The sequence below is a fragment of the Chlorocebus sabaeus genome, chromosome 13 (assembly GCF_047675955.1).
Source record: "Chlorocebus sabaeus isolate Y175 chromosome 13, mChlSab1.0.hap1, whole genome shotgun sequence".
In the NCBI taxonomy this organism is placed as follows: domain Eukaryota; kingdom Metazoa; phylum Chordata; class Mammalia; order Primates; family Cercopithecidae; genus Chlorocebus; species Chlorocebus sabaeus.
In genome coordinates, this window is record NC_132916.1 from 36,283,292 (window position 1) to 36,571,649 (window position 288,358).

A 288,358-nucleotide genomic window follows, 5' to 3' on the forward strand; every position below is an offset into this window, starting at 1 on the left:
GCTTCCCTTTGCCTTCTGCTATGACTGTAAGTTTCCTGAGGTCTCCTAGCCATGCTTCCTGTTAAGCCTGTGGAACTGAGTCATTTAAACCTCTTTTCTTCCTAAATTACCCAGTCTCAGGCAGTTCTTTATAGCAGTGTGAAAATGGACAAATACAGTATACAAGCTACTATAAATATCCTTCAAGTAGTGGATGAAAGCGTAATGAAGAAATAAATGGAAGGTATAAAAATGACCCAGATAGAACTTTTAGAGATGAAAAGTACAATATCTAAAGTAATAATATACACTGAATATGATTAAGAGATTAGATACTGGAGAAGAAAATATTAATGAACTAGAAGACATAGCTATATAAGTTATCCAACGTCAAGTACAAAGAAAAAAACAATTAAGAAAAGAGCATACGTTTTGCGTTTCATTATCAAGCAGTCTAATATATATGTAAGTGGCTTCTCAGAAGAAGGGAGGGTAATAGAAAAATATTTGAAGAAATATTTTTCCCCAAATTTGATGAAAACTATAAACTCGCAGATCCAAGTACCTTAACCAACCCTAAGGAGAAGAAACGTGAAAACAAAACAATGACATGTCCTAATTAAATTGAAGAGAAAAATCTTAAAACTTGATAGTAAATGACACATGCATTCAGAGAAACAAAAATAAGAATGAGAGTACACTTTTCATCAGAAAATATGAAGGCAAAAAGGCAGTGGAGCAATATCTTTAAAGTATCTTTCAAAAATGAAGGTGAAGTAAAGACTTTTCAGTCAAACAAATGCTGAGAGAATTCATTACTAACAGATCTTCACTATAAAAAATGTTCAAGGAAGTTTTTCAGGCAGAAATAAAATGGTACTAGATGGAAATTTGGATCTTTAGAAAGAAAGAACACAAGACATGGAAAATATGGGGATAAATATATAGGCTTTAAAAATTTTTAAACACTAAAGGTAACTGTTTAAGGCAAACTATGGCAATGATAGTCCATGTAAAAGTATAATGTATAATACTAGCAAAAAAATAAAGGAGGAGGAAAATAGAAGTTTACTTTTGTAATTCTTAGACTATTTGTGAAATGACACAATGGTATTTGACAATAGACTGTGATGAAGTAAATTAAACTTGAGTTATCTCTAAAACCTAACAAACAGAATTAGAGCTAATACAGTAACACTAACTATTGTATAGTGGAGAGTAAATGGAATAAATATTACTCATTTAATTCTAAAGAAAACAGAAAAAGAGGAAAGAAGGAACAAAGATAATATATTTAAATCATATCATATTGATATTTGCATTAATTACAGAAGGTCTAAATTTCAGTCAAAAGACAGAGATTGTCAGATTGGCTAGAAAAGAAGATGCAACTATAAGCTGTCTACATGAACCCACCTTAAATACTAAGACTCAGATAAATTAAAAGTATAAAAGGATAGAAATAGATATGCTATGTAGACATTAATCTGAAGAAAGCTGGAGTAGCTATGTTAATAATAGACAAGAAGATTTCAGAGCAAAGAATTTACAGAGGTAAAGAGAGACAATTCGTAATCATAAAGGAGTCAAGACATCAAGAGTACCTAACACTCTTTAATGTTTATGCCAGACCTTCAAAGTACATGAAGCAAAAATGGATGCAATTGAAAGGAGAAATAACTCCACATTTGTTGTTCAGGATTTCAGCTGGTAGAACAAGTAAACAGAATCAGTAGGGATATAGAGGACATGACAATCGATATAGAACACTTTACCTAGGAACAGCAGAATGCAGTATATTCTTTGCAAGTGCACATGGAAAATTTACCAAGTAGAATATATTGTAGGCCACAAAACAAGTTTCAATAAATTGAAAAGTATTCAGAGTATGGAAGGGTATGCAAAGTATGTCTTACAGTAGAATTAAATTATAAATTAATAGCAGAAAGATACCCAGAGAATCTCACAATATTGGAATACTAAGTGATACACTTCTGAATAACCCATGAATAAAAGAAGAAATGAATGAATAAATTAGAAAGTACTTTGAACTAAATGAAAATGAAAATACAGCATATCAAAATGCATGGGTAGCGCTTAGAGAGAATTAAGGCAATAAATTCTTGCATTAGAAAAGAAGAAATATCTCAAGGCAATGATCTAAGCTTCTACCTTAAGAAAACAGAAAAAATGAGCAAACTAAATCCAAAATAAGCAGAAAGAAAGAAGTAATAAAGATAAGAGAAGAAACAATGATATAAGAGCAGATAAATAATAGAGAAAATCAATAGAACCAAAAGCTGGTTGTTAAAAAAGATCAATAAAATTGATAAGCCTCTGGGTGGAATTATCAGGATAAAAAAGAAGACACAAATTATCAAATCAGGAATGATAGTAGGGGCATCACTACGGATTTAAAGGCATTAAAAGGATAAATAGAGTTTTTCAGCAGTATGAATTATTTAGTCTTCCAAGGCCTTTACCCTGAATAAATTGCCTTCCCACATTTCTTACATTTCCAGGTGTAAGCTTTCTGTAAGGGAATATTACAAATAGGTCCTAGGGTAACTTGGTGACACCATGCTTTCATAACCTTCCACCTGGCTGACATCAGCTCATTAATCAACAGTCTTTAGACATGATCATTTGACAACATGTTCTGTTGAGGCTGCTGATTTAGCTCTCTGTTTGTAAACTGTGGTCTGGCTGGGCTGGTGAGGGACTCAAGCCTGAGCAGCCACCATCACTACACTTGAGGAGTTCCTTGAGAGATTCAACTGTTTCTTCTCGCTGCTAAGGTCATGCTACATTCCACTTACATTTCTGCCTTTCCGTCCCATGCTTTGGCAGATCATCAGGCTTTCACCCCCAATCTCATCTACCTTCTGCCCACCTCATCCTACCCTCTAGTAGTCTTCTCTGGGAATGGTGTCCTTGGGTGCTGTGACATTTAGAAACTGAGTGGTCCTATTCATGGTAGCCAAACTTCTTACCTACTCTTCAGGACTTGAAAGGTTATCAGAGACCTGAGAGAGTGCTTTTTGTCTCTCTGAGGACTGTACCATTTTTCCCTCAGGCTTCTCCCCACACCCTCAGGCAAACGAGAGATTTCTGGGGCTCAGTGAAACTCAGAGAAGTCACTGTCCGTTTTTTCCTTTTCTCAGACTTCCAGGAAATTTACAAGTCAAGTGATTGCCTTAGGAGGTTAGGTGAGGGGATAACTTTATGGAAACTAGGCTTCCTTTAAATTCACTGGTTATGAGCATATACTTACCTGCCAGACACTGGTCTCAGCTCTTACAACATATTAGTGAATAACACAGATGAAAATTCGTGGCACTCACATTTTGGACAGGGGCTTGTTCAGTTGGCTTTCTGTACTGTATATAGACTCTGTGTGTGCATGTGCTGCAGGTTTGTGTGTGTGGTGTTGGGGGCATCATGGCGTTGCACTGCCAGTTGTGCTGAAATGGTTTCTCTCACCCAGTCTTAAAGAAGAAGGGATTGGCCTCTAGAAACCTGCTGCCCTTCTAGATGAGTCAAAGCAAGTGCCCTCTTGATTTTCTCAGTGAGACCCTGCCAGCTCACTGCTTTATGGTACCTCTCTGGCTCTGGTCAGCTGGAAGGCAGATAGTCTTTGGAGGCAGGGAAGCAAGGTGACAATCATGCTGCCCCTGGAGGCAGGCAGTCTTGTTTCGACTACTGGCTTCTTGGTCCAGCTGAATGACAGTGGGCAAGTTATCTGAGCTGCAAATATTACCTCAAAGGATTAGTGGAATGAACAAATAAAATAATAAACTTTAGCTTATCATAGTGCCTGGCACTTAGTAAGTCCTCTATGAGCAGACGTTAGCTATGTTCATCAGTATCTTCAACATTATCATTATTTGTATATTTCAGACAGAAGGGTAGCAGGGGATGTAGGTAGGTATTGACATATGTACCAATATGTAATATATGTAATCATTTCAAGGTAACATTGTTTTATTTCCGTTGGTAATTCCTCAAAATATTTTATATGCTCTCCCCTCAAAAGTTACTCCCTTTATGTATTGTTAATTCTGTGGATATCAGGGCCTATTTTCTCTTTTTCTGTCTTCTGAGTTGAGTTTTTCAGATATAATTCTTTTATTTCATTTCTACATATTAATATTCTACCAGCTATTCAAGCCCAGTTTTTCTAGGCTTTATTAATGTAGCTACTTGGAAAACAGATTATAACATTTTAGAAATAAGACTAGTTGTGTTGCCGGTAATGTGGGGAGCACACTGTTTTTGAGACAGGATCTCACTCTGTTGCCCAGGCTGGAGTGCAGTGGTGCAGTCAGCAGTCATAGCTCACTGCAGCTTTGAACTCCTGAGCTTAAGCACTCCTCGGATCTCAGCCTCCCAAGTAGCTGGGACTACAGGTGTGTGCCCATGTACAAATTTTTTTGTAGAGATGGGATCTCATTATGTTGCCCAGGCTAGAAGCAAACTTTTAATAAAAGGACTTGTGTACTCTGAAATTGAATCTTACGATTTTGTCCTCCTGTTTTTGTTGTGATATCCTCAATGATTCCTATAGAACACACAATAATAGTAATAATAACCTACAGAAGCCCCCCCTCATGTACAATTTTATTTTTCTTTTAAAGAGATAAGGAAGGGAAAAAAGTAGTTTCCTTTTTTCTTATTTAGAAAAAATTAAATTATACTACATTTTTCTAGTATTCTGTTAGAAATTTACTTTATTAAACCTTGATAACTGCAGCTATAAACCTAAAATATTCTTCTTATACCGATAGACCAAACAAAAGGGCTAAAAACAAATCTATTATCTAATTTTAGATTATATGTAAGTTAGTGAGTCTCTTCAAAATAAAGAAAGGTAGTTTTAGGACAAAGAGATTTTTATATAGATTGAAAGTTATCTTCCCTGGAAGAAAGGTGAATCTGAGAATCTAGCCGCACTTCAAAAATGTGTGCAAATGTTTATTCAGAATCCCTTCTATTTTATTAGAAAACAGAAACAGTAATTTCACCAGTAGGAATTGCGTGTGCTCTCAATACAAGTAAGTTTGCCACTCCTTCAATTATTGTCCATTGCAGACATTTTGGACTCAAGGTAAGAATCCAAATGAGAAATAAGAAATATCCAGTCCCTGATGATTCATTTAAGTCCTGTTCGACTAGATGAAAGCTTCCACCAGAAGGAAGAGTTGCTGTTCCTCCTGGCTGGCTTTGTGTTTCTTTCAGTGCTCTAAAGAACTTTGTATTTGGGCAGCTGTGTTCTGTTGTGTCAGGCTGCTGGACAGGAGTTGATGCTCACGGCGCCGCTGACCAGGGCTGCTTTACTGAAGCTCACTGGGTGTCCGTCAATCACAAAGTGGCGTATGCAGCCTGTGAAGGGTTTGCTGGGGGCCAAGCGTGGTGTCAGTAGAGATTCTGAAAAGAACAAGAAATAAAAACAAAGATTGCAATTAAGGTATTCTAAGCCAAAATATTACTTCCTGGTAAAAGTATACATATTTGCTCATATCATCGACATGATTTACATTTCAAAAATGGAATATAGTTATAATTGACTCATTTCTCAGGAACGTTGTTTGTGAAGTTCTGTGAACATGTGGTAATTTTAATATTTTGCCATGTTTTCCATGATCAGATTTCTGTGTATTGTAGCTGTCTTTCAAGGCTGAAATTTACCACTTATATGTAAAGCCTCAGCAGTGAATTTTCATGATCTACCTATTTTTTTTAAAGTTAATTTCACCTGGGCCTTACTTATAATGTGTGCTTTGCTAAAAAGGAGGAAAGAAATTTTAGCTTCTATACTATTTTTGGACTGGTTAATATTTCTGTTTAATTCATTACCCTTCACCCTTAAGCCTCTATATTTTTGCCTGTTCATAAAATATAATGAGAAAATAATGAATTCACATAAACTCAAAGTTAATTTTTCTGAGCTCAGGGTTTAAGAACTATAAATAGGATAATGATAACTCGCTTAGTCTTTGTGTGGGCACAGGTGCCCTGTGGTATGCCAAGGGAACTTTCTTCTCTTATCTTAATTAGAAATCTAGAAAAAGCCTTATACTTATTAATTGTACAGACACAATTAAATGTGTTAGGATGATAGAAGCAATATAATTTAAAACAATTTAGAGAGCTTAGAAATATCATAAAATTAAAATCCATTTACCCAAAGCTTATTATTATTTACCAACAGCTATGTGAGCAATAGCAGATAAAGGATAGAAAACACTTAGAAATCAGTAATTCAGGAAAGAACACAGAACAGCAAATGAAACATCAGCAAGTAGCTGTAATAAGTTTTCTGAGCAATGTAGGGTAAGAATATGCAGAAACCGTGTACTGAAAACAAATCATGGAAATAGCATTTCATATTTAGAGTGATAATCATAAAAAGTTTAGATTTGGAAGGGTCCTGAGAGATCAATTCCCTTTATTGTCTCTAGATTAGTGTGACTATTCTTCAAGCCTGTTCAGTGTACTTCATCATCTGGGTAAGAAATGAGTGAACAGGAAAGCTTATGAGGGGTAAGTAATACCTCAAAGTAAGCAAAGTAATACTTCTGCTTACTTTGGATACCAGACTTAGAACGTGGGTTTTGATTCTGCCCAGGCTTACCATCCTTTGGCTTATGAGGGAAACCATCTGGAGGTAATAATTCATGTAGCAGTTAGTGGTCTGAATAATTTGCCACACAATTAATTGTAGGTAGTGACAGTACAGTGCCCTAGGACCCTAAGTAATTGATTAATGAAATTAATGCATAATTTTAAGAGAAAATGTTTCCTGGGTTGAAGGCTTGACTATATACAAATAATGCAGGATTTTCAGTAGAGGAATGAATGGTTAGACCCGTGGGTGGGCTACATTAACAAAACATTATTATTATTATTATTATTATTATTTTGAGACAGAGTCTCACTCTGTTGCCCAGGCTGGAGTGCAGTGGTGCGATCTCTGCTCACTACAATCTCCACCTCCTGGGTTCAAGCAATTCTCCTGCCTCAGCCTCCTGAGTAGCTGAAAGGATTACAGGTGCTCACCACCACACTCAGCTATTTTTTATATCTTTAGTAGAGATGGGGTTTCACTATGTTGGCCAGGCTGGTCTCTAACTCCTGAGCTCAAGTGATCCACCCGCCTTGGCCTCCCAAAGTGCTGGGATTACAGGTGCGAGCCAATACGTCTGGCAGAAAAAAGGATTTAATTTTTAATTTTGATTTTAAAACTGTCACATACTAAAGCTGACTTTTTTGGCCTATAGTTCTATGAATTTTATGCATTAGCTTTTTATGGATAGAAATAATGAGTCACCAGAGTTCTGAGTGGTATTCTTGGAGAATTCAGTGCATTTAGGGGTTTTATTTAGCCTAATTTCTGTAGTTATCCTCTTAATGCCTGGTTTCTGATATGATTTTAGTGGAATTAATCTTGAACAGCTCAAAATGATATAATTAATTACATTTCATCTAAAATTATAATTGCTTTTGTTCTAGGCTTGCTGGCCTAATTCTTAGATGGAATTAAAAGCTGCAATGGTGCAGCGGGCTAGTGGTTGCGCCATTCTGGCCTGCTAGCTCCTGTGCTGGCTCATTAGCTAAAGTTTGCTATTCATTCTATGTCTCAGGCAGGCTGAATTTGGCTTTAGGTACATCTTGCCTGTCCAGTCTGTGGGGCTTAGCAACTCTTGTAGTGAGGGATGATAGCAGTGTGTGAGGCTGGGATCAGACTGTGAAAGCAAACAAACAAACAAAAATCAAAGATAAATATCTGTTTGAAAGATGTAGTAAAGTACACTGGGTACATAGTGAAGGACAAATACTCCAGCTTCCACAAGGGAGGGTCATGCTTGTTTTGTCCACCTCCCAAAGCCTAGCACATTGCTTAATAGACAATCTATGCTATGTGTTGGATATAGTCATGTTCCCTGCCATCAAGGAATGTACTACTTAGTTTCAACAATATTCTGTACTAAGTGCTACAACAGTGGTATGCGTACACATCCTAGAGGGAAAGGGGCATGTATGTAAGTAAATGTCTGAGCTGAGTCCTAAAGGTCAATAGGAGTTAGACTGGGGAGGAATTGGAGAAGTTGTTTCTTAACAAAGGTACTAGGGAAGTAAAGGAAGAACATTTCCCAGAAATTGAGGCCCAGTTCCCTTATGCAAAGGCCTGGAGCAAAGAGACCATCACTAAACATTTAGGAACTGCAAGTCCCGGAAAGTGTGGGGAGATCCCAAAGGTAGGGACGAAGAGGAGACAGATAATCAAGAAGCTTGTGTGCTATGGTGAATTTAATCCTGGAGGCCCTTGGGAACCTGTGAAACATTTTAAACTGTGTTGTGATTTCTGGAGGGAAGCAATGTGCAGAAATACGCACTGATGTGAGACTTTTTAATGCTGCACCTGCATGAAGTGCAGTGCTGGCCTTTGCCAGAATCCTTTCAAAGCTGAAGTCAGGAACAGGGAGAGGACTGGGGAATGGAGAGGGGAGTGGAATGGGGAGACAAAGGAGAAGAAGAGTTGCTTTGCGAGGGTCTCAAATATTTCTTTTCATACCGGGTTACCATTATTGTCAATACTGGTATTTGAAAAGTTCAGACAAAGAAGAGTGCTTAGTTGTTACTATTTTTGGAGTACCCAAGGTCAGATGCTTAATTTTATCTGTGCTTTCTTGCCCTCTTCTTTAAAGCATTGTCTGTCTTTATGGGTCAGTCTAAAAATAATCTATTAGAAGATTATTAAAATCCCCACCAAGCCAAGCACAGAAAGACAAATATCATGTGTCCTCACTCACATATATGAGCTTCAGAAGTAAATCTCATGGAGAGAGGTAGAGAGTAGTTGGTAGTTACTAGAGGCTGGGAAGGGAAGGGGGAAGAAGGAGATGAAAAGAACTTGGATAATGGGTAGAAAAACATGGTAAGATAGAAGGAATAATTTCTAGTATTTCATAGTACAATAGGGAAATTATAGTTAAGATAATTTATTGTATATTTCAAAATAGCTAGAAGAGAAGGGTTGTAATGTTACCAACACAAAGAAAAGATAAATGTTTTAGATGACAGATATTATAATTATCTTGATTTGATCATTACACATTGTATACAGGTATCAAAATATCACATGTATCCCCAAAATATGTACAACTATGATAGGTCAATTAAAAACTCCCCACCAAGTTCCCACTGCAAAAGCTGGGTTATTTCCCTTTTAAATCCCACTCCCCAGCCATAGCATTCAGGTTTTCCAAGTTAGTGAAATGTGTAAAAACAAATGTATTCAATATGAGGACCTGGTCCTTGCTTCAGAGGTTTAAAACAATTGGGGTGTTTATGTGTTGTCCATAAGTGTCTTGTCACAATCCTGGATTATACACCATTCTTGGCAGATGACAGCAGCAGTGACTGATGATGTTTACAGAATTGCAGCTGGGAACCTCTCTGAGGGAATGTCACTACCAATGGACAACAACTTATGGTCTGCAGCTGTTTTTGCAGTTCAGACTAATCATGGACAGAGAGAATTGTGCTTTTTTTCCTACTGAGGAAGGGGAGCAATTAACAGCAAGCTTAATCTCCCAAACTTCTCAGATCCTACTGTAGTGTTAGTCAATGAGTTTTCTTTGTGTTAGAGATGAAATAAGAGTATGTGTTTCACTGTGTGTATGTGTGTGGAGGGCACTTAAAAGGGAAAGAAAAGAAAAAAATAAGCAAACATGGCAAGGGAGAGTAATAGCTACTGGGTGGAATGCTGGGGTCTAGTTCTTACATGTCACTTTATTGTGCTTTTTCCACTTAAACGACACTGTATATAAAATCCTTTGAGTAACTAGGTGCATCATGAAAACACATGGCTCAATTTTACAATAACAATTATGAGAACTCAGTTTTTTGGATTGGAAACTTTTCCTTTTTAAGCAACACTTACCTGGAACACCTCCAACAAACACAGGCTCCCTGTGATCAACTGGTTTTGGATTCAGGGGTCCAACCACGTGGTTCACTTCAGAGTCCACATCCAACTGAACCACATTAGAATCTCTAATAACTGAAATGCAGGGCAAAGACCGTAAGTGGGCAAAGATCATAAGTGGCACTGGAGTGATGAATTTTTACATGAGAAAGACTATTTATCACAGTAATTGCTTTTATTTATTCCAGAATAAAGCCCACACTTTCTTCTATATTATTAAAATCATCAATGATGTCTAACAATGTCTAACCAAGAGATTACTGCAACATTTTCCTTAGAAAGGGAGAGTATTTAGAATATTCTTGTGCTACTTTGTTTTTGCTCTGTAAGTTATGCATTATTTAAGCAACTCTTCAACACAATTTTGCAGCACTCATATTTTGAAATCACATGTGGATTCAGTATACACATAATGGTATAATAACATGATTTTCTTTTCTTAGATACTTTTAGACTGTCGTGTGTTACCTATCATATAAGTGATAGTCTAAGTTCTGCCAGGTCATAATCTTACAGTTGGGTGTGCAGGCTCCCCAGGGCAGTCAACTTTTCTCACCTGTAATTCTGTGCCATCTGCCATCACAGAGACTCTGCTTGGGTGTTACTGAGGTGGAAAAATCTCTGATGCCATTATTGACTTTCACTATGACCTGCAAAATATAGGGCACATTCTATGATTTAGTTTCTCCTCATTGTGATAAAACGGAATTTCTTAAATAATTTACCATAGTGGGGCAATACTTCAACAAATATTCAGACATGATTAACTTTGCAATTTGAACACAAGGGGTCACTATTTGGCAGGCTATAGAAATAGGTTCAGCTGAGGGTGCTCTTTGGGGAGAGAACAAAGTAACTTCATAGGGGAGAAAATAGGGAGAGAGGGACACTAAGAAATAGAATAAATCCCTTCAGTTTCTAAAGATTGAGTGTGTTATACGAAGCAGGTTAAAGTATTGGTGAAGAACATGGACTTTGAAGCTAGACAGCCAGTCTCCTATTTAACTTACTCTCTGCCCCAGTTTTCTCGTTTGTAAATTAAAAGCAATACTGTTACCTACATCATGGAGATAATTGGGAGGATTAAATGAGTTCATCCAGGTAAAGCCTTTAGAATAGTACCCAACACATAGTAAGCACCAAGTAGGGATACGTTTTATTGTGATGGCTCAATGTAATTTAATAGAATGTACTAGAACCCAAATAAAAATCTGTTATATTAAGTTAGCAGCATCAATGAAAATATACTTTTTTCTTAATGTTTATTTGAATACTTCTATGAATATTCTTTAGTAATATCTTAGGATGAAAGTGGCATTTAATTATAACATAATTTCTTTATTTCTATCATTTGAGAATAATATATATAGTATATATACATATCTAGTATACGTATATATGATACCTGATATACATATATTATAGATATTTAGAAAGATGTTTTAGTGTTTGTTGATTTTGATAGTTATGTTTGCTGATTCCATTTGGTGAAAAAAAGTGCTTCTCATTCTTTTGTTAAAACTCTTTATGTTGTTATTGGTGATTATTTTTTATATTATTTTGCCATATTTTCATAACTGTTTTGATCAAATCAACTTTCAACATAGGAAGCTGAATCCAAATATTGCCCACATTTACATTTCATGTTACAACTTTCCTATTTTTCTTTTTCAGTTAGGGAAGATTGATGAAATAATTCTGTGAAATAAATTTGCTTCAGATCTAGAATCCAAGGTCAGATGAGACAAATCATTAAACATTTTTCAGACACTACCTGTCCATTTTTCATGTGAACATTTAGGTACTCCCCATTGACACTGTGGCCGTGGACCAGGGTTCCGAAACTGCTTCTGGGACGGACTTCAAATGCAATTTCAAACTTCAATCCAATATTGAAAGATTCATCTGTGGAGATAAACACTATAAACTCCCAAGAACAGCAAGATCATATTTGTAACTATGGTGTGATTTTGTAATTATATATCTTTTTTATCTGTTTTTGAAATTTTGATGCATTTTTTAACAGATAAGTAGAAAGTAGCTTTTCCATGTGAAACTCACTGGGGAAAGCTCTGTGAGGAACCAAGATAACTAACGCATCCATCCTGTTATGGGGTGTGAGACTGGCAACAGCACACAAAATATGTGTTATGGGAGCTCAGGGGAGGAGAAATTAATTCCAAGTAGCAGCAGCACTGTTGAGTATTTCACAAGTGAGGAGGACGGGGCAGTCTGGGCAGAGGAAGTAGACCGAACACAGGTACAGAGGCTGGAATGCTTGGAGAGCTCTGTGAAGGCCATTGTGGCTGGACTGTCCCTGCCAGGGGAGAAGGAGGCATGGTGAGTGGGAGCCATACTGGGAAGGGCTCTATTGCTGAAGTATGGAAGTTAGGCTTTATTTTGCAGTCACTGAGCAAGAGAGCTGTCTTGATTGGACCTGTATTTTAAAATAATTCTTAAACAAAAACCTAACTGGTGCCAGTGCAGTGCAGCATTTCAGAGAAGAAAGAGCAGAGAGAGTATTTAGGAGCTGTTACTGAGGTGATCCAATGAAATTCTTATTAAGAATAGTTGTGTTTACTCCAAGAGACTCGTTGCAAACCAGGGCATCTAAATACTGTTCATTTAACGTATCTTATAAATCATTTAAAATTTTTTCTTGCTATTAGTTAATGCTCATGGAGTAGTATACAAATTGTGCAGTTTGCTCCGCGTTCCCAGCTGTCCAAACCTTTAAGAGTTCTTATCACTGAAATTCCATGAAAGGCTGAGAATTGTAAGTGTAGGTGTTTTAGTGTAGGGGTAACGGTGGGTGAGGCAGGAAAGTAAAATCATGAGCTAGACAAGAGAGGAAATACTACCTCTGGGTGTTGTGCTGGATATGGTGGTGGTTTAGAAAGTATACTTGGCTGCAGTGTAATTTCTTTATTCGGGGCATGTGCAAAGTACCTAAGTGCCTTGAGAGCAGGGAACATGCAGCTTTATACCCTTTCCTGTCCTCATTCCGGGCACTTATTTTTGTGTCTTCCTCACACCCAGTGATTGCTCCACAGAATATTCTTGGAATGAATTAGATGGTGATTGTGTGTAGTCTGCTAGGATTTTATTTATTTTTAGAACTGTTATGTCCCATCATCTGGCATAGGGACTGCCTTACGGGAGGCATACAATAAAAACTGAATGAGTGAGAGAGTAATGGTCAAGGAGAATAATAAAAATCCAGAAATAAAAATTTCTGAAGGATAGTGTTGTCTGCTGGTCTTGGGGAGAAACTGGGACTTCCTTTAGTAGGACAATGGTTCATGCCAAGAAGGAGCAGAGCAAGACCTCGAGGAGCAAGGTGTCCAAAAACTGACATCGATGAGGCCACGGAGCAGCATAGACATTCTAAAGGAGCCCAGGTGGTCTTCATCCAGAAGTTTGGCAGCTATGGAGAAGCCTGGTCAGGGAGCGTATACAGGGATGGGGACTGTATGTATGATTTGGAGTGCAGGAGGGAGAAAGGTGGTTCTTGTGGGAAGAGGTTATCTTCTAAGGGCTGAGTTTGGCATTCTTAAGTTTTAACTCTGGGTCTGATATTCCCTGTTAGCCATCTCCAGGAAGAAGCATTTCATGACTCATATTTTTAACATGACTAATGTTACCTAGAACCACGTATCCTCCTTCTGTTGAAAAGTAAGTTCCTGTTTCCATGGGGCCTTCAAAGCAAGGGGTCACACTGAATGTCTGAGAAGCAGAGGTGATGGAGGCCCCATTGAGCTGGAGATTGCTGAGACAGCCACTAAAACTGTAGATGGAGTTAATCTGAGGGAAGAAGACATTTCTTAAAATCCATTTTCTCAAGACAGATGCACCAAGCGGGAGCAAAATGAGGGGGTTTGAGTCCTGAGGGAAACCAAGTAATTCCTTGTTGTATTTATTTCAGATATCTGAATGATCAGTACTTTCCTGGATAGTTGCTTTTTAACTGGTTGTTTGAAGCTGGAATTTTGTATTTGATAATGTCAACCTGTAATAATTGAGCTATGGACATTTTTATATTACACTTTGACACAAGAAGTTGCAGCTGTGGTTTTCAAATTGCATATTTACAAGTATCCTAGTTTTCCCTCAAGAATGACAGCTGTGCCAAGATCACCTAAAGCTGATGAGGGCTAGCAAAGTTCTTTACTTAAATCTACCATAGTCAAATAAACAGCAGAAAGCTTTCATTTCTGGTTTCGTGAGCTGTTTTTGTGGTTGAGAATTTATCATATCACAGGACATGAAACTTGGGCCACTTTAGATAACTGATTTCGTACTGCATTTGGACATTTTACAAAAGAGATTGCCATGGAATTAGGGCTGCTTATCTAAAATCTAATTATAATGTGAACCATCTTTTTTGCTTCACTTACATACATTAATGGGTCTTAGAAATTATTTTTAACATTGCTAAAATCCAACCTATATTTATGTGAAGAAAAATTTCGTCCTTTGATGCATTCTTTTTATTGCTAAATTTTTTTATAAGTGCAACATTTTAAATTTTTGAATTACACAAATGATATTTTTCTACTATATTCTCACTTCTCCCCAGGGTAATCACATTTCCTTATACATTTACAAATTGTGTGTGTGTGTGTGTGTGTGTGTGTAAGAAACAAAAATGGGATTGTAGTTTGCATAATGATCTGAAACTTTTTTTCACTCAATAATGTATAATGCAACGATTTGCTTTCTTTTTTGTTATGCCTTTACATTAAAAGTGTGGGTATTTTCTGAACAAATAAGATCCCCTTGAGACATAAATTTTCATGATAATTTATACCTCTGAAACTTTTTCATTTCACATCTACCTTAGAATCGAAAGATTACTTCTGACTTTGTAATGCCACAGGGCAGACAGGCAGCCCATACGACAGTACTTTCATGTCCCATGTCCAGAAAAGTACAGTTTTTACTGATGCTAGTTTCCAGTTTCCTAATCTGTGAAACGAGGGCCTCAATTAGGTGATGTTCTGGCTCTAACAGTCAGTGGCTCTACCTGGTCATGCCTGGCTTACCTGAACATTTTTCACAGCCTTTCCAGGAGCTACACCTCCCAAATAAATGGGACCCTTGATTTTCCAGGTAGCTTCAGTAGGAGGAAGACTTTCTTCTAGGACTCGAAGACCATCAATTACCAGTCGGCCACTGCTCCTTTCTCGAATAAATATCACCTGGATGAAGAGAAGGAAAATAGCACATCTCAGGTACATTCCAAGATTGGAGAAAAGGCTGTGTTTCCTTTTCTTCCAACTTTGCTATTGCAGTGCTGTGGGAAATCTTCAGAAAGTTTATTTTTAAAATGGCCCATCTCTGAAGGTCAGGAGTTTATCTCTTCTGTTTAGTAGGCTTCTGGCAATGCAGTTTTTGGAATGGCAGAAACTGTATCCCTCATTTGATTCTGTTTTGTTATACGGCATATGCCTTTATTGTGAGTTGTCTCCAGGCCTCTTTGCTTTATATACATAGGTGTATTTTTTTCCTGCTTATCTTCCATTTACCACTTCATGTATTAGAGGAAGTGATCCATATATTTTCTGACCTCTAGATAGAATGATTTAAAGCTTAATTTATGAATATAGCTTATGTTTTTCCATGTTCTCTATGAAGCTTTTCCCAGTTAACCAGGCCACATATGGCCAGAACAGGCCATATGTTCTCTGCCACTTAGATTTCTTGTGATTAATTATAATTCATGTTACATTGCTTACTCTTGACATCACATACCCACCAATTTCTTTCAATATTTATCTGCTCCCACTGTGGTATCCTGTCTTCCTCACTGATTTACTATTCACTTTGTATCTTCCACAGCTTAGCCAATAAAAGACACTCGGTAATAATTTTTGAAAAGTAAAAACCTATTGGCAGTAGAAAATAAGTGAGAAATCATTAAAAACCAAATTTCAGTTTATGTTGACCACTGATCCTTTGGTTAAAATAATTACACTCAGCCTGTGTCTCTTTTTAAATAGTATGCTTCAAGACTTTTATAAGGAATGCAATTTTTTGAAATTGAATTCTGAGCGTGCAGCAGCAGACTTTTAGAATGGATATTTCTAGAGAGAGTAATGGAGGCCCATGAGTGTCCATTTGACAATGGTAGCTATTTGCTGATAATGCTGTTCTCCGCCTTCAACTTACATCATGCCACAGGCCATCATTGTATTTCTCCTGGCTTCTAATCTTCAGTTTCTTGTGACCAACATTAAACATGTAAACCAAGCGGCCGTGGGCCAAAAATAGAGTCATAAAGTCATTCTCTTCTTGATCTGAGACATAGAAGATCATGCCATGGGAGGAACGAGTTCTCAGACGAATGGAAAACTGAGATCTGGTAAATGAAAAGAAAGGGATTACCATACGTAAAATGAGACTGAGGATAATCTCTAACTTCTTTAAAATAATACAGTGTAAACAAGAATAAATAAGTAGCCATTCTATCTAATCCCAAGCAACATTATTCCATACTTAGTATTATTAATGAATATTACATTAGCATGGCTAGTTCAAAAATGTAAATTCTTCTCTACTTCCTTGTACAACAAGGATGTATTCCACATTTGAGGAAATGTTGTTTCAGTTAAGGATCTTACTGTATCTTGCTTTGAAAATATGGCTGCAGGCTGGGTGCCATGGCTTAGGCCTATAATCCCAGTAATTTGGGAGGTCAAGGCAGGAGGATCACTTGAGCCTGGGAGTTCAAGACCAGCTTGGGCAACATAGTGGAACCCCATCTCTACAAAATTTTTTAAAAAATTATCCAGGGACGGTGGTGCACACCTGTAGTCACAGCTATTTGGGAGGCTGAGGTGGGAGGATCACTTAAGCCTTGAAGGTTGAGGGTGCAGTGAGCCATGATCATGCCACTGCCCTCCAGCCTGGGTGGGAGAACAAGACCTTGTCTCAAAAAAAAAAAAAAAAAAAGGCTGCAATTTAGTAAAAATATGTATGTTAAAGAAGCTTATCCATGTGGACAAAATACTAGTGAGTAATACAAATAATATCACTTGTGTGCTATCTAAAATACAGACTAAAATTTTTTCCCAGTAAAAATTAATTAGTGGATACCACGTGTAAAAAGCAGCCACCTGAGTGTGTAGAAATTAAACAAAACCTTCTAGAAATTTAACCACAGGCTATGGATAAGATACATTTACTAGGTTAACTTCTAGTTTGATTAACTCTAAATCCTGCCTGAAAAATAGAAAATACTGATTCTGCCTATTAGGCAGGTAGCAAATTATAAGACATTAGAGATTTCTTATTGAATACTTTGCCTCTATGAATGTTTGACAGAGCTATGTAAGACCTATATAAAAATATTTGGGTGCTAAAACTATAAAAATAATTCTTCAGTAATATCAGATAATCTGGAGATTTGTGAAATACTGGAAAGAGGTGATGGGGTTGGAGATAGCTGGAGGGTCATAGACAAACAAGCTTATTTGTATTTTCAGTGCTTTATTAACCTTCTAGTAGTTCGAATACACTCCCATTTACAACCTGAAAGCAATTTGTATGGGAGAGGGAGGGTGATATCAAGGTTAGATGATGAGTCATTTGAAACTTGCTCCATCTTCCCCTCCTTGATTGTCTTTTCTTTTTGGTCAAATACAGTAAACTCCTGGAAGAATATTGTTTTATGAACCTTACAAATGGAAAATCACAGAGAATATAATTCTTTGGATAGTATAAATCATGTACTATTTAGTACTTATTTCGATGATAACATAATAGGATTAAGGTGGCGCACAGAAAGGAAAGATAGGTAAAAACGATGACATGTGGCAAACAAAAGATGGAGGCCAGCCATGTCATTAAGAGTCTAGGAGTATAGTGTGTTACTTTACTTTGCACCAAAATCTCCTTTTAAGTGTTCAAACTCTTGGCGGCTGTTGGCTGTTCCTCCATATTGATAGGCGTGCTCTATTGCTCTAGGGCTGTTGGAAAGGTGGCAATGAGAGTTTCTTGGAGTATTCCGCTCTGGGAATTTCAGGGCAACAGGATCCCATGAAGGTGCATCTTTACTTTTCCCTCCCTATAAAAGTAAACCAAATTAAGGGATAAAAGTGACATACTAGCACCAAAAAGTACTTTGTGATGTCCTCATCATTAATAAGGATAAAAAATTTGTATATTATTTGTGCATTTTCCATTCATGGAACATTAGGCCCTCTCTCTTCCCTACCTCTACCGCTATGAGCAAATGACAGCAGTAGCTGCAGCAGTAACATCAACAACATAGCATATTAATGAACCCCAAATTCTTCCACATGGTAGTAAAGCAAAGTTAAACTGAAGCTACAGAGACAACTGCTCTATCATTTAAATTAAGTGCACATCTTAACCAATAGTGAAAAGAGGCAAAGTTGGCAATTAAAATGACCCTGAATCAATCAACAAAATCCTTACATAAGAAACAATATTAATATTACTTTAATACACAGATTATTACTTACGCATGGTGTGTAAAAAGTTAACATAGCAACATCTTCAAAATACTTAAGGAGATTTTTGGTGATAGGATATGTAGTAGAATTTTATGTGACAGGATATAGAACAATTTTTAAATACCTTGTGCTCTTAAAATTGCATGGCCGATGGTAAAATTTAGAGTTGTGCAAGTATAGGCTAATATTTAATGATTATTTAGTTTTAATTTCTGAAGCAAAATAAAAGTAAATGCAAATAAATTCAAGTATTTAGTCACTTATTCAAGCAAATGTTTAGTGACTATCCAATGGGTAGAAGTAAAGGGAAAGGAAATCCATGATTATTCATTCCTCCCATGGGTGGCATGTAGTGGGGAATAGAAAGTCAATGAGAAATGATTCCTGTTTTTTAAGGAACTGAAAATTAATTTGGAGAAACAGTTATAACAGCAAATTGGAAAACAGGGATGGTGCCAGATAGGACCTTAGATGATTGCTGGAGGTTTTGTTTTTTAGGTGATGAAGAGTCACACAGGTTTTGAAAGCAGGGAGGGAGTGGCCTGCTCTGACCCACCTAGGAAGACAGCTTGCAACAAGGAAGGCCTGATAGAAGAGGAAATGTGTGGCAGCAGGGAGGACAGAGACACAGCAAGAAACAAGATGAGAGATAGGATTAGATACAAAAATTCAGGATTACTGAATGAGCACACGCAGGCAACAGACAAGATGAGAGAGAGGATTAGATCAGAAAAGTTCTGGTTCAGGATTACTGAATGAGCACACACCTTTATTCCCAGCCCCCCTATTCCCATTGAAATGTCAGAACAATGTACATAAAAATAAATCCACAGCAGTCCTGGAAATCTAAGAGGGTTTCTACTGGCAGAACCAAGCCGTGTGGAATTTCTGGAAGATATAAAGTAGATTGGAACAGATGGACAATAAAACCCTTAATCTCATAAGGGCAAAAGACAAGACCTACAGAAAAAAAAAAATAGTGTTTTAGCTAAATCTCAGAATTACATTCAAAATCTAGATGTGATTTTGGGCAGAGGGCAGGTTAATTAATTAAAGGACAGACCAGCTGTGCCAGTGTCTCTTGCTCTCAGGGCAGCAGCTCGTGCAGTTGGATTTTGGCAGTGGAGACTCTCACAGTGGTGGTTAGGTTGGAGAGAGGTGGGAGCTCATAGACTCTCATTTCCTAAAGGAAAGCCCACCTGGTTCCACCATTCCCTCTTCCCTTCTTTATGCAGTTGTCAGGACTTATAACCTGATTTTTACTGCAACAGAAATAAGGTTTCTCTCTTGGATGGAGGAAATATACCCAGCTACCAGTACTTTTTGGTCCAGGCTCTCGCCTACAAATAATGGTCATAGCTTCAAGCCGTAAGTGGGCAGAACGGGCTGGAGTAGGGCTGCCAGGAGATTCTTTAACTCTAATGCCTTAGGAAAATTTTCCCAAATCCATGCTGTATTTCAATCCCAGTGGAGTAACATACTTTATGATAGGAGATATGATCACCTTTGTCTCAGTGAAAGGCCCAGCTGGAAATACTTTGCACAGGGCCTGTAGTGAGGGTAAGAGAACAGAGTGAGAGTGAGGGTAGGGGACTTTCCCCAACTCTGGCTGCTTCCTGTTCTCTCCATTTGGATGGAAAGGATCTCACGCTTTCTTAGTCAGTGTATCCACTTAGCTCTAGGTGCTCAGTGAAGCACAGGGTTATTTGAAACAGAACAATCTCAATTTACCAGCCTTGCCTGACTCTGCTTCAATGTGGGAATACATGAGTATGTAGGTGCGTCTCTCATCTGCTGCAAAAATCAATAAACTCTGGCGTCTTTATATATGGCAACCAAATATGCTAATTCTTCTGCAGATACACATTCACACTCTTAATAATGATAAAATAGCCAAGTTATAACTTAATTACTTTATACCATACAACACAGAGACTCAGTTTGTTATCCTAAGATGGGTGTGTGTATGGTGACTCTCAATGAACTCCACTAGACTTTGGCTTTACCAGTGTAATTTTTTGTTTTCTCTGTGGGCCTATTAGTTGCAATCCCACTGATAGTACCAGTTCAATTTAGCAAGATTCTTTTGTGTCAGATAACAACCAAGCTAGTTGAGCTACTGAAGAAAAAGACGGCAATGTGTTATACGGATATAGGGGTATCTTTTTTTTTTTTTTGAGACAGTTTTGCTCTTGTTGCCCAGGCTGGAGTGCAGCGGCATAATGTCGGCTCACTGCAAACTCTGCCTCCCAGGTTCAAGCGATTCTCCTGCCTCAGCCTCCCGAGTAGCTGGGATTACAGGCATGCACCACCTTGCCTGGCTAATTTTTGTATTTTTAGTAGAGACGAGGTTTCACCATGTTGGCCAGGCTGGTCTCGGTCTCCTGACCGCTTGATCCACCTGCCTCAGCCTCCCAAAGTGCTGGGATTACAGGTGTGAGCCACCGCGCCTGAACGGGGTGTCTTAAACAATCTAGGATAGTATTGTGGTGTCCCAGCAGGGGCTAGAATCAATTGGAAAGCTAGAAAAAATCAAGGCACTCCCTTTCTGGAGGTTTCTGGTTTCTCAGAGCATCTCTTTTCATTTTTCTTTCTCGACAGGATAGCTTTCTGCCTTTCACTCTATGAAGCAGCTTTTTTTCCTCTGTGTATAATTAACATAATGCCCTTAGGTTTACATGTTTTCTATTCAATGGCCAGCTCAGGCAGATCTCTCTAGATTCTAAATTTCCAAGAAAGAGAATCTGATAGCCCAGCTTTGTTTGTGCGTGTGATCTACCCTGGTCCAGTGATCTATATCCAGGGAAGTGAGGTCTTGCATCTAAAACACAGGGCCTGCCCACTGGGTAGGAAATCAGTTCTTAGAGAAGAGAGTGGTTTGCCAGATACCCTAGTACAATGTCTGTTACAATACTTGAAATGTTCATTATTAAACACCAAATGAGAAACTTTTCCCAATTAAATTTGAAACATAAACATTGTTAAAAAAATTTAAGACTGGAACATAGATGATAAGACAGGTATTCACAAATACCATAGGGAAATAGAAATCAATGTTACCTTTTTGGAAAGCAATTTGCCTTGATTCAGTAATTCTCCCTCTAGGAATCTATCTTAAAGATTTGTTCAGCAATACACTCAAAGATTTATCTACAAAGATCTTTAGTTTCCAGAAAACTGGAAGCAACTAAAAGTCTATTAATGGTTAAATGAATATAATAAGTGAATAGAATGGGATATTAGGAAGTGATTGTGAAAATAAATTATTACAATCCCAATTGCTTTGGTGCAGCCTTAATGAAAATTTAGGTCAGAGACCACATATTTTTCTTGGTAGTTATTTATGAAGCTGTTGAAACAAGGGTCAATAGAAGAAAAGATTAGCAAATGTTGACATTCTAGTTATCATAAAATATAATTGAAATCTATGGTGATTCTGTATCTTGTTATTACAAAGTCAAGATTCTGTCTAACACTATTTACCATAAAGGTTAGCAAGTTTCCTATAATATAGAAAAACTTCTGTTAATAGGGCTGTTGATTATAACCTTGAGACTGAATGTTTGTTGGGAAGTCACATTTGATAGACAACTTAATTTAGAAAACTGTGTTTATTTAAAGGGGTAACTATGTTTGCTTGAGAAGGTTGATGTCCCTCATCAACCTGTAATGTTAATCTGCTGCCTATGACCCTCTGACCAGTGTTCAAGTGCCAGATAAAAAAAGTTTCAGGATAAATCTTTTAGCATCAATGTATGAAGGTAACAGCAAGACTCTATTAGAATTTTATAGTATACTCTGAAAACTCCTTCATAGTATCTTCCAGCAAAATCCTTCATGAGAATCAATGAAATTATCTGTCTTCCATGTCCAACTCAGGAAGGTATCCTAAGAAAGTACTAAGTTTCAATTATTCACACACACAATTATTTTGTTAACATTGATAAAGCAGTCATGTATGAACAAAGAAGAAGTTTCAAGAGGATTGAAAAAGTAGTCCACATGTGCTCATATATATGGAAAATGTCAAGATATAATGGTCAGTGAAAAACCATCAGAATGGAGAAGCTGGTGGAGACACTTCCCTCTTGCTGATGGTCCAGAAGCCAGCCTTGGACGGCAATCAGTTCTTCCCCTGAAACAATGCTCAACCTCACTAGCATTCAGAGAAATGAAAACTAAAACCTCAATTTGTCCATCAGATTGGCAAAATTATAGAAATTTGATTATATTCATTGTTAACAATAGTGTGGGACAATATGTTCTTTCAAATGCTGTTTGTGGGACTGTAAATTGGTATTGCCTCAATATTGAAAATGCGTATTCCCTTGAGCCAAGCAATTTTACTTTTAGGAACTAATCTTCCAGAATACTCTAAGGTGCTATAGAGATATAACCACTAATATTCACTGAATCTTTACTATATGCCTTGCGCTATACTAAGTGCATATCATTTCATGCATTAACTCATTTAGTTTTTGTTACAACCTTATGATGCAGATAGCTGTGTATTTATTGAACACCTGTTATATGCATTGTTCTGAGTGCTTATTATACATCAGGGAACAAGATGAATGAGCTTGCATTTTAGTAGAGGAGACAGATAATAAATAATAAACATAATAAAGAAAGCATACTAATAAAATATAAGTACTACGAAAAAAGAATAGAAAGAGGCAAAAGAGCAGCATTGCTGGTGGAAGGTAGGAGACAGGCTGCAGTATTCAATAGGGTGTCAATGTAGGTCATTGAACAGATGAGAGTTGAACAATTGTAGACGGAAGAGAAGTTGTCTGTGCAGATACTTGGGAGAAGCGCGATCCAAGCAGAAGGGAAGCCTGAATAAAGAACCTAAGGTGGGAGTACACATGGCCCATTCTAGGAATAGTTGGGAGGCCAGTATGGGGAGAAGACTGAGAGAGGTGGGCAAGTAGGAGGAGATGAACTCAGGGTAAGGGGCATGGATCACATAGGGCCTCTTATGAATTATAGTGCCTTGGGCTTTTATTCTGAGTGTAGTCGGGGGGCCATTTGAACACAGTAGTGACATGATATGATTTATATTTATAAAGATCTGACTGTAGGGTTGAGAATAGGCTGCCAGGGAACAAGGTGGAAGCAAGGAGACCTGCTGGGAGGTGTCGCAGTTATTCAGATGAGAGTTGGTGGTGGCATGGGCCAGGATGGGAACACTGACACCTGAGCACACTCTTAAAATTGGATCATGAAAGAGGTGGGGAGGGTTAAACTGAAAGAATTAGGAGGGATTAAGGGTCCCACTTGTAATGAAGGCAAATAATGTACAGAGTTGCAGTAAATGCATGAGAAAGAATAGTAGGATGGAAATTTAGAACTCAAGATTTTGATAATGGAGTAGCTTTAGCTGATGTCACAGACCAACTGTGCATGTGAGTGGTTGAAGTGAAGGCCCAGGAAGGAGGGGAAAAACCAGGGTAAGATCAGAAACTTGAATATTCCATGATTGTGACAAAAGCCTGAAATTGTTACACAAAAGCAAATGATACTAGAGAATTAAAGTACCAAATAATATGTATTATTTATACAAACTGTTAAGTACAGGGACATTTTAACCATTGTAAGGGAAACCATTGTAAGTTGGAAGCATGAATAAATAGCTGATTAAGACTGTTCATTGGAACAAGAACTGATGCAACAAACACGGATGAGCCTGGAGGACATTACATTAAGTAAAATAAGGCAGGCCCAGAAAGACAAATACTGCATGTTATCGTAAGTGGGAGCTAAAAATGTTGAGTTCACAGGAGACTAGAACTGTGGTTATCAGAGGCTGGGAAGGGCAGCGGCGGGAGGAGGATAGGCTGAGGTTGGTTAATGTATACCAAATTACAGCTAGATAGGAGGAAAATGTTCTGTGTCTCTATAGTATAGTAGAGTGGCTATAGTTAACAATAGTTTATTGTGTATTTTCAAATAGAAGAGATGATTTTGAATGTTCCCAACACAAAGAAATAATAAACGTTTGAGATAATAGACATGCTAATGTTTGATTTGATTATTGCACATTATATGCATGTATTGAAAGACAACTCTGTACCCCATACATTTGTGTAATTATTACATGTCAATAAAAAATAAAAAATTCCTCTATAACAAACAAAAAATTAATACAACAAAGCTGGTAAACTAGAATATGTGAAACTGCAAGAATCCCATCTTTCCTATGTATATAGTTGCAAAGGATCAAGTATATTCTCTAAAATAGCAGTGTCTAGAACTGTGTGCATGGAAAATGATGACAATTAGGAAGTCGGAACAGCATTATCTTTTACCTTTTTATTCTGACTTGCTTTAGGCTTGGATAAATTTTTTCCTTTTTTATGGAAGAGAAACAATGGTGAAAACTCAATGGGACACTCATAAAGAGAAGTGTGGACCTTTTCAGTATACCGTTGGAAATCTTCAACCTCCACATCTCTATCCACCCTGTGTTTGTAACAGAGGAAAAAATCAATATTAAAAATATTGTTTAGAATTACATGATGAAAATTATGGAAGTCAAAGAGCTTTGGCAATTAAAGTGTGTGTGTGTGTGTGTGTGTGTGTGTGTGTGATGGGTCCTTACCCATCACTCGTAACCAGGACCCTTTAAATTACATTCAACCAGTTAATAACTATGTGCCTGGCATCACACATTTATAATAATGAACATCTTTTCCCTCAACACACTCTGGATGATTGGAACTGCCTCTGTTTCTTAATCTATATTAAACTCCTCCCTTGCTTATTCTTGTACTTAAGGAACCCCTATTGTCTTTGTTAAGGACCTAGATTAATAGCTTTCTTTAAAGTCATGCGTTAAATTAAGACTTTTGTAAACCTCTGGGTATGTTACTCTGTCATTAATGATAAGTACAAAAATAATTGCATCTAATATTTTTAGCTTGCTGTATGCCAGACACTGTACAAGTTGTTTTATGTGCATTATCTTCTCATTTACCCCTCATGACAAACCTACCAAGCACGCACTATTATTATCTGCATTTTGTAGGTGAAGACATGAAGGCTTACTTAGTCAAGGTCATTTGGAAATTAAAGGGCAAAGAACCTATACAGAAATGCAAGTATGACAGTTTCTCAAGCACATACAAGCTTTTAATTACTATCCCCTAATGCCTCAGATACATTTCATAGTTCTCATTTTTAATATTTTTGCTGTTGTGTTGATTTTATTTATCAATCATGCAGATTCATTAATAATAAAAATATTATACCTGGTAAAGTAGGCATTACTTATGCAGCCAGTGAAATTAGCATACTGAGCACTGATTGGTGAGCCACCGAAGTAAAACTTCTTTTCACCTGCTTGTGTCTGTTCTATTTTCCCTTTGGTAGGATTCTTACTCCCAACTCTGCTTTTATCTACTATCAGTTCATATCTGAAAAAGAAAAAGGCTTCTTTACAAACCACAGAGCTAGCATTTTACCTTGACCCACTCTAGTTTGGATAAGCAGGTTTTCTCATGAAATGGAACATCTGGTTAATGAAAAGACAGTGAGTTGCCAAACTCTTCATGAGGCCGAGGATAAAATGGCTGGATATTTCTATATGCAAAAAAGATCCTCCAAACCAAGATTGGAATTTAAACCCATAAGGCAAGAAATTCAGATGCCTAGTCATCAGCATTATTTGTGTGTGTGTGTGTGTGTATGTGTATGTGTGTATAAAACAGAGCATACCTCATGATGATAACTTAATCACATTTGTGGAAGACCATTTCTATGGCAAAGCACATTAGATTATTTTGATCCTTACTGGAAGTGGGATCCAGAAAAAGCCTACTCATGTTTTCTGTGTCCACAAAAGTGGACATAGACTAGTAGCAGAGGTTCATTTCTTATTCCAGAAAACTTTCTTATTACGAAAAATAAATTCAGTATTATCTATTTTAAAGATGAAGTTGGAGCTTTTAAAATGTGGCCATAAATGTTGCATTCTCAGTTGTGTGACTCAAGGTCTAAACAAGACCAACATTTGCTGAGCTCCTTCTATGTGCAAAATACTGCACTCTGTTCAGTATGTAATATTAGTAGGCATTTCCATCAAGAAGATTATAACCTATTGTTTTACGGGAAAAAGGACCCTTATATTTATTTTAAGAAATTTCATAGTGATTTATTTTACATGTCTTGGAAACTAATAGCAATATTTTTTTGAGGAAGGTAAATTGTTCCTTCTAGCATTTTTGTTTTAACATTAGAAAAGGTGTAGGAGAACCTATTATTTATAGTGGTTTTTGACATAATCATGTCCCACAAATAGACATGGTGGAAAGAATATGAAGTGAGGAGCTGTACCTTGTGGGTGAGACAGAGGTAATGACGAAGTGGGACAGCCCATCATTGTACTGCTTATCTACTGACTGAACTTTGATTCCCTTTACATCCATGACGACAGTACCATTATCCAGTGAGATGGAGAACACGTCTGACTGAAATGCAAGCACAAGCATATAAGTAGGGAGTCTAGGGATCCAAAAGACGGAAATGTTTTCAACATTTACTGAATGGTATTGCTTTTTTTTTTTTTTTTTTTGAGGCAGAGTCTTGCTGTCTCACCCAGGCTAGAGTGCAGTGGCATGATCTCAGCTCACTGCAAACTCCGCCTCCCGGGTTCAAGCAATTTTCCTGCCTCAGCCTCCCGAGTAGCTGAGATTACAGGCACCAACCAGCGCGGCCAGCTAAGTTTTGTATTTTTTAGTAGAGACGGGGTTTCACCATCTTGGCCAGGCTGGTCTTGAACTCCTGACCTCATGATCCACCCGCCTCGGCCTCCCAAAGTGCTGGGATTACAGGCATGAGCCACCGTGCCCGGCCTTGAATGGTATTGCTTAAAGGCAATATAGTGTGTAGGAAATTTGCTTGTAAAATAATTTCTATAAATAACAACCAAGAACACCCTATTGCTTGTACTGGTATTGGTTATAAAATTAGACACATTTCAGTAGAAAAATGTATCTCCTATATTTCCAACTGAAAATTTTTGGTGACTTTGTTATGCTGAGAGTTGTCAGCTCAGTCTCAGTTACTTTCCTACTTTCAATCTCACTTTTAATCCCTTCAAAAAGATGATAATTTGGGTCTCCTTGGGGATGTAGCTAGATGACTAGGCAAGGGTTAATTTGCTAGTTTGGCTTTTTAAAATCTTTCACTTTTTCATCTATAGAGGCAGAAGAGACATTTTAAAAAGCAAGTTAGCTCTTATCTGAATTAGCTTATTGCTTATCTTAAAATATTTGGCAAATATTCATCTTGCTTCTCTTTCCTTATATGGGCACCAACTTCTTAAGTCTGCCCTCAAAATAGACTACTTTTTGTGGGCAAAAAGTGTTATTTAACTAACCAGGGTAGTCTGAGGCAGGTTTGGGGTCAGAAGTTCTACAAAATGCTTTGGGTAAATTCTTACAGATTCTACTGATTCCAATTAAATTGGATATAAATGTGTCAGATGCAGGTAATATATATGAAAAGTGAAAGTTGCTTTCAGAAGTTCTATGATGACCTGGCACATCAGTGTATATATTGATGATGACCTTTTCAGAGACCCACTAGTTGGATGTTATGGTCACCAATCCTCTACAGACCTTATTTTATTCTTGAAATAGCATATCTTTATAAGCTGAGCTGCAATGTTCTGTAGCAAATCTAAAAGAAGCATGTATGTTCTTTTTACCCTTTTATAAATTAAATCACAGATATGTTTGTTCATAGCATACAAACAGGGACTCTTAATTTTTGTGCTAGAAACACCTTTGGCATTTTGGTAACACATAGGGACTCCTTCACAAAATAATGTTTTTAAATGTATAAAACAAAACATATAATAATACAAAGGAAACCAATTATATTGAAATACAGTTTTCAAAATATTAAAATAAATAATCTGTGATATTATAACTTTTTATTAAGGCATTAAATAATAAGATTCCATAGCAGACCTAATAACATTAGAAATGAGCAAAAATGACATTCTGAGATTTCTGTGACAATTGTAATGTGAAACAAACAAATCTGTGATTTCTATCAATGACAAAGTCGCAGGTACTGGTAATACTACTGTAGTGTGTTGTCTAGATTCATAATCAAAGGAAATGATCAATTTCAGTGAGAGAAAATAAAGATGTAATCTTTTCCCATTAAGTCCACAGACCCCCTGAATTCTATCCATGATCCCTTGGGGGTGGGTCTATGAATTCCAGGTTAGGAACTCCTGATATACAATACATATAATATTTTTAAAAGTGTTTGAAATGAGGCATTCTGTGTGTCTACATGTGAGTCAGAATCTGAATAGAAAATCACTTCTAACATGCATTAAAAATTATTTTTAATAGGCAAAACAATTATCACAAAGAAGTTTCCTCAGAGAAAAACAAATACTTACTCCTGAAGCATAATAGAATAGTAACCCATTTGGTTGTAATGTTCGGAAATTAAAACCTCCTTCAAAGCCATCAAAGAAAGATATTTTCTGAATTGAAGCAATGAAGCTCTGTCCATTGAAATATGCTCTGCGAGATATCTGTGTGCCAAAACAAGTGGAGATAGTGTTTTTGAGAATTATCAAATGCTTAAAACTATCAGCGTTTCACATACGGAGGGCCTTGCCTGTTAGTTTCTACATAGTTTATTTTCCCACTTCTGGTTTATGTTGGAATTCAGGCATACACCAGGAGCTCCTCTGAGAGATAGGGTTTCATCTTCTCCACTGACTCCAACCAGAGTGAACAATGATGCTAGCACACACCCCTTTAGGTGTTAGATGCCCCACCCATAGAAAACTGAAGCAAATGAACAAGTCACAGAGGAATCCCATGCACAAGAGCCCTTCAAGCTTAATGGTTCTTCTTTCTGGTGGTGGCAGAAAGGAACCCAAGGTGTACCCAGGATCAGAGAGAAGCTGAAAAGAGCTTTTCCAGCTTTTGGGAGTGTTAAGTATGGTGTCTGTTAAAAAGCTTTTGACTGAGTGGTTCTTACAAGAGAGTCTTCTGGGCATCCATAACCAACTCCCAGGGTTTCTGTCTGCTCCAGTAAATTGAAATCTTTCTTTTGGAACTGGAAGCCCTTCATGCATCCTCTGAAGTTGATATCTAGGGGAAGGTGTGCTCTGAGGGTCCTGGAAAAGAAAGTCAGCCTCACTGATACAGCCATGATGATGATGTTATCCTGCATATGTAGGATTTTGGAATGCTATGGAATTTGAATTTATTTATAGTCATTTGTAACAGCTTTATAATCATATTCTCATGCTTTCTTTGATAGGCACACGGCAATGTCTAATCTTTACCTATAGAAGAGTTTTGTTTTGAGTCAAGCCAATTTGTTCTTTATAGTTTTCAAAATGCTTTAACTTACATTATCTCATTTCATCTTTATAACAATTCAGTGAAATAGATGGAGATGCTATTATTTCCCTTTAGCAGATGATTTTTAGATTGAATCATAGGGAACTGACATATTATACATAAAAATAATCAATTCTTAGTAATTGCACAGGGTTTAACCTATAAAATGAAACTAAGAATAAATTATTCACTTATGTCACAAGTGATGTTAGGATTTGAACACAGATCTTCAGACTTTTATTAATCCACATCGTTAATGAATCCATTTTGGCATTATTTCCAACACATCTGTAATCAACAAAGTTTAGGGGAGAGTCTTAATGTTTCATTATACATAATACACAACCCTTTGGATAACATTAAAAACTTGGGTAGCTCAGATGCTATTGGAGAGCTCAAAATGGGTTTAAGGCTAAAGCAAAAGTAATTAAGAGCTGTTTATGACAAACCCACAGCCAATATCATACTGAATGGGCAAAAACTGGAAGCATTCCCCTTAAAAACTGGCACAAGACAGGGATGCCCTCTCTCACCAGTCCTATTCAACATACTGTTGGAAGTTCTGGCCAGGGCAATCAGGCAAGAGAAAGAAATAAAGGGTATTCAACTAGGAAAGAAGAAGTCAAATTGTCCCTGTTTGCAGATGACATGACTGTCTATTTAGAAAACCCCATCGTCTCAGCCCAAAATCTCCTCAAGCTGATAAGCAACTTCAGCAAAGTCTCAGGATACAAAATCAATGTGCAAAAATCACAAGCATCCTTATACACCAGTAACAGACAAACAGAGAGCCAAATCATGAATGAACTCCCATTCACAATTGCTTCAAAGAGAATAAAATACCTAGAAATCCAACTTACAAGGGATGTGAAGGACCTCTTCAAGGAGAACTATAAACCACTGCTCAATGAAATAAAAGAGGACACAAAGAAATGGCAGAACATTCCATGCTCATGGATAGGAAGAATCAATATCGTGAAAATGGCCATGCTGCCCAAGGTAATTTATAGATTCAATGCCATCCCCATTAAGCTACCAATTACTTTCTTCACAGAATTGGAAAAAACTACTTTAAAGTTCATATGGAACCAAAAAAGAGCCTGCCTTGCCAAGACAATCCTAAGTCAAAAGAACAAAGCTGGAGGCATCAGTTTACCTGACTTCAAACTATACTACAAGGCTACAGTAACCAAAACAGCATGGTACTGGCACCAAAACAGAGATATAGACCAATGGAACAGAACAGAGCCCTCAGAAATAATACCACACATCTTTAACCATCTGATCTTTGACAAACCTGACAAAAACAAGAAATGAGGAAAAGATTCCCTATATAATAAATGGTGCTGGGAAAACTGGCTAGCCATATGTAGAAAGCTGAAACTGGATCCCTTCCTTACTCCTTATACAAAAATTAATTCAAGATGGATTAGAGACTTAAATGTTAGACCTAAAACCATAAAAACTCTAGAAGAAAACTTAGGTAATATCATTCAGGACATAGGCATGGGCAAGAACTTCATGTCTAAAACACCAAAAGCAATGGCAATAAAAGCCAAAATTGATGAATGGGATCTAATTAAACTAAAGAGCTTCTGCACAGCAAAAGAAACTACCACCAGAGTGAACAGGCAACCTACAGAATGGGAGGAAAGTTTTGCAATCTACTCATTTGACAAAGGGCTAATATCCAGAACCTACAAAGAACTCAAACAAATTTACAAGAAAAAAACAAACAACTCCCATCAAAAAGTGGGCAAAGGATATGAACAGACACTTCTCAAAAGAAGACATTTATGCAGCCAACAGACACATGAAAAAATGCTCATCATCACTCACCATCAGAGAAATGCAAATCAAAACCACAATGAGATACCATCTCACACCAGTTACAATGACGATCATTAAAAAGTCAGGAAACAACAGGTGCTGGAGAGGATGTGGAGAAATAGGAACACTTTTACACTGTTGGTGGGACTGTAAACTAGTTCAACCATTGTGGAAGATAGTGTGGCGATTCCTCAAGGATCTAAAACTAGAAATACCATTTGACCCAGCCATCCCATTACTGGGTATATACCCAAAGGATTATAAGTCATGCTGCTATAAAGACACATATACACGTATGTTTATTGCGGCACTATTCACAATAGCAAAGATTTGGAACCAACCCAAATGTCCATCAATAACAGACTAGATTAAGAAAATGTGGCACATATACACCATGGAATACTATGCAGCCATATAAAAGGATGAGTTCGTGTCCTTTGTAGGGATATGGATGCAGCTGGAAACCATCATTCTCAGTAAACTATCACAAGAACCAAAAACCAAACACTGCATGTTCTCACTCATAGGTGGGAACTGAACAATGAGATCACTTGGATACAGGAAGGGGAACATCACACACTGGGGCCTGTTGTGGGGTAGGAGGAAGGGGGAGGGATAGCATTAGGAGATATACCTAATGTAAATGACGAGTTAATGGGTGCAGCACACCAACATGGCACATGTATACATATGTAGCAAACCTGCACATTACGCACATGTACCCTAGAACTTAAAGTATATAAAAAAAGAGCAAATGGAAAAATGCTGTTCTGTCTTCACACAATACACATGTTCCACCCTTCCTATTGCTGATGAGAAATATTGCATTAGATCATGTTCTAAGAGTAATACAATAATTGAAGAAATCTGTGATTACATCTATGTGATGCTAATTTCAGGAGGTCCTGAGGACTGACTGCAGAGGGCTTGCAGATACATGAATGTGTGTTCCTGTACCTGTTCCTGTGTGTAAAAGTAGCAAGTAAGAGTGCGGACACTGTTACTAGACCTCTCCTGGATGTTGCCAGCCCAGTACATTGCTAGGAACAAAGAGCTACTTAACAAAAAGCCTTACCTGGATTGTAAGATTTCTGGGGGAGCTCCTCCAATGTATATATCTGTAAAAGGTATTTTCATCTTTTCATTATCCATGCTCTTGACATGCCTTCTGTCAACTACCAAGATCATTTTCTTATCGTTGTGGTAAATGATTGAGATCTGGGAGAGATAATGTATAGTAAGCCTTGATTAACTGTTTAATATTCAGTTCTTTGATGACTTCTATATATTTTAATTCTCCTGGCTATACTAGCTATTCTTCCATGCCTTTGTGCTTGTTTGTTCACAAAATGGGGAATAGATAGATTTTCTTTTCTCACAGACTTGAAAACTCTTGCTTCTACAAGTAGCAGTTCACATTTCCTGGGAAAGGAGGTCTGTATGAAGAGGGAGCCAGCCCAAGAAAAATTTTGTGATTAGACCTATTGTTTCCTCTTGCTCCTTCTGAGAGGATTCAGGAAAGAGCTATAAACAGTTGCCACTGTTCTCTTCTTTTTTAAAAACAACTTTATTCAAGTCTAGTTGATGGACAAAGAACTATATATATTTTATGTATGCAATTTGATGAGTTTGGACATATACAAACACTCATATCATCCCACAATCAAGGTAAGAGACATGTCACACATTTCCCAGCATTTCCTTGTGTCCCTTTTGGTGTGTGCATGTGTGTGAGCGTGTGTGTTAAGCACACTTAACATGAGATCAATCCTCAATAAATTTTAAATTAGTTATAACTATAGGCTCTATGCTGTACAGCAGATTTCAAGAACTTACTCACCTAGCACAACTGAAACTTTATACCCATTGAACAGCAATGTCTTATTTCCCCCATCCCTAACCCCTGGCGACCTCTATTGTATTCCCAAGCCTTCTGGAATCTAGATTGCATGTTACCAGGTGTAATTTTTTGGTGACACAGTGAGCAGTTCTAATGAATCTGCAAAAATGCTAGTCAGAGAAATAGTTAAAATATTCTTTTATTGTAAACCATTCTCATGAGGCTATGGACTTTGAACTGAAAAGGGAAATACAGTCTCCTACCCCTTGCATTTTGGTTCCACTTAAAAGATATTATGCCTTGTATACACTTTATCAAATTGTATATTTAAAATAGTTAATGAAAATGGATGAAGTATATTTTCAGTAGTCTGCACATCTGTTTCAAAACTAAAGGGGATTCTTTGTGAGTTCTCTTTATAAGGAAAACTGTGCTATTATTTTCTACATGCTGCATAAGTGGTTTAAAAGGAAATTCTGTATTTATATTCTTGTTACATTTAGTGGGGCTCAAAGGACAAGCAAAAAAAAATGGCTGCACATCTACACTGTGGCTCATTCCACATGTGCACAGAAGCACTCTAGAGGAATACCAATTGAGATATTTAAGATTAATAGAAGCCTTCTGGTTAATGAAGCAATTTAAAAGGAATCTTTCAGTGACTTTTTAATCGGAACATCGATAGGACAAATACATCCATTGTTTTAAAGCAAATGTCTTCCTGGGGTTGAGAAGATGAGGGTCCTTCAGTTGCTCCTTGGATACGAAAGCTCTCAGTATATTTACTATCCTGCCTGTCTCATTTGTCCACCTGATTAGATCAACAGATCTAAGCATAAAAAACAAAACCAAAACCAACCAAACTACAATGATTTGTACCTCATGGTATTTTGCATCATTAATTTGAGCTTTCTTTAACGTATCTTCAAGATGCACAGGGCCACTGCTGAATCCAAAATCATAGAACACGTGTAGGTAACCATTGCGCATTTCCAGTCTGAAAAACATACTCTGGGGAGAGAAAGAAGTTGTAAGATAGGAACATCTGTTATTATGCGAGTAGAGTCAGTTTTAGCTGAATTTGAGAAATATGACTATATTCTTTGTTATTGGAGCTATTTGAAGACTAAGAAAGTCTTACGAAATTCTTATGAAGTAAAAGTGACAACGGCTGGAAGTGGTGGCTCACACCTATAATCCCAGCTCTTTGGGAGACTGAGGCGGGTGGATCACTTGAGGCTAGGAGTTTGAGACCAGCCTGGCCAACATGGCAAAACCTCATCTCTACTAAAAATACAAAAACTAGCCAGGCATGGTGGCAGGCACGTGTAATCCCAGCTACTCGGGAGGCTGAGGCAGGAGAATCGCTTGAACCCAGGAGGTGGAAGTTATAGTGAGCCGAGATCACACCACTGCACTCCAGCCTGGGCTACAGAACGAGACTCTGTCTCAAAAAAAAAGTGACAACTACTTCCATATCAGCAGCTACTTCTCTTCTTAATATATAAAAGTTAATTTTATACACAGTGTAAAGATTCTTCTTTTGTTTTCATTCTACTTTCTGAATTAATGGATGAAGTTTTAAGTCTACATTATTGCCCTTTAGCAAAATCTTGAAAACAGAGTATAGTATACCAGTTTATTCAACTGCCTTGTCTTTAGGAAACTTTAAAAAGTTATAGCAGGCCAACAGATGTGACTGCATTTATTTTAGGTGAAAATTAGTAATATTAAAAAATAATTTCAAGGTATACTGAAAATAATTCTTCCATATTATCAGCAAATATGGATTTTAAAAAAGAAGGCCATTGCTGTATTGTTTTGAAACACTGGATTTATGTAAATAAATATAGAATTATTATGCACTTGGAACACATGATGTTTGAGAATCAAAGACATTTTGTAACACTCAGGTGACTTACTGATGAGGTTTGCTTGTTTCAGAAGATAGTTCATAGATACAAGAAGTCAATGGATTTGAAAAATAAAGCATTGTGGCAAGGTCCCTATTCTGTAGGAAGTGATCTCCTGAGTGGAGTTTCTGCATTCCTGGGACTGTGGAAAACAACTTATTGGAGTTTAGGAAGAAAATATTTCAACTTTATACTAATTTAAAAACATTAAAATAGAGAAGAAAATATTTCAACGTCCATTTATACTCACTAAAAAATCTAAAATAGAGAAAGAAACTAATTTTTAATATTTAATATATGAATTATTGACTGTGGGCCTTCATTTTATCCTTTTGTCAGACTTTCACAAAATTCACATAATGTGTGTGGCTTCCCAAGAGGGATTCCACACTTGAAGGGTTGAAGGTAGCTCCTCATCCATTTCTTTGCTTCTCGCCTATTGCAATTTATTGCAGTTTATGTGTGGCTAGTTACATGGATTTAAGGGTGATATAACTGAAATAATAGAATATTTAGATTCGTATTGAGATGGAGAGTGATGTGAAAACATTTTGAGACACACAGATATTTGCTGGCTATTTCCTACAAATTTCTGAAAATGCTGTCAAGTTTATAAAGGGTTACACATTTTTCTTTGTAACATGAATTATTCTAAATTTGTTGAACTTTATTTGTGATGAGAAATATCTGACAGTAGTATGAAACCTACTAGTTAGTTCAAAAAAGAAACATACTGTCACATCAATGTAAGGGTATTATCATAATAATGGATGAGAAAGTAACTTTTTCTCTTTTTTTTAAGGACAGTTATACTGTGGAGAGATGGCTTTTTAAAAAGATGTTTGGGAATTTTTCTATTGTTAAGTGATTTTGTTGATGGGAACAATGCAAATGCAATCCCACAAAAACTCTCCTATCAGCACTATTAAAACATTTGAGGGAAGAAATTTCTAAACTTTAGAAAAATCTTTCAAATAAAGATTTTCAATAGCTTAGAACCCTTTTATTAAAGTTTAAAAAATGATATCTGGTTAGCTTATAAGAATTAATATTAGAAAAAAGGAAACATACCAGTCAAATCTCAAAGACAGCCTTTGCCACCTGGTGAATGTGACTAAAAACTATTTGAGTTAGTAGGCACAGCTAATGATATGCTTCTTTCATTTTTTATTTTTGTGAGGTATCTTGTCTAGTTACAACAACCAATAAAATTAATGTTGAAATAAACTGGACTTAGGACCAGACTTCTGAATCACTGTATCACAAAGAGTTTAAGGATTTTCGAAAATATTTAGCATATTTAATTACATTCTCTCACGAAAACTATTTTGTTTGAGCTGTACAGTAAAGTACTATTAAAAATAATTTCTAGTGAGAGAAAAACATTTCTGTATCATTAATAAATAAAAGTCAATTTACTCTTCATTTTAAATATATATAATCTTTTATTTTATCTTTGTATAATTTGTCCTTTATTGCAAGCTTTGAATGTTTCATACTATATTTATATCTGTTTATAGTACACATATATCATTTATAAATACAGATATATGTGTGTGTGTACATACATATATACTTATATACACACATACATATATACAAAGCATGCAAGCTTTGCTTTTAAATTGATTAGAGCATATGATTTGGAAAAGTTAGAAGCCCAGTGCAGAATTTCTGCAGACACGCTGCTGTCCTAGATCTTGGTGCTAATTTCCTCAAAGTTCTCTTAGTTTATTTATATCCAAAAATGTACTGCAGGGAAATGCATCTCAGGGTTGCTTTTATTTATTGCTGTCATTACTTTCCTGAAGAAGAAAATCCAATTTGACTTTCTAAACTAGAATTTCAGTTTGATGGCATGACACACTGGACCTGGGAAGGTTCCTGGAAATATGAGTAGCAGAAAGTAAAGGAAATAAAGGAAAAGTAGTAGGACTTGTATTTTTACTCACTCCATTGACCATCAGGAGAATAAGGCTGTTGTCAGCTGGTGTTCGAACTTCTATGTCAAAGCGAGTCACCTGACCAAATTTCCCTCTCTTTGTGATGTCTCTCACCACCGCATAACCGGAGCCATCGAAGAAGTAACTAGCAGCCCGACTCTGAGTGAAGGCCAGTTTATCTCTGAAATGGAAACACAAGGGTCATTTGAACACTACAGTTTCTGTTATGCTTTTCAAGTGAAGCCCTTTTAACTCATTCTTCTAACATCTTCTGTGGACCTTACAACATTTAAATGAAGTCCTGTTGTCTGCACGGAACAGATAAAGAGGTATTTGTAGGTATGTTAAATGGATTGTTTTCTTCTCTATCCTGTGTGCTAAGACAACTGAAGTCTCCAGGGACACCCTAGTGCCTGGAATCCTAAATCAAGGCTGCAAACAAGTTGTTTGACACTTGATACTTGGGCATGCTCATCTATGAGAGAGAATAGGTGACGAGTTTTTTGCAGGTATGACTTACGCAGTTTCAAACCTGGCTTCCCCAAAGAAAAGTTTGAGAACCTGAATATTGACTCATACTTGTTCTATCTGCTGCTCTTGCATAAATATCCAAGTCTGTAGTACTCTCAACTGTCTCTTACCGGGCACAGGGCACTGATGTGGAGGGGTCCATATTATAGATGTGCTTAAAGTTGTATAAGCTGATCACATCATTATTCAAAGTGGCCAGTTCCAGGCAGCCAACGAAGCCAGGCAGGTTTAAGCTGTTAGGGAGCTGTTCAATAGAAAAAGCAAAACCAACTGTCTCATGGTCATGTTTTACTCAGACATTACAGAAAAGACAATGCAACTAATAGTAGGTTAAGGAGACCTACCCCTTCATAGAAATGTCTTTCTAGATCCGAGTGTGTTTATGCCAAATCATTTAGATATGCAGTAACTTGTCAGTTGTGCAAATCTTAGCAGAGAAAGTGGGATTTACTGAGCATAGATTATGTGCTGGTCATAGGCTGGACAGTGAATTCATGACAGAAATCAGTCCTTATGCCAGCTTTGTGAGGTAGGTATTCTTGTTCTCATATAATGAGAGGGAAAATAATCCTCAGAGAAAATCCAATCATGTGCCCATAACTAGTAATAATAGTCCTGAAATTGGAACCCCAGATCAACTTCTCATCTTCTTTGACTTATCCTTTATCCCCTCTTCATCAGATTTCATACTCTTTCCTAGGTTCCACCCCATCTCTCATCCCAGATACCTTATTTCATACCTGTATTAGGTGAGATAACTGAATTTTTGAAACCACTACTGCAAAGCTGAAGATTAGATCTAAACTGTGCTGACACCACAAGCTACGGACATTCCTGTGGCAGGTGGGGGTACTATTAATTACATATGCATATATCAGAATGAATGAATGGATCTTTAGGAGTCAGCTATAACTTGAAAGCATTGACATTATGAAAATATGAGTAGCATAGACCAGATTTACACATCAGGTTTATAGACTCTGGTTCAGAATTCTACTTCCCCCAGAAGTAAGCTCTTAAAGTGATATCAGCAACCCCCAAGTCATTATAGGTTTATGGATTTATAAAAACAATTACTGTAGATTTGTAATAGGTCAAAATATAGCTGTATAGCTGACCTTGAAGTTGGAAGGCACTCCACCAACATAAAACACCGTGTCCTCAGGGTCCAGGTCCAGCAGGGAGTCATCTCCTGAAAATTCCCCCTTTTTAATGAACTTTTCCTCTGCTGTGCTACTCAGACTCGGGACTGTTAAAAACACCTTTCCATGTTTTCCCACCCTATTGAGATAAATAATTTTCATGTGTTATTATATAATTTATAGAAATTACTTTCTAAATGTCAAAATGTTAATGTTTCCTCATCACAAAATGGGTAATTTAATTTCGTGATGCTAATAAGCATTTATAAAACATCACAATCAATGGGAAAGAGAAGAAAGACATTTCATTTTGAAATCATTTCATGGATTGGCCAGGTAAAATCTAATAATCAGATCGTGATTTAGAAATGACTTTTTTTTTCTTTTCTACTAAGGTGTTTGGGAAAGAATACAAGAATAATGGAAGAAAAGGGAGCAAGAATAAAGGGAGGAAAATGCTATTTATAACGTCCACAGGAAGACTGCGTGTGTGTGTGTGTGTGCACGTGTGTGTGTTCAACAGGTTTCTTGTGAATTGTGCATATATGCCCTGTGTCACAGATTCACTGTACCTTTCAATCTTGACAATGCTGAAGTAAGCAGGCCAGGAACTGACGGGCTTGGAGTCCAGGGGAATCTCCACATCTTTGGTTCCCAAATTATAGATGTATACCAGGTTATCATTTTTGATTGCAAGACCCATATACTCTTTTTTGGCCTGAAATATCAAGAAGTAAGAAGTCATTTAAATAAAATTCATAGGAATGAACATCATCTTTTTTAAAGGACAATCAGAAATCCAAATACTTGGGTATATACAAGTGATTTCTGGCCTAAATTATTACCCAAAGCTCCTGTGAGACCAGGCAGTGGCTCTTCCTCTCCAGCCTCCCTGTGGCCACATCAGAGTCTGCTGGCCCCATCCTTGCTCAGGCTCATGGAAATTTGTTGGCTACCAGGAATGGGCTAATTTTTTGAGGCTACCCAGGGATATAATATAGCCTGACAGTACTGTTCACTGTGCATCTCCAAACAGGATTCAGCATCAAACAGAATAGGCTTCTGTCTTTCTGAAAGACTTTGAGGTATTCCATTCACTCATCAAAGTTAGCAGTGCGATGGTAATAGGAAACAATCCCCACAATTTCCCACACAGAGAAGAATTACTTGGTCTTGAGTCATTCTTTTAATCTTGTCATTAACATGAGATCTTCTGAGTTACCAGAATGGGCATTGTTTTGGTTCATTTGCCTAGTAGCTTTATTTTAGGCAAGAGAAAAAGCAGCTTTCCCTGTAAATATTATTCCCTCCTTTCAAACTCATGTGCTTACATTTTTGCTTCCAAGGTACAGGATAAACTGATCTGCGGTCTCGGTCAGTTCTGGCTGCTTCACAGGGGGTTTCATGTACAGGCTCAGAGATGTAAAAGCCTTTAAGTCATCCATACTGGTTCTTGAGTGCACTTCCACAGCTGACTGGCCATCAAACATCATGGAGACTTGGATCTGGAGTTACACAATGGTTTCATTAAAAGTGCTTTGCAGAAATGGGCAGAATGCTTTCCCGTGGTTCTCAGTGGTCTTCCCTCATTCGTGACGGGGGCCTCTAAGCTCTCTTCACCTCCATACCTTTAGTTATTCACTCACATCCTCCCCTAGTTGGAGAGAAGACTCAGGGCAGATTGTGATATAGTCATTTAAAGTGGGGTGAAAGAAAGCAGAAAAACTGGTGACTAAGTAGATCCAAGAATGAGGATAAATATGAATTCCACAACGAACGGCGTACTCGGTTTGGGTGAACTAAACAACTTACTCAAGTTGTCTGGTCAGTATACAGTTCACAAGGCTCACACAATTTGTATAAAACTAACTGGGAGAAGTCGAACTAATTTCAGTTACTAATACAGCTGGGACTTTCTCCCTAGGGTCCTCATAAAAGGGGCATGGGGTGAGACTGTGAGCAACATCCTTGCCCTTGTCTGCACAGTTGGGAGGGGTCTGGACTAGCTTTATAGTCTCAGACCAGATGGGTTCTGCCTCTTCCTAGCTGTGTAACCTTGAGCAAGTCACTTAACCTTCAGTTTCCTCATCTGTGAAACGAGGATAATAAATTTGTCGTGAGCATGAAATACGATGATAACTCTAAAGTGCTTTCCAGTGCCTGGTCCTACCATTATAATAACTGTAATAATGAGTTCATAAGGTGCCTCTTATAATGGCTCACAGAAAGGCATCACAACAAAGCACAATTTAGTAAGTGCATTTCTCAGAGGCCCAATATGATATGCTGAACTGGTCTGATTCAGGGGTAATTTGTAGAGTATTTACAAGTGGATGGATTGTGTATACTTATGCCATTTAGCTGAATCTTTCCAAATGATTAGACATCTTTACATTAATTTACTAATGTTGATTTGGCTAATGTGAGTGGTCAGTGAGCTCAAGGCTCTATATTCCCAAATGACTGGAGTGTAGCTGTCCTATGTTACCAGTTGAGTAAAAACTAATACACCTTTTTTTTTTTTGAGACACAGTCTCACTGTCACCCAGGCCGGAATGCCGTAGCACAATGTCAGCTCACTGCAACCTCTGCCTCCCAGGTTCAAACAATGCTTGTGCCTCAGCCTCCCCAGTAACTGGGACTACAGGTGTGCACCACCATGCCCAGCCAATTTGTGTATTTTTGGTAGAGACAGGGTTTTGCCATGTTGGCCAGGCTGGTCTCAAACTCCTGGACTCAAGAGATCTGCACACCTTGGCCTCCCAAAGTGCTGAGATTACAGGCATGAGCCACCGAGCCTGGCCAAGACCAATACATCTTAACAAACAAGACATGTGGGGGATTAAAGTCTTACATTAATAAGTGAGAGTCTGAGAATAGTGCATGTCTACATGAAAAGCATCTCACTTGGCGGCACTGAGTGAGCTCCCAGCTCCCAAAGGTAGGGCTAAGTCTGTCTTCAGCAAATGGTCTTAGGTGATTAAGGTCCCAAAGTCATACTCTTTATAGCAATAACATTACAAGGAAGCACTCATCAAAACCTAGCTTTTAGAATACCATTTCTTGATGTACCTTTAGATAAGCCTTTTTTGAAAATGTTCACTGGGGCATCTAAATAAGGTAATTTGTGACAGGGGACCATTTATCACCACTTAAAAGTCAGGTCTATTTATCAAGAATAATCTTCTACAGTACAAGATAGTTGATTTCTAACGCTTCTTTCTGTCAGTAATTAGGACCAGTAGTCTGCTCAGGCTGATTCTTAATTGAGAAAATAAAACCATATACTTTGTTCATAAAAAGGGAGTCTGGTTTATGAATCAATTAAAAAAATTCAAGAGGTCCAAGAACAAGCTCCACTTTGCCACATTGAAAAGTAATTGCTGTGTCAGGAGATGTTCCTACAAATGCCGGCTCTAGTTGTCTTGTGCTAGGTTGCTTCTGTGTCTCAAAACAGATCTTTGTTGAGTTTATTCCTCTTAGCCAGTATGTGATTTCTCGGTCAACCCTGCGGGCGGTCAGTAAAAGCTTCCGCATAATTTGTGTTGTATCAGAGAATTTCTTGAAGGGGTGGGACAGATGGGATAGATTATTCCATTGTGGTGATTGCACTAAAGTAGCTGTTAAAATAACAAAATATAAGAACGAATTGAGGCTTTTATTGAGGCTTTACTTGATTTCTTTTGCTCTATTAGCTTTATTGGCTAGTTTAACTGTGGTTTTTAAACCTGACTACACATTAGAATAACCTGGGAGCTTTGAAGAACATCCAGGTACTGAGCCCTTCCTCTACAGAGTCTGATCTATTGCTTTCAGGTTGGGACCAGTAATTGGTTTCGTTTTCAATGTTCCTCACATGTTTCTAATTAGCAAATGGGGCTGAGAACTACTGAGTTGGAGAATACAGTGGAAAGGTCCAGGCTCTGGAAGCTGCCCAAGCAGTTGGAGCTCAGCTTCGTGTTATTATTATCACTGAGTGACTGATGAGTCTTTTCATCAGTTACCTTGCTGGCAACACTTCTGGTCTGAGCAATGAGCTCTCGGATCCTCTGGATGCTGGCAGAAACGTTGCTTGCAGGCCGCTTCTGCTCAACCGTACGAAGCTGATCCAGGAGCTGAGGGACAACCTCTGTCAGATTTCTTACTGCAGTTAATAAAAATTAATCACTTGAGTAAATATCTCAATATTAAGCATATTTCAAGAATCAGATGTAGACAACAAACACGGATTACATATGGTAGAACAATAAGAAATTATTTTAATCCTGCAAAATTAATCGTAAAGCCTGTAAGGTACATGGATGTGCTTTGGTCAAGGAATAGGTCGAGGTAGACATCTGGGCCAGAGTGACTCAGCGAGTTTAGGGCACAGGTGCACACTCCATTTGTTATATAACCTATTTGTAAGCGCATACTTGGCTCAGAGCCACTGTTGTTTGAAAAGGTATAGCTGCCCTGCTGATGCCATGCACAGGGCACATGCACTTGCACCCAGAGAAAGAGGGTGCCAAGGTGGCCTGTCTTGCAGATGGACAGAGGGAGAGCCAGGGCTCAACATGGCTTGCGGGTGTGCTGGTGCCCAAAGAGAGAGTAACGCTACTGACCCCTGTAAGGGAGAGGCAGTTGCCTTGAAGGCAGGCAGTGGGGAGCCAGGAACCGACTTGTGCCCAGAGAGAGTTAAGCTGTTGACCCTGAAGGCAAGGGAGAGCCGGCTGTGCAGCTGTGTGTGGGAGCAGCCCGAGCAAGCAGCTGAGACACAGCAGACAGTGTGAGAGAGCTTCTGATGAGAGAGCTGCTGAATAAAACTACATTTCACCTGTGTACATCCCCCAAGTGTTCTTTCAGCAATCTGCCACCCACCCACTCCCCTCAGACCTCAGCATGGGCTCGAACCTGACCCTGAGCATGACATTTGGCATAGTTGCGGACCTAACAAAGCCCAAAGCACAATTTGTTCCTATTTTTGTGACATTTATAATACTTATTGATCTAAAAATTGTATGTAGAGCAAGCTTTTTCTAAAGGGCAGCGTCCATGGTATACATACAAATGTTCCTTTAATCATAAAGCACAGGTTCTGCTTGCATTTCCTTCTTTTTTTTTTTTTTTTCTTTGAGACATAGTCTCGCTCTGTCACCCAGGCTGGAGTGCAGTGGCCGGATCTCGGCTCACTGCAAGCTCTGCCTCCCGGGTTTAGGCCATCCTCCTGCCTCAGCCTCCTGAGTAGCTGGGACTACAGGTGCCCGCCACCTCGCCTGGCTAGATTTTGTATTTTTTTTGTAGAGATGGGGTTTCACCGTGTTAGCCAGGATGGTCTCTATCTCCTGACCTCGTGATCCACCCGTCTCGGCCTCCCAAAGTGCTGGGATTACAGGCTGGAGCCACCGTGCCTGGCCCTGCTTGCATTTCTAATATAACTGATATAACAGGTAAAGAGGAATACTGGGAAAAAAGGTAGGAAGATTGTTTTCCAGAATGTCCATGCACACATCATGCTGCTGCTACTGTCCCAGAAGAGAGTACTAAATGGAGGACACAGGTAGCACCCAGAAAAGTGGCAATTGTGCCAAGGTAGGGGTAGGCAGCCATGGTCTGTGGGTGCAGACAAGGGTGATGCTACAAGCGGATCATAGTGACCTTTTATTTCTTTTTACTCTTGGACATCTTGCTGGAGAACAAAACAACCTCTGGGTGTTGGGGGTTGAGGGAAACAGCAAAAGAGGAAGTGGCTGGAGCGGGAGACAACACTCCCCTTGACTCAGTCTAGTGCAGCTGTGCCCCATAAGGCTGACGCTGACTACTTCTTAGGTCCTTCTTTTTGAATGCATAACTTAAACATAGAAAAGAGCGTGAGTCAGCTGGGCGTGGTGGCTCACTGCTGTAATCCCAGAACTTTGGGAAGTCAAGGCTGGTGGATCACTTGAGGTCTGGAGGTTGAGACCAGCCTGGCCAACATGGCAAAACCCCGTCTCTACTAAAAATATAAAAATTAGCCAGGTGTGGTGGTGTGCACCTGTAATCCCAGCTACTCGGGAGGCTGAGGCAGGAGAATCGCTTGAACCCAAGAGGCAGAGGTTGTAGTGAGCCGAGATCGCACCACTGTACTCCAGCCTGGGCGACAGAGCAAGACTCTGTCTCAATTTAAAAAAAAAAAAAAGCACCAGTCATAAGGATACAGCTTGATGAGAGAAACTCAAAACAAAGAGAATAGCATAACTTTTTCCAGAGTTTCATTGACTGAACAGTGGTTCTTAAAGTGTGGTTCCCAGACAAGCAGCATCAGCATCACCGGGAACTTGTCAGAAATGCAAATTCTTGGCCCTGTCCCAAGTCCACTGAATCAGCAGTTCCAGGAGTGGGATCCAGCAGCCTGTGTTTAACAAGCCCTCCAGGTGATTCTAATGCACACTAGTATTTTAGAACCATTGGCTCAGAGACAAATACTTTTGAGGTATTCTCTTACTTAAGGGCAGGGCCATGGTCATTAAGCATTAGTAGCTGGGCAAGAGCAAGCCTCTTCCTAGAGAAAAACTGAACTCAGATTCAGGAGACTATGTCAGTGCAGACCAAGGAAACACCCCTTCTCTGTGCTTAGGACACACGATGTTTCTCCAGCACAAGGAATAGAATTAAGTAAAATAATAGCAACTATTAGTTTATTATATTGATTAATACAGAGGTAAATATTGTTTGGATCACTGACAACAGCATTTATTTTATAGTATACTAGTCTTTAAAAACTAGACATAATATACCTAATGAATTATGTTAGATGTTGATTATGGAAATGTATATAAGACAGAGTCCCCCTGCTCCCTACAATCAATTATCTCAGAAAAAAGGGGCCACCTTATATTAGAGTATTTATAAAGTTTCTTACATTATGGTATCCTCTTTCATTTACTTCGTTTTGAACCACAAAGTGCTATTTGAGAAAAGCACAGTAAACAATTTCAATTTTTTGAAAGTTCTGGGCCGGGCGCGGTGGCTCAAGCCTGTAATCCCAGCACTTTGGGAGGCCGAGACGGGCGGATCACGAGGTCAGGAGATCGAGACCATCCTGGCTAACACGGTGAAACCCCGTCTCTACTAAAAAATACAAAAAACTAGCCGGGCGAGGTGGCGGGCGCCTGTAGTCCCAGCTACTCGGGAGGCTGAGGCAGGAGAATGGCGTGAACCCGGGAGGCGGAGCTTGCAGTGAGCTGAGATCCCGCCACTGCACTCCAGCCTGGGCGGCAGAGCAAGACTCCGTCTCAAAAAAAAAAAAAAAAAAAAAAAAAAAAAGAAAGTTCTGGATGCTTACTGGAATCACTTGATAAAACTGGTAAAAAAAAATGGAAGAAAGAATGTAACATAGATTTGGTACATATTCCCGAGGCAATATCATTATAAATGTAATAGTTGAATTTCATGTAGGCAAATCTTTTAAAGACAAAATTTTAAAAGCACTTCCATAAGTGGTTACATGGAAGAAACGAACATATACTTAAAAGATCATTATAAAAGAGCTATTTTACTGTTATGGGAATCGGTATTTGTAAATTGGAATAAAATTTGCAGTGGCAGGTCATATATGGATTTATGACCTCTCTTAATTCAGATACAAATGAAGGTAATATTGTATGCACAACCATATTGGAGAACAAAAAGTTCTAGTCATGATATTGTCATGATATTGACATTGTTATTTAAGAGGTTATGAAGGGATTGGATAAAAATGTGAGAATGGAAAAAGGGACATTTCACAAGTACTGCATGGTTCTAATATCTACAAAATAAATTAGGTGACCATGAAAATATTTCATTTTCATTTCTATAGAACTGTATATTCAAGTTGGCCAACATGCTGTTCTTAATAGAAAGCTGGAGTTATGTTTGGCCATGGTCAGTACTTGTTGGTAATAACCTGTTTTACTCAGATAAAGAAAAAGCGATGTTGCCTAGTAAAAGCAATGCGATTTGGTAATTTTTTTCCTAAAAGCTAAACAGTATTGTGTTAGGATTATTTACCCAACATTTGATTAACCTTGTTTCCTAAAGGATAAGTCTTACATTGATACAATTGCTACCATTATTTCACATAGAAAAAATTATTACTCTTTACCAATTTATCTAGGCTTTATGCAAAATATATGTATGTTTCTCATATGTATTCAGACAGGTATAGATAGATAGATAGATGAACAGAGCGAAACCTTTTCTTTTTCTAATTTCTATAATTTTCAAATCCAAAACCCAAATGAAGAAAACTGTTTTTTGACAAAAGATGTATAGAGTTTAATGGCCAATTCCTTAATTAGATTCAAATTGTGAAATTTCTAAGTGATACCTGCATCCCTAGCAGAGTCCACTGCAGTGTTGTAAGCAGAAGAGTCAAAATGTTGAAGGTTCTGTGACCAGTTGGTTAGATTGTTGGCCATGGGGGCGGTGGCCTGCTGCACCTCCATCGTTGTCCTGTTGGCTTCCTCGGTGATCAGCCTGGACTGCCCCAGGCGCTGCTGGGCATCCCCTTTACACAGAGCATAGGGTCATTCACTTTGCAGAGAAGCCGGACATTTGCTGGGGAACACTAACACCCCTTTAACCCTTCAATGAAATGATCTCACATTTTGGGCTCTTAAGCAAAAGTAAGATTTTTAGATAACCATGTGGCCTACTGAAAACATTTCCAAATTAAGAGATAAATTTAAAAAGAACATTAATTGTATTTCCTGTAACCTGGTGAGAAAGCCATAGAAAATGTATATGAGTTAATATGAGATTTTAACTCATAAGAAGTTCGTGTCTGAAATTAATTGCAAATATCACTTTCTTTTCTGAAAAAGTAGGCTTGTGGAGCACTTTTGCCATAAAAATGATGCTATAGAAATTAATTAATAAAGAAAGGTGTTTTTGAGCAGGAAAAAAAGCAAATTTCAAAGAGTTTTATTAGTGAATTCTCATTTTGTTAAAAATTACATCTGTAAAATAACCATAATGTAAATTTACAACAAAATATTTTGTCTAGGGGATGGGATTATAGGTGATTTTCTTCTTTTGTTCTTATCAGAATTTTCTAATATTTCTATAAAAATAACTTATTATTTTTATAATATTATAGTTCACTTAGGTGATTTTATAACTTCAAATTTTATACATTTGAAGTTATGCCCTAATTTGGTTATTGGATTGGTTATATGCCCTAATTTGGTTATTGGATTTCTTTGGCCCCAACTGTAACATAATTATAACTGTAAAACAATTATAAATTTGAAGTTATACCATCACCTAAGTGAATTCTGATTATTTTTGTTATAAAAATAATACTTAATTTAATAATAGATAAATAATAAATAATTTATTAAAGTGAGGATATATTTCATTTAGCCCCACATATTCTGGATTCTGATAAATGCTGGTTTGAATCCTGAATCTGCTTCTTACTGGCTGTGCTTGTTGCAAGTTCCCTAACCTTGATGAACCTCAAGGTTCATATCGGCCTGAAGGCAATAGTGGTACTTATCCCCGTGACATAAAGTATTAATATGTTTGGCTGTGTTCCCACCCAAATCTCATCCATAATCCCTATGTGTCATGGGAGGGATGGGTGGGAGATAATTGAATCATGGGGGCAGTTTCCCCATATTATTCTTGTGATAGCGAGTTCTCATGAGATCTGTGGTTTTATAAGTGTCTGACATTTCCCCTTTGCTCAGCAATCATTCTCTCTCCTGCCGCCCTGTAAAGAGGTGCTTTCTGCCATGATCGGGCCTCCCCACCCATGCAAAACTGTTAGTCAATTAAAACTCTTTTCTTGTAAATTACCCAGTGTTGGGTATTTCTTCATAGCAGCGTGAGAACGGACTAATACAGGTATGTTGAACACTTAGGACAGTGCCCAGCTCACACTAAGCATCAATAAACAGTCACTCTGATGATGGTGATGATGAGGCTTCTCCGTGAAGGACCACTCACCTGGCCAGAGCTTTGGTGCACTGCAGCACTGTAGCTAGGATTTGCTCATTCTAGTAAAACACCCGTATGCTACACTAGTGTTTTAACTTTCACTGTGCCAAGGAAGGCACATCTGCTTCCAATCACATCTATCTAAGATACCACTGCAGTCCCAGATTAAGCAAAACATGTGCTTTTGTTTCTCTGTTTGGGCTTGCTGGTCTCCCTGGTCTCTATTTGGTCTCTGTTTGGGCCTATTGCTTATATGATAAGAATGACTTGATATATAACAGAGGGAAGCTGTTTACAGCTGGGGCCAAAGAAATCCAATAACCAAATTAGGGCATATTGTTATGAGGAAGGATGTTCATAAGAAAGCCATTACCGAACACTATAAACAGCATGATCCCATTAAAAGACACAAACATGCACACGCGCGCACGCGCACACACACACACACACACACACACACACAGAGGAAATGCTGGAAAAAAAAGGCTCTCAAATCTAAAGATCACCTCTAGGTGGTGTGATTACAGCATTTATATTTATTTTCTTCTTTCTATTTTCTAGAACTCTTTTTGGTAATGAACATATTATTCTGTCATCAGAAAATAACATTTATGTATAAAAACATTGACAAATAAAGAATTACCTAATCCTTCCTTGAAGGTTTACCTTACACTCCAGTGAACCAACAGATGAGACTTCAATTCTTTCTGATGCTTACCTCTCTCTGCTGCTTGTAGTTGCTTAACAGCATCACTGAGTCTGGTTTTAAGGGCACTTTTCCTTGCTAGGGCTCCACCCACACGCCTGCTAGTGTCAGCCACTGCCTCATCACTGCCTGTGGAGAAGCAGCAGAAGTACTAGTGGAGCCAAGATGCCTCGAAAAGGTTTCCATTTCAACAAGGAAACTTCTCATTTGTACGATGCAGTCATCTGCAGTATTTGCAGCATTCTGAATACTCTGAACATAGATCAACAATTCTGGAAAGTAGCATTTAAAATTTGAGGTGCAGAATTGCAGAACACTTGTAATACTGCTTGTGAGTGACTTAGGATGCCATAATGGTTAATTTCTTTGATTGAGACATATAGCCCAGCCGTGACTTATAACACCAAGCAGCACAATTGATAAAGAGCTGAAAAGAAAAAAATCTCTCTGTCTATATGTATACGATGATGACGGGTTATAAAAATAATCCTTGTTTTCTTATTTGTTTCAATAAAATTTTAATTGCTATATAGCACACATCTAGAAAAAGGCATCCTTTAAAAATGCACAGCTTGACAGATGTTCACAAAATGAACACAAAACATAACCAGCATCCAAGTCAAGAAAATAAAAACTTATTACCACCTTTTAAGCTCCCTAGAGCCCCTGCGATGACCCGAAGATAATTACTATTTTGAATTCTATCTCCACCTGTTTGTGTCTGTTTTTAAACATTATTCAAAAGAGAGAATACAGTATTGCAATCTTTCATATCTGTCTTAATTTCCATATAGCGCTACAATAAATCTTGATAATGCAGTTTGTCTTCCAGCTTTGTTTTTATTCTTCAAGATGATCTTGGCTATTCTTGGCTTTCCCCTCTCATTTCCATATAAATTCTAGAATATTCAGTTCAGGTACTTTAATCAATACTGAATTGAATCTGTAGATGAATTTGGGAGAATTGTCATTTTTACAAATTTCAGTCTTCTACTCAATGACTATGGTATTTATTTATCATTTTTATATAAATTCTTGTTTAGATCTTCATTTATTTAGATCTTTATGTGTAGCAACCTTAGCCTCTTTTATCAGATTTATTCCTACGTATTTGATGCTATTATAAACACTGTTATTTTAAAAAGTTAATTTCCCTTTGTTGTATATAAAATTAAACCGGACTTTTACACATTGAATTGGTAATGTAGCATGTCCTTGTATGGTTTCTAATATTAGTGGAAAAGCATTCAATATTTCCATTTTAATATATTTGCTGAATATTACTTTATTTTTCAGATTATGGAAGCTTCCTTCTATTCTTAGGTTACTGAGAGTCTTTTTTAAAAGTAAAAAATGGGTATCAAGTTTGTTAAATAATTTTTCTGCATGTAGTGAGATGACCATATGAATTTATCCTATATCCTATAAATGTGACAAATTACAATTGATGTTTTAAATGTTAAATTATTCTTGAAATCCTAAAATAAACTCAAATTGGACATCAAATTAAACTCAAATTGGTTTATTGTTATCTTCCCCCCCGCAAATATGTGTATAAGGGGTGGTGGTGTCATGAAGTACAGTTAACAAAATACAAGCACTTCTTGTATTTTTTCTGGGTAATGTGGAGAATTTGCATTGCACCCTGCCTCCTTCCTCTTTCTAATTTCAATTTCCAAACATTATAATACAAGCAATGTTTTAGCTCTTATTTTTGGGTCTCATGACTGCAAAAACAAAAAGAAAAATCCTGCCTGATATACTGAGAAAGAATATATTTAACTCTATATTTGGAGCTCTTGATAAAAAGATGAGGAAGAAAATCTATTTTGGGCTTGATGTTTATAAGAAGAAATGTTTCATAAGAAATGTGTTCTATTTGGAATTTACTGACTTGCATAAATATTTTTCATTTTGCAAATGAGTTAAGTAGAAGATTCATTTAAATAGCAGCTTCCTGAGATTATATTGATTATCAAATATTTGGTATATATAATGAAAGAGAAAGTTGGGAAGTAAAGATTACTGATCATTGAAGGGAATTTGGAATGAAGAAAAGGTAATCTAAAATTATAACACAATTTAGTAGATGACTATGGTTTAATTTGGAAACCTGAATGTACATCACAAATGTGCGTATTATCAAGGGAAGACAGCCCTGTAAAGTTCGAAGCCACACAGTACTAAGTCCCTATTGTTGTTCCTTTTGCAAATAAATACATGAAGGGATTTGGCCAAACAAGATCATGAAATAGGTGAACAGGTCTGTAAAATATTCAAACAGGCTAATGCAGAGAGATTTATCAGACAGAAAATATGGAACTTTGAATGGATGTGGGTAGGGGTCAATTAATGGTTAAATTTAAAATAGAAAAGTTGCTTTTATGAAATTCAATAACTCAATAATGACAAGACTGAGAGAATATATTACAAGTTATCAAAAAGAATAAAATATTTAAGTCGCTGTGTCATGAAGACTGACACATTCTGGTCTTCACAACACAAGAAACAAAAGCAATACATAGATATAGCAACATTTATTTAGAAATATTTTACTGTTAATATTCTAATTCTTCACTACTGATATTCTAATTATTTTCCGTAGAGTATGTTCAGGATAGACTTATATAATAAATTAATTAGACATATAATAATTAGACTAGAGAAACAATGGCACATTTTATTGCCTTTGTTTGCCCAGAAAAATAAAATAACAGTTGTTTTATGGGAAATAAATAGTTAAGTATCTGTGCATGAAAAGCAACATGCATTTATCTTCTCTATGTAATGGCTCTTTGCAAAAGAGAAAGAAAATGCATGGTTAAATGAGATTAATTACTTTAACAAAATTGGGTGAGATTTATAGTTTCAAACCTGGCCTTTGTTTTTAGGTGGTAGTTAGAAGTTCGCTAGATGATGAATTTCTAACCTCATTAGTCAATGTTCAAAAGTCCTTAGGAATTAGTTCATCATCTCTGAGACGAATAATGTTTAGTGAATTTCTTAGTCCATTCAATTGTTTTTAAGAGTAACTCACAAGATTCAAAATTGTCTAATGCGATTTTGCTTTTATTTTTCCTTCCTTCCCTCACCGTTGGATGTGAGCACTTTAGCAGATGCAAACATTGGCCTTTGGAAATCCTTCTTACCACATGGTTGTTAGGTCTGTTCTAAATGCAGTAACCTATGTAGAATACAAACTACAAAAAAAAAAAAAAAAAAAAAAAAAAAAATGCAAATAACCAGATGGCTTTGTGGTACCCTGTCATCCTAATTGACTCACAGTGATGACCCATTCCTTCATGGGAAACATTTTAAAAGGCCTTTGGAATTGTTCAAGAAAGAGGAAATTTTGTGCAATATAGTTTTAGTGTTAAGTGTATTTTATGACATTTCCCCCTAAAAATGGATATTTATGGTAAGTTTCTATTAATCAGCCTGTTTGATTAGCAGGCAAAGCCATAGTATGTGAGATAGCTATATGTTTCTATGTAGTTTACTAAGTGGCATTTTTTTTTTTTTTTTTTTTTTTTTTTTGAGACGGAGTCTCGCTCTGTGCCCCAGGCTGGAGTGCAGCGGCGCAATTTTGGCTCACTGCAAGCTCCGCCTCCCAGGTTCACGCCATTCTCCTGCCTCAGCCTCCTGAGTAGCTGGGACTACAGGCGCCCGCCACCGCGCCCGGCTAATTTTTTGTATTTTTAGTAGAGACGGGGTTTCACCGTGTTAGCCAGGATGGTCTCGATCTCCTGACCTTGTGATCCGCCCGCGTCGGCCTCCCAAAGTGCTGGGATTACAGGCGTGAGCCACCGCGCCCGGCCTTTTTTTTTTAAATCACAATTTAAAGTATCAAATCTTTGCTCTTTCGTAACTTGACTCCGAGCAGGAACTATTGATATGTTATTTAGTTTTTATCATTCTTTAATCCTAGATTTGGAAATCTCTGTATACATGTATGAAAGGAGGGAAGCAGCTATATATTAGAAGGGAGATAGGAAAGTGAAGATATTTACTAGACTCTGCCTTTGCTTGCAGTTCTCTGGCTTGACTGAGGAGGTTCTCACTTTCGTCTTTATGGTAAATGATTTGAGTATCAATCCCACTCACCGCCTACAAAGGAATTGGGAGGAGAGAGTAAAAATGACAGCAGAAGAAATGAACTATTCATAGTTGTAGGATTTAAATGACACAGTTTATCTGCTAAACGCCAAGCAAAATTCATTCAGCTTCATTTTCACAGCTCAAAATTAAGGTCAACTCTGTGACCATGAGAAAGTAATGTGTTTGGCATTTTCAAGGTAATGTTTTTTTTGGGAAAGATTCAGTGAACCTAGAACAAAGCCCTGGCCAAGACCCCACCAAAGTGCTTGCCACATAGAAGCCATGCAGTAAATAATTTTGAGTTGAAAAAAATCTAAATGAATGCGTAAAGTATCTTCTCTATCGGCAAGAACAATTTTAAATACATTTTTTTTTTTTTTCAGGGACTTTGGCTAAAAAAACAAGCTGTCAAAGGAACTAGCATTTGCTGACTGGATTACAGCACATCTTGAAGAACTTGCAGACTGAAACCTTCACGGCATTCATGAAATGGTCTTTCCTTAGTTCCCCTGACCTTTCTACTCTTTCTGCCATTTGGATTTCACACTGGAAGTTCAAGAGACGACATCAGAAAACAGAAAAGCCAGTGGGAAGGGCAAGGTATAAAGAACTTCAAGGGAGTACTCACATCATAAATTCGGTCAGTGGTGTTCAAAGCAAATTCTGCTGTTTCATTGGCTTCACTAACATAATTAACGATATTTTCATAGACATTTGACGCATCCAAAGCCTTCTGTACCAGCCCGTTCATATCTGAACTGTGTAACTTCCTGTTAGTAAACAAACATTATTATTTCTCCTTCTTACCTTCTTGGGGCCATATTTAATGTTTGCTTTTTAAATACTTCTAGGATCACAAATGCTTCCTTCCTGTTATTCAAAGTCACCTAGCGTGGCAAGGTTTTCTTGAGGGTCACACCTCCTCTGCATTCCTCTGTCTTTGCTGAACCCCATTTTGGTTCTATGACGGCTGCCTGTCTGGCAGTAGCAGCAGGAAAAGGGAATGATGATTTAAAAACAGCCTCTGCACCTCTTCTAGCAGGAGTTTGTTTATGTGATGGAGGTCAGGCAGAGGAATGAAGCCATGATGCCGACTACCTAGTGCTTATCAAGTCGGCATTGTTATTTCCTTTCCCCAGAGGAAGCCGAGGCTCTAGGAGAGTATGCAGAGCTTGGCCAGGGCACATATTGTCAAGGTTTGTCTCACTCCTGAGGCCTGGTTGCATCCTGGGCCTCAGGAGTGAGACAGCCCCAGCCCTTCCTCAGCACACAGCCCCGCCTAAGCCCACCCTCACCCCTGCCCTTTCACACCATAGTCTCTGCCTTTGCCCTTCTCTGGCCTGTGTAAGGTTCATCCAATATTTACTGAGTACTCATCACACAGGGTGCTTGCACATTTGCACACAGAGGCTAATAATGTGAGATATAACAGGAAAAAAATATGGAAATGCATGGCATCTGGTAATCATCAGGGTTTATTATTATACCTACACTGTTTCCTGAATTGGGATTTTAAAACTCTACGTGTACCCACGTAATTTATTTTATTGACAAATACTTCTACTGCCTCTGTAATATAAACTCTAATCTCCGCTTTCACAGTTCATCTAAATCCTTTGTCTTAATTTTACTCAGTCTTAAATCCGCCAATTCCTTATTTTTTTTTCTCAGTCCCAAACATTGATGATTAGTATCATCACCTCATTTGTCGGTAACCTCCAGAAGGTCCTCTGTGACCCCAGTATGTGACATTGCAGATCCCACACTGGCTCCTGTCTTCAAACGGCCTGACCTGTTGAGCTCGGTAATTGTTCCTCAATCTCCCACATCCAGTTCCAGTCCCTGTGTGCTCCCTCAGAGCGACTTTCTCTATATTTCTTTGGCTACTTTCCTCTCTGTTAACCAAGTCTATCATCATTCTACCTCCTCTACAGAAAGGCTGATTCATTCATTAGGCACAGCGGTTTCATTTTAATTTTTTAAATCAGAAGAGAAAAATGAGGATAACAATAATAATGGTATTAATCTTTATACCAATGCAGACATGAAATAAAGGTTTTAATGTTTTTCTGGAGAAAGGAACCCACCAAGGCAAAAGTGCCTAGGGCCTATAGAAGTCATGGGGCTCTGCTCCACAGAGGCGAGTCTAATCTAAATACTCAATACCTGTTCCTCCCCACAACCCCTTCTGAGAAAATGGCTCAGAGAGCAAAATCTGGGGAAGGCAGACAAGAAAACATTTTTTAAAAAAAAGGGACAAAAGAAACAAAATGTTACAAATATTTATTAATATTTTCAAATGTTGCTGGCAAGAGTGGTAAGATATACCAAAGAGCATGAAACAAAGCCTTTATTACTTTGCTTTTATTACTAGGCACAGAACAAGTACTACCTCAATATTCAAATTAAACATGTGCTATTGAAATGGAAGCTTCTTAATGAATTCTGTTTATCTTTGTTCGAGCACAGCACGTAAATCACTGTGTACACCAGACAGATGTGGAAGGATATTTATATTTTGAATGAAGATGTCTCTAAGTTGAAATACTTTCATGAATATATAGTCAGAAATATTCTAAATACAAAAGGACTTGAGGGTGATTGATATTTTGGATCACGTTTCATGTAAAGCATGTAGTAACTGTCTTAGAATCATGCTGGAACGCTGTTTGTTGCAGAGTGGCATTATACATAGAAGTTGTATTTTGGAATCCCAATGAATGGGATGTAGCTACAAAATGACAAAAGAATACTGAAGAGAGCCATAAGATGGATCTCAAAAACAACATTCTGCTAATATAGTATATTATCAAAATAGTGTTTTTTCTAAGCTCTATTTTATTGCCTTCGTCAAAAGCTTATTTTCTAGGGCCATGATACCGAGCGGGATATAGCACTGTCTCACCCACTGACACACCAAGATTTTATATTACCTCTCTCTTTCTTTTTTTCTCTCTTCATAGGAGATTTGGAAGAGTGTTTGAACATTTTGGCAATCAAGAATAAGAAGGTGATTTATAGTTTGAACAGAAGTTAATCTTGCTTCTTATTTTATTCATGACCTTTACTGGTCCTTTTTTTCTAGTCTTTCTCTATAATGATCTCATTATTTACCTATTATTTCAGGGTCATGAATTCAATTCTGATCTTTCAGTACTTTTCAGTTAACATTAATTGAGTGTCCAAGTGGTGTGTGACTCTCTTCTAGGTGCTGGGAGGAAAATTGCCAATTGATTTTCTCTTAACAGGTGTTTAAATCAAATAGTTCCTGCTGGGCGCTGTGGAGTATTTATCAGAAGTCAGTTATATTGCCAATTCCCGACCAGCTTTACTTAAGACACTTGGGTGTGGAAAGATAATGCTGTCTATGAAATAAATAGGTGATGTTAGAATTAGACCTTCTAAAGGGATCTGATTTATTTGATAGTGTTTTATACAGCATTTATGGGCCTAACCAAAATGTCTTTGGTCATCCTACCAGTAATTGTGGAACAGACACCCTCCTCCTCCCGGAACACAGGCCTTTAATATGACAGATTTTTTAAAACAAAAAAGACCAGCTCCCCCAAACAATTGCAATGAACAATGATGGACTCGCAGATGGACCAACCAACCAACCAACCAACCAACCAACCAACATATCAACACAGAAGCATATCCAACCTTAACCAACCTGGTAAAACTGTATTCCAGTAGCTCTGGCATATGGAATTGAATAGTAATATTTTATTCACCCCATGATAGATATTTACATTTCTGAAACCAGGATATTACCTGCTCAGTTCATTAGCTTCTTGTTGAAGTTCCTGTGCATGGTCAATAGCTTCTTGGACTAAATCATGGCTGAGGTTACTTAGGTTAGATAGTTTTACTTGTAGTTCATTTTTGGCTCCATCTATTTCTGCATAAATCCCTGATGCATTCTAAAGAAAAAAATTTTAATAAATAAATTGAATTTAGAAGAACTTAAAACATTTTTCCTAGGCACCAAAAGATAATCTCTATTCTTTCTTATTATGAAAGTCAGTAAATTTCAGTGCAGGAACACATAAGTCTAAAATACTCTAAGTAGATATCTATTTATCCTGCATCGCCAGCTCTTTCTTCTGTATTGATTGCTTCCCTAGCATTCACAACCCAGAAATCTCTGCCATTTGAGACCTAAAAATGAAACTAAACTAAAACCTTCAAGTATCCACACATGTCCCTAATGTTACTACAATACTTTTCTCCTCTCTTCATAGCAAAGTGTTTCAAAAAATGGAAGTTGTTTATATATGTTGATGCTATTTTCTCTCACTTTATATTCCCCATTTTGACCTATTCCTGTCTGATTTCTACTCCATTACTCCACCAAAAGAGAAGTTAACTTAATGACATCTAAGTTACTGAATCTAATGGACATCATTCAGTTCTCATTTGACCTTTCAGCTACCTTTCAGGTGGTTGACTACTTCCTGAAACTCACCTTGTCACCCAGGCTCTCTTGGTTTTTTTTTTGTTTGTTTGTTTGTTTTTTTTTTTTTTTGAGACGGAGTCTCGCTGTGTCTCCCAGGCTGGAGTGCAGTGGCCGGATCTCAGCTCACTGTAAGCTCCGCCTCCCGGGTTTACGCCATTCTCCTGCCTCAGCCTCCCGTCTCTTGGTTTTTAATCCAACCACAGACCTACGATTTTGCTTAAAGATCGTGAAACTGTGTAGACAGATATTCCTGCAAACCCATGACTTTCAGCCTTGGCTGGCCCCTCAGTGCTGCAAAGAGATTTGTTCTCCTAGTCACCCAAAGAGTGATTCTAAACATTGTCATTCTTCCTAAGCCACCACTTCCTTCACCCACCCCCATCTGATTCTAAACAGATCACTTTATTTTCTTCTTTCTTTGGAGGCCATAAACTGTTAGTGGGGGACACTTCTTCCACACTTCTGATGTCTCCTCTATGTGCAGGGAGCCCAGTGAGTGAAACTCCAGACCTCTCTGCCCTTTTCCTCACTCTACTCCTGTGAGAGGGGAGTGGTTGATTTGATGGGTAAATTTGGGAAGAATAACTCTATAGGCTCTGCTCAACTCCACCCTTCTTTGTCCTGGGAGCAAGCTGCCAGCAGAAAGCCTGAGTTTTCCTGTGTTCCTCCATGTGAAAGCTATTTTGAGCAGAACCCCCATCTAAACCTCACAGTGTTGCCTGTCTGGGTAGGCACAGCTGCCTAATACTGGGACTGAATGTCAGCTACCCCACTTGGCTAAGAGACCTAAAGCCATGCCTGCTGCTTAGTAGCTTCAGAAATAAGGCAACATCCTTGGTCTCTGTATTTACTATTTTATTTATGTTTCAACCTGTTTAGAACTTGGGTTCTGGAAAGGGGCTCTATTTATTGGTAACTCCCTCAGAGACTCCAAAACCAATGAACAGGTATTTCCCCAACTTTTTGCAACTGGCCCCCAGCCCTTCCCCACAAACATATAGATGTATTTATAGCTACACCTACACATAAATTTCTCTCCAATTTTAAGAGGAAAAGTGTTCATTTTCTGTATAAACCATGCTGTCCCATTGTCTTGGTAACCCCATTATCATTCTTACTTCCTAGCTACTAGACTCTTCTCAGCTATAAACATGCTCAAGTATCTCCCATCAAAAAACAAACAAACACACAAACAAACAAAAAACCTTATTCTTTCACTTTAGGCTCCCTTCTAGCTTTTTCTCTTGCTTTGACACAGTGCACTTTACAGAAATGGTTCTTGCCAAGAGCACCAACACCTGGCCCCAAATTGTCAGATCCACTTGACATTTTCCCATCCTTATTTACTGGATCTATCTGTGGTTCGCTACAGTATTGGTCACTGTTTTCGCTTAAAACTCTTTTCCTAGCTTCTGTGACTGTGCTATCTCCTGGGTCTCCTCTTTCCCTGACCAGGAAAGAGACCGTGAAAGTTGGCGTTTGAATCCCAGCCCTTTCCTCTCCCCTGAGTGATCTCACTTCCTTCCCTGAGTGCAGTCTTTGAGTATTCTAATCCATTCTCTACCATCTTGCAGGAAAGGTACTCTTCCTATTAAGAAAATCTGACCTGTCCCTTGTCAGAATCAGCCAGTTGCTTTGCAGGAATGAGTCCAATTTCTAAGCATGACATCATCAAATGACCACTCTTCTCTCACCACTTTCATCAATTCTCACGACCCCCAACCCACTATATCCCATGGTCTAATCTTGACCAACTGATTGTTATTTTAATGCTCCATAATTTTTTCTGGTCTCTTACCTTTGCACATATTTTCCCTTTCTGGAATAATTTTCTTTTATTTTCTGTCTAATCTACCTGGAAAGCTCTACTCCTTTCAAATTCAGCTCAAATATCACTTCCTTTTTGAGGCCATTCCTAACCTCCTCAGGATGAGTTAAGTGTTGCCATGTGTTTTTATTATTCATTCATGTGTCACATGATTGTAATAATTTTAAGTGATTATTTAACTCATCATATCATACAATCCTAGGAGGCAGGAACTGAGTTTAACTTATTTTTGTAATCCCAGAATGTAGCACAAATGTTTCATAGTACAAAAGGTTTACTTTTGTGGAGGCAGTATTAAACCTCTAGCCATTTTGATTGGTCATCTGGGGAACAATACTTCGAAAAAAAAGTTTTTTAATTGTATAAGTGGAAAATAGACAACGGACCTACCACTTTTACTCATTCATTCAATCAACAAATATTCCCCGTGTGCCCATTATGGACCAGGCACTCTTTTAGGAGGTAGAATACTTTTGAACGCAGTCTCCACTTTCAAGGAATTTACAGTTTAGTGAGAGAGATACAGATAATAAACAAGTGATCAAATAAGCAAAAAAGCTAATTTCAGGGAGTAAAAGACATTTTGAATAACATATGATGGGTGGGGTGGGATGAGGAGTGAGTGGGGTAAGGGGTTCATTTGGATGGAAGGGTCATAAGGACACTAGCCATTTGAAGATCTGAGGACAGCAGGTGCAGAGATCCCGAGGCAGGAAATAAGTATGGTATGTTTGAAAAATAGGAGTTTGTTGGGCTGGAGTGCAGTGAGTGAGAAGACAGTTGGGTAAGTGGTCAGAGAAGTGGGTCTGAGCTGGGTCATGTAGGGTCTCATGTGCCAGGACAAAATGAGCTTGTTTCTTACTTTAAGTGCCACTGGGGAGTGTATATAGTAGAAATAATGTTGGTTATGTTTTTAAGGGATTGTTCTGCTGCTGCATAGAGAGGTTGTCTTGAAGGACAAGAGTGGAGACAACTGGATCAGCTAGGAGGCTCTGGTGGCAATTTAAACTGCAGATGAAGTAACTTGGACCAAAGAGCAGCAGTAGAGACAAGGAAAGTGGTCAGAAACCAAGATTCAAGGCCTGGTGTGGTGGCTCACGCCTGTAATCCCAGCACTCTGGGAGGCCAAGGCAGGTGGATCATCTGAGGTCAGGAGTTCGAGACCAGCCTGGCCAACATAGTGAAAACCCATCTCTATTAAAAATACAAAAAATTAGCTGGGCATGGTGGTGGACACGTGTAATCCCAGCTACTTGAGAAGCTGAGGCAAGAAAATTGCTTGAACTTAGGAGGCAGAGGTTGCAGTGAGCCAAGATCACTCCATTGCACTCTAGACTGGGCAACAAGGATAAAGCCACATCACAAAAAAAAAAAAAAAAAAAAGGAAAAGAAAAGAAAAAGAAAGAAAGAAATCAAGATTCATTTTAGAGATAAGGAGAAAGGAGGAAGCAGTAGTGACTTTGATCTGAGCAATTGGGTTGTGCCATTTATTGAGATGGGGAAGACTGGGGAAGGAGTGGGTTTTATTTAAGACATGTCAAGTTTGACATGTCTATTATTAATATATGGTAGACGAGATTGTGACTTTATTACAATCATACTGAGTTCTGACTTGAAAATGTCAAGTAAGCACTTGGATATGGGAGTTTGGAACTCCATGGGGTGTCATAGCTGGAGGTATAATTGTGTAATCATCGGTGTGTAATTGTTCTTTAAAGCCAAGGGGGCCAATGAAATCAGCAAGGGAGAGAGTATAGGTAGAAAAGAAGGCCTAGGACCAAGCACAGAGCCATTCATTATCCAGAGCAGAGATCAACATGGCCCAGTGTCAAGTGCAGCTCAAATCTTTTTTTTCTTTTCTTTTTCTTTTTATTTTTTTGAGACAGGGTTTCACCTTGTCACCCAGGCTGGAGTGCAGAAGCACCATCATGGTTCACTGCAGCCTCCACTTCTTGGGCTCAGGTGATCCTCCCATCTCAGTCTCCTGAGCAGCTGGGACTGCAGGCATGCATCACTATGCCTAGCTAATTAAAATTTTTTTTTGTTTTGTAGAGATGGGGGTCTCACTATGTTGCCCAGGCTGGTCTTGAATTCCTGGGTTCAAGCACTGTCCCCAACCTTGGCCTCCCAGAGTGCTGGGATTAGAGGCGTGAGCCACTGCACCCAACCGAAGCCTGTTTTTATATAGCCCTGAGCTGAGAATATATCTTACATATTTAAGCAGTTGTAAAAAAAAATAAAAACAAACAAAACCCAGAAAAAAATGAGACAGTGGTTGCACGTGGCCTGCAGAGCCTAAAATATTGACCACTTAGAGGGTGTGCAGAAGCAAAGTAAGCAAAGGGGGCTGGGAAGAAACCGCCAGCCAGGGGAGAAGCTGTGAGCGGGTACCACAGCAGCCAGGACAAGGGCACCACCTGGTGTTTAGAGGAGGGAGGACTGAGAAAGCCTGGGAGAGACAGGCGACCCTGGTTTTGGCTACAGGTGGGTCACTGGTGATCTGGACAGGAATAGTCGCAGTGAAGGGGATGGAACCCACTTCAGAAATGGCCGAGTATAGGGGACAGTGGGAGTCTGGGAGGTAGAAACAGCAATGGTAAGTCACTGTTGAAACATTTTACTGTGAAGCTGAGCAGAGTGGTAGGACAGAAGTTAGAGGGGATGCAAGCTTTATAAAATATATATATATATTTTTTTACAGGGCTTTTTTCTTTTGGATATTTAAAAGATAGGAGACAGTACAGCATGTTTGTATGCTGATGGTAGTGATTCAGTAAAGAATGAGAAACTGGGTGATCCAGAAGAAAGAGGGTATAACTTGAGTGAAACCCTGCAACCTGTTTTCAAGGTGAGATAGGATGGGGTTTGGGACACAGGGAGGGGCCGGGCAGGAGAATGAATGCTTACAACAGAGGGAAGGCAGAGGTGTGGGTGCAAATGCAGGCAGGCCAGCGGATTTGGGGAGGAAAGATCAAGGGAGTTCTTTTCTGTTTGTCTCTGATTTTTCAGAAAGCAGGAAGCCAAGTCACCAGGCAGAACTGATAGCATGCGAAGTGGGTTCCCACCAGTTGCATACAGCTGCTCTGGTATGGCCATGGTGCTGGGGATGAGTCAGTAATCTCAGGTAGGCACAACAGACGAACAGGCAGATACGGTAGTTAAGGGTATTTTGAAAGAATGATTATGTTGGTAATTTGAGTTGCTTAAGGAGGGAAGAAAGCACGTGAGAGGGGTAGGGTAAGAAAGGCAGGGAGGTCTCCATGTGGCCAGAGAATTACTGGAGTGGGCATTCTAAAGTAAGTGAGATAGGAGATGTGCTCTGGGAGGGAGATGCTTGAAACTAGGGTTTGGGAGGAGGTACTGTTACTGAGGACAAGACCTGGGTATGGCCACAGGTGGGATAACAGAGGTGGACTGGAGGATAAGCTTGCTGGAGAGGACAAGTTCAAGGAGCTGGAGGTCAGAGAGTTGGTGACTTCATCCATATGGATTTTGCTGTCACCAAGGAGACTGATGGGAGTCAGGTTGGAGAGAAAGACAGAGAGTTCGGTGTTGAAATAGTCAAAGGATGAGATGACAATCAAATGGCCTGAAAGTGATATCTTTCAAAAGGTAATAAAAATGAGCTGAGAGTTATTTCATGATAGTTCAGTTCACTGCATTTTATTGGAAATTTTCTACTTTTACAAAATGTGATTTTTATTGATTTTGAAAACCAGATTTATTAAACACAACTTTATGAGTAAAGAGCGAGTAGGATGGATCAAGAGCAGCACTTTCAGTAGAACTCTCTGCAAGAAGTTCCACTATATTCAGTGGCGCAATGCCTGTTTCTGCACATGCTTGTGCCACTGAATATAGTAGCTGCTAGCTCTGTGGCTAATGTGACTGAAGAACTAAAATTTTAATTTTATTTAATTTTAAGCAATTTAAATTTAAGTAGTCATATGTGGCTAGTGACTGTTGTACAGTGCAAGAAACTAAAACATTCAGTCATCTGATCTTTATAATGCCTGCTCACTTGATAGATCTGAATTTATTATTATTCTGTGACCCTGAGCTGCTGTTGCAAGCTGCTGGAAATACAAACCTGAACAAGTCACGTGCGTCCTTACCTTTATTATATCATCAAGTTCTGAAAGAGTTAGGCGAGGTGTTGTCAGAGAGTCCACAGATGTGCTCAGAGACATGTTCACCACTTCCATTTGTTCCCTCACTCTTTCCTGTTGTTTCTGCAGGAACGAAGAGTAAGGGAGAGTGAAATGAATACATCTTTAGGGAAAGCATCGGGGAGAGCATTAAATACCAACTTACTCTCTTTGGACTCAGACAAATCTGGGTTCCTATCCCAGCTGCACCCTTGCTGTATGCCTTTGGGACACGCTACCTGTTTGATGCTGTTTTCTCATTTATAATATGGAGACAACAACAGTAAGAATCTTGGGAGATTAGATGCATGGAGGATTATTATAACACTGTCATTTCAGAGAGAGCTAGCGCATTAGAGAGGGCATTTGACTCTTTTTCCCAGAATATAAAGGACTATGGAGACAGGATTGAACACAGGCTCTACATTTGCAGTGATTGGAATATGAATTAGTTCTAAAAGCATCTATCATGTGCCAGCTCTGGGCCTGACACAAACAGCACATTTGGACAGGAACAGAGAATATACAAAAATAATCTTAATGTCCTTTTAAAAATCAAAAGTGGCCCTACTATTAAAGCATCAAATTGTAATCTTGCTTCATACCACTCAGAGCTCTTTATTGTACATGCTCAGATGTTTTGAGAAGGGAAAGTCAATATTAATACACATCTTGATGAGTACTTTAATTTCTACCTTCACTTTTAGGTTCTAGAGGCAGGGACACTGTGATTCTGAAGAAATATTATGGAGCTTCCAGTGAGTTTAGCGTTTGAAAGAAACATAGAAAGAAACTTTAGGAGGGAAAAGTAAAAGACTCATTTTACAAGTTGAGTGAAAAATGAGTTGAAGTTACCTTAGAAACAGTGACTTAAGTTAGAGTTGAAATACATTATGGTGAAATCTAGGATATCATAGAAATAATTATAGAAGCCTAGATAGAGAAGGAAATACTTTAAAACTTTTTAAGTTCATCTTGATGTCCTTTCTTACTCCCTGCAACCTTTCCTGACTTTGTGAAAAGGAAGAAAGGAACCCATCTTCTCCAAATATGTTGCTATGGGGTAGATGTAGATCTAGAGACAGAAAAGAATCACATTTGAACATCCTCTTAATGCAAGAACATTTTAAAAGAATCAATTTCCCCTGAATATCCATCAAGCCTAATACAGTGTGACTATCTGAGATCAATTATTCTTATCTTTACAAAGACTGGGAGTTATACAGCTGTGGACAAAAGCAATACTGTAAAATGTGTGTATTAAAGTATGTAAAAGAAGGGAGTTGAAAAAAGGTTGGTATTATTTACTTCTTACAGAACTGTTTTCCTTTTACAGTGTTCTTTACCCCTTCTGTAAGTTCTCTCTGAGTGACTGCGGGAGAACACTACTAACATCCTGAAGTCAGAGACAAACTTCAAAACTGTGTGCTAATAGCACTGTATATAAGCTTATTTGCAGTAGATGAAAAACAATATGCTTCAAGTTAATGAATTTCTCCCATTGACCATATATAGCATTAGACAGAAATGAATAAAATTAGCTTTGACACAAATAAAGGTATTTCCACAGAAAAGTGGTCAGCTTGAACAAAGTAAAATATTGAAAACCGATAACTACGAAAATGACATAATTGTCACTATTCAGCATGCTTCATTGGACATATCACATATGCAAAACATAGAAAAAGTTCCATGGTCAAAAAAAAAAAAAATCACCTAAAAACAAAAAACAAAAAGAAAAAACAGTCCCGGGAAGCTAAAGCTTCAGTATATAAGAATCCCCAAACAGTGTTTTTGAAGGAGTAGTTTACTTACTTTTAAAATATACTATCTTGGCCGGGCGCGGTGGCTCAAGCCTGTAATCCCAGCACTTTGGGAGACCGAGACGGGCGGATCACGAAGTCAGGAGATCGAGACCATCCTGGCTAACCCGGTGAAACCCCGTCTCTACTAAAACTACACAAAAAACTAGCTGGGCGAGGTGGCGGGCGCCTGTAGTCCCAGCTACTCGGGAGGCTGAGGCAGGAGAATGGCGTAAACCCGGGAGGCGGAGCTTGCAGTGAGCTGAGATCCCGCCACTGCACTCCAGCCTGGGCAACAGAGCAAGACTCCGTCTCAAAAAATAAATAAATAAAATAAAAAAATAAAAAAATAAAAAATAATAAATAAATAAAATATACTATCTCATGTTCATATGATAACATTTTAATCATTCTGTTACCCTTTGGGGTTAGAAGTAAGATGACAAAATAATGTAATTGCTAGTTGTATGGCTACTATTGGCACACATCAAAATGATTAAGCTCTGTGGGTACTTTTTTGGTTTTGTATGAGAACTGAAATTTGGGGCTTATTCTTTTCTAGCCCATGCTATAGGTGTAATAGTGAAATGTAAAATTAAAATACTAAATTTGGGCCAGGTGTGGTGGCGCACGCCTGTAATCCCAGCTACTCGGGAGGCTGAGGCAACAGAATTGCTTGAACCTAGGAGGCAGAGGTTGTGGTGAGCTAAGATTGTGCCACTGTACTCCAGCCTGGGTGACAGAGTAAGACTGTGTCTCAAAACAACAACAACAAACCCACTGAAGTTTGTTTTCTAAAACACAGAGTCAAATTCCAGTAAGGTCAGATCCATTCAAATCTCTTTGTCGTAGGAAAGACTACAAAGAAAACATTGGATTTTAAATTTTGTTGGAAAGAATTAAAAGTTCATGATATTTAAATATGCAAAAGTATGCAAAAGAATAGTAAAAGTAGGGTTTAGTAATTTAGAAGTCCAAGTTAATATGAAATAAATAAGAGTATTTGTAATCATGAAGAACCAGTGTACATAAATCAAATCTGTATTACTTGAGAGTGCTACAAGCATTTGTCCATCCATCTGTTCATCAACAAATGTAGCAAATGCAAGTTACCGTGTTTGGTGCTAGGAAGATATAATTTGTGCAAGGCAGGAGTGCCGCCCTTGGATGCTCACAGTCTAGAGGTGTTAGACTAGATGCATACCATCTCACACACACACACACACACACACACACACACACACACACACACACAGAGTTATGCATTGAGCAATTAAGAGTGACTCCTAGACAGGAACATAAAAGAATATATGCTGAATGTGATGAAGCCTGGTGATCACTCCAGTGGTACAACCAATGACTGCACCAGTAGAGAGGAAGGAAGAACTCCTTCTGGCAGCTAGTGTTCTTTTTTTTTTTTAGGTGAGTTTCACTCTGTCAATCAGGTGTACCGTCACACTGCTGATGCTGAAATGCATTGATGGTGAGTGTCCACTGTACCTCGTGGTCCCGCTGCCTGGCTGCTGTGGCCCTGTTCATGTCTTCGGCATCCCTGACGTGGTTAAGGGCCTGGTCAAGTGCTTCCTGGAGATCTGACAACTTAGCATTGTAGTCGTCCAGCTGCTCCAGGACGACAGGAAACAGAGTGCGGGTCTCATTGTGCAGCCGCTGCCAGCTCTCAGCCTGGCTCAGCACTGGGAAGAAGTGGAGACAGAGGCTCAGTGTGGCTTTCTCCTGTTTGCTCCCATTCCTCCCAGCATTTTGCAAAGTTGGAAAATTTTCAGGCCATGCCTTCTTTAGCAATGGAGATTGAAGCTATTGTTCATAAAGATAGCTCCTCCGCCTTTTAGATTTGAAGTAAAAAAAATCCTAGTTTTTAGGGTTTGGGAGCCCCTGGATAACAGTCAGTTGAAAGAAGGGTTTGATTAGTTTTCCCACAGAGGTTGTGCTTTTTGTGAAAACCATGTCATTATACTATGCTTATTATTATCCAGAACATTAATAATTTTACTCGGTAAAGGGGACTTGGCTATAGTAAGGTTTTTACTATTAAAAATAACCAAACTCGTCAGTAATAAGGCAAAATGATGTGCATAACCACTCATTTTCTGTAGTTTTTCTAGGCAACCGTTTTTAGTTAGCTCTACTAGGTCAAATCCAAACCATGATTTTGGTGGAAAAAAGATTAAATGGCAATGAGATGATGTTCTTAAACTTCGCATGTGTCTTTATTCTCTGCTCAAAGACACATGCATTGAATATGTGCCTTAATTTCTGTTTTCTTCAGGGAATATTAGTTTGTCTTGTTGAGATTTTCTCCCATCACTCTAAGCAGAACACAAAAGTTCCTGGCTGAGTATAGAAAGTGTTGGAAAATGCATTCTAGGTGGAAGGAGACCGAGTGGGAGATGTCATTGGTCCCACTTCTCCAGGGCGGCCATGTTAAATTCCACAGTAGGCGATGAGCTTGGAAACATCTGGCCGTGACTGACATCAGAGCTCTAGCCTTTCTGAGTCTGACTCAGAACTGGGGCCTGAGATCTTCTTTGGTTCTTATTATTTCTAAGACTTTACACATTTGCCACCATAATTAACCTATATGTCAATAATGTCTCTCTACAGTATCCACAATAATGGTTAGCAGAAGCTGATAGTGACAGTTGTAGGAAAACGACCTACTGCCCTTTAATCGTTTTTGTGTCATTAGTCCCTCTGTAATCGAATGAAGCCTTCAGACTGCTTCTCACAGTGTGTTCTAAAATGCGTAAAATAAAATATATAGAACTTAAAAGGAGACTAATATATTTAAAAACCAAACTGGTAATATAATAATGTATATGCTTCTTTACTAATCCCTTAACTAACAAGATCTAAAGGTGGATCTAATAGCTACCATAATTTTGAGTTATTGGTGAATTTAAACAGTGTTATGAGACAGCAGCAGCTAAAATATAATATGCAAATCTGTGATTTCTCTCACTGAGTGTGTAGGTTAAACCAATTGTTTACAGCTCTTCCAATCAAGAGTGGAGTCTATCTCTCTACTTCTTGAGTCTGGGCTGGTCTTGATCAGTAAAATGGATGTGACATTGCTGAGCTCCAAGCCTTGGTTTAAGAGACCATGTGCTTTTCATTCTTGCTCTCTTAAAGGTGCTGTTATGTGAATAACCTGGACTAACCTTGTTGAGTGAAGACCTCACATGGAGGGAGAGGCCCAGCCTTCAGAGCCAGCCCCAGACATCTGAGTGAGCTCAGCCAATATATGTCACATGGAGCAGAGATGAGCTGTCCAGGTTGAGTCCAGCCTGAATTGCCAACCCATGAAAGCAGGAGCAATAAATGGTTATTGTTTTAAATGAATACGTTTGTGGTGGCTTTAGTTTAGTTTAGTTTTGTTTTGTTTTGAGACAGAGTCTCATTGTCATCAGGCTGGAGTGCAGGGTTGTGATCTCGGCTCACTGCAACCTCCACCTCCCAGGTTCAAGCAATTCTCCTGCCTCAGCCTCCTGAGTAGCTGGGACTACAGATGCATGCCACCACATCCAGCTATTTTTTGTATTTTTAGTAGAGGTGGGGTTTCACCTCATTGGCCAGGCTGGTCTCAAACTCCTGACCTTGTGATCCACCTGCCTTGGCTTCCCAAAGTGCTGGGATTACAGGGGTGAGCCACAGCGCTCGGCCTGGGATGGCTTGTTATAATAGTAATTGATAACTGATACAGTGATCAAGTCATAGATTCAATAATATTACTGTGGTTTGGTGCCTATACTCATCGCTAAAGGAAATGTTAAATTTCCACTGGAGGCTAAAAGATACTAAAGTCATTCATGGTCTTCACAGCATGAATGTTTCTGGGCTTGTAGCATTCCTGCCTTCTCAATAAAATTTCTTTTACTGTAGTTCTGGGAATTGGTTTCCTTTAGCCTTCCTTCTACTGTTTTATACGTTTTCATCAAATGCTATAGATTCCTTATGGCATCTCAGCTGTTTTCAGGGGCTCAAAGTTGGGCCTGAATCTAAAAATCTTGGTTATAAAGTCAAGTTGTCCTGAATGATTCCCTGTGGCCTCATGTAGATTCTAAATAGTTCTGAACACAGGAAATTGGTTGCTTTGACTATATGTTGCCCTAGGTTTACCGTCTGCTCTTGGACCCACAAAGAGGGCAAACATGTGCTGGGTCAGCTACGAGAGGAATACACCTACGTTCGTGAGCCTCATCTGCCTCCTCATCCACAAGCTCCCGTTGGGTGAAAAATGGTTGACGGCGTCTAATCTCCTCAAGCATCTTCTGGGCCAACACCAGCTTCTCAGAGATTTCCTTGGGGCTAAGTTCATGCTCTTCCCCATAATAGAGCATCTTGTTGTTGATCTCTGAAAGGAAGAACATGGTGAAACAAGGCAGCAGGGAGAGATGATCGGGCACTAGAAATGCAAGGGAGCGAGGGCTGTGGGCAAAGGACAGGGCAGATCCTGAAATGGAAAGAGAGACTCGTTCAAAGGCAGCGTGCTAGTGTTCATGCTGTGAATTGCAGCGAGCATGGAAGCTCATCACCTAATCCACGAAGGAGAAAGACACAAGGAAACCATTCTTCTCTGCTTCCTATGTGGAGTCTTCAGAATGGGAACTGGCTAATGCAAAACCTGCTTGGCTTTCATCCTCATCTGGTTTCCACAGTGATTCGAGAATGCTAATATTCAGCATGAAATACTGTAACTTGATATTCAAGGCATCCAAATCTACAGTCTTTGATCAGCCTTTTATATAACATATTTAACTTAGAGAAAATGCTCAGCGATCACTCCTGTCATGGGTGAGATTATTAATATGAAGGAGTTATTAATTGTATTTTAGACAAAGATTTGATCAAAGCTTTAAGCCAAAATGAGAGCATATTGCTAGCTGTCCAAATGAGTCTTTCAAATTATTTCACAGGCTAAATATAAAATGGGGGTTTGTTATAATATGATGTGAGCTTTGGCTCATTCATAATTATTTTTTGGCAGTTGCTGTTTGCCTTCTAGAGTGTGACCACTCTGGGTCATTTTCACCCTACTTCCATATGTCGGGTGGAGAATTTTAGAACTGGAGGGACCACTGAGGCTCAAAGGGATTAGGTGACCTGTCTAAATATTAGCAGACTGAAATACTTCTTTGAATCCCTCATTCCTACTACATATGATGAGAAGAAAGGTATGTAATTGTCACCTTGTTCTACTGCAGCTCCAGGAGGAAGCATTTTATCTTCCTGGCATAAATGAAATTGCGTGTCTGTGGTTTACTATGATCTATGTGGTTGGCCAGACCTGATGGGTAAACAAACATTGGTGTCACATAAATCATACCAGGATAAAGGGTTGTATTTTATGTAGATAATAGTTTGAAGGTCACCAGCGGTTATTTTAGAGATGGCTGGGAATAAGGAATGACATATAATTGGTGTACAGCATTCCAGAATTACATAAAGGGATGAAACATCCACTCTTCAAGTAAAGTCTAAAATATTAACCTGTGAAACAAACTAAATGAAAATATTTTTTCCTCAGCTCTAGCACTTGCGATGCTGAATTCTTTGGCATTTTGATGCAAGTCTTATATTTACAATTTTGACTTGTTTTAGTTTAGCTACTTGCAGTATAGATTAGAAAAGGGAAATACAGGCAACAGTATTTTTGCTTTTGGTCTTTGGAGACTATTCATACATTATATTAAAAATTTAAAAACTGATAGAAGTTATTGTTTCCCATTTACATTTCCCTTGTATTTTTTTCATCTTTTCCCATGCTTAAAGGATCAAATAAGAGGGTTCAGATCCTTTGCAAATGAAACACTTTTGAATCAAAACATGGGTTACAATAGCAAAGGTGAATTATTTTCTCTGAATAGCTTACTAGGGTCCTGGCATTTGCTGCCTAAAGAGGCATTTATTTCTTAGTTGGATAAGGTCATGTTATCTTCCAGGTTCAATCTTACTTTTTGAACAAATCAATAGTAACTCTAAAATGCTATAGAAAAAGAATATTTTGTCAGGAAATGCAAAAATATGAGCTATGAGAGAGGATGTGAGTGAGGAGTGTTTGGATTGCATGTCATTTGCTTTTATTGTTTATTATAGGCATCAAAGGAAACACGACAAATGATTAATCTTTTCTATATCCCTTTGCATGGAATATGCCCCAGTATAAAGACATGAATCTTCCACTGTGGGTCGCTTTACTGCCACTGTGCCCTGGGATGCACTTGGTATTGTCATCCAGCCCTTAATATATAGTGTAATAAAAACTATGGAAATGCAGATACTGGATCTTAGCAAACTCTCACCCAAGGAATTCTTCTTTATCCTATAACAGATGAAATCTGCTGTTTTTCGCTGGTAAATTGCAGTCCAGCTATTAGTGCACTATTAAAATAGTCTTCAAGATTATCCTGCGTTTATTGGAAGTGAGAGCACAAATTAAGCAAACCTCCAAGAGGGAAGGTACAATCATTCACAATGCTTTAGGACAAAGGAATCTCCCACAGTCCCCCGCCTTCCTTCTCTTCTGGGTTGGGAGCCCAAGCATGTTGCCCGATTGGCCTTTGGGAAAGCCCATCATAGAAACAGCTTGTGATGATTTGGGTCAACTGACAGTTTACTGGCATTCTAAAGGCAATGTTGTTTTCTGCAAATAACTGGGAACAATCTGTGACTCCTACTCAACTCTTGCATTTTAGAGACACCATAGCATGCAGTCTCCTCTGTCAGAAGGGTATTCTGAGGAATGCCTAAAAAGGGAACGATTTTATACATTGATCCTTGAACATCAAAACATAGTAAGTAGGGATGAGTGCTCAGAAATCCCAGATAAACAAACTTGAAATAAAGACCTTATACAAGTTTAAACCCATAATACTGTACCAACAAGTTCCTGGCACACAGCAAACACTGAACAGTAGCCATTGTGTCTACTGTTGTTAATAACATGAGTGTTTTCTTGGTATTAAACTGAACCAGAAGAGAATATATTTACCTTGGATTTTATCCCTCATATCATGGGCTTGCTCTACAAGCTGACTTGCGTGTTTAATGGTGTCCATGCTTTCCTTCTGAATAAGTTGCCCTTTTCTGGAGGCTTGATTTTCCTACAAATAATCCATATAAAGCTAGATTAAATGTATGAGAAAAGAATGTTGCATAAGCACAGATAGGGAATGGTGGGCATAATGTATTTCATAAACATAAATCTTCCTGGCATGTGAAAGTTCCATAACATATAACATCATCCCAAAAATAATGCATGAAAGCTAATGTGATGGCCAGTTCTAAAATTTTTTTGACTTTTCCATAAGCTATTGGGGTACAGGTGGTATTTGGTTACCTGAGTAAGTTCTTTAGTGGTAATTTGTGAGACTTTGGTGCACCCATCACCTGAGCAGTATCGACTGCACCATATTTGTAGTCTTGTATCCCTCCCCCTCTACTCTTTCCCCAAGTCCCCAAAGGTCATTGCATCATTCTTATGCCTCTGCATCCTCATAGCTTAGCTCCCACACATCAGTTGGAACATACAGTGTTTGGTTTTCCATTCCTAAGTTACTTCACTTGATGACCAGTTTTAGAATGACAGAATGCTATAAAATCTGGTGCTATTCCTATACCATCAGTCACAGTTCAATCCCAACCAACTGCCTTTCATATGTAATTTATTCTTCAAATTTTTACTGTATCTCAAGGTGCTGGACTAGAAAATTGCCTATGTCTGCTGATCATTTTGACATTGTGCTGACTGAAGAGTTTAAAGTTTCAAAGAGAAAACTGTTGAAAAAATAGGCAGACTTTGAAATGCACCATGCTTCCAGTGGCTCCTGGGTGGTCCAACCACTGCTGAAATTCAATTACCACAGAGATTTCAAGGATTATTCTCCCTGGGTTAAAATGCTGTTTTCAGTGCTTCATTCCAAATTCCCACCAACATTGAGGGCACTTGTATACAAATAACTGCACAAGCAGATTTGGCTCAGCGTGAATGGAGCTCTTCTCCGAGAAGCTGATTCCATTCTCTCAACTCGGGAGACTCTGTTTCAGAGATCTCACACAGTATTTGTCAAAAATAATGCCCAACTCAAATGTGGCCTCTGAAGAAAGGGTTTGTGTGGGCATCTTTGTGTATGTGTGTGTTTTTGTGTGCGTGGTTAAGGACAGAATGTGATCTAAGAGCACAGACATGATTCAAGACCAGGACACCACCCTGTATGCACAGCATGGGCGACATGTACTTCCTTTTGGGATTTGAAAGACTGATCTGTGGGTTATATTTAAGAGGAAGAAGAGTTCTTTAGTCTGGCATTTGGTAAAATGCCCACTTGCCTTGTCTGGTGCTGTTTTTGGCTCAGCTCTTTAAAAACTGCTGCAATACATGAAGGAGCTGTGGGGTGATCTGCCACACAGAGTGCTGGTAGAACCATTATACAGTTTCCTGAGGATAGGGCAGTGGTTGTTTTGAACTTCTCTCCTTTCATCCAGTGTTCTACCCAAAGGATTACGCCATGATTTTACCAGGAACGTTTTTACACTCTCCAGGAATAATCCAAGCAAGTGGCCCTCTCAGGTGGTCAAGGAAAAGGATGCAGAAATGGTATTACAACAAACACATGCCCAGAGGCTTTTTATCAGGCAGATTGGTAATCTCCTCCCTACAGAGCCCGCTGTGCAGTGGCAATGTGGTCAACAGTCCCTTCATAAACTGGGCTCTCTGAATGAACACCGCCTTCTGAATCATTATCCTTCCTGCAGTTCCAGTCTTCTTCTTGGCTTGCTCCAGTGCTTTCCAGATAAAACAGTATTTGTGGTCATTGTAAAACTAAATATGCCAAAACTACAATAAATCTTAATGTTACTCCTCCCTGCTTTTAAAAAATATGGACACAAACATTTAAAATTTTAGAATTGTTAATAAGTGGATCTTTGATCCAGTTTAAGTTATATTTGCAGAGCGTAACACCCCTAGTTTTTACTTTGACTTGATACTTCAGAGTAAATCTCTGTTGTTATTACTGTGTCATTAAACTTACTATTTTTTGATACGGAAACTTCAGTTGAAGTGATGAGAGACAGCTGAAAAATGTCATGCCTATAAGAAGACCTCTTCTTTTTGACAAATGCCAGAGGGCGCTGAGATGTAGGTAGACAGAGATATATAGATATTGATATACTGTATGTATGACTGGACCAGTGGCAAAGAGGAACATCTATTCCTTTACATTATAAGATTACTGAATCGAACCTATAGTGATGGCTTATTTGAATGTTTATTTTTTCTGTAACTTTGCCTGTGGAAGGAAAATAATGATATAGGCACATGGTAAAACGGGTGTGCCTCGGTTTAAGAAAAGCTGAAATTAAAAAATTACCTTGCAACTGTAAACCAGTTGGTGGTTTACATTACAAATGTATTAGTCATTTGCTCATCTCAACAGAAAATTCTTCTTGTACATGTTTGACATAAAAGTGGCAAGGGTGTCTTGGTAATATGGTACATAAAAGGTAGATTATGTGAGGATGATAACCAGTATCTAGGGTGATCATATATTTTATGGTTCAACCTGGGGCATTTTGCACATGAAAGGGAGAACTTTTAGTAATTACTCTGGGACACAAGTATAAACAGCAACAGTCCTGGACAAACCAATATTGGTGTGCTAGGAATACTGGTGTGCTACTTCAGAATTTGTACAGTAATATCTACTTCTGCCTACCTCCTAAACATTAATGACCTCTAAATTCCTTTCCAGCCCTGATTACCCTCTGAGTTGCAGATTCACATCTCTATCTGCCCTCTGTGCATTCACAGATATTTCACTTTTAAAATGTCCAGAGTAATCCATTCGTGTTTGTAGTCTTAGTCATCCATGTCTCAGAATGGAGCTTCTCTCTTTGCTATTTCTCACCTCCAATTGGTCACCAAGTCTGTTTCATTCCACCTGCCACTCTAGCCTCTCTTCCTCTTTTCCATGACCACAGTCTCAGTTCATCCTTGTTCTCTGCAAATCCTTTTCAAACGAAGGCAAGACAGCAACTCACTACTCTCTGGTCTAGACCACTGTGGCGGTCTCCTAAGCAGTGCCCCTGTTGTCAGTCTTCGCTGGCTAGTCTGTCATCCACACTGCAGAGGGACATTTCTAAAGTGCAAATCTAATCAGCTCATCATTCTGGGTAAATACCTGAATGACTTCCAGAGTCCACAGACTGAAGTTCCCACGTTCATGAGCATGTTTGGGAAAGTTCTTCACAACTGGGCCTCTGACAGCTTCTTCAGCATTATCTCCTGCTCTCTGCCTTACAATGAATCTTCCACAAGGCCATAGTTCCAATCCCAAGAACACAGCACGTTGCTTCACATCTGTCTGTTCTCACAGTACTTATCCCTTGCTTGGGAGCATTTGATAAATTCCTACTCATTCTCAATACACACGCCAATACTCACCTTCTCTGAGAAGCCTTTCCTAGTGTACCCCTGCCAAAATAGTTCACTATTTCTTCCTTAGAGTTACCCTTCAGCCTGTACCATGTGTCTCTTATTAAATGCTGTATGATAATTATGTTTTTACATATCTGTTTCCCTGCTAGACTGAAGCATCTTGAAAGCAGGGCCTTATTATATTTCAGGATACCTAGCACTTAGCATAATAACTGTTATATACAGGCTGGGCACAGTGGCTTACGCCTGTAATCCCAGCACTTTGGGAGGACTAGGTGGGCGGATCATGAGATCAGGAATTCAAGACCAACCTGACCAACATGGTGAAACCCCATCTCTACTGAAAATACAAAAAGTAGCCAGACGTGGTGGCACATGCCTGTAATCCCAGCTGCTCAGGAGGCTGAGGCAGGAGAATTGCTTGAACCCAAGAGGCAGAGGTTGCAGTGAGCTGAGATTGCACCACTGCACTACAGCCTGGGTGACAGAGCAAGACTCCATCTGAAAATAAATAAACAAATAAATAGATAAATAAATAAATAAACAACTATTATATACAGACATCCAATAATGCTTCTAGAATAGAAATGTAAACAGTTGCCCCTCAGCATCCACGGGGGATTGGTTCCAGGACCCAGCTCCCATAGATACCAAAATTCACGGTTGTTCAAGTTTCTTATGTAGACTGGTGTAGTATTTGCAATACTATAACCTATGCACATCCTCCCATATATATTGCATCTAAATTACCTGTAATACCTAATGCAATGCCTACACATCACTTCATTCATATGGATTCAAAGTAATACTCAGCATATGGTAAATCTGAATTTTGTGGAACTTTTTCCAAATATTTTTGAGCCATGATTGAATCCATGAATACAGAGGGCCGACTGTACTTAATTTTGTCCTGCCTTTCTGTCAGGACAAGAGATGAGGTTCAGATACTTTTGATGCTTGGAGACAGCCTACTTTCCTTTTAGTCCTGTGGGTCTCTGCATGAGTTGTCATTCAGGGAGCTTCTGCTGTGGTTCAAGGAGTAGAAGTGGAGACGGCGTAGCACCTTACGAGCTGCCCTTGGAGACTGTGCTTTGTGACTCTGGGCTCTGCAGTGGACCTGCAAGATCCAGATGCTGAGGGGTAGCACTGAGACTGGGAGAGGGCCGCATCTCACCTCTGCTTGTAGCCCAGTGACACTCTGACCTTGAGCACAGTGCCTCTGGGAACATGGAAAAGTAGAATCTTGTCATCATCTTTGGAATTTTCATTGCAGACAAGATCAGCAGCAGCAAAAGTGAGCATCTTTTGAGCACTGGCTGTTTATGAACACAGATGGATGGGCATCCTTTAGGGGAATCCCAGACGTAAGTGGTGGGAAAGGGCTATAGGACTTCCCAGTAGGAGGCTGGAGGATTTAGAAACGGAAGTTCAGACAAAACCGGTAGCTAGGTGGATGTAACTTGTGAGATTTGGGTCACATGAAATCTACGTGGCAGATAATTTACAAAAAGTGGTATTACTTGTCAAGTTCAAGGGGCAATATTACTGATTTTTATCACTATGGGTATAGACAATGAAATCCTTTACTCAATTTAAAGCCAAACATTAGTTACTTTCTTGATAGAAGGCTTTCTAAGACACAGCTTTCCTTAAGTCTAAAAATCAATCATGGACTTTTCCAGACCAAGGGCTTGAAGAATGCTTAAAAAGTCATTAAGACCAGCCCTGGGCATTTGTTTTGAAATGTTTCAGCAGGTTTTTGCACCATCGGGACTGTAGTTACAACATTATATAAAAATCGATGGAAACAGCCAAGTGAAAGTTCCTGGTATAGTAGCTTTATCATCAACCTCCTGTGTTGGTGGTCTGTTCTTTTTGTCAGGGAGCGTTTTCTACTGTGATGTTACTTTCAAGCGTACATTATTTCCTCTCCACGACAGCCTGCATTTAACTTACATTAGAAATTGTACAACAAAAGGATCAGGAACTCTGCCTGGCCTGTGGGAGGAGCTAATCTTAGTGAAAACATTTCCTCAAATGTTTTCTTGAAAATTCTTTCCTCAAGAAAGAATTAAGGCCAGGCGTGGTAGTTCACAACTGTAATCCTAGCACTTTGGGAGGCTGAGGTGGGCTGATCACCTGAGGTCAAGAGTTTGAGACCAGCCTGGCTAACATAGTGAAACCCTGTCTTTACTAAAAATACAAAAATTAGCCAGGCGTGGTGGTGTATGCTTGTAATCCCAGCTACCCAGGAGGTTGAGGCAGGAGAATCACTAGAACCCGGGAGGCGGAGGCTGTAGTGAGCCGAGATCATGCCACTGCACTCCAGCCTGGGCAACAAAGTGAGACTCCATCTCAAAAAAAAAAAAAGAAAGAAAAAAGAATTAAGATACTTTTAGCAAGTTTCAACCATATCTGATACCAACATGAAGTAACAATGAGTTTCCACAAAGATTTGTTTCTTGGTATTTCCTTTGCTGTTTAAGAGATTTCACTGCTCTTCAAGCACTAGTGGTTGGATTAATATGTGCCATTGCTGGGGAACTAGGGACACAGTGTTCACGTGCATTTCAAAATAGATGAATCTTCCAAGGGTACAATTAGAGTAACTTACATTTTTAAAAGCATAATCTCTTAAAGGGTTAGGGGTACAAGGTCAAAAGAGAATGCTATTGTTATTTTATTTTTTAAAAATTTTTGTTGAACGTGAGAACTGTTTATAATGTCAAGTACCAGTTTCTGAAAGCAGCAATTCGGAAGTACTCTGGCCAGCACTGGTTAGGGGTACAAGGTCAAAAGAGAATGCTATTGTTATTTTATTTTTTAAAAATTTTTGTTGAACGTGAGAACTGTTTATAATGTCAAGTACCAGTTTCTGAAAGCAGCAATTCGGAAGTACTCTGGCCAGCACTGGTGGAAAGTCATTAGAAAAAAAAAAAAAAAAAACAACAACTGTGTGAAACATTCTAATATGCTAAATATGGTGCCTCGTGACTCCGTTTGTAGTTTTAAAATTAGTATAGCACGTGGATGGGTATTTTTCCATTAGGCTCTTATGGAGTGCATTGAATAGCCTTTCACACTGACTCTGCTCATGTTTTAATGTTTTTCCTGTTAATTTGTGACAGTTTTTACAAGTTGTATTTTTCTCAATATTTTTCTCTGTCTAGTTGTCTTTTTCGTTTATTTAGTTGTTTTATTGGATATTTAAAATTTTATCTTGTCAAATCTGTATCTTTTTATTGAAATTCTTTGTAATATATTTAAGTGTTCTGTTATGCCCTTTCAAGATTTAATAAGTATTTTGTTCTATTTTCTTGTGAATTGAGATTTATAGTCAACTCTTTATACAGGTTAATTTATTTTAGTCTAGGATGTAAAGTGATGATTGAAAGTGGTTTTTTTCCTGCCAAAGAGCGAAATTGCTTTCTCAGGACAATTCCTTTCCTTTCCATTTATCATTTAATGTATACTTTAACAATATTTAAATTTTGCATTCCATATAATGAATTTTAATTCTGGATGCTCTATAGCTCTTAGTCATACGATGCCTTGGCAAACAGCTGAATGACCATCCTAGCTAAACAAATCAACCGTATCAACCCTCCGCAAATACATAGAAAATTATCCACAAACATAGCTTTTCAAGAAAACCAATCAAAACGAGAAGAGACAGTAGAGACTGAGTATGTTAACTTTCTCCACAGGTCTGGTCTTGATTTATTTTAAGGCACATGGGTCACTGCATTTTTTCTGGACCGTGTTAAGCCTCAGTCATTTGTGACCAGCCAGCCTCACATCAGCTAAATCCTTTCTTTGAAGGCTGTCCCAGAAACTGAATACATACGTACATACCTTTTCAACTAATTCCTCTACGTCAGACAGAAGGCTTTTCATCGTGTTCTCAGCATTGTTGATTTGTATCTTTCTTAGGGCGTATTGGTTTTCTCTTTCTGACAATTTTGTCTACAGAAAAATGTGTTTTGAAAATAATTAGTCAATGTGCACACCAGGTTTTTAAAAATGTACATAAAACTCTTTCAGTGTAAGAGGACTCAGAGTAGAGTGTGAGGCTCTTTTCTCAAAATAGTGGGGTCCACAGGCTGCTGCAGCCTGGTGTGAAGGGTGGGGTCTGCAGAAGGGACTGAGGCCCTTAGGGACTAAAATTCTGCAAGCTCCCCTCACTAGACCAGGGATGCTGGTCAGGGACTGGGTTGACCATGGGGAAAGGGCTCCTTTTCCTGATTTGTACAAAGGTACAATATAGGCTGGTGGTGACCCTGGGTGTCTGAGCTTTAGAATTTTAATTTTGTTGGGTCTGGAAGAACTGACCAACCCACCAGGATTGATGTAAATGGAGTACAGAAATTAGCTTTTTTCATTTTAATGCAAGTCTCTTTATTTCAGACCCCTTGCTTTCTCCTTTTTCATTTTTGAGGAGGTGGGTCTAAATGTGACTTTACCAAGATTACTTGGGAGTGAGCCCTTCAATCTTGACACTGACTTCCTGTCTGCTGTAATGATTCCTGTCTTGAGGTTGTGCCTTTGAGGAAAGAGAATCTGAATGGTTTCAGGAGGCCTGGATCTGGGTGACTCTCCTGGGAGGTAGTGTCTTTATGTGTTCCAAAAGGTAGTTTTGGACAAGAACAATTTCAAAGTTTAGAATAAAATTCACAATAAGATTCTATCCAGGCTACAATATAATTTTTGTTTTTGTTTACACTTTACATATTTGGCCAACTGCTATGGATATCATTTGCACCTCCAAAAAGCAGTACTTAGTATGCCAGGTACTGTTCTAACTTCTCTACATATATCAATTCATTGAATTCTCTCAACAGCCCATGAGATAGATGCAATAATTATTCTCAATTCCGTATGAGGAAAATGAGGGATTAAAGAGGTTAAATAACTTATCTACGGTCACACAGCTAGTGGGTGTCAGAGCTGGGATTTGAACACAAGTAATCTAGTTTCAAAGTCCGTGCTCTTAATCATTTTCCTAAATTGACTAACGAAGTAGAACAATGTGCTGGTGTTAATTCTATTTTCCCTCAGATAATGATCATTGTTTTAAAAATATCATTTGGTTGTGATAGAAGCCCATGATTTAGTGGGAAAGAAAACTTTTAAATCCTAGCTATAGAAGGAACTTTATATAGTCATCCCTTGGTAGTTGTGGAAGATTGGTCCCAGGACCCCATGGGGATGCTCCAGTTCCTGATACAAAATTACCTGGTGTTTGCAGATAGTGTATGCACATCCTCCACAATACTTTAAATCATCTCTAGATTACTTATAATGCTACTTACAATACTAACACAATGTCAATGCTATTGTAAATAGTTGTTATACTGTATTTTTCATTTCTTTATTGTTGCATTTTTTATTGTTTTTTAAGTATATTTTCCATCTGAGATTGGTTGAATCTGAGGATGTGGAACCTGTGGATATGGAGGGCCAACTGTATTACTGTATTTTTAAAAAATCTGTTGGCTGCTTTTAACTTGTTTACTAGGCATTAACCGGTAGATCTATGAGGAGAAACAAGGTATGTGTGTATGTCTGTGCATTTGAGTGTGTGAGTATGAGAAAATGAAAGAGAATGTGTGTAAATGAGAAGGAGAGGTGGGTGGGTGATGGGGTGAGGAGAGAGAGAGAAAAAGAAGGATGCTTCTACACAAACTCAAAACCTTGCAAATTAAGGCTAAGGAAATGGTAGCCTTGTGGTACCATTTGTGGTAATGACTTGAACAAGTAATGTGTGACTGCACCAAGGAAATAAGTATTTCTCTTTCCTCAGTAGTTTTGTGCATAGATACTAGTCTTTTTTAGTCATTTCATTTCCCATATAACCTCTTTTGTAGACAGCAGCTCTTGTTTGGCCCAAGCTTATAGTTACAATCAACTTTTCATAATTTCCTATGAAATTACTTATGTTTTGTATGTTAGACCTGCAGGTCTAACAACCTGTAATACAGGTATGAGACTCAGGTACAAAAAGGGGTAGAAGGAATTGCTAGCTGCCTGCTTGTGAAGCCAGGATGAAAACAGAGTGGAAAGTAGAACATTCCTGCTTACTTTGAGGAGGTAGATGGTGGCATTGATTTCATTCACGTGCCTATGAGCGGCGGCCCCTGAGGATACGCTCAGCACCCCGGATTTGCCTTCCTCAATGGAGAGTGCTGCTAACCGCAGGTCATCAGTCAGGTCCCAGACGCACTTATCACAGCCTGGAGGTGAAACATTTCTTCAGAATCACGAGTCAAAGCATGCTGAAAGCAGGCTGTTTTAGCAGAACATAATTCTCTATCTCCTTGGTTAATACCATTTTTATTTTTGTCTCTCTTGTCAGGCTTTAGTATCTTGCTTGGCATTAGCTAGTGAAGATAGCTATTGGCTAGACGCCCCTCCTCTCCTATTAGCTTTTTTCAGTCAGTATTCAAGGGCTAGCACTAACCTTCTCCCCACCCAGAGAGGGCACAGCTCCTCCCCACAGCCCCACTTCCTGGCAGGATGAACACTTCAGCACCGGGAGGTCTGAGGTTATCGCTGTGAGAGTTGCTTCCTGACATCTGATGAGGGCACCAAAGTTCAGGCTGAACGTGGGCACGTGGGGAGGCAGGTCTCAGTTCCTCATCACTTCTCACTTTTCACATTTGAGTTCCTCTGACCACTGTCATCACCTCTAGAACCCAGGGCCCTCCTGTGACACACTCACAAGGATGGCACACTGCGTTTCAGAACTGCCTTGATCACCTTTTGCAACTTGCCTATTCCCGATCTCTTTCCCTCAGATGGTGCTCTCTTCTACAGATGTGACATAGGGAGACTGGCATGTTAATGGCTGTTAATATGTTAATTTGTTATTTGAAGTTTAACATGGTCTTACTTATAAGCTCTCTCAAGGAACTGAGTCCCAGTCAGCACTTCAGGCTTGGTGGGGGAGATGCTTAGGCATCTTGATGTTCTTAAATTGACCTTGCCTAGGGGGCCACCAATTCAGTGGGTAAACTTGGCATTGCTTGTGCCTCACATCCTATGCCATCTTCTAAGATGTGATCCAATGGTAAGGTTTATCTCTTCTGCTCAGAGGGACTGAGAGACCAAGATACTTTTGTTGGGGGAGGGGGTGCCTACTATTAAATAATTTTAAACCAAAAGTTTTGTTCCTAGTATAACTCCTCATGATTTAATTAACACGAGCGCCAGAGAAATCCAGGAAAGATAAAAGGCAACTCCATTTTGTAAAGCCTGAATATTTACTTCTGCTCCCACTTCAGATTTGGTGTAACTTGGGAGAAGCCACTTAAATCTCTTGGTATCTCAGTTTCCCCAGGTGTTGTAAAGTATTGTCTGTACATCATATTATCTGAGGACCTGAAAAGACAGTATAGAAAAAGGAGCTGAAAAGAGCTCTGTCACTGGGAGTTGTGTTTCTGACTTTGCCTTTAGCCATCGGGCAAGATGCTGAATGTAAAGACTGGATAAGGTAGAGCTATGCAAATGTAAACCACCCATTTGCCCAAGGGAATCAAGTGGACCACCAAGTACTTGGTGCAGGATCCATTTGTTGAGATGCAGAAAGGGTTAAGTCCAGGGGCTGGGACTCGGCAGTTTCTAGAGAGTGCTATTGCATAGTGCTTCTTAATCCCACACCTGCAGCACATTAGAGAAAGTGGGGTTAGTCAATCATGTACTGTTTTTTTTACTTATGGTTGAGCAGTCCGTGCCTGTAGGGGGTTCCAAACCTTCTTCCAAGCATTCTCCGGTTACACTGTCACATGGGCCTCCCCCGCAGTTGCACACTGTGGGAAACAAAAACAAGAGACGAGAGATTCACTTCTTAATGCTTAAAATATGGCAATATTTTCCTGGTTTCTAGAAACACTAGCTATCAGTGTATAATTTGTCAATGGGGATTAATTACATTCTTCCTTAAGACTGTGTAGAATCTATGATACAGAGATTATGCCCTTCATCCGATTAAGCTCCAGCCCAATGAGATTTTCAAAGGTGACCCTGGGCAAAACTGAATCTAAGTTTTCTAGGATTTATCTCCCAATTCTTTGGGATTCTGACATGACAGTGCAATCGCTTTAGTCCAAAAATGTCCTGGTAAGTTTCACAAGATACTAAATGACCATGAGCTCATCATTCAACTGGAAATTGAAAGCCATCCCTTCCTTGCAGACTGATACTCCTGTTTAATTTAACTCGGGGGTTGATCATTGCCAGGTGTGAGGGAGGAGCAGCTCAGCAAGGAGTGAGTGAGGAGGCCCAGGAGCAATTCTTGGCTCCCACTTCTCTTGACCCTTGGCAAGACGGACTCCAAACTTCCAAATGACAGCTATGAGTGCAATAAGAATAATGTGCTGGAAGGAATCAGGAATATTTTTACATGAATTTAGAAGACCTGGGAGCCCATTATTCATCTACTGATGATTTTCTATAATGCCTTTTGGAAAAAGCAAAACCAAAAACCCAATCTCATCAGACTGTTCAATTTCCACTGAGTTTCTGTGTGGGAACTAATTTGTAATATTTAAAGAGGAATTCTCTTACTATCTATGCTAGCAATTAACTGGAACAGAATTGTGCATTTCCCCCCACTTCTTAACTGTCTTTACTGAATAATCATAGAAACCAGGTTCATAGGGAGATCTATTTATTACATTTCATCTGTTTAATGTTCCACAAAATGCAGATTTATTAAACCATTCAGCAAGATCATGCTTTACTGCTTCTAAAATTAGCTTCTCTTCCAAGAGTGACCTGAATCTTTGTAGTTTAAACACAAATTTAGTAAATGTTTTGAGAATCAGGATGTCAACTTTTCAGGCTTTGATTTTGCCAACATTATTTCTGACGTCCGCTTTCTCTCTCTTTAGCCTAACTAGACACAGTGCTCCTTCCTTTCTGCTGTCATTCTCAGTGTTATGCCTCTGTGCACATTGCTTTTTTGTAGACATGTTTCCTTTTATTGTGACTTCTGCAGAACATAAATGTTGCATTTTTTGATTTAAAACTCCTTACTCCTTGAATCTTTTCCAGTGGAAATCTGTTTCAGTGAGAGGATTTCTTATAGAGCCATGCAACAGGAGTACAATATCTCCTGCTCTCCCTCCCTCCCCTCAAAGTCACATAAGAGTAAGACATTCTCAATCTCAGCCTTCCTGTACTCTTAGAGGAAAGCAATCTCACTTCACTTTGAAGAGCTTCATTGTATGTGGCAAATGGATTGGAGACATCATGAATAAGATTTGTGCATTTCAGTGTAACTGAAGTCTAACTGAAAGTTTTCCATGCTATCTTTGAAATATTTACTCTTATAATTTGAGGAAATTGAGTGGGGTGGTGATTAAAAATGGTACCCTTGACTTGCTAATCTGTTTCATGGAAATCTTGATTTTACCAAACATAACTGAAAGAAAGAGATATAGCCCTCTGAATAAGAAAACTGATTTGAACCATGCAAGATTTCTTTCTTTCTTTCTTTCTTTCTTTTCTTTCTTTCTTTCTTTCTTTCTTTCTTTCTTTCTTTCTTTCTTTCTTTCTTTCTTTCTTTCTTTTTTTCTTTCTTTCTTTCTTTCTTTCTTTCTTTTTCTTTCTTTCTCTCTCTTTCTCTTTCTTTCTTTCTTTCTTTCTTTCTTTCTTTCTTTCTTTCTTTCTTTCTCTCTCTCTCTCTCTCTCTTTCTCTCTTTCTTTCGACAAGAGTCTCTCTGTCACACAGGCTGGAGTGCAGTGGCACAATCTTGGCTCATGGCAACTTCTGCCTCTACCTCCTGGGTTCAAGGGATGCAGGGTGGGGGCAATAGGCACCCACCACCATGCCTAGCTAATTTTTGTATTTTTAGTAGAGATAAGGTTTTGCCACATTGGCCAGGCTGGTCTTGAACTCCTGGCCTCAAGCAATCCGCCTGCCTCAGCATCCCAAAGTGCTGGGATTACAGGAGTGAGCCACCATGCCTGGCCTGAACCATGCAAGATTTCATTCAGTCTCCTGGTTAATGGCAGGTAATCCATAGAAGTCTGATTTATTTCTTTGATTAAAACTGGAAGGATATAAGATGCTAAGACAAAAGTTCATTTGTGTTAGTGTCTCCTAGTTTATTCCACCCATGAGCAAAGTTACATTAGTAGCCTTGATAAAAATTTCTATTCCTGGTGGGTTTGGGATGCGTATTACTGAGAATGTATATTGCCCTGGGAAAGTGACAAGGGGGCACTCACAATACTTCCCCAAGAGAAATTCTTCATCTAAATTCAGTATTGGCAGAGGGTCATGTTGGCCAGATAGCTGGCTTAGTATTTATGATACTGCACCTGCACAGTTCTTGGCTATTCTGGCGTCCCCATAGTAGCCAGGAGCGCAGCGTTCACACTTGAATCCGGTGGTGTTGCGTAAGCAGTTCCTACACTGGCCAGTGACTTCATCACAATCTTCAAAGATCAGGTTGGGATCTGAATTTCCACTGCAGTCACATTTCTTACAGGTGCTTCCAATGAGTAAGGGGTTTCCATAGTAACCAGGAGCACACCTGAAGAGGAATATCACATATTTAAACATTTAGCATCATAGTTTTTCTTGCTTTTAATCTTCTTTCCTACGAAGAAGAAAGATGTAGTGGGTATGTGTTGATCACCCTCCCAGAATCCATTTGTACTCTCTCATCTTCTTCATAGGACCAAACTTTGTTTTTAAGGAACCACCCCTCCCCATTATTATAGATCATTTGGTTCACTTCATCTGTAGGCCATTCAGTTCAGCTAGACTTCCAGCTATAGGATTGAACTAGTATATCCAGCCAGGGAACTGTTATACACATATGATATATGATGGGTGGGACCAGATATGCCAAAGGTACTGCAGTGAGATGTATCTGTAGCATACAGCTGGGAAATGTCCTAGCCACAACATGAATAGCACCTCTGCTGAGAAACATTGATCTGTCTAGTCACAATGAATTGTTTAAGTAACTAAGCTTGAGCCAGTCAGTGTCTGGTATTCTCCTGGCTGAAAGGGAGTGACTCAGGAGTGTAGCTTGGGCTCTCGTTTGAGGATCATGGGGCGGCATTCTCTCCATCTTCAGCTCCTGGAAGCAACTTGTGACTGAGCAAAGCCAGCCTGGAGTCAAAGCAGATGGCAGAGCTGAGAGTACCACAAATCAATGGAGTTGGAGCCCAGACTGCCATGGATGTTTTAGATATGTGCACCTGCAGAGGCCAGGTGCCTACCTGCATTTATTGTGTGGGCAGAGCCAGTGCCTATGGTCATGCTGGCTGGGTCTTTGATGAGACTGCCCAGCTGAGTTGGAGAATGGAGACCAAAATCCATCCAGCCTTTGCTTGGCTTGCCAAGCTATGCATTCTAGGTGAGGTTGTCTTTGCCCAGAGAAAGAACTGCCTTTCCCTACTTTCCCCAAAGGTGCCCTGCAGGGCAGCAGAGGCCCTGCTGTGAATGGTGGGCCTGTAGGCCCCATCTAAGGGAACAGCTGTTACTAGGCTCCAGTTGATTGTTGCCAGCCTAGAGCCTTGAGAGGATGAAGGACTTATGTTGCCATATTTTATTTTTGGAGAAAAAAGTGGAAATTTGGATGTTTATGTGAAATTGCAATTTTTAAAAGTTGATTCAAACTTTGTAAGAGTACTGTACAGGTCAAACTACATGCTTGTTGACTGATTATGCACTCTCTTTTGCTGTGGACTCTAAACTAGTGTGGAAGATGGGCCAACTGGGGCTGCAGACACTTTGGGAGTAGCCGCAAAGAACACGTGGTCACATCATAATGGGATTGAAGGTCAGGTAGAGAAGTTAGTTCTAATGCATGAGAGAGAAAAAGAGAGAGAGTCAGCAAAGGGTTTTGAGCGTGATGGAAGTGGTAGTGAAGGAAGCTGGTGCTGGCTTCAGCATGCAGGATGGACTACAGGCGGGAGCAGAGGGAGGGAGTGGGGTGCGGAGGTCCTGGGCTAGGGTGTTGGCCTTGGGAGTGGAAAGGAAGGGAGAGCTTTCCAAGGAAATCAACAAGCCCTGGCCAGTAATAATAAACACTACATTTTTTTTTAAAGGATTCCCTTTAAAGTAAGGGAATTATGATTCAGTACATTTGAAAAACAGATAAAAAAAAAAATCACATCTGTAATCCCAGGACCCTAAAACAGTCACTGTCAACATTTTGTGTATGTTCCTTCAGCCTCTGTTCCCATGTCTCAGTTTCTTGGTGTAGTTGTAGTGATAGTATATGGTCAGTCTTTAAACTCTTTACCTGCCTTGAACCTCATAGCTTCATCTATGTGAGTTTATTTAGTTACCACAGACACCCTGGGAGGGAGGCCACACAGGCCTGGCATTCTGGGAGGCTACTTCAGTTTTCCAGGGTCACATAGTTGGAAAGTCACAGTGCAAGGTCCAAACCTTCTGACCCTGGAGTTCTTTCTTTTGTTCCACCCTGGACCACACTGCTGCTGCTGTAAATGAATAAGTGGATTCATCCAACACAAGGACAATTCATGTCCATTGTATGTAAGGCATAGAGGGAGACAGGATGAAGAAAAACACATAGCCCATGCTCTGAAAGAATAGCAAATGAATCAAACATAATGATACAGAATACGAACTTAGAACTCACGTCTATGAAAAAGACGGGGATGAGTGTAAGTTCTACACAACCCACAAAGAGACACCCCAAGAGGAAATAGTCAATGAGTGCTGTTATGCACACTTTCTCATGTTTTTGCACCTCAGATTTATAGACCTGCAGGTCCCTAAGCCAGCATAAATTATTCCTCTATGGAATGTGTGGCTGGATTGAATTTCTGGCGTTTGCTGCGATTCACCAAACAGAGAATATTAGGCTTTTGGGCTGACTGAAATGAGACTCAGATCTACCAGCTCAATGTGTAGCTGGGAATCTTAAGGTCTGGGAGTGAAGGGGCTTGCCCAAGCTCATAGAAGTCAGATGCCGGTAACTTTCTTTCCATTTAATTCCACTGCATGTGCTTTCCATAGGAGGTCCCCTGGTCTTTTACAAGAGAAAACTCAAATTTTCTATTCTGTAAGGTGGAATCTCAATCACAGTGGAAACCTACTTTGAGTTACTCTGAGTCTCAAGAACATCTTCTGGTGGTAGGTTCAGAGTTTGACTATAACTCTGAAGTTGTAGTCAAAACTCTGGACCCTATGGATTTAACAAAATGAGCATACAAAAGTTTACTTATGATAGTCCCTGACAAACCCCTACTTTTATAGATAAGAAAGCTAGAAGGCAGAGAAGCTAAATGACTTGTTCATTGCTGCATAGCTCAAACCTCTGTGGGACTCCAGGCTTAATGTTCTTTCCACTCCAGCAGTCTAGCATTAAAGAATGAACTAATTAATAAATTAATGATTATAAAAGTGCCCAAGCATGCCCTCAAAGAACTAACAACAAAGACACAAAAGCACCAGTATTTGAGTTTAGAGTCAGCGTTGGAGCCCTGGTGCCCAGTGCCCAGTAGCCTGGTCCTATTTTTTCTTCCATAATCTCATTTCTAGTCTATTAATGACTTGATCCATCCAGGGAAAATAGAACTGATAAATTTATAGCTCAAATGAAAGGATTGTGGCATATGAAACTTTGCCATTTTGGTTAGTGATTATATTATTTGGGCAAAATGGACAACCAAAAGATACTTTGTTTAGAAAAAAACAGTATTTTGATCAAAAACTTTGTTTCAGGAATGTTTGAAGCTCCCCCACTCCGCCGCCCTTTCTCTTTCTCTTCTGCTCCTCCTCCCTGGGCTCTAAAACTGGCACTGAAAGTCTTTATCAAGAGTGCTCAAACTCCTGGGCTAGGTGGCTCAGAAACCTTTCTGGGAGGAATGTCACTCTGTAGCTGTCATTGGGATTAAACAAAATGACATGAAAAAAAAACCAAAAGCACTTGTTGCAAAGTAGGTGCCATGTAAATGCTCTCCACTTCTTTATGAAAGACTGAGAAATAAGGTTAGGAGAACGTATGTAACCTATTCAGGGTCACAGGACAAGAATTCAGGAGTTGGGCAAGCTAGAGAGTACGGAATCATAAGAACTCTATGCAAATAACAGGGCTTAAGTGTGAAAAACTTGATGTCTTCAGAGAGGATTAGACTAAATCCCTACATCACAGTAAACCTCAATAAATGTTAGCTTTCTCTTGTTCTTCTTCCTTATTCTTCTTTTCCATCATCAAGGCCATCACTGAAATCATTATGATTATCATCTTCATCTCTGATGATACTGTGTACTGCCTTTCCTGTTAGGAGTTTAAGTCACTTTGGATTTGCTTTAATTTGCCCATTCTTTTCTTCTGATCCTTAAGCAACAAGATTCACATATCAATTATCATGTAGTCTTAGCATGTTTCTCACTCCACCACCAAGTTTGACGCATGAAAGTATACTATTAAAGCTGCCATGCGAGGCAGTGTGAATACGGAGGCATTCAGATCATATGACTGAAAATGGTATTGAACGTTGAGGGTCCTGGGTTTTAGTTTTGGATTTATTGCTAACCCAATTGTGTGATGTTAGATTAAGCCATTTCTGGCTCAGAGTCTCAGGTTCCTCATCTTACTTTTTAAATGAACTAAGTATACACACACACACACACACACTATACACACTACTATATATTATATATTTGGGGGCAGGTGAAGCTGGTGAGTCCTGAACAAGGATTTTTTTCTCTTTTTTTTTTTTTAGTTGACATGTAATGATACATATTTATGGGATACAGAGTGATATTCCCATACATGTATACAATGTATAATGATCAAATCAAGGTAATTAATATCTCATCACCTAGAACACTTATTATTTCTGTGTATCGTGAACATTCAGAATCCTCTTTTCTAGTTTTTGGAAAACAGAAACTAAATGATTAACTATATTCACCCCAGAATGCTGTAGAAAGCTACAACTTATTTCTAGCTGTAAGTTTGTGTCTGTTAACCAGAATTTCCCTAGCCTTCCCCCCATCACTTATCACCTGCCACCTTTCTCAGCCTCTAATAATCAGAATTATTCTCTCTACTTCTATGAGCTATTTTTTTTTAGCTCCCTCATATGTGGGAGAACATGTGGGATAAAAAATGTGGGCTGCTTCACAATTCTGTACGTCATCCTTGCACAGAGGCCATGCTAATCTTCTCTGGGTTATTCCAATTTTAGTATATATGCTGCCCAAGGGAGCACCTCGTCTTCAAAATGTTCTTAGTTGTTCCTACTGGGATGAGAATGAGAATTGCAAAACTCTACAAGGCTTGTGCATTTTACGATTATTTGTACCAGAAGACAACTGCCATGTGCAATCTCTATTCAGCCAGACTCAGTCAACTCTGGGTCACCCTTTCCATTTTCCTGAAATGGGGTGGGAGGTTGGGGGTAAAACAGGGCAAGGAATGACTGACTCTTGTCACTACATAGTACCTTTTTTAAAGGAACATGAAAAGTGCTGTTGTTATTTCTTATTGAGAAAAAATCATTTTTACTTAAATAAAAACAACTGAGGCCTTCAACATGCCAGATACTGTGCTGGGGGAGGAACAGACAGAGGAGGGATATGATACTGCATCTGTCAAGCAGCTCCTGGTTTCACAGACAGATAAAGAAGCCATTGTGTGATTTTGAGCAAGTGACTTAAATTATGTCGCATTTCTTCCTCTGTAAATAAGGATGAAAATGGTATCCCAGAGGATTTTTGGGGCTTTTGAGACTTAAATCATTGTCTGTAAAGTTTTTACAACAGTGCCTGACACATCACCCAGTAAGTACCTAATAAATGTTATTATTTTTATCATCATGATCATGGTTTAAATACAACACAATGTGGAAAGCTTGCCAGCTGATCTGGTGGATTTGGGGAGTAGCATGTCCAACATGGGGAGTTTAAAGTGTGAGGTGGGAGAAGGTCTTTAAGGAGGAAAAACAGGTAGGGCCCAGAGCAGGCCAACACTCATGGACCTAATTGTTAAGACAAGGCAGGTGGGTGTGCTTGAGCTGTTTTTTACCCAGTAGTGTAAGAGGCAGAGTAAGTAAAACAAGCTTCATGTTTTAGACCAATGTTTTGGAAATTTGCACATAACATGGATTCTTTTAAAAGGAAAAGCATTTTCATATAATACCCCTTCCAGTGTTAGCTTGAATTATCTTTAAATATTTCAAACAGGACGCTAGGTAGAAACTCCTTGTGTCTATGGTTTTTACATGTCTTGAAAACCAAAATAAATTTTCAAATACAACATAAATAAAACTATGAAACTAATCAATTTCAGATTCATATTAATTCAATACAACCAAATGTCCACTTGCAAAATGATGTGGTAGAGACTGCCTGCGTTCAGCATGCAAATCCAGCCATGTGCCATGTGACGACTTATGCGTCTCACCAATTTTCATTTTGGAATTTTTAGTTTTACAGTTTGCCTTGATGTCATGCCACTTGACTTCCAATTGTCTGTAATGTGTCATTGACGCACTGTCACCTCTATTATTTTCTCAGCACTGAGGGAGATCTTCCCTTATTATAACATGACACAGCATAAAGTCCAGAATGTGTTTCAATGAATGTTTTCCTTAAAGTTATTATTAAAATTAAACATAAAATTGGGAAAATATTCACCGAGAACTCACGAACCTTCATTTCCGAGGACAACCAACATTCTTAAGTCACGGTTTGAGAAATACTTCCCCAGTATGAGAGTGTGGTATTGAAGGTGAAGGTAGAGCAGTAGTTCACAAAGCAGTAAGAGTCCTGGTGCATGAGAATCCAATGGGAAGTCAAAATACAGGTCCTGGGCCTGAGCCCTGGATATTCTTTTTCAGTGGGTGGTGAAGGGCAGTTGGGGAGGGCTCAGGGATCCAAAGTTTTCCCGGAGACAGACTCAATGATCTCTAAAGTGCAAAAAGAACTAGTATGTTCTTGGTTTGGACTAATTATTACCTGTGTTTAACATAGATATCCATACAAATCAGCTGCATATTTAGAAAAGCTCTTTTGGAGAGGTTCAAGTTCACAAATACATGGAAAACACAGATTAGGCAAAGGTTAACTCAGCAACTTAAGAGCTTGGCTGTTCAAGTAGAAATCCTCCTCTTATTCCCAGGGTCAAACACAAATAAAAAGCAGCAAAGGCCACCACCATTTGGAAGATGAAGCCCTTCTGGCTCAGTTTCCTCATCTGCAAGATGACAAAATATAACCTTTTCTAAGGTGGCTGTGAAGATGACAGATGAAGAATGTAATGCAACAAGGACATAAGTGACCATTAATTAGTGGCACTATTCAGCTCAGAACCATAATTTCTAGCTAAGGAAACTGGGACTCAGGGAAATGAGCCAACGTGTCCCAGGAACACATTCGACAGTGGCAGAAGTTGGACAATGACCACTATGACTCATACTGTCACCTGCTAATTCTTACTGAGCATTTATTCAGTGCCAGGTCCCATATTAAAAACTTTACAGTATTATCTCATAACAGTTTTATGAGATGGGTAACTTTATTTTCTCCATTCTGTACAACTGGAAATTGGCACTTGGAGAGGTCAAAGAACTTGCCCGGGTAGGTCACAAAGTGGTGGAGCTGAGACTCACACTAGCCAGGCTGATGCACAAATCTCTTCTTTTCAATACTCTACTTTCACTTCCCAGACTATTGCTCTTGTCTGGAGCCTACCACTCCAGCCACAGATCTGACCCAGTCTTACTGGGTAATGGCAGAGCTCATGAGCCTCCTATGTGGGCTGAGGCATTTATCATCTGTAATTCCTTGTCAGAGGTGGGCATGCTGTCCTGATGAGGGTTTGGGATGACAGAACCCTTCTCTGCACCCCTGTGTGATTTTATAGGACTGTGCCCTTAGGGTCCAGGCGATTTCACTTCTGGGAGCTTTGCATTTGGTCAGCAGGGCTCTATCTCAGGCCATTAACTCTCCCCATGGGGGCCATCGAACACCCATTAGCAATACTGCTTAGTCATTATCAAACTAAACTGAATTTAACCTCAGATACTGAGGAGAAAAAGCTCCATCCTGGCTGATTAACAACCACCGCAGACCTCCTGTGAGCCAGAAAATAAGTAGATCAGGTGCCTCCTATTCCTGTGTCCCCAAGTAAGGAAATATAGGATAAGTGTGTCACAAATATTAATCAACCCAATGTAATTGATCATCTCTGTCAGTCCCTCCTAAGAGATGAAATTTATGTGGGCCCTAAGCTCACTTTCCCTCTTATGGCAATAAATAAATAAATTTTAAAAAGTCCACAATCCTTTAGTGAAATAATTATCCACAGTTTGCACATTTAATAATCATAATAATAATGCCTTCCAAGTGCAAAGATTTTTATCTGTATCACAGATACTGTGGCTTTTTTTTTTTTTTTGAGTTTCAGACCCACTTTTTGAGAGATAGAGGGTGTTTTCTTTGGAAGTGAGATTGCTTATAATTTAAAGTTTACATTTTGAGCCCCAGGTTGAGTTTGTGAGCCCGTCTGTGCTGTTGAGGGCCTGCAAATGAGTGACTGGGTGCTTGACTAGTTCTGCTTGGCTCTTCCTTCCCTGTCTCTAGGGCACTACACATCATTTAGCTGCCTAAACACAATGGTGAGGCCAATGCTAATGGCATTTCTGTTAAAAACAAGAAAACCTGTCTGAGAGACTCTTTTAGCAAAAGTAATTTTATCTTACAACACTGTGAGCAGCTGGCAGGTGGAGGGAATGGGAAATAAATATCTTACCAGGAGTCATTCAGTGGAAAGCCTCTCGTGCTCTGTGGAGAAGGCCTTTCTTACATGAGCAAAGCCCAGAGCAGTTTAGAAAACAGTATCATGTGCTTTTCAAAAGAAGACATTTATGCGGCCAACAAACATATGAAAAAAACCTCATCATCACTGGTCATTAGAGAAATGCAAATCAAAACCACAATGAGATACCATCTCAGGCCAGTTAGAATGGCGATCATTAAAAAGTCAGGTAACAACAGGTGCTGGAGAGGATGTGGAGAAATAGGAATGCTTTTACACTGTTGGTGGAAGTGGAAATTAATTCAACCTTTGTGGAAGACAGTGTGGCCATTCCTCAATGATCTAGAACCAGAATTACCATTTGACCCAGCAATCCCATTACTGGGCATATACCCAAAGGATTATAAATCATTCTGCTATAAAGACACATGCACACACATGTGTACTGCAGCACTATTCACAATAGCAAAGACGTGGAACCAACCCAAATGCCCACCAATGATAGACTGGATAAAGAACATATGGCACATATACACCATGGAATATTATGCAGCCATAAAAAGGATGAGTTTGTGTCCTGCAGGGTCATGGATGAAGCTGGAAACCATCATTCTCAACAAACTAACACAGGAACAGAAAACCAAACACCACATGTTCTTCAGAGGGGAACATCACACACCAGGGCCTGTCGGGGGTTAGGGGGCAAGGGGAGGGATAGCATTAGGAGAAATACCTAATGTGGATGACAGGTTGATGGGTGCAGCAAAATGCCATAGAACATGTATACCTATGTAACAAACCTGCACGTTCTGCACATGTATCCCAGAACTTAAAATATAATCAAAAAAAAAAAAAGAAAAGAAAAAAATGTCATATGTAAATACCAGCCAGGGATCCAGAAAGCCCAAACTCCTGTGGAATTTGTTTACTTTTTAGTATGGTATAAAGCTGGTATAAAGAATGGGCAAAATAATAGCTTTGTGGGTTTTTTTTTCTAATTTATTGCTCTATTGACAAAAGGTAATTCACATTTTATTTACTGAGGAAACCTCACTCTTTTTTGAGGAACACTAATTTTAGTAGTATTCCTCAATGATGGAGAGAGAAAAGAGTACTACCAAAATCATCTAGAGAGTCTTTTCAAAACACACATCCTCAATTTCCTTTTCCCCTGTGTGCTTATGCTGAGATGTGGCCCTGGCCCGAAGCTCTAGGAAGCATATTGTTATTTGCTGTACCTGGGGGATGGGATTTGGGAGAAGCTTCCCTAAGGGGTTTTGAAATGCATCGCTCAACCACACTTAAGCATCTCCTTCAGGACCAACCGAATGGGAGTATGGCAGAGCTATTGAGTGTGAGAAACAGAAAGCTTCCTTTGACCTACACAGAAAATAGAGAATTTTATTGGCTTACCTTTCACAGTTAGGTCCAGCATAATTTTCTTTACAAATGCACCGAACAGCTCCATTTTTCCTATAGCAGGATTCTGCAAAACTAAAATTGGAAGCAAATATTAGAAGTCAATTCCATACAACACCGAAGAGACTGTCTTAACTTTTTATCAGATTACCTCTATGATGGTCCCATTTAAGTTCTAATGGGTGTAATCATTTTCTTTATTTAAACTTGTACGCATTTACCTTGCAGGAAAGGTTAGGCCAGCAGGCCCCAAAAGAAAATGCCACTCGTTGGTGGGGCCGTTTCCCAGGTCCTATATGTATATTTCAAGCACAAGTCCAAAACATGTATTCCAAAGCTGGAAATAATCAAATTCTACCTGCAATTTTGGATTTATAGGAGAATCCCCTTTTATTTCCATCACTGTCTGTGTAGTCATTTAAAAGTTTCCCCTTTTTTTCTGCACTAGAACTTGTCCAGTTTTAAAGGGAAGGAACCAGTTCTAAACTATATAATCTCCACAGAATTTTAATTTTTTTCATGTGTACTTTAAACATTGGAAATAAGGGTGCTGAGACTGGCTGAGTTGATGAAAGTCCCAGTCAAGTACTGCAGCAAAACATAGGACCCACCATAAAAGGATTTTATCCCATGGAACGCTCTCTCTTCCTTCTTCTTCCTTTTTTTTTTTAAAGATAATAAAAATTAGGACACAGGACAAAAAAGTAATAAAAATATTGGTTTAGTGGAATAAATAAGTCTCCTCATTATTAAGGCAAGGGAAATGGGGTTATAGTCTCCACGTGTTTGGAAAATTCTTCATAGACACATGAATTGTGTGGGGCATAGGGGTGTGTGTGTGTGTGTGTGTGTAAAATTTTAAGGACTTTTAAATTAGCTTTGGCTTTGGTACTGTACAACCAATAAAGTGTGACCCGCTGCTCTCTTGTTCCTTTATGTATCAGCATTTCTTACCCTAATGGTGTTTGGAGGAAAGCAAATAGATGTGTTTATTTATTTGAAGACACTTCTAAAATCAGTCAGAAAACAATATGTGCTTCTCAGTGAAAGGCAACACCCACAATTTATTTTCTCTAACAGTTTGATAAAAACATTCCAACAAAATTACATTTCTTTCCCCTTTTACCCTTTATTTTGCTTGTTCTGATTTCTTAGCCTAGTTAAAGAACCACGGTCAGTTAAGAGTCCAGAATAGGAACCCCTGCTTCCATCTTTCTTTGAAGGTGTTCCACCCAGCAGCCCGCCCACGCTTGAAGGAGGCAACATCTGCTAGGGGCATCTGGAGTCATCCGCCTGTAGCTGATGTCCTGCTGTTTCAAACAGATGACATTTTCCTTAATTGGAGCAATTTCCATAGCTACTGGTAGAGATGGAGGACGTCTGGCCAACCCCCAGATAAATACATGGACATTATGCAAATCGTCCCTGGGAACAACGGCATGACCACTGGTCTCTGTGGTGAAGGCAGACTCAGCGGCAGGGCCAGCCCTCAAGGGTTCGTTTTTGTTTCTCATCAGCATTGACTGTTTATGTTTTGTCTGGTTTTGGCTAGGGGAGGGAAAACACTGCGTCTCTCTCAGCCACTGTAACCACTGTGGTGCCCATTTCCAGTGGAAGGGTGTCTTTTGCTCTTAGAAAATCTGTAGGAACTTAGAGAAAAATAGACTTGGCCCTTTGTTTGTTTGCTTAACCCCCTCAAGCATTATTTCCTTGCTTTCTTGTAACTGGAAATCCAAGTCCTGCGTCTGTGGGCTCAGCTTCATGAATGTTTCAAAGTATAATTCAGAGTCTAAACTGGACACTTTTCTGAAAAGTCCTGGAACTTCCATTTCTATAGAAAGTAGCAACATGAATTCCTTAAAAAGCTGAAAGAGGCAATGGGCATTTGATTTTTCATAAGATATTTAATTAGTATTTGAGATTAGCTAACTAAGTTAATAATAAGGCCAGATTAAAGGTTAGAACTTTTTAGAACCCAAGAAAATTTGTTCTGTTCCATGATCACAGACTAACCCCTCCTCTCCTTTTTTGCAGCCAGATTCCCCAGCAAGCGATTCAAGAAGTAGAGCTGTTGTCACTACAGAGAAAATCTGTAAATTCCCTTGGTCTTTCACACCCTTACCAATTCCTCCCTACACCAACATAATATTTATGTATAGGTGATACACTTTTGATTTCATTTTCATTTTCAGCAGGTTTTTCAGCCTTGAATCTGTACTATTAGAGACTTGAGTTTTCATATCTGTGAATATGTACCCAACTTTAGAGCACATTCTCTAGGTCCCTTCAGTGCTTCTTTGAACCCTGGATCCACTTACACAGAGAAAAATCATGGGCAGACATGGTGCCTTGACGCCTTTGGAAACTGTTTCCTCTTTCAGGAAAGGAGACTCATTTCACAGTTGGCAACTTTTGACTTCATTTCTTAAAGAGTTAACAGCATTCAGAAATGCTTCTTGCTCAACAAACATATTGGATAATATGATTCAAAAGGTAAACGGTCATTTGCTCTAGGAGTTTCAAAACACTGCTGTATTTTGACCTATCTCAATAAAGGTGAGATTTTTTGACTGTTTTATTCACTGTGGTGTCACCAGCGACTAGTGCATGACTGGCACATAAAAAGTACTGAATACCAGTTTTCATACCAGTGTATAATAAGTGCTCAATAAATATATGATTGCATGTAGACAAGGCTTCTCAGTCCATAGGGAATGATGTTCTAAAGGTCTCATATCCTAAGACCAGGTAATTTAGATAAGAAAGTCTTGTCATGCAAATAGGGTGAAAAGTGCAAAAGTGGAACAACATAATTAGAAAGAACCATCTGAGATTGCCTGCCTAATTCATCTGCTACTGTCTGAAAAAACTGCAGCTCGACGCTTATAAACCTTTTCTGAGCAGATGAGGCTACACAACATCTTTATGAGAGAATGAATGAAACCAGCTATGAGGAAGTTGGAGGTAATATATTTAACAAAATACACCATGGCAAGAGAACTGTGATAAATATCTCACCAGATGTGATTAAGACTAATGCTTGGGACCGAATATTAATGAACAATGAAAAACTATACCAAGACGGAGTGAAGGGAGCTCATAAATCAGGACATACTTGAGTGAAAATAACAGAAGAGTTAATGTTTGCATTTTCTGCCCTCACTGTGAGTACCATCCATTTTGCACATGTTATTAATACTATCAGACATGAAAAATTACAGAGCAAGGTCTGAGGCAGTTTAATAGTTTCTAAAGAAGTATGGGGCTGAAAAACGTCTGACTACTCTGACTGTTAGACTTGTCGTAGTATTTGAATACACCACAAACTATTAGGTAAAATGTTAGTTGATACTGGTGTTCAGTTAAGGAAAAACTTCGGGGGAATCTGATTGCCATCTCTCTTTTTCTTTTCTGTTTATCAGTAAGTGTGTGAGTATGAGTGAGTGTGTGTGTGTGTGTAGTAAGCATTCAGATTTTTAAAAGTCATTTTATGTGTATCATTTAATCTTTAAAACAGCTATCAATTACATAAATATTACATTCAAACACTTAGAACAGTGCCAGGCATTGAGTAAGAAAAATCTAAGTATTAGAAAAAGTACAGCAGTTTGTGTTCAAGAAAGGCAACATCTACCTCATACCTTTCCATGTTCAGGGCACCAACCCAAATGCTCCCCACATATTATCCTAGTCCAGTCCTCACAGCTCTATGATGCAGATCCGTACTTTCTAGTTTGACTTACTGTACTAAGAGAAAATCTGAGATATGAGGCTGGTAAACGAAACAAGGAATGGAGCCAAGATCTGAACCCAGGCTTCTTGACTTCAAATCCCATGGAAAGGGAGATCTAGGGAGAAAGTAACTTGCTTGAGATCACACAGGTATTATGTGTCAAAATATGAATATGAACCTAGATTGGCTACTCTTTCCACTTGTGGCATAATAAAAAAAAAAACAACACAGTATTTAGCCTTTGTCTCCGGTTCCTGGCACAGAACTCCTGTAATTCTTGGAATTTCCTGAGGGAAAAGACTGTCTTTTGTTATTCATAACAGCCACCTTTTAACCATATCTGGGTTTATGCTAATGAGTTGACTCACAGTGGATCCCTAGATATCTTCAGAATGGGAGCCCATGACCAGAGGAACCACCAAGGGACCAAACATAAACATGTAATTAGACGTTGGGAATTTCAACCCTCCCCACCCCCAACCTCTAGGGAGGAGAGAGGCTGGAGATTGAGTTCAGTTACCAATGGCCAATGATTTGACCAATCATACCTATGACATGAACCTTTGATTAAAAACTCCTGAGCAACAAGGCTTGGGGGGCTTCTGGATGGTGACACATGGAGGTGCTGAGAGCGTAGTGCTCCAGCAGAGAGCATGGAGTCTCTGCACGCTCTCCTTCTTCGCTCCCACCTCTGCATATCCTGCTCTATGCATCACTTCCATGTAGCTCTTTTGGAGTTGTACCCTTTATAATAAACTGACAGTCATAAGCATAGCACTTTTCTAAACTCTGTGAGTCATCTTAATGAACCTGGGGAGAGGTTGAGGGATCCTTCCCAAATTTGCGGTCTTCTGGGAAGAAGTGTGAACTAGCCTGGGGACCCCATTTTTGGCTGGCATTTGTAGTGGGGGCAGTCTTGTGGAACTGATTTCTTAACCTATGGGATCTGTGCTGACTGTGGAAACTTAGTGTCAGAACCGAATTGGTTGTAGGACACCCAGTTGGTGTCAGAGAATTGGTTATTTGGAAAACTATGTATCACTATACCTGTTAAATTCCATACTCTGTCATTTTAAAGAGAATAAAATGGCCAGTGATGACTTAATTACTGGATTTATGGAAACATTCTATTATTTCCATTAAAATGTATGTCTCTTTCCTTTAACTTCTCACTCAGGTCAAAACATAGCCAGAAAGTGTTCCTGTAAATCTTCTGTGAGCTGATTGGCCTAAAGCATGCATTCTGTTGATCTGTGTTCTAATTCTGAGTGAAAAGCCATATGTAGGGAAATGTTTCCTTTATGAAAATCATAAGAGGCAATAGTACTGAAAATATGATATTATGATGAGTCTGTTGGTACTACCAGTTGTGATTGCTCTAGGTCAAGGGATAGTCAAGAAAAGATGAGACTATCCTTGCTTATAAAACTTAGGAGACTTTATTGACCTTATGAGACACCCCAATATTTTGGGAACAGAGCCATCATCTATATTGTAAGTGCTTAAGTTTTCCAGGTGGTGTATTTACATGAGAAACATTTTCTCTATCTTTTCCAGTCTCATCTCAATATGAGGTTTTGCCTGTGGAGAAGCCTCAGAACTCTGGACAAGGCAAAACAAAACAAAATAAAAAAATACAGACTGATCATTAGAAGAGACCATCCTCCTTTAGGACTTACTTGGCCAAGTGGGGCAGAGGACAGGGGCACGGCTGGCAGAATCGGGGTGCTCCCCTGATGGAATCTCCGATATAACCATCCAGACACTTTTCACAGTGCTCTCCTGTTGTGTTCCGCTGGCAGTGCTATGAGACAAAAGACAAGAAGATTGACGAGGATGCAAAAGAAATTTTAGAGACAGTAAACCTAAGCATCATGCAATACTTTTTCAAGCAAAAGGGACGTCAGGTCAGATAGCACAGACAGTGTGTGGCAGTACTAATTAGTACAAGGAGTCACCCAGGCCCCAGTCAATGCCAGAAAGTGTGGGTAAGTGGTGAATGAATTTTTTCTGGTCTTTTGTGTGTGCGCTAGCAGCCTGGAGACTCTAGAGTTTGTGTGCAGAGGAGATTATTCATCAGTTACTCATTTCAATTCAGAGTGATAATCAGAATGATCAAACCCTGGATGTTCCAGAAATATCAGCTTATTGACTTCGAATGAATATGAAATGAGAAACCAACCAACCAACCAACCAACCAACCAACCAATCAACCAACCAAACAACCAATCAACCAACCAACCAACCAACCAACCAAACAAACAAACAAAAAACATCCTTCTGGTACTTAACCCATGACAACGGGAACAATAAGGATTTATGGTCTTGGAAGGATAAAATGTGTCAGATTGTAGTATAAATGGAGTAGAAGGTAGATAAAGAGCATTCTGCTCATGGGTTGGTATCTTGGATAGTGACATACAAGAAACAGTAAGGAGGTTTTTTTTCTTTGCACGATTTTTCCACTTGTAGTAAGGATTACAGGAGTAAAAGCACAAAGCAGGCTGACCCTTCTCTCTGGAATGCCATTCATCATTCAAGAGCACACTAGGCTGCAAAATCTCTTGAAAGTAAATCCTAATTCTCCTAATTCAGAATCCTTCCTTCTTTTCCACCACCCACATTGTAGTGCTATTATCTATTTTCAGCCTCATCACCCCTCCCCAACTCTGTGTCTTTTAGCACTGTATTGCCATTAACTCGAATGAAGTAGGCACTCAGTAACTGTCAAACTGATGGATTAATTTCTACAAGGGGCAGTGAGCTAACATACAAACAGCTTTCTTCTATGGAATTGTACTAGATGGTTCAAGGCAAAGCCATTAGCTCTACATTTTCATCTTTACCTTCATCAGAGTGTGTAAAGGTTGAACTGGGGTTGCAGTGGAAAATTATACTGTTAGAATTAGAATGCCATTGAAGAAACACCCTCCTATTTGAGCAGTAGCCTTAGTCACACAGATGCATACGAGCTTCAACAGAACAACTTTTTAAAAACAGTGGAGGAACCTTGGGAAAGCAAGATGGAATAGCAGTAGGCTGAACTCTGAGTTCCTTATTTTGGCCTTTATGCTTTATTTGAGGTTCAGAATAAAAGAATAGGAAGGCTCTGCTCTAAACATTTTACATGGATTAACTGACTTAATTCTCACAACAATCCTGAAGTAGGTTCCTATTTCCCCCACCACCCCACCCTCCGCCATTTTACGTCTGAAGAGATGGAGGCCCAGAGAGATTAAGTAAATTGCCCAAGGTCACATGTAGGTGTCAAAAGCGAGATTTGAATTCAGGAAATCTGGCTCCAGAAGTGAAATTGTTAGTTTCCATATTATACTGCTTCTCCAGTATTGCTGAAGAAAAGACTTAACAAACAGTTGTAAAATGAATGCATTAGAAAGCATCGGTGTTACTAACACTTTGAGCTTCAAGTGAAATGTAATATCAATACATTAGTCAAAGGGGAAGAATCTTAATAAGGGCAACTAGCTATCCCGGTTGAATGTTCTTCACGCATTTGATCAGCCATCAGGTATGAGCAACTTTTAGACCCTGATTAAAATTATGTCTGCAGAATAGAATTTAGGGGCTAGTTCAGACTGCTTAAGAGATCAATGAGAAACACTGAAAAATAAAGTGTGATATGCAGACAACAGGATGGTAACATATTTCCCTCACAGTTCATAATACTGTGTCTTGTGCTAAGTCAGCCTTCAGAAATATTTATTGGGGAAAAATGAAGGAAAAGGGAAAAAGGTGAATTAACGAATTTGTGTCTGGAGCAAATAAAGGAAATTAACAAGCACCCAAAGCTAATACAAAATTGTGGCAATCTCTCATCCCAGGAAAAACCAATGAGCCTTACCCAACTACCATGAATCTAAGCCATAAACGATCTGGCAGGACTGCTTATAGGCTGGGGTTAAATTTGTCTGAGTTCTTGTTGGACAGATGAAGCCCCACTGTACAGAAGAAAACAGGCCCATTGTAAGATGTTAGGCCATTCTTTGTGCCCAAAGTGACTATTATGCTGCAAAAATGAGCTAATTCCCAATTCTGTCCCCTTATGGCTTGAGAGATGCTTTAGATTCCTTGTCAGGGCTTTAATTCTGCCGTGGCAGCCATGGGAAGCAATGGCCCTCAAGAGCAAAGCCACCAAATTTCTCTTGCCCTCTAAATGCTCAGAATGCAAGTATGAACTTTCCTTATCTGCCTTCTTTCAAAAGGTTTATTATGAAATTCCCTAAAAGGCTTCAATGCACATTCTGGGAGATTGGCAGAGTGCTGGAGGCAGGGAGAAAAGGACCCTAGCTCTTCCACTTTCTAGCTGGTCAACTTTGAACAAGTCTCCTGATCTTCTTGGTTTTCTGTTCCCTTATCTGCACAGTGACGATTTAGACTAGATGACCTTTCAAGTTTCTTCCAGTTCTGATAATTTTTTACTTTGAGATTGCAAAATGTCTTCTGTTTTACCTTCAGTGCTCTGGCATTTAAAAAACAGAAAACAAAAATGACAACAATAAAAAAGTATGTTGTTGTGAGGTGATATGGTTTGGCTCTGGGTCCCCACTCAAATCTCATGTTGAACTGTAATCCCCAATGTTGGAGGTGGGGCCTGGTGTGAGGTGATTGGATCATCGGGGTGATTTTTAATGGTTTAGCACGATTCCCCTAGTGCTGCCTTGTGATAGAGTTCTCATGAGATCTGGTTGTTTGAAAGTGTGTAGCACCTCCCCCTTTGTGCACTCTCTCTCTCTTTCCCCTGCCCCCGTCGCAAGCCATGTGAAGATGTGCCTGCTTCCCCTTTGTCTTCCATTATGGATTGTAAGTTTCCTGAGACCTCCTCAGAAGCAGAAGCCTGTACAGCCCACAGAAAAGTGAGCCAATTAATCCTCTCTTCTTTATAAATTACCCAGTCTCAGGTATGTCTTTTTTTTTTTTTTTTTAATCCAAAGAGTAAAGCGAAAGCAAGTTTATTAGCAAAGTATAGAAATAAAGAATGGCTACTCCATAGGCACAGCAGTTAGGTATGACTTTATAGCAGTGTGAGAATGGATTAATACAGGAGGAAAAGTTTATTTTTTAATAAACTGACTCCACTTAAAAATGAAATTAGCACTCTGAACTTTTAACCAGTGGTTAAGAAAGTTATATCTAGATAATCGATTGCAGATAAGTGTTTGGAATGCCATTTGGACACCAGTCGTGTCTCCCCAACATGAGAAATTATGTCTCTCATCTACTTGGTCACAGGACCAGAATAATGTAAGAAGAAGGTTCAAAAGAATCCGGTTTGCCTTCTTCTGTTTGTCAGCATGCTTTATGCAAGACTAGATCCATGCATCTCAAAGTATGCCCAGGGAGGTCAAAACTGTTTCTAAATAATACTAAGATTTTTCTTATATTTTGCATTCTCATTTTCTCATATGTGTAAGGTGAAATTGTGTAGAGGTTACACAACACAAGATATCACACAGGCTGATGCAGAAGCAGATGGCAGAATCCATCTTCTTCTATTAAGCCAGACATTAAACATATTTTCAACTTGTAAAATATGTTTATGTTTGATAAAAAACATATTGTCTTAACATGCAATTGGTATATTATTGCTATTTTAAAATGAATGTATAAGGATTACAAATTTTTTCAGTTTAAATTTCAAATGTAGTAAATATTGGTAGATATAGTCCACATAAAAAAAAGCTCTCTGGTATCTTTAATATCCTTAACAGTGTAAAGGTTTATGATATTATAAGGTTTGCGAACTGCTCTCTGTGTTGATCAATACTTAACCAACTTCAATGTGCACGTGAATCCCCTGGAGATCTGGTGAAAATGCAGATTGTGAGTCAGGATGTTTGCATCCTGAGGCTCTGCATTTCTAACAAGTTCCCAAATATCATCAATGCAGCTGGTCTGGATTACACTCTGATAAGCAAAGGTCTAAATAAAAATACCTAATATTGGCAGCACTGTTTGCTAGTTACATACAGGGTTGGGCCTGAGCCTGAGTTTCTAGCATAAGACAGTATATCTTACTGCCATAAAGAAGTGACCCAAGTATCTCATAAATTACAAAATTAAAGATTTTTGCAGTTAGGGTAGCTTGTTATTTTAGTAATCTATTCATTCATTTAACAAACCTTAATTAAGCGGATATAATAGACAATGGGCTGTATCTGTTACTAAAATGAAGAAGACCTGGTTCCTGCCTTTGAGTAACTCACAGACTTGTGAAGGAAACAGAGAGGTCAACAAAGAATAATACAGTGTGTGAAGGGCTATGTCTGAGGTATGCAGAAAGTACATACCTGCTATGGGACAAAGATGAGGGAGAGACAGCTTTTAGCTCTTCCTGAGAAAGTTGGAGAAGGCTTAATGGAGGGGGTGACATTTGAACTAAGCCTTGAAGTTATCCTTCAAGAAATCTCAGGTAGAAAACAGGGAAACAAGTTCAGGCACAAGAGAGTGAAAGAACAAAGTATGTTTAGGTGGCAGTGTGCTATGTGTGACTGGAGGAGAAACTCCAGGAGGATTTTGGAAAGAGGGATGCCTTGATTGGGTTATGTTTTTGAAAGATGTCTCCATTGCTGTGTGGGAGAGAGAGTAGAGGAAGGAGAGTCTGGAGCAGGAGACAGACAATGAGTGGTTGGGAAGCCGTATCGGTGGTCAGGGAAGTTGTGGCTGTGAATCAAGGCAGTGGGAAGGGATAGATGACAGCAGGCTCTCTCCTAGTTTGAATTGGTAGGATATGATGTGAAATTGATAGCTGGGGAGAAAAAAAGGAGATCGGTGGAACACTCGGAGTGTCTGAGCATGGGGGACCAGCAGAGTAATGCTGTTACCAACTCAGGTGGGACTATATGGGGAGGACCAAGTTCAGGTTGGGAGAGAAATGATGAACAATGTATAGATAACCCATTACCTGCATTCAGTTTCTGTCTCATATATATATTTTAAATGGAGTCTTGCTCTGTTGCCCAGGCTACAATGCAGTGGTACGATCTTGGTTCACTGCAACCTCCACCTCCTGGGTTCAAGCAATTCTTGTGCTCAGCCTCCAAAGTAGCTGGGATTGCAGGAGCCCACCACCATGCCCAGTTAATTTTTGTATTTTTAGTAGAGACAGGGTTTCGACATGTTGGCCAGGATGGTCTCGAACTCCTGACCTCAGGTGATCCTCCTGCCTCAGCCTCCCAAAGTGCTGGGATTATAGGCTTGAGCCACCATGCCTGGCCAGTTTCTGTCATATTCTTATGTTGATGGGCACAGAGCAACAGGGGACTCCATTGAGCTGTCCAACCTTAGAATTCCTTGGACATGAAACTTTCTGACTTTGTTTCAGAACTTCAGTTATCATGGAACCAAACTGATGATGCTTTCCAAAATTTCAGGTTTTTCCAGGTTTGCAACAGATGGAAAAATTGTCAAAGTTTTTATGAAAGGATTATGCACTTGATCTAGATACCAATTTTATAGTTGCAAGAAAAACAGGAACAAGAAGCCTCTACAATCAGTTTATTCCTGTTCTTGGACACCTAATGAATATGCTGGTTTATTGATCACACATCCTTAGTCTTAACAGGGACTTATATGGTTGATTTCTGCCTTACACAGTAATAAAATAGAGTTCAAAAATCATGAAAATGCTAGTGTCTGCAGAAACTAAGATGTAATATCTTTGCTTTCCTGAATAGGGTTTTAATTAAGCTCTGAGACTAATAAGAAACAATTAGCCTTCAATATACTGGATTACTTCCCTTCTCATTGTGCTTAGGGTAGGTTGGAAGTTCATTTGGATGAATTAAATTAACAGACAAATTAATTCTTAATCAAAAGGAAAATGAGGAGCCCTGTGCCTGTGGTGAACTTCAGGTCAGGTTTGTCCCATTCTAGTTCTGGCTGTTGGGCTCCTGGCTTTTTCCTAATGACAAAGGACATTCTTTGACCCTCCTAATGACATCCTAATGACATTCTTTCTTTAGATGGTAACTAACCTTAGTTAGAGTTCCTTCTGGGTTCTATGTACTTAAGCCTCTAGGGCTGGGATGAAATATGGATTACCTGTGACCAGGCATTTCTGCCACCAGCCACCTATCTGCTTCCACTTGTTTCTTCCCCTCAATTCTTATCTTGTGCCTCCTTCTAGAACCTTCCTAGAGAGCCAGCCATATCCACCAGAGTTGCCTGCCTTTGGGGCCCCACCGAGCTGACTCAGCTGAGAATCCTGTCCAATGTGTTCCAGTTCTCGTAAGATGCAGAGTGGCTCATTGGAAAGACACTCAAAACATAGTCGATTTCTAAGCTGTTTTATTTTCACTTAGCCACTATTCTGTATTTGAAAGATCAGTGTTCCACTAGTAAAAAAAAAACTCTTTGCTTGCTTGACATGTGTAAAATGGTAGCATAATTTTGTCTACTCTATATTTTGTGGCTGAATGGCTTAGTTCAGCTTTACCAACAGCTTAGTTAAAATCAGTCTATAAATTTTAAGGTCAAATTGACCTTGGACATTGGAATTGAGGAAGAATTAGAAGCAGTTGAAGGTGGACAAGGTAGATCCAGAGGTCTTATATGCCTTCAAAAGAAAAGCAAAATAAGACAAGATGAGATAAAAGAAGGCCTTTTATTTTTGGTTGCTTACAGGAAATGAGAGAAATGAGGTAAGTCAGGCAACCTGCAAGAACTGATTGAAACACTGGTGATGACAGTGAGATACAACAAGCGCTCATGTTGGAGCCCTGGCTTCTCTGGCTATTTGAGAGCTTAGAATGAACAATAGGGCAGAAGCTGAAAAACCTGGGTCTTCTCCGTCAGTAAGCTGGAATAGGGGCACCAAAGGAAACAGAAATAAATGAGTTTGATTCCAGTGTGAACACCACAGACTTAACATATTTGCAACTAAGTAAAAATAAAAATTCTTTCGATATTCATGTGTAAGCATTTTCTGCTCCTTCACTTACATTTAATTAAATACAAATATATCTTTTTCTTTTGTTTATTTATTGTACAAATGGGATCCCATTATATTGCCCAGGCTGTTCTTGAACTCCTAAACTCAAGTGATCCTCCTGCTTGGCCTCCCAAAGTGCTGGGATTACAGGTGTGAGCCACCGTGCTTAGTCCCTATATCTTTTTTCTTTCTAAATTATATTTATAAAAATACATCTATATGTGTAGCTCTGGGGGATAGGAATGTGATTTTTACTTTGTACTTCAAGCCATTTATATTTAAAATAATCTATTTAACAGGGCAATTACACTAATGTATCTACATTTTTTGTTTTCTTACACTGAACATATATTACATTAATGAGGGAAAAAAGATATTTTTCTCTGGACAGGATGAGGTGGAGGAACCATCATTAAGATGAGTAAAATGGTTATTTCTTTCCGTATTAATTTTCTGTGTTGGAACAAAGTAACTGCAGGAAGGTTTCAATGAGTGTGCATGTAAATGTGTATACGCTAGCCCATCCCTAAACATTTATTAGAACCTGTTATGTCACAAGACGTTGGAGGGAATCACATGATGTTTGTCCCTCTCAGAAGCTCACCACTAGGTCAGAGATAAAGCCATGGTCATTCCCATTCTGACAATGTCATTGTAAAAAGAGTGGTTTAGTCATTGGTTTCAATAGGCACCAGCAGGAGGGACTTCTTCCCTCTTTAATTTATCTCCGTCTTTCATAATATTGACTACCTAACAGCAGCTGATGTGCCTGACAGTCTCCACTACTTTATATTTTGATAAATCAGATAACAAACAACCTTTAATTGGTCAAATTATCAGAGATGTACGTTATTAGTTCAAGTGTATCCATGGGTTTTTTTCCCCCCCAAATGTCACTGGGATTAAAATAACAGGAAACCGGAGCTGGAAGCATTAGAAAGGGGTAGACTTTGGCAGCTGCAGATGCCTACACTGCGACAGAGGACATCCTGGTTGTAATGCTTATTTAAGAAGATGGGGGAAGGCAGAACAAATATCAGGACTAAATAAACACTACAAAGAGATAGCAACATTAGTATTTTGTCACTTAATTCTCTGTCCCCAGAAAAATGGCAACTTCTAGGGTTAAGGATTAATAAAAACATTCACATTTGCATCTTAATGTGTGAATAAAATGTCACTTTCATGTACACACCTTAGAGGCCATTTATAATAAAAAATATCTAATAGGGACAATTATGCAAATGTTGAGTGCATTTAAATAAGTATTCTTACAGTTCATGCAAAAATACCCTTGTAGTTTTGGAAAGCCTCTTTTTTGCCAGATAGGAACTTGAAGAATTTTTCTGCTGTATCATACAGCTCACAAAGGAAAACATGCTATTTGAGCGTAAGTCCTTATAAATGCCCTCTACGACTTCCACTGAAGCCACTTCCAGTAAATATTTCAACACCCATTTTCACTTAAGTTGTCAGTCCATTCATTAAAAATGGGAAATATGTAGCAAGTACTTTTCTGCTGGAAGACTTCTCAATCTTCCGCACAAGGCTCTATCATGCTTCAATGAAGAACAGTCTATTGGAGAATTCATTTCAGTTAAGGAAAAAAATAAAGTCTCCTGGGGGCTTAAACACAGACTTGCAAAGACCACAAGGGCAAAGTTTTCATTTTCATCAGCTATTGGGTTCAAATTTAAATTTCTTTTTTAAAAACTAATTTTGATCTATAGACCTGGTTATTTTAGGTTCCGAAATAGGCGAGGCAACAACTGTTTCATTCTCCTGCTTTATGTGGAATGAAGCCAAACATATGGCAAATTATATGATTACAGAGGAATTTGGATGTATGGGTTCCTCCTCTGCGTATTATTTTCAATCCCACCACCATTGACCTACAGCAGGCAACCAGCTGGTGAGGGTGGTGGGACAGGAGCCTCCGGGTGCATGTGCACACTCATGCATGTGCCTTGGTGGCCCCTTAAAATCAGAAGTAGTTTATATGAGGTGTTTCACAGGAAAAGTTGAAGGGTGAACAAAAGCACTTGATTAGCAGTTTGCTCCTATGTAGCACAAACATCCAAAGAATATTTTATCTTCACCCAAGGTGCAAATGCCCAGTGAAGTATGTGAAGTGTTATAGGTGCCCCAACTTACCACACAGAATCCTGAGCCATCCAAACACTCGTTGGAATTGCCATTACAGTCGCAGGGCACACATTCCCCCGACAGGGTGTGAAAGAATCCAGCATTGCATTTCTGCAACAGACACACCAAATCATTTTGATTATTGAAAAGACTGATTTTGGTCAATATTTTCTGAGAAGAAATCAGAGACATTATTAAACAATCTAAATATTTCTAAAATGAATATACTAAATGATATATACAAAACATACTAAAATAAACTATTTATACTACCATTCAGTGATATATGATGTATATACAATCTTCTCTGTTACATAACTTTTTTTCTCTTCTTTTACTAGGAGAAGAGAAATGCCTTTAACACTGTCTTATCATTGCAAGGAAGAATAAGAAGGTTTTAGGTAACAGTAACGGAGAAAAAAATGCTAATGTTTTCTTCCAGTATAAACAGAACAAAACAAGACCACAATTAAGTATTAGTCAGGGTGAGGTCATGCTCCCTATAAATAAACACTTCTCGTTTCAGAAATCATTAGCTATAGTACAGCAACTTAGAGCTAAGTCTTTCATGAACTTCAGCTCTTAAAAACATCTGTTTCTTCAGATGCTAACATGTTAAAGGGAGGGATAAGGAAGTTAATGAGTTCTTACACTTGTCAAGTCCTGTGTGGGTGCTGTTCATATATGTATTTCATTTGTCTTCATAATGCTGCGAGGAACACATGACTTTCCCTCATCCTAGCAAAGAGCTCATGAGACTGAGAGGTGCTAAGTGGCTTTTGAGGATGTTAAACTATCCTGTCATGCACCAATTGACCTGCACAATCATAGCTGCCCTCTCCAGATGTCACTGGTGTGCCATTTGAGACACATTGTTGGTTTATGCGACTGGGCTGTGTATATGCATTTGATATTTCTTTGGAATGTCTCAGTGATGAAGGGCAGAAATGGCATCATGGGCCTGGAAATCCGCTCTCCGCCCATCAGACAAGTTTAAGTCTAAAGAATTCCAGACAGATAAGAATCTGCTTTGTTTCCACAGACTTACAGAGTCCGAGATTTCACATCACACACCCCCATTGACCCATTGTAGTTTGCACTTCCCTGGCGACCAGGAAATTTTCATTATATCTGGCTGAAGTCCCTCTGATTGCTATGCAAACCTATTTCCTCTTGCTTTTTACTCTGTAAAGAAAGAGTCACTAAACACCATTCATAGTATTAAAAAAAAAATCATCAGTTCACACTTTAAAACTAAAATTTAATAAACCCCATTTGGAGGAAGTTTAATAAAGAACAACAACATTTGTCTATGAAAAAAAGGCAAGGAAATGCCACGTTTCCAAGTTAGAGAAATAAGGCTAAGAGAAGATCAATTTATAATTTTATAATGGGGAGTTTGTGGTTGATGGTAAGCTTCTTAGTTTCCACTAGAAAATAAGAGAGGGAAAGGCACTAAGATTACAGTAGGAAGCATTTGATTTAGACCATTTAATTTCACATTCTTAGCCTTTGTCCCAAAGTAAAACATACATGTTTTCACTGTGATGCAGTACAGGGATTGGTATCTATATCTATATTGGTGTAGATATGAAGATAGATATAGATATCCATATATATGTGTCTCAGAGAAAAGATTCACAAAATAATAACGTACCTTAAACTTCTCTATTGTATTTAAAAGCATATCCTGGTCATGACCGTAAAATTGATCTGATGACCCATGAATGTGTTGCAGTTTTGCATTACTGCAGGGTTTTCTTTACAATAGTAGTGGATAAGAGTAGTGAGGGTCTTAATATTCATTATCTTAGTAGCCTCTTAAATGGTAGTTTCTGAGCTCTCTAAATGACCACATTACAGTCTTCTGGGGAGCTTCTGATTCAGTGAAACCAAAGGATCTGCATTTTAAAATATAATTGTGTTTCAGAATAACTTTAGATTTACAGAAAAATTGTGAAGGATCTGCATTTTTAAAAAGCTCCCCAAAGACTCTGATATTTGACCAGTTTTGGAAGCATCTCTCACAATGCCTTGTATACATTAATTGCTCAACGAACACTTGGTGATTTGAGTGGTTTGGACAAGGACAGCAAACTGGAGACATATATACTATTGGGAGCCCACAGAATATACTGATAATCCATCCACTGCTCTCTGCTAAGGCTGGATTTCATCTCAACTCTTTGTCAACAGTCCAGCAGCCACTGCCTAGATTGGACCGCACGCAAGATGAAATCTTTATGATGTGCCAAGTTTAGGAGGAGAGTTCACTGTGAGAGCCTGTCATTATCCACTTACCACTCCCCAATCTGAGATTATGACCTTGGGTGAAGGATAACTTGGCTCTGATCTCTTATAATGTGGGAGATGGGAAGCAAAGGGAGGCAGGAACAGGGCTGTGTTGAGTCATCTGACACCCCGCCGAGAGGGCGAGGAGGGCTGGCAGGGAAACCTGGCACACTACGTTCCTGCTGGGCCTTGTCCACCTGGAAGAATTATATTTTTCAATCATCTATCTGGAGGCCTTGGGCATGCCCTGCTAGAGCACATGTCCTGGGTAGCTTGGGTCTGATGTTGTGGAACTTTGGAGGACTCCCTGGAATGGAGTTGTTAAGTGGTTCAAGAGAAGTTTGAGTGTACTGAAGGGTGAGCTCTTTAAGATTGTTTCCTTTAGGTGGAAATATTTCATCATGGCTCCAGGGAGTCCTGTTACTTATTTGTTTTTACTGAATCTTTCTTTGAAATTTCAAAGGACCGGGCAAAATTGGCCTCTTTATAATATCAAAAGGCAGATATTTTCAAGTATGAAAGCAGAAGGATACATTTTTAGTTTTGCCCCTGGTTAATGTAATCGTTATCCTTAGTAATTCTAACACCTGTGCTATTTAGAGGCCTGTGAGAGCTGAATGGGCTCTCCACAAATTAGTGTCTATTTTCTTTTGGAAGATTCTCCACAGTTTGCTAAACAAAGATGGCGTTTGTGTATGTCTATGTATGAGAGAGTAAGACATGAAGCCTTCCAATCAATTTTTTATACCACACTGAATCCTCTTTTCCACATGAGAAGGCTGTCCTATACCAGACAACTGTGAAAACACAATCTTAGCACTCAGAGGAGCTGTACCTTCTGGGGTGCCATGGCCTATTAAAAAATTGATAGTAATAACAAGGATAATGATAATGATAATTATAATATAGTGACCATCAATGTCATACAACTCCAAGAGGTTCAGACTGATCCAAATCTTGTTCTTTCTTTGCTATAACTTGCTGCCCCTCATAAATAAATAATATATAAAGTTTATTTATTTAATTGAACATGAATATCTACCATGTTGAAGTCACGGTGCCAATTATGTTGCACAGTTCTCTCACTTGACCCCACAGTAGCCCTACAAGGTCAGTTCCCTTGTCTTTGTTTTACTGGTGAGGACTTTGTGACTTACAGGGATGTATTACTGAAGCTGGCTAATACAGGTAAGAAATGGTGGACCCAGGATTTAGATCCTTTGTTTTTCCCTCAAGTTTTGGCTTTTAACCATCTTGTATGCCATTAATACATTGAACCAAACCTTTCTTGTTGGATATTTAGGTTATTTCCAAATTTTTGCTGTTATTAACATTTCAAAGCAGGCTGAAATGGATAAAAAATGTAAAATGCCTCCTTTAAACCCCAGAAAAAAATCTGCTAATAGACACAATACTTAAAAATACGTAGTTATTAATATATGAAAACCATTGAGTGGGATATTTACTTTTAAAAATATTTATTTTAGCCAAATTGTCTCTTTGACCAATTACCTTTCACTAAGTCACTTGTAGATCTTTTACAGCTCTTCATTAAGAGACTCTTATTATCACAGCTTGCCTCCTGCTCTACCATTAAGACTGAATTAATCAATACCATTTACTTCTGCCTTTGAAAAATGAGTGAAAATTCCCATTTGCTTACTTTGTTATAATTAGTATGAGGTCTGGCTTGGAGTAAAATCATTGTATGTGTACTTGCCTAATTTTACATTTACAGAAATGAGTACTAGATGTAACTTTATGAGGAAATGAGTATGGTGTATCTACATGTGCCAACTACATTTAAAGGAACTGGGATGACAGGACATGTTCTTATCATTACAGAAGGAATTATTTCCAGAGGTTTATCATATGATCATAATATTATTTATTTCATAAGATATAATTATAATGAATTAAGATTGTTTAACAAAGTGGACAAAGCGAATGATCTTTATATGAGTGTCTGATTATTTTTGTCTTCATTTGAAGAGCCCCTTGAGAGTATTAGAGTCATAACAACAATACTGTTATTGGATATAACATTTTTAAAACTTTCTAAAAATATTTAAATCACTTCCTTTAGGCCGGTATGCATACTTTGGCTATGGCAAACTTTTAAGTCATTTGCAGTTATTAAATAAAGTGGGTACCAATCTAAGTAATAAAATTTTAGTTAAAACGTTTTCACAAAAATCTCACTGTTTCCCAAACGCTATCACAGAAGGGCTAATTAATTGCCTACGAGCCACTACTTTTGCATAAAAACAGAATCTCTGAGAACTTCAGAATTTCTGTTGAGAAGCCTGATTTACTAAACCACTTACATACTCGAATAGATCTTCTAGGGATCTAAGGTCCCTAACTACCCTTTTAAACAAACCAACAATGGCAAAAATTGAGGGGATTTAGGAAGAGCTTGAAGTTGTCATTTGAGAGTATGAGATAAATTCTGAGGTTTCTGAGTCCCAAAGAGGATCAGACCCAAGTCTCCAGCTCCAGCAAATGACAATGAATTAATTATAACAAAATTCCATCAGAAAGAACACACTCTACAGCCCCAGTGTCTATTCTCATAGGAGCTGACTGGAATAGCTATTCGCATTGTGTTTCCAACCAAAGATCTATGAACATATTACATATATTGATTCAACTCATCTTCCTTTCTGAATTAGACTTAGAATTTGATTCAACAACTTTTGCTTCAGTTCATTGAGGTTCAAAATAGAAAGCATAAAAACAAAAACAAAACCAAAATCCCTCTAAATTCATCCACTGGTGTCCAGAATCATTGCTACCATCCAAATTAGTCTTCTTCAAACTTAACGGCCCACATTACATTATCTTTCTGCTTGGGTTTTTGTATGTATTTAATGAATCCACTTTTCTCTTGTTTCCAGGAAACAATGATTTTTAGTTCTGGTTTAGTTATAGTGAGTTCCATGTTTTGTTTTACTAATTAATAAAAGTCAGCTTAAGATCGAATATTAGGCTCAGTTAGGAGCTAAAGCTGTGTGCCCTCACTGAAGAGTCTGTGGTTTCTGCACAATGCTGACTTCCATCTGCCTAAAACTTGGGCAGACTTCAGAATCACATAGTATTCAAGGATCTTCTTGTGGGGAACAACATGATTTAATCTATTCAAAAATTTCCAAAATATCCCACCCTTTGCTAAGGAGGAATGACTTCTGAGAATGTAAGAATTTATTAAATGAGTAGGTATTTCACAAGGCATTTTTTTCTGTGTCAGTAAAAATAAAATATGAAATATCTGAAATGGCAAGCAGTTCTGAATTTAAGCTTTTGCTAACTTTTGGCTCCATATGTTTTTCAGATAGGGCTTAACATGTCCTGATTTTTAGTATACAAACCTATAAAGTGCCAAAATGAGTTAAATGGATTATGTGTTGCAGTTACCAAGAAGTTGGCTTCTTGATTGATTTTGCTTGAATCTGAAGACAATTACTCACACATCCTCCCTTGGGTATCTCTGAGCTCTTGTTTGCGTAATTGAAATTCCCCACATTTTAATAGGCAAAGTTAATTTTTAGATTTTGACAGCGATTTCACCATAACTCAATTAGGAAAGTGGTTTCAACATTCTTTAGAGATGTATGCAGTTCAAAGGCTTTTTTTCTCAGGATGGCATAACAAAGCTAGGTCAAAAACCAAACACAGACTATGGTGTTGGTTTCCCCTACTTGGCCTAGAGAGTTACCTTTGTGCTTACTGCTTAGGCCCCGTGTCTGCCGTGCCTTGCCCAGCTTACAAAACACTCCAGCTTTCAACTTAATCATCAATAAAATAGAGACACTGACTCAGGGCCTGAGGAATTCCGAGGAGCACAGAGCCATCCTAACCACTCTTAAGCCAAGTCCTTTAATTTTGTAAGGAGTGGAGACAGGGTTATCACATGTTTACATCACATTTCTGTGGCTACTCCTCAGCACTCTTTACGGGCTTCATGGGTGGAAATCAGTGCTCCACTCACAGCTCTCAAATAACTGTCCCTGAACCCTGTTCATCAACTGTTTGTAGATACCAACAGCCTTGGCGTGTGTTGAAGTACTTGCTACGCTAGCTAATAAATAGCCCTCTTTATTTGTCTAATTAAAAGAATCAACCAAGAAAATCCACACCCCCTACAGCCATACAGGTTTTCTTTTAGAAATGTTGGATTTGAGGATGATTCTATTTATTAATGCTAATGAATATTTCTTTAATTTGCTTCTTGAAAATCATTTAAAGTAATCGTCAAGTCGCTTGTTTATAGTAGAGATTGTTGCTTATATAACATGACGAGGCTTCAGTGGTGTCTTTTTTCCTTTGGTTTTTCTAGAAATAAATCTCCTGCTAACATCTGGCTTTCTGCTCTGGGTTCATCTTACATCGCCTCCTGTAACTGGCTTGTTCTTTTCACTCCTCGCCTTCCAAGCTATGGTTACACAACATAGCCTCTGACGCTGCCAGATTTTTTTTTTTTAACATCTGAAAACTGACTCAGTTTTATTTAATTTACTGGGGCAAATGCCTTGGACACATTTCCAAGAAAGGAAGAGATGCGGAGCACAAGGGTTAGCAATAAGAATGAGTAGACAGAAATGACTTCAGAATTATAGGCATTTAGGGGATTTTGATTTGACTCCTTAGCCACTTAGAAGGAATCAATGTTGAGAGGTGACAGACGTCTCTGTCATCTTCATCTGGTTTTCATAAATCACAGCTAATAATTTACTGACGGACACGAAACACTGAGCTAAGTGCTCTTTATGGATGATCCAGTTTGATCATTACCGTTTAATGGCCTATAGTCTTGCAAATGTCTGCCTAAATTACTTTTTGTTATATAAGAAGTTTGGAGGATGAACTGCCTATAAATGACAACAGCTTCTCTTTAGTGTACTCAGGGAAGGCAGTTGGGGTGTTTCATCAGTGTTCATTGCTGGTAGACGAACCTGCTTCTGTCTTGAGGCCCTGTGGGGATTTCAGTGCTATCCTCACCCTGGATTTCTCAAGATGCAAGGCACAAGGTGAAAATGACTGGCAGGACATGTCTTTCCTTCCTTATGCTCTTCCTCACAGGTTTATGCATTACTGAAGAAATGCTATGGTGAATTAATAGGAAAAAAATGTATCCCAAACTTGTGTTGCACCCACTTACTCTCAGCAGCTAATCCTGCCTCTTTCAATGAAAACACAGAGGCCACTGGGTGTGAAATCTCATACTGTCTCTTTTTTCTAAATTCCCCTTTGTCTTGACTCATCCTTGTGTCTTCTGCCCATCTCAGAAGCAGTACTCTTTCCATTGTAGGAAAGAGGAGCCCTCTATCTGTGCTCTGGGATCCACGCATCTCTGGCCATCACACCCTGCCCCATCATCTGGCCTTCCTCTCAAGTACCACGCACCTTCACATCCACAGGGATGAGGGGAGGCAAAGAGAACACTTAGGTGCTGCATCCTGTGTTGGATGAGTCTTGACATCTTTGCCTGGGCTCAGATCCAAGAATATCCTCCCTCAACTCTGCCTCCCCTTTATTTCCTCCTTCTTGTCCAGCAGATCTTTAGTGAGAGCTTAATCGCACTGGCTCTGCTTCCTTCATGCTATGCTGATCCATGCCTCCATCCATTGTCTGGCTCTGCTTCCACTGCACACTGAAACTGCCCTCACAAAGATGGCCAGTGATGTCTTTGTGGCTTTGCTTTTCCAATTTTACTTGTCCTCATTCCAGTACTTAACATTGTTGATGGCCAGGTGTGGTGCTTTATGCCTGTAATCCCATCTCTTTGGGAGGCCGAGGCAGGTAGATCACTTGAGATCAGGAGTTCGAGACTAGCCTGGCCAACATAGTGAGACCTCATCTCTATTAAAAATATAAAAATTAACCAGGTGTGGTGGTGTGCACCTGTAATCCCAGCTACCTGGGAGGCTGAGGCTGGGGAATCACTTGAACACGGGAGGTGGAGGTTGCAGTGAGCCAAGATTATGCCATTGTACTCCAGCCTGGGCAACAGAGCAAGACTGTCTCAAAAAAAAAAAAAAAAAAAAACAAACTGTTGAAATTTCTTCCCTCCTTGAAGTTCTCTCTTCTCCTGGTTTCTAGGACAACTCTTTCTTCTGGCTTTTCTTCTGCCTACCTTTCTTTCTCAGTTTTTTTAATTTAATTTTTTTTGGCAGGGGGCAGGGGAAGGGGCAGAGGCAGGCAGTTCATCTTCTGCTGCTACTACATTGCTAATGTTCTCCAGGGTAACCTTCTTAGCCCTCTTTTCTATCTATACACTTTTAAGTATGGATGAAATTTGTGGATGATGTTAATCCCTCCCACAATTTTATACTCCAGCTATATTTTGGTAATTCCTAAATCTTTCTACACATCCCTGATCTTACTCTTTCATGCCACTCCCTTGTTTCTAAGTGCTTGTTAGATAAGTTCATCTCCAGTTTTATAGGCACCTGAAGTTGAGTGTGTCCTACACTGACTTTATCATAGCCTCTCCCAAATCTCTTTTTCTCCTTACATTATGTCTCAGTTAATGATAAAGACTATAGAACATAAAAAGAAAAGGTAATGGATTAACACTTTTAAATTACATTAATGTATTTTGCATTAATGTAAGTTTTGGAAATACTTCCAGAAGAGGGAAATACTTCCAGAAATACTTCCTCAAGGATCAGAGGATGGTTTGCACATAGAATGACACAATGTAAGCGCTCAAGTTCTCTTACCTTTCAGAGTCACTGTGCTATTATTGTTTATTTCAAATCTGAGGCTTAAATGTAGATATACGAAGTACCACAGAGATTAGAGTCTCAAGTGAGAGTGACCTTACACAGTTCTGAACTGTTGTAAACTTACTCTCTAAACTGATACCCCTACCTGTGTTGGAGTGGACTGTAGAACTAGGAGTCCTCCAAATTAATTTCTGGATAGAATGCAATGTTTACTAAAGGTTAAGAAATTGGAATGTGTTAATTTGAAGCTTACATATTTGTTATATTATCAAAACTCAACAGTAACCACAGCAACTGCTTAGATCTTAGACAACAAAAGAGTTCTCAGGGAGGATAATTTTGTCATTGACATTGTTTAGAATTGCTGGCACATGGTGATAATAAAAAGCAGACTGAGTTTTAGTAAGTTTTATTGTTGTTTTTAAATTCTCTACACATAATGCATGCCCTTGCGTCCTCCTGGGTTAGGCTGTTCCTACCTCCTGCCTCCCTTTGTAGGCTGCTGCCTTATAGATTTTATATTCTGCCTCTGAAATACTACCAGGGAGATTCTTCCTCCTTGTTCCCAATACCACCGTTTAGTTCAGGATCTTGGTGCTTCTCTCTCTTGGATGATTATAATTCCCTCCACTCTACTCTCTCCATCACCAGAAGTTCTTCCTTCCAGTTCATTCTTCATTACCAGAATTAATTAAAAACCTTTATCATACTACTTTTCTACTTTGAACCTCTCAGTGGCTCTTCCTTCATTACCTACATGAATACGTAAAATTCCTTAGCATGACATACAAGGATCCAACCTTAAACTATTTCTTTAGGGTCAACCTTGGCTCCCTTTGCTCTAATGAAACCACACACCCCACTACCCTCATCAATACCATGCTCTTGCCCGCCTTACCTTTGCATATACTATTACATATGCTACAGAGGCCTGGGATGTCTTTCGCTACTTCATCTCACCTGGGAACTCTTTCCCTAGACTTTCAGACTCAGTCACTCACGTGGCACCTCGCATAGACCTCATCAGAGCATACAGAACATGACATTCATGCTCTTGCCTCCCTGAAATCACTGTGAGCTCCTTGAGAACAGGGATAGTGTCTTACTCATTTTTGTGTCCTCATCACCTATTGTAGTCATTCACAAATAGCAAATCAATGCCGAAAATATGTTAGCAGAAAAATGGGTTTGAATTGGTAAAGAATGAGGCAAGTGAGGGCAAATTGTGTCAACACTTTGGAGGGCAATTTGGCAGATTTCACAAGTGAAGACTAACTACAAATGAATCTTTTAAATACAATATTGAGGAAAAAGCCAGTTGCAGAGGAGAAATAGCATGATGTTTATATTGTATTTTAATGCAAAATAATACCATTGTGTAGGGATACACATATATAAAGAAAAGTATGAGAAAGAAATAGGAATCTGAGAAATCACGTCAGTTAAGGGTAAAGGAGTGGGGATGAGACTGAGAAGGAGTCTCAGGGCTTTGACTATTTTATGTATTTATTTTTATTTATTTATATTGAGATGGAGTCTTGCTCTGTCACCCAGGCTGGAGTGCAGTGGTGTGATCTCCGCTTACTGCAACCTCAGTCTCCTGAGTTCAAGCAATTGTCTGCCTCAGCCTCCCGAGTAGCTGGGATTACAGGCACCTGCCACCACGCCACACTAATTTTTGTATTTTTAGTAGAGACAGGGTTTTGCCATCTTGGCCAGGCTGGTCTTGAACTCCTGACCTCGTGATCCACCGACCTCGGCCTCCCAAAGTGCTGGGATTACAGGGGTGAGCCACCGTACCCCGCCTGACTATGTTATTTCTTAAAATCCATGGAGGGCATACACGTTCTCATGAAAGAATGAAGGAAAGAGGAAAAGGAACAAATGAGGGGAAAAAAAAGAAAAGAAAGGAAAACAAAAGATCCTATTTACATTGTCTGGATATAGGATTTCCATGTCTATATGTGGTGAGATCTCTAAAACATCATCTCTAGCAAGTGACTAATGTGGTCTTGACAATAGATTCAGACGCTTTGTGTATAATTTCCCCAACTTCCTGGTTATTCACTTTATGTATCATTATTATTAACACAGTTAAAAAATAAGCAAAATAACATTCCTTACTTAATTTGTCCTTCCTTTGTTTTTCACGTTACAGCTAGCAGCTGCCTCACCCCATGTGGCACATTTCACGCATATCTGTCTTAGTTAAAGCATACATCAGCCTTTAGTTTCTTCTATAATATTTGAGTGGCTACTCAATTTGATTTCCACTAATTATTTTATTCTAGCAGTAAAGCTACATGTCTCAGGCTACCTGTGCAACTCAAAGGACTTTTAGGGTGCTTATTTATTCTAGTTGGGCGTTACTAAGTTAAGGCAGAGGTAAAAGATTCTCAAAATAGTGCACAATACTCCCATTTTCTAGTTGACTGAGAAATTACAATATTAAAATTTAAGTAAGAGGGTTTACAGGCCAGTTTTCTGTCCTAAGAAAGGATCTATGACCCAAACTCAGAGAGTCTTGCTTTCTTAGGGATCAAGAGAGCTAATAATGGGAGCCCTAACCATCTGTGGCCTTAGATTGGCAGAACATGACAAGAGGAACCCGTAAGCTCAGGCCAAAGGTTGCCTGTCCAGCTGGCCTGGAGTTGAAATGGGGGAACCAGGAGGAGACTGTGCAATAATTCAAATGAAGCTGAACTACAGAATTTAGATTATGTTCTTATAGTTTGCTAAAATTTTTTTTGTATAATCTCTTCCTTTATGTGAAGGTAAAATAATTTGTCAATTAAAGCAGACGGTAGTAGATGCTTTTGGGAAGGGTTCCTCTAGACAAAAGGAAATGGAAAAAGCCATGAATTATAGGAGGGGGCTTTCACTGATGTAGTCAGGTCCAGCAGGAATAATCAAAATTCACCTTAGAGAGTTTACATGAAGGGAAAGAAGAGAATTAAGAGTTTACTGAGTTGTGGACAGGTTAAGGGAGCAAGGAATGGAGAGGCCATAGAAGCTAGAAACAGTAAAATTGGTAAAGATCTGCTCCCTCTAGGGCCCAAGGGGATAAAGAAAGCAAGAAAGCCTGTTACACAAAGTCAGGGAAAGCTGGAACTGTGGAGGAGGGGAGCTTGCCGGCAGGAGCTGCCACCTTGGGGGTCATGGCATCTGCCTGAACAGCAGTGCTGAGGCAGAGAGGAAGTGGAGCAGAATGGCCCCAACTTTCCCTTCTCCTATTACTTTCCCCGAAATGCAAGGGAGCCTGTGTGCTGTAGCCTTTGGGCATCAGTCTCTTGAGGCAGGGGCGGATCCTGGATCTGGGGGGACAGGTGAAGAGTCACCAGCATACCCTCGTTCTCAGGGTGCTCAAGCAGTGGTAGGAAAGACCAGTGGGCTCTTGATCCGGGGACTATTCAGTGGTCCAGCAGATGTGCAAAGTGACATCTGATTCACTTTCTTTCTCAGACAGTCCAAGGTCAAGGACTCTTTCAAATAATCAAGTTGCCTTTATCAAATTTCAAAGGCTCATTGAAAAATGTTAATTGACCAATTAGGATGGTTTTAAACCCTAAAACAAAAGCACAGTCAGCTTTTGTTAGAAAATCATTAAATAAGGCCGGGCGCGGTGGCTCAAGCCTGTAATCCCAGCACTTTGGGAGGCCGAGACGGGCGGATCACGAGGTCAGCACATCGAGACTATCGTGGCTAACACGGTGAAACCCCGTCTCTACTAAAAAACACAAAAAAACTAGCCGGGCGAGGTGGCGGGCTCCTGTAGTCCCAGCTACTCGGGAGGCTGAGGCAGGAGAATGGCGTAAACCCGGGAGGCGGAGCTTGCAGTGAGCTGAGATCCGGCCACTGCAATCCAGCCTGAGTGACAGAGCGAGACTCCGTCTCAAAAAAAAAAAAAAAAAAAAAAAAGAAAATCATTAATATGACACCAGAAATTCCTGTGGCTCATAGGCTGAGCTAGAAATAGGCCAAGAGCTTAGGATTACTTATATTCAGCTTCTGTCAATCATATCTTCCTCATGGCCCCATTTCTCACTTTCTTTGTTGGTGGAGAGCAGCCCATCTCCCTTGCTTTCCCCTCCTCCTCTTTAAATAACCCTAATCCTCCTCAGCCTTCTTCAGGCACAAGTCTCTGAAAACTGCCAAAACCATACCAACACCCATTATCTCCTCCAACATCCTGAACTCAACTTTCCATTTCAAAAAGTTGAGTTCAACTCTTTGAAGTCATCTCTTGCAAGATAATTTTCTTTGTTGAAATGGAAAGATCTTTTCAGCTGTAATTATTCTAAACATTCATTTAGTGGTGACAACAAAATTTCGCATGGTCTCTTTGGGGGCCACAGGTAGGAAATGGCGTGGACATAAGTGTTTCTTACAAAACATATTTCTGGAATAGCTAGTAGAAGACTGAAAAGAGCTAACAAATGGAATTCTATCCATCTGGGGATTGAAATTGCACTATCTAAAGAAAGATGGATTGCACTCCACATATCATAATTCCCCTATCATAATTTATAACAACTTGAGCAAAATGACATTTTCCCCTGTTCAGTTGATGGAGCATATTTTCAGAGAATCAAAATAGATAAGGGTTTGTATATAAAGGTGGGATCCATGTCAACTAGTCAATTTTGATAGGTTTCTCAATACAACTGTAGTGAATTAAATGTTAAATGAAAGAATCAAGAGCAGTTCATAGGTTGGGAACAAATTTCTTTTAAATTTTTTGTCCTTTTTTTTCTGATGCTTCTAATAACTCTGTAACTACTTCTATTTCCCCAGGAACATGCACACTTAAGTATTACTTCTTTAGTATTTACATCCAGAATGGCTAGGATGTGATAAATCTACTTTTGGCTGTTTTAAGAAATGTCCATATGTATCTGTGTTCAGTCCCCATTTGTTCACCATGCACCTGGCAGCTGTGCAGTAAACGCTTGTTGAGTGAATGAATGAATTTCTCCTGCAAATATGCTCACATTAAAGATAGCCCAGCCTCCAGACCTAACTGATTGATCTGCCATGGGCATGACATGACACACTGCAATCTATTCCTTGCGGTGGATGTAATTTCCTATAGTTATGTCCTTTGGAGACAGCCTGAGGCAGCAGAAAGCCTGAGATCATCAGTATTTCAGTTCCAGCTCTACCTGGGTGACCTTGCCCAGATTATTTAACTCTAGGCTTTGTTTTCCCTTTCTGAAAAAATGGGGCTGCCCACCTTATTACCTTCTAGAATGGTTGTGAGGATCAACTAATATTTAATGCATTTAATGTCCAACATAAAGGCATAGAAAGTGTTCAATAACTGTTAGTTTCTTCTCTTCTTTTTGGACTTGTCTGTACCAGGGTTATTTGTTTTAAGCGGTTCTCCTGAGTGAGCTGCAATTCTTTTCTTCTTTAGGGCACACAGTTTAGCAATGTTTAAGTTAATGGTTCCTTGTCTTTCTTTCCTGGAAGACTTAACTCCCTGAGCACAGAAACTGGATTCGCCTGATTTGTTGCTGAATCCTCAGTGCCTTCATAGAGCAGATGCTTAATCAATATGTATTGAATGTGTCTTGGCATTACAGAAACACAGAATGCCAGAGCTGGGAAGGACTGCATCTAACTCCTAATTTTAAATTTGGGAAAACTGAGGCCTAGCGAAGTAAGGAACTTACTGAAAGCTGTTTACATAGAGCAAGGTGATGCACCATTAGTGCTCTACTCACTCAACCACACTTCTTGACGAGGATGATGATGAAGAAAATGATGCTGGAAAATTGTGGTGTTATTGCTGAAGCTCACACCTCTTCTGGGGCTGCAAACAAACTTATGCTGTCCATCTCTGCCTTTCCCTGGGATATCTGAGATAAAAGTCAACTCTGTTCAAGTTTATCAGATTTATCAAGAGTCTCATAGAAGATATCCCATTAGTATGTCTCCCTTTTTTCTCAGGAAAGTGCCATTGTCATCAAAAGGTCTCAATACCACTCCCCAGAGTTCTTGGAGGGGAGAATGAAGGAGGTAGATGGGGCAAGGTGGAGTGACCTCTCTTAAGCAAATTCAGGTTTGCTCCACGAGTGTGTGTGGCTGAGTCCAGATGGACAGTCCAGACTATCAGATAGTCCTCAGAGACTGCTCATCAGCCCTCTCTTATTACTTGGTTTGACATATGACAATTATTCTTAATTTAAATATAATAATTTATAACTGATGTTTTAGTTTTTAACAGTTCTTATATAGTGTAGATAGAAATAGGCCATGAAGCAAATAATGTAGATCCCTCATTAGCAAAGTCAACTCCTGATAGAAGCCAGTGGTATCCAGCTGTATCCCTGACACCTCCTTTGTTCCATTTGAGGGATCTAACAGTGGGCCCTGGAAAAGGATGCCTCTTTGTGTAATATACACCAGCCTGTGTGCAGGTGTTTCCCTTATGAATCAGAGGCAGATGTCTGCTCAGGCAGAATATGTGGCAGCTTGACATATGTCTGGCCCCACCTAACAGGAAAACTGCGGCCCATAAATTGTACTAATAAAATACCATCACTGCAATTTTGACTGAGCCATGAAACCAACACCTTCATCCTTCAACACTAAGGAAGGCTATATCCCACAGAGGGTTTGTAACTGGTTCCGAACTTAGGATTGTGTGTTGAACTCCCACTCTGTCATGTGTTTTATGAGTCAAATTTTATGAGACAAATGATAATGAGATTCTACCCCAAGTGCTCTTCTTTGTAAAATGTGAGCAGTAGAACCCATCTAGCAAATATTTTACATCTCTACTATGTGTCAAACACCTTAAAAGGCTCAGAAGAATGGATTTTTAGGCTAAAATCCAAGTATTTCAGAGTGGCAGTCTGCTCAGGGACACTGGTAACAAGGTCATTTTCAAATAGTTCATTAATAAACAAATACACCAAGCACTAACTGCTTACAGAAAGCAAGGCAGACGAATTACCATCCTGAACACTCAGCTCCTTAATTTGGGGAGCTTATTTAAAAACAGACTTTTGCAACAAGTGGTAAATACATACGAATACAATTTTAACTATAATATCATGAACCATTCATAAGCTACTTCTATTTTTTTTAAAGCGTGAATGGTATTCAGAATTGCTACAGAATTTCCATCCTTTTCATGTTATTTAAGGGTATTTTGTATGATTTCTTGCCCTAATTTCTCTCCCCTAAGATTTCATTTTTAGATTTTTGTGAAATAGTATTTAATGTAAATATGTATTTTGTTTAACTTTTCATTTATAAATGGCATAGTGTATACATTTCTTTTGAGTAAAAATTTTGGAGGATAGTTTCAGAATTGCTTTACAATATACCATCATTTTGTAGCTTTGAAATTTTGCCCCCATATAACTGTTGTGATCGAGATAGCTATTCTGTTACAGCACGTTTCTAAAAGTGAAGGTAAAGAACACAAACTAAAGTGAAAACAAAATGACTGCAAAGGGAATGGCAATGTCTGGGGTGCAACAAATCTAGTCTTCACACTGCCATTTTAATGACAATAAAATAATACACATTTATGAAAGGAAATGAATGGGGAAGGCTGAGAGTGTTTGATTTAAGGCAATTGTGTTATCTGTCATTTGAGGAAAAAAATTGTGCTGATGTTAAAACAATACTTTCATTACAGATGTTTCCAGACCCCTTCCCTGATCCAAGGAAACAAAATACCATTCAGCAACAAGCCCAGATTTAGAGATGGGGCTTGTTCCAATATAAACATTTCTTAGCTAGACCTTCTCCATGAAAGTGCATAGTCAATTTTTCCATATACAGTGGGAAAGACAAAGCTTTTAGCTTAAAAGGCATTCTTGCTCGCAGCACGGAGCTCCTGGAATGAGCAGCCAGGGACACCGTGGTTGACTATTGATGTCACGCTGAATGCTATCTCGACTTGTTCTTCAGAATTACACAACAGAATTGTATCAGAGCATACACATACCATGAGCAGAAAAGTAGGCACTGTTTTGGCTTTCAGTATTTGGTACGGTCCTTTATTCATTTTATCTCTGCTTCAGGTACCACTGGCTATCCAGGGCCCAGCCCAGGGGCTGGCACAAAATGGGTTTTCAACAAATAATTGTGGAATGCATAAACAATTTTTTTGAGCACCGATTTTAAAAGGAACTTACACAGGCAATTTGGGGAATCAGAAGATAAATCATGGACCCTCCTGGCCTTTAGGTGTTCAATGGGGGAAATTTAAGTAGTATCTGTAACTTACTAGAATATTTGGAAGAAAGTGCTAAGAATTGCAGTATCATGAGAGGTACAAAGAAATGCTGAGTAAGCTAAGAGGAGCAAGAGATTACTTTTAACATGGGGAAGAGCAGTAATCAAAAATGGTTCTTTGGTAGATGTGGGGTGTGGAGGACTTTCTGAAAGGAGGAAAACTGAGGCTGAAAGTATAGGGGGTTTTAGTTTACTCCTCATAAGGTAGAGAGGTTAAACTTATATTCTGTCTGTTGTTTCATTGCTTCAAGCAGGCATCTTTCACTCCTGGTAATCTCTCTCAATAAAAACACCAATGAATTTACTTTTTTCTACTTGCTGGGAATTTCTTTGGAATGATTAGTTTAATATCAGCAATTAAATTCTGTGACATCTTCAGCAACCTTCTGGCTTACAGTATACTCACATGGACACACCACTCTCTCTCCACAGATTGTAGATAATATTGGAGGCTTGCCCTAGTTCCTGAACTAAGTGTTAGGCACATCTGGAAGCCTCGTTAATTCTTTGTGGCCACCAGGATCCCATGAGTCACTCTTATGTGGCTTGAAAGTTAGGAATCTTGGAAGCAGTAATAATTTTCAAGTTATAACTTATACATAGGGAGAATGTCATTCAACTATAAAAACAAATATATTTTGTTTTATTTTTCATTCTGCTGTTTGATGCATTTTACCCAAAGTGAGCTAAGCAAGATAACAAGAGGAACACTTGGTTTTGTGGCTCTCTGAGTAACTGCAAGACTGCTTTAATGAACTTAGAACCTATCAAGAATGAAAACAAGAACTTGGTGCACCTGGTTTTCAGTACTCCACTGTCATAAACCTAGTCACTGAGTAGCTGAGATACAGCAAATAAAGTATTCTCATAAAGTTTTGACATTTTAGTATATTTTTTCTTTTTTGAAATTTGTTAATTTCTAGATGATTTGAACTAACTCAAAGGAAATTCATGCTGATTCATGACTTTGAGGAGAAAGTGCATTTCTAGATAAACATGAGCTTGTGTTAGCAGATTAAAAAAACAAGAGATTATAATCAAAAGAAAACCAAACTAGTTTAGATAATCTCAGATGAAGATCTAATGTCATAAATAAAAGACAGATCCCACACGTAGCTTTCAACATACCTGAATGGAAGAGAAGACAAAAAAAAAAAAAGTACTAATAAAAAAAAAAAACAGAATGCTTATTTCCGCTGAATACTTTGATATACTACAGTCCAAAAACACAGGGCACGGCAAAAATGTGCTTCATCTTCCAAAGTAACCACAAATACTGTTTGAGACTGGGAAGAGCCCAGCCCTTTAATAAAAACCTAGAGGTTTTGAGCACCTTACAAAGATCTTTGGATATCCAAATATCTTTGGATAATACGCATAAAGATGATTACTCTGACCTTACACAGACATCAGCTTCATCTTAAATACAGTGTTATTCTCACCATACTGAGGATCCTCCTGACATCAAGGACTAGGGTGAGAATGAGGCATGACAGTGTCCGTCATTTTGAAAATGGGCCATGGAATGGGCAGGGTTAGAACTCTCCTGCCTCCCCAAAACCTTTTTATTTTGCAGACCACGTGGGGCTGCTCCAAACTCCTGAAATACCCCTTTTCCCTTGTCCTCTATTAGGTTCAGGGCACATCTCAGCAGATGCTGTTCACAGCAAAGTCCCTGGATTATACCATAAAGTTCTATAGTTCTGTTGGGAATTGGCAGATTTTCTTGAGAAAGAGGTATTATATATTTTTTTGCTGTTAGAAAACTAAGGTGATTTGGCCTGTGACATTAACAGTAGAAAAATTCTACATATAAAAATGGAGCTGCTGAAACTCAGAATTGTTATAAAGCAGGTTGAGAAGGTCATGGAGGGGTACAAGTGCCAGAGTGGACCACTTCGGTGCTATCAACATTTCCTTTTCTTCATTAATTTCTCACATTTCAATTGTTTTGGTACATGTTAGGGAAGTTTCTTAACGTCATGTGGAAATCTGACCGATCACTGTGTACAGGAGGAATACCAGACATGATATGGTCTAGGAATTTTAAAAATAATTCTTCAACCTTTCAAACAAAAGTGTTATTGTTCATTTTTGAAATAGATCTTTCTTTCTTCCTTTTAAGATCAAGGATGTTTTATTTATTTTTATGGGATCACCAGAAAACTCTAGCTGGATATTCTGAAATCTTAATGGACTCGAATGCTTACTTTCTAAGTATAGGTGCTGAGAGCATGGTTTAAGGGGTTGATAGCCATATGGGGCCAAGGCAAAAAGTGCTTGAAATGAAAGAAACGGGATGCATGATTTGGTTATGAATTAAATTCAAAATTGACATAAATATAATGACCAAAGGCAAAGAGAACTTTCAACGTTTTAGTAATTAAATAAATTACTTAGTTCTATGACACAGATGGCTACATAAGTTATAAGATGAAGGTAAACATGGATACATTCTTGTCTGATCCAGCTCACTTAATGTCTCAACACCCCCGTGATGGCATCCCTGCTCTGTGATGCAGAAGAGAAAGACAACTGACCCCAGAGCCAGTAAACTTGGTTGTGGTTCCAGTTCTAGAAACCCTGTGTGGGAACTTGGGGAAGTGACTCAACTTCTGACTCTGGTTTCTTCCTCTTCAATGATATTAGCAGCATGATGATTTCCAGGCTCTTCACATTCTAACAGTCCAGAACTCTATGAAACTTCCTGCTGTTTCAACAAGGTTCCATGCTAGGAGACTTTGGGCTTATCACTTAACATTTCCATGCTTCCATAAATTAGATGAATAACCTCCGGCATGCCTGGTTTGTAAGGTGGTTGTGAAGATTAAAGGTGGAAGTATGTAGGAAAACACTTTGTAAATCATGAAAGCTTAATAAGTATCAACACTATTTTTTACCTGAGTCAGTAGTTACTGGAAATTCCAATATTTGACAGTTGTGAATAACTGCCAGTTTAATAGTTGTTCAATATCAACAGCTTTTTAAAAGCTGAGGTCTTCAAGCTACAGGTAGAAGGACATAAAAGAAGCTTTCCTAATTCATTAGAACATCAGTTCTCCCTGAGTATACTGCAGATATGTTATAAGGCAAATTGAAACAAGCTGTAGTTTGCCTTCATGACACAATGAAATGCTTAGGTTGATGCTTTTGCAATTCGCATGAAAAACTGAAGTTTTTGATGCTTATTTTCTTGATTTTTATAGACATAATATTCATCATGGAAGTACTTTTGCCCTTTGGAGATCATTGGAAACAGTTTCTGAACCACAAATGGGGTGAAATTCTGTATCAAGGAAGGAGAGAGTGAAATTCTGTATCGAGGAAGGAGAGAGTAAGACTTGAGAGCTATCTTTTTGGCTCAGGGTGCAGGTAAGAGACTGTGGTTTATGTTTCAGAGTAAGATGACATTCTTTGCAATGGAATAATTGGTTTAGAAGAATAAAAACTGAATGAACATCTGGTCATTCCTACGAAGATCAAAAGATAGTGGTTATCTGGTCTACCCACTACCATCCTATCCTCTCTCCGAAGCTCCTTTGTTGTTGTTCTCAGTACTCCCAGGTAATGACTGAGACAAAAGTGGAATTTCCTAATTTCCTTGCAAAGGGCCAAAAATATCATCAGACAGGGAACAGGAAGCACAAAAATATCTCTCAGGAGAGCACCGATTGTTTAAAGATTTCTAGCTCATGTTTGGAGCTATTACAGGGGTGCTCTGAGCATCAGCTGCTCAATGCAACCGGTGACACGTACTGGCCCGAGGTAGGCGTGTGTACTGCTGGGAAACTGCCTGGGAGGCACTGGTTTGAATAAGGTTTTGAGTAACATTTTGGAGACTTGTCTTGATTTAGAATATCAACTTGGGAGGCCCCAGCATAGTGGTTCTCAAATATTTTACAGCAGAGAAGCCCTTTTTAAAAAACCAGCAAAATTTCATGTGAAATTCATCTATAAAACAGATGACAAAGAAGCTGCTCTGATTGGAGGAGGTAGCGAGCAACCTCCTGCTGCTCCGGAGGCCTTGTACCCTCAGGCATTTCCATGGAGCCTCAGTCTGAAAGCCACTGATTTAGTAGGTTTTATGTTAAAAGGTCTCTGCAGAGACTTCTCTCCCATGACTTAATACATTTCTACAAACATCAGCAGCACCTTTGACTTCTCCCTCATTCTTACGCTTCAAACATACGACAAACCATCTTGATAGAACCTTGGCGATGATCCCAGCGTCTGTTCTCTCCTTTCCAGACCACAGCCAGCATCCAAATCCAGGCCTGCTTAGGATCTACTGGATGGTTACCAATGCACGACATAGGTTACCCTGATTCCAGGCTCTCTGCTGCCTATTGCCCAGTCTAGCCAGGAACCGGTTTCCAGATTAATGTTGACAAATCACGACTCTCACTGTGTTTCTCTTTCTTCCGCTCTGAAGTCTTTGATGGCTCCCTGTGGTTCAGCCAATAAACTGGGACTCTTCCCTTTCCAGAAGAAACCCTGTGTCTTTGTATTTACTCATCCTGTCCCCTCAGCTTGTATTCTTTTCCTCAACCTTAAAGATTCAACTCAAATGCCACCTTGCCCATGAAGTCACCTGGGAATGTTCCACCAGGAGTGAACGTTCCTTCTAAATCCTCCAAGAGTTTTCGTAACATAAGAAATTAGTTATATTGCATTACAATGTACTTGTTTCATCTCTGTGTTTTATTCATCTTTGTAGAGTACATGGCACTTGCTGAGGTAGTGGGCACCTTTTTGCTAAAAAAGGGAGTAAAGATATTGATACTGATCATGGAGTGTCCCTGGACACCTAAGGAATACAATGTGGTAGTACAGAGCCTGACATACTATTTTCCATATTTCAAAATCTTGAATTAAAAGTTGGCCGGGTGCGGTGGCTCACGCCTGTAATCCCAGTGCTTTGGGGAGGCCGAGACGGGTGGATCACTTGAGGTCAGGAGTTCGAGACCAGCCTGGCCAACATAGTGAAACCCCATCTCTACTAAAAATAAAAAAAATTAGCCAGGTGTGGTGGGCACCTGTAGTCCCAGCTACTTGGGAGGCTGAGGCAAGAGAATCGCTTGAACCCGCGAGGCAGAGATTGCAGTGAGCGGAGGTCACACCACTGCACTCTAGCCTGGGTGGCAGAGCAAGACTCTGTCTAAAAATAAATAAATAAATAAATAAATAAATAAATAAATAAATAGTAATGGTGACATATTTATTAAAAATGTACAATTAAAATGAAGTGCTAAATTTGGCTTTTGCTTAAAGTTAAAACAGGGCAATTACACTCATTATCTTATTTTCTCAGAAGTTTTCCTTTGTGGTTATAAATTACTTTGCCTCATTAAGAAATGAGTTACTACTTAATACATTTCACTTGGTAGGTGTGATGAACTGAATTGTGTCGCCTCAAAATTCACCCCTAAAGTGACTGTATTTGGAGATACTGCCTATAAAGAGGTAATAAATACAGGCAATAAAGATTAAATGGGCTGGGTGTGGCGGATCATGCCTGTAAATCCCAACATTTCGGGAGGCTGAGGCAGGTGGATCACTTGAGGTCAGGAGTACAAGATCAGCCTGGCCAACATGGTGAAACCCCATCTCTACTAAAAATGTGTGGTGGCAGGCACCTATAGTCCCAGCTACTTGGGAGGCTGAGGCACGAGGATCGTTTGAGCCCAGGAGGTGGAGGTTGCAGAGAGCAGAGATCATGTGCCACTGCACTCCAGCCAGGTGACAGTGAGACTCCATCTCAAAAAAAAAAAAAAAAAAAGATATTGTAGGGGGAGCACCTTAATCTTATAGAACTTACATCTTTATAAGAGGAGGCAGAGATACCAGAGACCTCTCCCTCTGCATATACACAAAAGAAAGGCCATGTGGGGACACCGTGAGAATGTGGCCATCTGCAAGTCATGAAGAGAGCCCTCACCTGAAATTAACCTTGACAGCACCTCGATCTTGGACTTTTAGCCTCCAGAACTATAAGAAAATAAATTACTATTGTTTAAGCCACTCAGTCTGGAGTACTTTTTTATGGCAGCCCCAGCAGACTAATACAGAAGGAAAAACATTTTAAAACATGAGGCTAGAGGAGAGGAGAAATAGTAAAGAGATGCCTGCACGTGAAAATCTGGGGTAACATTATTCTCACACATCCCCCTATTCAGGCTACAATGCACTTTACAAGTGACTGCTGCTACAGTCCTTCTCTTAGTTCAGAAGGGCAGAAGACTACCTGGGTGCGTTCCAGATCAAATCACTGCTACCTTGAATGGTGAGCACTATACTCTTATTCCTTGGGTGCCGAGTGAATAACTCACTTATTTCAGACAAATTGTTTTATATAGTGCTTAAAGGAGTTAGCAGCCTGTGTTTCGTGCAAGCCTGTCTTTTGAATCCTTTTCGTTGTTAAATTTCCTTTCTTTTTCTATTGTCATTTGTAGAGAAACATTTTAAAAGGTAAACTGTTTCTAAACCTTCGTTAGTTTTCCTGATTGACATACTTTATCTAATCATTTCCCCTGAGGTCATTTTTTTAAATTGTTTATTTTTAAACTTTTTATTATTTTAAAAATTGTTGTGGGTAAATAGTAGGTGTGTATATTTCTGGGGTATGTGAGATGTTTTGATACAGGTATGCAATGGTGGAGAGGTGGGAATTGTTAATGGGCACACAAAAAATAGAAAGAATGAGTAAGACCTACTATTTGATAGCACAATGGGATGACTATAGTCAGTAATAACTTGACTATGTGCAATGGGAAATAAGCACACCACAGAGAATGGGCTATCCTTCCCCTCAAGCATTTATCCTGTGAGTCGCAAACAATCCAATTACATCAAGTTATTTTAAAATGTACAATTAAGTTATTATCTACGTCCATGAGTTCAACTGACTTGATTTTTAGATCCCACAAATAAGTGAGAACATGTGACATCTGTCTTTCTGTGCCTGGCTTATTTAACTTAACATAAAATTTCATCCATGTTTTTGCAGATGGCTGGATCTCATTCTTTTTATGGCTGAATAACACTCCATTGTGTATATGTACCACATTTTCTTTATGCTCTCATCTGTTGATGGACACTTAGGTTGCTTCCAAATCTTTGCTACTGTAAACAGTGCTGCGACAAATATAGGAGTGCAGATATCTCTTCTATATACTGATTTTCTTTTTTTCAGGTTATATATCCTGCAGTGGAATTGCTGGATCATATCGTAGCTCAATTTTTATTTTATTTTTTTTTAGGAACTGAGGTCATGTTTTTACTACCATGTCAGCTCTTTCCATATCCTTTTCAAGATCTTTTAAGTTGTAGGTCCACAAACTAGACTCAGGAATCTACTGAAAAACCAATGCTCAGCATAGCTGGAGTCACATGAATATATATACACACATTCAGAAATTTCATCAACTGTTACTCCTCCTATGTTTAACGGAAGGACTCCCCATTGTTACTGAGATGATACTTAGTTTACTCTATAACTTAAAAACAAGGCCAAAGACTAAACATACCACTAATTTAAAAGTTCTTTACATACTTGTCAACTGCTAAGACTACTGTGGTAATATGGGAAACCTTTATTAGCTGGGGTATTGCTAAGGCACTCTGAGACTTAGAAACAGATGTTACAGGGTCATTATAATGTGAAGGTTACGAGTCTGAGGTCAGATTTCCTAGCTATGACCGTAAGTTCCTTAACTGCTATCTGGCTCATTTTCGTCATCAGTAAAATGGGGTTAATATTAATGCCTTCCTCATGGGGTTGTTATGAGGAATAAATGAATTCATAATACACATAAGTGCTTAGAATAGTACTTGCAACACAGCAAGTGCTAATCAAGTGCTTAGTAATTAAAGCTAAAATGCTGCATCAAGGATAGCTCGAGTCTGCTGGGAGAATGGGGACGTCTGCTCTGATAGAGAAGGTGACACAGACCTGACTCAAAGGCACTTTCCTGCAGATTTCAATCCCTCTAGAAAAGGACCAGCTGGAGGAATAGCAATTGGCAATTTTCATTTTGGGGAACTAGGTCTTCTCTGTCTCCTAACATTATCTTTCTAGTCTAGGACACAGACTGCACTCCTCACTCCCTGGAGAGACATCCTGAATCAGAATGACTCTCTTGTTACCAAGAAAAACATCACAATCCCACTATTCCCTGAAAAGTGTGAGTAACCTCCTATTTTTGAGCAGATTCCCCAAGTAAATTCTTCCCCTGCCTCTGCTCTACTTCCTTCAAGGACACAGAGTCTTCAGTCTTTTGGTAACTGGGTTATGGGTGGTGAGAAGTTAGGTGGGAGTAAAAAAACCTGCCATGTCATTTCATGTCTTTTCTCAAAAAATACATTCTGAGCACCCAGTATGTGTGTGCCATGGTTTCAGGAAGTGACTTTACCTTATCAGCTTCCTTTAGATGCCTCAAAGCAGCAGTTTCCTTTGAGGCTTGTGTTTTATTCTGAAATACACATTTTCACGTAGCATGGGTGAGCCTGCGAACCCCCTTACTAGACTTAGCTATAATTTATGTTTTTTGGGTCTTCCTCCATAATTACATCAAAACATTTTTGAAATTTTCTATATTTGCAATTTCCCCTAAGTCTATTCAAAATTCAAGCCCACCTATACTTGAGAGCCTAGCATTTCCCATATTTTAAGGTGCAGATGAACAGCCTGGGGATATGGTGAAAATGTAGATTCTGATTCTGGGGTGGAACCTGAGATTCTGCATCTCTAACACATTCCCAGGTGATGCTGATGCTGCCATCTTTGAACCACACTTTCAGTAGCAATGTTTTAGAGCCCTCTTCCCCATAGCCAGCAACAATCAGGGCATTTAGACACCAGTGCACATCCCCTCACACACCAATGATTCTGACTTTTGCTTCCACATGTTGTGTTCTGCCCAATCTAAAGCAAGATAATTCTTTACATGGTCATTAAGATCTAGTGGACAGCTGTACTATGTATAATATAATGTGAGTATTTCATGTTAATGTTTATAATGATTAATAATCTGTCACTGGCTTTCCCTTCCTTTCTCATTGAGTAAAAATACCTTCATCTTTCTGGACCCTCTGCCATTTGGCACTGAACTGTTATGTGTTGACATGAGTCTCTGCTCAGTGGGTCTCCAGTCCCTGATCTCTTCCTTTGTCTACTTTGCTGTCTCTCTGCAGTGGGGATAGGTTTAGGGTCATTCTGGAGGGTCCAGATAGAGTAGGGGGCAGCACCCTTGGACTCTGGCATGGGAGACCCATGAACATTCATTGACCACACGGAGACACATTTAGGCTGTCTGGGAAGCCTCGTTGTTGTGTCACCTTGGAGAAGCTCATGTCTGTGGCTGGGTTGGTACCCTGTGCTGCAGATCAGCCCCAGTCCCACATCTGGAGTTGTTAGGAACCACCCCTCCCCACCCGCTTCCACAGGCCAGGACCCTGTGTTTCCTTCAGGCTCTGGACTCTTAAAGTCTTGGGTTCTAACTAGGGCAACAGCTATGACTATGTGATTCAGTATCTTAACCCAGGTTCCCTTTAACTGGCATACATTTTAACCTATTTCTTAAATAATTATAGAATTTTGTTGCTAGAAGTAATCATTTTAAATTTTTTTTAGGATGGAAACTGAGGCCCCAGCAGGTAGAGGAATTGACCAGGTTTCTTTACCTGGCAAGGGTGATCTGGTTGTTAGTGATGGAGCCAAGAATCAGAATAGTTACAGACTCATAGTCTAGCTCTACTCAGCTCCATAGGAATCTCCTACTGATGACTCAACTTAAGGATAAACAGAAACAAGAGTAAAAGAATAATAATATATTAGAAGTAGATATATTTTACAAGATATCTAGATATGCCCAGGTAATAATCACTAGTTCTAAAGCTAGGATGAGGCTGGGTACAGTAGCTTATGCCTATAATCCCAGCACTTTGGGAGGTCCAGGCAGGTGGATTGCTTGAGGTCGGGAGTTCGAGACCAGCCTCGCCAACATGGTGAAACCCTCTCTCTACTAAAAATACAAAAATTAGCCGGGCATGGTGGCGGGCGCCTGTAATCCCAGCTATTCAGGAGGCTGAGGCAGGAGAATCGCTTGAACCTGGGAGGCGGATGTGGCAGTGAGCTGAGATCGTGCCACTGTACTCCAGCCTGGGCAACAGAGCTCCGTCTCAAAAATAAATAAATAAAATAAAGCTAGCATGATTCAGTCCATTAAAACAATTGGAAAGAACATAAGGCAAAAAGTCAGAAGACACAGTTCCTTGTGAGCTAGGAGGTCAGCAGGACTGGTTTCACAAGGTAACAGGTCACAAAGACCCTGCTGATAAAACAGGATGCAGTAAAGAAGCCAGCCAAACCATGCCAAAACCAAGATGGTAATAAAAGCCACCTCTGGTCTCTCTCACTGCTTATTATATGCTAATTATAATACATTAGCATACCAAAAGAAACTCCCACTAGCGCCATGACAGTTTACAAATGCCGTGAAATGTCTGGAAGTTATCCTATAAGGCCTGAAATGGGGAGAAACTCACGGTTCTGAGAATTCCCCATCCCTTTCCTGGAAAACTCATAAATAATCCATCCCTTGTCTAGCGTATGATCAAGAAATAACCATAAACACAGCCAACCAGCAGCCCTCAGGACTGCTTGTCTGAAGAGTAGGCATCCTTTCATTCCTTTACTTTCTTAATAAACTTGCTTTCATTTTACTCTGTCGGCTGGCTCTTGAAATCCTCCCTGTGTGAAGCCAAGAACCCACATGGCCTCCCAGGCTGAACTCCAATTTGGGGGTTTACCCTGTGGCACGTGTACTACTGCTAATGGGCATCGTGTCCGGGGTCGAGCACCCACACCTCCCCTCTCTTCTCAGCTTAGGTTTCTCACCTACAAAATGAGAGAGTTGAATCTCTAAACTTCCTTTCTAAATCTGACATTCTGTGATTCCTTTGATTTCATGGCTCATGCTGCAAGGTATGATAGATTTATGTAACCAGTAATAACCACCCACTGACTCTGCATTCAAACAGGTCTCCTTTATGCTGAATTTTGCGCTGCAGGAGAGGCTTCAGGTCTCTTATGAATGGAATTTCAGGGTGTCTATTGGCATTAACCATGGCAGACAACAATTTCAAAGGAACAATATAAAATGAGGCAATTATTCATGTACTACAATGAAACTTCAGTCCATCTCCAGATATTCAGACTGTTTAATCTCCAAATAGCAGGCATTTAGCACCTCATCTGTGACCTGGGGGTTGACAGAACCACCTAGGACTCAGGACAGATCAGCAGGAAAAGAGGTAACACTTAGGTAACACCTTCAGCTTGTCAAATTGTATCACTGTTCATCAAAGGGAAACACACACATATAGCCATGAAGCTTGAAAGGCATCCTGGACTACCTCTGCTGTGGAAGAAGAGGCTTGCCAGGGTTTTCAGCCCCAGACCCTGAATTTGTGCTGTGGCTCTGTGCCGTGATTCTAGAGGGTTCTATAGTCCTAGCATCCCAGGGGCTGAGGCTTACTAGACATTTCTCTTCCCTTTGGCTGGTGTCTATATTATGTGTTTCTTTGGACTGACATTTGACTTTCTAGAGCTGCTTAGTTCAGCATGCCATGTTGTATTTCACTTTGTACATAGACAACAGTGTTCCATGTAATAGTTGTGTGTGTGAGGGAAGTTTTAGTGAAGGTACTTTTGATCCCTAGAGTCCTTGATTTCCTTTGAAGCAATCATGCCACTCCAAAATGGCATAATTTCAAAATAAATATTAATATACAAAGTCTGCATCATGGTCAGGGGTCCTTTTAGCTGTAGAGTAGAGCCTGGATTACTGGTCTAGTTTGCACAAGACTTGTGCTAATGCAGCTGTTAATGTTACGGGATTTCTCTAACTCATCAGTTCTCATGAAGTAAAAAATGTATATACTTCATTCCATTTAGGTAAACACGGATCTCTAGCCTACACCAAAACACAACATAAAAACTAAGAAAGTCCTGGGAGTGAAAGGAAGGTCATTTTGCATATTACTCAAATTATATTCACCATCTCTCCTCCCGCTTTTAACAGAATTTGTCTAAGTATTTTTTCTTTATGGAGAGGATTTGGGCTGAATATGGAAATTTTCCCATTACCATTCAGCTTCAGAATGTTGTTTCTCCCAAGTTTCTCATGATAAAAAGACTCAGATTCAGAGCTGAACTGCTGGCAGCTGAATTTCATTAAGACTTTGATGGGAAACTTAAGTTGGAATTACAAACATCTGTGGTTAAACTTCCCTTTAGTAAACCATTTCCCAGAATTTAACTTTACCACACCAAGAGCAAAAAAGAAAAACAGTTGAAAAAAGAATGCTGCTCTTTTGCAAATATGAGTAGGTATTTAAATATTCTTCTATATGGTCACTAGACATCAATAGACTAGATTTACTTATTTTAGAAAAAAATATGATTGTTTGGATATGCTAAGGTTTGGATTCAAAGCATATACTAGCAATCTGGTTTTAATGGCTTTTAACCAATCAAAGTTCTCAAAATTATGTCTGACCATCGTTATATTCATATGGTTACTACAAGCCAGAAAAAATCCTAAAGTAGGGGCGTGTTTTTGGTATTTTAAATCAAGAAACTGTGACAAGTCAGATTTAATAATTTAATATGAGGGAAAAAAGGTATTGTCCTTGTCATATCAAAGCTGCTTTTCTTTTTTTTTTTTTGAGATGGAGTCTCACTCTATCACCCAGGCTGGAGTGCAGTGGCATGATCTCTGCTCACTGCAACCTCCGCCTCCCTAGTTCAAGCAAATCGCTGCCTCAGCCTTCCGAGTAGCTGGGATTACAGGTGCCCGCCGCTATGCACAGCTAATTTTTTTGTATTTTTAGTGGAGACGGAGGTCTCACCATCTAGGCCAGGCTGGTCTTGAACTCCTGACTTCGTGATCCACCCGTCTTGGACTCCCAAAGTGTTGGGGTTACAGGCGTGAGCCACCGTGCCCAGTCGCTGTTGGCTTTTTTCTTTAGCTTTTCTAGGGATTTAGCATTCATTTCTCTTAACTGCTCAGATCCTCCTATTGCTGGGGAAAGGCTGTTTAAAGAACCATGAAAAACACAATGATTATAAAATCTAAATGACAGTCTTCTTCTCCAATGTTGGATGATCAGCAAATTTTAAGCAAGAGTTAAAAGTACTTGAATTTATGCAATAAGTAAAGAGTTTGATAACAAAATACTTTTAGCAAGATAATATAAAGTTTTACCTGAAGATAAACAGAGGCAGAGAGTGGAAAAATTAGGGAAAGGAAGGAGGGACAGACTGAGAGAAATGAGAGCTAACTTTGTGTTAGGCAGCTTACATATATTATTTCATCTAAATTTCACAAGAATTTTGCAAGGCAAGTGTATTTCTATTTATTTTGCAATTAAAGGAACTGAGTATCTAAAAGATGGTCCAATTTGCCCAAAGTCAAACAGCTAGAAAGTTGTGGAGCTGGATTCACAGCACATCTGTCTGGTTGTAAGCCCATATTCTGCCTGTAATGAAAGGTGAACTTCAAAATATTGTAAAACAGAGGCTGCAAATAAATTATCCTTGGGCTGAATCTGGCCCTCAGATGTACTCAGCCTACAGGGCATTAAAAAATGTTTGAGTCAGCAATTTCACTTATGAATCCAAATTCTGTCTTCTTTTGAAAAAGACAAAATAAAACAAAATAAAACCAGAAGACCTGGCAATGCTGAAAGGTGGCTGCCACTCTGGAAGAGGGATCCTTCCATCTCGTGTTACTGAGTCCCACCACTCACAGGATGCATTTCTTTACTGAGCTAAATTCACTCAATTTTTCACCTGGCTCCTGTAAGACTCTGAGGCTTAAAACTTCCTCTGTACCATATGATCCAGCAATTCCACTTCTAGGTATACACCCCCAAAAAACTGAAAGCAAGAACTCAAACAGAGGCTTGTACAGCAATGTTCATAGCGGCATTACTCACAGTAGCCAAAAGGTAGAAACAACCCAAATATCCATCAGCAAATGAATGGACAAAACATAGTGTACATATAAACAGAGTATTACTCGTTTTAAAAAGGAATGCAATTCTGACCCATGCTACAACATGGGTGAGTCTCAAAGACATTATGCTAAATGAAATAAGCCAGGCACAAAAGGATAAGTATTGCATGATTATGTATATGGGGTACTTAGAGTAGTTAAATTCATAGAGACAAAGTAGAATGGTGGTTGCCAGGGGCTGGGGAAAGGAGTTAATCGGAAGTTATTGCTTAATCGGTTTCAGTTTGGGAAAATGAAAAAGTTCTGGAGATCGATGGTGATGGTTTTATAACAACGTAGATATAGTCAATGCCACTGAACTGTGCCCTTAAAAATAGTTCAAATGGCCGGGTGCAGTGGCTCATGCCTGTAATCCCAGCACTTTGGGAGACCGAGGCAGGCAGATCACAAGGTCAGGAGATTGAAACCATCCTGGCTAATACAGTGAAACCCCATTTCTACTAAAAACACAAGAAATCAGCCAGGCACGGTGGCACACACCTGTAGTCCCAGCAACTTGGGAGACTGAGGCAGGAGAATTGCTTGAACCCAGGAGGCGGAGGCTGCAGTGAACCAAGATAACACCACTGCACTCCAGCCTGGGTGACAGAGTGAAACTCCGTTTCCAAAAAAAAAAAAAAAAAAAAAAATCAAATGACAAAGTTCCTGTTATATTTATTTTATCACATTAAAAGAGAAAACTTCCTCTGGTTAAATCAAAGAACTCTAGAACACTAAGGAATGAAATTCTTTATTTTTCAGCAATTTTATAATAAATTCTATAAGATAGACTAGGTATTCCTTAGGTAATACTGTTATGAGTTTCCTACTTATTAATCTAAATCAAGAGCTTTTAAGATAGACTGTAGCATCATGTGGAGGACACACACTAGAATATCATTATAAAGAGAAAATAAGAAGACTCTATAGTTGAAAAAAAAAGTGTTCTATCAGGGAGACTCCCTGGTATACAGAAAGCAAAGAAAGGAATTTGAACATTTGGTTAAGGTACTTACCACTTTTAAATGTCAATGAACTCATCTGTAAAATGGGTATAATTTTCACTATTTAGTATTAAATAAGATAATTCATGTAGGTTGATGGGACATAGTACAAGTCAACAAGTATTAGTTTTTTTCTTTCTTACATGAGTAGTTCTAAAACATGGTTATTAGACTAGATGGGGAAGCGAAGTTATCTCAACTTTTTGTAACTTATGCTACTCATCCAACAAGCACTGCAAAAATGGTCTTTAAATTGCATTTTATATTTCTTCATTTTAAGAAATTCCCAGCCGGGCGCAGTGGCTCACACCTGTAATCCCAGCACTTTGGGAGGCCCAGGTGGGTGGATCACAAGGTCATGAGATAGAGACTATCTTGGCCAACCATGTCTCTACTAAAATACAAAAAATTAGTCGGGCATGGTGGCACGTACCTGTAATCCCAGCTACTTGGGAGGCTGAGGCAGGGGAATCACTTGAACCCAGGAGGCAGGAGTTGCAGTGAGCTGAGATCAAGCCACTGCACTCCAGCCTGTCAATAGAGCAAGATGCTGTCTCAAAAAAAAAAAAAAAAAAAAAGGAATTCCCAAAATTTTGACTAGAAGTATTCCTATATATACTTCTATTTATCTAATCACCTCTTCCTAGCTACTTTTGCACAGTTCAACTGCTTTTATAATCTCCTTCCTAGCTGTGCCACTTACAAGTAGGGCCTGGGCAAATGCTCTGTGCCTCGGTTTCTATGTGTATCAAATGAGATAATAACGATACCAGTCACATTGACTTGTCATGAAAGTTACTGGAAATTACTCATGGGAAGGGTTTAGATCCGTATCTGGCATGTGGTAAGTACTCAACGGGTGTCAGCTGTGAGCCATGCTATTCTAACTATCACGACCACCGCTATATTGCAGTTCTTCTAAAATAAGGTTTTGGAAGCCTATTTTGGTGTTTGGCAAGTAAGTTTTGTGCCCTACTGGTCTAGCTCAGGAATAATACTTTTTTCACATTACCTTGCATGGCACTTACCTTGCAGCCACTCTTACAGAATGTTAGTACATTATTCTTTATATAATGGCCACCTATTTTTTTTTTGTCTCTTCAATTGCTCACCCCTGAGGGCAAAGATGAGACTATGCTTCTTTCTATTCCTCCTTGTGCCTATTTTATTGCTCTGTTTGAGGTAAGGCTCCAAACCAGCTTGTTGGGTGAATAAATGAATGAAATAATGACTGCGTGTAAGGGGTTCAGATTACCTAATTGAATTGTTAGAACATCAGTAGAGAGTGATAACCCAGGCTAGCAACTGGAGGTCTTAGTGTGATCCCATGGGACCTTTTTCAAAGCAAGTGACTAAGATAAGAAAAAAGAAAGCAGATGGTTAAAGAGATCTAAAATATTTTTATTAAACATTCTGCAATCTTTTAATGGTAGGAGCCTAACAATGCTTTGGGACATGGGTTCATGTATCAACAAGGAATGAGTCAAAAGGGAAAGTCCCTCAGAGTTAGTCTGCTTTATAGAGTTTCTTTTTAGCAAGTCAGTTTTTCTGGTATAGGGTGCATTCATGGGCACTCATCTTCTTGGAGTGAAGTTAACACAACAATAATGACAATAGCAAAGCTGAGGTTTTTAGGAGAGAAATTCCTCTTTTCCCCCTGAGGGGCATTTACTCAACGTTGTCAATTGTATCCCTTATTCTCTCATTTATCTGTGAAAGCCAGTAACAGCACCATCACCCCCTCCACCACCTTCCACCTTGCCCTGTCAGCAGAGTCCTTGCCTCCTCAATTTCTCAGTCTCTGTGTGGCTTCTTTCCAGCCACATAGTGTAACCTCCAACCTCATGTTCTTGACCTTGTTTAGTTCCTGCTTCTTTTTGATGGACAAGGATCTCACTCTTCCCAAGGACATTCTGTTACTGGCTTCTTGTGGGGTTGTTCCCATCTTCATTCCTGCCCCCACTCCAGTTCTTTTCCATATCTACCATATTTATATTGGTCAAGAAGACTTTGGACTAGTTTTTCTTGCTATAGTGCGCATGGTGGAATGAATAGACTTTCTTTTCCTTAATGTGAAATATTAGAATACTGATTATCATTATTGAAACTGCCCAGTCTTCCCTTTTGAGAATCACCTGTTGAGAATCACTGTTCTCACCATAAACTCAGCAATAATGGACTCAGTAGATTAATTGTCAAGAAGCAAAGGTGGGAAAATCCTCCCCATAACTAGTATGGAGTTACCCACAGGTGCTCTTCTTTTCAAATACTTTGCATCTCAGGGGAAGCTTTGGCTTGTTTTACAGGGAAAAGAGGAGACTTTTTTTTGGTCAGCCAACAGTCTCTATCCTTTTATTCTGTGCATATTTCATGTATTTGCTCCCCAGCTCACATGGAGCAATACAGCATGTCAGAGTTTGTGTCTTGGGCCAAGTACTCAGGGATGGAGAGTCCACAAGCTGGCCTATTGAGGAGCTTAGGAGAACCTCAGGAAGGCCTTTAGCCAAGCACCTCCCACTGCTCCATGCTTGCCTTAATATTTTTCTTCCTTCCTTCTGGAGAATTGCAGAATAACCATTCATATAAATCCAAGTAAAAAGAACGTATTTTTAGAATATCCTCCCATCCACACATTGAACCTCTCGCATGAATAATGTGTCCGTGTTCTCTTTCTCTCTCCATATATACACAAATACCATCTCCTGAGCCAATCCAGTAAAGTGTTTGTACCATGTTATTAAGTCTCCGGAATGTATTTGGTTTAAGGTCTGCTTACTGCTATAAAGAGCATGGGAAACCTGATGGTGGGGCGTTGGGATCGCCATGGGACTGCAGGCTAACTGGAGGCATTATGTGAAACTATGCAGTGGGAACATAATTACCTCAATCTCACCCTTTCTACACCATATACTTTGACCTTCCTGGAATGACTAATATCTTCTTTCTGTTTTTCAAAACTGAAGGCCTCCACTGGCATTCTGAGCCTATTAGACTCTGACAGTATTACAAATTTAACTCACCATATGACTTTTTTTTTTCCAGTTGGAAGAATATAGATAAACAGATACAATAACATTAAGTAAAAGAAAACCATAAATGTAAGGTTCTAAGGAATATTCTCGAATAAGGGTTTTTTAAAATCTGATCATCCACATTTTTGATAGTAACAATTATAACAACTCTTGGCATATATAAAGCATTTATACTATGTCAAGCACTATGCTAAGCAGTCTATTTTATCTAATTTCATTACAGTAACAGTATGAGGTGTGAAGTAGGCATCAAGAAATTCTGTCAGTACCAGTTTATCTGCAGTCTGGGGATATGTAACTTGCCCAAGGTCAAGGAGCTTGAAATTTCAACTTGGGACCATCAGACTGAAAACCTGCAATCTAAGACACTTTGCTGTGCTGCCTTCCTACTATGTCACCAAACATATGCACGCATAAGAAATTTCCTGGGGTCTGAACATTAATTTTAAGGTTGTCTAAAGCTCAAAAAATTACTTTCCTATTTTTTTTATTTTTATTTTTTTGTGGGATGAGAGTTACCAAAAACAATTCTATATGGCTTGTCTCTTTAGATGTAACAGACACAAATACAGCATGCCCGGATAAATTTGAATTTCAGATGAACAGTGAAAACCAATTTTAGTATAAATATGTCCTCTGAAGTATTTGGGATGTGATAAAAATTCATTCATTATTTATCTGAAATTCACATTTGAGTGTCCTGCAATTTATCTGCCAATCTTACTCTTAAGTCAAGCATTTCATTCAGGGACTTTCCATGCTCAAAGCAACAGGTGGAGATAATGCTTCCCTGGGGTTAATTCCAAGCCTGTAGCCAAGCAAAGCCTTCCCATTGCATGAAATCCCTCCTGGTCTGGCTTCTCCCCAAGTTTCTGGGTATGAAGCTGACCACAAGCCATGCTCCCTCTTTCTCATGGAGGCTACATTTTATACCACAGTGAGAGGTTGGTATATTCTGACCCTGTCCATACTCTCTCTTTTTTGGGGCATGTGAGTAGGGCTTACTCTGAAGAAGGACCATGTTCATGCACCTTATTTTTAATCATCAATAATTAATAACTACAATTGTACTAACAACAGAATTCATAGCAATAATCCATGCATCAGTGATGTTAGAAATGGTGTCAATCCACATAACTGTTTTAGTTGTACAGTTGCTGTAACCATAGCTATAGAGCGTGGTGTTTGTTTTGTTAGGTCAATTGCTCCTTCCTTTCCCATGAACTTAGGTGACTTCATTTTCCTCCCTCTTAGCATCTCCCATGCAATGGACATGCTGTTGTCTGTTTCAGTTCAGGGGGCTCTTAAATCACTTGTTCTGGATTCCTTTTCCTTTACCAGATCTCTACATTCCGGTTTTGTTTCCAACTTAAAAGCTATTGTAAGATATTCAAACAGCAGCTCTTTCAATACACATATTATCAATAGCGTATCCTGAGGCTTGATTTTAATGGAAACGTCTTGTTTCTGGAATACAATGGCTCATTTCTACTTAAGGTATCCTCTCAGCAGTTTCCTAACAGCTCCTTTCATGACCAGCCGCTCTCACTCACCCCTTCACCTTCCCTGCTGCAGAAGACTTCTTGTCTAATATGAGACAAAAAGCCTGCAGTAGTGTTCCCACTGTCCTAACAGCGCAGAGGAGCAGGAAGCCAGTGACAGGGCACACACGTTAAGTGCTGTGGCTTGACAAAATGACTACTGGGACACGCAAGTGGCAGAAGTCACCGATGTGCTGCTGCAGTCCCCGGTGAGAGTCTAGCAGATGAACTCAGAGCACCAACACATGCACTCTCGCCCGTTTGAGCAGACACACTCCGAAGCCTCAACTTTCAACTCTCAACATCCAAATGCAACTTACAAAGGAAAACTATTTCAAGTTTCCGAACTGACCTAGCCCAGGTGAAACTCTCAAGGCAATGGGGAGAGGAAATAGGCGGAGAGAGAGAAGGATGAGTGTGGCACAGCCCGCGGGGGCGCAGGTGCCCTAAAAGGGTGGCAATGGCAGGGACACTGTACCTCGGCCGCAGGCGGAAGGCGTCCCAGAGCCACGCGGGGCTCGCTCGTCTCAGGCGGGTCTTGCCTGCCAACCGCTGAGCTCCCTTCAATGTCAAAAGGAAAAGCGTTGTCGTCCCCGGACGCGGCGCGGGAGCAGGCAGCGCTCCAGAGGAGCCACAGAGGCAGGACCGAGCGCCAGGCTGAGCTCAAAGCCATTTCTCCGCTGACATCCAGCAGGGCTCGGGCGCTGTAGGTCTCCGTGGGTCCCCCGCGTGGTGCGACGGTGCCTCGCTTATTTTCCCTCCAATCCGTGTGCAGTATCCGGAGGTGGCAGCGCAACCAGCAGCTTAGGAAAAAAGGGAAAGTGCTAGAGTAAGGGAGAGTCCCAGCCTCTCTCTCTCTCTCTTTCCCCTTCTCCCCTTCTGTCTCCCTCTCCCTCTCCCTCTTTCACTTTTTCTCTTTCTCTCTGGCTCAAGAACCTACAGACGGACGGAGCCTACAGTCCGGCATCAAAGGGCAGACGGATTGGGGTGAGCCCCGCCAGCACCAGGCCGCCTCCTCTCCCTGGCCGTTCGGTACTGGGGACTGCGCTGTCCTGGCTTCCTTCTCACATTCATTCTCACCACTCCCTTTTTACCTTCCACTTTCAGACCCTCCCACTCTAAGCTGGCTTTTCAGACACTGAGGTCCGCCTTTCCCTGCGGCCTTCCCTCCCCTCTCAGTTTGGAGCCCCTCCAAGGGCTCCAGAAGAATATTCAGCTTTTGTGACCGCTTCCTCACCACTCTTATTTATGTAGTCAAGGTACCGGATGTTTTATCTGTATTTATATAGATCTTTTATGTGGCCCCCGCTAGTTCGCAGGAAAGTGGGTGGAAAAGGGATTCCAGGGGCAGGAACCAGAGGTACATTATTTCTGAAGGCAGAGGGTCAGGGTGCCCACTTTCTTGAGCACGGTTTCTCGTTTTTTTTTCTAGGGATAGACTGTTGCACTCTTTGTGCTCATATCTTCTCTGGAGATTCACTGGCCACCCCTCTTCCTCCCGACAGTCCTCACCCAGAGGGCTTGGGAGAAGAATATCTTTCACTGCAGCGCTGGAAAATGACTTCATTACCCAAATGCATGAACTTTTATTTACAAAGAACATCTTGTTTTCATCCTAAAGAGGTGCTTTGTAAGGGACCCGGAACAAGGCTTGCAGTGTAGGAGCCTGTCAAATATACTGCCCACAGCCCCAGCCTCTTCCTCTTGGCCTGTAATCTCATGCCTACTACATCTGTCTGAATCATGTAACCTTTCCAAGACTTCAGGGTGAAGTTGGGCTACGGTTATGTCAGGGGTGCCCCTGTGGATGGGATAGTGTCTGCAACAGCTGATAGGTACCTTTGTTTACATTGGCTTCATAATGAGCTCTAAACATTTCCAGAAGATCCAACCATGGTTTAAAAATGGTCAGATGAGACAACCATAAAATGACACCCAGGTAAGCTTCTAGGTGAAATAAAGCATTTTCATATAATCTAATCATGAAATAAATAAATAAAGCCTTTTCATAAAACCTAATCATTAGCTCCATTTCATAGAACAAAAATCATTTTATCTAAGCATAAGCAAAACCATTTATTTTGCACCTAACATGTGCCAGATACTTGGCATATGCTATTTATAAACCTCACAGCATTCCTGCAAATACCATTAATCTCCTTTTATAGAAGAAGAAAGCGAGATTCAGAGAGACTAGGACATTTGCCCAAGGCCGCACAGCTGGTGGAAAGCAGAGATGGGATTTGGATCCGGGCCTCACTGATTCCAAAGCTCTCTTTTACTAATCTATATACACGACTCTACAACTTCAAAATAAAGAGCATGAATTCAGAGGTGAAAGAAATGGTCACTTTTATTTTTTGAGTGCCTTCCGTGTGCAAAAAAAAAAAAAAAAAAAAATCACATAAATTGTCTCATTTAGGGCTGGGTGCAGTGGCTCATGCCAGTACTCCCAGCACTTTGGGAGACCGAGGTGGGTAGATCATGAGGTCAGGAGTTCGATGCCAGCCTGGCCAATATGGTGAAACCCTGTCTCTACCAAAAATACAAAATTTAGCCAGGTGTGGTGGGAGGCACCTGTAGTCCCAGCTACTCGGGAGGCTGAGGCAGGAGAATTGCTTGAACCTGGGAGGTGGAGGTTGCAGTGAGCTGAGATTGCACCACTGACTCCAGCCTGGGCGACAGAGCAAGACTCCAGCTCAAAAAAAAAAAAATAAAATTGTCTCATTTAATTTCATCTTTATGATAATCTTGTAAAGTAGGGATTGTCATACACATTTGGCCATGGGTAAGTGGTAAAATTACTACTATAGCCCAGGTAAATCTGATGGTAAGGTCTTTGATTTTAAATGATAAAATTGTATGATACAAAAGAACCGAAGCCAAAAGAAGCAAAAACAATTGTGATTTTAAATATTTTGATATTAAAATCAAAGTGATATTTTGATTTTAAAATATTAAAATAGTATTGCAAGGAATTATGAAACTAAATTATGATAATCTTCTTTTACATAGACTAGTTAACTACTGAATTAAGTGGGAGAAGTTAAAAACATGTTTGGTTTAGTCGAGAGACTGATACTGGGAGAAAAGACGGCCAGACTCTGAGACAAAACAGATTATGCTCAATTATCCCAACCCACTCTCCCTTTAAAAGAACATTAAATAATAATAATATTAATTATACATGATATATATTAAATATTGTGACTTCAGATATAGATCTCTTCAGCACACCAAAACTCAAATATTTGGTTTCTGAAGGATTTCATCTTGTTCTTTACTAGCTGCCAATTAATCACACACTTTTAATTTAATCTGGGCCCTCTTCTGTCTGCCTGCCCAGTGCTAGTCTTCATCCAAGACCTATGGACTTCTTATTTTTGGTTAAATATGTACTCCCAGCTCTTCCTCTTCATCTTCTTTATGCGGGTACTATTATTATTTTTGAGGCAAAATGGCATAATACACAGGGGGATGAATTTGTGTATAAAATAAAACAGGGTTCAGATCCTGGGTCTGCATGTAGTAGTTTTGGGAGCTTGGCATGTAACTTAGTCTCTCTGAAAGTTTCCTCTCCTGTAAAATGGGTATAATGATGCCTTTTTGTCATAGGTGTTTGAACTAGAGCAATTCCATCTTGAATAGGGGCTCAGTAAAATAAGACTGAGACCATTCTAACTCACTGGATGAGACAGGAGATCAGCATAAGACACAGGTCACAAAGACCTTGCTGATAAAACAGCATGCAGTAAAGAAGGCAGTCAAATCCCACCAAAACCAAGGTGGTGACCTTGGTCGTGCTCACTGCTCATTATACACTAATTATATTGTGCTAGCATGCTGAAATACACTCCCACCAGCACCATGACAGCTTATAAATGCCATGGCAACATCAGGGAGTTACCGTACATGGTCTAAAAAAGGGAGGAACCCTTAGGTTCCGGGAGTTGCCGACTCCTTTCCTGGGAAACTCATGAATAATCCACACCCTGTTTAGCATATAATCAATAAATAACCATAAAAATAGGCAATCAGCAGCCCTTGGGGCTGCTCTGCCTATGGAGTCACCATTATTCCTTTACTTTCTTGATAAATTTGGCTTCACTTAACTCTATGGACTCGCCTGGAATTTTTTGTTGCGTGAGATCCAAGAACATTCTCTTGGGGTCTGGATTGAAACCCCTTTCCGGTAACATTTTCACTGAATTATTATGGGTAATAAATGAAAGAATATAAATAAACATTAACACAGACCAGCACGGAGTCAGAGCTCAATAAATACCATTTAATTATACAATAAGCCCTCATTTAACATTTTCTATATGTTCTTGGAAACTGCGACTTTAAGCAAAATAACATATAATGAAGCCAATTTCACCTTAGGCTAATTGATATAAATAAGATTTATTAAATTCCTATGACACAGTTCTGGTCACAAAAACATCACCGAACTTCTAAATAAAGACCAAAATGCTTATAATGGTAAATGTGAAAATAAATGTGAGCTATACATACACTTCAGAAAGATTAATAAAAACAAGTGAATTATTTACCCAATGTTTGGTGAATCAGTGAGTGACAGCAATCATAGTGGTGGTGGGTTAAAGCAAGGAATAAATGTTTAAAAGCAAAAAATTGTAAGAAGTACCTCCTACCACCATGCAATTCAAAAAAACCCAACAACAAATAGGATGGGCTCGCTGAACGCTTCCATGCAGCATCGTTTATTGTCATGTGCCTGTATGATCATTGTAGACTTCATGAATTTTTATTTGATAATAATTTTTCTTCATTATTCATTCATTTTCCAACCTGCTTCTTCCAACTCAGAGTGTGGGGTGGCTGGAGTCCGTCCTGGCAGCTCAGAGTTCAAGCTGGGGACACTGGACAGAAGGCCATCCCATTGCCGGGCGTGCTCATGCACACAGCCACACTCACTAAGACTGGAATCATGCAGACATACCAAGGAACGAGGACATCTTTGAGACGTGGGAAGAAACTGGAGTACCTGGAGAAAACCCACGTGGGAGAACGTGCAAATTCCACACAGACAGTGGCTTCAGCCAGGAATTGATTTTTTTTTTTTTTTCTCACCAATGTTATGACAAAGCAATGTTGAAAGAAACAGTATTATTCTGGGACCTGCCTTACTATATTTTCAAATCTTAGGGAAGAACAAAATGACTATTCTAAAAGAGGAAAGGCAACCATTTTATTTATCCGGGTGTAGGCAACCTCCCATGTTTGAGAACAGCCGTTCACATTTCTGGTTGCTACTGGGCCCTTCCTTGCATTAACTATGAATGAGGCAGTCATGGGCCACAGAGTCACAGGTCAAGCAGACGAGGAGAGAGCACAGCTGACTAATTTACAGCAAGTTAGAAGGCAGCAGAACCCTTTGGCGAGTTACCTCCTCACCAAAGGGCCACTCCCCGACCACCAAACGACTGAGTGTAGGAGGATTTTATCCCTGCCACCAGGACAACTGGGAAGCATTTCTGGTGCGGCTGCTTTCTTATCACGACTCTCCCTTTCTCTCCCTCCTGGGATTGGGGCTGGGTGTTCACCCAGTCCTTTCATGGCTGTCATAGTTTTTGGGACACCTAGCTGCCCCATGATGAAAGGGGTGCTGCCTCCTCATCCACAGTGCATGGAAGACAGCACGGGCATTCAGAGACGCTCACAGTGCCTCCAAGGACACTAAGCCAGTTAGTGCAGACGAGGGCCCCCACACCATCCAACTCCCAGACCAATGCTTTCCCAACTCGGCCAAGCTATTTTTAGTTCTGGCAGCAGCAGATCAGATGGTTTTGAGGTTTTATCAAAAGAAGCTTCTGGAATTCCCTTTTGAGACCCCTAGTGCGGTAATCAGCAGATACATATCAGGGCTGCCTACTCCTTCAGAGCCTGGCTGTTAGGCCTGTCCTCAGCATCCAAAGCCCTAAGGAGGGTGTTACTAACACATCCCATGTGCCCTTCTGTAAATAGAAAGTCACGTCAGATGCTATTTTGAATTTGTAGGTGCTAATCTTGACATAACTAGACAGAGGATTGTTGTGGGGACTGTGTACTAGTGACAATAATTTTGTGATGAGATCAGTCAGAGAAGCAAGTATGAACTGAGCTATCCCCTACAATGAGGTCTCTAACTGGCACTCAAGTAGCAGGACTGGAAAGTGTAACATGGCGATTCTTTTTTTCTGCCAATCCTGCTGTCCTCTCAGACCAAGATTCCCTTCTACGAATGACTCTGGTGGACGTTCAGGTTCTATGAGGAGGAGCAGCAGCGAGAGTGCTAGGAGGTGGGTAGGGTTTAAAAGTTGTTCTTCTAGGCCAGGCGCGGTGGCTCATGCCTGTAATCCCAGCACTGGGAGGCCTAGGCAGGTGGATCACCTGAGGTCAGGAGTTCAAGACCAGCCTGACAAACATGGAGAAACCCCATCTCTACTAAAAATACATAATTAACCGGGCAAGGTAGTACATGCCTGTAATCCCAGCTACTTGGGAGGCTGAGGCAGGAGAATCACTGGAACCCCAAGAGGTGGAAGTTGCAGTGAGCCGAGATCGAACCTTTGCACTCCAGCCTCGGCAACAAGAGTGAGACTCCATTTCAAAAAAAATAAAAATAAACAACAACAACAACACCAACAAACTTGTTCTTCCTTCTGTTACTCAGCCTTTTGTCCAGGACATGAATATTATGTGCTACCTATGCTTCCTCTGCAGTCATAGACTCATTTGACTTTTAGTATATGCTACCAGCATTCTTCCTCATTCATTCTTTCATCCATCCATCTGTTCATATATTATTTATTTAATCATCATTTATTAAATAGCTCAGTACACCAGGTTTAGATGCTGAGGATAAAATGCTAAAAACATTATTCTGTCAAGGGTTTTAAAAAATTATTTATTCATTTATTTATTTATTTTGAGACAGTGTCTCACTCTGTTTCCCAGGCTGGAGTGCAGTGGCGCAATCTAGGCTCACTGCAACTTCCACCTCCCAGGCTCAAGTGATTCTCCTGCCTCAGTTTCCCGAGTAGCCGGGGTTACAGGTGCACGCCACCACACCAGGCTAATTTTTGCATTTTTTAGTAGAAACAGGGTTTCACAATGTTGACCAGAGGCTGGGCTTAAACTCCTAACCTCAGGTGATCCTCCTGCCTCGGCCTCCCAAAGTGCTGGGATTACAGGCGTGAGCCACCGTGCCCAGCTGACTGTCAAGGAGTTTTTTAAGAGTCTGGTAGGATCTGTAAGGAATGCAATGATTAACAGGAGTTCAAAGAGAAAGTGCAGAAATGCTTCTGATAAAATATATCGAAAAAGCCTTTCACCCAGATGCACTTCAAAGAGGAAGTGCAGAAGGGTTTCTGATAAAATATATCAAACAAGCCTTTTACCCAGGGGAGGTCAGGGAGCTTTGAGAAGAAGAGGGCAACCAGGCGAGTGTGAACTGATGGGAGGAGGGGAAGGATGGTGCTCCAGGAGTGAAATGCAGATGCAGAAGGACAGACAAGTCTGGGCGTGGTGGCTCCTGCCTGTAATTCCAGTATTTTGGGAGGCTCCGGCGGGCAGATCACCTGAGACCAGAAGTTTGAGACCAACCTGGGCAACATGGTGAAACTCCATATCTACGAAAACAAAAAAACAAACAACACCCCCCACCCAAATATTAGCCAGGCATGGTGCTACGTGCCTGTAGTCCCAGCTACACGAGAGACTGAGGTGGGAGGATCACCTGAACCTCGGGTGGGAGGAAGTCGAGGCTGCAGTGAGATCGCACCACTGTACTACAGCCTGGGTGACAGAGTGAGACCTCGTCTTGAAAAACTAAAATAAAATAAACCAGAGGAACAGACACATCAGGGACCACGACGCCATGGGAAGGTGGGAAAGCCATGTGATTTCTAGATGCTCTCTGAGCCCCCCCTGTTCACAGGGTACCGTCCCTGCTCTCAGGCCCACAGAGCCTGCAGGAAAAGCAAGGACTTCCCCAGCCTCCTACTGGTCTCTCAGCACTGCCTGCCAATCCCGGCCCAGTAAGTAACGGAGGATCCTTCTCCATTGCAAATCTGAACACTGGGAGCTCTTAGTCCTAGTATTTACAGCCTGAACAAAAACCCAATAAAACTGATGGGAGAAAGAACAACTTTTAAAAGGCCTCCATCCTGTCCTAGCACACTTGCTGTGCTGTTGCACCTCCTCAAACAGCCTGAACTTCCACCAAAGTCATTCATAAAAGAGAATCTCCATCTGAGAGGAGAATCAGCAGAAAAAGAGACACTGTCCCTCTTACACGTTTCATTCCCACCACTGAGTACCAGTTAGGGTACAGGGTGGGGGAGAGCTGGTGCTTGCCTCTCTGACTGATCTTACCATAAAATTGTCTTCACTGTTTTTTAGGTGAATAAATTTAGGCATAGGAATGACATGATCATATTTGCATTAACTTTCTTTCTTTTTTTGAGACAGAGTCTTGCTCTGTTGCCCAGGGCAATCTCAGCTCACTGTAGCCTCTACCTCCTGAATTCTAGTGATTCTCCTGCCTCCCAAGTTGCTGGGATTGCAGGCACACACCACCATGTCCAGCTAATTTTCAAATATATGTAATTTTTAATCTTACTATATTTACTTTATTTGGTATATTTACAATTTTTATACAAAAATTAGCTGGGCATGGTGGCATGCGCCTGTAGTCCCAGCTACTCGGCGAGGCTGAGGCAGGAGAATCGCTTGAACCTGGGATGTGGAGGCTGCAGTGAGCCAAGATCACACCACAGCACTCCAGCCTGGGCAACAGAGCAAGACTCTGTCTCAAAAAAAAAAAAAAAAAAAAAAAAAAGAAAAAAGGAAAAGAAATTACATATATTAGAAAAGGTGGAAATAATCGTTACCAGAAATCATACTACTCTGGGGCAATAACTTACAACACTGAAAATGCTTTGGTGTAAATACCTTCAGACTTTTGTGACATCTATATTAATGTATTCTATTTTTATACTTTATATATTTTATTATATATTATATATATGTTTCGTACATATTCATTTTGTCTATTCCATCTTTTTTTTTTTTACAAAAATGAATCCAACCGTACATAATATATGTCAACTTCTTCTTGCAGTGTTCAGATTTGAATTTTGGGAAGACCTTCTGGTGGGGATGGGGCCTGGAATTGAGGGCAGTGCTAAGAGACCAGTTAGGAGGCTGGAAAAGCCCTTGCTTCTCATGCAAGCTCTGTTAACCCCAAGGGCAGGGACTGTACTCATGAACTGGGGACTCAGGAAGCATTTGGGGATGATAGTAGCAATGAGTGGGTTGGCCTGATGGAGAGTGAAACAAACAGATGAGAGCCTGATCTAACAAGGATTATTGACCAGCCTCTGCTGTGGCCATCCCTTTGGGTCTAATAGGATAATTACTTCATCAGCCCTAAAGGAAAGTGATAGATGCTCCCGGTAATGTATTCAATAGAGAACAGCTGGTGTCAACATCAATTAGGTCAGCTGATGAGACCAATATAACATAGGAGCTCCTGGGACTTGTTAATGAAATGATATAATTAAGAAGAATGGAACAACTTTCAAAAAAGGAGGCCTAAGAAACTGACTTTTGTGTCCGTACATCCACCCCCACTCCCAGTACCACAAAGGAACTGTCCATTAAGATCAGGATTGCTGTCAGCATGGTGGGAAGATACACAGAATGAAGTGTTAAAATCTGTTCTAACCTGCTCTGTGTGAGCAGCTATAGAAACTAGTCTGTGAGATTTTAACTCAAAAGCTCTATAATGGAAAGTGCATCCTGGACATGCTCTCTTTAGGAAACCAACTGACTTCAGAAGAAACTTTGGAAGTAGAGAGGGCATAACCATAATAGTGCTTCAAATTTTCACAGTGCCTTACGATTTGAAATTGATATATGATTCTTTCTCCTTCTACAAGTGAGAATGATCTAGCTTTAAATGCCAAGTGTAGCCTCCAGACCTTTAGGAGAAAGATTCCTGTATCACTGTCCACCACATCCCTTATTCCTTGAATATTTAATAATCGAATTAAGATGTCAAATTCACCATCCATTCATTCAACAAATATTTTTCAAATATCTACTTCGCAAGCTGCATTTTTCTAGGCTCCATAGCAAAAAAGAAATCAGACAAAAATTCCTGCCTTCGTGGAGTTTACATCTAACTGAAGAAAGGTGGAAGAGAGATAAAGAATAAGCAATCAGATAAGAGAAATAGTAGGTCACATGGTAAATACTTTGAAGAAAAATAGAGCAGAGAGGGTGTGGGGGTGGCACAACATGCAAGCTGAGAAAAGTGGGGTGAAACTATTTTAAATTGGGTCATCAGGGCCAGGTGCGGCCCTGCACTTCGGGATGCCGAGGTGGGTGCATCACTTGAGGTCAGGAGTTCGAGACCAGCTTGGCCAACATGGCGAAACCCGGTCTCTATTAAAAATACAAAAATTAGCCAGGCATGGTGGCTCACGCCTATAATCCCAGCTATTCAGGAGGCTGAGGCACAAGAATCTCTTGAACCTGGGAGGTGGAGGTTGCAGTGAACCAAGATGGCACCACTGCACTATAGCCTGGGTGACAGGGCAAGACGCTGTCTAATAATAATAATAATAATAATAATAATAATAATAATTGGGTCATCAGGGAGGCCTCACTGACAAGACAATATCTGAGCAGAATCTGGGATGTGAGGGGGCAAGCCAGGCAGCTATTAATGTAGAGGAGCAGGGCAGAGAGAAGAAACAGGAACTGAGTAATGGAAAGGAAGAAGGTACTTCTCTCATTGAGGAATAGACTAGAATGAAGTGTTAGAGGTAAAGCATAGCTGGAGATAAAGTCAGAAATGTAGGGGCTGTGGGGAGGATGATTATATAGGTCCTTTGGGATCATTGTGTACAAAGACTTTGGCTTCTTCTCTGAGTGAGCAGGGAAGAATTTGGAGGGTCTTGTGCAGAGAAGTGATATGATCTGACTTACTCCGTCTGTGATGTGGGGAGTAGACTGTAGTGAAAGAGGTAAGGGAAGAGGCAGGGAGGCTATTTAAAGGCTATTGCAATAATACAGTTGAGCCACAATGATGACTTGGGTTAGGATGTTGGGATTATATATGAAAAGTAGTTGAATTCTTGATTTATTGTGAATGTGAAATCAATGGGATTTGCGGGATATAGGGAATGAGAGTAAGAAAGAAATCCAGGTTGATGTACATGTTTTGTCTTGAGCAGACTGTAATGACGAATTTGCCATTACTAGAATGTGAAAGACTATGGGAAGAGCAGGTCAGGGTAATGGAGACACGAAGAGTTTCGTTTTGAACAACACTTTTTTGAGGCCAGGTGCAGTGGCTCATGCCTGTAATCCCAACTCTTTGGGAGGCCGAGGTGGGGGGATCACGAGGTCAGGAATTTGAGACCAGCCCGGCCAACATAGTGAAACCCCATCTCTACTAAAAGTACAAAAAAATTAGCCTGGTGTGGTGGCATGCGCCTGTAGTCCCAGCTACTTGGGAGACTGAGGCAGGAGAATCTCTTGAACCTAGGAGGCGGAAGTTGCAGTGAGCCGAGACTGTGCCATTGCACTCCAGCCTGGGTGACAGAGTGAGACTCCCTCTCAAAAAAAAAAAAAAAAAAAAAGGCCTTTTTTGAAATCCCACTCAGATCATATTCTTACTAAGAATTCCTTACTGTATTCTTTACTTAAAGATACTCATTTTTAAACATTATATATCCATAATATGTAAGGCATCTTTTTTTTTTTTTTTTTTTTTTTTAAACTGGGATCTATTATGTGCATGGAACTGTAGATAAAACTAGAGGACATCCTTATAGTCTAGTAAGAAAGATTTGTAGCATGAACTTCAGTACCGGCAATTCAAATCACCCAGTGCTCAAGATGGGCAAAAGTCCATTGCCTTTGGGGGAGAAAGCAGGAAGGGATCCCTTTGAACTCCATGAGAAAAGGAGGCATTAAAGATTTGAGCTGGGGCCAGGTGAAGTGAGTGGCTCATGCCTGTAATCCCAACATTTTGGGAGGCTGAGGCGGGCAGATCGCTTGAGCTCAGGAGTTCAAGACCAGCCTGGGGAACATAGTGAGACTCTGTCTCTACAAAAAATATGAAAATTAGCCGGATGTGGCGGCTAATTTTTAATTAGCCTGTGGTCCCAGCTACTCAAGAGGCTGAGGTGGGAGAACTGCTTGAGCCCAGGAGGTCAAGACTGCAGTAAGCCGAGATCATACCACTGCACTCCAGCCTGGGAGACAGAGGAGACCCTGTTAAAAAAAAAAAAAAAAAAAGAAGATTTGAGCTGGATATCTACACATGTATAGGAATTAGATGTGGGAAGATTGGTGGGGAAGGTGAACAAGGAAAGGAATTTCTGGCAAATGGAACAGCATAGGCTCAGGTGTAGAAATGGGAAAACACATTCATGTTTAGGCAAAGGCAAGTTGATAGATGGCTGAGTGTTGCACAAACCTGGCTTGGGTGAATAATGGGAGATAATATAGAATAGGTAGGTATGGCCTGATTACTTTATAGTTTACTGCTAGGAGAAAGAGAGATCACCGGAGAGTTAAGAAGGGTTCATTGGATAACTCTGTGGAGGTTGCACTGCAGTGGAGAGAGACTGGAGGCTGGTCCAGCTGGGAGATTGCTGCAGTAATAATGTAGGTCTCAAGGGGGAATAACATTTATGAACTGTCACTGTCCCCTGAATACAATGTCCCATCCCTGGATTAATCCAGGTGTAATGTGGACATCTAATTTTGTAAAACCACTATTTCCTTGACAGTGACATAAATTTTAGCTTGAATAGACTCAGTCAATGGAATAATAGGCCAAGAAAGAAGGCAATGCTTGATACTGCTGCTTCCCAACCAACACATACTGTGTGGCATTTACCAAGCCACAGTCTGGCTCCTCTGCCAGGGAAAGGTGTTGCCTGACAGCAATTCCTATGAGATAGCTTCTTCCTCTTTTTTTTTTGGGGGGGGGGGACAGGAAGTAAGGGGGGCAGCACTATGGAAGCCCTTGTGAGTGCAAGGGTCTTCTGGAAGGAGGAGTTCTCATTCTTTGGAGAGAGCTTCCAAAGGTGGACAGCTTTTTTTTTTTTTTTTCTCTTTTATGTGGAAGAGAGACTTTGTTGCCCTTGGAGCTGTTGACAAGTCCTGGGAGAAGCCAGGTTTAGCAGAAACTGACCCTACAGAAGGCAGAGTGGAAGGAGAAGAGACAATGGGTCCCAGAAGATGATATTTAGCTGTAGAATCTGAACTTTCCAATTTCACAAGTCCAAAAACACCCTTTATTGCCAAGTTGAGTTAGATTTTCTGTTACAACAAAAAGGTTTCTAACTGATACAAGAACAGTAGGAATTTGAGAAACATATGGTTTTGGAACAGACTGTGATGAGTGAATCAGTGAGAAATAGGAGGTGTTTGTGGAAAAGAAAAGTCTTTTGGAGGAAGTCCTCAAGAAAGCAAAACTAGTATACAGAATATCTTGATTTTCCACAATTCATTAATCTGTAGACATTTATTTACTTATTTATTTATTTATTTATTTATTTATTTATTTATTTATTTTAGCAGGAGTCTCACTCTGTCGCCCAGGCTGGAGTGCAGTGGCGCGATCTCTGCTCACTGCAAGCTCCGCCTCCCGGGTTCACGCCATTCTCCTGCCTCAGCCTCCCAAGTAGCTGGGACTACAGGCGACCGCCACCATGCCCGGCTAATTTTTTGTATTTTTTTTAGTAGAGATGGGGTTTCACTGTGTTAGCCAGGATGGTCTCGATCTCCTGACCTCGTGATCCACCTGTCTCGGCCTCCCAAAGTGCTGGGATTACAGGCTTAAGCCACCGCGCCAGGCCAACATTTATTAAAAGAGAAGTTAGATGTTAAAAACTCAGCCTATGGATTCAGACTGTGAACCTGTGTATTGTAGTTTGTTTTTATAGCCTTCAGTTCTCCAACTTAATCAGCTCTGTGAACTTGAGAAGTTATTTAATTCTCAAAACCTCAGCTGCTGCATCTGTAAAAAGGGAACAGTACCTATCTCATAGAGTTTTTGTGACTGTAAAATAAGATCATGTATGAAAATTGCCCAGAACAATGCCTGGCACATAGAGAATGCTTAATAAACTTTAGCTGCCATTATTATTGCTACTACCACTAATAGTAATACTTAGATGACTAATATGTTCTGGGGAAAACTAGAAGACAGAGAGGTAGGTTGATAACTATAAAATTAATAGAATTTTCTGTTACCTATAGCATAATGCATAAGTATTCTTGTTTTCTTTCAGTTGTTTTAATATTCAGAAGCTATAACAATTATAGATGCATTATTATCAACGTGGTATGTAATATTTGTTAAGGTTTCTCAGAGGCTGCTCACCAGGCTGCCACATGGTTACAGTCTCATTAGGGGCCAAAGAAAACATCTAGCCCTTGACTACAGGTCTCATCTTAATTCTTAGCACCATCCAGATAATTCACGGCTTCAGCCACTCTGCCCTTAGTTACCTGGCTCTTTCAGTCCATAGTGATTTTAGTATGGGTCCTCTGTCCTTAACAAACTCAGTTCTGTATTTGAATTTCATTTGTAGACTCAGACGTAGCAAAACTCCCTAGGAATAAGTGCCTAAAAATGAATAGGCTTTTCTAGGAGACTGGACCATTATTTGGGGGACAGTTTTCTCTCTGGCATTGTCAGGCACTCAGATTCAGACTCTATAATTACCAAAGATTTTTCGAATTATGGCATTTTACATTGGTTTTAATTTTTCATCATTTTGAGTATGCAGACTACGATCACCGACATTGTCTCAAATAATTCTCCTGACCCCTCTGTGAGGTGAGCATAACTAACCAACTTGAAGCGGAGAAACAGAGTCATGGGTGAGCAGTGGAAAATGACCCAGTGACTGGTCTTCAGGCTCCCAGGCTGATGTGATTTCTTCCCATCACTCCTCACTCCTGAAGTTATCAACCTTTGACATTTTAAACTTTACAACCCACCTTAAGTAACAACTGAGCAGCAAACATACAAAGACAGCAGCGTTCAAAATTTCTGGTCATCAGATTTTGAGGAAGAATTCATGTATTATCATTCTTAAATTAATAATTATTAGAAAACCGGTGGCTCACACGTGTAATCCCAGCACTTTGGGGGGCCGAGGCAGGCGGATCACAAGGTCAGGAGATCGAGACCATCCTGGCTAATACAGTGAAACCCTGTCCCTACTAAAAATACAAAAAATTAGCCGGGTGCGGTGGCGGGCACCGGTAGTCCCAGTTACTCGGGAGACTGAGGCAGGAGAATGGCGTGAACCTGGGAGGCGGAGCTTGCAGTGAGCCGAGATCGCGCCGCTGCACTCCAGCCTGGGCCACAGAGTGAGACTCCGTCTCAAAAACAAAACAAAACAAAACAAAACAAAACAAAACAAAACAAAACAAAATTATTAGAAAACAAGAACACCAATGACAAGAAGTCGATTGTGGGCTAGAGGGAGAGAAGGATCATATGATTGGAAGGAGGCATATTTCATCTTTAAATAATTGAATAAAAGTGAAAGTTTGCTTTCCCTGTCTTTATTAACTAGAATGTCGGAGCACTGAGAATTTAAACATTGGGCTTGCCATGGCTCAGGCTTGTAGGGAAGAGATCTTCCTGGTGAATATGCGTATGTTTCAAAAACCTTGAAATGAGCATTTCCTCCAGCCAGCTACTAAAAATGGGCCTGTGGCATTTCTGTGCTTAATTCAACTGGATAGCCTTTGGGAAAGGGCTGGTGCAATTTTTAATCTGGTGTTATGATGAGTGATGAAGAACAGTTCCATCGAGGGCATGGGACAGAGCACACGGAGGAGAAAAGGCCCTGGACTGGGACCTGAAAACCTGGTATTCTCATCCCAGGGCTGTCTCTTGTGAGCCACAGTCTTGAGCTAGTTTCTTAAGCTCCCTGGCTTTCACTTTCCCCACTCTATGAAAATGAAAAGTGAGACAAGATGATCCTGGGGTCCCATTCAGCTTCAAAGCCCTGATGTTCTGGGAAAGCACCTATCCCTAGACACTGTTCTGGCCATGGCCAAGAGCAGATGGATGGTTTAGAAAGCAACACATAGAGGATTATTCAATGGCACTACCTGCTGAAATCATTAAACCCAGGGTCTGGTAATTTGTGCCCAAAGCTATATTTTAGGTGCCGAAAAAAGCCTGTGGACAGTTCATGTAACAAATTAAATGTAGCAAAAGGAAGATAAATATGAGTTATTACTTTAAACTGCCAGATTCAGAACCGTAGGCCAGAAAAGAGATAATGCTGCTTGAGACCACAAAAGGAAAAGAATTAGGAAATACATCTCCTGTCCTGGATTCACCCCTCTATGATGTAGCCCTCCACTGGCATTGTGGTGTGTGCTTCCTGGAACAACAGGCCATCAAATCATGTAGTGCCACACATGGAAAAAGACCAGACTGACTACACAGGACACCGGAACAGGAACTTGTGACTCTACCAGCAAAACAGGGTAGTTTTTCTCAGCCATTAGTTCACCTGCAGGGGGGAAAAAAAACACCTTTATTGAGTAACAAGTGTTTCAATGAAGTTGAATTTTATTTTCTTTATTTAGCCTCTATTGTTCTTAGCTGTGAATGATGTTATTCTTGCTATTTGCAAAGACCCTAAATGTACTAGGTTGGTGCAAAAGTAATTGCTGTTTTTGCCATTGAAAGTAACAGCAAAACCTGCAGTTACTTTTGCATCAACCTAATATAATTACAAACGGTAAAAAGCAAAAGCGAGAACTATGACAAAATGTACGTGAACTCCACAAATCCAAGGCCAAGTGTAGACACAAGCCTGGCTGAACTGTAGGACAGAGAGCACCTGCTTGTTGCAGGATGCCGAGGAACATAGAAGATTAGTATGTATGTAATTTTAGCTGTCGATTCCTTGCTTATTCATTAATTTTATATAATCTATGACATAGACTAAGTAGAACCCAATCTTTCCTAGGAAATGTTCTTATTTAACCCTATGAAATAGCTGTGAAACCCAGATCATTAAGCAGTTTTGAGTAGCATCTATGTCCAAAGTAGGACACAGGCAAACCCAACCCTTCTGGTCTACGTGTAACACAGTCATGAGGACAAACGCACAACAAGAAAAGAAATTTAAAAATAAACAGAAAACCACAAGCCAGGAGCGTTAAAACACAAAGCAATCACACAGAGATCAGAGGGACATTGTCTCTGCCTTCCGTCTCCCCACTCCCAGCCCTTTTAATAACTTAAACAGTTGTCTCTGATCCTTCCTTGGATGGTGGACAATACCAAAAGCTGAGATCCACCCTCCACCCTGGCAATTCCATTACTGCATCATGGCTGGACATCTGAAACAGTCTGGGAATAGCCAACTGGTTCTAGGCAGAAGGCCCAGTATCAACAGTGTGTTTGATGGGCAGCTGGAAGAAGGCTGGTGAGTGGCTGAGCCTCTATTCCATAAACAATTGGCAGGATGTTTTAGCCTTTATCAGCCACTGCCTTAATGATGGGCTGAGCTGCTAATAAAACCTACTCAAAGTGGTAGGTCAAAGTCCACCCCCAGAATCCTGGGAATTAGCAGACATTTTGATTTCATGTTTAAATAAGCCAATGGGTACTGCTTTTACAATTGAGGCAACACTTCTATCCCCTTAACCTAATAGTAACATTAGCAAAGCTATGATGCTTTAGATGAAAGCCAGTGGCCTATCATTTGAGTCAATCAGTCACTCCAACAGTCACTCTGTTGGTCATCAGTGTAACAACCAGTATCTCAGTTTGCTGCCATTTTCCTAAGCTCGGAATTTTTCTCATTAGCTGACAAGTTTCAGCTTATCATTCTGTCATTTATTACTATGAAACACTTTTTACCCCCCAGGACTCACCACCAGGCCCTCTCACCATCTTGTCTACTTGCCACTCCCTTTTCCTGCTTCTGCTGTCATTTATAGGCTGCCTGGCATCGATATAGAATGCCATGGAATAGTATGGACTTAATTCCACTATTCCTTGGTTTTAGCCTTATCAGGGTCCTCACAAATGCCTGGCAATCCATCTATTCATCTGTTTTGAATTTTTTTTGCATATTTTTAGAAGCTGTCATACTGGACTGGCACTGTCACTCTCAAATTGTGGTGTTTGGCAAGTCCTTTAACATCCTCTTCTGTAAAGTGGGTGGTTGGACTGAATGGTCTTCAAAGTCTCCCCAGATGTAAAACAGAGGTCATGTTCTGAACCTTCTCAGTCTTCCTCAGATGTCAGTCCTTCACCACTACCCTTATTCTCACGGACGACCCTGGCTCCTGCTTTATTGAGACACATGCTTTTGTTCCCTATTTTGACTCCTTCCTGTAACTTCTCTGTCATTCACTACTCTCTTTCAGGAAGAGCCTTTTCACATGACTCTTGCAAAGTCTAACTTATCCTGCTGCACTCTTTTTCCCTTTTCTTCAGTGATTTTATATATTTTATTGATAGATTGAAATTATGAATAAAATTCATATTTTATTCAAAGTTTAATAATACATAATTAATTAAAAAATTACTTCTCATCTAATCCTACTCTATAAAGATAACTATTTTAATTTGCTGGGTGTTCTTCCAGAATGTTTACATATATGTATCACATTTATCCAATATATATATGATATATATCTATTATATAATGTTTTATATATATATATGTTTTAAATATATATCTGTAAAACAAATGTGAATCACATTATACATGCTATTCTGCAACATATTTTAAAAACTCAACATTCTATTTCATCCAATAGGTATTTATTGAACACTTACTAACTGTGGGTCAAGCTCTATGCCAGGGCATGGATATACAAGGATGAGAAATACAAGCATGAGAAAGCAGATATGGTCCCTGCCACAGTGGAACTCACAATGCAGTGGAGGGATATTTTGAGTTTCATTCCATTTTAGTATATACACATTTTGCTCATTGTTTCTAATAATTTCTGTGTTCTGTAGAAGAGGTTTACCATAATTTACTTAAACATTTGTCTATTGAAGGACACGTGGGTTCTCCAATTTTTCCTATTGCAACTAATATAATGAATATCCTTGAATATTTGCATGAGTTTTTCTGTGGGATAGAATCATATTACTGAAATTGCCTGGGTAGAAGGCAATTTAAAATTTTATGCATATATATGAATATACGTATTTAAAATTTCAGTATTTTCACATTACTTTATAAAAAGGCCGTAGCAATTTATCTTCCAACATTAACAGCCAGACTTCTGACCCCAGTCCCTGCATCATCCTTGAAATTTTAATTGTCAACTATTCTCCCTTTGACTTGCATCCACAATCACTCCGTTAACCTATAAAAAAGCTTAGGCAACCCTGCCCCTTAAAAATGAGAAAATTCCCTCTATTCTACAATTTCTTTCTGTCTTTTCTTTTCTTTCTTTTTTTATTTTTTTGAGACAAAATCTCACTCTGTCATCCAGGCTGGAGTGCAATGGCGTGGTCTTGGCTCATTGCAACCTCCACCTCCCGAGTTTAAGCAATTCTCCCGCCTCAGCCTCCCTAGTAGCCGGGACTACAGGGGCTTGTTTTTTTTTTTTTTTTTTTTTTTTTTTTTTTGTATTTTTAGTAGAGACGAGGTTTCACTATGTTGGTCAGGCTAGTCTCGAACTCCTGACCTTCTGATCCGCTCACCTCGGCCTCCCAAAGTGCTGGGATTACAGGCGTGGGTCACCACACCTGGCCGGTGATTTCTTAAGTTACCTATCTTTCTCATTCCCTCTTGGCCATTACTTCCCTCAATTCATAACCCTTTCTATAAGGTTTAGGTTCTCATCGTAATGCCAAAATGCTCTCAAGGAGCTCCCCAGTCACCTCAAATCATTACATCCAGTGAGGGCTTAGTCTTTTTAATCCCCATGTAGCATTTTTTCCTTCTCGAGACCTTCTCTTCTACAGAAACATTCTTCTCTTTTTCTCTTCTTAGCTTTCTGATGTGGCCCCCTTAATATAGGGAGACTTTCTGCCTTTGGCATTCTTTCTTCTCCCTTTATCATTTCCTCCTGATCTAATTACTGCCCTGGCTTTCATTATTGCTTCTGTACGTGACTGAACTCTTCATCTCTGGTCAAGGCCATTCTAATAAGCTCTAGACCTGAATTTCCAACTGCAGAAATATTATACCCGAAAGACACCCTTGCACCAATCTCAGTATGCTCAGAATGGAATTCATTTTCTCTACCTGAAACCTTCCTTATGCTTTGTGTGTGTGTGTGTGTGTGTGTGTGTGTGTGTGATGGAATCCTGCTCTGTCACCAGGCTGGAGTGCAGTGGCACGATCTCAGGTCACTACAGCCTCTGCCTCCCGGGTTCAAGCAATTCTCCTGCCTCAGCCTCCCAAGTAGCTGGGACTACAGGTGCGTGCCACCACGACTGGCTTTTTTTTTTTTTTTTTTTTTTGTATTTTAGTAGAGATGGGATTTTACCATATTGCCCAGCCTGGTCTCAAACTCTTGAACTCAGGCAATCTGCCCACCTGGGCCTCCCAAAGTGCTAGGATTACAGGCATGAGCCACCGTGCCTGCCTGCCTGCCTGCCTGCCTGCCTTCCTTCCTTCCTTCCTTCCTTCCTTCCTTCCTTCCTTCCTTCCTTCCTTCCTTCCTTCCTTCCTTCCTTCCCTCTCTCCCTCCCTTCTTTCTTCCTTCCCTCCCTCCCTCCTTTTCTTTTTTCTTCCTGCCTCCCTCCCTCCTTTCTCTCTTTCCCTCCCTCTCTCCCTCCCTCCCTCCCTCCCTCTCTCTCTCTCTCTTTCTCCTTCCCTCCCTCCCTCCCTCCCTCCCTCCCTCCCTCTCTTTCTTTCTTTCTTTCTTTCTTTCTTTCTTTCTTTCTTTCTTTCTTTCTTTCTTTCTTTCTTTCTTTCTTTCTTTCTTTCTTTCTTTCTTTCTTTCTTTCCTTTCTCTCTCTCTTTCTTTCTTTCTTTCTTTCTTTCTTTCTTTCTTTCTTTCTTTCTTTCTTTCTTTCTTTCTTTCTTTCTTTCCTCTCTCTCTCTCTTTCTTTCTCTCTCTCTCTCTCCTTTCTTTCTTTTCTTTCTTGCCTTCTTTTTAACAAAATCACTATTCTGCCAGTCATCTAGCCTGAAAATGTCAGCATATTTTTTACTACTATCTTGTTCTTGACTCTCATTTCCCATCCATTGCCAAGTCAATAGATTCTAAGGCTGCATTTCACACATCAACATCTTCTAGAATAATGGGTTAAACAAAGTTAAAAAAAATTAAACTGCGATACCTCTTATACCTTTGCATCGTGAATCCCTAAAAAGGACAGGTCCTATGCATTTCTCCCTTTATAAACCAAATACGTTTTTATTTTCAAGAGAGATCTATTGAAGTTCCTCAGGAAGTTAAGGAATATATTTTGCAAGTGCATGATAGAAAAAAATGTCATTCTCTAAAAGAGCATTTTGATGTATCATTTCACTGAATTCATTCAGAAAGAAGCTGTATGAACAGGCCAGATCTGGTGAAAGCCATGCAGAATAGGTGGTGGGTTTCTCCTGACATTGTCTCTGATTCCAGACAGTAAACATCTGTGCAGTTTATTGCAAGTGAGTTTCATAATTGGTGTAAAAGTAATTACAGATGCACAGGCCTTTAGAAATGGGTTAAAACAATTTTGTGCTTACTCAGTATCACTCTGGCTCAAAATTCTTTTAAGTGTTCATCAGACGTCTCACTCTGTCTATAATTTGGTCCTGCTTGGGTTTAAAAAATAGGTGTCTTTCAAGTGGTATATACTAATTTCCTTTGAGAGCCACTATTTCCATGTATCGCCACGTAAAAAAAAACTGTCCTCCAACATTATTCAAACACATTGATAAATTTGGCTTCTATAAAAAGCTAACTACGAGCTGACATAGATAAACAATATCTTATACCTTCTTTCAGGTCCTAGAACTGACTTTGGTTATATCTACTTTAGCAGATATGTAGCTCTAAATTATAGCCTAGAAATGATATTCATTGCTACTATGGCATTATTTTATGTTTCTTTTGACATCAGATAATATTAACAGAATGTAATAACATAAAAATGTATGAAAAGAAGAAAATAGCTATCTTGTTTGTGTCTATTTCTCTTAAAAAACGATACGCATTTTATGCAATAGCTGTAAAATGTTTAATGCAAGTGACACATTTCTAGCTGCCAGGTGGCATGTTCTGCTGTATGGGAAATGAGTGTGCAAGGAAGGCAAAGTGTCTTTTAGAATGCAAGAAATTGAACACTCCTACTCACACTGGCATGGACAACAGGGAAATTCAGGTTCTCTATAAAAAGAGGCTTGGAAGTGGAGGCTTCAGGCATAAGCACAGGGTGTGAGAGCTCCAGCTCTGCTCTTCTGAGAATCTTTGGGTTCTTTATTCTATATGTTGGTTTTATTCTTAGTCTGGGAACAAAACGACTACAGCAGTTCCAGGTCTCATAGCCAGACTTGACATTATGTAGGAGTAGAGAAGGATCCATTCCTCCAGCAGACCTCCCCTCAGATTTCATTGGCCAAAAGGGGTCACTACTTATTACTCACCAAGCAATGATAATAAATCAGTTACAGCCTGTAACTATCAATGGCTTAGGCAATATGCCACAAACAACAAGACAATAGATTGATGGCTTAGATCAATCAAGACTTAGTCTTAGAGAAGGGAATTAGGTCACGGTCACTATCCTTTGAATTACTTGAATTAATTTGCACTCTGCCAGCAAGAAAGGAGGGAGAATGGATGTTGAATGTACAAGTGGCCTATGATGGAGTAACAAACCACCCAAAACATAGTGCTTAAAATAACTACCATTTATTTAGTTCGTGTTTCTGGGGTCAGCAATTTAGGCTCGGCTCATCTGGATGGTTCTTTGAATTTGCACGGTCTTTCACATATGACTGAAGTCAGCTGTAGGTTGACTAGTGGCTCTGCTTTTGTGGGTAGGCAGGCTGTCAGCTGGGGTACTTCATTCTCCTTCAAAAGTTCTCTCATTGTCCAGAAGGCTAACCTGGACCTCTTCATATGGTTAAGGCAGGTTACAGGAATAAAAGGGCAAGTTTCAATGTATAAGCAAGGTCAAGGAAGTGGATAAGTTTCTGGCCATATTTGCAATATAGCATAGTGAGTTTGCCATCATCTATCTGGCATGGCAAAATTTAGTCAAAGATCATTAAAAATATATGCTGCTCTCCTTGTCCTTTTCCTTCATTTTACCCACTTAAACACAATAATACTTCATATAATAATTTAAACAAAACTCAGAAGATATCTAGATATCCAATATGTTGGATTTTTTCTCTTCAACCATATATCTGCCTTAGGACCTGGCATGATGTTATTGTACCAGGTGGAATATTTGTTAGGAAAGCCCAGCTTCTTGGCCCCTTGCCTAATGAAAGGCTTAGAAACTTAAGACTTTTATTCTAGAGATTTCTAAGCAGAGGCCAATATGCCTCAAGGTATTCTAAATTCTTTAGGATAATGCTTTGTGGTGGGAAAGGCCTTCCAGTGAAAGATTTAGGTACACGGTGATGATCAAGCCTTTTTTTTTTTTTTTTAAACTTTTATTTTAAGTTCAGGGGATACATGTTTAGGTTTGTTATGTAGGTAAACTTGTGTCATGAGAGTTTGTTGTACAGATTATTTCATCACCCAGGTATTAAGTCTAGTACCCATTAGTTATTTTTCTGATCCTCTCTTGCCTCCCACCCTCCACCCTCCAATAGGCCCCAGTGTATGTTGCTCCCCTGTATGTGTCCATGTGTTCTCATCATTCAGCTCCCACTTATAGGTGAGAATATGTGGTATTTGGTTTTCTGTTCTTGTTAGCTAAGGGTAATGGCCTCCAGCTCTATTACCCTTCAAAAGACATAATCTCATTCTTTTTCATGCATAGTATTCCATGGTGTACATGGTGTATACGTACCACGTTTTCTTGATCCAGTCTATCATTGATGGGCATTTAGGTTGAGTTCATGTCTTTGCTGTTGTGAATAGTGCTGCAATGAGCATATGCGTGCATGTGTCTTCATAACAGAACAATTTATATACATTACTGGATCAAGCCTTTCTATACCTGAAGAGAGGTGGTTGTTTAATTTCATAGATGCATAAACTGAGAGGTATAAAGGATGATGTAGTTGCTTAGTCATAGCAATCAAACATCAGAATTGAAACAGAACCTCAACTGTGGTCTAAATCCTCTGCTCAACTATCTTAAATAGTTGGAATTTGGCCTTTTCACCCAAAATTTTGGCCTTTTCACCCAAAACACAACTAGAAACAAAAGCATGAGCAAAAGGAGCCTATAACTCTGAAAGTTATGTCATAAAGTCCATGAAATTCACTTTACTTGGAAGAAAGCCTCTTCAGGCTGTTGATCAGAGTCTGTTTACTCTTATGCTACACACAACTATAACAGTGGCTTCCTTTCTGTCTTTCTTTTTGAGATGGAGTCTCGCTCTGTCACTCAGGTTGGAGCGCAGTAGCACAGTCTCGGCTCATTGCAACCTCTGCCTCCAGGGTTCAAGTGATTCTCCTGCCTCAGCCTCCTGAGTAGCTGGTGCACACCACCACGCCGGGCTAATTTTTTTGTTGTTGTATTTTTAGTAGGGACGGGGTTTCACCATGTTGGCCAGGCTGGTCTTGAACTCCTGACCTCAGGCAATCTGCCCACCTCAGCCTCCCAAAATGCTGGGATTACAGGTGTGAACCACCACGCCCAGCCCTGGCTAGTGGTTTCTAAGCCCATAGTGTATTAGGAGAGCACTTCAAAGGGAGAAAAATAGGCATAATTATAAGAGAATGTGAAGTGATAGTTGATAATTTGACAGGAGGGAGAAGAGGGCAAACTTTTAAAAATAAAATTCAGGGATTAAAAAATACACCATTTGGGTCCTTTCTTAAAAATGAAAATAGCTCCCTCTATTTAACTGGAATGGAGAGGCATCACTATAATTGTGGTTCATGAAGGACACACACGTAAGTCTGTAAGGCAGTATCTGTAGACAGTACAATTTATCTAATCGCCGGCTTCAGATACCAGAATTTTGTTACATATGTTAGTGTCCCTCACATCTCCCCCACAGTTCAAGGATTAACCATAGCAATACTTAGAAAAGTCTCTTAATTTGGAGGTTCATAAAACAAGAAAAGAATTTATTGAGAATGATTGAGCCTGCACACTATGGAAATAACTTTCCTCTTTTCCTATTTACGAAATACCTAACTTAATCATAAAAGATACACCACAAAACGCAGCTCTTCACCAGCATGCTTCTAATGTTAACTTTGAGCCCTTCCACACCAGAATTAGCACAGCCCTCTGCTATCTGTGATCTAGGGCCCATCACTGTGCTTGGATGGCCACTGTTTAGAGTCTGCATTGGCCACTGACACATCTTCTTTAGGATGGGGCCCCTTTTTGAATGTAAACTAAGGGGCACACTTGCCTGAGAATGTTTGACATGATGTTGTGAGGCTGAACATCCTCATACCCTGTGGCCCAGCTGTTCTACTCCTAAGTGTATCCCCAAAGGAAACTCTGGCACATGCATCATAGGACATGTGCATAAGAATATTATACTGCTCACAGCAAGGAAAACATAAGAACAGTCCAAATGCCCTGCCAATGGGATACTGGGTGAACAAACTGATAATACTTAGACACAGGAAGATGACCGTCTAAATGAATGATTAATTTTAGCCATATAATATTAAGTTAAAAACATTAAGTCCCCAAAGAATACCTATGGTATGTTATTCTTTTTCAAAGTTAAGAACAAGTGAAATAAAAAATATGAATTTTAGAATATGTATAGATGTAATAAGACAATTTAAAAAAGGAAAGCAAGGGAATGATCAACCGTGTACTCAGGATGAGGTTATGTGGTGGGGAGGGGGTGTTGAGATGAGGAGGAGCCGTATGGATATAGGTAGGTTATTTCCAAAGCTCTGGACTTTTAGGGGGTAGCGATAGTCTCACAGGCATTTATTAAATTATTGAAAATATTAAATTAAATAGATAACTAGGTAAAAAAAGCAGGACACACATGTATCACTGATGAGAGTGTGTCAGCAAACAGGATTATAATTAACCTAATTATTTGTATCAGAAGGCCAGTGGAAGGTCCAGGAAGAAACTCAGGTAAATTAGCAGCTGAGGTTTCCAAGAGTCAATTTGTGGGAGATCTATTCTTTAAACCACCTCGCCTCTGCACCACTGAAGGAGAACAGAGAGGGAGGTTTGCAATGGTGCCTTGGTGAAGTGGGAAGGAAAGGGCATGGTATCATAAAGTGGTAAATTTACAGCCATCCCCAAATCTTAGCTCCCCAGTAGGGTGCCTTGCTAAGCACAGAGGCTAACTCTATTTCCCCTATTGCACATCAGAAGCTCACCAGCATCCATGCTGTGTGCGATTGTGACCCTAGAACCCAGCCCATTTCAATGGATTTTGCATGTCCTCCTTTGAAGCATGCTGGACATAAAGAATGATGAACAAGCGAGAGTAAGTTTGATTAGCACATGCCTTGCAATATTTCCCCACTCTGAGGATTAACCATGCTTTTCTGGTTTTGGACAGAATCTTAAATCCACGTTTTTAAAAGGGTCTTACTTTCTGAATATAGTTTCAGATTAGATTTTAGAATCAGCACGTTATGCACGAATCTAAGAAATAGACATTTTGCACAATCCAAGGTAGAGATTAGTCATCATTTTGCCTCTCTCTACAGTTTGTGAGAAATTATAGCGGCCAGAACAGCACTCTAGTCCTCTAGAGAGCAATGTTTCTGCTCAAATAAAAAGGGAATGGACTACAGGATAAAGATAATTATGAACATGTAACCAAGATGCAAACCTTGGCTCCATCTCCTCCCGCTTCCTACCCTGTGCTGCTCTATTCCTTGGAGAAGCAGCTAAAGCAAGGCCCTGCCACTTAGCAAGACTCAGCCTGTGGCTCGGCAGCTGTGTTTCTTATACAGCATATTTGCCTTACACTATTTGTATTAAAGCTCTATCTTTTCTCCACCCAAGTGAAATCATTTCCTTTTACCATCCTGCAGCTTAATTCTTATGGATGAGGAGAGTTACAGTTGTAAGGGAGACAGGGCGGATGGGCAGGGAAGGAACAGCGAGCTTATAAACATGCCAGGGCTTAATATGGGAGCCAGCGAGAAAGCTCACACTTGCAGAAAGATGATAGTGCTTAAGGCCTGTACTGGCCGTGTTTGTGAGGAATCACTTTTCCCACCTTCACCAAGCCAGACCCTGAAAATGTACCGTGCCATTCTCTGAGAAGAATTCTTGTTAATTAGCTATGTTTTATTTTTGGAGCTTGACAGTATCAAAATCTTTTTGGGAGTTAACAAGCAATTTTCAGTCATGTTAAATCACAGGATGGAGAAAGTACTCCCTAATTCTCATAAACTTGCAAGAATGGAAAATGGCAAACTTTGCCTTTTATCTGCAGCACGTGAAATTTGAAAAATAGCATAAAGACTGTATCCAAGCCCTTTCTCTGCCCTAAAAATGGCATTGCAACCTAGAGAATGAATATATGCATTCACATGTATTGTCAGCTGTCTTGATAAAATGTTGTTTTCATAATATAGTGTTATTTCTTTAAACCACATTCAATATTCTTTGTTGCCAGCTGACAAGACGGGGAAAACAAAATACAAACTATCATGGGAGGGAGTAAAATGATAGTTTGAAATTTGCTGCTCTTCTTGACTGTTCTATTTGATTTTTGAGATGAGTGGGGAAGAGACACATAATACAGGAGATTTGGGGAAGACCAGTTATCTCAATGTTGGCAGTGATTTGTAGGGCATTTTACATTTATTCTCTCATCAAATGCTTTGTTAATCCCCAAGGGCCAAAGTTGGGTGACTATGGACTGATAGCAAGAGAAAAAGACTCTGCTACTTTTAAGCAGCCTTCAAGGAGGTGCCCCCGTTACTGATGTTATAAGGGCTGGCCTCTCCAGAATTTCCTTCCAAATAGGGCAGCCATGAATGGAATGAGTTATTGGCTTAAGATATTTAATAAGGATGTGGTAGAATCTGTGCGTTATGTTCCAAGTCTAATCTCTCCTAGCACACACACGCATACACACACACACACACACCCCTCTTTAGTTTTAATTCTGTTTAAGAGAGAGTTTTGTTTTTTATCCCTAAATACCATACTTCATGTGAAATTATTTTCAGTTTTGTTACACACAGTGGCAAAAGTGAGTAGCTTGAGAAGCTGGCCGGTGGAGGAACCTTTTGAAGATCCCCTTTTATTAAAGAGTTTAGAGCCTTCAAAGGACTCGAAAATTGCTGACAGTGAAAAAAAAAAAAAAAAAGAAAATTAGTTGAGACTATAAATTCTTAACCCGGTTTATTACATGTTCAAGGAAGATTGTTCCTTTGGCCTCATTTTCATCCATGTCGACACAGTTTGGACTGTAAGTCATTTGGGAGTAGGAGCAGTGACTGTGTGCCCTAGATTTTCCAAGATATCCCTGAGTTCCCATGTTCTGCTCTGTGGTCCTTGAAATGCCCTCAAATTAATGCGAAGATTTGCACCCCCAGCTACTCTGTTTACATAGTCTCATATTCAGAAAGGATCTTAAAGATATGCAGTGGGCCGGGCACGGTCGCTCATGCCTGTAATCCCAGCACTTTGGGAGGCTGAGGTGGGCACATCATGAGGTCAGGAGTTCAAGACCAGCCTGGCCAATATGGTGAAAGCCTGTCTCTACTAAAAATACAAAAATTAGCCGAGTGTGGTGGTGGGTGCCTGCCTGTAATCCCTGCTACTCAGGAGATTGAGGCAGAAGAATTGCTTGAACCCAGGAGGCAGAGGTTGCAGTGAACCAAGATTGTGCCTCTGCACTCCAGCCTGGACAACATAGCAAGACACCATCTCAAAAAAAAAAAAAAATAAGGTTTGCAGTGATGATATAGTGGTGTAGGGAGCTTAAACAGCATGTCCTAATAGCTAGTTAGTGGGGACACCCAGGTTAAGGTCTCCTGTGGCAGCGTTGAACTCACAAGTGGACACTTCAGTTTTGTTGTTGTTAGTAATCTAGAGGAAGGAGAAAAGCCCCACAACAGCACCAGAGTTAATTTTATTTGTAAAAAATTGTGAGCCTGAACAGTTTTTCTTGATAAAGTAAAATTTATTCCAGTGGTGGCAGGGATTGTACAAATGTCCTATCTTCAGGAAATGATCTTCAGCTCATAAATTTTGCCAAAACACGAATATAATTAAAATATATCCCTAAGTGAACTTAAAATCATCCTGGAACAACAAAGTTCCCCAGTGAGATGAGATGTGCCTTTTCTTTTTTTCAGTTAATCATTGAGAATTAAATTTTACTTATTTTCTTTTCCTCTTTAGTTTTCTTGATAACTTCTTCTGCAGTTCAGTGGGAGAATCATCTTGTTTTTTCTTTCATTCCGATGGAATACTACAATGATTTAAGAACTTTACTTGCTTCACTTTGGATCTTATGCCTTAATCCCCCCCAGACTCTCCTCCCCATACACACACACACTTCTCTGAGTCGCTGCCTCAAGCAGCAGAACGACATCTGCTGTGGATGTTCAGCAGCACAGCTGACATGTATTTGAAAAGTGAAGTGTTGGAGTCATTTAGGGAGCAGAGCAATTTCCTCTGTCAGAGATGAACACTTGGATTAACAGAGAGTACTTCATTCCCATACAAGTTGATTCTGAAAGTGCCTGAAGAAAATCTCTTGACCCTGAAGTTGAGGCTAACCACTCTTGGGCAGGGTCAGAAGTTTAAAAAAAAAGCTGTTTTACAGTTTAATGGGGTGAGGGCTATTTCCAACTGAGTCTTCAAAAGCGCTTCAGACTGCAATTAGCATTTACTGTTTGCTTAAAAAATGACTTCACTCACTCACAGCCATTGATTCTTATTTATGAATATTACTTTTTAAAGATACATTAAAGTAATATAATTAAAATACTTGATGTTCATCTTTAGTCTTTTCCCTTCCTGCTCTAGCCATACCAAAGTTCTTAAAAATTTCTGAATAAGCTATGTCATTTTGTTGTTAACCTTTAAACATGCTGCTTTTTGTTTTAGGAAAACGATATTTTCCCCTGCTTCTCTTTGCCTGGCTAATTCCTACTCATCTTTTAGGTCCTGAGTTCCCAGCTGGGTGGTGTGTTGCTCCTGTGAGTTCCCTGACCCCTTTCCTTATCCCCAATCCACCTTGTCACATTTTTTCTTGTCTGCCAGGACCTTCCACCACTGCATCATAGCTATCCACTTGGCACACATTAAGTCCTCAACAGATATTTGTTGGATGGATGGATACATGAAGAAAGGAGGAATAGAGGAATGAATAAATGGGGAAATCACTTTCCAATTAGTGGAGGTAGAGTTGTTTTCAAATGTTATTGTGCCTCACAATCACTTGGGGTACTTTGATAAAAATGTGTATTCTCAGGTTCTAACTGCAAGGATTTTTCATGACACATAGGGGTATATGTGGCAAGCCTCAAATAATTCATGACTACAGAGCATACTATGTGAGACAGAAAGCGGGGAAGAGCCTGCCAATGAGCTTGGGTTCGATCTGCAGTAAAGATGATGGGGAGCCAGCAAAGGGTTTTAAGGATGTTCACATTTCTGGTATCTGTGTAGAAATTAGATTCAGCATTGATCTTCAACTTGACTGCACGCTGGAATTACCTGAGGAACTTTAACAAGTAAGTAATGATGCCTAGGTCTACCTCGAGAGGTTTGTATTTAATTGGTCTGAGCTGTGACCTGGACTCTGGAATGGTGATTGAGAACTACCAGAATAGAGGAGAAAATTCATCCATACAATTTGGCAATCAATCAACTCTCTTCTGACATCTGTTAAGTATTGTGTATTGGTGAAAAACAGTTAAAAATCACAGTGCGATATTACTGCACACCTTCCAGAATGACTAAAATAAAAAATGGTGATAACACTAAATGCTGGAGAGAGTGTGGAGAAACTAGTTCTCCGATATGTAACTGGTGGGAATGAATGGAAATTTCTTCAACGCCAACCATGCAGCTATTATGTGACCCAGAGTAGGGTAAATGCATCTGATTGCAATAACTTAAGCATACTCTGATAATGTGGCAGAGACACCTGAATGTATGGTCCCAGCTAGGGAAGCTAGGAGCAGACAACCTGAAGATTAATTATTTTTCTATGTGGGATGTCTGGACCTCCGACTGATGCCATGGAACACCAGCCACACATGGCATTGAAGACCCCCAAGTTTTGGGTTGAATGAAGGTTGCCAGGTGGAAGTTTTAGGGAAAGAGTGCTAAGTGAAAATGCTATAATAAACTGGATGCTTTTTGCCAGTGGTTGCAGTTTTCCTGCCCAGCCCACCTCCACTAGGCTATGTAATTCTCCTGTCTAGCCTGCTGCCACCAGACTCTCTCCCCTAAATATAAGCCCTAAATAAAATCCCATGTGTCATTTGCTGTCTCTGAGTCTCTTCTTCATCTTCTTGAACCTGGTGCCATCTCTACTAAGGTCAATAGGTGTTCAGCTTGACACCCAGCATTTGCACTCCTGGCATTTATCCCAGAGAAATGAAAATGTAGGTTGGTAAAAAAAATTGTACATGAATGCTCATAGCAGCTAAATTGTAATAACCAAAAATTGGAAATAACACAAATATCCTTTAATGGGTAAATGGTTAAACAAACTGGTGTGTCTGTATCATGGAATACTCTTCAGCAATAAGATGAACAAATTATTGGCACATGCAACAACTTGGAGGGATTTCATGGGCATTATGCTTAGTGAAAAAACCAATCTCAAAATGTTGCATACTATATGATTCTATTTATATAACATTCTTGAAATGACAAAATGATAGAAATAGAGAACAGATTAGTGGTTACCAGGAGACAATGAGGAAGATGGGTGTGAGTACCAAGGGGTAGCCCCTGCTCATTCCTTTATGGCAATAGAATCATTGTGTATCCTGATTGTGGTGGTCGTTATAGGAATCCATACAGGGGATTCAATTTTGCAGAAGACTATACTCACCTACACTTACTTATTCATACCCCCACACATAACGCCCGCTCTCCCCAGTTGAGTGGCAGGTAAAAACTGCTGAAAACTGAATAAAGTCTGTAGTCTAGTTAGCAGTATTGTAAAAATGTTAACTTCCTGGTTTTGATATTGTACTACAGTAATGGAAAATGGTACCTTGGAAGCTTGGTTAAAAGTGCACTGGACACCGTGAACTATTTTTATGACTTCCTATGTGTCTACAGTTATTTTAAAATAAAAAAATGATAGTTGCATGTTTTTATTTACTAGCTGTAGTTTTAAAAATGTCATGCATACATACATAATTTAATTCCATGGCTAGACTGTAGATTTTAGTATAGTGGCAATGTCTTATTGTGCTCATTCCGGTAAATTTAGTTCAATTCAATTAAACTTGGTTCATCTCAATAAATATATGAGGGCCTACTAGACACAAAAGGAATTATGTGAGTCCTCTTACTCTTACCCTTAATCTTATATTGTCCAGCCAGCCTACTTACAATGATGCGTACATAATAAGACCTCAAAAAATGGGATCATCTGATTGGACAATTGCCTTATTAATTTTTTATGGTGCTATGTGATACATCCCTTATTTATATAAAGACTGCATTTCTTTCACTTTCTTTTCTTTCTCTGAAAACACCAAAATTTATGTAAGGAAAATACATTTTCCAAGTTAATTTCTTATACCTCATTACCAGGATTGATGAAAATATTAATATGTTTCACAAATTTATTTCAGGTTTTAAGCTGTAAACATGTGTTAGTATATTATTTTACGTCAAAAGACATGTGGTACCTTGAAACCAGGACAAAACAGCTTAGACTACCAAATAATATTCTTGGTCTTTTTTTTTTTTTTTTTTTTTCTTGAGATGGTGTCTCACTCTGTTGCCCAGGCTGGTGTGCAGTGGCATGATCTCAGCTTACTGCAAACTCTGCCTCCTGGGTTCAAGCAATTCTTCTGTCTCAGCCTCCTAAGTAGCTGGGACTACAGTATTGTTAGTCTTTTTTATTTTTATTTTTAATAATCACCAAGCTTAAATTTGTGGGGAAGAGGGCAATTTCCTTAATGTTTTCTACTTGATTCAACATTCCCAGACAGCAATTACAAGGCAAATATCATTTCAGTAAATGAGAAACTCTTGTTTTCATGTACTGATTGGCTTTATGACACACTAAGGTTAATTGGGAAGCTTCTCAGGCTTATCTGAGTGATAACGAACAGCTGCAATAGATTGCACTCCCTTATCCCCCACATCATTTTAACAGAGCAACACCAAAACAAAGCCTCATGAAATGTGTCATTAAACCGCACTGCAAACCTCCTTGCAATTGTGTCTGAGATAGCATCATAGGAAGCCAGAAGGAAACCAATAGCCTGAGAGAAAATGTTTAAATTAGCAGGGGTAGCCAGCCACCCTAGACCACAGCAGCTATAGGATTTGGTTACTGGAATTCCAATGTATGGTAATCTAGATAGTTCTTTATCTCACATGAATAAGTAGTCCTATTCCAAGCAAAAATACACTTGTCTAATGCAAATGCCCTAAATGCCAGGTTTTTATAATTCTAATACAAGAATCACATTGCTGCTTTTGGTAGTAAAGTAAAAATGGATGTCTTTGACTGCTTCGAAGAGCTTATAAAGGGCTTTACTTGTCATAATTTTTAAGTAACAACAGCTAATCGGTTTGAGCACTTATTATAGCCCGAGCACTTATTATAGCCCAAGCACTGGACTGTTTCTCGTATATAATCTCAGTTAATCCTCCCCATAACCCTGGGATAGAATTATTATGCATCCATTACAAATGATGCCTAGCACACATATGAATCTTATTCAAGGTCACAGAGCCAGTAGGTGTTAGAGCCTGGACTTGAGTCCAGGTACATCTTTTCCCAAAGTCTCACTCCTACACTAATGAGTAGGTTAACAGAGAATCCTTTACAGGGAACTCACTGAGAGAAAGTTGCCTGGTAGAGTAGTTTTTAGGTCAGCAGATGTTTTTCCAGTTCAGTTGCCAGTTGGCCAGGTCACCAAGTGGATAACCAGTACTCTCTCTGGTTATCTATGTGCACATTTGGGATTAGATGTCTTCCACTGTGTGGTATAGTGATGCTGCAGTGTTTTTAGGGAGTGTGTGGGTCAAAGCAACTTGCTCAATGATAAAACAAACAAACAAACAAACAAACAAACAAAAAACAGTTAGTCCGTAATGCTTTAGTTGGAAGATGGATATGTGCCATTGGTGTCCCTTTACTGGCTTCTGCTCATCCAGAGGCTCCTCTTTCTCGCTCCTACCTCTTTGTCCTCTTCCACACAGTCTGGTCCAATCATGCTCTTCATTTGAGTCTTGAAGGGGCTTATTGCTGTTTGTTTTTCAAATAGCCCTTTGTGTCTCTTACCTTTCTAGTGTACAAAGCAGGGAAGTGGAGTAATAGCTTAGGAGTGCCGATCTGGAGTCAGACAGACTTAGGTTCAAATCCCAGTATAGGCACTTGCTGACACTTAGACATGAATTTTGGTCAAGCCATTTAATTTCCCTAAGCTTCCATTTTCTCATCTGTAAAATTTAACAATGACACAATCTTATTGGGTGGTTGTGAGACTTAAATTAGTTAATTTATGTAAAGCTGAATTCTTGGCATTGAAAGGCCTAAAATGTTAGTTATAACATGTTAGTTATAGATAATTGTCATCAATAGTTCAACCTCACTTATTTTAAATCCATTATTACTGTTCTTTCCATAATTTGGAATTTCTTTTTGCTTCACTAATCTTTGAACTTCCTTAGCCTCAACATACTACAGTCACCCTTTGGTATACATGGGAGATTGGTTCCAGGATACATTCCCCACCCCTCTTCTTGGCTAATACTGTATTTTTGTTAGTATTTGCTTGAGAAAAATCCCGGTAGAAGTGAACTCTCGAAGTTCAAATGCGTGTTGTTCAGTGGTCAACTGTATTTAGTACCCATGGAGCCTTTCAAAACTTACATTGATCTGTATTCTAGTTGTCAAGCACTGTAATAATCTTCACTTTCTTCATTTTTCTTTCCCTGATATGCTATTTAGCACCTGTGTAAACCTATGCAGCTGTGCTCAGCTATGTATAAATGTTTGCTTATGTGCTTCTGTTATGTTTATTTATGTGATGCTGTGGAGAGCCAGTTGCTCTATTAAATTATAAGCTCCTCAGAGGCCAAGGACCACACTTTCTGTTTCTGCTCCAAGTCCGGATGTCCTTCCAAGGACAGATTTTAGGAAGGCTGAAACTCAAACATACAGAACGGCTTTAATAGGATGTTCATGACAAATTCTCAAACATTGTGTTCTTTTCTAGGGTATCATTTCTTAAAGTAATTTCAGTCATAGCTAATAGAATTGTTCAACTTGGGGGCCTTTAGTAGGTGACTTTTACATTTAAAAAATTCATAGAATAAGTCTATACTTTGAGAAACAAATGAATAATAAATAATAAAAAGGATTTAGTAACTGTTACTCTCCAGAAAATTTCAGGCCACATTTCCTTTGATCGGTTAAGTGATTGATATATTGGATTAAGAAAATATCAAGTCATGCATAATGGAAATAATAATAGCTACACTGTTAGAGCACTTAGTAGATACTCGGTGCCTTGCCAGGAGCTTGGTTTGTTTTATTCAATCTTCCTGCCACTACTGTGAGGTAGGTACCGTGTTTCTCCCTCTTTTGCTTGTAAGGAAACTGAAATAAAAAATGGTGTGACTCATGTCTGTAATCCCAGCACTTTCGGAGGCCCGAGGATCACTTGAGCCTGGGAGTTCCAGGCTGCAGTGAACAATGATTGTAGCACTGCACTCTAGCCTGGGTGGAAAAAGAAAAAACAAAGGCTACCCATTGTCCAGGATGCAGCTGAAAAGTGATGGAGCCAGGCCCAGCACCCAAAACCCAGGCTAATCACTAAGCTTTGTTGCCTGCCACAAAAGAGAAGGAATTTTATAGATGCATTATAAAGATAATTATAATATTCTTTTTCTTATTCTACAACACCATTCCCTCACCCCTCCACCCTAAGGAAAGGAAATTCTATTAGTATATAAAATTTGATTAATGTAGACAAATACACTACAGCAAGTTTTGGATAGTTTGCAAGAACAATTTAAAAAAAAATTATCTCACTGGCTGTTTGCCTTCATATGCTCCTGTTCTCCAAAGGCCCAGCTCTTGCTCACTGCCTAACAGTGGAGTCCTCAGGGAGTATTGTCTCCGTCAGAGTGAAGTCATTAGGGACATTGTCTCATTGCCTTTCAAGAGGACCGACAGGAAATATATTTTGCTTCCCTCTCTCTTACCCCATCCTCTATCTTTTCCCTCCTCAGCTATATTCTTTTGGAATAAATAACAGGCTAAATTCTCCCAGGAGTTCAGTAACTTGGGCCCTCCCCAAGCACTGTCTGAGAGAGCTGGCTCCAAACGCACACACACACCACAGGCAGCTGCTTGGGGGCCCTGTTCTTTGGCAGCCTCACAACTCCCGCCTGCTTTTTCTGGATTTCAGGACCCAGCAATTACAAAGCCGGCCTCTGGGCCTGCACGTAGAGCATGCTTTAGTAATAAAAGCATCTAGTGGGTCTCTTCCAACTTCAAGTATGCTGGGAGTCTCACAGCTTTGAGTCTTACGGGATCCAAGAACCTCTCAGTGGAGTCAGGATTATGCCGTAGCTAATTTATAGCAGAATTCTTACATTTGTTCTGTTTTACAGCAAGGGTACCGAGAGACCTTCCAAGTCACTGTAACATGCTGCGCTGTATAACGTGAAGGAGGAGCGCAGAGGTGGCTGTACCAGCGGGCTGATGATGCCTGGGCTTCGATCTGCATAAGTGCCTGGATTCTGGCAGGCAGCGGCCCTGTTGCACTCATAATTCATCATTCTGTTTCTTAAACGTGGCCTCCCCAGTTGTATAATCTTTAAGCCACTTATAACATCAACCTGCCCCTGGTTGAGTGTCTTTTTCAGCAGTAGTGCAATCTCTGCCATGTTTGACTAACATGTTCCTATTGCAAGACATTGAAGACATTGAAGATTAAATACAAGAAAGCTAGTGCAAATAATATGGAAAGTTTTTTTGTCTTTTCATGTATGATCATTTTTCTTATATTTACCATTTTCTTCTAAGCATTTTTTTCATATTAGCTCCTTGAATCCTCACAACAACCCTAAGCAGTAAAGTCTATAATTAGCTCCTTTTTGGGATGGGAATACGAAGTTAAATAACTCACCCTAGGGCTCTAGCCGGTAGGTGACAAAGGCTGAATTTGAACTCTGGCGGTGCAGAGCCTATCCTGTTAGCCACGTGGTACAATGCTGGTGTTGACTGAGAGCTGCTTTTTCACCTCCATCTCTCTTGATGTCTTTGTTCTTTGTACTCAGTCAATGAATTTCTTCTTCTTCTTTTTTTTTTTTTTTGAGATGGAGTCTCACTCCATTGCCGAGGCTGGAGTGCAGTGGCGTGATCTCGGCTCACCGCAACCTCCACCTCCCAGGTTCAAGTGATTCTTGTGCCTCAGCCTCCCGAGTAGCTGGAATGACAGGCATGCACAACCACACCTGGCTAATTTTTGTATTTTCGGTAGAGATGGGGTTTCACCATGTTGGCCAGGCTGGTCTCAAACTCCTGTCAGTCAATGAACTTCTTTTTGCCTTACTCTCTCCATTAGAAGATTTTATCTCTCTGTTTCCCAGAAATGAGAATGGATTAACATAATATAGGAGATAGTGTTTAATATAGGAGATAGCAATAAAAAAATCTGCAAAATGTATTTCAACTGAAACCCACAGAGGGTAGTGGTTTGCCACTTGGCAATGGAACTGGAATTAGACTCAAGTCTCTACCTCTCACTACTCACCGTGGAGGTTCTTGTACAGAACATACTTCCATCATAATAAAGTATGGACCGGTATAGTAGAGTAAGTGAGGAGGGTAGAGGAGAATTTCTATTTGTGTTCAGTTAAGGTTTGATTTAAACTAGTGTTTGTACCTTAATTTTTAAAAATAAATGTAATTTAAATATTTCTTCTTTTCTTGTAAATAAATGTATATTTGTTCACATCAAAAGAAATTCCAAGTTGCACTACAAAAGGGAAGAGTAAACTTCTGTAACTCACATCATTGTTTTTTTGAAGAGCCATTTAATAAATAAACAGTCTATGTTTCAGTTCAGTATTATTTATGTTTTCAATACATTCTTCTGTAAAGTGTATGAATCAGTTGTTGTTAGTTCAGACAAGATTAAAACCTTTACTCCCACATGAAGAATGAAATGTCAATTTTTCTTTTGATGTTTAGATGTTGCTTACAGAATTATAGCGGCCAACTGGAGTTCCATCTGTAGTCAAGGTCGTTTCATATTTGAAACCCTCAGGAAACACGCTGTATTATTGTTCTGGAGCCTCTTGAACATTATAGGTTGACTGACTTCAAAAGCTGTATCATGGGTAAAAAGCATAAAATTGTATTCTTAGGTTTTTTATTTCAAGTAATCCTAGATTTTAAAATGATAGCTTCAATTTTGTATGACAAAGCTTCTCCAAACACTAAACCTTTTAAATAAATGACATTCATGATTATTTTCTCTTGTGTTCCCTACGTGTAAATCGTGAAAGCTCACCGTATCTTCTGTTAGCTCTGCCTTTGCCTAACGCACACTAAGAATATCCTTTTTTTCTCATTGCACAATTATTCCTCACTAAACTTTTGGGCTATAAAGGTAACTTGAAAATCAGGAGACACAACTGTCCTGGTCAGACTTCTGTCAGGTTTCTGAACCTTCTCACCTCCAACCCTTTGGCTTCTCAGTCTCCCTGATCCTAATGAGGACAGAAAGAAAGGAAATAATACCTCTTTTCTACCATAACTTCTGCTCAAGATACCACACTATGCTTCTGGCTTCTTTTCAGGTTCACATTCTTAGAAGGAGGGGTGACATTTATTAGCTTAGTGTCCTCATTTCTTTTGGTCCCTGGAAATTTTTTATTCTTTATGACAGCAGCACCCCATTCTCAGAACTCTTTGCTATGTTTACTTTCTAGACACTACTCATATCTGTTTCTCTTCTGAGCTCTTGAACTGCTTTTTTTCCTCCCTGTCTCCTTTGCTAGTACCTCTTTCCCTACCCAAATCTTAAATGTTCTCTAAATTTCCAACTATCTTTGTTGTTCTTTTCGTCAGCTTTGCTAGTTCCCCTGAGTGATGTCACCCAATCTCTTGGCATGAGTTCCACCATTTTCTCTACAATTCCTGCCTCCAGCTTGATCTTCTCATCTAGGCACCAGACACAGACTTCCAAATGAGTGTGGAACTGCTTTAGCTGGAAGACCTGAAGCACCTCAAACTCAGCATATCCAGAACTAAAACCATTACCTTCTTTCTAAAGCCTGTCTTTTGATTTGTGCTTTTTATGGACATTGGTAAATGTTCTCACTGTTGACAGGTCTATTGCATCTTAAAACATCAGAGTCCTTCAACTCTTCCTTCTACCTCACTCTAATATTTAATCATTTCAGGGATTCTTTTCCCAAATCTTAAGAAAACTTCAGACACACCGAAATTGAGGGATGTTCTACAAAATATCTGACACTCCTAAAGAGTGTCAAAGCCAGTAAAAACAAGAAAGATTAAGGGACTTTCACAGATTGAAGGTGACTAAGGAGGCACGATGAATACACGCAAGGTCATACCCTGGACTGGATCCCTTGAAAGAAAAGGACATTAGTGGTGAAATGTGAATGAAATCTGTAGTTAGTTAATGGTAATGTGCCAATGTTAATTTCAGTTTTTTACAAATGTTCTGTGGGTCTAGCAGATATTAAGATTAGGGAAAGCTGGGAGAAAGGCATATGGAAACTATGCCATCTTAGCTACATTTCTACAAATCAACAATTATTCTAAAATAACAACTAAAAAGCAAAACAAAAAGTATGGCTTCCCACTGTTTATGCGGTGTTTCTCAACTTATTTTGAAAAACTCATCTGGATTTTTTAAAAAAAATATATGTGATTGGGCCCCACCTGGGATTCAGCAGGACTGTGGTGGAGTCAAGGAAGCTGCATAATTGTCAGGTGCCACAGGATATTTTTACATACTCCAGGTATTGCAAAATTACTCATCTACAGGACGAACAGAGTTTGCCTGTGACATTTCCTTGATATAGACTTCTAAATTTTTTATAGCAGAGCTGTGCTCAGATATCATAGACAGCCAGAATTATCTTTTATAATAAAGAATATACTATTGGCTGGGCACGGTGGCTCACACCTGAAATCCCAGCACTTTGGGAGGCCAAGGCAGGTGGATCACTTGAATTCAGGAGTTCAAGACCAGCCTGGCCAGCATGCTAAAACCCTGTCTCTACTAAAAATACAAAAATGAGCTCAAAGTGGTGATGCATGCCTGTAACCCCAGCTACACGGGAGGCTGAGGCAGGAGAATTGCTTGAACCTGGAAGGCAGAGGTTGCAGTGAGATCATATCACTGTACGCCAGCCTCGGCAACACAGCAAGACTTCATCTCAAAAAAAAAAAAAAAAAAAAAAAAAAAAGGAATATACTACTTAATAAGACTGAACTGATTTTGAGTACAAGGAATAAAATTGATATGTTGAATAGCTTTTCACTTAAAGAATTGCATGAAACCCATATATTTTATTTTTAAATATAGTATATTGTAAGTTTGCCACTTGATTTCAATGACCCTAAAGGCTCATTAAATATTTATGAGTCAGGGAATTATTTCCACATCATTTTGCGTTCCATTTGCTTTGAAGTGAAAATTTGCACATGATACATTTCCAGCAGGATTTTCATATGGTCATCCTATACTTGCAAGCTTCTTGCAAAACAGAAACACTGCAAGGTTATTTCAACAAACAAGAAAAAAAACTCCCAGCTTGGAAAAATGTTACGGAAATCTTTAAGAAACATACAAGTAATGAGAGATTGAAATCAGGCCATGTGTGTATGTGTATGTCTCTGTGAGTGTATGTGTGCATGAAGCCTCTTACTGGGTTCCATGAGATTTATGAAGAGATGTCAGGAGTTCCTTGGACTCTCTGAAATTGAAGGAAAATATATGTATGTACATATTGTTGGGAATTCTCAGTAAGGACAGTTAGCCAAAAAGCAGTTAGAAATACTGACCATGGGGAATCTTTCGAGAAGCAATGGCATAATTTTAGATGGCCTAAATGATTGTTTTAAATCAAATAAATGAAAGGTAGAGGCATTGTGATATGATCTTGTAATAAGACCTATTGCTAATGTAGAGCTTATTTACTTTTCCCAATAGAGGATTGAGAAAAGTCTTAGAATGCAATGGACATTTCCTGAAATGATCCATACTGATGCCTTGGTGTAAAAATAGGTTATTGTAATAGTTTGTGAAATGTTTAAGCCCTTACTGTGTACCAAGCAAAGTTCTAGAGCTTTAGTTCACATTAGTGAACAAAACAGACAAATATTGATCTATACTCAATTTTACATTCAATTAGGGAAGATAGACCTTAAAGAATAAACAAAATAAGTAAATTGCATAGTGTGTTAGAGTGTGATATAAATGCTATGGAAAAAAGGAAAAAAAAGAGCAGGGTACGATGGGTTGGACTGGCCACTTGGGGGTATGGAGAAGTTGCATATTAAATAAGGTGAAAGGGTGGGCCCCTCTGAATAGGTAAGATTTGAGCAAAGATTCCAAGGAGGTAAGGGAGTTAGCTCAGTGAATCCTGAAGTGGGGATGGGGTGGGGTGGTGGGACATTCCAAGTAGAGGGAAAGAGCAATGGTTACATGTGAGGAGCTGTGAGGGGGCCTCACTGTGAAGAATGAAGTGATCAGTAAGCTAGGAGAAGAGTAGGAAAAGAAGCCAGAGGAGTAACTGAGGTAGTGAGGGCTTTGCAGCCACTGTAGGACTCTCTGTATGCAATGGGAACCACCACAGATGGTTTTTGTTTGTTTTATAGATCCACAAGTATAAACTTTAATATACTTTGGTCAGAAATGGAATAATCAAGTCAACACAAAATATGTAAATCCAGAGGGAATTTGATAAAATTAACATAACAACCAGCTCTAAAAGTAGAGAATGTGGCTGGGTGGCTCATGCCTGTAATTCCAGAACTCTGGGAGGCCAAGGTGAAAGGATCACTTGAGACCAGGAGTTTGAGACCAGCCTAGGCAACATAGTGAGACCTCATGTCTCTACAAAAAAAAAAAGAAAAGGAAAAAAGAAAAAAATTAGCTGGGCATGGTGGTATGTGTCTTAGTTTCAGCTTCTTGGGAGGCAGAGGTAAGAAGATCGCTTGAGTCTAGGAGTTTGAGGCTACAGTGAGCTATGATTGTACTACTAGCACTCCAGCCTGAGCTACAAAGTGAGACCCCTGTCTCTTAAAAAAAAAAAAAAAAAAGTTGAGAATACATTTGCTTTCAAACACACAGGGGCAGTTAATAAACATTGTCCATGTATTAAACCTCAAATAAAATTGCCATGTTCAAGAAGAGATCATGCACAACATATTATCTTACAACAGTGTACAAAAGTAGACTTTAACAAGATGTGAATAGTTTTTTTTTTTAAATATAAACATTTAAAGATTTAAAAGCACTCTTTCACATATCTCTTGGTTTAACAGGCATGTCAAACGCGAAATTACAAACTACGGAAAAACTAACAACAGAAAAAACATTGTAGTTTGAAAGTAGCCTGGCCAACGTGAAATCCCGTCTCTACTAAAAGTACGAAAATTAGCTGGGCATGGTGGCAAGAGCCTGTAATTCCTGCTACTTAGGGGGCTGAGGCAGGAGAATCGCTTGAACCTGGGAGGCAGAGGTTGCAGTGAGCTAAGATCGCACCATTACACTCCAGTCTGGGTGACGAGAGCAAAACTCTCTCTCTCTCTCAAATAATAATAGTAAAATAAAATAAAATGAAAACAAAAACATTGCACAGTGAAACCCATACAATATAATTAATATGGTGCCCAGAAGTAGTAAATTGAATTCAAAACCTCTCAGGATGTCTTACGTTGAAATTTCAGTATTATTTGGGAAGCAGTGACCCTGAAAGTTGGGATGACTCTAATGTAGCTGAAGAAACTGAACTTTTGAATTCATCTTATGTTACCAGTAGAAGTAGCTTTTCTTCTTTAACAGAGGAAGCATCTCCTCTGGCTTAAAGAACCTGCACTGGCCTCCCTTGAGGAAAGAATTGTCTTGCTAGGGAATTTGTAGGACTGTAGGTTTTTGTCACCGTTGTTGTTTTAAAAGAGAGGATCTCACTCTGTCACCCAGGCTAGAGTGCTGTGGCATGAAGAGAGCAGAGGATAACAACTTGTTTCAAATAAATCACTGGCTGTCGTGTTGCAAAGGACACTAGGGGGCAACAGTGTGGATGCCAGGAGACTAGGAGGCTATTACAGTAATCCAGATGAGAGAGGACAGCAATTGGGACTGTCCTGGGAGCAGTAGGGGTGGTGGAAAGTAGTATGCTCTTGATATATTCTGTATGTAAAGCCAGCATGATCTCCTGATTTGTGGTGAGGGGATGTGGGGGGAAAAGAAGAGTCAAGGATGACTCCAAGGTCTTTGGCCTGAGCAATTAGAAGATGGAATTACCCCACAGAGATGGAGAAGATTGCAGGCAGGAGCAGCTTTGGAAGGAAGATTAGGAGCTCAGTTTCAGATTTGTTAAGTTTGAGAAGTTAAGCTCCAAGTGGAGATATGGAGGAGACGATTGGCTATATGGGCCTAGAAATTTGGGGAGAGATCTGCCTTGGAGATATAAATTTAGGAGTCATCAGTATGTAAATGATGTGTAAGGGTCATAAGACTAGAGATCACCAAGGGAGGGAGGGTAGCCGGAGAAGAGAAAAGGCCAAGGACTAGGTCTTGGGGCTCTTTTCAACACTAAGTCATCAGGGAGAAGCAGAAGAACCAATCAAGGAGACTGAAAAGAAGCAGCCTGGTAGGAAGAAGGAAAGCTAAGAATGTGTTGTCCTGGAAACCACATAGAGAAACTGTATGAAGGAAGAGTGAATGACAGACCTTGGCACATGCTGACCTGACAGATTAAGTATGATAATCAATGAGCACTCACCAGTGGATTTAGTAATATGGGTATTACTTATGGCTTTGCCAAAAACAGTTCAGTGGAGTGGTAAGGACAAAAGTCTCATTGAGTGGATTCAAGAGAGAATGGGAGGAAATAATTAGACAGCCAGGTGATTTGCTGCAAAGGGGGGCAAAGGAATGGGGCAGTAACTGGTGGGAAGATGAGGCCAAAACGAGTGTGTGTAGTTTTTTTTTTTTGTTTGTTTGTTTTTTCTATTTAAGGTAAGACAAAAAATAGCATGTTTGAGTCCTGATAGAATGACCCAGCTGATAGTGTAAAATTAATGGTGTTGGAATTAGTGGATTGATATTCTCCATTAGGCAAAAGGGATGGGATCTATTGCATAAAGGGTGGGGCTCATAGGAAAATGGAAATTTCATCTGTGGAAGAGACGGAAACATGGAGAATATCACTAGATACTTTGGTAGAAGCCTGTGGACATTTTCCTCTAATTGCTGCTATTTTCTCAGTGAAGGGAGAATTAAGGTGAGCAGTTAAAAGCAAGGGTAGTCCAAAAATTCTATGAAGATATAAATGTGTCAGAAACTTACTACTTTGGTGCTCCTTCTATTAAACTGTTTATTTGCCAGAGTGTCACTTGAGTAGAATCAATGAAGGTGTATTAGACCATTTCACATGGCTAAAAAGAAATACCTGAGACTGAGTAATTTATAAAGAAAAGAGGTTTAATTGACTCACAGTTCCACATGGCTGGGGAGGCCTCGGGACACTTACAATCATGGCAGAAGGTGAAGGAGAAGCAAGTACCTTCTTCACAAGGTGGCAGGAAAGAGAGAGTGTGCAAGGGAAACTTCCACTTATGAAACCATCAGATCTTGTGAGAAATCACTCACCATCACGAGAACAACATGGGAGAAACCACTCCCATGATCCAATCACCTCCCAGTGGGTCCCTCCCTGGACACATGAGGATTACAGTTCCAGATGAGATTTGGTGGGGACACAAAGCCAAACTGTATCACAAGGCAGAAGAAGTACCATAATAATGTGGTACAAAGAACATCTGCCCTGTGGTACTCCTGTCTAGCTGTTTGATATATAACTAAATGCTACTCTTCCAGAACTCAGCATGCAGGGGGGGAAATTTCAGGGCCTCGATCCCTGGGAGAATATTCTGAAAGAAGGGTAACCCTTAGCAACTGCACAAACTGCTCCCAGATGACTCACCAGAGAGCTTCTGGGTGGAAATCCAGTGGAAATAATGCAACCAGATTCATCTTGACCCCAGAGGTCTAACTCCACCCAAGGCTTAAGTTTCTCTCCTCTGTTGTACCCTGTGAGTTTCCTGGAGCAAATATTCATGCTTAGCTCCCATGTCTCTTCCCATTTAGCTGTCAGTTCCGCTTAGGTATGAAAAGGCACTCAGTTCTCACTGCTTTTAAAATTTCATGATTTTTCCCTGGCGTTCTCCTGAGATTCCTCACAGTATTGCACCTTCATGGGCGAGCAGCATTAACGCCTCGGCTTCCTGAGCGTCCGCAGCAGCTTTCAAACAGAGAAGCACATTAGGAAAGCAAATTCACTCAGTCATTTAACCATTCATTCTTCTACTTAGAACTTAAGAATATATGAGGCACCTCAGTCATTAATGCGTTCTTGAGAAACGAGGGGAATATTTAAAAGCAGTTTTGAAAAAGAAAATATTAGCTCTGCAATTTTTATCTGTGTCTTGGATAGTTAACCTACAGAGAAAATTAATTTGTTACCACATTATATTTCTCTCTCTCTCTCTCTCTCTCTCTCTCTCTCTCTGTGTGTGTGTGTGTGTGTGTGTGAGAATCCGGGAAGATCCCATGAACTTTTACTTATTCTGGTAGAATAGGCAGTTTAAGGCACAAAAAGTCTCAAATTTCTAAATGTCTAGTCCAAGGTATGAATCAGCACTCCAACTTCCATTCTAGGAGAAGTCCCTTCTCCTCTCCCTCCCAGCAGCAGACCTGTTGTGGAAGGGAAGGCTTCTGCTCTCTGCGCCACTCCTTCAGGCTGGCTGATTCCTCAGGCTGGAAGGGAAGGCATGGGGAAGTGGAGGTAGTTGTGATGTGTCAAAATATTGCCTCCTGAGAGCCACTTAAATATCAGGAATGTTATAAGCTGGTTGTTAAACTGCTGGTAGCTTGAGATTAGTCATAGTGGGTGCATCTACACCACAGAGATTGGCAAATATTTCAGATTAAGGCTTCCCCCTCCCTGCCCTTGGAGAGCTGTTTTATTAACACACCACCGGCTTAGGGAATAGGAAATTCTCCCTGGGCTTAGGTGGCTTTGAGTGCTATAGTCTTGGCAGATAGTTCACCTGACTCTTTCCCTACTTGTGAGTTCTTTGGAGACCACTATCATCAGGTACCACTCTCCAGCCCCTGGGATATTATGGGCTGTTCAAGTTGTCCTTGGGCAGGCTGCTTCCAATTCTCAATCAGCTTCCGCTTGTAGAAGATGACCAGCCCCACACACTCTTGCTGTTGGGGGCCTCTTTGAGCTCTGGGCAGGATTCACTTTGATACTATCCCAGGGCAACATTCCTTTTATATTAGTTTTCTATTGCTGTGTAAAAAATGACTACAATCTCAGTGGATTAAAACAACACATTTTTTTTTTAAAATCTCAGTTTCCGTGGGTCAAGAATCTGGGGCTGGCTTAAGAAGGCTCTTCCGCTCAAGTCCTCACAATGCTGCAATCAAGATGTCTGATGGCCTGCATCCTCTCTGGAGCTTGGGGTCCTCTTCCAAGCACTTGTGGTTCTTGTTGGAATTCAGTTCTGGGCAGCTGTAGGACTGAGGTCCTTGTTTTCTTGCTGGTTGTCAATTGGGGCCTGCTCTCAGCTCCTGGAGGCCACTTGCAGTTCTTTGCTCTCTTAGCTTCCTCTTTTAGGTCCTTTGATCAGATGTCTGGCAAAGACAGAAAGAGAATCTAACTAATTTAACTATATGGATGTAATGTAATGATGGGAGTGACTATCCTATCACCTTTGCCTAATCAAGGTAGAGACATCCCATTCCTTTTCCACACCATGTAACATAATCAAGGGAGTGACATCCAACTGCCTTTGTCACATGCTATTGACCAGAAGCAAGATACAGACTCTGCCTACATTAAACAGGAGGGGACTGTACAGAAGAATCTTGACTCAATGGAGGTCATCTTTGGGTATGTCCACCATACCCACTACATCTGGTCTTTGAATTTCACAGACCTGTGATCATATGCCAGAGGGGAGCCAGTTTCTTCCCACAGAGCCTCAACTTTCTGCCTGTTATGCCATGAAGGCAGTCTCCTGACTTCTCTCTCTCCTTCTGGATTTCCAGAAGTGCAGCACGTGTCTACTGTGTTCCTGCTGCAGGGCCTGTGAATCCCTCTGATGGTCACTTTGGAGCCCACTGTCTTTAGGCTTGAGGCAAAGCAAGTTGAAACTGACATAGCATTCCTGTCCTTGAGGTGAAAAGAGGGCTGGTTGTCACAGCACCAATTTGTCCAAAGAATGCTCCTGAAATTTTCTTTCCTGTCCGTATTCTGAGTTCTTTGTGTAAATTTGATCTTGTCAATGGGCTCAAAAGTCAGTAGTATCTCCACCTTCCACATAGGAAATCAATACAGTGTACACTTTACAAACAATGAATAGTAGCATATGGAGAAAGTTTAAAAATGTGAAGGTGAATATTAGAAGAAATAGTTAAAAGAATAAAAAGTGGTGCTATTGGAAAGCAGGGCAGGATAAGGATGGGGCAGATATAGTGCTGTTTTTCTTTATATTCCTTTTAGCCTTATTTAATTTTTTCAGATATCTTCCTGTATTATTTGGTTTTTCAAAATGCATGATCAAAGAGTCACTATTTTCATCTAGTCTTTGTGTTTGTATATCCTACTGCAGGACTAGACATAGGAATTTTTATACTTCAGTTTACTCATCTGCTAAATAAGCACAGTAATGCTTTAAAAATTAAGAGATGATAACTCTTGATAAAATATTTTGAAACCTCTAAGGAAATATGCTTTAAAATATCAGCTGTGACGAGCCAATTTGCTATCACCAAGTCTTCTAAACATCAAATCAAATAGCCTTTGTCTAAGTTATTTCTGTGCCAAAGTTACAATTCATTCTCAGCTGAAGATGTATTTACTAAACACAGCTACAACGATGACTTGTATTTAATATGCCTTAATGGTGAATTGTTGATTGCATGTTTGACATTTTTGGAAGTCAGTGCTCACTTTAGTGAAATACCTTCTGTCTAAAATGTATACCAATGTTCCTCATCATACCAATCTACATTAATAACTTAGACATGTTGACATACAGACGTGTTGGGCATGTAGACCATGTGGAATAGGAAACCAAAGGAAATGTCAGACTGTTGAAACCAGCATTCAGAGCTGAGAACCAATTGGCCAGTGTGGCATGGGGCAGCCTGTTTCAGAGATTACAAGGATTAGACCAAAGTCACAAACAGGGATAGTCCCTGGCATCAGCAGCTAGAATTGTCAGTCAATATCCAGGCACGAGGGGCTGGTGCTCAAGGGAATCTTTTTTGAGCTGTACTTTTCAACACTTGAAAGGCAAATTAGAAAGCAGTAGGTCTTTCTATTAAACTTAATTATGTACAATAAATTGATCCAGGCCATTTTAGAAATGCTCAACTCTTCAGTTGTATTTGGCAGAAAATAGGAGATTCCAAGTTCGATGTGAGTAAAGTTTAGTTCTTCTCTCACCACCTTAACATCAGGTGCTGATGAAATAAAGTCTCACAATTCTGAGTGGAGACATTTGTTACCATTGATTACAAAGTGAGGCCAGGCCGGTTCATGCCACCTATCCTTTTTCTTTAAATAAATCTTACTGTGTATATTTGAGGTTTATAACATGATGTTATGAGATACAAATAGATAGTAAAATGGTTGCTGTAGTGTAGCAAATCAAAACATCTATCCTCTCACATTGCTAGTTTCTTGTGACAAGAACAGCTAAAAATCTACCAAACAGAATTCCCTAGTAGAATTTTATTAACTGTAGTCCTCACGTTGCACATGGTATCACTAGACTTGCCCGTCCTACATATCTTCTACCTCGCATGCCACCTACTGTAAGTTTCAGGAGGTCCTAGGTCTTGCCTTTAGGTGATTCACCTACTCGTTACATGGCAGATTGTTTTACTTGAGGCAGACACACTGATTTCCCAAAAGCAGATTCCTTTTACCCTGAGAGTTGACATCAGAGAAACAGAAGTTTTATGACCTTCCAACAGGATTCAGGCCACAAGGGCACAGACCACAGGCCTTATCAAGTTCTTATTCTAGTGTGAGGAGTATCTTGAAACCATTTCTTTGGCTCATCTGTATATCTAGCATGTCATTAATTCATCATTGAGAGCCTATTTCTGATATTCTTTATGATAATTTCCTAAGCCTCTGTGCAAGAAGACTTGTGCTAGCCTCTGGAGTGCAGACTTCCCAACTAACTACTGACTAGCTAACTAACCAACCCGAGGGCAGGAATTTCTGCTTCAGGCCACAGATAATACCTAAGGCTATACTTAAACCAACACATGCTGTTTATGCTGAGGTATTTTTTTTTTTTTTTTTTGTGAGACAGTTTTGTTGGGATGCAATTTACTTTCCTTTAATATAAACTTTATCTATTGTATGTGTACAATTTATTAATTTTAGAAAATGTATAGAGTTGGGCACCCATCACAGCAATCCAATTTTATAATATTTTCATCACTCAGAAAGATTCCTCTTGTCCATTTGCAGCCAATGTCAAATTCCATCTCTAGTTCCAGGCAACCGCTAATCTATTATCTGTTTGTATAGGTTTGGATTTTCTGAATATTTCATGTAAGTTGAACTATATAATGTGTGGATTTTGCATCTGGCTTATTTCATTTAGCATAATCTTTTGAGGTTCAGCCATGTTGTAACACGTATCAGTAGTTCACCCTTTTTGGTTGCTGAATAGTATTTCATTGCACATACACACTGCATTTTGTTATTCATTCACTAGATTTTGGACATTTGGGTTGTTTCCCCTTCTTGACTATTTTGAATAATGCTGCTATGAACATTATCCTTGAGTGAACATATGTTTTCATGCATTTAGGGTAGATAGCTAGGAGTTGGACCTTATGCTAAAGTGAAGTTTAAGCATTTTAAGAAACTGTCAACCTGTTTTCCTAAGTGACTGCACCATTTTTACATTCCATCAACAATGTAGGAAGGTTCCAGCTTCCCCACATCTTCACAAACCTTGTTATTGTTAAAGCAAACTAAACGTGGCTTGAGAAGGACTCCATACATCCATATTTGAGTCCCTATGGATGAACAGCAACCTACCTTAATAGACAAGACTGAAAACCTGACTTAGGAGTGTGAGCCTGTAACAATAGCTGAGTCTTGGCCAATCCCAGTGGCCGTACTTCAACCACTTGTACACTGCTGAGTGTTCAAACTGTGTTCAAATAAGGCAAATGCCAACCTGCAACCAATCCAGCTGTTCTGTATTTCACTTCCAATTTCTGTACCTCATTTTCTTTTTTTTTTTTTTTTTGTCTATAAATCTTATTCCACCACTTGACTGTGCTGGAGTCTCTTTGAATCTGCTGTGATTCTGGGGGCTGCCAGATTCACGAATCGTTTATTGCTCAATTAAACTCCTTTAAATTTAATTCAGCTGAAGGTTTTATTTTAACATTATTTGTTTTTTGTTGTAGTCACCCTAGTGGGTGTGAAGTAATATCTCATTGTGATTTTATTTTTATTATATATTTTTTAAAATTTCCTTTTAAATTTAAGATTCGGGGGGTACATGAGCAGGTTTGTCATAAGGGTATATTGTGTGATGCTGAGATTTGGGCGTCTGTTGATCTCATCACCCAGATGGTGAACGTAGTACCCAATAGGAAGTATTTCAGCCCTTGCCCCTCCTCTTCCCTCCCTACTCTAGTAGTCCCCAGTGTCTGTTGTGCCAATGGTTATGTCCATGTGAACCCAAGGTTTTGCTCCCATTATGAGAACATGTGATATTTGGTTTCCTGTTTCTGCGTTAATTCGTTTAGAATAACAGCCTCCAGCTGCATCCATGTTGTTGCAAAGGAATTATTTCATTCTTTTTTTTATGGCTGTACAGTATTCCACGGTGTATATGTACCACATGTTCTTTATCCAGCCCACCACTGATGGGCACTTGAGCTAATTCCATGTCTTAGCTGTTGTGAACAGTGCTCTGATAAACATACTAGTGCAGGTGTCCTTCTGGTAGATCGATTTATTTTCCTTTGAGTATATACCCAGAAAAGGTATTGCTGGGTTAAATGGTAGCTCTATTTTTAGTTGTTTGACAATCTCTAAACTGCTTTCCTCAAGGGCTGAATTAATTTGCATTACCACCAACAGTGTATAAGTGTTCCCTTTTTCTCTGCAACCTCACCAAAATCTGTTATTTTTGACTTTTGAATAATAGCCATTCTGACTGTTGTGAGATGGTATCTCGTTGTGATTTTGATTTTTATTTCTCTGATGATTAGAGATGTTGAGGATTTTGTCATATGTTTGTTGGTTGTGTGTATGTCTTCTTTTGAGAAGTGTCTGTTCATGTCCTTTGCCCACTTTTTAATGATTGTTTTTGTTTCTTGCTGATTTGTTTGAGTTCCTTATAGATTCTGGTATGCTGAAGTATTTTAAAGAAAAACACAGACATCATAACAACACCCACTCGTTGGATTATATGCAGCTGCATTTTCTACGAAACATCAGTTCTCCTGGAGCAGGCAAGCACATTTGAAAACAAAACACTTAAGGGAATGATATTACATTAATCTCCAACACTGGAGCTTGTTTCAGCTATGGACTAAGGGAGAACATAAATTTTGTTGTTGCACTTCATTCTTTTTCCATTTCTGATATAAACCTGGCAAAAAGTCTGTGCACTCCTGATCATCACTAACTAAGGTGCCTTGATCCATTGGAAGTTCTTCATCTTTTCTCAGTGGCATTAGTAGGAAATTGGTGTTTCACACATGGCATTAGTTGGAGCGTAATGCCATCTCTCAAGCAGAGGCATACTCTTTATTTCATTACTGTACTCCCAGGTGGACTAAAGGAAGAAACTAGTCTCTCTCTCTCTTTCTCTTCCTGTCTCTTCCTTTCTCTGTCCCCACTTCTTGCTTCTGTCTTCTATATCCCGCACTGTTATAAAATTTTTCTTCTAATAAGATAATTGATGGCTTGGTTCTTTGTAAAAGCAAGATTGAGCTATTTTTACAAAGAAAGCTGGTTAAATTTCCATTATTCCATGCCCTAAGAAAGATCTTCCAAGTACAGCAGCTTCTGTTGTTTCTGCTACATGTTTTAAATGTTCTGCATCTACAGGTTACTCCCTGGCCAATAACATGGAATCTGGGTTAGCACACCCCTCTGCTGAGTGGCCCAGAGCCTTTTCTTTTTTCAGATGGAGTCTCACTCTGTTGCCCAGGCTAGAGTGCAGTGGTGCGATTTCAATTCACTGCAACCTCCACCTTCTGGGTTCAAGTGATTCTCCTGCCTCAGCCTCCCCAGTAGCTGGGACTACAGGCGCCTGCCACCACGTCTGGTTATTTTTTTTGTATTTTCAGTAGAAACAGGGTTTCACCATGTTGGCCGGGATAGTCTTGATCTCCTGACCTCTTGGTCCGCCTGCTTCGGCCTCCCCGTGCTGGGATTACAGGTGTTAGCCACTGCACCCGGCCTGTCCCAGAGATTTTTCTTGGTGCCTTTGTTTCCTTCCACCAGGTGTTATAGATCATTAGCCCCCACAGGCAGGCACTTAAACAATCAGGTTGCCTTTGGTCATTTATTTATTCTTTCACTCATTCATTAAATATTTACTGATCATATCTCCTCAGGAGGAAGAGAATACACATATAAATGAGGGAAACACATCATCTAACCACAAGGAGAGAGTTAGTAACAGCTTTTTAACAGTAGTGCTTGAATATTTCTCTGGGGCTCTTTCCCCTACAATATTGAGCATCTAGGGAATGGCAGGCATGTTAATTCCCCTTCAAAAAGCTATGGGTTAAGACAGTAAGCCTAGGGACTAGAATTAACCTTATACTTTTTTCTTTCTCCCTCTCTCCATCTCTTCTTCTCTTCCTCTTTCTCTTCCTTCCTCTCTTCCATCCATCATTCTTTCCTTTCTTTTTAAAAAATCTGGTTTTAGAACTGGACTGAGAACTCAGTTAGGTGAAGCAAGCAATCATTTCCCAAGTGACGCCAATTCAAAACGAATTATATCAGGAAAGGAAAAGCAGCTTTCTCATTTGGAAAGAACTGGAGACCTTGAAACTGGGCAGCATGTGCCTTGAACCTAGGATCATTAAAAAACTGGGATGGAAAGGACAGTAAGAATTTGGTCAGATCACCATATCTTTCCATTGTGCCTTTAGAACAAAAGGAAAGAAAATATCTCTTTGGCTTACAGAGAAAATACATTGAGAAATGAAGTACAACCCCTCACAGTGCTGGGCACAGAGCAGGTGCTCGGTAAATAAATAGTGTACTTGTTTGCTAAGTAACGTTTGACTTGAATTGCCTCGAAGCACTTTGTGTGATCCAGTGGTATTTATGAACCTCCCAGGCACCGCCCTGCACCAGCTTTCTCAAAGTAGTGTCTCCACACAGGCAAGCCTTTCAATCCCCAGTAAAACAAAAAGATGGTGATAAATATTCAGTATCTTAAAAATTTAAGTAAGTATGCAGTGTCCTACCTCTCACTCACATCTGCAGATGATCTTTGTTCCTTGGAGAGGAACAAAATGCTTTAGTGAATGGTAGCACATTCTCTCTCCCTTTGCGTGTACAGATCTGACCTAACTTAAAAATAAATGTTTAGTTAAGATGAATCTCCAACTTAACCTCTCTGAAGGCATAGGAAACTGGATCAGGTGTAGCTGTCCCTGGCTATAGGCTGGAGTATCTTGATGTAGGTGAAGCAGTGTTCCTAAAGGGTAGTCCTTTCCTGTTCACCAACTGATTGTGTTCATGCCTTTTAGTATTTGCGCAAGTATTCAGCAAGTCAAAGTCTGTGGGGGTAATAGGTACATTGAATAATAGGGATTGGATTTTAATTTTTCTCTTAAACTAACGTAACACATTAAGATGCTTGTAACTGATGAGTGAGTTTGGTTCAGCATTCAGCACTATGGCTAATGACAACAATTCGTAAAAAGCATGTAGGGGTATTCACTGGGATAGACTGATGGCTGTGCTTACAAAATGTGGCTGTTCCCTGTCATTTTCCTGGAGTAATCTAGTTCAAAAGCTTTCAGGTTGTGGATTGGTAAATTGACCTATCAGGAACCAGTGAAAGGAGGCTGATATTGATATTTAAATCCTATCTCTTATTTAATATGTAAACTTGGGGAAACATCTTCCCTTCCTTTAGAATTAATTTCTTAATCTTGTAAAACTGTGACACCAGGGTTTTCGCCGGTGTCCTCGGATTGTCAGTAAGGCTAAAAGTAGAGAATATGCCCCAAATTCTAAGCCCCAAGAACTACAGCTACTGGGGCCCACAAGCTCCTTGCAGAGTTTTCTGAGAGACATTATTCCAACAGGCTTGAACTCACTGCTTTGCTGTCGCTTGACCCCTGCTGACCTTAGAAAACTGAGAAGAGAGTCATTGAGGGGAAGAAAAGTGTTCATTTCCTCTCTTCATCTCCTCTGTTAGAAGCAAGAAAGGGAAGTCCAAGAGAATCATTCATAAATGTAGGAGTGTCCAGAAAGGGCAGGCAGACACTTCATTCCATGGTTGAGTGCCTGCTTAGTTAGTGGAGCTGGTGACCTGCCTTTGAGCTGCTAGGGATGTGTGTGTGTGTGTGTGTGTGTGTGTTCATACATGGGCACGTATGTGTGACCTTGAGTTTAAAAAAAATTAATGGCAGTTACTTACAGGATAACTTGAAATCAGGAGAGACTGGGGTAGGATCGAGGTCATGAGGAAACACAGGGTCATGAACTTGCATGTTAGGGAAAGGACTATCAGGTGGAGAGGTCACCAGGATTTCTCACTGCCCCTCCTTGTCCCCATTAACATGGGCCCCTCTTCAAGAGATACTGACATGGCTCTTCATTGCAGACCTAGGAACTGGCCACAGGGTATAGATGAGGTTGGGGTGTTAAATAATTAAATGAGGTCATTAGACTGAGGGGACTCTAATGCCCTGGGTTCCTAAATCTAACTCAGAATTTAAAAGAAAGTAAAATTTAAGTTCAGCCAATCACAGGCAGCCAAATGGGCATTAGCTGTATTGTCTTGAACTTCCCACTGGGATAATTCAAATAAAGCAGTCAAACTTCAACCAAGCAAACAAGTTCTTTGATTCACCTAAAAAAAATGTCCCCTATGTCTCTTTGTCAGAGCTCTGAACTACTTCTGGTTTGGAGCTGCCTGATTCATGAATTGCCATCTGCTCTAATACACTCTTTAAAAGTTTAACATGCCAGAGGTTTTCTTGTAACAGGGGCAATTATCTCTAAAGCAATTCCCCAGTGAGGGACAAAGGAATGTGGTGCAATAATGTCAGCTGGGGTCAGCCAGAGATGTGGCCAAATTTCTCAAGGAGCTTCCAGTGTCAAGAGCTGCTTCACAGAGGGAGCATGTTGGAGAAGGTGAAGCATGGTGGAGCCAAAGACAAGCAGATGGGGCAGTGCAGGAGAGGTCTGCGACCTCACTGTCCTGCCCCAACACTCAAGGAGTAGCTCAGGGAAGAGGGAGGAAAGGGAAGGCATGTGATAAAGACTACACCCCTGGCTAGGGGAAGGGAAAGGAAGTTTTGAATGAGATACAACATGAAATCTTAATGAAACAAAGAGTCTGAGAAAACATGGAATAGGACTCAGATGTTATTAGGAAGGGTTTGATCTTGGATTGTTGGGGACAGATATTGGAAGAAAATAAAATTTGCATTTATAGCTGAATGAATTGAGACTCTTTAATACTACTTCCCTGGTTATAGTCCACTGTTCTTTCTGCTGTATGGTGCTACCCGCTGACATTCTCTAAATGTCTTCACTCTGATAACCTCATCCTGTTCATAGCATCTTAAATATTTGATTCCACCTCGATCCCATACCTCAATTTTACAAACTCTTGGAATTTGTGTCAAATCTTGCCTCTTCCCAGAAGTCTTCCTTAATAACCTCAGGTCCACATTCCTCCCTATCTTTCCCTCATTGCCCTCCACCATTTCAGCATTTTCTAGAATCCATCCTTGCTTTTCATTCCAATCTGCCACACCCTAGTTCAGGACCCAGTCTAATCCTCCCCCGCATGGTTGCCATACACTGCTAGAGGACCACTGGCTGAGGCCCTGCTGCATTTGGCAAGCCACCCGCTCTGAAACAGGGTGGCGTCAGCCCAGAGGGGCACCATTTTCTCCATTGCTCAAGGGCTCTCTTAGTTCACCAGGTGTGCATAGGGTACTGTAGGCTCAGAGGCAGTGTCTCTCCCTAAGTTGCACAAAGGTGACCCTGTATTTCCTAACCGCCTTGATCCCACAACAATCTCTTCTCATTTGAAATTGTCCTATGCATAACTGACATTAATTTTTTTTTTTTTAACTCAAGCAAATCTCCTTTTCTACATAAAAGCCGCGCTCTAGGACATCATCAACATCATGTGTATTGGGTACTGTCAAAGGGCTAAGATGAAACAGCCTGGATGTGGAGTGTGAAGAGAAATAAAAAGCTTCTAGCACCACGAATCTCAAACCTTCCTGTGCACACAAATCACTATTGGATCTCATTAAAATGCAGATTCTGATTCAGAAGGTCTGGGTGAGACCTGAGATTCTGAATTTCTAGCAAGTGCCCAGGTGATGCTGATGTTGTTAGTCCAAGGACAGCACTGTAAGTAGCAGTAAGTAACATTTAATTTAATACACTGTGAGTAGCATTTAATTTTCACAAAGGTCCCTCTAGGGTTATTATTATTATTACAATTTTTTAGAGACAAGTTCTCGCTCTCTCACCCAGGCTGCAATACAGTGGTGTGATCCTGGGCTCAAGCTATCTGCCCTCCTGAGTAGTTGGGACTATGAGTGGGCACCACCACGCCACCATGCCTGGCTAATCTTTTTATTTTTCATTTTTTTGTAGCGATGGGGTCTCCCTGTGTTGCCCAGGCTGGTCTTGAACTCCTGGGCTCAAGCAATCCTTCTGCCTTGACCTCTCAAAGTGCTGGGATTACGGGAATAGGGATTTAAATTCATGTCTGCTGATTCAAGAGTCTTTTTTAACGACTATGGTTTATTCCCTCTAGAAGGACTGGAGAGGAGAGAATGGACTTGAGGGAGGAATTTCATTCAGGAAGTAAAACAAGAAAACTTGGGGATGGGTTGGCCTTGATCTTCTCAGTGGAGTTGGTGAGAAGGTCACTTAGCTCTGGTGGTGGGAATGAAAAGCCTAAGTGATCTGGGGGAATTGCGGGTAGCTGCAGAGGGCAATGTGCTGGAGGAGGAGCAAAAAGGGCTGCCAGCAGAAGGGAGCGCCCAGATGAAGCTGGGAGGATTGAACTTGCCAAAGCACTAAATCAGTGATTTCCAAACTTCACAGTAGAATCACTTGGGGCTCTTTTAAAAGTTCAGGTTATTCCCCAGGCCAATTAAGTTACAATCTCAGGCAAGGACACAAACTTTAATAATTTTTGAAGCTACCCAGTAATTCCAAAGTACAGATTATTTTGGGAACCAGTGCTGCGGATGATTAGCTTATAGTGCTAAAGGGGCAAATCTTGCATTGTTTTAAATAACCCAAGGAGCATTGAATAAATGGTTTTGGCATTTTGCGTAGTTCAGAGTTTGGCAAACTGTTTCTGTATAAAGTCAAACGGTAAAACAAACAAACAAACAAACCAAAAACAACAACAAAAAATTAAGCTTTGTGGGCCAAGAGGCAAAACTGAGAGTGTCATGTAAGTACTTACATAACAGGAGAAGAAAACAGATTTCCACACATTTTTTTTTTATCGGTGACATTTGAAACTTTATGAATACTGTACTTGGAATTTTATATAAGTTTATGTGTTATGAAATATTAGAATTCTTTTGATTTTTGCAGTCATTTAAAAATGTAAAAATCATTCTCAGCTTGCAGGCTGTACAAAAATAGGCAGTGGCTGGGTTTGGCCCCCCTATGTTGTAATTTGCTGACTCCTAGTGTAGTCAATGACATACCTTGTGATGAATCCAAAGAAGCCATCAAAAATATGCATCTCCACAAAAATAAATCAGTATTCAAATGAGTGCTTGATTGACCTACAACAAAACTGGCCTTTGAAAAAAAATCATTGCATTTTCTATGGACAAAGTGCAAATTGAATGACAACATTTTGAGGCAAAGCCTACTTTAACTCATATTTCCATAATAAATCAAAAATAGCTGGTTGAAAACATGGATGACCTACATAGAATCTACAACATAGAGCACTGTTTTCTGTAAATAAATCAAAATACTTTTAAAATGTATTTTAAAAGTATAAATAGTATTTTGATTTATTTTGACAGCATTTTGGTGTTTCACCAGATGTCAGCTCTCCTCAAGGCCTCAATTTGTTAAAGATTCCTAGCTGTTGAGTACAGCTGCCTTGTGTTTGTAATGTTTACATTTGGATGCCAGGATTATAGGTCAAAAAAATGGTAATTTTCTGAAAATGTTGTTTGTGTAATCAGGTGGATAGGATAATCTGAAATACTTTAGAGAGGCTATAGAAATCCCTCTACTGTCTTTAGGCATCTTACATCCAGAACCTTCTGAATTATTGCATTAATAACTTCAATAGTTTCTCATTAGCAAAAAGCACAGTGAAGAAAACAAAATTAAAGAGAAAAAGGAATCTTAGCACCTGCAGGTCTAAATATTGTATTTGTAATTTATTTACTAATGGATAGTTGTTTTTTTCCCCCCTTATGTATAGAAAATTTCGAATGGAACCAGAGGTTACCAGAAACGTCCCCGATTTACAGTTTCTCTGCCTTGAGAATTTGCCAGGCATTGAGGGGAGCCCTCTGCTGTTAGTTTTATTTATTACAGTAAAATTGGAATTACATTTGTTTTATGCCCTTCCTTGAACCTTCTCAGGTTTTTAACGTTTCTGTTATGATTGTACATTTTACATAATAAAGAAAACATAAATTCCACTATGCCAGCTGGCATCGTTAATAATCCGTCAATTCTGCCCTTTTTGAACTATACCATAGCATTGAAACATCTGGCGGTTTCCAATTTCCATGTTAGAGTAGGGTTTTGACCTCTATTTCACTTTCAAATGGGTCTCCTCGGCAGAATAACTCGGCTTTCTCGATTAATTTTACTGTTCACCCCCTCAACAGTGAATATGGATGTTTAAACCTAATGCTTTAGAAGGCAATTGGGCAGTTTGCAGAGGAAACTGACTGTCCCCTGCTCCTTAATTGCCTTTGTTACATTCTCTCATCCACTGTGAATGCTCCTTGAATCTTACTTCTAGGACCTCTAATTTTGTTGTTGTCGTTGTTGTTATTTTTACATTTGTTACATCTGTGGACTTATCTATTCTCACAATCCTAGTTATAATGTCTAAATTAGTAAACTCTTAAGCTGTGTCATCTTGGAGACTGGGCAGAAAGCAAACATTTATTGTGTACCTGCTACTTCAGCACAGTGGTAACATATATGTGGAATATATAGAAAAATATATACATAAATATAATATATATGCATATATATGTATTTTGTCTAGTCCTCTTTTCCAACTTTTTTTCCAAATGCTATATGTCCCCACAGTTGTCTTGGTCATTTCCCTTCCTAAGCGAAACTCTCTCTTTGCCCATCTTCCTTTCCTGGCATCAGAGTATCTCCACCTCCTGGTGCTCAACACTTGGGAACAAGATTTTCAGCATTTCTGATTCAGAATTTACCCCTTTTATTGTCTCTCTTTTTTATCCCCACTACCATCATAAAGGCCTCATCACTTCACATCTGGATGGCTGTTTTCTCATATTAACTATTTTTTCTGGCATCCTTTCCTTGTGTCTGTTCAGCATGTACTCATCATACCACTTTTTCTAAAGAACACTCCTTAATCATTTCCATCTCCCTTGTAAAATACCTGCAATGCATCTCCATTGCTCAAAGGTTCAGTTTGAAAAATTTCAACGTGATATTCTAGGCCCTTCAAATCCTGATTTGGTCTCTCCAGCCTAATACCCAGCTCCTAACAATGCTTATTCCAATCAGGTCAGTCTTCCTGCCCATACCAGGCTGGCACTCCTACCTCAGTACTTTCTCATCCTCTTCTGTCTGAAGTGTTTTCTTTCTCTCTGCCTGCCGATATCCAACTCCCATTTGAAATACAAATATTTCCATCAAATCTTCTTTAATAATCCAGCTAACATTGGTATAATCCTTTCTCAGTTACCTGTTTGGTGTTTATTACTAATATGATGCATTATAGTATTTTATTGTATTTATGTATTAATCTTATTTGTATTTAATCTGTGTATATTCTCTTGAGTATTCTTAATTGTTTCTTCAGCATATCCCATCTCACTTAAAAGCCTGACCATACGTTTCTGGTGATAAGAATATAGTCTAGCATTTCACCCTGGGATACCATACTGGGTTTAGTCAATTAAGCTCTTTGAAATTAATTTTCTTATTTTGTAAGATGGAGACAATAATACCCCTCTACCTGTCTTATTTTGACACTTGAGGTTAAAATAATATGAAGAAATGCTTCAAAGTTTTCAAACTAATTTGTTACCATGGTGGTGATGATGATGCAGAATGTATTTTCCCCCTTGAGATATCACCTAATATAAGGTTGTGGGGGTGGAGAGGAGGTGATCCCTTTCCTCCCTATCAATAAAGGATCATGACTGACACCCCATAACAACAAAGAACAGGTTAATCAAATAAAAGCATAACAAGTTTATTATAATACTATTATGTGCACACATGTGTATGGGAGTCATATAAAATATGAACTCAAGGAGGGACCAGATGCTTGAGGCTTAAGTGCCCTCTTCATAAGGGAGAGGGAAGTAAGAGGTATAGGAGTAAATGATTTTCAGGGGAAACAAAAGGCCCAGTGCTCAGACAATGGTCCACAGAAACAGCCTCTTAGGTAATCTCTTGAAGCTGCCTTGAGATGAATTGATGAAGTCTGTCTGTGTACGGTGATGACTCCCAGTCTTCTCTCTCCTCCAGTAGTTGATCTTTCCCGGTTATTTGATGAGATCTCTATGGAGTGAGTCTTGAGACAATTGCATTTCTTTTGGAAAGAAACTTTCTCGGTCAGGCAAGAAAAATTTCAGAAAGAGTCCCTCATTGACTTGTAGGGTGAGGGAAAGACAAGGTTGAATGGACCTTGATTCTGAGGCAGATTTTAAGGCCTCCCAGCAGGCCAAAGCACCAGTATTTGGGGTATCACGTTCTGAGGCCCAAAAGAGTCATAGAATTCCTTTCTGAGGATAGAGGTTGTAACCAAAGATGGTCGCTGCCACCATGAGGAAGAAACATCATCTCTCTGAAGCCATATCTGATCTACCAGAGTTCAAGATGAAAGTCAGTACCTTCAGCTTAGCTCTTCACCCCCACCCGTAGCCTATGATGCTGCCAATTTCCCTTCACACAAAAGCTTGTGAACTATTGGTCTGCGCTTATTGCTTATACTCTTGCAATCTAGGGTCAAAGATCACAAGTACAGGAAATTTCCTCTAAAAGTGCCCAAATACGTTCTGATTGTTTAATTGGGTAGCTGCTTTTTGGTCATCTTCCTAGACCTCTCTGCAGCGTTAGATGCCATTAAGAAGAGTTGTAATATAAGTTTTTAAGGAAAAGAGAGATGTTTCAAAGATAGGGATAACAAAGGAAAAGACAGATTTGACTACATTGCATTTCCCCAAACTTAGAACATATTTACTATGTGTTTGGCAGCCATATCACTATTTCTAACATTAAAAACTCTCAATAATCCAGAAAAGGATAAACACTGCAATAGAAACATTGGCAAATGTCATGAACATACAAATCACAGAAAAGACATAAATGCACATACAATATAATGTTCAACTTTCGTTATTAAAAAATATGTGGCCAGTTTTAGGTCCCACTTTTTTCTTTTGTAAATGTTTCAGAAGTTTATTAAACTTCTTTTGAATAGGTTTCATAAAAAGTTCTGATTAACCTGTGTGGAGTCCTTTTTCTTGAGCCCAAAATGGTGGGTCATCCGCACTATGCTTGCTGGAGTATGTCCACTGGGTACAAGCTTTCCTTTTTTTCTCCCAAGAATGTAATGGAACATGTGTATCCTAGTAACAATGCAGATGATAGCATTATCTTGCAAAGACATGTTTATATCAAGCTAAGCTATGAATAAAGTATATGTGCTCTCCCTCATTCAATAACGAATAGAACCTAGGAGAGACAGGCAAAATTATGTTAGGTCTTATTGAAAGAATGAGTAATGGATTGTTTAGAAAGGCAAAGAATGGAACAATTATTATCCATCTGAACATTGCTTATGTCAATATTGTAGGTTTTTATCCTTGGTTCAAGGTTACAGATCTTCCTTGGGATACATCAGCTGACAGACATAAAGTCATATGCCATGCTGCCAAGAGGTTTTTTTTTTTACTGCCTTCAACCTGTCTCCCCATCCCACACCCAATATTAAAATATGCCCTTTGGGACATGAGTCTAGAAAAAATCCCTTCTTTTAGAGCTAATCATTTAAAACGGAGAGAATATTTCAAAAATCCTACAAATGCTCTCTTCTGCCCTTGCAACCAAGGCACTATTACTGAGTGTAACGTGCCATGCATGTTACATACACAATTCGTTTAACTTTGTGAGGCCGCTTCAGGATAAGATAGGATACGTATTTTTTTTTCTGACATTTTACAGAGAAAAACTGGTGCCTCAGATAAAATAAATAACTTACTGACGTTTATATGCTACTAAGAGGGCTACTCTCAATTGAATTCAGGTATGCCTGACTCCAGAACCCCTGTTTTTTATCTAATTTTATTCTGTGTGTTTCTTTCAAAATGTAACATTCATACCATGTTCATTTTAAAATTAACGCAAGGTTTACCATGCTCCTTCAGTGGTATGGACTTGTATCCCATGTAAGATGCTTTGAAACTCTGTATGTGGACACCATTCCTGATGGTTTCCACTTACCCTATAAAATGATCTACCTACCGCATCTGGAAGCATCTGGAAGTTCTTATCATGAGAAAATTGAAGAATTCCCATTCTGAAATGAAAAATAAAACAGGGAGGCTGTTAAGCCTCAAAACGCAGTGCGATATTAGAATTATTAATGGTCACGGCTAGATGATCTGATAAATGGGGTTTATGTTATGTTCTGAGTTCACACAGGAGGCTTTGTGGCAAGGTTCTGTAAACAACTCTTGCGTTGGAATATTTGTGAATGGCCATCCATACAATTGATATTGAATCCTCTTGCTTGACTTTTTTCTTTTTTTTTTTAGACGGAGTCTAGCTCTGTTGTCCAGGCCGGAGTGCAGTTGCGTGATCTCGGCTCACTGCAAGCTCCGCTTCCCGGGTTCACGCCATTCTCCTGCCTCAGCCTTCCGAGTAGCTGGGACTACAGGCGCCCGCCACCGCGCCCGGCTAATTTTTTGTATTTTCAGTGGAGACGGGGTTTCACTGTGTTAGCCAGGATTGTCTCAATCTCCTGACCTTGAGATCCGCCCGCCTTTGCCTCCCAAAGTGCTGGGATTATAGGCGTGGGCCACCGCGCCTGGCTGCTTGATTTTTTTTTTCTGAGGAGCGGTCTTTAGTGTAGAGATTCTAGTGTCGTTTGGACACTTTTGATTTACGATTAAGAGATCAGTGTCTTCACCAACCCATGGGTTGCCTAGTCAGGACAGGAGAGGTATTAAGTTAAGTAATCAGGAGGCCATTAGCCTGAGGCTGACTCCATACTTTGAGTTCCTACATAGCAAACCATAAACTGAATAAATAAACAAGCTAAAACCTAACATAGGAGTATAACAAATGACAGAATTTTAGCCAATCACAGGAAGCCCAGGTTTTAGCCAATCACGGTAGCCAACTCATCGCATCATGCCCAAATAAGCCAAAGGCCTCATCACACAATGTCCAGGTAAGGCAGGTTGAGGTGGAAGGATTGCTTGAGTCCAATAATTCAAAACTTCAGTGAGTTAGGATCATGCTCCAGACTGTGCAACAGAGCAAGACTCTGTCAAAAAAACAAAAAAACAAAAAACAGCTTACTGCTTACACTGCCGGGCAGAGTTCTTTGAACCTCTCTTCTGGTTCTCAGTGCTGTCCCATTCATGAATTGTTCTTGGCTCAAATACACTCTGTTAAATTTAATTTGTCAAAAGTTTTTCCTTCAACATAGGATGCAAGGGAAATTGTCTTTCTTCCTTTCCTAGAGCTCATGGTTATGGCAGGGGGGATGCCTCTGCTAGGTTCAAGTTTTGGCTTTGCGACTTGATAGCATGCTTGGTTCATACTTAGTTATCTGATGAGATTTGTTCAGTCAGTAGCAAATTTAATCAAGGTAAATCTTTTTTTTTTTTTTTGACACGAAGTCTCGCTCTGTCACCCAGGCTGGAGTGCAGTGGCGTGATCTCGGCTCACTGCAAGCTCTGCCTCCCAGGTTCACACCATTCTCCTGCCTCAGCCTCTTGAGTAGCTGGGGCTACAAGCGCCTGCCACCACGCTCGGCCAGTTTTTTTTTTTTTTTTTTTTAAATTTTTTTTTTTTATTATACTTTAAGTTCTAGGGTACATGTGCACAACGTGCAGGTTTGTTATATATGTATACCGGGGCCTGTCCTGGGGTGGGGGAAGGGGGGAAGGATAGCATTGTTTGTATTTTTAGTAGAGACAGGGTTTCACTGTGTTAGCCAGGATTGTCTGAATCTCCTGACCTCGTGATCTACCTGCCTCGGCCTCCCAAAGTGCTAGGATTACAGGCATGAGCCACCACACCCGGCCTGGTAAATCATTTTTAATTCTCATTTTTTTTCTAAAATAATTTACTGTAATTCCTGAGGGAACAAATCTGCTCTATGTCCAGAATTTTGCTTTTAGGATCTATGTTGTTTGTAGGTTCCTAACTTAAAAAAAGGTTATCTTCTTAAAAACCAAAGCCAAACAATTTACTGGACTGCAACAAATTTTTATTTATCTTCTCTCAGTGCATTGCATAGTCTTCAAGGATAAGGAGTTGTGTTTTATTTAACTTTGAATCTCGTGGGCTTGACACTAGTCAGGGCTCAGTAAGGGATTTACAGAATAATGAATAAGTAAATGAACTCAGAGCACAAGGTGAGCAGAAATATCAACATTTACCTGATAAATTGGGCCACAAAGACGGCCACTCGGATTTGAGTGACTATTACTCAGAGCCGGGTAGGCTGAATGTGGAGGTTTTCAGTATTTACAAATTATCTTCAAGGGCCCATGGCAAGTATAAATTTGTACTCAATTTGAATTTCACAGGCTTTGACAAAAACACATTTGTGAGAGAATTTCTTCTCGCAAGGGTGCACATCATGGGCCACCTATCAATTACATTTAAAATTGGTGTACAAGTATCCAGTTAGCCTCTCATTGAAGAAAGAGAGGGAAAATAATTTTTTGTGGTAACTGTGTTCCAGAATTTGGAGATGATAGAAGGCCTCCAGAATCATCCTTTGAGAAGTAGCGATGGTCTACACTATCAAAAATGATTAAAAAAGATTAATGTAAAGTGAATATAAAATTGGGATTGTGACAAGATTAGGTAGATTAGGAGAAAATGACCTAGACCAGTTGCTATGAGACAGTGAGCAGGCCCCCTCCACCTTACAATCTGTAGTGTGTATAGGGGTCTCATTGGAATCCACTGTCACTCCAGGTCTTCTTAGTAAAGGGATCAGTTTGCTTGGGCTTATCCAGCTGTATCACATGCCCAAGGCTGTCATCCATTGTGCCGTCTCCACTCCTCCACCACCAGCTGAGAGTGTGTGAGTGAAACTTTGTCCAAATAGGAAAACTGAAAAGGGCTAAATTGCAAAGGCACACACTTCTGGCAGACAAAAGTGCAACTTGTGGGTCGAACTGGCACAGTTCACAGTCCACTGATTCCTGCTTCTCTCCTCTTTTTTATGCTTCTGACAACAGAACAATTTATGTGGTAGAGGATGCCTTTCTTTTTGTTTTCTGCCACCCGAAAGACTAACACTTTACTTTTCATCTTTTATTATATGGCTAGCTGTTCACTAGTGAGGCCAGCATCCTGTCATCTTTCTATATTTGCAGAGCATAACCTTGACATACTGATATCTTTGAAGGCCTCCCTAAGTGTATGCACTCATTTATGAGCTGAAACTGCATTGTCTCTGGCTAATTGATCCTGAACCAGATTTTACACACTGACCCAGTAACTTACTTACTCAAATTCCTCAATTTGAGTTTCTTCAGCACTAACTCTATTCTATTATATTGTAAACAACTATATTTTCCTGAGATATTACCCAGGCAACATAGTTCTTTTATAATTTTCTTTGTATTCAAAGCTTCTCCTCATTGGATAGGAAAACTCAAAGTACTAGCTAGGAATCAAGACTTGTTGAATGGAAAAGAAGCAGAGAGAACAATAGCCTAATTCTCTGTGATGTAAGTGAAGACACCAGGTTTAATCAGCTGAAGTGCCCCTTAGCTAAACTAAGGCTGGGTTGAAGTTCATTGCAAGGGTAGAGCAGAAACTTGGTCTTATTTACTTCTCACTTAACAAGTATTTATTATCTGTTTAGTGATGGGGATTATTAATAGGAGTCAGATTAATTTTTTGCTCTTGAAGTGTTCATGACGCATTGAAGAAGATAGATAAGAATCAACAGTGCCCCTAATATATTACTGGTGGGAATGTAAATTAGTACAGCCACCATGAAGAACAGTATGGAGGTTCCTTAAAAAACTAAAAATAGAACTACCATGTGACCCGGCCATCCCATTGCTAGGTATATACCCAAAAGAAAAGAAATCAGTAAATCGAAGAGAAATCTGCACTCCCATGTTTGTTGTAGCACTATTCACAACAGCTAAGATTTGGAATCAATCTAAGCGCCCATCAACAGACAAATGAATAAGAATGTGTGGTACATATACACAATGGAGTACTATTCAGCCATAAGAAAGAATGAGATCCTGTCATTTGCAACAACATGGATGGAACTGGAGGTCATTACGTTAAGTAAAATAAGCCAGACACAAAAAGACAAACTGCATGTTCTCACTTATTTGTGGAAGCTAAAAATTAAAAAATTGAATACATGAAGATGGTAGAATGATGGCTACTAGAGGCTGGGAAAGGTAGTGGGGAGTGGGGGAAAATGGGGATGGTTAAGGGGTACAAAATATAGTTAGATAGAATGAATAAGATCTAGTATTAGGTAGCAAAACAGGGTGACTACAGTAAATGTAATTTATCATACATTTTAAAATAACTGAAAGAGTCTAATTGAATGTTTATAATACAAAGAAATGATAAATGCTTGAGGTGATAGATACCCTATTTACCCTGATGTGATTATTACATCATATGCCTGTATCAAAATATCTCATATCCCATACATACATACACTTACTATGTATCATAAAAATAAAAAAGAATCAACTGTGCTAGGTGCTGTGAAAGAGGCAAGTTGTGTGCACTGACATGGGGCACGGGGTGGGGACATCTCACACTACAGATTGGAAGACTGAGGGAGGAGAGACAGGCACATTTAGGGGGCCCTCACCACCATCTGATGGCTAAAGTTTAAACCTTGATGTTCTGAGATGTTGGGAACTTGATGTTCTTGAGTCTTAAATGTAAAGAATATGTGCTCAGAGGTGAAGTTTTCCCTGCCAATTCAGAGGAAGCTGACTTTCAGCCCCATGGAATCTTTTGAACTGGGAAGTCATTACTGTTTGATTACTCTGTTATCACAGAAAATTTAAGCAAACATTTTTTGGTAACAATATCAACAACAATAGCTGTTTTAAAAATATTCTTTCATTTTATAGTCTCTGTTAAGGACGTTGCTTATAATTTTTGTAAAAACCGTATGAAATAGTACTAAAATAGTATTACTCTACCTATTTTGTGAAAATGAAAATAGACATATAGAGATGTTAACTCAATAATTTAGGCACGCAGATAGTAAGTTTTAGAGTAAGGATTTTAGTCCATAATATACTGCCTTTTTGAAAATCCCTGTTTTTAGCTGTATTAAATCTGCAAAAAATTGCAATCTCTTACTTAGCCCAACTTATCCTTGCCAGAAAATACTTCCTGAATGATTTCTCTGGCTAGCTTCTAAAATGCTTTAAAATGCTAATTTTTAAGTGTTTAAGGAATAAGACTCACATAAAAAATTTTAGACAAAGGAAACAATTTTAGAGAAAAGAAACAAAATTTACATTGTAATATGAGACACAGCAGGATACAAAAGCCGAATTAGATTCTTGTTCTGAACCTTGCTGCAAATTCCTTTATCCCCTTGGACTGGAGTTCCTAGAGAGTTTCCTCCTCTAGAAATTAAAGATGTGATCTACGTAATCTCAGCTCTCTCTTCCAACTCTAAAATTCTTTAATTTGAGGTAAAGAAGTTACGACATTTCTGTCATGATTTGCGAACCAAGGAAGAACTTTGTTTCTTTAGAGAGATTGTCAAAACCGGCCACATTCCTGTCTGTGACAGTCGGGGAAAAATTCCATCTGAGGGTCATACCACAAATACTGTATTGAATTCAGAGTATACCCATCCATTTTCTCCATGGGATGTGTAGGGGTTAGTGCGTATTTCTTGGTTTCTAATGTTTTGCTGTAAGGATCTGATTTAAAATCTCATTTCCTTACACACCAGGAGCAGTGTTTGTAGGTCAAGCTCCCACACTGTGAAATACTTGAACTCTCTAGGAAATATCCCGGGCGTGTGATTTAACTTCTGGCTCACTTGGTCTTGAATAGGGGCATTGGAAAATACAGAACAGGGAGAAAGAACCTCACCAACACTGGTGCAAGAACCTCAGTTTATTTCTGGCCTGCAATAATTCTTGCCAGTCACCTTGCATCTTGATTACTACAGCCTTTCACTGCTTTCATACAGCAAAACTGAATGCTGGCTCTATCTGCCTGCTCTGGTTTCATGCTCTAGAGAGTAATAACTCTGTATGAAAAGCCACATCTCCTGACAGAGTAGGTAATGCTAAACAATTGACCGCGAGCCTAAAGCCTTCGCCAAGTCCTCAGCAGTTCCTGTCAATGCTTTCTCTTATTCCTGGTTGTTCAACTCTCCAGTTCCCTCAGATATTTCCAGTGCTCCCCACACTTCCGCCCCCTTTTAGTGCCCTCTTCCTCAGTCTTGGCAGATGATCTTGCTGTTCCTTTAGTGAGGACAGTTAGGTCCCAGATAAGCCCTCTATCAGCCACCAACTGGTACCTACCTGCTCTCCTTCTTCACATTCATGTGGGTTCCCATGATCTGTCTTCCTGTCTCAGAGAAGGGCTTGCCCTTTCTTTCAAGTCTAAGTCCTCTAGGCCACTGACTTAAATCATGAACTCAGGTCACTCTGAATTCTGACATCTCATTCCTACAGTCATTGTCCCTGTCTCATGTGCCTCCAGCCTCTCCTCCACAGGTTCCTAAAAAGGGAAACTGGTTTTGGTGCTATTTGTCCTTCTAATCACCATCAAGTCTCTGTCCTCTTTTTGAGAACTCAAAATTTCCAAAGGAGTGGACTGTACCCCTGACTCTGCTTTCTTACTTCATACAGATGCCTGGCTTTTGACTCCACCATTCTTAACTGCTTTCACTAAAGTCACCAAATTTCCCTTTTCATCAAGATGTGTTTGGCCTTTTGTAGTCCATGCCTTCATGGGTCTGTGTGTGGCACTTGGCTAAGGTGACCAATTCCTCTTCTTTAAAACATGGCGTTCTTTGCTTTTTCTGATGTTATGTACTTCTTTTGGTAGTCTCCATCCCAACCTGGTTGTGCTTCTCTTGCACACAGGCTCCCCTTCCTCTGCCATCATGGAAAAGTTCACTGAAGGCTGATTGGGTGGTCATTATGAGTGAAGGGTTTTGAGTCAGATTGTCTCTTTTTCTTCCTTTCGTTTTTTGAGACAAGGTCTTGCTCTGTTGCCCAGGCTGGAGAGCAGTGGCCTAATCACAGCTCACTGCAGCCTTGAGCTCCTGGGCTCAAATGATCCTCCCACCTCGGCCTCTTAAATAGCTGGGGATACAGGCATGCACCACCATGCCTGGATAATTTTTTTTTTTTTTTTTTTTTTTGAGATAGAGTCTCACTCTGTCGCTCAGACTGGGATGCAGTGGCACAATCTCAGTTCACTGCAACCTCTGCCTCCTGGGTTCAAGCGATTTTCCTGCCTCAGCCTCCCGAGTAACTGGGACTACAGGGACATGCCACCACACCTACCTATTTTTTTTTTTTTTAATTTTTAATAGAGAAGGGGTTTCACCATGATGGCCAGGTTGGTCTCGAACTCCTGACCTTAGGTGATTCGCCCGCCTTGGCTCCCCAAAATGCTGGGATTACAGATGTGAGCCACCATGCCTGGCCCAGATCATCTCTTATTTTATTAGATATTTTATTATCTAATAATAGATATTAGATATTTTATTATTGTGTTTATATTTAGAAGCCAGTAAATCCCTGGTGATTGTATTAATTTATCAGAAATAAAAGTTGAACTTACCTATTTTTTAAACTAATCATGACTTGCTTTAGTTGTATAATCCCAAAAGTCTGTGCTTCCATATGTTCTTAATAAATTCCTTTGCACTCCAGTTTCATCATCTTTTAAAACGGGTTTGATAATATTTCACATTGTTATTTGGATGATTAAATCAGATAATGCAGGAAAAACAACGTGTTCTTTTCCTTTCAGAAAGAAAACTTAATCATTATGAGATAATTATATAAAACAGCAATCAGAAATGAAACATCAGGTTTCCAATTTGCAGTTTTACAATAACAGCACACCAATATTCCACCATGCTTTAGGCTTTTCCAACTGTAAATATTATAGGAACTCCTGGAAAAATAAAAGAAAGGTGGCTTTCTGAATTTGTTATGAAAGAGCCAATTAGAATTTTTAGTTATTGAGGGACATTTTGAGGGATTTTAGAGTATCTTAAACTTAAAATAACTGGACATCCAGTTTTGATGACTACCAGAGATTTTTAAAATAAAGTTATTACAACTAAAATGAAAATTCAACACCACAAAGAATCTCAAACGCACCTGAATTTTGGGATTATACAATTAAAGCAAGTCATGATTAGGTTAAAAAATAGGTAAGTTCAACCTTTATTTCTGATAAATTAATGCGATCACCAGGGATTTACTGGCTTCTGAATATAAATACGATAATAAAATATACCTGAACCAAATAAGGTTGATTTCAAACTTATGGGTGGAGCCCATCATAAATTAGAGCAAAGGACCATCAAAATCCTCATAAAATTATGATACATGAATTTTTAAAATCTTACAATTTTGACGTGATATTTTTGCTATTTCTTATTTTGTTATCCTAAAAAATAAAAAACCTATGTCAATATTTCAGATTTCTGTTGCATATTTCCCCCCAAATCTCTACTTAACTATTTTGATCAGAAGTTTATAGAGTCTTCTGAAGGTCATTAATCCTGCAGAATGTTAAGCTATTGCTTAGTACATTTTTTTTAACTCACTAAATAATGAGTATTTTGGTTTTCTAATTTTTTGGGTCTGAACATCAATTGTAATTTTATGTATCAGCGTGAAATGAAAGATTAAACTTCATAAGTCAACTTTATTATTAGGTGGCTTAACTTATGATGTAACACCAATAAGGAGATGTACATTTATCTGCATATATATACCATATATGTGTATATGTATATAAATACACACAACATTATTTACCTATATCATCAAATGTCATGATTAAATTATCACTTAGATAATTAGATAGGTAGATATTAGTTTGGTGCAAAAGTAATTACGGTTTTTCTGCCATCACTTAATGGCAAAACCGTCATTGCTTTTGAACTAACCTAATAATTAGATATGAACATAAAGACAAAACTATACAATAGCCAATAGAACACTGTATTCCTTATCAATTATTTCCAGGCTCACTTTAGACCAACTGCCTTAGTACTCAAAGATGTTTAATATTGTTAACATTTGTTGCGTGGTTAATTGTCTGCAAACCACTGATCCCAACACAACAAGCCAACAAAACAGGTGCTGTTAGTAACCTTGTTATATGCAAGAGGCAAGAGAGGCAGAGGGAGAGTAAGTCATTTGCCCAGCATCACACAACTAGATGTTGGTGGAGTCAGCATCAAAAAGAAAGCCGCATGGCTCAAGAGACTATTGTTTTTTTCAGAGTTTACAAAAATGTATTTGTTTGTGAGAGCCATGATTGAGAACATTTAAAAAACAAAGCCCTCCTGGGAACATAATTTGGGGAGAAACATGGTGAGAGGGCAAGACTCGGCCACCCATGGGCATGTGACAAGATGTGCCCCAGCTCTCTGGGGTGAACTCTGCTCTGACTTCAGGCCAGAGGTGTCTGCTCTGGCAGCACCCTGACAGCTGAGTGGTCGGAAGGTCCTGGTTGGAGAGAATTCATTTAGAGCCTTTCTTCCTTTCTTCTCTTTCTTTGTTTTTTCTTTCAGCGTAGTGTCCACTGCTACCTCTACTGGCTTTGCAGCTTTTTTTTTCCTCTTGTTTTTTTGGGCTTTGGGGTGAAATCCTGGCCATCGGGTGGCTGCACACAATTCCCTGCACCCTGAGCAGAGGCCTCAGAACTCTCGTCTCAGCAGGGGCCTCTGCGCTGTCCCTCCGCCCGTGCTCTTTTCACCTTGGACTCCGGCTCCTGAACCTTGTCTCTCTTAGGCTTTCCCTCTTTAGGCCGCTTGGCCTTAGACTGGGTGGGGGGGTAACTCTCCCCATTTTTACCTGTTGCCTCTTTGTTTCTTTTCTTTCCCCTTTTGCATTTCACCTGGGTCTTGGAAATGTCAGATCCTGGAGCTGCGACCTGGGGCCTGTTCTTCAGGGCTGCCATTCGCTTGGCAAAACACTCCTGGATGGTGAAAGCATGGGTTGTCATCGTGGTTTCGTTCTGTCTGGAGTGGAGGGACTGGAATCACCCCTGGGAGTCTTCTTACTCTGTCTTTTCCCAAAAATGCAGTCAAGATCTGTTTTGCTCCGAGATGATAGATCCTTTTCTTTTGTAAATTTCCTATGATGAACACAGTTTTCGATGATTTTGGACTTTTCCTCAAGACTAAAAGATTTCTTTTTCTTGTTGTCTAAGGAGTCTGTTGTTACCTGCCTCTGGCGAGTGTTCAGTTCTGCCAGAAGCCGGTTAAAATCATCTTGATGGGCAATCCAGTTGGCTTCATTATTGTTTGTAGCTTGAAGTCCCAGGTGGTTATTTTTAACTTGAACTTGAATATGATCTGGGCCTCCTTGCTCCTGAACCCCTAAACCCCTTCCTTTAGACCACTCCATCTTCTCTAGTATCCTCTGGCCAAACTTAGAATCAGCATTACTCCAGGTAGTGTTTTGAATATTCACAGCCCACTTCTGCTTCTGCCGCTGCTCAGCCAACAACATATCGTGGAGCCTGTGACACCGCGACCTCCAGACCTGAAGGACTTTGGTCACTGGGTGGGCAGCAAGATCTGGGATGGTCTGGACAGACGGGACTCCCTTGCCAGGTGGACAGCAGCCCAGAGACTATGTTCTTAATCTCTAGGTGAACAGGTTCCCTTATTTCACTGAATTATTGTAACAACCTTAGGGGTAGGTGCCCTTTAGGTTGAAGCATATGAAATTGCTAATATTTACTCATTTTAACTTAATACACAAACAGCACTTTCATCTGCTACAACCACATAGCATTCCTATTTTATTTTGTTTGAGACAGTGGTGTGATCGTAGCTTACTGCAGCCTGGAATGCCTGGGCTCAAGCAATGCTCCTGTCTCAGTGTCTTGAGTAGAGGGCTTACAGGCTCAAGCCATGGTGCCCAACTTATCCCCATTTTAATAAGTGGAAACAGAAGCTTACATCTTTAAGTAACTTACCCCAGGTCAAGTTGTGTGGAATGGAGCCAGGATTCAAATCCAGGGCCGTCGGATTTCACAGCCCATCCTTGCCACTACTCTATATCACAGTAGTATGTTTTCTCATTACCCTTGTGGTCTAATCTCTTTGTCCTCATTCTTTGCACTCAAACCACTAGGCAAGCAATGTGTTTATACTCCCCAGATTCAAACTACTCTAGGATAAGTACCTGCTGTTCTACTACCACTTCCAATCATGTTTAGCATCAAATTTTGTTGTCACTTACTTTTCCATCGACTCTTAGACCTTAATGGTGCATGCTAATAAATTTTGGTTCTCTTCTGCTTCTCAAATTGTTTAATAAATTGTCCTTATAAGTAAAGTATCATATACTATGTGAGCTCTAGACGAAGGTTAATTAGGGTACTTAGTAATTTCTGCAAGAAGCAAAAGTCCTATTTAAACTTTTAATGAAGAAGACACAGTATATCCTTATTAACAGGTTATAAGTAGTTTTGCTTTGATATTTTCCTCTGTGACTTGTTTGGCTCTCATGTAAATCATTGAATAGCTGTCAATATTTCTAATTCCTGTTGAACATTTTCCTCAGGGACCCAACCTCACAATGGATACTAAGCTCTGGCTGAAGTGCAGATTCTTATTCTAACTAGGTTTATGGTGTATATGTTTTGTGAATAGGAAGTTCTTTACTGTAGAATAGCTATCAAAAATTCCCTGTGGGACTCAAGGACAAAAGAGATCAATATTTTACTGGCAGAAAATTTCTCTAGAGGAAACTTCCTTTCTGTGTCTGTTGTTTTTTCTGTGGTCATTCATTAGAAAGCCTGACCCAGTGGGGTTATAGACTTTGGGATGGTTATTGCTCTCAGCATACAGGAAGAAGTCAAGAAGAAACAAATCTACTTTAACTTTTCTTAGACGAAAACATCACAAAACAGCTCTTGGAAAGGACATGGGTATTTGTCTTTTCCATGAGCACATCATGTTAAATCCTGTCATCTGCATTCATGGACATTCATATTTATACAGAGCTTTCTGCAGTATAAGTCCAATAAATAATACATCTCTTCTATTTCACCAATTCTGAGGTAAGTTTACAATTATAACAACTAGGCAATGGATTCATGTTTTAAGTGATAGGCACATTTTAGGCTTGCTAGGTTGACCAATTATGGTAGTTTTTCCATATCTGTCCTGGTTTCAGCACTGTCCTTGTCTTGGTCCCAGGCGAATTGGGACAGTTGGCCACTGTAGGTTTGGATATTGGGGGAACCAGCCCCCAATATTTCAATGTAGAAAACGTAGATTTTCTATTTTCCCTAGGTGTGGGCTGGTCTGAGAAATAAAGGGAAAGAGTACGAAAGAGAAATTTAAAAACTGGGTGTCTGGGGGAGACATCTCATGTCGGCAGGTTCCGTGAATCCCCCTGAGCTGCAAAACCAGCAAGTTTTTATTAATGACTTTCCAAGGGGAGGGAGTGTACGAATAGGGTGTGGGTCACAGAGATCAGTATGTTTCATAGGGCAATAAAAGATCACAAGGCAGAAGGTCAGAGTGAGATCACAAGGGCAGGGCGAAACTAGAATTGCTAATGGAGGTCCATGTCCTGTTGGGCACACATTGTCATTAATAAACATCTTAGCAGGAAACAGGGTTCAAGAGCAAAGAACCGGTCTGACTAGAATTTGCCAGGCTAGAATTTCCTAATCCTAGCAAGCCTGGGAGTATTGCAGGAGACTAGGGCATGTTTCATCCCTTATCTGCAACTGCATAAGACAGACACTCGCAGAGCAGCCATTTTAGAGACCTACCCCTGGGAATGCATTCTCTTTCTCAGCGCTGTTCCTTGCTGAGAAAAAGAATTCAGTGATATTTCTCCTGTTAGCTTTTGTAAGAAGAGAACTGTGACTCTGTTCTGTCTGGCCCCACAGGCAGTCAGGCCCAGTGGTTATCTCCCTTGTTCCCTGAAAATCACAGCCATCTGTTCCTTTTGGATGCCCAGATTTCATATTGTCCAAACACACATGCTCTACAAACAATTTGTGCAGATAACGCAATCATCACAGGATCCTGAGGTGACATATATCCTCAATTTATGAAGATGATGGGATTAAGAGATTAAAGACAGGCATAGGAAATTATAAGAGTATCGATTGGGGAAGTGTTAAATGTCCATGAAATCTTCACAATTTATGTTCAGAGACTACAGTAAAGACAAGCATAAGAAATTATAAAAATATTAATTTGGGGAACTAATAAATATCCATGAAATCTTCACAATTTATGTTCTTCTGCCATGGCTTCAGCCCGTCCCTCCGTTCGGGGTCCCTGACTTCCTGCAACATTTGGACAAATCCACCATGTGGTTTGACCAAAATTTTCTCCTTGTGTCAAATAATAACAACAACAACAACAAAAACCCCACAAAACCCCAGTGCTTTCAAATCATATTTCCTTAATTAGAAACAGTCAAAGACACTGATTTCAAGATGAAAGGAGTACAGCCAGATTTATTTACATGCTTGATTTCATGTTTATTTTTCTTGTAACCTGAGGCTGAATGGTAGAAGTAAACATTCTCAGATCAATATGGATCAAGTTGGGTCTACATTTTGAACATCAGATATCTGAATAGATTCCATATCTGTATCAAGAGATTGTTTATTTTTACCATCTCCTTATTGCTTAGAAAAAGGACTTAGATGAAATACTCAAGCATTTTTACATTTGTAGGACCACAGTACCATGAGAGGAGATTCAACTCTTGGCTTCATTATTCTCATTTTGGTTTATTTCATTTACAGTTTATTGACCCACTGCACCATGCATCTTTTACTCCCCATCTGGGAAGAAGTAGAAAACTGCATCAGTTTCTAGGACACCCCATATCAAAGAGACACAATGAAAACTGGCAACAAGTGGCACTGCCATTGAGTGACTTCTCCCTCAAGCATCTCTGCTGTGTGGTGCAATTTAAGGTGGATGAATGGCATACTCTGGGCTCCAGGCCAGCTCACTGGCCCTAGGGGAAATCATTCACACCCACGCTGATGCACACACCCTTTAAACTCTCTTTCCTGCCCTGCAGCCCCCCAGATGAAATCCTTATACTCCAGGAAGCAGTAGGTCCTTTCATTGCTGTCTCTGGGCTACAGGAATCAAAGAGCAAAATGAATGTTTTCCTCTGAGAACTGGCACTGAACAGAAGGAAGGAAATGCCTACTCCAATTCAAGCATGTTTTAATCTCTAGAGAAGTGGGTACTGGGGAGGGGCCATATTGGCTGAGGAATCAGTGGGAAAGTCATAAATTTTGCCTCTTATCCCAGCAACTAAAATTCTTCCTTTAGAGTGCCACCCACTCTTTTTTTTCTCCTAAAAGGATTTGGATAATGAACAATCACTTTCTAAATTCTCAAGTTCAAAAATCTCTCAGTGGAGGAAGAAAAGGGAGTTTTTGAGTAAATCTCTAAAGGCTTGATGAATCATTGAAAAACACTCTCAGAAATTTCAAGATTCACACACACCTCATGAATATACCATCTGAATCTAATCTGAAGAATCTGGCACTAAAACAAGTCAACAGTTCCTTACCTCTTCCTCTCTCTGATACTTTTAATATCTAACAAGGCCAACTCATTTAATCTTTTTTTTTAAAAAAAATCAATTATCTCTCATTCAAAGATACAGATGAACAGTAAACACTAGTGTGATCGATTTCCCAAAAGTCTGACCCACAGTCAGCCAAAAACAGATTGGTGGTGGTGGAGGGGGAATTCTACATGTAGAGTAACATGGACTCATCACAATGTCAGTGTCCCAGAAAACTTAAAAAAAAAAAAAAAAAAGTGGTGGTAGTGGTGGCTGTTCTAAAGTAAATGAGATTTAAGAGACATGGCAAGCAAATAGAATGTAGAAACTTGGAGCTTAGTTCTTGATTGTGATAGTGTGATTGTAAAGGAGAATGCCTTTGTTCTTAGGCGCTACATGCTGAAGTATTTAAAAACAAAATGTCTTGACATGTCCAGCTTATTTTTAAAAGTTATCATCAATGAGAGGCAGAGATAGACAGAAAGAAAAGGAGGCAAATGTTAAACAAACAAACAAACAAACAAATTTTGGCCTAAATATTTATTTGGAGTTTGCATTGGAAAAATTCCCTGTTGCTTTTTCAAGTCCAGGCAAGTCTATGAGTTCACCAATTGGCTTCAGAGTATAAATTGGACTACTCTGACATGTTCTAAAGATCTATCGTTAGCCTGGCTTCCATTCAAGTTTTAGCTAACAGGAAGCACTTGATTCTCTGAAGAGGTGTGTCACAGCAGAATTTCTTACAGATGTTCCTTACAAATGTATTCCAAATTTGTTTCTCTCAATTAATTTTTCAATCATTTTCTACACCCACTTCATTAGATTTTAAATTTAATTTGCAAGCAAAATGGCATTTGCATTTTCTTGAGTAACTGTGTCCCTTCTATTCCCTCCCATTCCCATTTCTAGAATCTCAAGTATGTTATGATATGTTCCACAATAATTGCACTGTAAAATGTGATGAACTGTGATTATAGGGAGGTTATTCAGAAAAAATTCCCTCACTATCTATTCACACTAAAGCCTTGATTCATACATTTGAAAAAACTTCCATGGTTATGTGAGCCAGTGGAGAATCTTTGTGTTTTAATAGGTCACATAGCCCAGGGTCTTGGACCTGCTCACATATGGGAGTTTTTGAACATGATTTTACAGTAAGTCCTTTGGGGCTTCTTTTAACAATATCACAAGTAGTTTGAAGGAAATTTACTTTTTTTTTTTTTTTAAAAAAAAGAATCCTCATTGCAAATTTGACCATTTTATTCTTTTGTTGGGTCATCATTTTTGAACATCTGGCAGTCAGCACATGGATGCAAAAGGCTTGTTTTCAGCAGTTCTTTGGCAAGATCAGTAACCTAAAAATTTGGCCCCAATTCTTCTGTGTCATTGAAAGATTCACCTCTCTGTCCATTACTTACTCTTTCGTTCCACTTGTATTTGAAGTTTCAATTTTTTTTTTTTCTCAAAAGCATTCTGTAATTCAAATCATTCCAAGGGAAACTTTAGTAATGCTATGCTGGGCATTGTGTGGGGCAATGCAGGGGAGACAGGGAGGAGTAGAACGTGGCCTCCTGGTTTGTAAGGAGAATGTGACCTAGCAGGAAATAGAAGACACATGTGCTAATTCCTCCTATGTAGTGTATGGAATATTCCTCATGGGAGTTGTAAACAATGGGTTCCTTATCCATGACTTCAGCACAATTAGAGGTTCTTTCCTCACGATTCAAGTGTCCATCTCCCTCATCCCCCAACATCCAGAGTCAGGCAACTACCTACTCTATTAGAGTTAATTGGGTTACCAGCCTAGAGTGAATTTCTTGAGTCAAAGTTAGTGAGTTAGTGACATTCATTTTATACCTTTAGCACCCATCAGAGTTTGTGGTATATAGGAAGGCCTTGAAAACTATTGTAGCACAGAATGGTGGCTGGCTGGATGATGAATGGTTATCCCAAAAGTTGACATCTCTAAATACTTCCATAATCAGACTGATACAAGCTTCAGAGTTTGGAGACCTTTGGTTTCAATCTCTTACCGATATTGCTTTATGAAGCCAGGGATGAAATCACCATGGTGAGAAAAATGACAAGGAATTAGATTCTCTCGTGTTTATACATATATATACACACATATGTATATGTATACACATGTGGTATACATATAAACCCCACTGGTGACTTCTGCCTCTTTTTAGTATTACCATTGTGATGATTTGAGTTGCGACTACATGCCAGAATGATAAGTGCTTTACACATATTATTTCTAATCCTCACAGTACTATAAGTTAGGCTCTATTTTCCCTAATTCACAGATGAGAAAACTAAGTTTCAGAGGTTAAATAATTTGTCTTAGATCACACATCTAGGAAAAGCCTCCTAGAAACCAAATTTCACTATATGAATAAATAAAATCCATGTCTGACATTGACCAAATCAAGGAATTTAGTGGTAGAACATGGTTGACAAGTGATAGAGTAGGTTTCATGTAAAACCAGAAAGTAGATGAGGTCTGACTTCAGCACTTTCAGCCTTTTGATAATGTTCAGTACAGGACTGGGCCACCGTTCTTTCCCTCTTTCCTCCACAAGTCTTATCTTAACGAAAATCACAATAACAGAGCTATATACCTCAGTGAACTTAAGTTTTGTTATCTCACTTAGGGAGATCAGAAGTTGTAGTCTCCCTCTAATAGTTAATAAAACATTTTAACCACGTTATGAGGATTTCAGGTGTAAGTTAGTAAGAGACAGGAGTATTTTGAAGGGACTTACTTTTGCAAAATTGGCTGCATAGTCATCTGTGTATTAATTATTCTGTGGATAATCATTCACTGAAGATATATTTATTGAGTGCCTTCAGTATATCAAGTCCTATTCTAGTTGCAAGATAGACTACATAATTTGCAGGTCTCAGTTCAAAATCAAAATATGAAGTTCCTTGTTCCAAAATTAAGAATTTTAAGACGGTGACAGCAGAGCATTAAACAAGGCATACAACCCTTGCAAGCTCTTCTATGTAACTGTGTAGCTCACACATCCATGAAGCTGACCCTGGCTAGGTGCTCAGGATATAATGGTGAGTAGAAACTGTTTTTCCCCTCATGTAAGTCATAGTCTATTAAAGGAGACAGTTTGTAAACCAATAATCACATTAAAAAATTTGATTATTTGATAAAAATAAAACACAATAGTAATTAAATACCAAAAGAATTACTCCAAAGGGAAAGAGTGAAGTTCCAGGAGATAGTTTATCAAAGGAAGATATCTAGGTCTGTGCTTAGAGAATGCTTTCAGGAGAAGCAATATTTAAAGGATAGGGAGAAATAAACTAGGTGATGAAGGGAGGGAGATGCCCTCCAGGACAAGGGAACATTTTATCAGAACACACTCAGGAACTGTGGGGCAGGGTGTAGCATGTCATAGAATTGAAGGAAGGATTGTGTATGGAGAATAAAGGGGGAGTGTAGTGGGAGCCCAGATCAAAGAGATAGACACACCCAGACACTGAACAAAACTTGGCCTTGTAGGCTTGTGTAAGGATTTCAGTCTTTGTCTCAGGGACAATGGGGATCCACTAAAGAGTTTTAACCAGGGGGCTGAGAGTAAAGGGTCTGAGGCTGAAAAGGGGACAGAGTGGATACGGAGCCACCCTTTAGGAGGCTGCTGTGGCAGTTGGGCTAGAGATAATAGTGGCTTAGCCTGGGATAATGGCCAAGGGGGTGGGACATGTGGGGAGTTCTCTGGGCAGGCACATACAGAAAGGAAGGAAAAACAGAAGGATTGGAGAATTTCTGGATGAACTTGTATGAGCATGATGCTGGCAGAGGAAGTTTAAAATGAAGGCCCAAATCACATTTTGCTTGGCCTTGCCCATCCTAAAAACTATTTAGAAAAATGACATAAATAAATATTTCAAAGTATGAGAAAGAATAAAACACTTTCCTCTTCTACAAACCCATCTCACTTTGAAGAGGAGAAAAATCAGTGATTTTGTTTCGTCTCTTGAGTAATGAGAGCTGTGGGTGGTCACAGTTAGAGGTTTGAAGCCTCCTCTAACTCTACAGGAGCTGGATTGTACTAAAATGTCAGATCAGTCTGGAGGGGAAATGAATCACTAGAACAACTGAAATGCAGGCTTTTTGCTGTGTTCTCCCTTACCTAAGGGACAGCCATGGCTTTGCAACCATTAACTTTCCTTGAAAAGGAATTCAGACTGCCTCTGAAAGATCTACAGAACTGTAAAGGCTGAAAACCAAGTTATTCTTACAAAGGTCTTTAAGTAAAACTGGCTGCTAAAAAACAACAACAAAACTACCCTTCCCTTGACTTAGTCAATTTAAAAAATTGTAATGGAGCCTTCTTGGCTTTTAAATTGAGGAACAAGCGGGTAAGAACAAACCAGAATCAAATAGTATAGCAGGAGTTCCTTCTTCCTTTTCTTTCAATGCCCTTGCTTTCTCCCCACTACGCTGCCAGAACTCCTACATCTTTTTAGATGCTTTTGTTTTCTAGGGACTGAATTCTTACTTCCCTGCTCAAGGGATCATCTCAACTTGTTATTCTCATTAGAGTAATTTTTACAAGATGGTGTTTATCACATTAGGAACAAATGTGTTTGGAATTGGGGTGCTTTAAGCTCTCTGTTAATGCGCAGTGTTTTTTGGCAGCTGGCTAACTCCTAGCAAACTTGGCCTTACAAGAGGTCACCAGAATTAGGTACTAGGACTATGTACAAACCATGTACTAGGCACAGTTTATAAACACCTATTACATTGAAACCCACCCAGTATTCAGTTAGTAGTATGGGTGATTTGGTGAATTAAATCCATAATAAAATCCTATCAAAATCTCTCCCTCCCCTCTGGTCTATCAGAATTGCTAAAGAGCTCAGCTAACAAGCCTGTGTGTGACAGTTCAGTGTTATGCACAATCTGCTTTCTTTGGTCTTACTGTTGCAGAGAAATGGCAGGAAGTTAGGTATAAGGATTAAAAATGGGAGCATCTAGACCAAATGTAGGCTGTTGACCTTTAAAAAAACTGATGCCTAACCATACTAGAAGAATGTTACGTTATAAAAGAAACAAGTGTTTCTTTTATAAGTGAAACAGATCTACATGAATGCATTCTTTTCTTCCACATATACATAATTTAGTCATCTCAATTAGAGTTTTTTGCTTTGGAGTTTGATTTAAAAAAAAACCAGAATGTCTTTTTGTCTGTTCTCCCTGATGCCAAGAAATTGATTACAGATTTTATAAACTGGTTTTCCTCAGTGAGGAAATTTCTTGTCTACTTTTAGCCTCCCATTCCTAAAATCATCATCCCATGGATCTCCATGAATCGAACTGCATATGTGCACATCTCTCATTTGCATCTTTTCCTGATATTCGTAAAACCTGCCACAAGTGAAAGGAAAGAAAGGGATGCTCCTTGATTGGTTTCCTGCCCGCCATCAAGGTCTGCGATCATAAATAAAGTCTGGGGCTCCACTTGCTGCAGAGACACAGTAGATGGCAGTGTGCAACACAGAAGTATGAGATTCCCGACTGTCTCAGCCTTGGATGGGCAACTGACTGGGAGGAGGTTGAATCTCTGGGCATGGATGCTGTTTTTCCAGCCTAGTCAGAGAGAGAGAGTTTGTCCTCCTAGCAAATGCTTTTTCTGCATAAACTTGGTTTTGCTGATTCAATCAACTGCAGTTATTTGGGCTACTTTGGCCCCAAAGAATGTTAAGCTTCTTTAAGTCTGAAAAATGTCTGTGCTTCCTGTGCTTCAAAACTCTACTTAAATGCATAAAATAATCTTTCACTTATATGATATGCTAACTTCCTTGTGCTTCATATTCTATTAATTTTATTAAAACAAGATCACTCTGGATAACCTACAGATAAGCACTCTGGACATTTCATAAGCACATGTTGGCTATACCAGGACTTAGTGGTTTTTCAGCATCATAGGTGGACTAATACGAGTACCTGCATATACTCTCAAAGACCACATTTAATTAGGTGACTGTGTTGGATATTTTAAATCATTTTAATATTTCTGCATAATATTTTCCCCAAAATTTAGTAGTAATTCCTCTCTTACCTAAAATATATTTAAACTTTTTTTTTTATTAGAGAAGGTATAGGTGACTGGGGTCATTTTGCTGAATATTAAAATTACTTTCTTATTATAATAAACCATTTATAAATTGATAGTTATTATTAAACATTAGCAAAGGAGACCTTACTTAGCACCAGTAACAGATATTTTTAAAAAGAGAATTTTCCTAGAAGAAGAGGTATCAGAGGAAAGGAGATATGTTGTTTACAAATCATGTACAGCACTTAATTACACTGAGATTTAATCATTTCAATAGACACACACCCACACACATTTTCTCAAGCCTTCTCTCCTGGCTGGATTTGTGTCTTCAGTTTGGGGGCTTTGCTCTGATCTCTATTTTACAGTGTTTAGCCTGCCTAGACTTTCCTACTTGGACTAATGTGCTCCACTGTATTTATCTTTCCAGACCTCTTGTTCGTTTAGATTTCAGAGTTCTGTCCAATTCCGTGGTCTCTTGGAATTCCCAGCTTTGGCTTTTCCTGGCCTGACTCATTCTGCTGGCACCCAAGGCTGGCCCAGTTAGGCTGAACCACTGGGCATTTTCAGAGTTGCCACCATTTGACTACAGGTCTTGGAATTCCAAACTTGGGTTGTTGATTGCTGGGTTCTCCTTCCTCAGTGTCTGAGACACAGGCTTTTGGTGATTGCCTTTCCCCTTGCTTTAAATGCTGGTGTTTCTCAGGGCTCTTACTCTAGGCCCTCCTTTCTCACTCTGCACAGTTTTCCTGGGCTGTCTCAACCACTTTTCTGGCTCCCAGTTGCCATTTCACTTCCATGCTGATCACTTCCAAGTCCTTGTCTGTAGCCTAGATCCCTCGCCTGACCTTCAGAATTGTAGGCCCTCACATCTATAAACACTGACATGTCTCACTGGCACTTCCATGAGGCCAACATTTCACGCTTTGTTTTCCCCACATATTGTTCTTCCTGCTTATCCCACTGATTCAGCATCCATATCTGTGTCTAGGCCAGAAATCTCATATTCATTCTTGATTTCTTTTTCTTCCTCCAAAGAATGACTAAATCCTGTTGATTCTGGCTCCTAAATATGTTGGGGAACTATTGAAATTTTTTTTCCACCAGTTTCTTCTGCCGTTTTCTTCTATCAGGCCACCATCATCTTTTACTTGGATCTCTGCAACAGCCTTCTAACTGATCTCCTTGACTTCAGTCTTGCTCCTTTGCAATCTATTTCCCATGCTGAAGCTGTATTATATCTTTTGAATGCTCATTTGGCCATGTTTTTTCTTGCTTAAAAAAACCCAAAAAACTCTTCTATGGCTTACTTCCTTAGCTCTGACTGTTTCTTCTCAACCATTAGGCCTCCACCTGGATTCCATTTTTTCTCCCTCTCTCTCTTTGTTTTTTTTCTTTTGAGACAGAGTCTTGCTGTGTTGCCCACGCTGGAGTGCAGTGGCCCGATCTTGATTCACTGCAACCTCCACCTCCTGGGTTCAAGTGATTCTCCTGCCTCAGTCTCCTGAGTAGCTGGGACTTCAGGTGTGCGCTACCATGTCTGGCTAATTTTTGTATTTTTAGTAGAGACGGGGTTTCACCATGTTAGCCAGGCTGGTCTCAAACTCCTGACCTCAGGCAATCCACCCGCCTCAGCCTCCCAAAGTGCTGGAATTACAGGTGTGAGCCACCACATCCAGCTGATTCCATTTTCTCTTAATACCTATCCTGACCCTTCCAAGCTTTCACGAAGCACTCTTTCATCTACTCTATAGCATGATGTGCTTTCCCTACTATAACATTTATAGAACATATTACTTTTGCTAGTTTACTTGTCTCTAACCCCCATTAGTCTGCAAGTTCAGGAAATATACTTAGTGTGCTCATCTATTTTATATCTATTACTTAGGAAATTGCGTCAAATATTGTAGGGACATGGGATACAGGGGTATAGTAGTGTATTATTTGTGGTAATAATACATGAAGAAATAAACTCATTGCAAATTATCAGTGCATAATACTTGTTGGACACTTCCCATAGGACATTTATGGTGATGGGTAATTGGAGTTGTGTTAGTGTGGGAGGAAGGCTTGGTTAGAAAAATAAAGCTATAGCAATTATCTTGAATCCATTCCATTCATGTAGGATAGGTTCATTAACACTGGTTTGAAAGGTCTTTGATGATTTTAAGAAATAAACACTACTTGTATGGAGGTTCTGGAAAGAGAATGTCTGAAACAAGTCAAAATACAATCTCCTTTGTTATTTATATGTAGATGTGATTAAAAAGGTATATATGTAACCAGCAGTCCATTGCAACATACTATAGACAGTCTTGACTATCACAACATTATTTCCCTTCTCATATACTAGTCTTATTTCCTTTCATCGTGCTATAACATAAAGGGCATCGGCTGTGTCATTCCATGATTTTTTTCTGGAGAGGATCCTACTACTTAGCAGAGTACCTCAAAGATAGTAGACACTCAATAGATGTTCATGTGCTCTTGGATGTTGCTGGCTTTCCTGTAACTTCTGAAGAATATTTATTTTGATTAGTTTATTTTGCCTAACATCCTGACAATAGGCAGCATGCTACTAAGATGATGTGTTGTGTTTAGATGATAGTTAATTGAAAGATTTCACTGCATATTTGAAAGATTTGACTCTCTCTACTGAGTTCACAGGACTGTGCTGACTCTGCTAATTAGTTGTTATCTTTTCTTGTTTTGCAATAATACCATGCTAAGGAACTCACTAATAGAATTTTTAAAAAGCTGAAGAGTTAGTCAGGCAGAGAAGTACTGACAAGGACATTTAAAATTCTAGCAAAAGATCAGGCACAGTAGATCATCATGCTGTAATCTCAGCATTTTGGAAGGGTGAGGCAGGCAGATTGCTTGAGGCCAGGAGTTTGAGACCAGCCTGGCCAATATGGTGAAACCCTGTCCCTACTAAAAATACAAAAATTAGCTTGGTGTGGTGGCACATGCCTGTAGTCCCAGCTATTTTGGAGGCTGAGGCACGAGAATCACTTGAACATGAGAGGCAGTGGTAACAGTGAGCTGAGATTGTGCCACTGCACTCCAGCCTAGGTGACAGAGTGAAACTCTGTCTTGAAAAATAAAAAAATAAAATAAAATAAGAGTATAGTAGTTCTAATGAATCATATCTGTTTTTTCAGTTAGGATGTAAAGTATCAGTAAAATACAAGATACGAACCAGGCATGGTGGCTGATGCCTGTAATCTCAGTACCTTGAGAAGCTGCGGTGAGAGAATTGCTTGAGCCTAGGAGTTTTAGACCAGCCTGGTTAAGACTCTGTCTCTACAGAAAATAAAGAAAAACTAGCTGGGTGTGGTGGCACACAACTGTGGCCCCAGCTACTCGGGAGGCTGAAGTGGAGGATCTCTTGAGCCCGGGAGATCGAGGTTGCCGTGAGCTGAGATTGCACCACTGCACTCCAGTCTGGGCAACAGAGTGGACCTGTCAAAAAAAAAAAAAAAAAAAAAAAGATGTAGTAGAAAACAAAGATGGGATTTGGGATTCTGGATTTCCAGGTTCATGGATGAAGTCTGATAAGTTGCTATGACTGTCAAAATAGCATAGATTCATAGTTCCAAGAAGTTAAAAGGATTAGGTTAGCACCTGTTTCAATTAAACTTTGATGGAATTGAATGCACAAAATAGAAAAATTATAAAATACACTGTTTTAAACAAGATAGAAGTTTATTTCTGTCTCATGTGAAAGATGGCCAGAGGTAAGCAATCCAGACAGGTGTTAGTAACACATCAACCTGTTACTAACTTGGGGGTGGCACGAGTCTTAAATTCATTATCCAAGAGATTAAGATGATGATAGCACCGACCCCATAGAGCTAAGAGGATTTAATAATAAAAAACATATGAAGTACTTGAATAAACAGCTGGCACATATAACATGCTCAATAGGTGTTATGTATTAACGTGAGGGAGCCTCAGATTACTCAAGTGATGAATAAATAGTAACTAACATTCTGATAACTTACATGGAGGAAGATGAGGGATCTATGAGAGGACATCATAGGAGTTTCTCACCTAGTTTGGAGGCTCTGGGAACACTTTTCTGTGGAACTAATGCCCCAGATATATCTGAAAGATGAGTAGGTGTTAGTCGGGTGGCTGGCTGGGGATGTTTCCAATCAGAGAGAATTCACCTATCCTGGATTAAGAAGGGCACCAGAAAGGATTGAAAGGAGGCTTTGTATCTGAATTTCAGAATATGAGGCTGGAAAGGAGCAAGGCCAGGGCCAGGAGAACCTGTTAGGGATTTGGGTTCTTATCTGGAGAGTAATGGGCAACCACCAATGAGGATCAATCAGTTGGAGGAGGAAGTTACCGTGAGCCTGGATCTCTGCTTGCGTCCAGGTCTCCCAGCCCCCAGGGGCTGTTGCTCCCAGGTGGGACTGACTGTAGACAGCTTGCCTTGATGTATCTTGCATCCCAGAGTGGGGGTGGCGCTCCAGCCATTTTGAGAGATTCATAGTGTGCATTTGATAACACATGGAACGCCAGAGAACTGGGTGGAAAGGAAGCTTATTTTGATTCACATTTCACACAAAAATGTTTCGAAAGCCCTAAACTAGAGGAGAGAATGTATGCATAATCTGACACTTGTATTTGGCTCTAGAAACCACAAATGTAAAGAGCTCAAGTGGCATGGTCGCTTGTGTGTCCGTATTCTGCACTCCTGAAATTCCCTTGGATTCACACTGCCCGCCTCTGGCCCCTGCTTGGAGTCTGGGACCTACCAGTGAAAGAAGGGTGGGCCCACTTGGGTAACTGAGCACTACTCATTTATTCCACAGTGGTTTACGGTGGTTGAAATTTACATAGGGACTCAGGTGAGAGCAAATTATTCTTGCAGATAACGTGCTGTAGATGTGGAAATCTGTTGTCAGTTCTTATACAGCTATGAGCACACCATGTGCATAAAATGCATGAACATTATTCAATTTTTTTTCTCAATATGTTTGACAAAAAATTTAGAGGAACAAAAATAAGGGAGTTCATTAATAGAACTATAGTAGGAACTACTTGTTATCAAATATGTAATTATGGAGTCTAATCATCTCATCTCTGGTTTTTACTATAGTCTGTCCTCTAAAACAAGTGTGGAAGTGGAGCATTCTACATATCCTAAGTGCCAAAAATATTCTCTTCATGAAATTCACCAAATCTGCAAAAACCAGCTCCTTTTGAAGAAAAGAGCCAGGGAACTCCATTAGTAGGCTTTGATGGCATTAATAATTCAGAGAGGTGCCCGCTATCTTCTTTGAGATAGACGGAAGGGTTCCCTTTAATGTATAACCAGGCAGTAGAGAGGAGAGGACATGGGTTAGAGAGAGGAGGAGGTTGCAAGCCAGCACCTGTCCCACACCAGGGGATGGAAGCTAATTGTGAAAAGCTGCCCCACTACAGCTGCTGCCTTTTGAAAAATGCAAACTGTGTTTTGAGCAAACATATCATCCGCTTGTAAGTATCTTAGATTCCTGACAGATCTGATTATTCCCTCCTCCCCACTAGTGGCTTCATCTTATCTAATTAGCGTGTGTGAAAGTTGATTTCTTTTTTAATCAGGAAGCTATGGAAGCAAAATTAATTTGTGATTTAATCTTAACTCATGGAAGCATTAATGATAATTAAAAATTATTCTAAAAATTAAAAAAATTTTCATGCACATTTTTGATATGTTGTCATGAGAGTATTAAGATATCACAGATAACTGGCTTCCAATATTTCCAGCACTTGAAAATTTTAAAAAATGATGCTTCTCTCTGAATTCAGTATTCCTGTAGTAATGGAGAATCTTGGAATCAAAGCAAGTATTTCTGTTAAAAAAATTTATTTCTCCTGGCAGACAAAAGCTTAGTAGCATGAAGTTAGTGTATGGTCAGGTCACAGTCAGAGCTGGCTGAAAAATGTAAAAATCAATAAGAAATGATGCTTTTTTGTTATTATCAAACATCTGTTGAGGGCCTAGTAAGTGTTATTCAGTGATAGTGAAAAACCTGATTTGGAATCATAACTGCAGTTAAATAAATTAAATGAAAAAGTGAAAAAACCTCATCATTATTGGAAAAAGGTGAGAAAATGTTCCATATTTAGCCATATCATATGTATTAGTTTTGAGATGGCAGAAGCCAAACCAAAAGATGGCTGGATGCATCATTAGAGTTTTTGGTTATGAAGGAACTAAGATTTGCTGCTGTCACTTAGAGTTATAGAATTTGTAGTAGAGCAATGATCTGTGAATAGGTTAGAGAGGTCCTGGAGGTCCCTGAGACACTTTTAGGGAATCTGCAGAATCCTCCCTTTTCCAACTAAACTTCTGTGGGAAGCCCCATTTTTTCCCACATATTTAAATCAAAGCAACGTATGACAACAGGTTCAGCAAAAGTAGATGTAAGAATCCAGATGTGTTTTATTAAGCAAAAATTACAGAGGTTTGCAAACATTCAAAACAATGGAACTCTTCTAAGTAAGTGTTTTTGTTTTAGAAAATAGTTATTTGTTTAAATAAAACTATATTATTTATGTTAATGTAATGATTTTATTTTAATTAGTGAAATAGAGCTTTAAAAAATTCTCAGTTTGAATTTCTAATATTGTAAATACGAAGAAATATAATTCATATGAACAAAAAGCTTTTTGGAGTTCTCATTTATGTATAAGAGTGCAAATGATAGCACCTTACGCCTGTAAGAATAATTTTTATTTTTATTTTTTTGAGACGGAGTCTCGCTCTGTCGCCCAGGTTGGAGTGCAGTGGAATGACCTTGGCTCACTGCAACCTCCACCTCCCAGGTTCAAGCAATTCTCTGCCTCAGCCTCATGAGTAGCTGGAATTACAGGTGCCCGCCACCACACCTGGCTAATTTTTGTATTTTTAGTAGAGATGGGATTTTGGCATCTTGGCCAGGCTGGTCTTGAACTCCTGACCTTGAGATTCACCCGCCTTGGCCTCCCAAAGTGCTGGGATTACAGGCATGAGAAAAAAAATAAAAATAAAATTAAGAAAGAGAAAAGATAACAAATGCTGGCAAAGATATGAAGAAAAGAGAAACCTTGTACACCATTGGTGGGAATGTAAATTAACACAGCTATTACGAAAACTAGTATGGGGGCGCTTCAAAAAACTAAAAATAGAGCTACCATGTGATCTAGCAATTCTACTTCTGGATATATAACCAAAGAAAAGAAAATCAGTACATTGAAAAGATATCTGCTCTCCTATGTTCATAACAGCATTATTCACAATAACCAAGATATGGAATCAACCTATATTCATCAATGATGAATGCATAAAGAATCAGGATATTCCTCAATGGATGAATACATAAAGAAAACATGGTACATGTACACGACGGAATACTATCGAGTCGTAAGAAATGCTATCATTTTCAACAACATGGAACCTGGAGGACATTATGTTGAGTGAAATAAGCTGGCACCGAAAGCAAATACTGCATGATTTCACCTATATGTGGAATGGAAAAAAATATAAAAAAATTGAACTCATGGAAGCACGGATTAGAATCGTGGCTACCGGGCACTGGGATAGAAAGAAGACTGAAATGGGGGAGATGTTGGTTAAAGGGTACAAAATTTTCAGGCAGACAGAAGGAATATACTTTGGAGATCCATTGTACATCATGGTGGATATAATTAATGATAATGTATAGCATACCTAAAAATTGCTAAGAGAATAGATTTTGAATATTCTTATGACAAAATGATAAGTATGTGAAGTGACAGATATGTTAATTGGTTTAATTTAATCATTTCACAGTGTATACATACATCAGACAATTAAAAAATAAATGGTAATTCTGGGTAAAGAATACATCTGTTTATACTATTCCTACAAATTTTCTGTGTCTAAAATTATTTCAATATAAAATGAAAGAAAAAATGATATTTTTGAATAAAAAAGAGAGTGTAAGGATTCTTGAGATTAAAATAAAAATAAAAATGGAAGAAATAAAGGATATTTTTGCTGAATGATTTTTAAAAAGAGTTTAAAGCGTCTTGAGATTACAATTTTAAAAGTTTGAGCTCCTAACCTTATGTGATCTGCCCACCTCGGCCTCCTGTAGTCCCAGCTACTGGGGAGGCTGAGGCACGAGAATCACTTGAACCTGAGAGTTGGAGGTTGCAGTGAGCCAAGATCAAGCCACTGCACTCCAACCTGGGAGACAGAGCAAGACTGTGTCACCAAAAAAAAAAAAAAAAAAAAAAAAAAAAAAGCTTGAGACCCGCTCCTGCAAGTATTTAACTCACAGAAATGGAGATAGCACCAGGTAAAAATGAAGTAAAAGCTGTGTAAGCTGTGTATTCGGCCTTGCAGAACAGGAAGCCTGAGAAAGGAGAGGTTATTTAGAATGCAGGTTATCTCGGGGAAAACGTATATTCCAGCGATCCTCTCTGCAATGGGACTTCATTCACCCTCCAAATACCTTTTTTGAAGTTTGTGTCTTAGCTTTCCTCTATTGTGACTTTTACTGCTCCTTCTGCTCTGAATACAGACACCATAAAATTTACTGTTCATCCAATAACACTTTTGAGAGTAAAAAATGGAATTATTAATAATTACAGGACAATAGCCTTGCCTGGCTGCCATCTTTCTTATGCTGTCCAGTAAGTACCCCTAAAAGTAGAATTGTTGAATCAAAGGACATGAAAACTGTTGTAGATCCTGTCCACTCATGATTATATCAGGAATAAGAACACCAATGATTACATTAGCCATGAGGTGATTAGGTTTCAACAGTGCATTTCTGTATTTGATCTCCAACACATTTTGCTTTTTAAAGTTGAGTTCTGAAATTAGAGACAAGAGCAGATGGCAGTAGATTCACTTTAATTCAGAGAGTTATTAAGAAATTTTGAATTGTTTTACTATAAAATTTTAAGCGTGTTTTAATATCATCGTCATAAACGGAAGGGTGGGTTGATGAGTTTACTCAGATTAGGGTGGTACAACCTTTGGGGCGGAGCCTCTGACTCTGGTTGGTTGGAGAATGTTTTCCAGGCACTATAAAAATGCCGGTGTCTCGGCGCTGAAACTCAGAGAGGAGCAGACGTCTGTAGAGGTAGAGGTGCTGGCTTCGGAACTTTCAGACTTCTGCTGGAAGTCTCCAAGTCAAGGTAAGTTACGCCTTCTGTTTAAGCTATTTCCAATGTCCTATTCTCTCTTTGGCTACAAACTGGTGTTTTCAAATACCTTTAACTATTTATTTTAGAGAAGAAAAAACTAGTTTTTTCCTGTGCCAGGGAACTTTCTTCACCTTGAACTATAACATTGCCGTTTAAATTTTTACATATGAACCTCAGGTCGCTCTTTGCATGAACTTGTATTTTTTTTTTTTTCCTTGAGACGGAGTCTCGCTCTGTCGCCCAGGCTGGAGTAAAGTGGCGCGATCTCGGCTCACTGCCACATCCGCCTCCCGGGTTCCCGCCATTCTCCTGCCTCAGCCTCCCGAGTAGCTGGGACTCCAGGCACCCGCCACCACGCCCGGCTAATTTTTTGTATTTTTTAGTAGAGACGGGGTTCCACCATGTTAGCCAGAATGATCTTGATCTCCTGACCTCGTGATCTGCCCGCCTTGGCCTCCCAAAGTGCTGGGATTACAGGCGTGAGCCACCGCACCCAGCCATGAACTTGTGTTTTTGTGTGTTTTCAACTACACTGGATTTGCTGTTTTAAAATAGTTTCTTTTTATTTTCAGAATATTTCTTAAAGAATTCTGGGTTTTTGGCGGGGCGCTGTGGCTCGTGCCTGCACTTTGGGAGGCTGAGGTGGGTGGATCGCGAGGTCAGGAGACCAGCCTGGCCAACATGGTGAAACCCCGTCTCTACTAAAAATACAAAACTCAGCCGGAGGCCGAGGAAGGAGAATTGCTTGAACCGGGGAGGCAGAGCTTGCAGTGGGCCGAGATCGTGCCACTGCACCCCAGCCTGGGGGACAGAGCAAGACTCTGTCTCAACAAAAACAAAAACAACAACAAAAGAAGGACTTTGCTTCGGGTTTTCACTTACATATACTTGACCACTTTTAGTAGTTGTGTCATAATTAACTGAATAATTTTATTATTGTTAGATAATTCGATTGTTCCTGATCATTTTGGATGGTAGTTAACACTGCAATGAACAACTTGTTAATAAGTGTAGCATTTTTTTTTTTTGTAAAATTGTTTTCTTAGATGCATTCCAAGGTGGGTTAGACGATTAGATTTCCAGCACCATGTTAAATTTCCCATTAAATTGAAAAAGATAACAGAATTTAAGAAAGAGGTAATCTCTGTCTGCCAGCCAGGCACCATCAGATTGGAATGCTGATCAGGACTTGGAAGACAAAGTTTTATGTGGGCAGATACCCTGTCTATTACACACGTTTGTGTTTCCAGAGTCCAGTTGAGGCCAAGAGCACAGAAGGGTCTCAATAAGTATTTGTTGGAAAGAGATTAGAGATTATATTCTGGGATGTAGGACAGTTCTAGTAACTCAGGCTGGCCTTGGTGGTGTTTGCTTCCTCTCTCTGGTAATGTTGATGCTGCTCCTCTTTCTGTCCCTCATTCTGTTACTACCGTCACCACTGAATGTGTGATTTGTGGGTTCTTGGTAAGAAGTTCTGCTAGTTACTGCTCAGTGTAAGCTCTTATTGGAGAATAGTCCTCTGTTCATATCATCTCGAAGGTGCTGTCCAGCTTTGTGAGGCTGTCTTTGGGTCATGGGTCTAGCCAGGTCCCATATGCTGTGCCCAGCATGTCAGAGACAGCTCACTCAAAGAATGACAGTCATGGTGGGAAGTCCTCTGGGAGCACCAGAGGCTCTCAAGCTTTGGGAGCAGTTGGGGTAACTGGAGGGCATCTTCCTTGTCTGGAACATCTTTTTGGTTTGTATTGGCATGATTTTTTGGAGAAGTTTATGACAATTATATTTTTATTCACATTAATTCAAGCCTTAATTAGTTTTCTTAGGGTGCCTTAAAGCATTTCATCTAATAACACTTTGTCCTTAAACTTGATTGGGCATCTCATTTTGCAGTGGATTTTGCTGGCTTTACTCACATGTAATTTTTCTGGAAATTCTGAGGGTTCCTTAGAGTCACTTTTCTGTGACGATTAATGTAGAATTGGCTTTATTTTCATGATTGAATTTAGACATGAATTCTTTTTCCTGAACTGCAGGTGATCTACAAAGAAATACTGAGTGGAGACTATACTGAGATTCTATTAAAGACCCACTTGAATTCAGCCCCCACTAGAAGAAACTTTGGCCAGAGCAACCAACACATCACCTGGAAGTCTTCAGACTAGGTAAGCTGCACTGTCTGAAAAGACAGTTTCCACTGCCCTATTCCTATCTTGTGATTATCTAGAGTTTGGAGAGTTTTGAAATCATTTTTATCACCATGACTACATTATTGTGATTCTCTAGCAATTTAGTGTCACTTTCATACACAAGCTACAGAAATAATATTTAATTTTTGTTATTCTTAATTTCTTAGTTAATAAATTTATTGTTATTTATTACATAATGTAATTCATTTTTGCCAATAACTTATTTATTAATTTATGTTATTTAATCTTGGATTTAGAGTATTGAAGAGCTCCCAAGTGCTTCCAGAAGCCAATAAAGGATCATTTCAGTCTACTTCACGGCTAAGGAGTAACCCTTAAGTACCATGGCCCAAAACCTGCAAGCAGAGTTGTCCTGTCCAGTTTGCCTGGATTTTTTCTCCTGTCCCATTTCTCTCTCTTGTGCACACATTTTTTGCTTTGATTGCATCCAGAATTGGATCCTAGAAAACCATGATTTTAGAGTGATGTGCCCCTTGTGTCGAGATGTGGTGAAGGCACCTCCTTTGGAAGAATGGCAAGTGAGAGCCATAGCACTTATCACCAAGCAGCATGATAACCGACTGGAGCAAACTCTGCACATGAGGGAGGAGCTCCAGCGTTTTCGGGAAGATGTGACCCTGGATGCAGCCACTGCCAGCTCCCTCCTTGTCTTCTCCAGTGATCTAAGAAGCGCTCAGCGTGGGAAGATCCACCACGACCTGACAAAAGATCCTAGGCTGACCTGTGTCCTGGGTACTCCCTGCTTCTCCTCCGGCCGACATTACTGGGAGGTTACAGTGGGAGAGGTGAAGTCGTGGTCCCTGGGCGTCTGCAAGGAGTCGGCTGACAGAAACAGCAGTGATTTATCCCCTGAGCATGGCTTCTGGATCATTAGCATGGAGGCAGGAGCAATCCATGCTAACACCGACCTGGAGAGAATTCCTGCAAGCCCTAGCCTTCGTCGTGTGGGAATTTTCCTGGATGTTGACTTTGAAGAAATCCAGTTTTTCGATGTTGACAATAATGCCCACATCTATACCCATGATTCTTTCTTCTCTTTGGAGCCTTTGCGTCCATTCTTCTGTCTTGAGCTCTTGGGAGAAGGGGAGAGTGGCAACGTCCTGACCATCTGCCCATGAGAAAATCAGCCCTTCTTAGAAGCTTTCTAAGAGGTGAAAGAGAATTTTGGCCTGAGAAAGGTCAGCATGACTGAGGAAGGAATAATGTGCTATAGTGCAAAGACTTGGTAAATTTTTAAAGTAGATTTTGTAGGCTTTGTAGCAAAACAATTTTTGGATTTTTGGGGTAAATTTTGTAGAATTTGTAGCTAGGTAACTGGGGTTTTTGGGGATGTTATTAAGTACTCTAAGCCTCAGTTTTCTGGTCTCTAGATGGGGATAATTGTATGTCAGTCAAACACCTGTGGTAATTAGACAATACTATGGCTTCGTCTTATAGTAAATAACAAGTAGAGAAATATTAGATTGTAAGTAAAGTAGATATTAGGTTTTGTGGATAGACAATATCTTTTTCATTATTTCAAGCTATTTTGGGTAATTGCTGATAATGTCTGAGGAGGAAGAAAAATTAAACAGCCAGTGTGAGCTATTTTGTTTATATGGCATGAAATTTCAGAGAGACAAATAGGTACTGGGGAAGAACTAAGTTTTTTCATTTTTTTTTTTTTTTTTTTTTTGAAACACAGCCACATACAGTTTCTCAAAAGACAAAGAACTTTGACCAAAATGTATTGTTAATGGTGATTCATATTCTTATGGAAGTGTCATTTACCCATCTCAATAATTGGACTATTGTGATTTATAAGACTTCTTATCAACCATGTTAACTCTAACACATATTCATCAAAAATTGTTTTCAAGGTTGCTTTGGATTTATTTTTTATTTGTAGAATTTACATTTTCTTGCGAATACATTTATAAAGCATTGGATGTGTTCGTGTTTATGCTGTTTGGTCTGTCTCTCACATCAAGTCTGAAGTTGGTGCCCCTCTTCTCCCACCACATCTATATGGTCCCAGACTGTGATTTCCAATATCTCATCCTTATACTTTCATGATGACTCCTTTTCAAACTATTCAGGTCTCTTAGGGTTGTATTTTTTCGGATTTACTGAGTCAGCCACTTCTGAGATTACAACTGCCCCAAAAGGACTGGGGTCTGAGCATATTCTGGAATCTGCCTTTGACTTCTTTTCTAGAGAGACCCAGAATTGTCATTTTCTTTCTCTCTCCAACTTCATTGGGAGTAGTGAGATAGCCATTTTCTGCTTCTTATTCTCGTTTGATCTCTACAACTTTATTTCAGGGGACTCATTGCCCTTCCCTAACACTGGACAAAGTTTCAGGATACAAAATAAATGTACAAAAATCACTAGCATTCTTGTATACTAACAAGAGTCAAGCTGACAGCCAAATCAGGAATGAACTCCCATTCACAATTGCCACAAAAAGAATAAAATACCTAGGAATACAGCTAATTAAGGGAGGTGAAAGATCTCTATGAGAACTACAAACCACTGTTTAAAGAAATCAGAGATGACACAAACAAATGGAAAAATATTCCATGCTCATGAAAAGGAAGAATCAATATTGTTAAAATGGCTGTACTGTCCAAAGCAATTCACAGATTCAATGCTATTCCTATTAAACTACCACTGAGACTCCTCACAGAACTAGACAAAACTATTTTGAAATTCATATGGAACCAAAAAAACCTGAATAGCCAAGGCTATTTTTTAGCCAAGGCTAAGCAAAAAGAACAAAGCTGGAGACATCACAATACCGATTTCAAACTACACTACAAGGCTACAGTAGTATAGTTTGTGTCAGTACCAAAACAGCATGGTACTGGTACAAAAACAGACATATAGACCAATGGAACAGATTAGAGAACCCAGAAACAAGACCACATACCCACAACTATTTGATCTTTGACAAACCTGACAAAAGCAAGCAATGGAGAAAGGATTCCTTTTTCAATAAATAGTACTGGGATAACTGGCTAGCCATATGCAGAAGATTGAAACCAGACCCATTCCTTACATCACATGCAAAAATCAACTCAATATAGATGAAAGATTTAAATGTAAAACCCCAAACTATAAAAACCTTGGAAGACAATCTAGGCAATACCATTCAGGACATAGGCATGGGCAAAGAGTTCATGATAAAGATGATGAGAAGCAATTGCAACGAAAGCAAAAATGGACAAATGGGATCAAATTAAGCTAAAGAGCTTCTGCACAGCAAAAGAAACTATCAACAGAGTGAACAGGCAACCTAAAGAATGAGAGCAAAGTTTTGCAAGCTATGCATCTGACAAAGGTCTAATATCCAGCATCTATAAGGAACTTAAGTGTACAAGAAAAAAACAAACAACCATTAGAAAGTGGCAAAGGAAACTAACAGAAGTTTTTCTAGAGAAGACATCCATGTGGCCAACAAGCAGATGAAAATAAGCTCAACATCAATGATTATTAGAGAAATGCAAATCAAAACCACAATGACATACCATCTCACACCAGTCAGAATGGCTATTATTAAAACATCAAAAAGTAACAGATACTGGTGAGGTTGTGGAGAAAAAGGAATGCTTATATACTGTTGGTGGGGGTGTAAATTAGTTCAACCATTGTGGAAGGCAATGTGGTGATGCCCCAAAGATATAATGACAGAGATACAGTATGCTAAAAAAAAAAAAAAAAAAAAAAAAAAAAAAGAAACTGACTGAAGACAAAGGCTCTTGTGCAGGCCTTGCTCTTTTCAAAGGAAGCAAAATGACGAGATGTTCTGCCCCTTAAGAGGTCTTTGGGCAACCTGCAAATATTGGCTTAGAATTTAGTGGAATGCTGTTGCGTCTCGTAGGTGGCAGATTCTGTTGTGCCTCTAAAATGTACGTATAGATGCTGCATGCATCTATCTCAGCCCTTAGCATGGCAGCTTCTAGGAACCTCCCTTAAGGGACAGCTGGTTCTTCCTCCTTGCCTACTTTTTGGTCTCTTCCTGCACTCCTGCTGCCTGTAGTGCAGACGATTGGGCCACAGGGATGAGGGGCTGCCCAAGGGTCTGGGAAAACAGTGAACTGGAATGAGCCTGCACTGCTGAAGGCTACTGGGATCCCTGAGGGCTACAGGGCCACTCTGACAGCCCTGGGACACTTACCTCCATCTTCGATAATGTGATAAAGAAACCCCAGGAGGCTAGTTTACCTGCATAACAAAACTGTGCATGTACCCCTGAACTTAAAATAAAAGTTAAAAAAATGTATTCTATATCTAAGCAAAAATAAATGCTAAATATTTGAGGTGATGAATATGTTAATTAGCCTGATTTGATCATTCCACAAAGTATACATGTATCAGAACATCATGCAGTACCCCACAAATATATACAATTATTTGTCAATTAAAAACAAAACTTAAAAAAAAATAAACACTTTCCGTTTTAAGCCACTGTTATTTTTTGTGTTCTGCCTGCACTTTAACTTATTCCTAACTCCTGTCCTATTGTACCAAGATTCCTGAAGTCCTGTTGGGCAGCCTCAAAAATGCTTTTTATTTTGCTTTGTTCTTCTCAACTCTGGCCATTAGAACTTTGGTTAGTGTCTTCCAAGTGTCTCACAGTTTGCCTTTGGCTTCCTTCTCCTACCTTTCTAAGACCAGCTTCAATAAATGAAAAAGTAGAAGTAAAATGTGCCTCAGTTGTGTTTTTTCATGGAAAATTTTAAATATACAAAAATAGAGACTAGTATAATGAATCCACATGTACCTATCATTCAGCTTCAGTAATAGCAACAATGGCCAACCCCCTGCCCCCAGATTATTTAAGATAAAATCTTACACATCATATCATTTCATTCAAAAATTCTTTTGAATATCTCTAAATGAAATGTACTTAGGAAAATGTAATTATGATGCCATTATCATACATAAAAATGAATAATTCCTTAATATAATCAAATATCCAATCAACATTCACAATCCTTTCTGATTCAGCTGTGAGGGTTTCAATTTAAGCAGTTCCAGCTTTTCTGAACTGGTCTAAGGAGTGTTTGCTTGCATTCAACTCCTTGTTGAATTAAGATTTGAATTAAGATTTCCAACCTCAAAACAGGCAGGCACTTTTTTTTCTAGTCGTCTTTTTGATACTTAAGAAAAACCAACTAGGGCTCTCCTTACCTCCTCTTCATCCCCAAGTCGTTATACCATCTTAATGCCTGCCTGGGGCTCCTGGGCATTCCTGCCACAGTCGCCCAGGTATAGTCTGCTTTAAGGGCACAAATGATCTTAAACTTCAACTTTCAGATTTGCATCCAGGTGAAAATGTGAAAAATTCACATTAACAGGTATCATCAAGTATTTGCCACATTCTGAGACATGTTACTTAAGCAACATCTCAGTTCTATGGCCTCCTCACTTGGTTCTGAAGTAGCATTGTCTGGAGATTGTTTCTATTTTCTTTATAAGTTTCCTCAGTAATGAGGGAGTAATTTCTGGGATTAGTGGCCAGATCCACTCTTTACTGAACCTGTGGTCTCTTAGTGTGGGCAGATTATCTAGCTGTAAATGTTCTCCCTCAACAAGTGAAGACATTCCTTTTTAAGAAATTGCATTAGGGAGCAATTTCTTAGGTTTGTGGACAACCGTCCAAATCAATAGCAAGGTGAAATGAATCTGTATTTCTTCCTAGGAGAATGATTTAAGTATCAAAGACTAAGAGAAGGCTTTGGAAAAATGAAAACATTCATGCCAAAAGCATCCTGTTTACGGTTTTGCCACTAAAGTTAACCACAAATTAGGACTGGAGGTTTTATACAATTATGTTAGAAAAATTACTTGATTCAGTCTTTGATCAGTTGAAGGCGTTGTGCTCAGTTGCAATGATCAGCTAAACTTTGTTATAGTTAATGTAAAGTTAAATTAATTTTAATTAGTTTTTAATTGTTTAAGATGACATTTCAAATAAAATTTTTATTATTTTCCTATAAAGATGTTCTCTCTCTTTAAACTTTATTTTTCATAAATATTTATAATCATTCATGTGCTATATGCATATTTTGGGATTTTTTTGTGCTTCAGACTTTTTTTTTTTTTTTTAGAAACTGGTATTTATTTTCCATTAACCTTATTTCCATATTGCTTAAGAGCCCATGCAAGGGCACCTTAAGACCATTCAGTGGTTGTTTTTACCCATTCAGTGACCTGAGACTGGAAGCTCAGACCAGTCTTCCATGGAAGGCTGAGCACTCCAGTCTTCAGTAGGGAACTGCTGAATAGTCACAGAGGGCACCTGCACGCCTTCAGACCAGTCTGCAACCTCGGGCTGAGTAGCAGTGAACTCAGGAGCTGAAGCAGTCCATTCACCCTGAAATTCCTCCTTGGTCAGAGCCTCTTCAGCAGCAGCCAGCTCTTCTTTTTTAATCTCTTCAGGATCTCTGTAGAAGTAGAGATCAGGCATGACCTCCCACGGGTGTTCACGGGAAATGGTGCCACACATGCACAGAACTTCCCGAGCCGGTATCCACCACATCAAACCCACTGAGTGAGCTCCCTTGTTGTTGCATGGGATGGCAATGTCCACATAGTGCAGAGGAGAATCTGTGTTACAGTGCAGTGGTAGGTAAGTTAACATAAGATGCCTCTGTGAGAGGCTGGTGGTCAGCCCTGGGGTCAGTAACCACAAGAAGCCATGGCTTCCAGAAAGCTGCCTGGATCTGGTTAGTGAAGGTTCCAGGAATGAAGTGGCCAACAATTGGAGTGACTCCAGTAGCAGCAGCAAACTTCAGCACGGCCCTCTGGCCAGTATTCCTGGAGGATATAACACTGACATCTGCAGCGCTTTCAGTGGCAACGGTGGCATGAGCTGTCAGCAGAAGCTTCTCCCAGGTCCTCTTCAGATTTATGTTGTAGATGCCATCACTTTTACTTTTACAGATGTACTGTTCCATCTGGAAGTCAAGATTGGTGCCACCTAAGTGGGTTCCTGCTGCAAGGACATCCTCCTCCTTCGTTTGCAGGACATCAAGGGCTCCGGACATTGTGAAAGTTTCCCTTTAAGTTACGAGGGGAATCCAGAACAACGCCGTATGGACCCCTCTGTGGGTAGCGCAGAAAGGCTTCAGACTTTTTAAACTAGCTAGTAAATGCATGGGGTCCAATATTTAAAGTGCCACATAAGGAAACTGTTTCCTGACACTCCCCATTTATTCATTCTTCCTGAAAACGACTCCTGTTACCAATTGCTTGAGGATTCTTCCAAAGGTATTCTATATGTATATATATATGCATGTATTTCACCTATATATAAATTTAGTACTGCATATACAGTATTTTGCACATTGTTTTTGCTTGAGGAGATTGACTTCAAACAGTCTTTTTTCAGGACTCAGATAATACTTTTTGTGTTGTATTTATCAACTTAGTCAATTTTATGCAAACAATTCTCAATCAGATTCATAAACATACATTTTCCCTTAAGTTTTTCCAGGAAGTCATTAACACCTCTCACTCCAAAATGCATGACATCATAGCTGCCATCAAAGGACTTCTAGAAGATCTAATTACTACAAAATAACAGTAAAATCAGATTGACCTCAAACCCTCTATCTTTCAAAAAAGAAATAATTTTATTTTTCAAGCATTGTTATCGGGTATAGTAAAAATGATTTTTTGTTTGTGTATTTTGAGACAGAGTCTTTCTCACTCTGTTGCCCAGGCTGGAGTGCAGTGGTGTGATCTCAGCTCACTGCAACCTCCACCTCCCAGGTTCAAGCAATTCTCTTGCCTCAGCCTCCCAATCAGATGGGATTACAGGTGCACACCACCACACCCAGTTAATTTTTGTATTTTTGTAGAGACAGGGGTTTGCCATGTTGGCCAGGCTGGTCTCAAACTCCTGACCTCAAGTGATCTGCCTGCCTGGGCCTCCCAAAGTGCTGGGATTACTGGTGTGAGCCACCATGCCCAGTCTGCAGGTTATACCTCCTTAATGTTACAAATTGATGAAGATTAAGTAAATAAACCTCAGCAATGACTACTACATATTTTTAAACAGATCTACTTTTGCTTCTCATAATCACTGAGCAACCATTTGAGCTTTATTCTTCTTTTCTTCCTTTTTTTGATAATGCTGGCAGAAATGATAAACTAATAGCATCTGACCTTCACAAACTAGGCAGAGTTTCAAAAACAAGGTGACTCATTACATTTGTCTGGATAATTTTTTGAATCCCCATATTTTCTCACGTTGGCACAATTTTGCTTCAAATGCATCATGGGATAGATGAGACAACAGGAAGCCATAGGCTTTCCCTATTCAGTGAGTCAGGCGGTAACCAAGAGATTAATGTGGATGAATTCAGGGCTCATGAAAGCATCATTTCTCATCAAATGGAACTGTACCCTGCTAGAGGGAAGTCTGAATAGGTGTGATCTAATCCAGAGGTTCCAAGTGATGTGACCGACAATGCTGTCACCACCACCTCCCTTTTTACCCCCGCTAATGACCTAAGGTGTGTCCACTGTGGAAAAATCTTTCTGTTACTGAAAACGCATCTCCATCCAGACTCTAAGAGAGGGTTCTTGGACCTCGTGCAAGAAAGAATTTGGGGCAAGTCCGTAGAGTAAAGTGAAAGCAAGTTTATTAAGAAAGTAAAGGAATAAAGAATGGGGGTGGGGCACGGTGGTTCACGCCTGTAATCCCAGCACTTTGGGAGGCCAAGGGGGGCAGATTACGAGGTCAGGAGATTGAGACCATCCTGGCCAACACGGTGAAACCCCGTCTCTACTAAAAATACGAAAAAGTTAACCGGGCGAGGTGGCGGGCGCCTGTAGTCCCAGCTACTCAGGAGGCTGAGGCAGGAGAATGGCGTGAACCCAGGAGGCGGAGCTTGCAGTGAGCCGAGATCGCGCCACTGCACTCTAGCCTGGGCGACAGAGCAAGACTTGTCTCAAAAAAAAAAAAAAAGTTTACTCCATAGGTAAACTTGAGCAGCCTTGAGAGCTCCTGGTTGGCCATTTTGATGGTATTTTCTTGATTATGTGCTAAACAAGAGATGGATTATTCATGAGTTTTCCAGGAAAGGGGTAGGCAATTCCCAGAACTGAGGGTTCCCCCCATTTTAGACCATATAGGATGACTCCCTGACCTTGCCATGGCATTTGTAAACTGTCATGGTGCTGGTGGGAGTGTCTTTTAGCATGCTTATATATTATAATTAGCATATAATGAGCATTGAGCACGACCAACGGTGACTTTCATCACCATTTTCATTTTGGTGGGGTTTGGCCAGCTTCCTTATAGCAAACTGATTTACCAGCAAGGTCTTTGGGACCTGTATTTTGGGCTGACCTCCTATCTTACCCTGTGACTAAGAATGCCCAACCTCCTTGGAATGCAACCCCATAGGTCTCAGCCTCATTTTACCCAGCCCCTATGCAAGATAGAGTTGCTTTGGTTCCAAAGCCTCTGAAATTTCATGTCTAATTGAGGATCCCAAGATATTCACCCATGTATTCTGTGTCCTGGATGCTCCCCCTTCACCTCCGGCTGCCATTGCTGAGAGGCAGAAGCAGGAGAGAGTAGGCTCTGGGAATCTGCTGGGCATTCATTCACGGAAACTGGAAGAATGGCTGGTCCTCTAAGGACACCAGTTCTGGTCCACAGACCAGACCTTCTGCTAGCCCTTACCTCTTATGATGGTTACTTTCAAATGTTAACTGACTGGATAGCTGGTTAAGCACCATTTCTGGGTGTGATTGTCAAAGTATGTTTGTGTGCAAATCCGGGAACTGACTGGGGAAGATCCACCCTCGTTGTGGGTGGGCACCATCCAATCAGCAGGGTGCCTAGATAGGACAAAAAGGCAGAGGAAAGGTGAATTCGTTTTTCCAAAAAGGATATTCTGGAACTGGGATGTCTCTTTTCTCCTGTCCATGGACATCAGAACTCTAGGGTCTTAGGCCTTTGAACTTGGGAACTGGCACCAGCAGTCCCCTGGGCTCTCAGGCCTTCAGCCTCAGACTGAGAGTTACACCATGAACTTTCCTGGTTGTGAGGCCTTCAGCCTTGGACAGCCATGTTACTGGGTCCCCTGGTTCTCCAGCTTGCAGACAGACTATCATGGGACTTCTCAGGCTCTGTAATTGCATGAGCCAATCAATTTCCTTAATAAATCCTCTCTCATATACCTATCTACCTATACATATATTAATATATCCTATTGGTTCTGTCTCTGGAGAACCCTAACTAATATACCTCCATCATGTGGGAATTTCCTAGATGCTGAATTGAGGAAAATGACATTTTTTTGATGTTACTGTTGGTTACCTCCCGATACAGTCAGTTCTTTTGCATCCGTTTGTTTGGATCAGCAGGAGAAGGCAACAGTGAGACCCCACCGAATATCTTCTCTTCTCTCTAGAAAGTACTCTGAACATATAATGCTGTGAACTTGGCAGGTCTTGTCATGTTTTCAGGATGATGGGATACGTATTGCATATTAAATACTCATTTCTGGATGTTAAATACTCAGGTTTTTAAAAAATCTCATAACCATTCTAACCATGATTCCAGACGGAACCCCTGCCCGCAGTCATTGCTTTTGTCTCTGCCACCTGTCTGTCCCTCTGGACAGCTTCCTTTCCTTCCTGGGCTGCTCCCAGGCAACTCGACAAACTCAACTTCCTCCCCCAAAACTCAGATTCTTACTTTTTACATAGAGTGAATTAAGTCTCTTTTTCTATTTTCTTGCCAGGAAAAAGCTACTTCAGTTAGTTGTGTTTTTAAATAACACCCCTTCCCACTTTGTGTAACACAGTGTTTTAGGAGCTTATGCTTAAATTTTTGTTTTTGTTTTTTTTTTTTTTCAGCCATAAATTGAGGCAGACTATTGTGATCAAGGTATTTTGTATTGGCTGAAAGGGTGCTTCTGTGGAGGGCTGGTGCGGGGGGCTGTAATTGAGAGAGTGGGAGGAGTAGCCAGGAAGAAAACTGTTGATGGGCATGGCTGGATGGGGGAGTCAGCCCAGCTGGAAAAAGGCCAGGACTCATGGAGAAAGGGCATGTGAGGCAGAGACATGAAGTGGAAGTTTATTGGCTTATATTGAGTTACTGAATGTTCTTTCTTCTTAGATCTATAAGAAAAACTGAGTAATAAATCCCCAAAAGGCAAATGACAAAACATTCTTTATTTTTCAAAAAGAACGTAGAAAACAAGGACAAGAAGGACATTTTTAAAATATAATATAGACCATATTAAACCAATATTATGGTTGACAGTATTTAAGAGAAAAAGACAAATAACTAAAATGGCTATTAAAACATTTATTGAGCATTTACTGTGTGTGAGGCATTGGATTTGTTGCCTAACACGACTTATTTCATTTAAACCTCATAAAAGTCATACGAGGTATATATTCTAATATCCCTGTTTAAATTATTAGGAAACTGAGGCAAAGGGAGTTTAAATAAGTTGCCTAATTATTAAGTCTCCTCACTCCCTAAGTAGTCTATAGCCTAGAAAAGGTAAAAATAGACTGTGGATCTCAACAGTTCGCTCAGAGAGCATGGTCTCCACCATGGGGCAGATGTGGGGCACTGCTGTGCTTAGCAGTTTTATTTTCTCCTCCCCAGTCCTTGGTCAGCATCTGTAATTGACAATGACACACTCCTTCTTTCTTTCTTTTTTTATCCTCTGGACTTTTTATTGGCCTCCTGCTCCCTAAAGGGTCCCCTGCTTCTGCTGGCTTAAAGTCTCAGAACTTTGGTGTCGTTGGTCTCAAACACCACTTTGCCATCCACTATCCAGTGGGTGTTGGTCTTTTGGATGGTTTACATGGAGGTGCTGCTGTGCAGGGCATCACCAAGATTGAAGTCCTTGCCATATTCCAGCAGGCTGTGGTAGGTGGCGATCTCAGCCTCCAGCTTGACCTTGATGTCCAGCAGGGCATCATACTCCTGGGCCTGGTGCTGTCCCTCTGTCCAGGTCTGTGCCAGCTCTGACCTCAGGTGCAGCAGGATCCTGTTGAGCTGCGCCATCTGCAAGGCATAGTGGGCCTCCACCTCCCTCAGGTTGTTATCCAAGCTGGCCTTCAGATTTCGCATGGAGTCCAGGTCGATCTCCAAGGACTGGACTGTATGTCTCAGCAATGTGAGCATCATCTCCGCAGCTCCAACCTCGGTGGACTGAGTGGTGACCACTGTGGTGCTCTCCTCAATCTGCTGAGACCAGTACTTGTCCAGCTCCTCTCGGTTCTTCCGAGACAGCTCGTCATATTGGGCCCGGATGTCTGCCATGATCTTGGAGTGGTCCTGAGATTTGGGGGCATCTACCTCCACAGTCAACCCAGGACTGGCAATCTGGGCTTGTAGGCCTTTTACTTTCTATTCATGGTTCTTCTTCATGAAGAGCAGCTCCTCCTTGATAGCCTCGATCTCTGTCTCCAGCTGCAGTCGAGTGACATTGGTGTCATCATTGACTTTGCGGAGCCCATGGACGTCGCTCTCCACAGACTGGCACATGGTCAGCTCTGTCTCATACTTGACTCTGAAGTCATCAGCAGCAAGAAAGGCATTGTCTATCTGCAGAATGATGCGGGCATTGTCCACAGTATATGCGACGTTCTGAGCCCTCAGGTCCTCGATGGTCTTGAAGTAATGGCTCCAGTCTCTGACCTGCGGTCCCTTCTTCTCCACGTGCTCCCGGATTTTGCTCTCCAGATTCTGGTTCTTGGTCTCCAGGCTCCTTATTCTATTCAGGTAGGAGGCCAGGTGGTTGTTCAGGCTTTGCATGGTCTCTTTGTTCTGGATGCTTCCCATTCCTGCCAGACCCCAGACCATCCCCTAAGCCAGGCCCCTGGACCCCAAGAGGCCCCTGAAGCTGGTGGAGCAGGACACGGAGTTCTGGGAACTAGAACCCCGGGCACCTGCATAGACACTGGCTGCGATGCCGGCCAGCTGGGCACGTAGCTGAGCGCCTGGACAGAGCCCAGGGACCTGTAGTTGGTGGAGAAGATGGAGTGAGTGGTGAAGTTCATGCTGTCCGGGGAAGAGAATGAGGGGACAGGACGTAGGCTTTGCCGACGACCGACATTCCCTCTTTCTAAGTCCAGATACGGAGCTCCAGGAACCCACCAGCATGTAATCAAATGGAGCACACAGGGAGCAAGTTGTTTGCAGCTGGATACTAAAGCATCAGGATGAAGGAAAGGCTGCTTGCTGCTATCACTGCTATTTAACATTGCTCTCTAGAGGCTAAACAAATTATAAGCAGCACTGTGGGATCCTGTGTGTATGGGCTCTGGACTGTTGACTGGGCCCCATCTCTGCATTCAGTGACGTCATGTTGCAGCTTCACACTGGTGGTGTTGAAGGTATTTATACTGGCAAACAGGCAAATATTACAATTAAAGCCTTTTTTCTTTTTCTTTCTTCTCTTTTCTCTTAATTTTTGAGAATCAGTCATTAGACATTTACTAGCATGACACTGATTTATAGGCTAGCAATAAAACTAACTATTGAAAAGAGGAGATCAAATGATCATTACTTAGAGAACATATGAGTTCATACACTGAAAACCTTAGAGGGGAAACAGTTCTCTCAGAGGTGACAACATTTCTGTACAACATTGTTACAGACTGCTGATTCATTCCTTCGAGACACATAACATTCCTTCAGCATTGGGTGAGTTTGCAGGTTGCAAATCTTGGTACAGACAGCATCTATGATTTCCGTCATGTGGAGAAGGCTGATATCAAGGGAGAAAAAAAAGTCAGCATTTTGTGAGAGGCTGTGGTGGTGGGAGACTAGCTGTGATATTTTATATCCCAGGTTCTAAAAGGCCTGGGGCCCAACAGTGTCCTGGCTTCCTTTGTTCTTTGACTCTGCCCTGAGACACTGTAGTGTCCCTTCCTCTAAACTCCACTTTTTGTTTAAGCCAGTCTAATAAGAGGCTTCTTTCATTCCAGTCAAAATCAGCTTAACTAATAAAGTCATCTATTTATTCTTACTGAATCTACAAAGGAAGAGCCTCTAACTTCCTCCCTTGCCCCCATACTCTCCTTGCAGAAACATTAATGCTTTGCACAAAGATCAATAGGACTCTTCTTATAACAACCTCAACACAATCTAGTTATTTTCTTAAGTTTTCTGGAATGATGTATTTAAGTGTTATATAAAGTGACATTGATTTGTGGTGACAAATGTAATTAATGAAGTTGGGGGACAATACTCTGATGTTAAACCAAGGGATCTGATTTTAAAAACACTGATCTCTAAAAAGACAGATATCCCATTAAAAACAGGCAAAAGATTTGAATAGACATTTCTCAAAAGAAGACATACAAGGCCAGGAATGGTGGTTTATGCTTGTAATTCCAGCACTTTGGGAAGCTGAAGCAGAAGGATTGCTTAAGCCCAGGAGTTCAAGACCTGCCTGGGCAACATAGAGAGACCCTATCTCTACCAAAAATTAAGAAAAAAAATTAGCTGGGCATGGTGGTGAACACCTGTATTCCCAGATACTTGGGAGACTGAGGCAGGAGGATCACTTTAGCCTTGGAAGTCAAGGCTGTAGTGGGCCATAATGGTGTCACTGTAATCCAGCCTGAGTAACAGAGTGAGACTCTGTCTCAAAAAAAAAAAAAAAAAAAAAGAAAGAAAGACATACAAATGGTCAAGAGGTATATGAAAAAATACTCAGCATCACTAACCATCAGGGAAATGCAAATTGAAATTACAAAGAGATATTGTCTCACCCCAGTTAGAATGCCTATGATTAAAAAGACAAAAAATAACATGCAAGCAATATGCAGAGAAAGGAGAACTCTTATACACTGATGGTACAAATGTAAATTAGTACAACTATTATGAAAAACAGTATGAAGATTTCTCAAAAATCTAAACATAGAACTACCATACGATCCAGCTACGTCATTACTAGGTATCTACCCAAAGGAAGAGAAATCAGTATATCAAAGTGATAGCTGCACTTGCATGCCTATTGTAGACCTACTCAAAACAGTAAAAATATGAAATCAACCTAAATGTCCATCAATGAATGAATGGATAAAGAAAATATGAAAATGTGGTATATGTGCACAATGAAATATTGTCTGACCATAAGAAGAATGAAATAATGTGATTTGCAGCAACATGGATGCAAATGAAGGTTGTTATGTTAAGGAAAACAAGCCAGACACAGAAAGACAAAGACTGCACATTCTTACTCATATGAGGGAGCTAAAAAACGTAATCTGATGGACATAGAGAATAGAGTAATAGATAACAGAGACTGGGAAGGGTAGGTGGAGGGGAGGGGGAAATGAAGAGAGGTTGGTTACAGTGTAAATATACAGTTAGATAGAATAAGTTCTAATGTTTGATAGCAGATGAGGGTGACTATACTTGGCAGCCATATTAAATATATTTCAACATAATTAGAAGAGAGTACCTGAAATGATACCAACACAGGCAACTGATAAACGCTTAAGGGATACCCCATATACCCTGGCTTGATCATTACACATTCTAAGCATGTAACGGACATATGTACCCCATAAATATGTGACATATTATGTATTAATAAAATAAAAAATGACTGATCTCTGTAGTGATGATAAATAACTGACTGCTAGCCATGTCTTCATCAGCATTGCGCTGAAAATTTTGAGATTCCTTATTTCTAGTCCTCATTTTCTTATTGGCAATCAAACTTTCCCCTTCTTGTGGAGCCTCCCCCCAGTTCCCCACTCAAGGTGCACATTGGTGACATTCAAAGAATTTCCACCTCGGTCTGCTTCTTGATACTGTATCTAAATATATCTTCAGGTGTGAGCAAAGCCTTCTGGTTAAAGTTCATAAGCCCAGAAAACATGTTACCATCTCTTGGAATGGTGAGAAAAAAGTACCAAACAGACCGAACTTATAACAATTTTGAGAATGGGAAGCTGGAAAACCGTATGTTTTATATGGATTTCTGAAATTTAGAAAAAGCATCTGGGCTCTTTGCAGCAAATAATAGAAAAAATCAATACTTTCTCCTTTAGGTAGATTTTAATTATGTAAAGTTTTAAACATACACATAATAGAGCATATAAACAACCGAATGCATCTATAACCCAACCTCAATCATTATAAACATGTGGCCTCAAAGTTATTATTATTATTATTATTTTGTATACTAGGCAAAGAACTTTATTAACCTTTGTTTCAAACTTGATTCCCAGGCTTCTTTGGCTTAATTAGCTGCAAAGAATGAATTGTGTATAAGCAAAAACTGAAACAAGCTGCAGTGTCCAAGGGGCTTGGGCTTAAAAGTATTAGAGATCTAGATTTTATCAGATCCATAAACAAAAATTTCTTAAAAAGCAGTCATAATATAAAATAGCAGCTCCCAGTAACTTCTTCAGGTTTTGTCTTCAGACGTTGACTCAATTCAGTTTGCCTCATTCTTGGAAGCCTCATCAAAATTCTCCACAAGATCTGGAACTTCATCATCATCATCCTCTCCAGTTACAAGTGGTGCTTTTCCGTCCACAAATTGTTTGGGCAGAGCTTCGGCCAGTCTCCTTAAACTAGTCAGGCTATCTGCGCCAAGCTGGTTTAAGATGCTGGGTAGCATTTCTGTCAGCTGCTTCGTCTCAGCATGGCCTGTAATGGTGAAAGTGTTCGCTGCCAGAGATGCCTGAACTTTAGGGTTATTAAAGTGGGTCACTGTTCCTTGGTTTGTAAACATATTCACCTCTTCAATACCGGAGATATTGTTTACCCCTAACTTCTTTAAGGAGAACTGAAGTTTTTTTATCATCTCCTGTGGCTGTTCCATGAACCACCTTCTTCTTTCTGCGAGCAGTTCGTTTCCCACCAATGCGCACTTGTGCCTGCAGTTTGGCGAGTTTTTCCTGGTTCATGATTGTTTCTTTTGTCTTGTTGGAGCGAATAAGGGGCTGCGCGGGGGATTAGGGTTGGTGCTCAGGGGGTCTCGGGTGGACCAGCTGAGATTAGACGCACACCCTCAAAGTTATTTTGAAGCAAATCCCAGTCACTGTATCATTTCTTGTTTCCCTCCTCAAATATTTTCTTTTTAATGATTTGAACACCAGCACTGAGACTCACGATTTAAACTGCCTAATTCTTTTGTGCTTTGGAAGGGACAGGGATGGCATTTCCCATCTTGGCTGAGTTAAAACTTTTTCTTGTAAATAAATACATAATTTCCTCGCACACACCGTAAATTCAAATGAGACCTAGTTTCCATCAAGGGGACAGACGTTTCTGGGCACCCACTGTCACTGCTCCTCCTGAGGGCCGGGCTGTGGCTGTCACAAGGAGGATGCACCAGAAAGGCTTCCCTTCTGCAATTCACTGCCCTTCAGACAGGCCGAGAATCTGCTCCTGCCTGCCAGGGCTTATGGAGTCTGACTCTTGAGAAAAATCTTGCTGGGGCAGGTTTTCTAGCAGTACTGGCACTTTACCCTGAATGACGGTGAGCTGAGACTTCGTACAAACATTAGCTGGCAAGTTGGTTTTGACACTCACCATCTTAGTGGATTTATGGAGTTGATACTGTACTAGGGTCTTTCTCAGGAAGACCTGGTTTCCCATCCTCAGAGAAGCTGAAAAAAGTGACTTGGGCTACCTATAACTATGCCGACAAGGAAAAGAGAGACTGTGGGAGGTTTGCAAGGCTGAGTGGCCTGTAGTTTTAACTCGGACACTGGCAACCCAGGCCCAAACCAACTGTGCTAGTTCTTGTTAGGTGGAAAACAACTAGATGGCAAAGGCTTTGATGTCACTGCTTTGGTGCGTGGCCTTATTTCCTGTTTGGAAAAACAGTTCTCTATCTAATGAGGATAGAAAATTGGGAGGCCTGTTGTATTAATCCGTTCTCATGCTGTTATTAAAATCATATCAAAGATTGACTGGGTAATTTATAAAGAAAAAGAGGTTTAGTTCCACATGGCTGGGGAGGCCTCACAATTATGGTGGAAGGCAAAGGAGGAGCAAAGGCACATCTTATATGGTGGCAGGTGAGAGAGCGTGTGCAGGGGAACTGCCCTTTATAAAACCATCAGATCTCCTGAGACTTACTTTCACAAGAACAGCACGGGAAAATTGTCCCTGTGATTCCATTACCTCCCACCGGGTCCCTTCCATGACACATGGGGATTGTGGAAGCTACAATTCAAGATGAGATTTGGGTGGGGACACAGCCAAACCATATCACCTCTAAAAGGCAGTAGAGTGGAGTTTTATAAAAGCATACGGTCACCCACATTTTAGGGACCAACACCATGGACTTTAACTTGCTTACCAAATTCTTCACACGATAGAGCTCACTCTATGTGGTGCCTTAGCATCTCAGGCACTACAGAATCTTCACTGCTTGAAATTCACTTATGAAGTCTGACCAACAACTTTCTTTAAACAAACAAACAAAAAGGCATTTCTTCAACTTGAAATATATTAAAAAAAAAAAAGAAACAAAAATCCACCAACAAAACAAAAAAGGCAATAAAATCTCAGAACTTTTGTGCAATGCTTCCAACCTGCCAGTTTATTAAATAAACAGAACAGCAAACCAACCAAAAGCTATGCAAGTGGCAGGCCACCCTGGGCAAAGCCCTGCCTGCCTGCTCATGACTACCCCAGCTCGGGAGCAGGGCGTGATCATGCTGGAAGAAATGAGAGGTGGTCTTCCTCCTTGACTTTCAAACTCTAACCTTGGGAGCCCCTAGTCCTAACGCTGTATTCGTTAGCTGGAGTTATCCAGCCACATCAAGGGCAAGGGAAGGCAAACCAATTCTCAACTTCTTCCCGTGTTTCTATCAGGAAGGAAGGCAATGGCTTCAGTCCCTTCACCTCTAGGTAACAAGGCAAAAGCCTCCAAAACGCGGAAAGAAAGGAGGTGAAGTTCTTGCTTCTTTTCCCAACTCAGGGCTCCTAGAGAAAGATAGTTCTCCTAGCACATGACCCGAAGGCTTCTAGCACCAAAGGCTCACTAACTCCTCTTCCCCTCTGTCTGCAGGTAAAGGGGGTGGGAGGCAGAAGAGCCCTTCTCCTGATTCGTGCCTGAAGGAGGCAAGAACGGGCCTCTGCCACATGCCCTCATTTCTCCCTTCAGCAGGAGGAAGAGGGGAGGGTGCAAACACTCTGGACAGGTCAGTGCAGTTGAATGAAAGTCTCCAGCTTTTCCGGGATGAAGCCCTTGCAGGGGATCTTGTTCTTGTCCAGGGCCCCGGCTGCAGGGCATTGCAGGGTCATGCAGTGGAAGGGCTGCGTGGTGCCCCTGGCCAGCAGCTTGTCCTCCAGCAGCTCATAGGCCATCTTCCTGAAGGCGTTGTGGTGGCATCTGGGTGGGCCCCTGCTTGGATCAGGGGGTTCATGATTGCCAGGCAGTTGTTCTGGGCTGCCATGTGCAGTGGGGTGTTGTTGTCAAAGGACCTGCTCTCTGAGTCGGCCCGCAGTTGAGCAGCACTTTGACCGCGTGCAGGGAGGTGAATCTGCCTCCATTTGTGGTACACATTTGTGGTGTCCTTGACCACAGCCATGTGCAGAGGGGTGAAGCCGTTCTTGCCTCTGGGCGCACACTTGAGCAGGTGGTAGATGGTCTGGTGCTTCAGGTGCTCCTGGCTAGGAGTGCACTCCACTTTCTCCAACAGATAGAGCAGGTGGAGGATGATGTCCAGCGCCTTGGTGAACTGGGCCGCGTCTTCAGGCTCCTTGGGCAGCTGAAGCTCCTTGTGTCCGGGAAACGTTCCATTTGCCAGACCCCTTCCGTGAGAACCCCCACGAGGTCTGTAAAGCCGATTTGTATGCCCAAGCTGCCTTTGGCCACCCGGTCCTGCAGCACGTAAGTAGAGTTCCACGAAGGAGAGGAAGCTGCTGGCGGTCATGGGGCTCAGAGGCTGGCTGACCTGCTGCACGTCCAGGTCCCACTTCCGCAAGCGGATGCAGCGTTGGAAATTGCCTCAGTTCGTCCACACCGTGCCCCAGCACGGATGTAACGGGAAGTGCAGGGGTGAGAGGCTCCGAGGATTCGCTAACAGATGAACAGGGCCTGTATGCGCATCTCATCCCGGTGGCTTACCAGTGCTTCCAACTCCTCGGTGGTGTGGACCTCCCTGGAATAGCTATCGGCCAAGACCAGCTTCTGGGGTTCTGGTTTGGGCAAGTGACTCCATGGCTCATCTCCAGTGTTTAAGGATCCCAAGCAGATCTTGCTTCTTTTCCAAATACCTGGCTCCCAGAAATCCCAAGGTTTCCACGACAGCTTCCGGGCTGGCGGGACAGCAGCTTTCGTAAGATTCCCAGTTCAGTGGTTCCTCCGCGGAGGAGCTGCAGCATGGAGTCCCTGAGGCTGCGCGCACCCGGGGTTGGTGGAGGGCCTTCTTGGGGTAGCCCTGGTTGGGCCTCTCTCCCCGCGTCCTGCTCCTGGCTGGGCTGCTCCTGGATGAGGCACTCCACTATGCTAGTGTGGTCCGTCACGCTGGCGCCAGCAGCGGGGTCCTGCGAAGGAAGGCCATCCCATGCGGGTCTGGCACCCCAGCAACAGCTGCAGGCTCTCCAGGCTGCTGGACGCGGCTCAGTCTTGTAGGGTAGTGTTGCCACTGGCTCTGTGCCGGTTCACTTGGGCGCACTGCTCCAGCAGGTAGCGGGCGATCTCTCGGTGGCCCTTGTAGCAAGAGATCATGAGGCACATGTGGCAGAGCCGGTTGGTCACCTCCGGGTGAGTCTGGTTCTCGCCAGTGGCCATCGAAGCAGGCAGCGTGAGGGGCTTGGAGTTGGTGCGCTCGGTGCGGGTCGCCGAGGCCCTGTGGCGCAGCAGGCTCCGCACCACGTCCAGATGGCCGGCGGCAGAGGCGGCCCACAGCGGTGGCGAGCCCTCGATGGTCTCGCCATCGAAGTGCCCCTAGCCGCCAGCCTCCAGCCTGGCGCTGCACCGGTTCACCGGGTATCCTACTGCGTCCAGGTTGCCGGAGCGTGCTGGGGGTGCACTCCACTTTCTCCAACAAGTAGAGCAGGTGGATGAGCAGCGGCGCCCCCCGCGCTGGCCACGTGGCCTGTCAGCTCGTCCAGCTCTTCCGGACTCCGGCCGGTGAACAGCTTCTGGAGCAGCTGCAGCTTACTGTCGCGGGCGGCATCGTACATCGCGGGGCAGAGGTCCATAGTCTGGGCGCCTGGGGGCCCGGAGACAGCGGATTAGAGCCCGGATGGGTCGGCTGGCTGCAGCCTTCACCGTCTTCCCCGCCGCCTTCTGAGGGGTTCCCGTATCCTTTCATCTATACATATTTACCGCATGTATCTCTTAGAGAACCAAATCCTTTAAAAATAACCAGAGTATCATTATCACATCTAAAAATATAGTTTCTTAATAATACCAAACATCCAAGTGTTCACATTTCCTAAATTGTCTTACACATTGTTTATCCAATGTGTACGTTTGAATTGAAATCCAAATAAGATACAAACATTGCTGTTGGCTGAAGTTTCTATACATTTTCCCCTTCACTTCTTTCCCTTGAGAGTGTTTGGCTGAAGAAACTGGGTTGAAGAGATCTCAGTGTCCGGATTTTGCTGAGTGCATCAGTTATAAAGATTACTGATAAGAAGACTTCAATGTCCGGTGGATTTCAGTGGGTTCCTTCTCATCGAGCTTTGCTTTTGAGGACGTGAGGTGAGGAAGAAAGCCCCTTCACAGGGACCTTCTGTGTCTTTGGCCGAAACTGGCCTCCATTGTGGAAGGAGGCGAAAAAGTGATTTCAAATGCTTTTGAGTATTAATCCCAATGTCCAGTTACAAAATCTGTGACTTATCTAGGAATTACCTTTAAGTGCATCATACTTATATAAGTAAGGTATATAAAAGAGACATAAAAAAATTGGACATAAATCATGTTCACGGATGGGATAATTTAATATTTTAAATATTTAAGGCAGTTGAATTAAAATCCCAGTAAACTTTTTTTTTTTTGCGTTTGCATCTTCACTAGCTGATTTCCAGATGATCATAGGTGAATGAATGTGTATAAATAGCTAAGCTAATTTAGAAAATGAGGAGTAGTAAGGGGGCAAAAATTTATCTGAGTTTAAGTTATTATTCAAAGGATTAGAAATGAAAAAATACACATAAATACACTTAGTATTTGATGTTTGGAAAATGAATGAGTTACTTAAGAAATTGTGTTGGGAGACTTGGACAGAATATAAAGCATGGAATAGGAGGAAAAATTAAGTTAGATAAGTAGGTAGATTTAAAAAATTAAAATTGAAAGCTAAAACGGGTAAAGCTAGTAGAAGAAAATACAGAAACTTTTCTTTGTGATTGGGCATGTACAAAGATTCTAAAATAAATCCATCAGATAGAGTGACCTTGGACCATAAATAAATAATAAATCCTTCAAGTATAAACTATAAAGAGAAAAATTAATATATTTCATTACATCAAAATGAGCTGTCACCTGGCTACCTTCACTTTCTAGAGTCTGGAAAGGTGGCATTTTAGCTTTCCAGTCAGTGCTTAATAAAGGACAATCAAAAACACCATGAACAAAATTTAGGAATGGGGTTTCACTTGGAGAAAATGAAAATAAAACTTACGATAAGTGACAGTTTGAGAGAAGATCTATAGTGTATTTATCACCAACAAAGAATTAATATTTAGCATCAAATAATAAAGTTTTATAAATAAGAAAAAAACATAAAAAGTCAAGGATTATGATTTAAGACATACCCTAATGGCTAAAAAATGACATGCAATGATGAATTGTTTAACTTCATTTTAATCAACAAAATACAGGTTAAAACTCTGAGATACTGTTTACTGAAGTGCAAAAAATTAGAACATTGCATATGAAATGCTGGTGGGACTGTGTGGAGATGGGAAACCTCGCGTACTGCTGGGAGATATGGACTGGTATGGTCACCTTGGAAAGCAATTAAGCAGTACTTAGTGGAATTGATTTATTACTCTGTAGACCCTAAACACTATAGAAATTCTTACAAGTGTGCACCAGAGATATTTATGAGAATGTTTATTGCAGCATTATTTGTGCTAGCAAAGAACCAGGGGATAATTAGGCTAAATTTAGATAGTACAGCAGTCACAAGAAATGAACAAAGTAGATATTGAGCCACATGGACAGATCTCGATAACATAATTTTTGTAGTCTAGCACTATATATGTAAATTACATGTACACAAATAGTAATGTTCATATTTTAAAGACATTCACACACATATATAAATGAACATATGGAAGGTGAGTTGAAGGTACAAATATGAAATACTTTAGGTCAGCGGGGAAGAGAAATTGGATTGCACAGGATGGAGATAAAAATAAAATAAGAAACAGATAATGTGTCATGAACTGATGACATGATTAATCCCATTCTACCCATCTGACATGCCTACAATAAGTGAACTTATAAATCCACCAGCTTCTGTTGAGAAATAGGAAGATTTGACCACCTAAGGTCTGGTACGGTGGAAACCAGGAGGTGAGACAGATGTGGAGCAATGCTTTGCAGCTCCCCTCCCCGTTGTCTATCACCAGTCAATGAAAGCCATGTTTATTGGTCTCTGGTTTCTGTAAACATTTGTATTAAGGCCTCTGCTCTACAGAGGTATGAAAACTTTGTTTGCGGGGGGGCCTCAAGAGTAGGTGACCTCATGGGCATGGACCAGTTTCATAAGCCTAATTGGGTGAATTCGTTTATCCTAAAAGCTGTTGCTATGTTGTTAAGTTGCCTGGGCTGAGAATCCCAAAAACAGAGTCGTTCAGAAATTTTATAGGCACTGAAGTCAGTATTCACCCTAGGCAGGACTCCCCCTGAATATCCAAATAGATTAAAGGAAATAATTCTAAATGAAGTCCACAGGGAAACTTTTATAAGAGTGTAGTATCTTCTCCCATCATGAATAATTCAGTTAAGAGGCCTATGAAGAGCACACCTCTTTTCCCCCTTGACCGTTCTACTATTGGAAATGATCGAACTTTCAGTCCCTGATTAAAGTTTTCAGTTTACCCCACTGAAAATGTGCCAATTAATTCTGACTCCTATTGACCCTTGTCAGAAAGTAGCAGCTTTTCCAGTCGCGACCTTGCTTGGTTAAAATGCTAAGAATGTTCTATTTTAGAATAGCTAAATAACTTGAGACCACCTTCAAAAACAGACTCTTTGGGATGAAGTAAGAGAAATAATTTCAAAACAGCTTTAAAAAAGGTATTTTCTTTTTGAAAGAAAAGGGCTTGTCTGTATACCATAGGTGAAATAAGGTTAGTTACTACATTCATCACTGATGTATAACAGGTGGAAAAAAATTAAGAGAACTTCAATAAAAGTTCTTACTTAGGACAAAGGAAAGTCAAAGCAAACACAGGACCCCTCCATACATTGGTCATCTGTAGAGAATATGTATTACATTCCATAGGGCAGTATTAGCAAGAACAGTGAATCTAATGGACTTCACCTTATTGAATAGCTTCTTTGTTAACAGAGACTAACAGCCAAGGCCCATTTTGCCAGAGTGTGTTAATAATTTCTTTTTAATGCTGTACTTGATAATGTAAAAAAACCAACAAAAAATAAGCCTGCATTTGGCTGTGTGTAGCTGTGGTCACGTTATGAACTTGTGCCATATTAGGGGAACCATTTTCTGAATTTCAGCCCACTTTGCTGTCACCCAGGAGAGCAGTGGCATCAATGTGCACTGGAGGTCAACATGCTTCGCAATAAACACTCACCATCATGACCCAATCCTGGTGAGCACCAGTTACTCCACATTGATAGCTGAAGGACTGAATTTGAAAGTCTACTCTTATGTTACAAAAAACACATGGTTTATAATATGAGACAGTTTATTGCCAGTAGTGGTGTAGAATGATATAAAATGCAGACAAGCACCCAGATTTCAGGGCTATGTACTATCATTCCCCAAAATGAACCAGCTCTCCCTTGAGGGGAGCAACTGCTTAACTTGGGCAGGAAGAACAAGATAGTTCTGGAACATCTTAGCTGAATGGGAGTGATGATGATACTTTCAGAAATTTCTGGGGTAGTGTTAAGAGGTGAAAAGAGGTCAGCCTTATAAAAATGAACAAGTGATGACAAATGAAAGTCAACTATTACCACAATGTGAAACAGGTTGAGTTTAAACAGGAGCCTTGGTTTCATATATATATATATACACACACACACATGCACACACTCTAGCAACAACAAAAAAAACAGGTGTCTTGGAGTGTGCTGAGAGGCTATGGAAAGACAATTGTATTAAACACAAGAATGCATTTTCAGTTGAAGAAAATATATGGAATGAGTGATATTGTGAGGATTATACTAAAGTTGCTATTGGGAAAAAGTTCTTGTTCGTTTACTTAATAATGAATATCAATAATCTCAGATGTCCAGCTTTGGATTTGCCCTTTCCCGCTCTCCTTATGAAAGTTTGCATGGGGTAACAGGTGACTCTGATCTGACGTTAAAACCTCCACTTTTGCGTTGGCCATAAGCTGACAGTTAACAGCTTCCCCTACTGATTCTTCATTGACAAGGAAGCCTGCCTTTGAGTTAACAACCTCATGGAAAGAACTACCCTCCTCTGATACAGCAGCAAAGAGACAAGCGCTACTATAAAAAGGGCCAAGCTTCTTTGGTTTTTGCACAGCACGTCATAGTTATTCTGTTTGGCTACTATCCTGAGGTGCATCTCTTCCCCTCCATTTTTTCTCCAAGAACCTTGGCTGTAGTAGGGAGTGTGTGTGTGCATGTGTGTATATGTATGTGTGTGTGTGTGCGCGCACAGAAAGCACAAACAAACCATAGTGCATATGGTGCCAGTCACATTCATCCTAAGGTTGAGAATTCCAGATGAAGAAATTATCCTGACACTGGATTAACGGTAGATAGTTGCTGCTACTTCCATTTTTGTCCAGTAGACCCACTAAATATGACTTTTCTGGCTATTATTTTTCTTGAAATCTAATGTTGACAACTTAATATAGTGGAACATTTGAATAGATTGTGTTTAATATTACTGTTTAATTTAGGAGTCATCTTCAATAATTTGGAAAGAAATAGTGCACCCTCTAGTGAACATTTTAAGGACTAGCATAGACCGCTGTGCAACACAGGTTGCAATTGGGTTAATGGGGAGCAACATTACACATCCTTGGCACCCTTTAATCTGTAGCTTATTGGTTGCCGTCTTTGTGGTAACATGAGGAGTATGAAGAACTAACCACAGGACCAGAAGACAACAATGGTTGGAAGAGGGGAGTGTGTATGTAGAATGTGTTAGAGTCCTTGCTGCTTCACTCTACTGCCCTTTGCAGAGTGTAGGAAGAATAGGGCAAAGTTTGACAGGGAATTTGGAGGACACTCTCACAGAAAAGAAAATCAGAGCATCTGGGTGTCATGACATGGAAATATAAAAACGTAAAAAAAAAAAAAAAACAAAAACCAACCTGTGATTGTGAAATTAGAAAAATTATTTTATTTTTCATTAGACTAAAGTCACTTGGCATACAGAGAATTGGCCAAGTTGTGAAAAACAGCAAGAAATTTTGGTCTTGAAATCCTATTATTTTGTCCTCACCAACCCCACTCAATTAACTTCTGGAAGACTGTGGAATGGCAACATTTCCATGGAATGAGATAGAAAGTGTGATGGCTAAAAGTGGCAGTAGGGCTACCTAATATCCTAAAAGCCATTACTAACAGAGATTATTCTTTTCTACTTTTTAATTTTTTGAAGTAATGTTTCTTTTGACAATGTGCAACTATCAGTTTTTTAAAATTCAGACAGATGTAATATATATGAAATAAGTTAAAAGTGTGCTCCAAAGGCAACAAAAATAGTATCAATTGTTAGAAATAATAAACCCCATATACATAATTTGAATTGTTTGATTTGCAATGTATGTTTATTTATATTTTGAAACTAGTAAAGGCCTTTTTACTTTGTTCTTGTGTGACCTTTCTGATGGGTTTGCAAGCAATTTGTTATTTTTGAAGTAATGGTTACTTGCTCCAAACCTCCAAACAAGTATCTATGTGAATTTGATTTATTAGAAAAGTTTTTGACTATATACACTTTGTAATTTATTTGGTTTTCTCTTAAAGCAAACAGAACTCTATGCTATAAGGTTAAACATATAATCATATAGTATTTTTAGACAATCAAGTACTTTATATAAATTAGAGGTAATAACTTTTAAAGAAACGTTAGTCTGAAAGTGATTTTCTGTGACTTTGCCAGGAATGCAGTGGGAAAGGGCACTAAAGAGGGAGTATACTCAGAAATCGAGATAGCCAGAGATTCTTTTTAATCAAAGATACGTAGAAGCTCACTAGTTGCCCCAGAGACACAGAAGTTAAAATCTTGCTAGACCACAGTAAAAGTTGGCTCAATCTTTTCTAGGGTGAGAGGGAGAAACACACACAGGGGGATACCTAGTAATGTTAACAAAGTTCCAAATGGAATTAAAAAAACTGGCCCTTTGAAATCAGAATCACAAATTAAATTATGCATTTTGGTTTTGTTTGGGCATTTCCATACTGACTGATTGCTTTTCATTTAGTAGGACTCTTTTTTGGTGGAGGGGGTCAATTTACACTGTGAAATTGTATATACTTGTTGGCAAGCTGCAGCTTCACTAACCACGTAATGCTAAATTTTGTGGCATACAGGCATGGAAGTATACAGCCCAGTGACTCTCAGACTTAGTGTGCATAAATGTTACGTGGAAAGACTGTCACAGATGTTTAGGCCTCAAGCTCAGGGGTTCGGATTCAGAAGTTCTGAGGGGGGGGGATGAGAAAGTGGCATTTTAAACAAGAACCCCAACCCCAGGTGACTTGGAAGCAACTGCTCTAGAGATTATCACTGAGAGGAACACCAGCTGACCCGAGGTCAATAATGTGGAGGTTTGCAACCATTTATAAATGAATTTATTGAGAAAAGTTCAGTGATAGTTATTTTTGAGGAGTCTGTGTGTGTTTTGGAAAAATTGAGAGGTGGGCCAACAATGACTGAAATATAATTGCACTGGTATATAAATCTGAATGCACTACAAAATGCAGGCTCTTCAGGGCATGTGCTGGAGCCAGGGCAGAACTCCTCAGCCGCACTCTGCATTCTTGCAGCAGGGCTTCCATTCCTGCTCCTTCCTCTGCTGGGGATGCTCTTCTTGTCCTGACTTTCCCTCATCAGTCAGACTCTGCTATCTTCTCACCTCTCAGGAGCCTTCCATGACACCATCAATAAACATCCTTTCCCAGCCACTATGCTTCTCCTCTTCCTACTTCATCTTTCTTTATGGCACTTGCAATTTGTTGAAATAATATTGTTGATCTGTTTACTTTTTTAGTGTCTCTTCCTTGAGACTAAACTCCAGGAGATCAGGGATTTTGTTTGTTTCATGAGTAGCTGTATATCCAGCACCTAGAATTAAGTAGTGAAAGAAATCCAATTCTTTTTCCAATCAAAATTTACCTGGTTTTGTGGCCTATTTTCCAAGGATTTGTGCTCTAATATAGAAGAATACACTGACTCCATGAACACATCCATTCTTGAACTGTGGGGAGTGCAGTGTTCTGCCCATTTTTCCCAATGATTAAGAAACTTACTTTGATGTTCCCTTTTACTCTTGATGGCTATCACTTTTCTTTTGAAAACTTGAGATTGGTAATAGACACTTAATGTATTTCTCACTGTCTTTAATACAATAGGTTAAAGATTAATCAATAAATATGGCATATCTTGAAATGAGGTGTGTGTATTTGGCATTCATCTGAGTGTCACCACACAGTGGTAGAGGATGGATGGGATTAAGAGAGAATATTTGTCAATGCTTATTCAGGAAAACAGCTCACGCCAAGTAGTTCAATAGAAGACATCCAATATGGGGAACTAGTTACAGCAGTGTTGCCAAAATGGCAGGAAGGCAAAAAAGAGGCAGCCCCATTGTTATCCACAGCAGGAATTTCCTACCAGCTTTAGAACAGAGGAAAGGGGGATGAAGGAGGTAGTATGGCCAGAGTCCAGAGGGGCTGGGAGCACAGAAGGAGAGGCTGTCCAGAGGAATCTGGAAGTCCTGGAGGATGTCCACCCACTTCCAAGGATGCCTCCAAAACAGAGAGGTAGGTGAAGAAATGCCCTGGCCTCTTCTTTTTTGCACCCTCAAATATTCTGCCAGTGTTCCCACTGCCTGAACCCAACTACAAGGCAGTGGGAAATGGAATTTGCAGGGTTCAGCCCAGTCCACTACAGAAGAGATTAGAGAAAGGACTGGAATGGGTCAGAGAGCATAAAAGGACAGGAGGAATTTGGAGAAGTGCACCTGATAAAATCATCTTGGTTCAGGTTTGTGCTGCAAATGAATTATTCTAACTGCATGGTGTGAAGCTCACCATGTGATATAAAATTTCCTAAGATCCTGCCACACAGCTGTCTTATTTGCATGAGTCCAAAAACTGCAGGCTAGAAAGGTGAGTGAAAGTTAGAAAATGGTTATATAAATGATCAGCCATCCACATGGGCTTGTTTTGGATTTACTACCACTATTTTTTATTTTATTATTTTAGTGTTACTGTTATACTGCATCAAACCTTGTTTTCCTGTGAGGTCTTTGACTCCCTTACTGACAACTCAAGTCATTTATGTAATTTTTCAAACACTTTTAGTTATTAAGAGAGGTGAATTTCAAATATTAGACCTAACCTTGTGCATTCTCTGTTCCTCTTCCCGTGAATACAGATGGACTTAAAGCTCTAGCAGCTGGGAACTGTGGACATTGGGATAGTTATTCTCTCACTCACCTCCTTTCCTGCACTTGCCCTCCTGGTGTTGAGAGGAGGAAAATGAGGGAGGGAGGCTTCACACATACCTGCAGGTTTTTTCTTCCTATTGTTCATCAATGAGTCCAGATGGGATTGTCGATTTCCTCATAGCAGCAGGCTGTCCTGAGGGGTGGGGTGTATGTTTGGCTCATTGGAGGGCACAGTCCCTTGAGAGGCCATGGTAAAGGACCAGCAACTGAGCTTGTGTTTTTCTCACCTGTAGCCCCTACAACAAGTTATCCAGATTATCTTGTTGCTGCTAGGATTGCCTCACCCAGAAGTGGCTCTCTTGAAGGGGCCAGTACAATGAGTGGCTGAATCCCCACCACCTGCTACAGGATTTTCTCGATCATCTGTAGGAAATCCACAGATGCTTACACATCAAATGGTAACACAGTCCAACTAGGTTCTCTCTCTGTACCAAGGTCATTCTTCCACCCATTTCTTTATGCTTCCACCATCAGACTTGGGGAAACAGGCATTGTGTGAGAGAAGAGGTTCAGCATTTTTACATGAAAGATAATTGAAAATCTTGAGCACAGTGGCTTAGGTGTCTCCAGTATCACAGGAATTGGGCAGGGGTTTTGATAGAATGACCCTATCCCAAAAGATAGAAGAGGAAGTGTTGCGGGAAGTCAGGGACCCCAAACAGAGGGACCTGCTGAAGCCATGGCAGAACATAAATTGTGAAGATTTCATAGACATTTATTAGTTCCCCAAATTAATACTTTTATAATTTCTTACATCTGTCTTTACTGCAATCTCTAAACATAAATTGTGAAGATTTCATGGACATTTATCACTTCCCCAATCAATACTCTTATAATTACCTATGCCTGTCTTTAGTCTCTTAATCCCGTCATCTTTGTAAGCTGAGGATGTATGTCACCTCAAGACACTGTGATGATTGCGTTAACTGCACAAATTGTTCATAAAGCATGTGTTTTTAACAATATGAAATCTGGGCACCTTGAAAAAAGAATAGGATACTAGCAATGTTCAGGGAACAAGGGAGATAACCATTGGGTCTGACTGCCTGGGAGCCAGGCATGACAGAGCCGTATTTCTCTTATTGCTGAAAATGGGTAAGAGAAATATTGCTGAATTCTTTCCTCAGTAAGGCATATTAATAATTAACAGCCCTGGGAAAAGTATGCATTTCCAGGAGGAGGCCTCTAAAATGGCCGCTCTAGGAGTGTCTGCATTATGCAGTTGCAGATAAGGGATGAAACACGCCCTAGTCTCCTGCAGCACCCCCAGGCTTGCTAGGATTAGGAAATTCCAGCCTGGCAAATTCTAGTTAGACCGATTCTCTGCTCTTGAACCCTGTTTCCTGCTAAGATGTTTATCAATGAAAATGTATGCCCAGCGGGACATGGACCTTCATTAGCAATTCTAGTTTTGCCCTGACCTTGTGATCTCACTCTGACCTTCTGCCTTGTGATATTTTATTGCCTTTGAACCATGTGATCTCTGTGACCCACACCCTATTCGTACACTACCTCCTCTTGGAAAATCGCTAATAAAAACTTGCTGGTTTTGCAGCTCAGGGGGCATCACGGAACCTGCCGACATGTGATGTCTTCCCTGGACACCCAGCTTTAAAATTTCTCTCTTTTGTACTCTTTCCCTTTATTTCTCAGACCAGCCAACACTTAGGGAAAATAGAAAAGAACCTATGTTGAAACATTGGGGCTGGTTTCCCCAATAAGGAGGAATGGATGGTTTGCTACTCCACAAATTATGCATCTTTATTCTCCCAACCTGTGGCAAACTTGCATCCCTTCTCTAGTCCTCTGGTAGTTTTGTATTAATATAGATTCTGCTGAAATGGTCCTTCTGTGTCCAGAGTTGGTTCCTTCCGGTGGGTTAGTGGTTTCACTGACTTCAAGAATGAAGCCGTGGACCTTTGCAGTGAGTGTTACAGCTCTTAAAGGTGGCACGGATCCAAAGAGTGAGCAGCAACCAGATTTATTGTGAAGAGCAGAAGAACAAAGCTTCCACAGCGTGGAAGGGGACCTGAGTGGGTTGCCGCTGCTGGCTGGGATGGCCAGCTTTTATTCCCTTAATTGTTCCCACCCATGTCCTGCTGATTGGTCTATTTTGCAGAGTGCTGATTGGTCCATTTTACAAACCTCTAGCTAGCTACAGAGCACTGATTGGTGTGTTTTTACAGAGCACTGATTGGTGCATTTTACAAACCTCAAGCTAGCTACAGAGTGCTGATTGGTGTGTTTTACAAACCTCTTGTAAGAAAAGTTCTCCAAGTCCCCACTCTACCAAGGAAGTCCAGCTGGCTTCACCTCTCACTTCTCCAAAAGCCTCATAGGATGGCAAACAGGCCTCACAGCAGATGACTCTCTGAACTCAGAATGTGCGTATCTTGGTTTTGGTCTGTGTGCTCTGGCAGAGAATTCCAGGAAAACAGGACAGGTCCACCTAGCTTTTCAGAACCAATCAGGTCATAGGTAAAATGGAATATTTGAAAGCCATCAATAACATATTTTAAAAGAATTCTTTAACTTATTAACATATTCATTTTAACATTTATCGAGCACTTAACAATTGCTAGGGATTTAGCCAGTCGTTGAGGATAAAATGAACAATGCATGGTTGCTGCCTTGAGAAACCTCCAGATGGATACATGGATAAATAACAGGCACTAATTGTGCAGCATTTATTCAAGGCCAGATGGTTTGTCAACTTAGTTTAACTTCTCATAGTTCTGTTGCAAAGTGAGAATTATTATCACCAGTACACCAATGAGGAAATGGTTATACAAGTGATATAACTCATAGAGTTTAGATAACTTAACCAGGACTGCTCAGGCTTTGGGAATCATGACCAAGTGTTGGTCCTGGGACCATCAATGCACCTTATTTCCTCAGGGGCCCTCACTGTCGTCAGAGTCAAATGTCTCTCTTTGCTTTCAGAAAATTCCAGAAACTGTAGTGATGATCAGGGTTTGTGACTTAGTTTTATTTATTTTGGGAGGAGGTTTAGGCATGTGTATAGAATGGAGGCGGTCAGTGGTATGAAGACCTTGACAGAAAATGATCAATGGTGAAATTATTCAGCTCCTATGGACAGGACTAGCTAACTCATAGTTAAAACTCCCAGATGTAAAAAATCTAAGGCCAGGGTTAAATTTCTCAAATTTGAAAATCTTATAAACTTAAGAAAATTTGATTTTGTAAACTCATATCCTAAAATGGCATTCAATTCTTAGTTGTAAATTAACTCAATTTGAATTCAAGAATAAGTGAAGCACAGTTAAAAAATAAAATAACTTATCCTTCCAAAGCAATTAGCCTCTCAACCCTGCAGCTATAAGGAAAACAGATGAAAGTACTTTAAACATTTGATTCACCTGAACTAGCAATACTAATTGAGGATAATGGCTCTGTTGTGCAGCCACAAAGGCAACTCTTTTTTTTTTTTTGTTGCTGTTGAGACGGAGTCTCGCTCTGTGACCCAGGCTGGAGTGCAGTGGTGCGATCTTGGCTCACTGCAAGCTCCGCCTCCTGGGTTCACGCCATTCTCCTGCCTTGGCCTCCCGAGTAACGGGGACCACAGGCGTTCGCCACCATGTCTGGCTAATTTTTTGTATTTTTAGTAGAGACAGGGTTTCACTGTGTTAGCGAGGATGGTCTCAATCTCCTGACCTCATGATCCACCCGTCTCGGCCTTCCAAAGTGCTGGAGTTATAGGCAGGAGCCACCGCACCCGGCCACAAAGGCAACTTTTTACTCAAATACACACATAAACACACACACTAACTTCTTATAGATAGAGATGATGTTATCTAACACAGCAAGGTGTCGTAATAGTCTGCTAAGTATTTTTAGTTGTTTAAATTGAGTCTAACACACATTCAGCAAAGTGTAAAAATTACGTTTTTGGCTTTTTTCTTTTTTCCAAAATGAGCACACCCATGTAAAAAGCCAGATCAAAAAACAATCAAGAGCCTGAAGTAAACGAAATCAGTATTATCTCTTTTGTGTCTGGCTTCCTTCACTTGGGATTATGCTTATGAGGTTTATGGACATTATTGTATATAGTTGTGTATACTCTTTCTGAGCAGTATCAATGGGGAGTAGAACTACATAGTATTCTATTATCTGAATGTACTACAATTTATTTTTCATTCTTGATGGACATTTGGGTATATTCCAGATTTTGGCTATTATAAAAAGTGCTCCTATGAACGTTCATTTTGTATCTTTTGGTCAACATATGTATACACATCTTTTGTGTATATAGGGTCATAAGATAGGCATATGTTCAGCATTAGTAAATACTGCCAGATAGTTTTCCAACATGTTTGCATCAATTTTCACTCCCACCATCAGTATATGAGAGTTTAGGTTGTTCTACATTCTTGCCAACACTGGATGTTTATTTCTTTGCATTTTGCTTTTAATTTGCATAGTCATGATGCCTAATCACATTGTGCACCGTAAGTGCTTAAGTCATTTTCTCCATGTTCCATCAAGTTTTTTCTTATTAGTTTGCAATTCTTGGTATATTTTGGATGCAAATTCTATATTGGGTAAACATATTGCAAATATATTACATTATGTGGGTTGCCTTTTCATTCTCAATAATGTCTTTTGATGAACAGAGTTCTGTTTTGGTCCAGTCCAATTTATAATCTTTTCTTTATTATAGCTCTGTTTGGAACTCCTTGTCTGCCATGAAAACATCCTTCAACATTTTCTTCAAAAACTTTTATTGCTTTAATAGTTACAATTGTATTTGCAATCTACTTAGAACTGTGTTTTAGTGGTTTGAGAATGATATATGTTTTGTTTTCCATATGGATATCCAATGAATTAAACCTGGTAGCACAATTAAAAAAATATGTAATGCTTTTTAATTTGAATAACTGTACTTTTGTTACATGGAATGGATTGTATCCCAAATTATTCTATAAGTAATAAATAAAGTAGTTAAATTTATGGAGTCTCCGTATCACATACTATGAATATTTTTTTTTAATGCTTTCACATGATCAGATCATATCAAATAAATGAAACCTTGGGTGATAAATAACTTTGGAAATAGTTTCTCAAATCTATTATATATATATTGAGTAGATTAGAGATAGTGAATCCAGAAAGCTTCAATATTTAAACATATTGACTCAAATAAATTAACATTCATTATTTGCTATAACACCTTAAAGAAATGTGCAGAAAACATTTGAAGCAATTTGAAGAAAATATAAATAATCATATAAAAAAACCTAGACAATGAAAGTTGGGCAGAGATACTTTTTCTGAGGAATTTAATTAGAAGAGGAAGAGAGGGGACAGTGACAAACAGTGCTAAATGGAAAACATTTGCATGAACTTGTGATTTTGAAAAATTCTTATTCAGTAACAAAAGCAACTTTTTCTACTCTGCTGACAGTCTTACCTACTTCCGTATGAAGAGAGTGAAAAGGCCACCTGCAGGATGGAAGAGCATCTGTTGCCAGTGCTTGGCTGGAATGAGATCATCTGCAGGTAGAACCCAGATCACAATTCTTTGCATGGGCTTTTACTAAAAGCAGAGTGGGCTCTCTAATACAAAGCCATTATTAGCTCTAGAGTCAGGAAAAGCAAGACAAGTCCCAGACTATCTCATGGTGGAGATACGAAGATGGCTTGGCAGATATCTGGAGTAAAACAAATGGTTCAAGGTGCCAACCTCCAGAAGAAGGCTTTGCTCAAATTGTAAGAATTCTCTACTACAGTTTTTAATTAACAGCAGAGTTACTTCACTCCTTGGACTCAGAAGGCATTTTGTTCTTTAGAAGGCTTTTTTTTTCTTTCTCCACCAGCTTTATTGAGATGTAGTTGAGAAATTAAAAAAAAAAAAAAACTCAGAGCGTGCACTGTGATGCTTTGATATACCTATCTGCTATACACTGTGTAATGATTTCCACAATCAAACTAATCAACACATTCATCACCACGCATACTCTTTTTTGGGGGTGTGTTTGTGGTTAGGACACTGAAGATCTACTCCTTTAGCAAATTTCAAGTAAATAACACAATATTAATCAGTCTCCATGCTAACCATCACATTTGCAGAACTTATCTATTATACCTGAAAGTTCGTGCCTTTTGACCAACATTTCCCCACATCCCCCATACAACAACATGGATGAACCTGGGGGACGTTCTGCTAAGTGAAATAAGCCAGATACAGAAAGACTAATACTGTACAATTTCATTTATATGTGGATCCTAAAATGTCAAGCTCATAGAGAGTAAAATGTTGGTTGCTAGTGGGGCTTCTGAAGAGAGGGATTCTTCTATAGTGTGGCAGATCTTTCCTTTTAGCAGAATGGGAATTTAATGTGTAATTCTAGTTTACCATCACGTAGGGCCTACCACAAGCTTTATTTTGTTTAATTTTACCTATATATTTTATTTTATTTTTATACATTCTGTGCCCAGGCTGGAGTGCAGGGGCACGATCACAGCTCACTGCAGCCTCCACACACTGGGCTTAAGTGATCCTCCTGCCTTAGCTTCTCAAGTAACTGGGACTGCAGGCATGAGCCACTGTGTCCAGCTCTGTTTAATTTTCTAGTAGGAATTAGGCGCTACGTGAAGATGACTTTTTTGACTATTTAAGAACAAGGCAGGGTCTCTGACTGGTGAATGAAGGGGAAGCACTCTGCAAGATATTAACAGGCCAGTATAGTGTACTTTCCTAAGAATGGAAATGACAAACATCTGATTAAGAAATGTAAATTGTTGACATAATTTTAATCCACAGCATTATTTAAATTGTCTAGTTCAAGATTATTTTGAGAAAACAATTAACTGTGGCAATTCTAATTAAATTCCCTTGATGTATATATTGGAAATATATAAAGCACGGATTATAAAAGAAAGAACAGCATTGGAAAGTTTCAAAATACATATTTTTAAGAAAAGCTAAAATAAGAGTCAAAATGAATTTGTTTGGATTCAGATTTTGAGTATATTTTGGTTTAGAATTTTCTGCTTTAAGTAAATAGAGATAATTTAAAACTGATTAACATAATCGAGCCACCAAAATACTTTAAATTCTGTCACTAAACTGGAATTTAATCTGTGTTTCCCTAAGTAAGATAAAGCAATCCAATTTTTGATAATTAGACTGGTACTTCTTGGAGGAGTAAATAAGCCAAGGATAAGTAATTCCCGCCTCTGCTCTAAGAGTCTTAGCATGTGGAATACTGAGGGGAGAAGACCAGGCCCTGATGGACAAGAGAGAGTGGGAGATGGGAACTCTACTGAGTCTTGGTCACCAGGAGCAATGCTGTCTTTAATCTACTACCTGAGTTGGCTGTATAATTTCTGGTATCCAATGCAAAACGAAAATTTTGGTCCCCTTAAATGAAAAACAGGAAAAAAAGTGCTTTTAAGGTTCTAAAATATAAAGCTTTTTTTCTGTATTCCATGGGCCCTCTCTTTCATCTTATGGTGGATTTGCTATTTAATGTCCTAAATGAAATAAATTATTAGCATAAATTTTACCATTCATCTTTATAATGTACAATGCCCATTTTAAATGCAAATACAAAAGCATTTAACTTGTATGCGGAAATCACATAATTTGAATTTTGTACATGCATATGTATTTTGTTCTTCCCAGAATAGTGGAAAACCTGCTTAAAATAACTCAAATGTTTTTATTTTACTTCTTGATATGTGTGCAATATGGGTTACCCTGTCTTTCTCTTTCTTTTCCTTTCCTTCTATGTCATCACTTTCAGTGCAAGTCGTTGAATAATACAGGAAAGTGATACAAGTAAGAAAAAATATGATAGTTTCTTAGTCACGAATGTTCTAGAACATCATTGCCTCCTTTCTGAGTTCTGGGTTGAATGGAAAATGTGGCTATCAATGTTCCGTTTACTCAGTTGTGGATATAACACGTTCATCCTGCACTTTGAGTGTTGCTGGACTCCCATGCATTGCTGGTCCACTGAAATTTACACTCATGGGACTCTTGAATGTATATGCAAATAGGGCAACAAGGCATGTCCTAAATGCAAATGGTGTGCAGTCCTCTGCTTATGCTTCATTGTCTTTTCAGACTTCACTTACAAAAAAGTTCAAAGATAGTATCATTAAGAATCCAAAGATGGTGACAGTCAGAGCATGATACTAAGTGCAGGGTTCTTCTGCACATGACTTCCTATGCAATTGCACTGATTATAAAGCCATGGAACCAGCCTTGCCTGCAACAGTCAATTTGTTCAGATAGCACCTGGAGATTTACACTATTTCTCTTTAGAGTCGCATGCCTTCCAGGGCAAGAGACTCAGTCAAAGGGAGGCCCAAGAGGAAACATTCACACTGCATTTAGCACTAGCTCCTTCACCCCAGTGGTGAATTCCTACACTACACGATGATCTGCCCTTGTGCCCAGGCCACAGTCCAGACTGTGCAATCAGATGTCAGAATGTCTGGAAGTGGGTGGGACACGTTAAAGATTCCCAGGAGATTCCAAAGTGCAGATTAGGTTAAGAACTACTACTTCAGTGCTACTGCTTCTCGTTACTGAAAGTATGATCCCTAGACCAGCCACATCAGCATCAATCACCTGGCAGCTTACCAGGAACATAGAGCCTCAGGCCCTACACCTACTGTGTCAAGTAAGATTCTGCATTTTCATTTGTGATTAAACTTTGAGAAGCATGGCTGCAGCTGGATGGGCCATTTGTAACACCTAAAAGTTGACTCCTTAGGCTCTTCTGCAAACATTGGTTATTAGTTCTGGTTGTACATTTAAATGATCTGTTTTATTCTATCACCTAAGTACATAAACGTATTGAATTTATTTTTATGTTTAATAATTGTTTATCAGAATTGTGCAATTGGATTATTTTAACCAATTGTGCTTTATTAATAACAAATATCATTAAGATTTATTTTAATGCTTGGAAACCTACAATCATAAAATTAAAATATGTTTTAATGTTTTAACCTACATATGAAATTTGGCTACAGAGAAATATAATGTGTGACCAAAAAAACCTATACATGTATTAAAGCATAAATTATATTACAGTAGTAAAAAGTATGTGAGGAAGTAGATTGCAAATATGAGATAAAGGAGAAAGTGAATGTAAAAATTTTGACTGTTAGAGATGGACATGTTCATGTATTTTTTAAATGGCTGATGATAGATATAAAATCCTGATGGCTTTTTCAGTCCATTGGATACATTTAAAAGAGTAATATAACAGTTTTATTTTAAGATATCAAAATGTCAGTACTTGATATATGCCAACAATTAAATTACTTCTAATTGTTTAAATTTATGATGAAAACATTAGACAACAATGTCTTTATTTTGGTATCAGTATTTATAATATGTCAGGGATTATGTTATTTGCAACAATTTAAATTTCTGATGAAAAATATTAAATGCCAGTATGTGAGAGGTACATAATTTTTCAAAATTCTACAGATGTAAAATAATTTGAAGACCACTGAGATACATGGCAGGACCTAAGAATCTCATGGGCATCTTTGAATTTCACAATCCTGCAGCCTCCCTGGGGTCCACTTAGCAGCACACATTCATTTTCTAGTATGCTATGCATCACTCTGAGAGGAAGGACAATTCTTTTGCTGAGTCTTCCGTGTTGCTTAAACTTTTCCTTCTCACTGGTGAGGCTACTTAAACCTGGGCATGGCCTGACTTGTTGAACAATCACAGACTTATTTGTTATTGTATTCCCCCTTTGGCAGTGCAGTTTAATAGCCCAGTGAATCCCTTGTCAACTTGATTTTGGGAGATTCAATTATCTAATAATCATGTTCAGCCAAGCCTTTGAGTCTGTATTCCGCACTTAGAGTTTCCCTTTCTTAACACTGAGCTTGTGGGCTGTGCCATTCACAGAACACGGAAAGAAAACCACAGGCTGGGGTGGGGAGAATAGAATGCCTTAGAATGTTGTCACTCAGAGTCCTAGTTGAATGCAACTCACAAAATTTATTTTTTGTTTTTATCGAGTTGTTTTTTCATCAAAGTAATGTCAGCACACAGTTTTCAAATCAAAGAATTACCAAAAAGCTCATATTAAGAAGACTTTCCCCTCCCTATCTCTCTCCATCTTTAATTCCACTTCCAGAGGTAACTACTTTCAACTTTTAGGCTTTTCTTCTGGGATTTACATTTGTTTATTTACAAAAGTTACTTATGGGGCTCCTTCTTGATTTATTTACCTGATTTAGCCTTTATTTATACCATTTTTTATTGTGGCTGAGGCATTGACTCTTACAAGACATCCTTTTTATCTTCTTCTGCCAACCAATACAATCATAACTCAAATTTTGGTTGATATTTTTGCATTATTATGAATATACAAACTTTTTCACTGATGAGTCAGAATGCTAGGGTAAAAATAATTTTCACTTGGAAGTTGAATGGTGTTACTGCTCTGTGCTCTAGCATTCAGTGTAGCTCATGAAAAGTGGTGATATTATCATCCTGATACCAAAACCTGGCAGAGATACAACAAAAAAAGAAAACTTCAGGCCTGTATCCCTGATGAACATCAATGTGAAAATCCTCAATAAAATACTGGCAAACCGAATCCAGCAGCACATCAAAAAGCTTATCCACCATGTTCAAGTTGACTTCATCCCTGGGATGCAAGACTGGTTCAACATACACAAATCAATAAATGTAATTCATCACATAACAGAATCAAAGACAAAAACCAGATATTATCTCAATAGACACAGAAAAGGCCTTCAATAAAATTCAACATCCATTCATGTTAAAAAAACTCTCAATAAACTAGGTACTGAGGGAACATACATCAAAATAATAAGAACCATTTATAACAAACCCACAGCCAGTACCTTACTGAATGGGCAAAAGCTGGAGGCATTCCCCTTGAAAACTGGCATAAGACAAGGATTTCCTCTCTCACTCTCTTCTTCAACACAGTGTTGGAAGTTCTGGCCAGGGCAATCAGGCAAGAGAAAGAAATACAGGGTATTCAAATAGGAAGAGAGGAAGTCAAATCAGCTTTGTTTGCAGATGACATAATTCTATATCTAGAAAACCCCATTGTCTCAGTCCAAACGCTTCTTAAGCTGATAAACAACTTAGCAAAGCCTCAGGATATGAAATCAATGTGCAAAAATCATAAGCATTCCTATACACCAACAATAGTAAAGTAGAGAGCCAAGTCATGAATGGACTCCCATTCACGATTGCTACAAATAGAATAAAATACCTAGGAATATAGCTAACAAGAGAAGTGAAGGACCTCTTTAAGGAGAGTGATGAACCATGACTCAAGGAAATCAGAGAGGACACAAGCAGATGGAAAAACATTCCATGCTTATGGATAGGAAGAATCAATATCATGAAAATGGCCATATTGTCCAAAGCAATTTATAGATTCAATGCTATTCCCTTTAAGCTACCATTGACATTCTTCACAGAATTAGAAAAAAAAACTATTTTAAAATTCATGTAGAACCAAAAAAGAGCCTGTATAGCCAAGACAATCTTAAGCAAAAAGAATAAAACTGGAGGCATCACACTACCTGACTTCAAACTATACTACAAGGCCACAGTAACCAAAAGAGCATGTTACTGCTACAAAAACAGGCACATAGACCGAAGGAACTGAATAGAGAACTCAGAAATAAATCCGCACATGTACCACTATCTGATCTTTGACAAACCTGACAAAAACAAGCAATGGGGAAAGGATTCCCTGTTTAATATATAGTGCTGGGAGAATTGGCTAGCCATATGCAGAATATTGAAACTGGATCCCTTTCTTACACCTTACACGAAAATTAACTCAAGATGGATTAAAGACTTGAATGTAAAACCCAAAACTATAAAACCCTAGAAGAAAATCTAGGCAATACCATTCAGGACATAGGCATGGGCAAAAGCTTTATGATGAAATTGCCAAAAGCAATTGCAACAAAAGCAAAAATTGACAAATGGGATCTAATTAAACTAAAGAGCTTCTGCTTAGCAAATGAAACTATCATCAGAGCAAACAGAGAACCTACAGAATGGGAGAAAATTTTTGTAATTTATTCACCTGACAGGAGTCTAATATCTAGAATCTACAAGGAACTTACGCAAATTTACAAGAATAAAAAAACCCATTACAAAGTGGGCAAAGGATATGAACAGACACTTCTCAAAGAAAAAGACATACATGTGGCCAACAAACATATGAAAAATAGCTCAACATCACTGATCACGGGAGAAATGCAAATCAAAACCACAATGAGATACCATCTCACAGCAGTTAGAATGGCGATTATTAAAAAGTCAAGAAACACAGATGCTGGTGAGGTTGCGGAGAAATAGGAATGCTTTTACACTGTTGGTGGGAATGTAAATTGTGAAAGACAGTGTGTTGATTCCTCAAAGATTTAAAACTGGAAATACCATTTGACTGAGCAATCCCATTACTGGGTATATACCCAAAGGAATATAAATCATTCTATTATAAAGATACATGCATGTGGATGTTCATTGCAGCACTGTTCACAATAGCAAAGAGATGGAATCAACCCAAATGCCAGTCAATGATAGACTGGATAAAGAAAATGTGGTACACATACACCATGGAATACTATGCAGCCATAAAAGGGAATGAGATTGTGTCCTTTGCAGGGACATGGATGAAGCTGGAAGCCATTATCCTCAGCAAACTAATGCAGGAACAGCAAATCAAACACTGCATGTTCTCACTTATAAGTGGGAGCTGAACAATGAGAACACATGGACACAGGGAGGGGAACAACACTTACTGGGGCCTGTTTGGGAAGGGCAGTGGGAGGAGAGCATTAGGGAAAAAAGTTGATGCATGCTTGGCTTAGTACCTAGGTGATGGGTTGACAGGTGCAGCAAACCACCATGGCACACGTTTACTTGTGTAACAAACCTGTACTTCCTGCACATGTACCCCGAAACTTACAAAATAAATTAATTAATTAAAAAAAAGAAAAGTGGCGCTATTTGAATTTCCATTCTTTAGTACATGGGCTTCTGTTTGCTTTCTGCAGGTTTTTAGGATGTTCTGTGCTTCTTATATCGAGACTTTAATTTTGTTATCTTTTAAAATTTTCCATTTGTATTTTTATTCAGCTTCCTGGGAGATTCCTTGAAATCATCTTTTGATGCTTATACTATCCTTTAAAGAATGCTTACCTTATTTCTATTTACAAGAGCTCTGTCTTATTCTGATTGGTGAAACTTGTTTTATTGACACACAGCAGTTTCTTACGTTATTGCATGGTAGTGTGTGGCTAAGAGGTAGAACTGCAGCCAGACCACCTAAATTCAAATCCCAGCTCTGTCATTTACTGACTGTGCAAACTCGGACAAATTACTAAATTTTCTCATCTGTAAAATAGGATAAGGCCTTCATCATAGATTGTTGTGATTATTCAACGAGTGAATACAGTTAAAGCACTTAGAACACTGCTTGACCTGTGGCAAGAGCTCCATAAGCATTTGTTGCTTTCTTTATCTCTCTGAGGTTATTAGTTACAGGATAAAAAAAATTCTGGTTTGTCTCCTTCCTTTGCATCCCTTATGTTAAATTTGGTGTGCATCTTGACACTGGAAGATTTTCTCAAATGTCTGGTGATCCCTGGTTGTTCATAATTAAGAGTCACTAAAAAGTTGATTGTAAATTGTAAATGTGTGCATCAAGCACCAGAATTTTTTTGATGGAGTTCACTGTGGATGTGAACATGATAAACCTTCCCTTTTTTTTGGCAGGATGCTGAAAATCAGTACATAGATATCTCTCATCTAGAACTGTTCAGTTTCTCCAGAGAAGAATTCTGGGAACAATGAAAGGCCTTGGCATCCAATAGTTCAGTATGTACATTTTCATTAATCCCCAGTTTGGTCTTATACTTTGCCATAGTTGTGCATCCTTTAGTCTGGACCCTCTCTGCTTAGGTTTCCTCAAAGAAAAAATCTTTTATTTTCTTTTGGGAAATTGTTGAAGGGGTGGTTACTTATTCTCTTTGAGAAGGGGACACAGGACTTCCAGCTACTCTATTTAAATAGATTGTCAATAAATCCATCAATTGAAATGTGTTTAACTTTACATTTAACATTTATCTGGTATCTTCAACCCTGAGCCTTTTGTGAGTGGGATATGTTAGCTTATTTCCTGTTAGTATCTTACATCTACAAGCACTTAAGTTAAACATTTCTCAACTCTGTTTAGAAAGTTAGTTACTACTGCTTTTTTCACTTTCTACCTTTGAAAATTTTATTAATATATTTTCTTTCGGTTGTCTTCTATCTCATTCTTTTTGCCTTTGGGTTTATAAATTTTTATTTCTCTTAGTAATCACTTAAGTGGGGCTCAAAGAAGTAGGTACCTAGGTTTAATTTGTCATGTTTAACTAGAACTCAAGTACATTTTTTTAATGGGAAGCTTTATCACCTTTTTCTGGGAAAGGCAAGGAATCAGTGATTACTGATAACTCTAGATCCTCTGGAACACACCTATTCCAATTTCTAGGAGCCAATATTCTGCCTGTCAGCTAAACACTTCAGGGTGAGACAGAG

General features: G+C 39.7%; 2 protein-coding genes, 1 non-coding gene and 5 pseudogenes across 7 annotated transcripts; 1 reads left to right on the forward strand and 7 right to left on the reverse strand.

The window, feature by feature from the left end:
- Positions 1-4,940: 4,940 nt before the first annotated feature.
- LAMA4 (laminin subunit alpha 4) lies at positions 4,941-149,578 on the reverse strand. 5 transcript variants are annotated; one of them, XM_073022423.1, is made up of 40 exons: positions 149,340-149,578; positions 148,878-149,202; positions 111,493-111,594; positions 102,068-102,192; positions 96,650-96,730; positions 86,802-87,016; positions 84,215-84,283; positions 82,557-82,714; positions 80,331-80,441; positions 77,650-77,694; positions 73,029-73,140; positions 70,224-70,391; positions 67,520-67,713; positions 64,185-64,301; positions 57,557-57,705; positions 54,411-54,552; positions 53,695-53,791; positions 49,697-49,813; positions 47,363-47,542; positions 43,038-43,177; positions 40,365-40,538; positions 39,606-39,751; positions 39,010-39,172; positions 38,002-38,135; positions 37,370-37,541; positions 34,384-34,515; positions 32,740-32,882; positions 29,467-29,605; positions 28,874-29,011; positions 26,788-26,921; positions 25,704-25,868; positions 24,762-24,915; positions 17,851-18,038; positions 16,142-16,331; positions 15,016-15,171; positions 13,615-13,774; positions 11,745-11,875; positions 10,527-10,620; positions 9,926-10,045; positions 4,941-5,406 (listed from the first exon to the last, which is right to left on the reverse strand). In XM_073022423.1, the coding sequence occupies exons 2-40, from the start codon at positions 149,070-149,072 to the stop codon at positions 5,261-5,263; spliced, it is 5,496 nt and encodes a 1,831-aa protein (XP_072878524.1). In that variant the 5' UTR covers positions 149,073-149,202; positions 149,340-149,578; the 3' UTR covers positions 4,941-5,260. The 5 variants fall into 5 exon arrangements, with proteins under 5 accessions (XP_072878524.1, XP_037856927.2, XP_037856926.2 ...); XM_038000999.2 differs by having other exon boundaries at positions 82,557-82,708; positions 84,188-84,283; XM_038000998.2 differs by having other exon boundaries at positions 82,557-82,708; positions 84,176-84,283.
- Positions 91,582-91,688, reverse strand: LOC119625405 (U6 spliceosomal RNA). Its single transcript, XR_005241613.2, has one exon. It is a non-coding gene; the product is annotated as a U6 spliceosomal RNA (small nuclear RNA).
- A 71,645-nt stretch (positions 149,579-221,223) lies between the features above and the next one.
- On the reverse strand, positions 221,224-222,412 carry LOC103240555 (PIN2/TERF1-interacting telomerase inhibitor 1 pseudogene; annotated as a pseudogene).
- Positions 222,413-241,647: 19,235 nt separating this feature from the next.
- Positions 241,648-245,912, forward strand: RFPL4B (ret finger protein like 4B). The gene is made up of 3 exons (XM_008007289.3): positions 241,648-241,725; positions 243,768-243,896; positions 244,178-245,912. Exon 3 carries the CDS (start codon positions 244,265-244,267, stop codon positions 245,057-245,059), a length of 795 nt encoding a protein of 264 aa, XP_008005480.3. The 5' UTR covers positions 241,648-241,725; positions 243,768-243,896; positions 244,178-244,264; the 3' UTR covers positions 245,060-245,912.
- Positions 245,913-250,100: 4,188 nt separating this feature from the next.
- On the reverse strand, positions 250,101-251,031 carry LOC119625087 (small ribosomal subunit protein uS2-like; annotated as a pseudogene).
- Positions 251,032-255,684: 4,653 nt separating this feature from the next.
- On the reverse strand, positions 255,685-257,112 carry LOC103240553 (keratin, type I cytoskeletal 18 pseudogene; annotated as a pseudogene).
- Positions 257,113-260,124: 3,012 nt separating this feature from the next.
- On the reverse strand, positions 260,125-261,031 carry LOC103240552 (transcription factor BTF3 pseudogene; annotated as a pseudogene).
- Positions 261,032-263,097: 2,066 nt separating this feature from the next.
- LOC103240551 (protein fem-1 homolog A-like) lies at positions 263,098-265,104 on the reverse strand (annotated as a pseudogene).
- Between the last annotated feature and the right edge of the window lie 23,254 nt (positions 265,105-288,358).

What these genes read in the sequence shown, in the direction of transcription:
- LAMA4 (XM_038000998.2), bottom strand. Translation starts at nt 149,072, where the DNA reads ATGGCTTTGAGCTCAGCCTGGCGCTCGGTCCTGCCTCTGTGGCTCCTC. An exon ending in ATGATGGCCTGTGGCATGAT is followed by an intron (nt 15,172 to 16,141) that starts GTAAGTTGAAGG and finishes CTCTTCATCCAG; the next exon opens with GTGATATTTATTCGAGAAAG. An exon ending in AGGCTGTGAAAAATGTTCAG is followed by an intron (nt 13,775 to 15,015) that starts GTAAGCCAGGCA and finishes TTCTTCCCTCAG; the next exon opens with ATTAACTCCATCTACAGTTT.
- RFPL4B (XM_008007289.3), top strand. Translation starts at nt 244,265, where the DNA reads ATGGCCCAAAACCTGCAAGCAGAGTTGTCCTGTCCAGTTTGCCTGGAT.